Raw genomic sequence first — 288,358 nt, forward strand, 5'->3', positions numbered from 1 at the left:
CTACTCTAACAGAGTTGATAGTAGCTACTTACCGTCCACCCTTAGACCTTTTTTCGTTCATAAGATCTTCCACTACGGCAACGTTTTCGTTCGTCAATGCGTGGCGTGCCTGACAAGGTCGCGATGCGTCTTTCTCAGACGTTATACCGCTTTTAAATTTCTGCGCCATTCGTGCACACACTGCAGGGACACACAGGAATTGCTGCACTGCGATGCATTTACACACATTTAATAGTTACACATGTCAAAAAGCGTATCACAGATGGACTACTCAACGCGGTGCAAGTCGACTTTGGTGCTTTCATTTTGGAACTGACACGGCTTCCTTTTCTGTGATACGACAGGCTGTTACCTGTTGATGATTTTTCGAAACTCGATAAGAACTTCTGCCTTCTGCCAAATCTATAGTACACTGTTTAGGAACTATCTTGCACTTTTAAGGTTTTCATTTCAACCACCCTCATGATAGGTTACAAAAGATTAAATAGTGAATTACAGCCGCAACAGAAAATCACAAGACATAGCGGATAGGAAAATAAATTATTCGTCAAACGAAACACAAACGAAGAAAGAGCTGGAATCCCATTTATTTCCATAGTAAAGGTTTTAGTACATGTATATTTGAAACCTAAGATAAAAGGACCAGCGACTGAAACACTGCAACTCCTCACGAACATGACAGCAGACAGGTCGCCCTCATCAGTCGACACTAAGCTTCTTAAAGGAGCCTGCAGCTCCGTAGACGTCCTGAGCAAGCTTGCTGTCTGGTGGTCTCTTCGTTTCGTCCGAAATGTAATTATCCTGCTCCAGGAACCAGTCCCGCATGTCGTAAGCTTTGCTGAAGAGCTGATCTGAAATGGACAATACCTGCACTTTAGTGTCTAACACGTTTTTTCACCAAAAATTCTGCAGATTATCTTTTCTATGTGATGTGTTCAACGTGTTCCAAAATTCCTCAATGAGAATGAAGTTTGCCTTCACAGGATGTCCGCGCCTAGTTCCCGATTTGTTCAAATTTGTGGTGTGTGCAGGGCTTAGCTAGAAATGAAAGTGACAGAAGTGAGAGCTCCAGATGGCCAAGCGTCTGGAAAAAAAATTGTAACTTTGGCTTGGGTCGGATGAGGAATGGGCCGTTTATATTAGCGTAGTTCCCAGGCAGCAGTTGGCGCAGCAGAAAAGATACAAAATAGTAATGCGAGAGTCGTGGAGTAAAGGACCCATGCGTAAACTTTTTTTCTCATTTTAGTGTCAGTTTTTACGTTACTTAACTGAAAATAAACTGAAGTAATGATGAGTATGTTGTACTTCAAAATTGTTAAATACTTCCTTGGCCACTTGTTGACAAACTGCTTATAGGCTTCTGTCTCGGGTTCTTCGGCCGACGTTCATCTAATGATATTACTGACGTTTCGCCAGCAGGAGTGGCTGGCATTATCAAAGCTTCGCCCTCCATTGCCGGTGGTGAACTGGAGCCGAGATCGCGGCCGCAGACTATATGTACGTGGCTCGCCAACGTCCGAGCGCATCTCCGGGGTAATTTCCGGTGCGGTTCTCCTCTTGCTACCTGCGACGGTCGTTCGCTGCAGGTGGAGAAATCGGCCGTGGCAGAGCACGCACTGAGTGAGACCGACCACGTAATGAAACTCGCCGACACGGAAGTTCTGGCTGTAGAGAAGCACTATCAGACGCGCTTGTTCAGAGAAGCTGTAGAAATACAAAACAACGCGAACAGCTTCAACAAGAAAGAGGAAAGGCTTAAGGTAAACGGATACTGGCTTCCCGTACTGCAGCGAACGACCGTCGCAAGCAGCAAGAGGAGAACCGCACCGGAAATGACCGCGGAGAAGCCCTCGGACGTTGGCGCGCCAGGTACATATAGTCTGTGGCCGCGAGCTCGGCTCCAGTTCATCACCGGCAATGGAGGGTTAAGCTTTGATAATGCCAGACACTCGTGCTGGCGAAACGTCAGTAAAATCATTAGATGAACGTCGGCTGAAGACCCCGAGACAGAAGCCAATAAGCAGTATGTTGTATTTGTTGATATTTTCAGAATAAGCGTGAAAACAAAAGGTGAAGGATAATCTGGGATTGGAGAAAAGTTTCCAGGACGGACTGTAAGGCGTACACGAGAGTTTTGTATACAAAACTAGAAATGTTTTTTACTTTACAGCTGATATTTTCGTCGTGTTGGTGTAATACTCATCGTAAAAACAGGGCATCAGAAATTTTCTCGGCGTGTTGCACATGTTATAAACGCCGAATTTCTACAATTATGTGATTGTTTTAAAATTTATATGGGAAAATGTTTTACATTCGTAAAAAGTTCTGTCTCATCGCAGTCTGGCACCGAACCCCGCTTAACGCAACTTTTCGCCAAACATTGGCGAAGGTGGCTAGTGGTGTGAAATCGAAAGAATTTCTATCAATCTTCTCGCGATGTAAGAATCATTTTGTAGCTTTTCTTTACGTGACTATAAACATCGTGGGTTGTACGAGCAGAGTGAATTTCAGGCGGAATCAATTAATACTGCACGATGGCAGTCCTTACCCATCTTGAAAGATCTATTCGTATAATCGTGAATTTGTTTTGTCCTGAACGTAGGCCGTCATTACATCAATCACAGAGTTTCTGAATAAGGCTATTTTAAGTCTCCCAGATTTTGATGAAGTAACGACGACATTTCTGTATTTTCCTGCGTAACCATCCACTGTTTTCTTTAATTCTGGCTCAGATGAGCCATTACCGTGTTGTTGGTAGAAGAAGATCGTTGAAAATAATTTTCAAATGGTTCAAATGGCTCTGAGTACTATGGGACTTAACTTTTGAGGTGATCAGTCCCCTAGTACATAGAAAAACCTAACTAACCTAAAGACATCACACACATCCATGCCCGAGGCAGGATTCTAACCTGCGACCTTAGCGGTCGCGCGGTTCCAGACTATAGCGCCTAGAACCGCTCGGCCACCCTGGCCGGACAATAATTTTCCAGAAAGAATTATATCATATTGCACTGTATGCGAATGTGTCAATTTGTTCACATCTCGTCGTCCCACGAGCATTGCTTTATCCTCTGGATGGTGGATAACTAAATTTATGGTTGAACGTCCCGTCGACATGGACGTCCTTAGAGACGGAGCATAAGCTCGGTTTTTGTCAAGCATGTGAAAGGAAATCGGCCGTGATCTTTCGAAGGACCCCTCCTGGCATTTACCTGAAGCGATTTAGTGAAATCACGGAAACCGCGAGTCAGAATGGTCGGAAGCGACTTCTAACCGTTTTCTCCCGACTGTGAGTGCAGTGTGCTAACCACTGCACCACCTTGGTTGGTGCCTCTTGATGGTCCAGGGTTCGGTTATAAGTCACAAAAAGTAAAGACAACTTACGGGTGTAAATATGTTTTACACGTGAAATTAGAAAGAGTATTTTGCTTAATGCTGACGAGTGGGAACTCTCGATTTACCTGTTTACCATGGCACTGTATTTGCAATCCCTTCTGGAAAGCCGGCCGCTACGGTCGCAGGTTCGAATCCTGCCTCGGGCATGGATGTGTGTGATGTCCTTAGGTTAGGTTAGGTTTAACTAGTTCTAAGTTCTAGGGGACTGATGACCTAAGAAGTTAAGTCCCATAGTGCACAGAGCCATGTGAACCCCTTGAACCTTCTGGAAAAGTTGTCTGCAGAGTCCTCGAGGACGCTATAAACAGCTACAATCCTTTCTTGGAAATTTATTTGCAACCGTAGATTTTCTTTTGTCTTTTCCATTGAAGCCTTTTATGAAAGTATTAATAAACACATTATACTGAGCTCTATTTCGGTTTTATTTGCAGTGTAAGTAACGTAAAGATTGGAAATGTTTCCGAATAAAAACTCGACTCCCAGGCTGTCGTTCTGAATACACTCCTGGAAATTGAAATAAGAACACCGTGAATTCATTGTCCCAGGAAGGGGAAACTTTATTGACACATTCCTGGGGTCAGATACATCACATGATCACACTGACAGAACCACAGGCACATAGACACAGGCAACAGAGCATGCACAATGTCGGCACTAGTACAGTGTATATCCACCTTTCGCAGCAATGCAGGCTGCTATTCTCCCATGGAGACGATCGTAGAGATGCTGGATGTAGTCCTGTGGAATGGCTTGCCATGCCATTTCCACCTGGTGCCTCAGTTGGACCAGCGTTCGTGCTGGACGTGCAGACCGCGTGAGACGACGCTTCACCCAGTCCCAAACATGCTCAATGGGGGACAGATCCGGAGATCTTGCTGGCCAGGGTAGTTGACTTACACCTTCTAGAGCACGTTGGGTGGCACCGGATACATGCGGACGTGCATTGTCCTGTTGGAACAGCAAGTTCCGTTGCCGGTCTAGGAATGGTAGAACGATGGGTTCGATGACGGTTTGGATGTACTGTGCACTATTCAGTGTCCCCTCGACGATCACCAGTGGTGTACGGCCAGTGTAGGAGATCGCTCCCCACACCATGATGCCGGGTGTTGGCCCTGTGTGCCTCGGTCGTATGCAGTCCTGATTGTGGCGCTCACCTGCACGGCGCCAAACACGCATACGACCATCATTGGCACCAAGGCAGAAGCGACTCTCATCGCTGAAGACGACACGTCTCCATTCGTCCCTCCATTCACGCCTGTCGCGACACCACTGGAGGCGGGCTGCACGATGTCGGGGCGTGAGCGGAAGACGGCCTAACGGTGTGCGGGACCGTAGCCCAGCTTCATGGAGACGGTTGCGAATGGTCCTCGCCGATACCCCAGGAGCAACAGTGTCCCTAATTTGCTGGGAAGTGGCGGTGCGCTCCCCTACGGCACTGCGTAGGATCCTACGGTCTTGGCGTGCATCCGTGCGTCGCTGCGGTCCGGTCCCAGGTCGACGGGCACGTGCACCTTCCGCCGACCACTGGCGACAACATCGATGTACTGTGGAGACCTCACGCCCCACGTGTTGAGCAATTCGGCGGTACGTCCACCCGGCCTCCCGCATGTCCACTATACGCCCTCGCTCAAAGTCCGTCAACTGCACATACGGTTCACGTCCACGCTGTCGCGGCATGCTACCAGTGTTAAAGACTGCGATGGAGCACCGTATGCCACGGCAAACTGGCTGACACTGACGGCGGCGGTGCACAAATGCTGCGCAGCTAGCGCCATTCGACGGCCAACACCGCGGTTCCTGGTGTGTCCGCTGTGCCGTGCGTGTGATCATTGCTTGTACAGCCCTCTCGCAGTGTCCGGAGCAAGTATGGTGGGTCTGACACACCGGTGTCAATGTGTTCTTTTTTCCATTTCCAGGAGTGTATTTTCCTCTGCGCCACCCCGCCAGGAAACTTTGCATCAGTTTGCATCATAAATAATTCGTACCCCCGCTAAAAATGTTATTATCTTTTCTACACGCTAGGCTATCTGGAGCTCTCATTTTCGTCACTTTGATTTCTGGTCAAACGCAGCATGTACCATAGATTTGGAAGAAATCAGTGATAACGAGTAGACGCGGCCTCCTTGAGTGATCAGTAAATCTGACATTAGAGTCTCCTGTGTGCTAGTGGACAGGGATAAGAAATGTAGACGGAAACTCTCTAATCTCGGTAGATTAACGAATCTCGACAAAGTACGAGCTTCGGCTGTGAATTGCGTGCTTTCACTGTTTTGCAAGTTTGATAGGAATCGGTCATTTCGGTAACAGTGATACATTCTTATGCTTCTTCTCAAGGGAGAACGGAGAAATATCTTTAGCAGTTGAAGATTCTGATGTAAGCCTCTATGGGCTCAGTCAAGTTGTACCATTTTTGAATATTCTATCACTTGTCTGGTATTCGTCAGGGACAGCAATATTTCTTTTCTTCTTCCGATAATCGAACAGCAATTTTCTGCCTTGTCCTGTGGAAATCTCAATATCTCTGAAAAGTATAATTTAATTTGCACCTTAATTACCTCCATTGCTCCATCTAGTACGCTCTAGTACATGAAAGTTATATATTCCTGTTTTAGCACATGTCCAATCATCTTGGCCATTTTTTGTTAATATTTTCCATATACTCTTGCTACCCAAATTCTGTGGAGAACCTCTGCGTTTCTTATCAGTCCTCTTGGTTTTTGGCTCCCATCTACAGCACCACATTGTTTGTTTTTTCCTATGTTCCTATAGTGTATCATTCGCTTCCGTACAATACCGAATTCAAAAAATTTCTTTCTCGGACTTTAAACTAGAAGACATCTTTGGGCTAGGAGCACTGTCTTTGCCTTTGGTCGTCCGCTGCTTATATCCTCCTTGCTTTGTCCACGTTGCGTTTTATTGCTTCAAAAGTCTGCTGCACCGCCCACACTTTTTATGCTAAATTGGTCGGTGATTTCATTTCAGTAGTTCATTAACAAATTCGACTTTCTTTGGTTCACTCTCAGTTTACGTTCTTGTTCAGTATATAGAGTATCCCATTCAACAGATTCTACAGTTACTTGTCTTTTTCACGCAGGCCAACACCGTCGTCAGCGAATCTTATCACTGATGGCTTTTCACTGGGACTTTTAATGCCTGTTCTGCCATTTACATACTTATTCTATGAACTGATGGAACAAGACGGAAGAGAGAAAGATTGCATCCTAGTCTTACTCTCTTTTTAACTCAATCTTTTCTCTTTCGGTTTTTCACGCATCTTGTACCCTCTATATTGAGCCATGCTGCTTCTGAAGCCGTCCGTGATTACGGAAGTGTTGTCGATCTAGGATTTTGTGCACGAACTCAGTTATGACCCAGAAATTTTCGACGCGATACATGTCGGGTGATCTGGGTGGCCAAGTAATTCCCTCGAATCGTACAGAATGTTCTTCGAACCAGTCGCGAACAGTTGTGTCCCAGTGACATGACTGTCATAAGTGAAGATTCCATCGCTGAGTGGTTACAAATGGTCTTCAGGTAGCCGAACATAACCATTTATAGTCAAGTATCGGTTCAGTTGGACTAGAAAACCTAGTGCATTCTGTGTAAACGCAGTCCACATCATTATGGAGCCACTACGAGCTTACACAGTGCCTTGTTGACAACTTGAGTCCATGGCTTCCTGGGGTCCGCGCCACGCTCGAACCCTACCATCGGCTCTTACCAACTGAAGTAGGGACTCATCTGACCAAGACACGGTTTCTCAGTAGTCTACGGTCAAACCGATACGGTCTCGAGCCCAGGAGAGGCGCTGCAGGTGATGTCGTAGTATTAGGAAAGGCACTAGCATCGGTCATCTGCTGCCATACGTCGTACGTCCCACATTTTTTGCAGCGTTTATTTCACGCAGTGTTGCTTGTCTGTTAGCAATGACAACTCTACGCAAACGCCGCAGCCCTCCGTCGTTAAGTGAAGGCCGATGGCCACTGCGGTGAGAGGCAGTGCCTCAAATTTAGTATTCTCGGTACACTCTTGACTCTGTGGGTCTCGGAATATTGAATTTCCTAACTATGTTCGAACTGAAGTGTCCCATTCGTCTAGTTCCATCCTGCTTTTAATCTGTTAATTCCATCAGCCGGCCATAATCACGTCGGACATATTTTCACATGAGTCACCTATGTTCAAATGACAGCTTCACCAATGCTCTGCTCTTTTATACTTTGTGTACGCGGAACTCCCGCCAACTGTCTCCTCTCATATCGCTATCCCATGACTTTTGTCATCTCAGTGTATTACTTCAAATGTCTATTACATCGCCCACAATTTTCATTCTAAGATGGTCGGTGATTTCATTTCTATAGTTCTTTAATAAATTCGTCTTTCTTTGGTTTCGTCTTGACTCATATTCTTGTTCAGTATACAGTTCATACCATTCAACAGATCCTATAATTATGTCTCTTTTTGACAGAAGCCAGAACCGTCATCAGCAAATCTTACCAATGATACGGTATCACGAAAATTTCAATGCCAGTGCTAAAACTTCCATTTATTTACTTATACGATGAACAGGTGGGACAGGATGGAATAGAGAAAGGCTGCATCCCTGTTGTGCGCTTTTTTTAACGCAATCATTTCTCTCTCGGTTTTACATTGACCCTGTGTCCTCCTTGGTACCTCCTCATAACATATCTTACCCGCTTCTCCCTTAAGCGTACATCTATTGTTCTCAGAGTTTCATAGACATACTACCATTTTAGATACTTGAATCCTTCTTCTACTCTAACAAAACCTATGAAAGTATTTTAGTTTTTCAAAATGGTTTCTTCCATTTTCAAGAATAATATCAGAAATATCCCCTTAGCACATTAACCTGCCCCAAAACTAAAATAATCGCCGTATAATAGTCCTAGAATTCTTCTGTGCCTCATTGAGGTAAGCAGGTTGGATGTATTAGCTGTCAGGCTGATTGTGGGAGGGTTATCTGCTCTACCGGACAACTGTGAGCAGCTTAATTTGGTAAGTACATAAATTTATGCCAAAAGGCCCGTTTCTTTTGTTCCTGACTGGCACAGATTGTCTGGCGGAGCAGAAAACGTCTATAGTTAAATGTCCGTTATCTGCCACGGAACTGATCGATTTTTTCGAGACCTGTCGAAGTACGGATACACAGCTGAAAGTCGTAAATAGAGGTGCAGTGCCACGTGACCAGCAGTAGTAATTCAAGAAGTATAGTGCACTTCTTGTGAGATTCCTACAATTTAGAAAATCATAGAACACTAAGAGATATTAATTGAAGTAGAATATCTATTCCATCATTGTCTGACATTCTGTGATACATTGCGATTACAGTTTTACAATAACTATACGCAGTCGCCAAAACTAAACTTTATATATGGAATGTACGAGGGTCGCCTAGAAAGTAATGCACCACATTTTTTCCTTCAACAACTCTTTAGTGAACGTAATGAGAATTACACAGACGAAAGAATGATGTTTTATCTACACTCCCTATTTTTCCACGTAATCTCTATCCCATTTTATGGCCTTTCTCCAGCGCGAAACAAGGGCGTGTAGGCCCTCTCGGTACCATTTCTTGTCCTGGTGGCGGAGCAAGTGCTTCACTTTGTGAATCACGTCCTCATCGTCCTCAAAATGTCTTCTACGAATTGCATCTTTTAATGACCCAAAGAAATGGAAGTACTCAACTCGCTGCAACATGTGAGGTGTGACAGTCGCGCCGGCCGGTGTGGCCGTGCGGTTAAAGGCGCTTCAGTCTGGAACCGCGTGACCGCTACGGTCGCAGGTTCGAATCCTGCCTCGGGCATGGATGTGTGTGATGTCCTTAGGTTAGTTAGGTTTAAGTAGTTCTAAGTTCTAGGGGACTGATGACCACAGATGTTAAGTCCCATAGTGCTCAGAGCCATTTTTTTTTGTGACAGTCGTCGATGGTCTCCCCGACCGCTGCAAATCGTGGAACTCCGCCGAACCGTCTTGTGACGACCTCACCATCCGTACTCAGCGGCTAACTAACTGTACTTCTGTGGACAGTGTCAACAGCAGATGCTCCATAGACATTACACAAACGTTTGTGAATAATCCCCATAGTTTCTTTCTCTGCAGTGAGAAATTCAATGACGGCACTTTGCTTCTAAAATACATCACCTACAGACGCCTTTTCGAAACTGTCCTGCATCTACGCTATCTTTCGGAAGTGACGGAAACTTGGCGCGCTCACACAGAAGACTTCAAATAATACACTCCTGGAATTGGAAAAAAGAACACATTGACACCGGTGTGTCAGACCCACCATACTTGCTCCGGACACTGCGAGAGGGCTGTACAAGCAATGATCACAAGCACGGCACAGCGGACACACCAGGAACCGCGGTGTTGGCCGTCGAATGGCGCTAGCTGCGCAGCATTTGTGCACCGCCGCCGTCAGTGTCAGCCAGTTTGCCGTGGCATACGGAGCTCCATCGCAGTCTTTAACACTGGTAGCATGCCGCGACAGCGTGGACGTCAACCGTATGTGCAGTTGACGGACTTTGAGCGAGGGCGTATAGTGGGCATGCGGGAGGCCGGGTGGACGTACCGCCGAATTGCTCAACACGTGGGGCGTGAGGTCTCCACAGTACATCGATGTTGTCGCCAGTGGTCGGCGGAAGGTGCACGTGCCCGTCGACCTGAGACCGGACCGCAGCGACGCACGGATGCACACCAAGACCGTAGGATCCTACGCAGTGCCGTAGGGGACCGCACCGCCACTTCCCAGCAAATTAGGGACACTGTTGCTCCTGGGGTATCGGCGAGGACCATTCGCAACCGTCTCCATGAAGCTGGGCTACGGTCCCGCACACCGTTAGGCCGTCTTCCGCTAACGCCCCAACATCGTGCAGCCCGCCTCCAGTGGTGTCGCGACAGGCGTGATGGAGGGACGAATGGAGACGTGTCGTCTTCAGCGATGAGAGTCGCTTCTGCCTTGGTGCCAATGATGGTCGTGTGCGTGTTTGGCGCCGTGCAGGTGAGCGCCACAATCAGGACTGCATACGACCGAGGCACACAGGGCCAACACCCGGCATCATGGTGTGGGGAGCGATCTCCTACACTGGCCGTACACCACTGGTGATCGTCGAGGGGGCACTGAATAGTGCACGGTACATCCAAACCGTCATCGAACCCATCGTTCTACCATTCCTAGACCGGCAAGGGAACTTGCTGTTCCAACAGGACAATGCACGTCCGCATGTATCCCGTGCCACCCAACGTGCTCTAGAAGGTGTAAGTCAACTACCCTGGCCAGCAAGATCTCCGGATCTGTCCCCCATTGAGCATGTTTGGGACTGGATGAAGCGTCGTCTCACGCGGTCTGCACGTCCAGCACGAACGCTGGTCCAACTGAGGCGCCAGGTGGAAATGGCATGGCAAGCCGTTCCACAGGACTACATCCAGCATCTCTACGATCGTCTCCATGGGAGAATAGCAGCCTGCATTGCTGCGAAAGGTGGATATACACTGTACTAGTGCCGACATTGTGCATGCTCTGCTGCCTGTGTCTATGTGCCTGTGGTTCTGTCAGTGTGATCATGTGATGTATCTGACCCCAGGAATGTGTCAATAAATTTCCCCCTTCCTGGGACAATGAATTCACGGTGTTCTTATTTCAATTTCCAGGAGTGTACATATGTAACGTTTCGCATTCGTAGCATTGTTTTCGGCTCAGAAAAAAAAATGCGTTGCATTACTTTCTGGGCAACCGTCTTATATGCATTTGCGAATACGGACAACTATCAGCTGTATAATGGAATGAAAACAGCGAAAATTGGTGCCACACCGAGACTCTAATCCGATCCGGCACAAATTTTCATTGTCGTTATTCCACTGTACAGCTGCTGGTTATCCAAATTCGAAAATACGAATATATTTCATAACGGCTGTAGGCGCTGCAGTGCCTGTTCCTTCGGACATGCATTCATGTACTTCTGAACAGCAAAAAGATTGCAATATCGTATAACCTTAACTTTGGTTCCAGTGTTACATAACTGAGTGTGGCCGCAAAGGAAAACGTGGAGCCAGCCGTGTTCTAGATTCTGATCGATTTGCAACACCACGAAGAAAGCATCTGAAATGTGTAAGGCCCTTACTATAAGTTTGCACTCGGCACAGGTCTAAAGGGCAAACAATCGATAGTGTCGGGTCGCGAGAGCGAGTGAGAGTTGAGTCAGTGAGTTCCCAGGTTGCGGGTCGAGCGGGTGGAGGCCTGTTGATGTGATAAAAGGCTTACCGACAAAGGGAGTGGCCATCGCCGTGGTTTAACCCCTTTGTGTTAGAATAATACGGGAAAGTGAAAAAGTTTAATTACGAGAGTGATCAGTGATATTTCTGTGCCGATATTTGTGGTTTTGCGTCTACCGCGCCGGCATCATTTGGATTGCAGTGTTGGATTGCAGTGTTGGATTACAGTGATTGAAATTGCGTGTGACGATTATGAATAACGAAGAAGCCTGTGCTGAGATTAGCCGTAATTAAACATGTATGACAAAGGCAGTGGCTGTCTCCCTTTTCTTGTGTTTTTGAGACGAATATAGGTCTTGATTAGTGAAGCTGTGTTGCTGTTCTTCTTGCCACCAGACATTTCATTATTATAGCATTTTAGAAGGACAAAAATGGAATGTAACAACTCCGCGGCAGTCCATTCCGATTGCCAGCCCCATTAGGTACACGGTCACATCAATTAATTATTATTTGGGCTGCTATTCAGATCCCGATCGAGCGGGATACATAAATCGGAGGTGTTACAAATGGCATATTACGTATAAATTAGTAAAATTACAAACTGTTACATAATATGCACGGAGTGGACTTCGAATAACACGAACCAATTTTAGAGGATGTTCAGGTGGCTTGATTACTTGATGTAAGGAAGACTTAATTTTTAGTGCTTTGCTGATTAATTTGATTTAGATGTTGCAAATGACCGTGACAGTGAATTACAATATTAAACATTAGTCAACCATATGTTACGTTCTGACAGCTGAACTCGTAACGTAATGAGTACGGGAACAGGAAAGAAACTGGCAGCCTTACATTAGTGGCTCTATCACCGAGCATCGTTGGAATATCTTTCAAGCTGAGATCCGATTTGCGCTATGATAGTACTAAGTGAGACGAGTAACTTACAGCTGAACTTCTCCAGAGGCCCAGCCGTGCCGCCCAGCTCTTCTGGAATATATTCGCGAGCCACGTGCTCAAACAGTGTCGTGGAACCGGGCAGGTGGGTGTGGATCTGAAACACACCAAAGGCACTGCTTGCAAGGCGATGACCACATCCCTATGGTTAATTTTTTTAAAGGAATTTACTGATGCAAGTTTATGTAAATCTTTTCTCCATCTCTGTTTATCACGTAGTTATAATAACTCGTGTGTTGACGGCAAAAATCTTGTGTTTCCGTGGAAAAATAAGTACGTGCATGTGAAACAGGTAAAAATACCATCAGTGAAGAAAATATTTGCTTTAACGGTTCTCAAACGGTAGAAAACCAGACTACACCATCTGAAACAACAGTCAGCTGGACACTGTATGTTTCATACGAGATAAGAGCTCAAAGTAACTGACAGTGTTATGTGAGACAGAGTAATAAATAAAAAGCTCTTAAGCTAGCGCTGAAAGATGGATAAATTAAGTAAAAGTAAACAAAGTACTTCTAGGAAAATGCCGAAGTTCTTTCCAATATAGGATTGCAAGTGAGGAAAGTAAGAAGAGAAATACTGTTCTCAATACGAAAGAAATTGAATGATGCATGATGGATGATCAAAGAAAACCGCTCAGATTTGGACATCTGAGCACCGTCGGGTTTCCAGCCGACTATATTTTTCAGGATTTTGTATTCGCCTTTTGTTTTTATCCTTGAATAGAAGCCCCTGTTTATCAACATGATACAGGATCACAGTTACAAGTGAATTCACGTAAGGCACAGTGTGAGATGAAGGCATGTGAATGACGTCAAACTGCAGCTCACCGGGTGCTGTGCCAGTGTCGTCAGGGATGGGATAAGAGAGTGGAATGAATTGAGGCTCAGTTTTCTTAAAGTTCTGAAATCTTGTGCAGACCTCGTCCTCCAGACTGCGCAGCTTATACCTAACGTCAGCACAAAGACGCAGCCACTTTGATTTCCTAATGAAGGGAAATCACAGAAATGACCTCCACCTGTTAGTCTTGCCAATATGTCTTGGTTTGCTTTGAATGGCTTTACTTGCTTCTACATCTCATGAGCAAGCAATTCCTTTCCCTACAATTTCACATTCGCTTCATTCAGCTCATCAGATATATCAACTGCGAACATCATATCGTATCTCCTCATTCACATCATATTTCAGTAACAAAATCATGATATATCTGCTTCGTGTCCAGAAAGAAGAGGATTTCATTCTGCAACACCCATGCGTTCTGGCAACTAGCCCATGTTCTACCACCTCACAATGCTTTGTTTAGCTACATATTCATGCTCTACCTCCACAACGCCAAAAAATGTTTGAATTGCCGATGGTTCAGTACCTTTGCTCTGATTGTGATAAGACCACAACAAGATCTACCGAATGCTTCACGTCTACTGCAGCTTACAAAGGTTTCTCTGGTGCAAAATGCTATGAAAAAACAAGATGTGAGTGTCTGAGTATTCTGCTTGTGACCTGTTTTCAAAAGCTTACCATAGCCACATTCTTCCAATTGAAAGTTCTGGCCCAATCTGTTGTAACTCTTGCCATTTTGTTTTAGGGCAAACCACTTTTCTCCCCTCAATTAACACCATACTCTGGCAATTTCCAATAAGTATTTGTATCTTTCATTGGTTATAGACCAAGTAATTACAGCTGGCCGTAGTGGCCGTGCTGTTCTAGGCGCTACAGTCTGGAACCGAGCGACCGCTACGGTCGTAGGTTCGAATCCTGCCTCGGGCATGGATGTCTGTGATGTCCTTAGGTTGGTTAGGTTTAATTAGTTCTAAGTTCTAGGCGACTGATGACCTCAGAAGTTAAGTCGCATAGTGCTCAGAGCCATTTGAACCAAGTAATTACATTGTGATGACGAAAATTTCAGTAAGTTCAGGCTGTGGGAGTTCGTCACTAATTCTATGAATGTATCGTGCTACAGACACTACTGACAGAGAAGTCTTTTCAGATTTGGTCATGACTTCAGGACGTAACATGCTTGCACACTATACCAAAGACTCATTAATAAACTCTTAATCTGAAAAAGGCACGTTGCGTTTGGGAGGATTATAGGCTACAATGAAACTTGCTTCCGTCGCCCTGTTTTGAAATGTTGATAGCATTGCAGACAATATTTTTTTATTCTTCAGCTTTTTCACACACCCCGCGGCTTTTATTTTGATTTCTTCCTTGGTAAACGTTTTCTGTCAAATTCGTCAAACTTGGTTTCGCAACGTCGTTTCAGATTGTACTCCTTAAATACGGCAATAAACAATCTCAAAGAAATATCTTTGTCCATTCTTTAATAAAATCACGACAGTCATAACTGATTTTACGTTTTCCCGGCGCTTTCACAGTGTCACTGAAGTTGGAAATTTATATCTTTACTGTTGGAAGAAAAAAATGTAAATAAGCCGTATCAGTTCCAGGAACTTCCAAGTTTGATGAACACTGTGACTATCTGGAGTGGTGCTTAACAGCGACCTGTAATGCAGTCCGGGTAAGGATACAATTCTAAACTGGTAATAGAAACAACACTATTGCATCAGGAGGCTAAGAACTACTGCCGGCTATTGTGTAAATGTCTAAGCTGATAGACTGGTAGCAGTCCCATAAACAATGAACGGAGTACAGCGAAACTGTCAAGAGCTTTTGGTACTATTTACGTTGACTACAATATACTCTTAAAAATTCTGAAGGCATCAGGGATTAATACTGGAAGCGAAGGATAATTATAAACGTGTACAGAAACAAGACTGAAGCTTCTAAGAGTCGAAAGACATAAAATTGTAGTAGTAGTAGTTCAGAAGCGAGTGATACGGAGTAGCAGCCCATCACAGATGCTGTTCAATATGTACATTGAGCAAGGAAACGAAGGAGAAACTGGAAAAGCGAATTAAAGTCCAGGGTGATGAAATAAAAACTTGGAGGTCTTCCAATGACATTTCTGGTCTGGAAGTTCAGTTGAACTGAATTCATAGTGTTTTGAACAGTGGTTGTAAGATGTTGCCCAATAAAAGTAAAACAACGGCAATGCAATGTACGTGAATTAAATTAGGCGATGTGGAGACAATTACGAGTAGGTTAAGAAATGATACATGAAAAGTACTGAGCGAGTCTTGCTATATTGGCAACAAAAAACTACGGCCGAAATAGAGGAGTATTTCAGATATGAAATAGGAGGAAAAGCGTATCTTGAAAGGGTAAGTTATGTGGAGTGTCGCCTTGTCAGGAAGTGAAACGCTGACGATTACGAGTTCAGACAAGAAAACAGTAAAGGCTTTTTAACTGTATTGCTACAGATGAATACTGAAGATAACATGGGTACATCGGTTACTAACACGTGGTACTGAATCGAACTGGGAGAAAGGACCTATACGTCACAATTTGACCAAAGAACAGGCATCAAGGAATTGCACATTTGGCAACGAAGAGAAAAAAGCTGATGAGAGACGCCGAGTCTTAATTATGGTAAGCAATTTCAAATGGCAGTACGTTGCAGTAGTTTCTTTACGCTGAGACGAAGGAACTTACGCAAAGTGATGAGGATGTAGCACTGCAGCAAACCAGTCTTCGGACTGAAGACCACAACAAGAACAACAGTACAAACTGAGGCTCTTAAAATAGTACTTTGACTACGCCCACTTGATAACAAATACGGAAGAAAGTAAATCATTATAGATTGGAAAGAAGTGACTGATAGAATCTTAAAGGAGTGCTGGCCATAATCCGAAAACAAGTTCCGCACTGCCGTCTAATGTAGAGAATAAGAGCCACCTGTGGGATTGGTTGGAAAAATTTTTAGCATTTAATTCTCAACGATCGGAAATGTTCAGGTGTAAAAGCGACTTTGGGCGTATCCGAAGGAAGTTTTATAAAATCATTAGTTTTCATAATATACAGGATGTATCACAGTTAAGCCGACAATCAAATGGCTCTGAGCACTATGGGACTTAACATCTGAGGTCATCAGTCCCCTAGAACCTAGAACTACTTAAACCTAACTAACCTAAAGACAACACACACATCCATGTCCCGCCGGCAGCGGTGGTCTCGCGGTTCTAGGCGCGCAGTCCGGAACCGTGCGACTGCTACGGTCGCAGGTTCGAATCCTGCCTCGGGCATGGATGTGTGTGATGTCCTTAGGTTAGTTAGGTTTAAGTAGTTCTAAGTTCTAGGGGACTAATGACCATAGCAGTTGAGTTCCATAGTGCTCAGAGCCATTTGAACCATCCATGTCCGAGGCAGGATTCGAACCTGCGACCGTAGCGGTCGCGCGGTTTCTGATTGTAGCGCCTAGAACCGCTCGGCCACTGCGACCGGCAAGCCGACAGTCTTCCACGGGATGTAGAATGTGGCTTGCGGAACAAAATTAACATCGTGTCTGGAAACCTCATCCAACGATGCTACCGAGCGCAGAAGTTACCGTCTTCTGCCCCTGCCACCATGCCACCCCTCGCAGCCTCATCCGTCCACTCCCCTACGGCAACAGCCGTGACGTTGTACTTGAACACACCGTGGGCAGATCGAGACCTGTGATATTTGATATTTAGTGACTGCGATTATTTGCCACGATTGCCAGTGGAGCAGATGCGATGCTCCGTGGCCGTAGGGGCTGACCGTGTCGCACACAGGCTTCTACAAAAATCTTGACTGCTAATGTCATCAGTCCCTAAGCTTACACACTACTTAACCTAAATTATCCTAAGGACAAACACACACACCCATGCCCGAGGGAGGACTCGAACCTCCGCCGGGACCAGCCGCACAGTCCATGACTGCAGCGCCATAGACCGCTCGGCTAATCTCGCGCGACCAGGCTTCTACCCACAGTGTACTTCATCCCGGAAATCTCTGTACACTCTCTGATTTTTGCAGTGAAGCATACGGGGTGTAACAGACAGAGAACGACAGCGTCGAGATCGCGGTTGTGAACGTCGACGTACGCAGCACCATCGCCATCTGCGCCACTGGAGTGGGCGGCAATCGACCACGTTACATGAGTAACGGTAGATTGTCTGAGACATCGGCGGCAAGGTGCGACCAACCTCGCACGCAGCATGTAACCGTTGACTCCACATGGTTTTAGCGCATCAGGTCATTCAGATGGCCCCACAGGAAGAAGTCCATCAGGATGAGGTCAGGCGACCTAGGCAGTCACGTTACAGTGCCACCTCGACGAATCCAGCGATCCCCAAACATCCCTCTGAACTGGGTTCTGGTAGCTCGAATGAAATGTATGGGTTCCCCAGCGGAGCCACGTAAGTCGCCAGACTGCAAATGTCACCTCCTCCAGTAATTCCGGCAGCGCTTCCAAGATGAACGTGGTAAAACTGACGCCTGTGAATCGAGGGGGCCAATCAAGTAATTGTGGACCATGCCACACTATAAATTGCTGGTGAACCTTTCCTGACGAGGCTATGGAGGCTCTCACAACTGCCGTCCAAGACGCAATGACTGACGCCATTCCATTTACAACACCAAGACAACACTCGACGGCCCTGCCCCAGGAAATCCTGGGCCTTATCTCAATGAGGAACCGCCTCAGGAGATACTGGCAGCGTACCAGGCGCTCGTTCTATAAACTGCACGTCAACAGACTCCAGGGCATAATACGGAATAAAATACAAACATTCAGAAACGAGCAATGGGGACAGAAACTCGCTGGGCTGGATACCACACGTCCTGGCGTGTGGCAGCTGGCCAGACGCTTCATCAGGGAGAAACATTACATTCCCACGTTACAAGGACCAGACGGCCCAGCCTACTCCGCAACGGAGAAGGCAGAGCTTATGGCCACAACACTTGCAGCGTCTTTCATGCCGAATCTGGTTCCTTCAGACCCAGCATTCACACTTGAAACGGACCAGGAGGTTACACGACTTATAGCCCAGCCCTCGCGCAACAAAATAAGACGTACTAGCACAAATGAAATCACATGGGCTATCGAGCACACCAACGCTAGAAAAGCCCCTGGGCCTGATGGCATTCAAAACCGTGTCCTCCAGGAGTTCACGGATAAAGCCGTAGAATACCTCACACACTTAACGAATGCCATCCTGACACACCAACACTTCCCTGACTTTTGGAAGGCGGCCAAGGTCCTGATGTTAAGGAAGCCAGGGAAAGACCACTCCCTCTCACAAAATTACCGACCCATCAGTCTGCTGTGCTCGCTCAGCAAGATTGTTGAGAAGGTAATACTAAAACGTATCACTAGGCATTGCATCGCCAACGACACCCTAAGACCGGAGCAATTCGGCTTTAGGAATCACCACTCGACAACACAACAACTCCTCCGCGTAGTCGAACATATAACACACGGCTACAACATGAACAAAGCCACAGGGGCCGTGTTCCTAGACATCGAAAAGGCTTTCGATCGTCTCTGGCACAACGGACTCATACGCAAACTAAGCGAAGCTGGTTTCCCGGACGGACTCGTACGTCTCATACACTCATATCTCACGAACAGATGTTTCAACACTAACGTGCAGGACAAACAATCAACACAACACGATATCCACGCTGGAGTACCCCAAGGAAGCTTCCTAGGGCCCATCTTGTTTAACCTGTACATTAATGACTTCCCAGCGACACAAAACACGACGTTAGCCGTCTACGCGGATGACACAGTCATCCTCGCGCAAGACTGGAAACCGTCGAACATCAATTCACGAATACAGACAGCACTCAGAACAGCCTAGCCTTGGCTGGAGCGATGGCGTATTAAAGTAAACGTCGACAAGTGCGAAGCAGTTCTGTTCACACGCTGACCGAAACTACTCCGCAAACACCAACACTGTAGACCAATAACACTACATACACGCCCAATACGTTTCCGAGAGAAAGTCAGGTACCTTGGTGTCTGGCTGGGCCGGAAACTTACATGGGGGGACCACATCGAATACGTTGCCAACCGAGCGCACGCGAGGCTCAAACAGCTCTACCCAATGCTCAACAGGGAAAGCACACTAAATAGGAGGGTGTCGAGATCCATATACATGATTAGACCTCTGATGACGTACGCAGCTCCCGTCTGGGGATATGCAGCTCCTACACGATTGCGCCGCCTGCAGCTCATACAGAACAAGGTGCTACGAATCATTAGCAACGCTCCACGCTACACACGCACCGTGGATCTTCACCATGAATACCGCCTTGATACCCTCAAGGAAGTATTCAAAAAACACGCCACATGACTGTACAGGAACTCGAGACACTCGAACAATCCTTTCATCCTCACTCTGGGAAACTACGATCACAACCATAGGTGGAAGCACAAGCGGCCAAAGACACTGCTAGCTAGGGCATAGCCACCTATGGTAAACTAACATACGCAAACAGCGACAAACGTCGGTAAGCCCCCGCATATCAGCAACACTGATCGGCAACTACCAGCTGCTATTAGAGCCGACCAACAGGCCGCAGTAGGGACACCGACGAGCTCGCCCACAGACGCACGAACAATCTGCCAACATTCCCTCACACTGTACTTCTGGTATATGACCTATGGGACACAAGATCGATAACAAACCTAACTGTTGCAGGTTGCTGACGCTGAACGAGGACTTTGTACCAGCACCCAGCGCCAGCCGACGAGCAGCACAAACGCACAACGTCAAGGTATCGACATGCACGATACCCACTACTAACAAAGCCTATACTTGCACAACCTATCGCAGGCAGCAAGACAACCGCTACTGCTCTTACCACCCGACCTAACTATCGCAGAGGTTTTTTTCCCTTGGCTCTTGCCTTGGCACTTTTTCCCTCTGCCCTTAAAACCGCTACCCTTCGACAGATTTCGACCAATCCATCTCCAGATGAGCGCGTATTAATGGTTAATCTTAACCAGACGTACGCAAACATCGCAGTACCCACATCCTGCGACACCTCACTTTAGTGAATACTAACCCCTATGCAGAGATGGCAGTAGACCTTTTGTGTTGGCCATCATGCCGGTGTGGGCGTGGAGGGGCTCCACCTCTATCTAAAAAAAAAAAAAAAAATCCTGATGAGCTTGTCCGTGTGTGGCAAGGTGTTTGCCTCCGTCCACACCTAGAAACTGTGGGCGTTGTACACACCATCACAGGTGAAGGATGCGTCGTCCGTGCAGAACACATATGCAGCGTAATATGGCTGCCTGGCACAACACTGCAGCAACTAATGCCCGAACTCCATGCGTGGAGCAAAATAGTTGGGCAGTGGCACCTTTGTGTTCTGTAAATGGAATGGATATCTTCCCTCCTAATGGAGCACCCATCAGACCGCTGAGTGGGACTTTGCGTTGCCACAGCACAGGTGCTTATGGAAGAATCTGCGTCGAACCTCTGTAGTACATCTTCCACAGATCGTGGCATACGTATGTTTCACATGTGACCTCTGTCGCGTCGACGGCCTGTGAAACCTCCCGTTTCACCCAGATGTCAATGAATGGCTGCAATGTGGGATAGTGCGGCTGACGCCTTTTGGGATTCGTCGCCATATGCAAAATGCTTGTCGCCCGCTCGGTCTCGGTGAACGTCTCCATGATGCGGTACACTAGAATGCGACGAACAGCAAATGAGCACTGTGTTTCTGCAGCATGTGTTTATCTTTCCCCTCTGCTGCTAATGCCCTTAGCGGTCTCTACGATGTTGGAGTGACAGGCGTGGCTGCGTTCAGCGCCATCTAATGTCCAGACTGATTACAGGTGCAATGCTAGCCATCTGTTCCCATACAACGTCACGCCTACGTCACGCCTGCTGCAGGAGGGGAGGCCTAGTGGCAGACGTTGGCGCCTACGTCTTCGATGTTATATATCGTCGTTGGATGATGTTACTGGACACGGGTTGTTATTCTCTTGTTGTTCCTCAAGACAGCTGGTACATCCCATCTGTGGGGTCCTGCACACTTTTCTCGTGTAGGGTGCGTAAAGGATGCTATACAATATTAAATCAAATACCATTAGTAGGTTTTATTACAAATAAGGAGAACGGCAATACTTAACTTCTATTTACAATGGTGTCGCAGGAGATGGGCGACATACAACAAAGTTAGAGTCGTTTGCCATACACAGTGTTCATGCAAGTTTGTCATACAGTTTGTGGATCACTAATAACTGCTATCTTAGCTTTCTCCGCTAGGCCTGTCCGTATACTGTCCGAATACTCAGCCAATACTGAGCGACCAAGGGTGGCAGGAGTGGTGCTTGTGTTATCCTATTGTGGAGGTCCCTCCCGTCGAAGTGTGGTCCTAATCAACGCACCACTGGCCGACGTCGTTTCACCGCCTTCTCTTGCGTTCCTCGTCTTCGTTCCAACGCTTGTGGTTACGTCAGATCACTCTCGAAGTTTTTTCAGTCCAATTTAGAAACACCCTGTCTATAAACGGCCTAGTGGATAAGGTCAAAAGTTCGACGAGTCTTTTCACGGATGCTGTTGTTGTATAGAGAAAAGTCGCAACGCTATAAAACCGTAGTGAAATGCAGCAAGACCCGCAGTGAATCGATGCTAGTGGCAGGGATTATCGGCTGACTTGCAACATAAAGGACGCAGGGAGAAATACCCAAAGGCGTACGCAAGTTAAATGATTACAGCAATCACTGGAAGTAATCAAGTTCAAAAAACATGTACGAGTATACGTACAGAACAATTTAAGGTGGAACAAGCTCATAAAACTAATCGTAGTCAAGGCAGTTACTGGACTGAGATTTACTGAAATAATTCTTGTAAAATGTAATCCACTGACAAATGAGGTACCCTACAAAACTCTGGTACAACCAATACTTAAATACTGCTTTGTTGTCTGTGTTCTGTACCAAATGAGATTGATGGAGGCAACAGAGAAGATCCACAGAAAAGCAGCGCTTTTCGTTTCATGTTCATTAAGTAAGTTCAAAAGCGTTACGAAGATGTTGATATGACTCCAGTGGAAGTCGCTCCAGCAGAGGAGTTTTGCATCGCTGTGTGCTTTACTGTTGAAGTTTCAGGAGTGTACGACCTCCTGTACAAAAGAATACTATATTTGGTGCAGCCACAAAAATTTCAAATATCTTCCCTGTCAATACCACAGGCACAGGAGAATAGGGTAATAGACAAGCGAGATTCCAGTAATTAAGGATCACTCACGGAACAGGAGAGAATGTGGCAACTACTTAACACCGTGAATGAAATGAGCGTACGAAACAGTAAATTAACACAATGAGGCAGAAAGATAATGATGGTGGCTGTCCAAAGTGTCACAAGAAGACTTACGCAGGACACAACAGTAATGATTCACAATACAGACATGGCAGAAAGAGCATCTGAAAAGTGAAGATGTGAAATCCTGAAGCGACCAAGAGAGCTAACCAAATGAGAAAGGCAGGCGCCTGATGTCATTGCCACTCCACCATAGCAGATCACACGAGCCTGTCCTCCATCAATACTACTACACTACTGGCCATTAAAATTTTTACTCCAAGAAGATAATGCAGATGATAAACGGGTATTCATTGGACAAATATATTATACTAGAATTGACATGTGATTACATTTCCACGCAATTTGGGTGCATAGATCCTGAGAAATCAGTGTCCAGAACAACAGCCTCTGGCCGTAATAACGGCCTTGATACGCCTGGGCATTTACTGAAACAGAGCTTGGATGGCGTGTACAGGTACAGCTGCCCATGCAGCTTCATACGCGATACCACAGTTCACCAAGAGTAGTGACTGCCGTATTGTGATGAGCCAGTTGCTCGCCCACCATTGACCAGACGTTTTCAGTTGGTGCGAGATCTGGAGAAAGTGCTCGCCAGGGCAGCAGTTGAACATTTTCTGTATCCAGAAAGGCCTCTACAGGACCTGCAACATGCGGTCGTGCATTATCCTGCTGAAATCTAGGGTTTAACAGGGATCGAATGAAATGCAGAGCCACAGTACGTAACACATCTGAAATGTAACGTCCACTGTTCAAACTGCCCTCAATGCGAACAAAAGTAACCGAGACGTGTAACCAATGGCACCCCATACCATCACGCCGGGTGATACGCCAGGATGGCGATGATGAATACACGCTTCCAATGTGCGTTCACCACAATGTCACCAAACACGGATGCGACCATCATGATGCTGTAAACAGAACCTGGATTCATCCGAAAAAGTTAGGTTTTTTCATTCGTGCACCCAGGTTCGTCCATCGCAGGTGCTCTTTTCTGTGATACAGCGTGAAGGGTAACCGCAGCCATGGTCTCCGAGCTGATAGACCATGCTGCTGCAAACGTCGTCGAACTGTTCGTGCAGATGGTTGTTGTCTTGCAAACGTCCTGATCTGCTGACTCAGGGATCGAGACGTGGCTGCAAGATCCGTTAAGCCATGCGGATAAGATGCATGTCATCTCGACTGCTAGCGACACGAGGCCGTTGGGATCCAGCACGGCATTCCGTATTACCCTCCTGAACCCACCAATTCCATATTCTGCTAACAGTCATTGGATCTCGACCAACGCGAGCAGCAATGTCACGATACGATAACCCGCAATCTCGACAGGCTACAATCCGACCTTTATCAAAGTCGGAAACGTGATGGTATGCATTTCTCCTCCTTACACGAAGCATCACAACAACGTTTCACCAGGCAACGCCGGGCAACTGCTGTTTGTGTATGAGAAATTGGTTGGAAACTTCCCTCGTGTCAGCACGTTGTAGGTGTCGCCACCGGCGCCAAACTTTTTAATGCTCTGTCGGTTAAATTTCGCGTCTGTAGCACGTCATCTTCGTGGTGTAGCAAATTTAATGGCCACTAGAGTGTGTTCTCATGGAGCTATTTTTCAGTTTGCAACGATCCTGAAGAAAAGTGAGCCCTATGTGGAGTTGCCTTCGTTATTTTGTGGAGCAACAGCTCCTGCCTGGCGGGGCTTGGTCGCTGAGAGCTACAGTGCCAACTACTAAGTCTAGACTACTGGGGAACTATGGTTGTCACCATCTGGCAGGCGTTGTGAAGGCTTAACTAGCAGGGCCTGGGAGTAGATCGTCATCCAGCATATGGGTGCACCACTGCTGCCACTAGCCTACGTTACTGTTGCAAACTTCTCTCCACGATTTCACATACCCTGAGCAGAACTGGAACACACCGCCCCTTTGTGATGTGGACGAGAGAGTCATGTATCCTGGTCATCTTCTCCAGGAAACTATTGACCCTCCTGAGCAGAACTGACAGCGATTCATGCTATCTCCTTGGGGGTATGGTCCCGTGACTTTGGTGCAGATATGTTGATTCTGTCGCCAGTTCTAAGGCTAAGGGCTGCTCGCTGTTCTGCACATACTGGACAGGCATTTGTGGCCTGCACGCCTACCAGCGCTGGCAGCCTGAAAGTCCACGCATCAACTCTTGTTTTTTGTGGACAAAAAAGTTTAACATTGCAATACCGATTTAATAACGCCTGTAGAGTCGGACAGGCGTCTATCCTCTGCGTCAGAGTGGTCAAACGTCAACTTCCTGACCTCAACCTGACCTTCCACCACCTCGACCTACGACCAGGGTGCTGTAGTTCCTAGAAAAGTCAACCAATACGCTGCTATCTCCTATGTATATTCCATGAAGAGCCAATGAAGGTAAAATTGAAGACTTGGGGGCTTACCAACGATTGTTGTTCGTGAGAATTATTGTAGACTGGAACAGTGATATACAAAGTGCCCTCCACCACACTTTATAGTGTGGTTGTCGTATTATTGATGTAGATATAAGAAACCAGACTGCACGCTTCTGGCAGTGAACAGATGACTCAGCATGAACGTTTGAAACAGTGTGACACATATGCAGAAGAGGCACAGTGTATATGGTGTGTTACGTATCGCATGTAGTCGCAGTTAGGAATACGGACAGTGATCAGCTGCATACTTGAATGATGGCAATGAAAATATCTGCCGGACTGGGAGCGAATCCGGTCTTCCACTTTATGCGAACAGGCACCTTAACCGCTTTGGATATTCGTACACGACTCACAGCTAGACCCAAACCTCCATATGTCGTCATTCCCGTGTCCCAACCTGTACTCGAACACGTATTATGTAACTCCCATACAGAGGAGGACTTTTTGGTTGAATGTCGCTTCCTGGTATCGGCGGGTAAATGCGATACTGCAGTGCCTGTGTCGTTAAGAAGAACGATGCGATGTTCCCTCGGACATGCGTACATGTGCCAATATCTGGCAGCTACTTCCATAGTGGCAATGACATCATGCACCTGCCTTTCTTATTTCAATTACATGAAGTGTGTACGAGTACAGTTTGTATCAAAGGAACGACGACATCTGGAGGTTTGAGTCTGGTCATGAGTCGTGCACAGATAGCCGAAGTGTGGCTCTGGAGAAGACTCTCCAGAACATACAGTTTTTTTTATGCGGACTCAGCACGGAACAGCAGATGTTACGGAGATTCAGGACCTAGAGACACTTTGAAAAAAATTCGACAGCATTAAATGACACAGTGTGCAAAATGTCTTGGCATGCACATACATCAACAAAATCAACATGCTCTCCTGTGCTACTGGAACCATTAAACTACCAGTGTACACACACGTGGGATCCGAGAGACAATATCACACTCGTCGTTATGCGGTGACAGTGTGCACTCTTATACCATCCAAGTAAGGAACTCATGAGAAAAGTTTCCTGACAAAGACTCTTATCCACAGTGAAACGGATGGAGGTTGGAGATCCCTTCATAGCGCCCATACAGCAAGCAGTCCACCTCTAAACTAGAGATTGTAAGAAATATCTGATGCAAGAAATGAAAAATTGCTAATATTGATCGATCTATTAAGTTAGGTGCAAACAGACTGCAGCGAATATCCGTGATAGTAGCGGTAGAAATAACAGACAAACTAGAAATATTACAGAGAATAATCATGAGGAAACTTTTAGCTCCAAAAGAAACACAGAAGCTTGGAAATTAAGAATGAATGATGGGATGTGTCAGAATACAGAAAATTTCAGAAAAATAAAATATTTTTCGTTATTTTAACAGCAAGCCGAATCTGGAAGAAAATTCATTTAAAAATAGGTCATAAATGCAGAATAAGCAGCAAAGACAGATATTTGCAGAAAGTAAGCGGTAACTTCAGAAGGATTTCAAGACAGTAGCCATAAAATAACGTGTGTAAAGTGTTCTGATGAAAGAGAAGATGGAGAACAGATGAAAGAATATTGAAGGGAAAGAAAATGACAGGTGAGAGTGAACTGAAATACTCGAGTGGTCCCTAGCTGGCGAAAACAAGGAAAACAAGTGATGGAGGTATGCTAATGTAGATACTGTAGTAGTAATAACGACAGTGAAGATAAGAAGTAATATTGTCACGTAGAGGAAGGTGTACGTAGATGAATGACGAACACTAACTTCACTTAACGAACGTTTATTCAGCACTTGCACATACAAGAGAGTGGAGTGAACTGACGTCAGCCAGAACACATACAGTATATATACAGCTACAGAACATTCCAATACAATGATTCTTGCCATTTGTGGATACTTCTACAATTTACTCGAACCGAAGACAAAAATTAAAATGTTTCAGTGTAGGTGAGTTTTGAATTCACGACCCTCGATGCAACAATCTCGTATCATAACCACTACACTACGGCGACTGCACTACTCGGCCTCTTCTGTGACATTGTTCCCTCCTTAAGAGAATAGCTTCTCGGTGTTACGTCCTCCCAGTCCAGGAACGAGTCATAAGTCCTGCATACTCAGACTCCTGATGGCTGACGATCGCCCTGGCGGCGATCTTCTTAGAACTTGCTTACCGCTATGTTCTACGTGACCTATCTTCCGTTTGTTGCCTGTCGCTGGAGCTTCGAATTTACCTTGAGTTGCAGGATCCTTACAGGGCTTCATTCGAAGGACGTGGACCGTATGTCTGACCTTTCGTCGTCTTGTGTCGGAGTCGAAATATTCAACTTCATAAGTAACATCAGACAACTGTCTTACAACCTTATAAGGTCCAAAGTAGCGCCTGAGGAGCTTCTCAGAGAGACCAACCTTCCGAACATGAGTGAAGATTCAGACGAGGTCACTAGGCTGGTACACAACAGGGTGGTGGCTCGCCTCATACCTTCGGCGATCGTTTTATTGAGCCTGCACTGTGCGGAGTCTAGATAACTGCCGAGCTTCCCTAACTCTGTTTAACACCTGGCTGATGTACTTGTCGTCCACGACATCAGGATGTAACGGAAACACAGTGTCCATCGTCGTCATCGCCTATGGGGCATGCATCAGAAAAATGGATAAAATCCTGTGGTGTCTTGCTTGGCGGTGTTGGAGACAAACGTCACGAAAGGTAGCAACTCATCCAAGTTGCTCTGCTCAAAATTGACGAAAATTGTCAGCATGTCGGCAAAGGTCTTATTAAGGCCTTCAGTAAGCCCGTTAGTTTGCGGATGGTAGCAGTGGTCACTTGATGAGTAACGTTGCAACGACGGTTTATCTCCGTCACAAAGATTCGATTGATAAACTTCCCTTGATCCGTAACTAACGACCTTGGGGCACCGTGTCTCCTACAATGAATTTGGCTACATGGAATGCTTCTGCTGTTTTCACGGCTTTTGTAATGGCATAGCGCGTCAGATAATCAGTGCAAACAATAATCCATCTATTGCCATTAGCATACGTTGGAGATCGTCCGAGGAGGTCAGTCCCAACACGCTGGAAAGGCGTTTCGGCTAGTGGAATTTGTATGAATCGGCTGGTGGTTTCTGAACAACTGCCTTTCTCCTCTGGTACTCTCGACAGTTCGACGCATAGTGACGGACACTCCTAAATAAACCTGGCCCGAAAAATCTCTTGCGGATAATATCGTATGTCTTCTTGCAAAGTAATCCATTAACTACCTTAAATTGTCCTCTCACATCCTCTGACCGATTTAAGGCAGGCCGCGGTGGTTTAGCGGTTCTAGGCGCTCAGTCCGGAATCGCGGGACTGCTCCGGTCGCAGGTTCGAATCCTGCCTCGAGCATGGATGTGTGTGATGTCCTTAGGTTAGTTAGGTTTAAGTAGTTCTAAGTTCTAGGGGACTAATGACCACAGATGTTAAGTCCCATAGTGCTCAGAGCCATTTGAACCATTTTTTGAACCGATTCAAGGCACGCATAATTTGAGATATCTTGGCGTCCTTCTTCTGCTCAGCAGAGAGATCCTGGAGGGCAGCGAGACAGTCACTACCTTCATCAAAGTCTTAATGGTCTTGCACAGGTTTTCTTGAGAGACAGTCGGCATCTTGGTATTTTCTTCCACTTTTGTACAGTGGTAATGTCATCTTCTTGAAGATGTAGTGTCCACCTGGCGGGTCGTTCTGTTGGATCCTTAAGATCTGTCAACCAACCAAGTGAATGATGGTCTGTAGCAACTGTAAATGGCCTTCCATAGAGATACTGTCGAAATTCGCACATGGCCCATATCACAGCAAGACATTCTTTTTCTGTACTTAAGTAGTTCCTCTCGGCTTTTGTAAGTGTTCTTCTCTTTTCCATCCGAAATTTGCACCAGAACCGCACCGATCCCATACCCAATGGCATCTGTCTGTAGTTCTGTAGGTGCTCTCTCATCATACAGGCCAAGTACAGGGGCAGTCATCAGAGTGTTTTGCAGCACATCGGAAGAATCTTGTTGAGCACCAACCCAGATTAACTTAGCATCGGCTTTTAACAACTTTTGGAGTGTCCTGGCTTTGATATAAAAGTCTTTGATAAAACGACGCTAATAAGATCGCAATCCGAGGAAGCTTCTCACATCTCTAATACTTTTAGGAATAGGAAATTCCTTTATAGCTGTCACCTTTTCTGGGTCTGGCCGTACACCTTCGTTTGACACAAGGCGCCCAAGTATTTTGATTTTTGATTTCTTTTGCCCCAAAGAGACACTTTCTTGGATTAAGTTTCAGTCCGGCTTTTTGGAGACACTTACGAACGGCCCTCAGTCTTTTTATGTGTACATCGAATGTCTGTGAGAACACTTTAATGTCATCTAAATAACAAAGACACATCGCCCATTTCAGGTGCCTTAGAAGATTATCCATCACTCGTTAAAAAGTTGTTGGTGCATTACACAAGCCAAACGGCATTACCTTAAGCTCATACAGGCCCTCAGGGGTGATGAATGCAGTTTTCTCACGATCAGCCTCATCTACTTCGATTTGCCATAATCCCGAGTACATGTCCATGGTTGAGAAAACAGCCCCTTCAGACAATTTAGTGTATCGTCAAATCGTGAAAAGGGTAAACATCCTTTTTAGTTATCTAATTAAGCAGCTTCCAGTAATCAACACAAAAGCGCCAAGTGCCATCGTTCTTCCTGACAAGAATCACTGGTGACGACCATGGACTCTGCGAAGGCTGAATGATGTCATTCTCCATCATTTTCTCTACCACGTCGCGAATTATTCGACGTTCCGTTGCAGACACATGGTATGCTCTCTGGCTTATTAGCTGACGGTCTCCAGTGCTAATCCGGTGCTTCACCGACAATTTGTTTAATGTGTTCTTCACCTGTAGATTGAAGTATTCAGAGAACTCTTGAAGAATGGCAAGTATCTTCTTCTGTTGTTCCTTAGTAAGATCTGGTGATAGTCGAGCTAGAAGATCTTTTCTCGTTGTGAAGCGCTAATTTCCTCCACAGACTCGGCATGGGAGGTTTCTATGGCGCTCAGCTATTCTGCAACTAATGGCTCAGTGTTTGCAACGCACATGCGTCTTGGAAGCACCTGCGGTTCTCGGCGACCGTTAACTATCCACAATTCACCGATTCCGTTCTTAAACGAGACGACAGAAGTTGGGATGACCAAGTTATTCTTCAGTGGCATGCTTCTCTTACATTCCACTACAAGATCCATGGGTTGATGCATGGCATGACAAATGACAGCTACCTTTCTAGCGCTGACTGCAGGAACGATCACTTCATTTAGCACACATAGTCTCCACACACTCGGATGCGCATCTTCCTATCTACAGTATCTCATCTCGTCTATGATAATGTTCGAGCGACCACAATCTATAACTGCTTGAAAAGCTTTCAAAAAATCCCATCCGAGAATGACGTCATGACTACACTCTTGTAAGACGATGAATTCTAAGGGCTGTGTATGGCCGCTTATACCCACACGAATGGTACATCTCCCTGTAGGTCGCTACGGTCGCAGGTTCGAATCCTGCCTCGGGCATGGATGTGTGTGATGTCCTTAGGTTAGTTAGGTTTAACTAGTTCTAAGTTCTAGGGGACTAATGACCTCAGCAGTTGAGTCCCATAGTGCTCAGAGCCATTTGAACCATTTTTTTCCCTGTAGGTTTTACATATTTCTCATTAGCCACTTTCAGCAGAGGTGGTTTCCTGTCGACGAAAACGTTTTTAACTGGCGAAGGTACTTCTCCGAAATGACTGAATATGATGCTCCAGAGTCCACAAGAGCTTGGGCTGGTCGGCCATCCATGAGGATATCAACGTAATTTCCTATCATTTTTGTACTGATCGACGGCGGAGGATTTTCTCTTCGGCGGCCTCACTACCAAGGAAGGTCGCATCCTTTAGTTTCCCGGGTTGCGGCTGCTAGGTGATCGGCTGGAGCTTGTAAACGGCGATGGAGACCTTGATCGGCGTGTTGGGGAGCGTCCTCTCCAGCGGCTAGCTTGCGGCGATGGTGACCTACGTGGTCCTGCACCCATATCTTCTTCTTCATCTTCGTTGTCCCGGAGTTGGCGTCTGCTAAGATCAGTCTGCTGTCTTCTGGCGCGGACTTCATCAAATATCCCCGCCTTTCTGGACAATACACATGTCCTGGTCGTCCGCAGGGGAAACATACTGGTAGGTTATCCTGTGTCCTCCAGACATCAGTTTTCCTTGGTGCCGAAACAGGTTCCTCATGCGGCATTGCAGGAACGTAACTTCGCCTGGGTCTCGACTTTTTTTACAGTTTTAAAGGGAAATGAAGGACGAGAGATTGAGTTCAACGTATGTTCCACTTCCTCCCTTATGACCTTTTGAAGCATTTTTGTTTTTTGCTCGCCGTGCAGTCCAAGTGGCTTCTGAACTTCCTTTCTCACTACCTGACGAGGAACGCTTGAGAAATCAGTCTCTTCCTGCATCACAGACAGCGATACGACGTTGGGAAAGCGTTCAAACTTCTTGCGTGCAATTCGTTTTTGATGCACTTTCTCGATATACTGGCACCATTTTATGAAGTCGTCTGATGTCGAAACCTCCATCAGGAATAGGGCTTAATACATGTCCTCAGCAACACTCTTCATGAGATCTACAACCTTATCTTCCTCCTTCATTCAAGGATGCACTATTTTACACAGCCCCAAGACGTCAAGAATGTAGGATGCTGTAGTTTCTCCTGGATGCTGCGCCCTGCACTTTGGTTAATCTTCAGCCTTGCGCTTCTGTCATTGTGTGTCGATGAAATACTTGCGTAGTTCCACCTGGAATACTTTCCAGCTTGTGAACTGCGTAGGTCCACCTGGAATACTTCCCAGCTTGTGAACTTCTACTCGCTGTTCTCATACCATTGCTTGGCAGCGCCCTCCAAGTAGAAAAATACTGTAGCCAAACACACAGTGTCATCCCATTTGTTAAATTTGGCTATACGCTCATATACCTTGGATCTTGGCCATCGCCATCAGAGAACCCGGAAGGACGTCTCATGTGGTTGCACACAGTTACTGTCATCGTGACGTCCTCTTCTTCTTCTGTCTCCGATAAATTGCGGTCTGCTGAGTATGGCTCGAACTCGGGTTTCTCGCCACGTAAACGGCGGCTCTGTCGTGGCCTGATGGGAGCCACTGTGTCGTCGATAATGTGCAGTATCACACGTTCCAATGCCCACCGTCTCCAGGAGAATAATCTCATGTAGAGGAAGATGTAAGTAGATGAATGACGAACACTAACTTCACTTAACGAAGGTTTATTCAGCACTGGCACATACAAGAGCGCGGAGCAAACTGTCTCCCGACAAAACATATACGGTGTATGTACAGCTACAGAACATTCCAGTACAATGATTCTTGCTATTTGTGGATACTTCTAGAATGTAATTGAACCGAAATGAACCGAAAATAGAAATTAAAATGTTTCAGTTTAGGGCGTTTGAACTCACGATCCTCCTTGCAACAATCTAGTACCATCACCACTACAGTAGGGCGACTGTTTCTTCTATGACGATATTAATAGTCTTAGTAAGTGCAGTAAAAGTGTTATTTTGAACTGTATTGTCATTATTACATCATCTAAAGAAAATCATAAAATATGATTGTGGACACGAAATAGAGCCTGTATTCTATAATACATAAGAAATAGGTAACAAAGTCCTTATGTACACGAATCACTTAATCAATGGTAAGAAATATTGCGGAAAACGTTTGCCACCACTATATGTGATTGTTGTTCTCTACAGAAACCTATATTTCAACTCCCAGTCGAAACATAAAATGTCTCTTCTCCCCACTTTTCCTGAACTGATAACAATATTTAATCATCTACGTACATGCCGTATGGTATATAATGAACCATTTTCAAACTTTTCTAAAGGCTTGTTAATGTTGTACATTTTTGCAGCATCTTGTGATTAAAGTTACGTAGCGCATATCCCTTCCCTGTTGCTCTGCAGGTCGCGACACTGTGGGTAAGCGTGGGTGAGCAGTAGGTCACAAGTTACTAGGCTGGGCTTGTGTTTTACATGGCTCTCTGGCCACACCTGTTTCTCGTAGGCGTGACTGGCCCAAGGGAGCGCAATGGGAAGCAGTCCTCAGCAAAATGGTTAGTCAGCAATAAGGATCGGCCGTGTCCACATCATCTTGTGCCAGGACTGGAGGCCAATGTGGGGAATGGTAGGTTAGTCAAGGAGGGGAGTGTCAGCAGCTTGTTGGCCCACCAGCCAAACTTCTCTTTGCATCCATCGGCGTAGCTGGCCAAGGGATCGTTGGCTGCAATCATCAGAGAAGGCCAAGATTTCGTTGTTGGTCACAGTGAGATATACCGTGAGTGACGTCTACAGACAAGAAAATCACTATGGATGATCTCTAACAAACACTCATGACATGCGACAACAGGGTCCTGGGGAGGACACAAACTCAAACACAGATACACTGATGTAAATGCAGACACAGAAAATAACATAAACACTTCAACAGCATCATATACAGACACAGACTCGTAGCATAAGGACTAACACCTAAAATAGATAAATGTGATAATTATAGGAGAACTGATATAGCACGTGAAACTTCCTAGCAGATTAAAATTGTGTCAAGGACCGAGGCTCGAATTTGGAATCATTGCCTATCGCGGGCAAGTGCTCTACCAACTAAGCCATCCAAGCTGCAATCTCGGTCCGACACAAAGTGTTTATCTGCCAGGAATTTTGGTATCCGCGGACATTGCACTACAGAGCGAAAATTTCGTTCTGAACATAGCAGGTGATTGGTCCAAGAGTCTAATCTGCACGTTAAATGTGATAACTAAAAAATGTAAAGGGAAATGAGTTAAGTCAAAGATGAGACAATCACTACATCTAGGGAATAGAGAGAGGCGAGGCGCAAAGTTTAATTTATGACACAACCCTCTGTTGTAAATGGCGAGACCAGTAGCTTGGTATTCTGACACAAGCGCCACAAGACAGGGAAACAGTGTTTACAGATTGCACTCGTGTCTAACATCGATGTTCAAGTAAGTAATGGGTCATGCTCGAAGTCTCTGCTAGCGTCATGGCGTACATTTGTGTGAATTCCTCAAAACGGAAGTAGCTCTGTGGTTTGTATGCAACAATAGGATATTGCTAAGCTAATTATTACATATAAATGATACGCAGAAATTCAAAACGAAGGAAGAGAGGTGAAGATAGTGCCTAAAGTGAAAGGAAGGAACTAGCCATCCAAGGACACGAATATACTAGAAAAGGCAATATTGTGGTTCCAGCGACAGAGATTCCCATGTACCTGGTAACTCTTGATTGTCATATTAACATTTATTACAAGGCTCGGAATCAACGTAAGTAATATTAAAGTATTTTAATGCGTTTAATGTATTACTGAAACGAATTTCATATCGACAAAAAAATCATCGTTATGATTATGAGATAAAGTTAACTACTTGCACTTAAACGTTTACTTACCTAACAGATAACTGTTACTTTACGGAAATAGAACACAAGTTTTTGGTGAAGCGACACTCTTTTATGTCGTGTGATTATAATTTTGCTCACATTGACAAAAGAAAATGGGTAACTGTGTGTGAAGTTCCGAAATAGATAGCGCCTTCACTGAATGGACGCACACAACACCATTCACAGTCACTGTTAGACAAGAAAGAGCTGCTGGAAAAATATAAATTTCACCATTGCGCACATTACAGAAGCACAGTGGATCACACTGACCGCTGAACGTGTTGCGCTACTGAAACTTTGTCCTGAAAAGGATCGTGAGGCTTTTTGAAATTCAAAAGGTGCAGCTAAATACAAAACTGTGAACATAGGTTGTCTGTAGAAAAGAGAAGGAATTTAGGTGAAATGAATCCCTTTGTAAAAGAGGAGAACCTTGTGAAATGAGTGAAAGTTGGTATGATGGGACTTGTAACGTTATTTAAGTTAAAGTCATTGCAAACAGAATGTTCCATTTTCTTCATTTTTTTCATTTTGTTTTTTATTTATTTATTTACTGTTCCGTGGGACCTAATTAAAGAGAAGTCTCCATGGTCATGGAACGAGTCAATATATGAAATTATAGCACGATAGTAGAAACAGAAATATAAAAAACATATTAGGCAACAAGTCGCAAGTTTAAATAAAGAAAATCAACAATGTAACACTGGAATTTGCTTAATTTTTTAGCTCTTCCAAGAGCTCCTCGACAGAATACAAGGACTGAGCCATGAGGAAACTCTTCAGTTTGGACTTAAAAGAGTTTGGGCTATTGTTAAGATTTTTGAGTTCTTGTGGTAGCTTATTGAAAATGGATGCGGCAGAACACTGCACTCCTTTCTACACAAGAGTCAAGGAAGTGAATTCCACATGCATATTTGATTTCTGCCTAGTATTAACTGAGTGAAAGCTGCTAACTCTTGGGAATAGGCTAATATTGCTAACAACACACGACATTAGAGAAAATATATACTGTGAGGGCAATGTGAGAATTCCCAGACTATTGAATAGGGGTGGACAAGAGGGTCTCGAACTTACAGCACATATAGCTCGAACAGCCCGTTTTTGAGCCAAAAATACCCTTTGAATCAGAAGAATTACCCCAAAAAATAATACCATATGTCATAAGCGTATGAAAATATGCGAAGTAGACTACTTTTCGTGTTGAACTGTCACTTATTTCAGATACTGTTCTAATGGTAAATAAAGCAGCATTTAGTTTCTGAACAAGATCCTGGACATGGGCTTTCCACAACAGCTTATTATCTATCCGAACGCCTAGGAACTTGAAGTGTTTCGTCTCGCTTATAATATGCCCATTCTGTCTGATTAAAATATCGGTTCTTGTTGAATTGTGAGTTAGAAACTGTAAAAACTGAGTCTTACTGTGATTTAGCATCAAATTATTTTCCACAAGCCATGAACTTATTTCATGAACTACATTATTTGATACTGTTTCAGTATTACACACAAAATCCTTCACTACCAAGCTGGTGTCATCAGCAAACAGAAACATTTTTGAATCACCTGTAATACTCGAAGGCATATCATTTAGGAAAATAAGAAACAGCAGTGGCCCCAGCACCGACACTTGGGGAATGCCCCACGTAACAGTGCCCCATTGGGACTGAGCATCACTACCACTCTCAATATTGCGTAGAATTACCTTCTGCTTTCTGTCCTTAAAGTAAGAGGCGAACCAATTGTAAGCTACTCCCCTTACTCCACAATGGTCCAACTTCTCCAGTAATATTTTGTGGTCAACACAGTCAAAAGCTTTCGTTAAATCAATGAAAACACCTAGCGTTCGCAACCTTTTATTTAATCCGTCCAAAACCTCACAGAGAAAAGAGAATATAGCATTTTCAGTTGTTAAACCATTTCTAAAATCAAACTGTACATTTGACAGCAAATTATGTGAATTTAAATGCTCCAGTAACCTTGTATACACAACCTTCTCGATAACTTTAGCAAACACCGATGTCATAGAAATAGGTCTAAAATTGTCAACATTATCCCTGTCTCCCTTTTTGTAAAGTGGCTTCACTACCGAGTACTTTAATCAGACAGGAAACCGACCACTCATAAAGGAAAAGTTACGGATATGGCTAAGTACTGGGCTAACATACATAGAACAATACTTCAGTATTCTGCCAGATACCCCGTCATATCCATGAGAGTTCATGGTCTTTAGTGATTTAATTATTAACTCAATCTCTCTCTTGTCAGTATCATGGAGGAGCATTTCAGGTAACAGTCTCGGAACACTTTTTTCTAAGAGCGCTATATGATTCCCTGTTGGGATTAGGTTTCTATTTAGTTCACCTGTTATATTCAGAAAGTGATTATTAAATACTGTACATATACGCGACTTATCAGTAACACGGACATTCCCACTATGCACTGATTCTATATCCTCGATCTGTCTCTGCATACCAGCCACTTCCTTTACGACTGACCATATGGTTTTAATTTTATCCTGAGACTTAGCTATTCTATCTGCATACCACATACTTTTTGTCTTCCTAATAATATTTTTAAGCACCTTACAATACTGTTTGTTATGGGCTGCTGCATTTAGATTTTGACTGTTTCTAAAGTTTTGATATAATTGCCACTTTGTTCTACAAGAAATTATTATCCCTCTAGACAGCCACCCAGGCTGCCTGTTTGTGCTAGTACCCTGTTTTGAACGTTCTAATGGAAAGCAACTTCCAAAGAGCATGAGAAAAGTCTTGAGAAAAGCATTATATTCATCGTATATTGTATAAGCGCTATAAACATCTTGTCAGTCTTGTTCCTTCATAAGGTTTACAAAGGTCTCAACAGCAACTGGGTCAGCTTTCCTAAACAGTTGATGACTATATTTGACATGTGTTGCAGCACAAAAATCTTTTAGAGTTAAAATTTGTGCATCATGATCTGAAAGGCCATTCACATTTTTGCTAACAGAATGCCCTTCTAGTAATGAGGAATGAACAAAAATGTTGTCTATGGTTATTCCACTGTTCCCTTGCACTCTCGTTGGAAAGAATACGGTTTGCATAAAATTATATGAATTAAGGAGGTCTACCAGCATCCTTTTACTTGCACAATCACTTATATAATTAATATTGAAGTCACCACATATCATTAACTTTTTGTATTTCCTATAACGTGAACCAAGAACTTCCTCTAGCTTTAGCAAAAACTTTGTGAAATCGGAGTATGGGGATCTATAAATAACAACAGTTAGAATTTTAGCTCCATTAAATTTAACCACACTTGCACAACATTCAAACACGTTTTCAGTGCAGTACTTTGAAACATTAATTGACTCAAATGGGATGCCGTTTTTCACATACATGGCTACTTCCCCACACCGCAAAGAGCTCCTAGAAAAGCTGCCAGCCAACCAGTATCCTGGCAAAGGTAGCCTCTGAATTATCTCCTTATTTAAGATGTGTTCAGATGTACCAATAATTTCAGAGTCAACATCTATAAGCAGTTCACTAACTGTATCTCTAATACCTAGTACATTTTGATTAAATATACTAATTCCCTCATTACTCTGATATCTAAGCTTTCTCAAAAGTGGTTCCTTTGTTAAAGAGACTTCTCTCAAGCTGGAATACCTATCAGCTGTCTTCAATCTAAAAAAGGTGCAGCTCTAACACCCACTACTGCAGGAATTTTCCCATGAGTGATCCCACCACCCCCACCTATGCTGTCACCTATAAGCTTTGCCAACCTCCCCTTCCCATACCTATTGAGGTGCAGGCCATGTCTAGTGAAACCCGTCCTGCTGATAGACTCCACTGACACCACTAAAATGTGACCCATGCTTTCTATCATCAGCGCACCCCCAAGTCTCATGTTATTACACCTGATGGCTGTATTTAGATGAGGCCGATCGTGACGCTGAAACAGTTCCACGAAGTGCACATTCGTGTGGCCCGTCTGAGTGGCTATCTTTTCCAAGTCACCATCTATGTCATACTCCCCATCCCTATCAATACTATTACCAACCCCACGCACAATCACTATCTGATCCTCTTTAGTAAAATCCCTACATAACCCCCTTATGTTAACAGTTACCTGAGCCAATCCTGCATTAGGCTTCACAATGCTGGTGACCTGGTACTCACTCCTCAACATTTCCTGCAAGTGCTGACCTACGCCTCTGCCATGAGAACTACCTAACAGCAGAACCTTCTTCTTCCTCTTCGACTTTGCAACTGTCCTAGCCACCGTAACTGCTGAGGTCTGCTGCATACTTCCTACATCTACAACTACTAGAGATTCCTCTCCACTAGACACTGACTGTTGGTCACATCTATTGCAAACACCAATAGTAAAACTATCTGAAAATCTTCTTCTCCTAGCAGATCTCTTGCCAACAGCCAGCTCCCATTCCCCAACCGCCTTCTCCCTCCTCATCCTATCTAGCTCCTCCTGTGCGTTTTTCAACTGCACCTGAAAGGCACAGATCTTACGCTCCTGGTCCTCTATCAACTTACTCTTGCTACATAACCTTCAGTTCCAGGAGAGGATCTCACCAGGATGCCCACTGTCTTCCCCACTGCATTCCCCCCAGTGAAAATGCTTCGAACAAGTCTCACACCGCAATCCACTACTCACGAACCTACGGCAAAGCCCACCCTTCTCACTCATGATAAAATTTTACAGTTATTGAAACAAGAAAACTACTTTATCTAAGTTCCGCTACTAGAATAAGAGGATGTTAAAAAAGCTGACTACAATAATAACACACTTACTCTACAAGGGAACTAACTACTATTAGTAACAGTATTAATCAACAACAAATGAGAAAATGACAAAAGACTAATACAGAAAGAGAATCAAACGTATAATGACGCAGTAACGAAACTGAAAACAGTTCCCAAAAGGTTCTTCTGAAATTATTTCACCAGAAAGCACCAAGAACACCGGTTGAAGACCACTGAAGTTCCTAAGTAATCCACTATACACAAACAATTAATTAGTACTTAGCTTTCGATGCGCCGCTACAGCTGCAACTGGTCAGCGCGGAATGTAAACACAGGTAAGAGGTTAAGTTGCTCGATACGAAACACTCACAAATATCAGGTCACAACACAAGAAAGGCAGAGGTGAATGAAGAAACCACTAATAAGTCACTTATATAGTAAATATTATCACAAAAACCGTTAAAATATGTATCTGAAACCTAAAAAATATATGAAAACTTAGAGAGCGATCACACACGCAGTCACTCTCTTATGACGTCCTTGAGCCTTCTGACGTAGAACAAAAACAGACATATATGTTACGAAACCAGTACATTTCTCGTGTTTCTCTCTTGATCCCACCAAATTTTATATTACTTTTGCATGACTACTAACTCGTTTTGTTGATTATCTGTAAATCATATGTTCGGAGCTTCACCCAGTACTTACATGCCACAAATTCATAAGGAGTCACTCATGATGTGCTTTATTTAGTAACATAAAAAGACGTAATTCTGTATGCTACCTCAGGTCGTCTACATCTACATCTACGTGATAACTCTACTATTCACAATAAAGTGCCTGGCAGAGGGTTCAAAGAACCACCTTCATGCTGTCTCTCTACTGTTCCACTCTCGAACGGCACGCGGAAAAACGAGCACTTAAATTTTTGTCTGCGAGCCCTGATTTCTCTTATTTTATCGTGATTATTATTTCTCGCTATGTAAGTGGGTGCCAACAGAATGTTTTCGCAATCGGAGGAGAAAACTGGTGATTGAAATTTTATGAGAAGATCCCATCGCAACGAAAATCGCCTTTGTTTTAATGATTGCCACTCCAATTCACGTATCATGTCTGTGACACTATCTCCCCTATTTCACGATAATACAAAACGAGCTGCCCTTCTTTGTACTTTTTCGATATCATCCGTCAGTCCCACCTGATGCGGATCCCACACCGCACAGCAATACTTCAGAACACAGAACAGGGCGGACAAGCGTAGTGCAAGCAGTCTGTTTGGGAGACCTGTTGCACCTTCTAAGTGTTCTGCCAACGAATCGCAGTCTTTGGTTTGCTCTACCCACAATATTATCTATGTGATCGTTCCAGTTTAGGTTATTTGTAATTGAAATCCCTAAGTATTTAGCTGAGATCGGCCAGTCTCGATGTTCCTGCCAACGCCCTCCTACCTGCAGTAGCAACAACACGAGCCGTGCTTCAAATGTTATATTTCATGTTAACAGCAAATCCTTCCTTTCCTATCTCTCCGTTATTTTCTTTTAAATTACTAACGTTCTCTATAACTAATTGTTATTACTCTTGTTTTTAATCCTCAAAACAAATTTTGCTCTTAAGGTGGATAATGTACTCATACACGTAAAATTTTAAAGTGTTCCTCCAACTGCGACATAATCGCGTATACAAACAGTGATCCAATACTGTAAAATGCTTTTTTATTCCAGTCTCTGATCACAATATCAATTCTTTAGAAGATGACCGGTTTCAGTCCGTAATAACCATCCTCAGAGCTTTTTTTGGACATGGTGTAAAAAATATCTGATGATGGTCATTACGGGCTGAAACCGGTCATCCTCTAAAGAATTGGTATTGTGATCAGAGACTGGAATAAAAGAGCATATAAAATGTTCGACTCACTTTTCAAAATATCACTCAGCAGGTCAGATGAAAAGAAATGAGAACGGAGCGCAGTGGGGCCGCGAGCAACGTGGAAACAGCCGTAGTGAAACTTGTCTGTGCGTGTCGTGGTAGGCTGTAAGGCTCACTCCATCAAGCTGGAGTAGCAGATGGTGTCTTACTGCCGGCCTCCAGATGAAGACGGCAGCTCACAGGAAGGCAGGCAACCCGGTGGAGTGTATGATTACGGCGAGACGGGGCAAAGCATGAAGTCATAAGGTGACGTGGGCTTTGGCGTGCCATATCCGCTACTGGGTAACCACAAGCTGATTAGATTACTGGGAGTCAGTGTGTGCTGGGTAAGTGAGATTGGCTTTCTTCAGTTTGTGTTCTAAGGAAGCGTGATGATGTGGCAAAACTGTCTTTAACTGCATTTGCTCACCAGGGCGTGGTGTCGTAAAGTGAACCATTTTGAAATAAGGTACTCTTCTCGGTTTTGCCGTCGCATCATATTGTGCAAATCCCACAATATTTCACAGATACTACTGTTCGACATCTTCACTTGGCGACGGGTGTTCTTGACGCTGCTACAAGGTGCGATTGATGATACGTGGGCCACGGCAAGGAATTTCTCAGGCCAGCAGCAGACAATACGCCCACAAACAAACCACAATCACACTGTGTTCTGGTGTAGTGAAAAGCGTTTTACTACGTTATTTGTGGATAATATTTGTTATAGATATGTATGCATCACAACATCTCAGCATGATGCGGAGAAAGGAAGTGCTTGCCACACGAAAACATGACAAGCTACCCTTAATAATTAAAACGAAAGTGGTCCAGAAAATTCAAGCTCACCAAATGTAAAGAATAAATAAAAACGAAAACCCACTGATGATGGCACAGGGGTGCCGAAAAGTGTTTGGGTACTGAGAAAAACTGTGTTTTGCGTAACTGTCGGACCTCAAACCCCAAAAATTTTAACTGCAAACACTGCCAATAGAAGGAGCTGCAAATCAAAAGATGGATAATACGCCCTCAGTAGGAGGAAAGCGACGCTCATAGTTCTATCTGCCGGCAGCCGTGAAAAGACCTTGAGCGCTAGCGCTGTGGGTAGTGACTGTGCTGCCAGACACTCCTGTGGTTAAAAGCTGAATTAAATCTCAGCAGTGCGCTGCGTCGAGTCATGAATCGACAGTTCGTCTCTCTTCTGTTTTTGATTTAATATCAGCCAGTGCCGGATTCCAGGCGGCAATGAATTGAGAACCTTTATCCCTGTTGACAACAGCGTCAGCCGTAGGACTTTTTTTTATTTTTCAATCTTCTGACTGGTTTAATTCGGCTCACCACGAATTCCTCTTCGTATGCAAACCTTTTCATCTCAGAGTACCAATTGCAACCTACTTCCCCAGTTATTTACTGGATGTACTCCAATCTCTGTCTTCATCTACAGTTATTGCTCTTTGCAGCTCCCTCAGGTACCATGGAAGTCATTCCCTGATGTCTTAATAGGTGTCCTATCAGTTTGTCCCTTCTCCTTATCAGTGTTTTCCACGTATTGCGTTCCTCTCCGATTATGCGTGGAATCTCCTCATTGCTTACCTTATCAGTCCACCTAATTTTCAACATTCATCTGTAACACATCATCTCAAATACTTCGTTGCTCTTTTGTTACAGTCTTTCCACACTCCATATTTCACTACCATACAATGCTGTACTCCAGACGTACATTCTCAGAAATTTCTTCCTGAAATTATGACCAATGTTTGATACTAGTAGACTTCTCTTGGCAAGGAATGTCATCTTTGCCACTGCCAATCTGCTTTTGATGTCCTCCTTGCTTCGTCCGTTATTGATTATTTTACTGCCTATTTAGCAGAATTCCTTAACTTTATCTACTTCTTAACCATCAACCCTGATGTTAAGCTTCTCGCTGTTCTCATTTCTGCTATTTCTCATTACGTTCGTCTTTCATCGATTTACTCACAATCCATATTGTGTAATAATTAGATAGTTCATTCTATTCACCAGATCATGTAAGTCTTCTTCACTTTGACTCGGCCGCGCGGAGTGGCCGCGCAGTGTCACGAATCGCGTTGCCCCTCCCGCCGGAGGTTCGAGTCCTCCTGCGGGCACGGATGAGTGTGTTGTCCATAGTGTTACTTAGTTTAAGTAATGAGTATGTCTAGGGGCCGATGACCTCCGCAATGGCGCCTTAGGAATTCACATACATCTGAACATTTGAACTTTCGCTCAGGATAGCAACGTGGGCAGCGAATCGTAACACTGGTATCGTTTCACCTTGAATTTTAATTCCACTCCTGAACCTTTCTGTTATTTCCGTCATTGCTTCTTCGGTGCACAGATATAACAGTTGGGGCGAATGACTGCATCCCTGTGTTACACTTTTCTTTATCCGCGCACTTCGTCCACTCTTATTATTCCCCCTTGGCTTTTGTACATATTGTATATTACCCGTCTCTTCCTATAGCTTACCATTATTTTTCTCAGAATTTCGAACATCGTACGCCATTTTCATGTGTTTCCAGATCGACAATCCTATGAACGCGTGTTGATTTTTCTTTAATCTTGCTTTCATTATCAGTCGCAACGTCACAATTGTCTCTCTCGTGACTTTCCTTTTCTAAAGCGAAACTGATTGTCATCTTTCAATCCTCAATTTTCTTTTCCATTCTTCTCTATATTATTCTTGCCAGCAACTTGGATGCATGAGCTGTTAACCTGATTGCGCTTGTGAGCTCGCCGGACGAAGTGGCCGCGCGGTTCTGGCGCTGCAGTCTGGAGCCGCGAGACCGCTACGGTCGCAGGTTCGAATCCTGCCTCGGGCATGGATGTGTGTGATGTCCTTAGGTTAGTTAGGTTTAACTAGTTCTAAGTTCTAGGGGACTAATGACCTCAGCAGTTGAGTCCCATAGTGCTCAGAGCCATTTGAACCAGCCTTGTGAGCTCTTGCAATCTTCGGAATTGTGTGGAAGAAATTTTTTCCGAAAGTCAGATGTTATGCCGCCAGATTCATACATTCTACACACCAATATGTATAGTCGTTTTGTATGACATCCTTAAAAACACAATCGCAGGAAGTGAGTTAGATGATGCTAAGGGTAAAACTTCGCTCATCTCGTGACACACGCGATGTCCCGTGACATCAGTCTGGCCCTGGCGGTGCGAGGATGGTGTTCAATATAACGTTGCTGTTACGTTCTGAATGTCTGCTCAGTGTAAGATTTCCCATATTGGCATGAGATCTTATACACGCCACGTTTCCTAAGGCCAATTTCGTCTTTGACCGACCACAACAAATTCCTCCAGCCACCAGCAAAATTGAGCAATTGGCGCATATTCGCTCCTATGCCAGTGTGGGAAATCTTACATTAGCCGGCCGAAGTGGCCGCGCGGTTCTGGCGCTGCAGTCTGGAACCGCGAGACCGCTACGGTCGCAGGTTCGAATCCTGCCTCGGGCATGGATGTGTGTGATGTCCTTAGGTTAGTTAGGTTTAACTAGTTCTAAGTTCTAGGGGACTAATGACAGCAGTTGAGTCCCATAGTGCTCAGAGCCATTTGAGCCAAATCTTACATTGGGAAGACACGAAAAGCCACGAAATAATTTAAACACCTGTGTCATACAAGCCAGAGCCGGCCTGATAAATCATCGGTAGCGAAACTTTGCCTGGACACGGGACATGGCGTGCATTACGAAAAGACCGAAGTTCTATCTTCAGCGTCATCTTCCTGGGTATGTGTTTTTAAGGAGGTTATGTATATCCTACGGCGGACACTGTTATCAACAAGCAAACAGGTTTCCAATTAAGTACCGGCAAGAATCCAACGCTGGCTGCCATTAAATCAAAACAGAAGAAAGACGCACTGTCGGTTTATGACTCGACGCAGCGCACTGCTGAGAATCAATTCACCTTTTCACCACAGGAGCGTCTGGCAGCAAAATCGTTGGTCACAGCGCAAGCCGAAAGGCCTTTCTACAGCTTCCGGCAGGGGGCACTAAGAACACCACTTTCCTGCTACGACGAGCGTCTTCCTGTGCATTCGTATTGCCTACTGCTGACCTGATAAATTTCGAACCGTGGAGCGCCTACGATCAGTCGCGCCTTGTAGCAATGACAACATCAACTACCAGCTCCTGAAGATGTCGATCAGTTGTACCGCCTAAATACTGTGGAATTTGCACAATATTATTCGACGGCAAACCCGAGAAGAGTATTTGCAACAGATCCGCAGGAGAAAGCCTGAAAAGTTACGTGTACCGTTTAGACTGTGAATTTGGAAGAACAGCGTGGCCAGTGTATGATAGTCGCTTATTATCGGTAGGTTTGTATTTTTCTTGTGGATGGTATATGTGCCGTCTTTGTACGTCAGTGTCCACGACAACTGAAAGGCCTAACGATTAGAGTTACGCCGGCGCCACCGCTGCAACGGGATGCCATTCACAGTGCGAGCGGCATTACACCAAGCCACCTCTGGAGCCACGGATGGTGGCTGTCTGGCAGAACGTAGAGCGTCGCAGAAGACCTCACATCAGAGCGAACCAGCATAACCTGTTGACCAAGCCAGCAGGATGGATTTCACGATACATCCGGGTAGCCTTTGTACACCCAGTGGCCGATAAAAAGAATGTCCAGGCCCAGCAGTGGAGTTAGGGCACGCCAGGCTCTGTTTGGTATACAGGGTGGTCCATTGATGGTGACCGGGAAAAATATTTCACGAAATAAGCATCGAACAAAAAAAAAAAAAAAACTACAAAGAACGAAACTCGTCTATCTTGAAGGTGGAAACCATATGGCGCTATGGTTGGCCGGCTAGATGATGCGGCCATAGGTCAAACGGATGTCAACTGCGTTTTTTAAATAGGAACCCCCATTTTTACTACATATTCGTGTAGTACATAAAGAAATATGAGTGTTTTAGTTGGACCACTTTTTTCGTTTTGTGACAGGTAGCGCTATAATAGACAAACGTATAAGTACGTAGTATCACGTAACATTCTGCCAGTGCGGACGGTATTTGCTTCGTGATACATTACCCGTCTTAAAATGGGCCGTTTACCTATTGCGGCTGCCTCGTGATGACTGGGTGTTGTGTGCTGTCATGAGGTTAGTTAGGTTTAAGTAGTTCTAAGTTCTAGGGGACTGATGACCATAGATGTTAAGTCCCATAGTGCTCAGAGCCATTTGAACCATTTGAACCAATTGCGGAAAAGGTCGATATCGTGTTGATGTATGGCTATTGTGATCAAAATGCCCAACAGGCGTGTGCTACGTATGATGCTCGGTATCCTCGACGACATCATCCAAGTGTCCGGGCCGTTCGCCGGATAGTTACGTTAATTAAGTAAACAGGAAGTGTTCAGCCACATATGAAACGTCTACCACGACCTGCAACAAATGATGATGCTAAAGTAGGTGTTTTAGCTGCTGTCGCGGCTAATCCGAACATCAGTAGCAGACAAATTGCGCGAGAATCGGGAACCTCAAAAACGTCGGTGTTGAGAATGCTACATCATTATCGATTGCACCCGTGCCATATTTCTATGCACCAGGAATTGCATGCCGACGACTTTGAACGTCGTGTACAGTTCTGCCACTGGGCAAAAGAGAAATTACGGGACGATGACAGATTTTTTGCACGCGTTCTATTTAGCGACTAAGCGTCATTCACCAACAGCGGTAACGTAAACCGGCATGTTTGCGACAAGTGGAACATCAGCGGATTTGGCGGGTTAATGTATGGTGCGGCATTATGGGAGGAAGGATAATTTGCCCCCATTTTATCGATGGCAATCTAAATGGTGCAATGTATGTTGATTTCCTACGTAATGTTCTACCGATGTTACTACAAGATGTTTCACTGCATGACAGAATTGCGATGTACTTCCAACATGATGGATGTCCGGCACATAGCTCGCGTGCGATTGAAGCAGTATTGACTAGCATATTTCATGACAGGTGGATTGGTTGTCGAAGCACCATACCATGGCCCGCACGTTCACCGGATCTAACGTCCCCGGATTTCTTTCTGTAGGGAAAGCTGAAGGATATTTGCTATCGCTATCCACCGACAACGCCTGACAACATGCATCAGCGCATTGTCAATGCATGTGCGAACATTAAGGAAGGCGAACTACTCGCTGTTGAGAGGAATCTCGTTACACGAATTGCAAGATGCATTTAGGTTGACGGACATCATTTTGAGCATTTATTGCATTAATGTGGTATTTACAGGTAATCACGCTGTAACAGCATGCGTTCTCAGAAATGATAAGTCCACAAAGGTAAATGCATTATATTGGAACAACCGAAATAAAATGTTCAAACGTACCTACGTTCTGTATTTTAATTTAAAAAACCCACCTGTTACCAACTGTTGGTCTAAAATTGTGAACCATATGTTTGTGACTATTACAGCGCCATCTATCACAAAGCGAAAAAAGTGGTCCAACTAAAGCATTCTTGTCTCTTTACGTACTACACGAATATGTAATATAAAATGGGGGTTCCTATTTAGAAAAACGCAGTTGATATCCGTTTGACCCATGGCAGCGCCATCTAGCGGGCCAACCGTACTGCCATCTGGTTTCCCCCTTCAAGCTAGACAAGTTTCATTCTTTGTAGTTTTTTCGTTCGACACTTATTTCATGAGACATTTGGTCCGGTCACGATCAATGGACCACCCTGTATAGCTGCCCGTCCTGTGGCTTCCTGAAAGGCAAAGCTTTTGGAAGCGTCTTGAGCTGAATGAGTCTATCGTACACTGCAGCCATAAAATCATTAAAAACTGCTTTCTGTTGTTAATTATCTCCCCAATATGACCGTCACAGCGCTCGTAGGAAAGGACAGATTTGCCTCTGTCTGTGTACGGTCTATTCAGTGATAGAGCGTTCAATAATTACTACACGCATTGTCAGTCCTAATACACAGCAGAATTACTCCTGTTTCCGAGTACAGCATGTTAGTTGTTCAGTGCAGTTTTAACGCAGTACACAGCGAACCGAGAATGTTACTGTACCTTTTTCCGTCTCATGTGGGCACTTATAACTCAAACAAACCCTTGGCATATTTTCTTTTAGTGATCTTGTATTATTTCGCTGGTTTCTTTTACAACAATTTTGTAAAAACTTTGCTTTTTCTTATCAATGTGGTTCCCATTAATTAGCTTTGAATCCAGGATTCAAGGAATTATGAGTAGTGTTCTTAAAAATTAAAACATTTGCTCAATTTAATGTGACTTCAAACTATATTTTTGAAGCCCGACAATACTGCCAGTTGACTGTAATTGTATTATCTGCGAGACTGTGTGTACCCTTATTTGGAGCAAGCTTTCATTTAGAGTTCTAATCGTTATAGTAAGCTTCAGTGGTTCTGGTCTAGTCAGCTATGTTCTTGGAATAGCTTTCTGTTATGGTTATTTTGGTGATCAGTTCTCTGTAATTTTATTTACATGGGTGTCCATGGTTACCCATGTGGTCTGTTGCCTGTTTTTGAATTCAAGGCTGACTGTGATGCTGTTTCTATTTTGCAACACAGCTCTCCTTCAAGCTTCGACATTAATTGTAAAATTACATTTCTGATATGTTAATAAGTGGAAGTTTTGGTAATTATGATCACTCACAGCTCAACTCAGTCCTACCACACCCTATTACGTCATGGTATAGTAATGTAGCTCCCAAGTGGTTGTCTTTTCTTGTCGGGGTTTGTCTAGGATATGCACAAGGTAGGCAATAGTGAGGTGCAGTTTATTGTAGTGAGTCATTCTCTTTGTCCTGTGTTACCTTGGTTCCCCTTTGTTCTTCAAGACTCAAATCAAGTTGTCATTTTTGTTTCAATGGCCTTTTATTAAGTTACGGGCAGAACCCATTTTCATTTTTATTTGCTGACTTTTGTAAAGCCTTTGCAGGCTGAAACAATATTATATTTTTACCTACATGATTCACACAAGCTATTTTAGAGCAAGTTCTGCTGTATATTATTATTGCCTAATTTTGAGATAGTTTATTGTATTACTGTTGGGGCGAAATACAGTTTCGAATGTTTGTGTTATTAGATTACTTAAGTGTTTATCCAGTGGTTGAGCATAAACATTTTGGTATTCGTATGTGCTCTAGAGTTGTAATTTATTATTTAGTGAAGTATAGATTAATTATAAGCCCACACGTGCACAACCTCCAACCAAACATCACTCACATCCAAATCGTGCTTCACAAAATTTAGATATGAGAAGTATGCAAATGATTGTTTTAAATTAACTGTTATCTTTTGATCTGCATTAATTACAACAATGCGTCACACTTACTCTGGTGTGTAATTTTTTTGATGTGGCCGACTTCACTAGTTTCACAACGGCGTCAATTGTCTTAGGAGAGTTCACGAAATGAACGCCCTTTATTCTTCGGCAGTAGGCTGTCTGAAAAATAAACAGTATTTGGTTCAAGTGGACTTTATTTACATTCTAGACAAGTCACTAAATAATGCAGAATATGAGATGAAATAAAATATAAATTGTAAGAGATGATTACAACCTTAGAAGAAGAATATCTCAGGGTTGCATGTGGATATAAAAGCTCTGTAGTCCCGTGCATAAGTTAATATCCATCGCAAATTTTCGCAGTCAGCTACGTATAAGATGTAGTTCAAATGGGATTAATCTTTTTCAAACAACATTACTGAGGTCTGGAGACCTGCTCGCAGAGAACACACCTATTCCTATAACTTTCAATGCAGAAAAAAAATGCATTCCAAGCAGCCTAGGTGTAGATGGCGCAAATGCAAACCCAGTCGCAGCAGATGGTGCACTCTGACAGTGGGAAGGCCTCATCCACAGCCAACCAATTCATCTTATGATTGTTGGGCCGCTTGTGCACAACCTAAACGGAAAGACTAAGATGTTTTGGTTCAAATCACCACTCCCCCCCCCTTTTTTTGTAAACACTACTCCTAAGGTTCGTGATGCGGAGTCAACTCAGAATTGACGGTATGTAATTGACAATAAATTTCTAGGAAAACATATGTTTTCCTAGAAATCAAGAAGAAAAATTTGGTTGCTGGTTTTTTAAATGAACTTTTAAGCCTGACATGCGTAACAAAGATGTTGAAGTGAACTCCAGATTAACGGATGAGAAACTTATGACTACTAAATGATGCATAGGTCACAATTACTTTTATTTATTCTAATAAAATTTTTGACAAAACAGATGAAAAACAGTGGCAACAGTAACATAATAAAGGGTACAGCACATCTGACATAGGCGCTGGAAGGGAGAGATGCTAATAATCTCACAACTAAATTAATTGTAATCACAAATGCGCAGAGGCTTTTGTCACCTTAACTGAGAACAGATAGTACTCAAGAAGAGAATACGTCACACCTGCGGATGGAGTTGAAAGTATACTCTTCATTGATTTGAATTGCAAGTCTTCAAAATGCTGTCTGCAGTGATTAAAGAGTTATAAAATGACTTTTAGTTTCACTACACATCGTCTCGTAGTTGCAGATCGATCTTAACATAGTGCTGTAGGTGGAGGCCAAAATGGTTGCACGTTCAGTCATTTTGGCCACCAACGACCTCGCCAATGCCGAAGTGCAGATTTTCCCGAAGTTTCTCTAAGCCTCGCAGTAAATCAGCTGTCATGTCGTCAGGCCATTGGAGGGATACTGTAGCAATCGACTTTCCGGACGAGCCAGATGAACACGAACAATTTCCAGAAGAAGTCTAAGATGAAGTTGATGGTGAAATGATTTCCGATGATAGTTTTTACAAGGAAACCTCCATCGCTGCGTTTTTTATCTCTTATTAATTTCAGATTGACTCTGCTCCATATCTTCTGAGCACTGACTGATGGAAATGCTCCTTAGAAGGTGCTACTCCCCTTCCTCTAGTTGGTTAACCAATAATGCTCGTTCTAACATCTAACAGAGAAGAAAGTCGCTTCACTCTCTCTCACACACACTCTGTCACTCTCTGCGACCAGTGAGTGGTCTTTGTCAGCACAGCAGAATCTTTGTGTCTAACCTATAGTTTATTTCAGTCAGCCAACCCGTATGATTCCTACATCGCATATACAGTACATTAGCTTCTTTCCATAGTAAATGCGTCCATTAGCGTCTTACATTTTCAAAGGCCCAAAACTGTGTGTCGGTATTTCTTTTCCGATGTGTTTGTCTCTGGTATCCTGTGCTTTCCAAAGAAAAATTCAGCATTCTACATTTGAGGACAGTAGTGCCTTCTGCTAAGAAGTGTTCCTTCTTAGTCCATTTCCTGGTTTTAAAACGTTTTCAACCAGAGGTTTGTGCTGGAGGAGACACTGTCTATAAAGCTAGCCATCCCAGGACGGCTCTGCAGAAGGCTGACCGATGGCCAGTGAGCTATTGGCATATGCACCTGTGGTCTGGTCCTTCTGAAAAATGGCTTCAAGGCTAGCGGCTGATTTTTACTGCTCTGCACCATCCAGAATGTTTCCAACGTGCTCTCCCTTCTACAAGGCATACAAATCAGAGTGAAGAGTAAATGAAGAGTTAGGTTACGTTAGTCATCTTCTAACAATCACTAGTACTGCTGTTTATCGTATTCCCCAGCGTCAAATATTTCGAACGAATGGGTTTTTCATTATGAATTTGCGTAAGTTTCGTAGCTGTTTCCAGAAAACGGTCGCAACACATAGCTTATATAACCATAAGATGAAATCTGGTCAAAGAAAGTGCCGCAGGTGTAATGACCAAGGTGTCTGGCTGTGGAGCAGAGAACCTCTGTTTGATTCCCAGTTGCATTCGGCAATTTTTTACTTTTATTTTTTCCGTTTCGAAATTGCTAGGTACACTAGAGTTAATAAGGCGAATAAACGGCTCTGAGCACTATGGGACTCAACTGCTGAGGTCATTAGTCCCCTAGAACTTAGAACTAGTTAAACCTAACTAACCTAAGGACATCACAAACATCCATGCCCGAGGCAGGATTCGAACCTGCGACCGTAGCGGTCTTGCGGTTCCAGACTGCAGCGCCTTTAACCGCACGGCCACTTCGGCCGGCTGCGAATAAACCAACAGGGAATAATAAGTCAGTATGAATTTGAAAACTTAATTAACCACGTAATAATGTAGATAGAGAGGTGAAAATTCACACACATGCTTGGAATGACAAGGGGTTTTTTTAGAACAAAAAAAGTTCACAAAATGTACGACAGATGCACGTTGTTTGGTGATGATCGTGTGCTCAGCCACCACATTCGTCATGCTTCGCCTCCCAGGTCCCCAGACCTTAGTCCGTGCAACTATTGGCTTTGGGGTTATCTCAAGTCGCAAGTGTATCGTGATCGACCGACATCTCTAGCGATGCTGAAAGACATCATCCGACGCCAGTGCCTCACCATAACTCCGGAAATGCTTTACAGTGCTGTTCACAACATTATTCCTCGACTACAGCTATTGTTGAGGAACGATGGTGGATACATTGAGCATTTCCTGTAAAGAACATCATCTTTGCTTTGTCTTACTTTGTTATCCTAATTATTGGTATTCTGATCAGATGAAGCGCCATCTGTCGGACATTTTTTGAACTTTTGTATTTTTTTGGTTCTAATAAAACCCCATCTCATTCCAAGCATGTGTGTCAATTTGTGCCTCTCTATCTACATTATTCCGTGATTTATTCAGTTTTCAAATTTATACTGACTTTTTGATCAGTCGGTATACTCAATTTTCTTCAAACAGCTAGGTGGTTGGCATTTGTCATGTAAAGATTCCAAGCAAAGACACTTAGAGAGAAAGAATTTTTTCCCCAGAGGACTTGATGCACTTCTTACGCACCTCAGGAAGTGTGTTGAACGACAGGGAGGCTATGTCTAAAAGTAATACACTTTTACTTTTGTTCAACAAAAAAATGAGAAAATACTACTTAGCTTCTTCATTTGACTCCCCGTCATACAATTACGTTTTGTATCAACATTTTTGTTTATCTTCCACAGTTTTTTAATGTGTCCTCTACTAGGCACATGACAAACATTCAGATGACATTCAAAGTTGTCCCATACTTCTTGAAATGCGTTTGGATTTAATACTGCAGTTACTGCTGTTACTATGCTGGGTCACACGTCATTGTTGAAAGGAGAGATACTCGTGGGGTCTTTCACAAAATCCCACAACAATAATCCCATACTGTCACATGAGGGGACTTTGGGGGCATCGGGGGGGGGGGGGGGGAGGGGGGGGGGCACATTGGTACAACGCGTGGTCTCTGCTCACCGTAAGGAACATCAATCGTTGAGGCAGCTCTGTGTTAAGAAAATTACGCTGCCCAATCGTAGGACAATCGCACCTGTTGGAATGGATGTCGTAAACACTGGCTGTTGCTGTGCTATCGCCACCTCCACTGGGTGCATACTTGTCACTAGAAGTGCTAGCGAACACGGAGGCCTCTACCAGCCGCCACGTGAATCGACAACATAAATAGGGCGCAAGCTTAAATTCACTCTATGTTTCTAATTTCATTCCCGTAAAAAACGTAATGTAATCCGATGAATCATGTAGACACATCCTATACCGTGGCGTCAAGCTCTGTCAACCAGAATTACGGGATTATTACTATTGTATAATTTCACAATAGTCCGCTCCCATAGCTGAGTCAGCGACACGGATTGTCGTCCTACGGAGCAGGGTTCGATTCCCGGCTGGGTCGGAGATTTTCTCCGCTCAGGGACACGGGATTGTGTTGTCTCCATCATAATTTCACCCCTATCCGCAGGTCGCCAAATGTGGCGTCGAATGTAATAAGACCTGCACCGAGGCGGCCGGACCTGCCCCGCAAGGGGCCTCCTGGCCAATGACACAAAACGCTCATTTCCACCACACAACAACAAATTTTGACAGTATTTAATTTGTCAAAATTATGGCAGCAACAGACACAGGAGCCTGACTCAACGCTGACCAAAATATGCAGTAAACTCCACCGAAATGGTTCATCGATCATGTTTCACTTTCATTTGGACTTTGAAATGGGACAGCAACAATCTCCATCAGACTAATAATTTTGCCCTATGTCAACAAGTGTCTATAAACTTGTGCTATCCAACATTTTCCTGCTTGTGGTTTCCAGATTTTTTAGGTGGATAGGATTTTCTGAATGGACGCAGTGCTAGCAGGGCGGAAGAGAAGAGGCCCTAACAAAACATTAGTAAGAATGCGTTAGTGTTTTGAATAAATTAATCACAGAAATTTAAAGTGAACTATTAAATCAGAAATATTTAATAAAATAAGAAAAATCAGTAGAAAGTATAAAAAAACCAATTTTACGCACTGGGTAGGTGTTTTTAATATCTGGGTTTTCCTGAAGCCTGACAAACACATTTCGGGAGTTGGATTTGCATGACAGAAAAAACTTTCCTCTTTTTCACGTGTTATCTCAATTTGCTTGGGAAAGAATGCCAGAGGATAGACATGAGCTCTGCTTCCTCTAAATCGTGCACTCATTATTTTCCTATACTTTTAAATCGCTTTACTTTACTCACTGAGCCATAGAGGCTAAAAGAGGTTTTTTTCAAAAGTTAAGTGAGCACATTATGTTCCATTCTACTGCAACGTATCACGAGCATACTACCAGTTCATAATGCATGAACTGACACCAAAGAATTTCTACTAGATGAGACTGCAAATAAGATGTGTCGATGGAGGTGATGGTGGGAATACATTAGGTTTGGGGTAAAAGGGAAGTCCTAATCGCTTTCCTCCATAATCTTGACCGAGGCACCAGAAAAGGTACTCGGCAACAAAGTTAAAATGACAGGTAACTGTCAAAAACTTAAAACATATGTAAGCAAATAAACGGCGTGATACCTCACGTCACAATAGTTTATGCTAACTTGATAGATATGTATTGGTGATAAAAAAAGCAATAAGTAGCGATAATCAAGCCTTGAAACCTTAAACCTAAACAAAATGTATAAATCTGACGCCCTAGAAGAACAGTACGGAAACGCAATGTGATTTGTTAAGTTTGATATAAAAAAGTGAGAAACACATTTATAATGTGCTTCCACAGCTAATTCATACTGATATTATAGGGTGCCGCTCTCCTGCATTTTGCATTTAATTCCGGAGGTGTCACTGGCATGTGCTCATCTCCGTCCCATGTGTAAAATGGTTCAAATGGCTCTGAGCACTATGGGACTCAACTGCTGAGGTCATTAGTCCCCTAGAACTTAGAACTAGTTAAACCTAACTAACCTAAGGACATCACAAACATCCATGCCCGAGGCAGGGTTCGAACCTGCGACCGTAGCGGTCTTGCGGTTCCAGACTGCAGCGCCTTTAACCGCACGGCCACTTCGGCCGGCTTCCCATGTGTAAAATTGCTCATCTGTTTAGTGTAGTATTTTTAAAGAAAATTCGGGCATCTTATTTTAAATAAAAGTTGAAACTGTTCTTTTCTTGTGATCTTGATTTTCAGGACTTCCGGCCTGTGCTCAATTTTAAGTTTAGATTCTCTCTTGCCACTGTGTTGAAGTGAAGAAAGGAGATCCACTTTAATCACTGCCAGCGTCGTGGGTGGTTCAGCTAGTAGTATATCTCCTTCCGTACTCTTCAGAGGAATATTTTATGTGAAACTCAAATACTTATTTAAGATGTAAAATATATATAACGTCTCGTACTCGATTACTCATGCGTTTATATCTGCTCTAAGTGTGATATCTTTCACAGCTGGGCTAAAAGCGCTAGTTTTGTTTGACCCTCTCACTGTATAAGGGAGCGTCAGCTGTACATGTTGTAGCCACCTGCAAAGACTATTACGTGAAAAATTCTCGACAAATGAAAAATAGATTAAACTGATATTTTCTCTCGAAAATACTGATGCCGCTGATTAACAGATTGCGAATCATCCCTCCAATCTGCAAAGACAAATAACGTGTTTCTCATGTCTAGAAAACCAGCAAATTTGTCGTCCACGTGCTAGATGCCCACACCACAATCGATCTTCTCTCAACTAAATAAAGGCGCGAAATGTCCAGAAGCAGTCAACTGAACAATTTACATGGGAGGGAATAACGGCTCAGTGCAAATGTACCTTCATATTCAATCTTCTCAAATTCCATGCGATCACGAAAGCTATCCCACACATACTAAGTAATAGTCCGCTATTCGTTTGTCTAGAGGCCAACATGGTTAATTCATCTACTCTCCTACACTCCAACAGGCCTCTCCATTCTGCCGATCCTACCGTTAACGGGAAATGTGAATCATCCCCGCACAGTTCACAGGCGCTACAGGCCAAGGTCGCACAAGTAGAATCATTATCGTAAGAAATCGGTAAAATATGTATTTCATCCCTGTACTTACAGCTAAATGTTACAATCGCGGTCTCCACTGAATGACATTTGACAGTGACGAAAGTATCAGCAATACATCCTGTTGACAGCTGTGGCTCTGTAAATAGAAATATCAATACCATTATTATGACTTGACATACTCTTCCCTTTGCTATCACAGTACTTGACCTCAAATCCATACCTTTGCTGCAAATATACATAGTCATTCCATTTTGCACATGTCAGGACACAAATGCTGACTTTATAAGTCTGATGCTCAAGGTGAAACTATCGCACACAGCATACTACTAAGTATAATACATTGTCAATAACTGATCGCTGGCAATACGAAATAATACTGACCGAAAATCAATGATGGGTGGACATCTGTCACAAGTTTTTCTTGCGAGTGGTACCACCGTGTCTTGGAAAGAAGGGTTTAATCATCTTACATAAAAAAAACAATCCCAAAAATTACAGTTTGTTAAAAATGGCTTTATTTATTTACTTAGCGCATGGCATGTACAAATCACGTTTATAGAGAAATAAGCTGCTACAATAACTTTATAACTTTGGCACTAAAAAACAAGACATAAAGAATTAAATACAGTTATGTCATGAACAACATATATATATTTACAAATTAACATTTAGGTTTTTAATATATTGAACTGCACTTCGAGTCGCATCCAGGAAGTCCGTTGTTTGACCTGAGTAGGCTCTCAGAGGGCACTCTGCAATGATGTGCCGGATCGTCTGCTTCTCAGCGCCGCAGTCGCGCTTTGGGGATGGTGCTCTTCCCCGTTTGTGTAGAGAGTCCGCACATCGATCGTGGCCCGTCCTGATCCTGTTGAGGATGGTCCAGGTTTTACGTGGTAAGCCAAAGCCTGGAGGTCTGTTCGATGGTTTCAGTAAGGTGTTTACCTGTGGTGGTGCTGATTCTTCCCATTCCACTTTCCAGCGTTCTTCAAGACAGAAACCATTTTTCTCCAGATCTTTGGCCCTTATAAGAGGTGGATGTCAAGAGCGCAATCTATCTCTGTCAATGCCATTGCTCAAAGCATGAATCGGAAGTTGCGGGTTGTCTTGTATTTTTTTTAAATTCTCTGAAAAGCGCATGTTCTCTTCGTAAGTGAGATGGCGGTATGTGGCTCAGTACAGGTAGCCAGTGGTTGGGGGTTGATTTTATTGTACCTGAAATAATCCTCATAGTTTGGTTCAGTACTGTGTCCACCATCTTGGTGTGAGCGCTCTTTATCCAACAGGGGAACAGTACTCTGCCGCAGAGTAGACAAGTCCCAAAGCAGAGCATCGCAACGTAGAGGCGGAGGAGCCCCAGCTGGTACCACATAGTTTCTGAATGATATTGTTCCTAGTACGGATTTTTGCAGCAGTGTTGATGAGGTGTTGTTTGTAGCTAAGGGTTCTATCTAATATCACTCCCAGGTATTTTGGATTTTTATTATAATGCAGAATATTATCATCAAAATGTATCTTAAGGCGTCTGTTAGCCAATTTATTATTCAGGTGGAAACACATAGCCTCAGTTTTAGTTGGACTAGGTTGTAGTTCCCATTCACGAAGGTACGTTCCCAGCAAGGACAAGTCGCTTGTCAGGACAGTCTCAGTATGCCCCATATCTCGATGTTGTGTAGCTATGGCCCAGTCATCTGCATATCCAAACTTTTCAGATTTAGTATTAGGCATATCGGCTATATACATGCTGAAAAGTAGCGGTGCCAGGACTGATCCTTGGGGCAAGCCATTATTGAGCTTCAGTGTTTTGCTCCTATAATTTCCAAGTATCACCTGGAATGGTCTGTTGCAGAGCATCTCGTTGGTAAGGTTAGCCATTTTCAAACATGGCACGCTGCGGAGTAGTTTGTAAATCAGGCCTTGCCTCCATACAGTATCATAAGCCGCTGTCAGGTCTATAAATACCACGGATGTTTTTTCTTGTCTTTGGAAGCCTTCCTTGATGTAGGAAGTTAGTGAGAGGACTTGATCTGTGCAGCTCCTGTTTGGCCGGAAGCCTGCTTGTTCCACAGGGATACACTTTAGGATATCTGGACTTATTCTGTTACATATAAGTCTCTCCAGTAGTCTGTAGATCATGCTAAGAAGGGCAATTGGGCGGTAGCTGTTTGGTTGGTCATTCGGTTTACCTGGTTTCAGTATCGCTATGATTTTTGCTTTCTTAAGGGTATTTGGTATTCTTCCAGTTTTCATCATGCTGGAGAAGAACTGTGCAAGCCATAATTTTGCAAATTTACCGCAGTGAATCAGAAACTCTGGATGAATTCCATCAAAACCAGGAGCTTTCCGTGGCTTGATGTCTCTCAGAGCCAGTGTTATCACTTCGGTTGAGAAGGGCTGCCAGGTAGTGAATTGTTTCCTACTAAAGATTTCAACTTTTTAAGTTCCTTTTTAACTTTTATGGTATGAGCTCGATCCCCTGGAGCTCTAAAAGGTTTTACTGACGTGCGCCACAACTGTGTTTGGAGAAATAGAGCTGGTTGGTCGTTGGTTCCTGCTACTGCCACCAAGCTTCCGAAGTAGGGAGCACGCCTTTCTGCTTGATTTTGTGAAGTCCATTTCCTCAACAGTCTCTATCCATTTAGTGCGCCTGGCAGCGTCCAGACTGTGCAACAAGTCATCTGCAGTCTCCCTATCCCCATGCTCTAGGAACTGTTTATAGAGGCGCTCACTCTCTTAGTTCCACCCCGGCACGTATTCTTCTCTAAATCCCCGGGGAATGCTGTTCTTAGCTGAGCTGATGACTGCTCCCACAAATCTTTTGTAATTTTTATAAGTTGGAGGTATCCATCCAAGGCGTTTATCAACTTTTTCTGAGAAAGTAGCCCAGTCCGCTTTCCCAATGTTCCATCTGGGCCGAGGATACGAGGAAATTAGGGGGATGTTAAGGCCTATTTCTATGAGCACCGGACGATGTTGGCAGTGAGGAAAGTCCCCAAGTATTCTGCGGGAGGCTGGTATAAGTTTGTTATTAGTGTCAGCCGTAACAAAGCATAGATCAGGGTGAGTTTCAATTCCCCATGCAGCTGACTTAAATGTACTTTGGTCTTTGGCGTCAAAGGTTAGCTGTGTATTGCAATCTTCAGCCCATTTCACCAAGTCTTCACCATTCTGGTCAGATGTGCGGTATTTCCACAGTTCGTGCTGGCTGTTGAAGTCACCCACATATATTGGGGGGTGAGACAGGGGTTGTAGAACTTGTGGAGTCCACGAGTGGCCTGGGGGTTTGTAGATGTTGTTTACTGTTAGTTCACCTACTTTTACAGTAACTTCGTGGATATCACATGTCGTAGATGTAGAAATAAGGACTTTATAAATCGAGGAGTGTCAATACCTCTGAATGAAATGGTTTTCCAGACAAATACTGTGGCACTGAATGTAGATAGAGATCGCTGGAGTGTACTGCATCAGACCAACACATCGCCAACTGTGCAACCTTGTAATAAAATTACCGCATTTTGAAAGTGATTCAGCTAAGGAGCATGGTATGAAACAGGTATTAGCATCTCTCTGAAGCCACCGCCTCTATGTACTTCTCCAGTATTTGTAACACATTCTGTCTCTTTGCAATGTCAGAGGTTTGGTGATATATCCACTGGGCTGCAGGCAATGGTTAATTGAGAATGATCACAAACAGTAGTAGATGGTGTGATGATTGAGCACGTAAGAAGTGTCCACTAGCTTTCGTGATCCCAAGTGTTATTATGCTATATGCTAGAAATGATGTCTATGATTTGGAATCCATTCAACCACATACCTTACCTGCATTGCATCCTATGGAGAAGTCCATTAATGATTACAGCCACTAGTGAACCATATTTCTGGCACTCTCATATATCGAGATGAGTCACCTTTCTCGAACCTATCTGCTACAGTAAAATTCCCGCCTCGTTTCAGGTAGTCCCTATGCATCCTACAACTGCCCCGTCAGACTCGACGCTAACATCCCTGCAGCTCTGTACAGGTGATCGTTCGAGGGTAAGTCGGAACTGATTAGGGGTCAGAGAAAACTATATCTACCACCACCTGCAATCTGTGTAGAAACAGGCGAAGCTGAGTTACTGTGACAGAACTGCGTTTTGCAGACTGATCCTGCAACATGAGGTAGTAAAAAAGACAGTACAGGAACTGGGGGATGGATGTGGATTTTGCTACTGCATTGTGGTGCTTCTCCAAACTACATAGAAGTACTACAGGTCTACGTCAATTTACATCTATATCCCCAACAAGCTATCTTTGTCTTTCTGTACCATTCATCAGAAAAAAATTGCGAACTATAAAAGCTTAACTAACTTCATCCAATAAATAACTACATAAGATTTTTAACACTACTCCCACCTTCCATATATCGAAAACCAATACTGTATGTGTGCAGGCATCGTGCACATTTGATGATCCTATTAAATATATAGGTATTTATCAACTGCACAGACGAGTTTCATGTTCCATTGCCTGTACTCTAGGAAAATGATTGCATCCTGCAGGCTATATTGTAAGTTGCAAGAGATGCCCCCTGTTGCCCTGTCTCGTTGTCTGAAACATTATTTTTTTCTGCTCTAACACGCTTTGTACACTGCCAAACATTTTGTTTTTCTGACATGACTTCGAGGTCCGTGTCAGGTTTTAAATTGACATTAAGACGTTCGAATCCACTGCCTCTCGCAGACAACAAGGACAACACCCCATTGTACTGTTATGCAAGACGTCCCACTTTGACATGATTGAGTTCATTCAAGATAGCTGCTGTAACATCAGCTGATGATCCGATTGACGTCATTCATTAAGACGTTCTGATCCATGGCGTCTCACAGACAAGAGGGACAGCACCCCAAAGTACAATTATCTAAGACGTCAGATTGTGACACGACTGATGTCATTCAAATGGCTGGCATGACGACAGCTGATGACACGAGTACCGCTACCCAAGGTGGCTGCAAAGTGTCACACCCCCTTGCCAAGCCCCCTGGGTGAGAAGTTTCAATTTTTGAGGGAAGATGGCTCAATTGGGCTACATCTAGAGCTCGCACTCTGTAAATCATATTGTTACTATTGTTATCATAACACACCGAACGCAGCGGATTATTTTAAATAAAAGTAATTTACGACATAAGGAAATTCTGAAAGCTGTATGGCGTTGGCATGGGTTTCCAAAGTACATTTAAGTTAATCTGTCACATTGGCCGAGTAGCTGATGGCTCTGCATTCCATTTTGAGTGATTCTTCATATTGCAGTAATTTACGCAATCACTGTTTCGGTGGTAGCCATCACCAGAAGGTGTCACGCCTTAACTAAACTCCTGCTCCAACTGAAACAAGAACTGTCAGTCAATCACTATCTCATAACCAACAACGTGCCATTGGACGGACGGGATGGGAAAGATACCGCGAGGTACTGAAAAAATAAGCTTCACAGTTGATTCTGTGAACGAATTTTGCAATTTTACACTTATTTCTGCACCGAACAATGATTTCAAAGTGTGTTTTCCAATTTCAATATCACTGCTAAACCACCCCTTCTACACATTTCGGATATTATTGCTAATGTGGATAGATGACTATGCAGTATGTCCATTCATTGTAAATGCTCGAACACATATATCATCAAATTATTTCAGTCAGTACTTCACGTATTTCTAACACCTCGACCACAGTGCTTAATTTACGATCTATCTCTATGCTTATTGGATTCACAGAGCATTCTCGTAGTCTTAGCGTAAAATTAGAGACTGAGGGACCCCCTCACACAGCCATTGACCAACCTGCGCTGCAGCACCGTTACTATTTAACATTCAACCGACCAGAAGTACACATCTACATTCCACGTCACTCGAATGGATTGAGCTTACTGAGTCCGCACCCATCGAAGTGCATAAGATTTCTCGAGTTGCGCCCATGTCAAGGAGGTTAGCACTCCTTACCGATGTATAGGAACAGATTTGAAAGTGTCGTGATGTAATAGCTGAAAGGTAAAAAGAACAAGAAATGGATGATTTTTATGTGCGTTAGAGCTCCAGGCGGATGGAGTTCGGCATATTTTTATGTACGAGGGCAGTTCAATAAGTAATGCAACACTTTTTTTTTCTCGGCCAATTTTGGTTGAAAAAAACGGAAATTTCTTGTGGAATATTTTCAAACATTCCCGCTTCGTCTCGTATAGTTTCATTGAATTCCGACAGGTGGCAGCGCTGTACGGAGCTGTTAAAATGGCGTCTGTAACGGATGTGCGTTGCAAACAACGGGCAGTGATCAAGTTTCTTTTGGCGGAAAACGAGGGCATCTCAGATATTCATAGGCGCTTTCAGAATGTCTACGGTGATCTGGCAGTGGATAAAAGCACGGTGAGTCGTTGGGCAAAGCGTGTGTCATCATCGCCGCAAGGTCAAGCAAGACTGTCTGATCTCCCGCGTGCGGGCCGGCCGTGCACAGCTGTGACTCCTGCAATGGCGGAGCGTGCGAACACACTCGTTCGAGATGATCGACGGATCACCATCAAACAACTCAGTGCTCAACTTGCCATCTCTGTTGGTAGTGCTGTCACAATTGTTCACCAGTTGGGATATTCAAAGGTTTGTTCCCGCTGGGTCCCTCGTTGTCTAACCGAACACCATAAAGAGCAAAGGAAAACCATGTGTGCGGAATTGCTTGCTCGTCATGTGGCTGAGGGTGACAATTTCTTGTCAAAGATTGTTACAGGCGATAAAACATGGGTTCATCACTTCGAACCTGAAACAAAACGGCAATCAATGGAGTGGCGCCACACCCACTCCCCTACCAAGAAAAAGTTTAAAGCCATACCCTCAGCTGGTAAAGTCATGGTTACAGTCTTCTGGGATGCTGAAGGGGTTATTCTGTTCGATGTCCTTCCCCATGGTCAAACGATCAACTCTGAAGTGTATTGTGCTACTCTTCAGAAATTGAAGAAACGACTTCAGCGTGTTCGTAGGCACAAAAATCTGAACGAACTTCTCCTTCTTCATGACAACGCAAGACCTCACACAAGTCTTCGCACCCGAGAGGAGCTCACAAAACTTCAGTGGACTGTTCTTCCTCATGCACCCTACAGCCCCGATCTCGCACCGTCGGATTTCCATATGTTTGGCCCAATGAAGGACGCAATCCGTGGGAGGCACTACGCGGATGATGAAGAAGTTATTGATGCAGTACGACGTTGGCTCCGACATCGACCAGTGGAATGGTACCGTGCAGGCATACAGGCCCTCATTTCAAGGTGGCGTAAGGCCGTAGCATTGAATGGAGATTACGTTGAAAAATAGTGTTGTGTAGCTAAAAGATTGGGGAATAACCTGGTGTATTTCAATGCTGAATAAAACAACCCCTGTTTCAGAAAAAAAATGTGTTGCATTACTTATTGAACTGCCCTCGTAAATCAACCAAGCTATCAAGTTTAATTATTCCAGAGTCAAGGCTCAGTAGCCGGAAGATATCGGTAAGAGAGAACGAAATCAAACGCACTATTAAGGCTACAACGTTCTGCACTTAAAACGGGCTATAATGTTAGACCGTTTGCGTTTCCGACCTATCAGTCGTATGGAATGTAGCGCTGTTAATATTCCAATGTAAGAAATATATTTCAACCGCAGGACATACATCCTTCTTCCCGGTTTCTCTGCAATAAACTATGATACCGAACCGTAAAACGAAAAAACTACTGACTTAAAACATTGGCTCTGTGTGACACGAGCACAATATTGCTTTCCAGACATGTACAGCATCCACTGTTCACAGTCGATCACACTTCAGAAATTATATTATGCCTGCCTCTGCCCTATATAAAATGATCGTTAGTAGCGGGAATAACTCTTACAAGGAAAGAGATAAGCGCATATCTGTCAGATAAATGCATACACGGAGATTGCAGTGCCTCACAAGCACCTATCACTAACTTAGTTATGAAGCTGAAGTCTTGATTTTACACCGAAAATGCGACAAGGTGATGGAGGACATCGCATAAATCATAGTTCGTTTAGAAGAATGTGTCAAGTTTCCCACACATGAGATGCAAGTCCTCTGACGACCAACAAGTTTACCATTAACGATCGCAAGTAGACATTGCTTTAAACCACATAAAGAACACGTGGCTGTATACTAGCAGAACACAGGGTATATCACGCAACTAATGCACCCCGACAGAACAATGAAAAAATTGACCTGCAGCAACTTCTGCCTCTCTTGAATGCATCAACAGTCTATCATTAAAACGTACCTCGTTACAGCTCCATCTCAATCGATCACCCCATCCACTCTCTGTTATCCCTTAATGCAAATTCATGTAAGTTTATAGGTGGATGGCTCTCTGTCTTACTGAAAAGCATCAGATACAGTAATCAAGTTGCGTGTATCACTGGTACCTCAACAGACATACAGCATAATGCTGATTCGACGGAGACAAATTGACTGCTTCCTAGATTTCCTTCGTTTCCATGTCGACGTTTTCTCTCATTCCTCTTGCTGCAGCATACTTTTTTCCATGTACAAATTGTTCTTTGTGAACCAGAAGATACGCAAGTACTTCCTCAATTTCCCTACATTTCCGTGTATATTCGGTCAATTTGTACCGATACCGCCGTCATTTGTCTCAATCCTAAAGACTTTATGTCAGTTCTATCCATGCGATCACGACATAACCTCTCGTTTTGGGTTCTAAAATTCCTTGTATACCAACGCCAACGCCATAAGACTCTTCCAATCTCCTTATGTTGTAAATGACTTTTATTTAAAATCATCCTGTGTGTGCAGTGTGTTATGGTAACAGCCATAACAATATGATATACACAGTGCGGTGTCTGGAGATAGCCCAATTGAGCTATCTTCCCTCAAAAAATCAAATTTCCTACCAGGGGGCCTTGGCAGGGGGGTTTGCCACTTTCCAGCCACCTTGAGTAACGGTGCTCATGTCATCAGCGGATGTCATGGCAGCCATCTTGAATGACCTCAATCGCATCACAGTGCGTCGTCTTGAATAACTGTCCCTTGGGGTGATGTCTTTGTTGTCTGAGAGAGGCCACGGATCAAAACGTCTCAATGAATCACTTCAGTCACATCATCAGCTGATGTCACGGCAGCAACGTCGATTGACATCAATCGTGTCACAGTGGGACGTCTTGGATAACGGTACTATGGGATGATGTCCTTGTCGTCTGCTAGAAGCAGTGGATCTGAACGTATTAATGTCAGTTTAAAACATGACAAAGACCTCGAAGTCATGACAGGAAAACAAAATGTTTGGCTGTGCAGAAACTGTGTCAGAACAGAAAAAAAAATAGTTTCCAAACAATGAGACAGGGCCAGAGGGGGCGTCTCTTGCAACTTACAATACAGTCCGTGGGATACAATCATCCTCCTAGAGTACAGGCCATGGAACTTCAAACTGGTCTGTGTAGTTGATCAATACCTGTATATTTAATGAGATCGTCAAATGTGCTCGATGCCTGCACACATACAGTATTGGTTTTCGACTTATAGAAGGAGGGAGTTGCGGTAAAAAGCTTATGTAGTTATTTATCAGATGATGTTAGTTGAGCTTTTATAGTTCGTAATTTTTCTCTGATGAATGGTACAGAATAACGCAGATAGCTCATTGGGGATATAGATGTGAATCGACGTAGATCTGTAATAATTATATGTAGTTTGGAGAAGCACCACAAAGCAGTAGCAAAATCCACACCCATCCCCCAGTTCCTGTACTGTCTTCTATACTACCCAATGTTGCAAGAGCAGTTTTCGTTTCCGTCGAATGGTCAAAACACAGTTCTGTCGCAGTAACTCAGCTTCGAATGTTACTGCACAGATTGCAGGATGTGGTAGATATAGTTTTCGCTGACCCATAATCAGTTCCGACTTACTCTCGAACGATCACGTGCTCAAAACTGCGGGAATGTTAGCATCGAGTCTGACGGGGGAGTTTCCGGATTCATAGGGGCCACCTGAAACGAGGCGGGAATTATACTGTAGCAGATAGGTTTGAGATAGGTGACTTATTTCGATATATGAGAGTGCCAGAAATATGATTTACTAGTGGCTGTATAGACATCATTTCTAGCATACTGTATAAGACTAGAGATCAGGAAAGCTAGTGGACACTTCTTACGAGGTCAATCATCACACCATCTACGACTGTTTGTGATCCTTCTCAGTCAACAATTGCCTGTATCCCAGTGGATACATCACCAAAACTCTGACATTGCATCGAGACAGAATGTGTTACAAATACTGGAGAAATACATGGCGGCGGTGGCGAGAGTGGGTTGCTAATACCTGTTTCTGACCATGCTCCTTGGCTGAATCGCTAACAAAATGCGGTAATTTTATTACAAGGTTGCACCATTGGCGATGTGTTGGTCTCAGGCCATACATTCCAGCGATCACTGTCTACATTCAGTATCACAGTATTTGTCTGGAAATACCAATTCATTCAGAGGTATTGACATACCTCGATTTATAAAGTCAATGTAGCTTCTAACATGAATGCATGTGTGCACCTGTAGAACCAAGACCGCTTGTGATGATGACATACAGTAATTTTTGGGATTGGTCTCGTTTTAAGTAAGACGATTAAACCTCTCTTTCCAAGAGAAACTTATGAGGCATGTCCACCCATCACTGATGTTTAGTCCTTATTATTTCGTATCGCCAGAGATTAATCATTGACAAAATATTATTCTTAGTAGTAGGGCATGTGCGATAGTTTCACCTTGAGCATCATGCTTATAAAGTATGTGTTTGTGTCCTGCAAAACTGAATAGCTACGTATATTTGTAAAGAAGGTATAGATTTGAGGTCGAGTAATGTGATAGCAAAGGGAAGAGTATGTCAAGTCATAATAATGGTACTGATATATCTATTTACAAACACTGCCAAATGTTATTCAGCGGAGACCCGATTGCAACATTTAGTTGTAAGTACAGGGATGAAATACATATTTTACCGATATCTAAAGATGATGATTCCACCTGTGCGAACGTGGCCTGTAGTCCTGGTGAACTGTGCGGGGATGATTCACATTTCCAGTTAACAGTAGGAGCGGCAGAATGGAGAGGCCTGTTCGAGTGTAGGAAAGTAGATGAATTAACCCTGTTGTCCTCTAGACGAACGAATAGCAAACTATTACTTAGTATGTGTGGGATAGCTTTCCTGATAGCATGGAATTTGAGAAGATTGAATATGGAAGTGGATTTACAGTGAACCATTATTCCCTCCCATGTAAATTGTTCAATTGGTTGCATCTGGACATTTGGCGCCTTTATTTGCTTGAGAGAAGATAGACTGTGGCGTGTGCATCTAGCATGTGGAACACACATTTGCAGGTTTACTAGACATGAGAAACACGTTATTTGCCTTTGTAAATTATAGGGATAGATAGAAATCTGTTACATCATAGACATCAGTATTAGCAAGAGGAAATATCAGTTAAATCTATTTTCCATTCTTCGAGGTTTTTTTCACGTAAAAGTCTTTGCAGACAGGATAAGTTTCTAGTTACTCTATGGTTTACGACACGCTCCACCTAGCTAAAGTTTTGTGTTTGTAGAGAAATAATTTCCAGTCTATATCTTCAGAATTATGTTGCGCGAGCGATCGTTAGGATAGTGCTGTGTGACTGATACGAGGCCGCTGGGATTCAGCACGGCGTTCCGTATTACCCTCCTGAACCCACCGATTCCATATTCTGCTAACAGTCATTGGATCTCGACCAACGTGAGCACCAATGTCGCGATACGATAAACCGCAATAGCGATAGGCTACTATACGACCTGTATCAAAGTCGGAAACGTGGTGGTACGTGTTTGTCCTCCTCACACGAGGCATCACAACAAGGTTTCACTAGGCAACGCCGGTCAACTGCTGTTTGAGTATGAGAAGTCGGTTGTAAACTTTCCTCATGTCAGCGCGTTGTAGATGTCGCCACCGCCGGCAACCTTGTGTGAATGCTCTGTAGAGCTAATCATTTGCATATCACACCATCTTCTTCCTGTCGGTTAAATTTCGCGTCTGTAGCAAGTCATCTTCGTGGTGTAGCAATTTTAATGGCCAGTAGTGTAATTAAAAAGTGCGACGGAACAATTAATTATAATTATCTTAAATATTTAAATACTTGCTGAATCTCACAGGACGATTATGTCGACTATAGTGATGATTCCAATTTTCCCCACTGTTACGCCTTTTCAATCACAATATTGCATCTTCCGCAAAAAATTACGTTTGAATGATCACATAGAAAGCTCAACGGTAAACATTGATAAGTGCCTGTGTGTATTTAGAAAAATTATGTATTTCTTGTGGAGCACTAAATGGCATTCTAAAGTGTATAAACCCACAAAATCTGTACTTCCTTGCAAATGATAGCAAGACAAAAAACTTTGTGACTGAGATGTGTCAATTTAGTATTTTGCAATAAAGAAACGAAAAGAAATAACATTTTTACAGTTCGCCATATTTTTAAATTAGATTGGACATACGGCAAAAAATAAAATCTCATTTATTGTGTACCTAGATAGAAACCTACCAAATTTCTTTCATGCTCACATATATACCTAGACCACTTTATACCAATATACTGTATTTATACATTACTAGGTTACTTCCACACCATCATTCTTCGTGACAAAACTGATATGAGAGCGGAGATGCGGGTACTTATAGTACTTGAACACTGCACAGAGTATTGATTCGTAAAGGTACTGAACCAAACTGAAAATGTAATAGGTTCCTTCGTGCAGCATCCAGGTGTGCTGTAAGTTTGTTTCCTGAATTTTTTTAGTCGTTGACCTTGACTGTAAAGAATCTGTAAACCATCTGAAAGGAGATATAAATCCCGAATACCTCGTTTACATAACATAGTAGTAATGTGCGAAATCAATCCGAATGATGTGTAACAAACAGCAGTCGGCGAAACACCTCTCGTCGACCTAACTCGGTTGTACCTAAAACCCAAAACCATACAGAGAAAAGTTGCTTATTACTGATGACACGTGTCTGGAACTTGATATGTATCGATGTACTTGAAGTTAGGTGGGTTGTGAGGCGAATCCACAATACTTACAAAGACTGATGAGATATGCATCGAAATAAATCCTAGAGCAGTAGGTTGAGATGCAATTACGTTATATCTAAACACGAAGAAATGATTTTACAAGCTCGCATATGCGCTCACAATCAACACAAGCAGTTGGACCATCATGACCTCATCTCCCGGTTTTCAGCAAAGCAAAATCCGTTTTATGCCTCAGGAGAGGGTAACAACAGTGAATTTACCGCACGACGAGCGTAAAAGATAATTTGCAACGCTATAATCAGTTTCCATTCAACTGACACTTACAAAAAAGGATCACACCATCAAAAAATAATTAATGTAGGGTAATAAAATTTAATGACTGACATATCAAGAACAAGCGTGAATAAGCCATTGCAAATGTGAAATGCTGGTAAATTAATAATCGATATAAACGCCAGAAAGTTGAAAGCAAGCATGCAAACATGTATGCATTGTGCTCTACAGGTCCCGAACTTCAGTTTGTGGGATGGAGTTAAGTGTCCGTCGCACTTGGTCAGTCAATACAGGTTCTGTTAATAATGTTCGTGGATGGCGTCAGAGTTGTGGTCAGATGATGTTTCATATATGCTCTATAGGAGACAGATCTGATGATAGAGTAGGCGAAGGCAACATGTCGACAGTGTGAGTCGTCAGCCAGACAATTTAACCAAATGGTCACAATTTATGGCGTGTAATTCGACACGTGTGGTTCTAACCCTAGACGAATTTGAGCCAAGACATTTCGACAGATAGGAACCGCATGTGGTCCCGAACTTTGGGATGTTACCTCGCAATAGAGGGCGTTATTCAGTTGCAAAGCATCCCCTGGAATGCTGTTCATGAATGGCGACACAAAAGATCAAATCATGCAGATTGACGTACAAATTTGCAGTCAGAATGCGGGGGATAACCACGCGAGTGCTCCTGCTGTCATACGAAATCGTAACCCAGACCATAACTCTATGTGTAGGCCAAGTTCGTGTAGCACTCAGACAGGTTGGCTGCAGGCGGTCAACTAGCGTCTTTCTAAACTGCATAGGGCCATCACTGGCACCGAGACATATCCAGCCATCTTGAGAAAAAACAAGATCTCCAATTTGTCGTCCAATTAGCTGTCGCTTGACATCTCCGAAGTCGAGAATGGCGGTGGTTTGAGGTCGCTGAAATGAACAATACAAGGCGTCAGGCACGGAGGTGTCCTTAAAGTAAACGATTTGTCTCAGTTCGTTACATCACTATGATGCCAACTGCTGCTCAAATTGCTACTGCAGATGCAGTACGATTTTCCATACGCCGAACACGATGGTTTCCTCTCTCGCTAGTGCCACGTGGCCGTCTGGAGCCCTGTCTTCTTGCGACCGTACATTCCTGTGACCACCGCTGCCAGCAATCATGTAAAGTTGCTACATTCGTGCCAAGTCTTTCTGTAGTATCGCAGAAGGAATACCCAGTTTCTCATAGCCGTATTACTCACCACTTTCAAACTCAGTGAGATGTAGATAATGGCGTTTATCGCTTTAAAGACATTCTTTATTCCAACATCAACTCATCACGTCCAATCTGAAATGTGGCCAACGCGCTACATCGTGTATTTAAGCAAACCTGATTTGCATCCTAGTGGCGTTGCTAGTGACACTCTTACGTCACAGGCGCGAAATTTGAATGGACATCATGATACAAATGTAGACCCGCCAGGTTAGCTGAGAGCGCTAATGCGCTGCTTCCTGGACTCGGATAGGCGTGCCGGCCCCAGATCGAATCCGCCCGCCAGATGTGGTTTTTAGGCGGTTTTCCACATCCCTCTAGGTGAATACCGGGCTGGTCCCCAAATCCCGCCTCAGTTACGCGACTCACAGACATTTCAAACACGTCCGCACTTTTCCATGATTTACACTGGACGCAGACAGATAGGGTACTCTGATTCTGTCCCGGGGGTACGGGGTGGCGGCAGGAAAGGCATCTACATCTACATTTATACCTTGCAAGCCACCCAACAGTGTGTGACGGAGTGCACTTCACGTGCCACTGTTATTATCTCCCTTTCCTGTTCCAGTCGCGTATGGTTCTCGGGAAAAACGACTGCTGGAAAGGCTCCGTGCGCGTTCGAATCTCTCTAATTTTACATTCGTGATCTCCTCGGGAGGTATAAGTAGGGGAAAGCAATATATTCGATACCTCGTCCAGAAACGCACCCTCTGGAAACCTGGACAGTAAGCCACACCGCGATGCAGAGCGCCTCTCTTGCAGATTCTGCCACTTCAGTTTGCTAAACATCTCCGTAATGCTATCATGCTTACCAAATAACTCTGTGACGAAACGCGCCGCTCTTCTTTGGATGTTCTCAATCTCCTCCGTCAACCCGACCTGGTATGGATTCCACAGCGATGACCAATACTCAAGTATATGTCGAGAGAGTGTTTTGTAAGCCACCTCCTTTGTTGATGGACTACATTTTCTAAGGACTCTCCCAATGAATCTCAACCTGGCACCCGCCTTAGCAACAATTAATTTTATATGATCATTCCACTTCAAATCGTTCTGTACGCATACTCCCAGATATTTTACAGAAGTAACTGCTACCAGTGTTTGTTCCGCTATCAAATAATCATACAATAAAGGATCCTTCTTTCTATGTATTCGCAATACTTTACATTTGTCTATGTTAAGATACAGTTCCACTCCCTGCACCAAGTGCCTATCCGCTGAAGATCTTCTGCGTTTCGCTGCAATTTTCTAATGCCGCAACTTCTCTGTATACTACAGCATCATCTGCGAAAACTCGCATGGATCTTCCGACACTATCTACTAGATCATTTATATATAGTGTGAAAAGCATTGATCCCATAACACTCCCGTGTGGCATCCGGCCACCATTTCAAATTAACATCCCAAATCCGATTTAACCACACCAACCCCGCCCAAAATGCGGGACAAAGGCGCCAGCGATAGATAGAATCATGTTTCAAATGTAGTAACACGACTACCAATTTTCGTTCATGTTGCACAGCTCCTTGTGTTGCGTTCTTTCTTCGGAGTAATCGTGACAAAGCTATGCCAGTACAACCTCACCACTTTAACTAAGCTTCACTATAGCAAGTAAATTCAAGTGGTTCCACCCAACTCGTTATTCATTGTAGAATCACCCCAACGCTGAGGACCTGCACCGGACACAAACAGGCTTTTCTGCAAACAACTCCAACTCTTACCTCCAACGCAAGCCTTAACACAACATAAACTAAAATAGAGAATGCTTTGTCAAACAAGGAATACCTCATCACATGCAAACCGCAAGTAATTCCCATTGGTCGAAAACAACATGACTTCTCACATATATGAAATTGATTTAGTGACCATGCGAAGAGATTCCTGCAGCGTTTATGCCAATTAATCTAATATAATTTTAGCAGACTCCCGTAAATGACTGAAAATATATGTATCATTATCTACTGAAAGCAAGTGTAATGGAGAGAAATGAAAATAACGAATAAACAGGCAACATTCTCACTTTCAGACGAAAAATTTATAATAATATTTGTACAGACATCAAAATTTACTATATGTGCCGAAATTCATTAACTGATGTATTGCACAACATTATTTTATGTGATTGATATGACACGGAGGTGTAAGCAATGGAGACACTTTTTCTTTGCGTCATAGAACAAAAAATGTAGAGTAGTAACCTTCAATGCACAAAAACTAAATTGTGAATTTTTCAGCTGGTGGTGTAGCGAGGTAGTAGCAGGTTATATGTTTATAGGAATAAGTGTCTACTTACCCTGGACAACAGTTCACTGTTTCTGAGGCAGTTTATGTCAGTACGGAGCAGGTGTCCCATTGTCGCATTGGCCAGATCGATAACGTAGACGTCTCCAAGGCTGTAGTCTTCTCCCATCATTATCTCGAGCTCCATTAGCACCATCTTCGCGTGGGTAGGGAAGACATAGCTGGACGGGTCTGGGTCGAGCTGCGTGTTGATTATTATCCGGTACCCCTCCTTGGTCAGCCGAGGCATCACCATCATCTTTCTGTCACCACACGTCTCTGTTAGAGCCATGCTCAGTATGGAAAATTGTTAAAAGAGTAATAAAATGTAACAGCTCTTAATGTGTACAACATGAGAAATACACTACTGGACATTAAAATTGCTACACCAAGAAGAAATGCAGATGATACACGGGTATTCATTGCACAAATATATTATACTAGAACTGACATGTGATTACGTTTTCACACAATTTGGATGCATAGATCCAGAGAAATCAGTACCCAGAAAGACCACCTCTGGCCGTAAAAACGGCCTTGATACGCCTGGGCATTGAGTCAAACAGAGCTTGGATGGCGAGTACAGGTACAGCTGCCCTTGCAGCTTCAACACGATACCACAGTTCATCAAGATTAGTGACTGGCGTATTGTGACGAGCCAGTTGCTCGGCCACCATTGACCAGACGTTTTCAATTGTTGAGAGATCTGGAGAATGTGCTGGCCAGGGCAGCAGTCGAGCATTTTCTGTATCCAGAAAGGCCCGTACAGGACCTGATCATGCGGTCGTGCATTATCCTGCTGAAATTTAGGGTTTCGCAGGGATCGAATGAAGGGTAGAGCCACGGGGTCGTAACACCTCGGAAATATAACGTCCACTGTTCGAAGTGTCGTCAATGCGACCAAGAGGTGACCGAGACGTGTAACCAATGGCAGCCCATACCATCACGACGGGTGATACACCAGGCTGGCGATGACGAATACACGCTTCCAATGTGCGTTCACAGCGATGTCACCAAACACGGATGCGACCATCATGATACTGTAAACAGAACCTGGATTCATCCGAAAAAATAACGTTTTGCCATTCGTGCACTCAGGTTCGTCATGGAGTACACCATCGCAGGCGCTTCTGTCTGTGATGCAGCGTCAAGGGTAACCGCAGCCATGGTCTCCGAGCTGATACTCCATGCGGCTCTAAATGTCGTCGAACTGTTCGTGCACTTGTTTGTTGTCTTGAAAACGTCCCCACCTGTTGACTTAGGGATCTAGACGTGGCTGCACGATCCGTTACAGCCATGCGGATAAGATGCCTGTCATCTCGACTGCTAGTGATACGAAGCCGTTGGGATCCAGCACGGCGTGCCGTACTACCCTCCTGAATCCACCGATTCCATATTCTGCTAACAGTCATTGGATCTCCACCAATGCGAACAGCAATGTCGCGATACGATAAATCGCAATAACGATAGGCTACTATCCGACCTTTATCAAAGTTGGAAACGTGATGGTACGCATTTCCCCTCCTTACACGAGGCATCACAACAACGTTTCACCAGGCAACGCGGGTCAACTGCTGTTTGTGTATGAGAAATCGGTTGTAAACTTTCCTCATGTCAGCACGTTGTAGGTGTCGCCACCGGAACCAACCTTGTGTGAATGCTCTGAATAGCTAATCATTTGCATATCACTCCATCTTCTTCCTGTCGGTTATATATCACGTCTATAGCACGTCATCTTCGTGGTGTAGCAATTTTAATGGCCAATAGTGTAATTTCATATAACAGAGGAAAGGTAATTTAAATTTCCATTGACATCAAGAATCCAAGGGTATAAATAGCTTGATCATTTGTGACACAGAAGCATATTCTGAACAGTAATAGCCTTCACAAACGAATTGCCCTGATATGTCTGTAAGACAGTGTGTATGCCCTGTACTAAATCATCTCTGTGTGTGGAGCTGATGAAACGTTGCTAAACATTCAACAACCCTGATCGGAAAAATATTTCTTTATTTAAGACTATCGGTTTCGACAGACTATGCAGTTTTCTTCAGTTCAAAAAAAAATATTTTTGCTATGGAACGTGTTCATTTTACGAGGGATCCCACATCGCGTTGTCATACGGATAAAAATGAGAACGTTATAAAAGGTTTGTCATAAATAAAATTTTTAAAAAACGTAAATCATCATGTGCGAATGACTATGTCCATGTATATATATCGCTCACAGACGCTTGTTACATCACAAAAACACAGTACACAATAGCACATGTGTTTACATAAGCTTAAAATATTATAAACAGTGAAATTCCACTTTAAACAGCGTATAAGGTACCTTATATGCCGTTTAAAGTGGATTTTTAATGTTTAAAATATGGTACCTTATACATTGTTTAATGTGGTACAAGGTGCTTTATATATTTTTTTAATTGATTATTACAAACATTTTATAATTTGCTGATTTTTATTCACATGACGACTTGCTGTGAAGTACATCTTAAAATAAACACGTTTCATAGCAGAAGGATTTGTTGAGGCCTGAAGATGACAGAAAGGTGTGTCGAAACCGATTGTGATAAATAAAGAAATATTTATGCAATCTTGATGTTGAATGATTTTAGCAAGTAAAACGGATCGCCCCTTCGGTCTTCTGAAAATGTGAAAATTCAGTCAAATTCGTGTACTGCTGTACGTTCGTTGCTCACGTTCTGTTAACTCCTCTTCATCAAACTGGGAACCACATGTTAAAAATTGTCATGGGAAAGTGCGGCTGATATGCCTAAGCCTTATTATGGTCACTATCACACAAGAAATTCCATAGCAATTGTTTCACATAAGAGCACGAAATAAATTGAGAACGATATTACTCAGATTATGTGATATATTTTTATTCATTAATGCCCTATACTGAGACTCATTTGTTCATTTGCAAAGATTACTCGTTGAACAAATAAGACCCATTTGTGCACTTAATTCGCAATCCTCCTTCATGTCTTTACTTAAAAACATTATGATATTGCAGTACATCTACTCATGCACAACGTTTGGAACATGGATTTATTTCAAAGTGTGATTCATATAATAAAGAAAAATCGTTTTTCAGTATGTTGTCCAAAAGTTTGCAGACCCTGTAACATAGGTTTACGGCACACTTTACACTTTTTGAATAAAGTAATCGGAGTGACCTAAAATTTATAACCCGAAATTTAACAGCTTTCTCTTTGAAGAAGTTTATTTTTCCTCGAAGAAGCCTTCCGGAATATTTGCTTGTGTTTATAGTGAGTCATTTGTGCTTTTTATGTAATAGTAAGTCGGGTACAAGGCTTCATCCAGCTATAGTGGTTTCAGCTTAACATGCTATACACCAACTCCGGCGAATGATAGACCAACATATTACATGTCAGATATTTATCTTTGGCAATTATTAACACATACGTCTTAGCTACATTATGTATTTAAAAATACAAGCTAACACTGCTATTATAACTTTTCTAGCTTCAGTTTTTTCGTTCCTCTGGTGACTTCGTTTACAATGGGCAAAAAAACTCTACACTAAAGACATTCAGAATTACATTATAATCAGAAATCAGAAAAGGGGATGCGTTTCCAAGCAAAATAAGGCAGGATATATACACCCAATGTGACAAAAGTTATAACTGAGACATTATTAAAATTGTCGCTACACCTGTACAACAATAAATTATACTCGTGAGAGACCATCCCTCAAGAATTGAGGAAGCAGACGCCGTGTTTTCTTGAGTCTAATCGTAGACAAATTTTTTGAAGGTATTTTCTCGTTTTTTTTTTTTTTTTGCTGCTTAACTTCTTTTTCTCACTTCGAATTACCCTCTTTTTCTCCCACTAGTTCTTCATTCTGTCTGATCTCTTCTTTCTTTCCTCCTCTGATATCTGAATCGGTTTCCTGGTGTTGATCTTAACTTTGAACCTCTTAGTTTTGTCCTCGGTCACGACCTTGGCTGTACCATTCTTTAACATGACTTCGGTAATTTGGATTTCTCTCAAATCCTTTTCCACTTCGTTACACCAATTGGGCTTAGTTTTTTTCTGTGTAAAAGAAGTCAAAGATATTTTTAGTTAGTCTGTCCGGATTCATTCGGAGTATGTGTCCTTAGAAATCAATCCTACTTTTCCTCGTGGTTTCTGAGTCTCTCAAACTTTGCACAGAGGGCTTCGTTTCTATAGAAAACTTTTTTGTTATTTTGGAATTTGGGACCCATTATCTTTCTCAAAATTTTCCTCTACTTGATTTCCAATTTCTCCATTTGCCGTTTCCTCCCCATGACTAGTGTCTCTGCTGCATAGAGTGCTTCCGGCTTAATTACTGTGTTATAATGCCTTATTCTGGTGTTCCAAGACAGGGCTTTCTTATTGTATGTGTTTTTGGTTTTCTGGAAAGCTAGTTCCATTTTGCTCCTTCTTGCTTTCCCTTCAAAGTTGTTCCATTCAATCCATTCCCCTAGGTACCTGAAACTGCTAACCACCTCTATTTATTGAGCTCCTACTTTAATTCGCTTAGGAGTATCTCGTATATTCGTCATAATCCTCGTTTTTTCGTAAGAGATCTTAAGTCCTATCTCCCCTGCCTGCTGTTGTAACTTGGCGATTTGTTCTTTAGCTTCCTCCCAGATTTCCGCGAGTAGTGTCATGTCGTCAGAAAATGCCGAACACTTAATCGTGATTCCTCTGTTTTTTGTTCAAAGTCTTATTCCCCTTCTCGTTCTTGCATTCCATTCCTTCACAACCTTTTTGAGTCCACCGTTAAACAGCAGGGGTGAGAGACCATCCCCTTGTCGGACCCCTGTTCTGATCTCAAAAGGTTCCGATAGTTCACCCATTAACCTGACTTTAGAGGACGTATTCGTGAGCGTCTCAATGATGATGTTTAGAGTTTTCCCATCCATGCTAAACTTCTCCAAAACATTGAACAACCCTCTGTCTATGGAATCGTAAGCTTTTTGGAAGTCAGTCACTATATACGGTTTCGCCCTCTGCTTCTGATGTGATAAAATGTTTCTGAGGTTTGATCTCTTCAGGGTAGGATCTTCCTTTCCTAAACCCTACTAACAAATTTGGCAATCCAACTGGGATTCTGCTCTTTGTAGTAAAGCTTTGGACAATATCTTGTAGGTCATATCCACCAGGGAAATCCTTCTATAGTTCGTGGAATCAGATTGAGGACCTTTTCTGTGAAGAGTGTGTATCAGGGCCAGTTTCCATTCCTCTGGAATGATTCCTGTCTTCCATATATCCTCAAAATGTTTCTGGAGTAAGACAATTGCATTTTTGCTAGCATACTTCCATAATTTAGCTGTTATCTGGTTTTCCCCTGATGCCTTGAACTTTTCCATGTGATTTAGTATTGCCTGGATCTCACTTAGAGATGGGGGTTTAGAGTCTGGGTTGGGGGATGATTTCGGTCCACAATCGAACGCCATCTTTTGGTGTGGTTCCTCGTAGTTTAGAAGTTGCTTGAAGTATTTTGCTGGCATCTTACAGTTGCCCCTTTTACTATATGCCATGTTCCTTTTTTTGTGCTGAAGTTGGAGAGTAGGGGCTCATATTTGTTTAGCTACTCCCTGAAGATCCGATAATAGTTCCTCATGTTGTTCTTAGCAGAGTCGTCATTTATCTTCCTGAGCAGTTGGTCTTCTTGCCCCTTCTTAACTTTCTTCATCTCCTTGGACACCATTCTCCTAGTTTCCACAAGTTTCTGCCAGGCACTCTCGTCCTTTCTGGTTTGCCAGATGTGCCATACCTTTTTCCTGAGATCAAGTAGTCTATCACACTGATCGTTCCACCACCTGTGCTTCTTCATCCTGGTAACAGGACCAAGCTGCTCTGCTTTGGTTGCAAGACTCTTCTCCATCTGCTTCCAGTCCTAGTCTTCTAGGTCGCTGGTTAGCTTGCCGCATTACGCCTTCTTCTCTTTTATTTTCTCTGGGTCATATCTTCTTCCTGCAAGGTTTTTCCTATGAAAGTTACACTTGGGGATGATCTTCAGTTTCACTTTAGGTAGGTAGTGGTCAGAGTCGAGGTTGGCTCCACTGAGAACACTAACATTTTGGACTTCCTTATGAAATTTCCGCTTCATCGCAAAATGATCTAACTGGAATTCTCCCAGGAGAGGGTTAGGTGAAATCCACGTCTTCTGCTTTCTTGGTGATTTCTTAAAGCTAGTTGACTTCAGTACCAAATTGTGCACCTGGCAAATTCGATGAGCCTGATACCATTTTGATTCGTCCTGTTATGTGCCGAGTATCACCCCACTATATGCCTGAACCTTTCCTCTCTCCCCACTTGGGCGTTAATATCCCTTAGAAGGATGACGTCATGTTTTTCGGGAATATTTTGGATCGTGTCATCTAGTTTGTCCCAGAGTAGTTCTACCATCTTCTTATTCTTTATGTTGTCAATGTTTATAGGGCGTGAACATTTACAGCGGTATGTACTTTGCTGGTCGACTTAAACGTGAGTGTAGATAGCCTTTCAGAGGAAGACTCAAAGCTTAAGCTCTTATTTGGCTTGTTTATAGTTTTTTTTTAAATTATTAATATCGTTATAGAGTATATGACCAGAAAATTGATTCAACAATATAAAAAATCAGGTCTAAATGTAAACATGAATAAAACAAAGTACATGGTAATTGGTGGAGTGAATGGAGACTTAATATTAGAAGAAGGGATGGGAACAATAACAGCAACTGAGGAATATAAATATTTAGGTGTGAAAATTACAAATGATGGGAAACAGGACAAAGAAATTAGATCAAGAATAAACTCTGGAAAGACGACAATCTCTTTATTGAATGGAATTCTCTGGGACAAACACATAACAACTGATAACAAAATAAGGATTTTTAAAACAATAGTTAGGAGCATTATTACATATGGTTCAGAAGTGTGGACAACAAAATGGCAACTGAAATCAAAATTATTAGCCACAGAAATGGATTTCTGGAGACGTTCAGCAAGAATATCAAGACGAGAAAGAATAAGAAATGAAGTAATCAGAGACAAGATAAAATGTAAAAATTCAATTATTGATTTCATCGAGCACAAACAACTTAAATGGTATGGACACATCAGACGAATGGACCAGGAAAGGCTACCAAAATGCATAATCGACTGGGTACCAATTGGAAGAAGAAAAAGGGGACGACCACCTGATACATGGATACAGGTAGTTCAGTCAACAATGAGGAAGAACAACATTCCTGAAGATTTATGGACAAATAGAGAAGAGTGGAGAACAATAATTAGTGACTTACTGTAATCTAGAATAGGTGCTGGAAAAATGTACTCACATTGTAAATCCAGAATAATAATAATAATATCGTTATGGGCCAACAGCTCCAATGGCTTCACTTTGTGTATATTTTAAATACTTGACTTATTTTCAAAAATATATATCATTTTACAGTGTTCAGAGCTAGTACCTGCAAAAGTTGTTGCCGTCTTTCCTCTATTCGTAGAAACTTCTTAAAAGTTCATAATGAATTGTACAGCCATATCGGCAGTGAATGTTAAACAGTGTTGTTAATGGTTTTACTTTTAAGACCATTTCGAATAAATATTTTAGTATGACAAAATTAATTGAAAAGCATACCAAAATCCGGAAACCTACATGAATAGCCGGTATAGATGCTCGACGTAAACTCTGGAAAATTATGCAAGAAAATAGAGGCCATCTAAATGCTATTAAAAGCCTACAGCATAAACTAACTGCAGATAAATGGACAAAATGGTAAGTAAATGCCTGTAACTCAACTGTTAGACAAGGATAACCACGTAGTTATAACTGAATAAGAAGGTGATTTAGGAAAGTCAGTCCACTTACTGCGTTTAGTAACAAAACTACATTATTTTGAAAAATCAGTAAATGGAACTAAGATGCAACCATTCAGCACGGAGCAATTCAGAGGAAGGAAACTCTTAATAGGATATAAAGTTGTGTAACAAGTCAGCTTCTTAAATACCTTGGTTACAGTGTAACGTTTGAGTACTCCATTGACATTCATGGGGCACAGTTAAAGGAAAAGATGGAAAAGGCAGTGTTGAGGCAATGATAAAGTTTTATAGAACAACGACAGTCCTCTGCAGTCCTTTATGGAGCAGAATGTTGAACCCTGAAAAAAAAAGTAAAGAATCAAGGTAGCAGAAATAAGGTTTCTACACTGTCAGCTTTAGAATGCACAAGAATATACTGGGAGGACAGAAAGATGAGTTACGATTAAAGATAAGTCGTTAGTAGACATCCAGTTCTAAAGTATAATTACTGAATCATATAGTAACGCAGTAGAGGGAAACCACAGAAAAGATGCAAAATCGACTTTGAGATCGTAGAAGATGGAACAATCTGAACAATATTGATCCTTGATGCTAATGACGACACCGGGTGATTATGATTTATGTACAGCTACTCATGGAAGTCCAGTGCGAGCAGTAATCATCGTATGACAGCGAAACATGGTAATGGGCCTATGCTACTGTGTACTGTAAAAAAAGCTTGGTTCAAATTTTGGCCACCAAGTGCAAACTTGTCGCTGTACAGCCTCTCTTCGATGTCTCCGGTGCTCATATTGAACAAATTGTGTAAGCAGCGGTTGTAACAAAATCAACGTTATTCCCTTCTCATTTATTTCACTTTTTCTGCGCACCTGACGTTCCTAACTCACTACATATGGAAATATTTCTACACGTCCTTCTTCCAGCCACAGTGACAGATTTTCATCTGGCGGGCAAAACTGCAACTAATTTTTTCTAGTGTAAATCTGTTCCACATTAGCGCATTAGAATATCTACTAAGTTTCGCTGCCGTACGATTTTGAGCCCACACAAGGCCTCCGTCAGTAACTACACACGTGGTAAATGCTAGCCAGTTTCGCCGAACATTTTTTTATTATTAGTCATACTCACAAGTGGGATAGGCAAACTTCTTAATTTTCTTACGTGCGTGGTTCGGCCAAGCTACAACCAATATTTATTCTGTACGCTGTGGCTGACGCAATATACGGGTACTTTTGTATATGCATGTAATGAGAAAAGACGTTTACTCACATATTGCTCTTAGTTTGCACTACGTCAGGGCCCAAGGGATCCCTCTTCATTGAGAGATCCGGCATTTGGTGTTTCAGAGAGAAGTAAGCGTCCAGGCCGATTTTCGCGCGCTCCATGCTGCACTTGCAGTTGATATACATTCTTTCGATCCGGGCATCATCTGAAAGATATAACTGTGTGAATGAAATATCTTTTAACAAAGTATATAAAGAATATAAAGAAACATTCCGATGAGTCCCCTACATCAAATCATCTTTGTACCACACTCATAGCTCAATAGATAAATACCGAACGACCATTGACTTCAAGCATGAGCTTCTCTGCCTCAGATCGTATACATAAACCATGCAGTACATACTTAGTTTCCGTTAGTCGATCATATTAAATAATAAAATGGGTTTGACAGAAGAATACGCCCGATTACCTACCCCATTGTTCTCCAACCGAAGCTTCTACTATGTCTCTAATAATCTGACCGTACCCATGTGGCGTTAAATCTCCATTCCTCGTCGCTTACTTGTTTGAGATTATTTGAACAATTTAAAAAGTGTCCTAATAATATCATTCGAGAACCTGATAGGCTATCAGCAGAAGTATTACGGGGTTTAACACATCACATTAGCAGCAACTGACAATGTACGTGTCTCATTCTTCATATCTGTTGAACAATTCGCAAACCTAGTCCAAAAGTTCAAGAAAATAGTGTTGGAAAATAGATGAAGCCAGTCTAACTTATTTTTACTCATCTACAAAAACCAATGAACGGTGATGAAGAACAGATACTCTCCAAAGGATTAATAAGTCTAATTGAATGCTGAAGAGGTGTACGAAGGACTAGCAAATAGTAAATACGCAACTAACACTGAAATTGAAGTACCACGAAGTAGATTTTAAAGAAGTATACTGAAAGGACAATAACAACATTTATTAAAGGTCTGTAGACACGGTAACCTTCCAGATACATACAGTGGTCAAAATTAATGTAGCATATTGTTTTAATGTCAATACCGATCATAAGAGGAAAGAAAAGTGATTCTGTTCTTTCAGGTACAGTGTTTTTTAAGTCATCAGTCTTCTAACTGCTTTTATGCAGTCCGCCACAAATTCTTCCCCTGTGCCAATCTCATCATTTCAGAGTAGCACTTGCAACCTGCATGTAGTCCATCCGTCTTTCTCTACAGTTTCCATCCCCCTCGGCTCTCTCTAGTACCATGGAAGTTATACCCTGATGTCTTCACAGGTCTCCTATAATCCTTTACATTCTTCTTTTCAGTGTTTTCGATACATTTCTTTCCTCTCGGAGTCTGCCTAGAACCTCCTCATTCCTTACCATATTAGTCCACCTAATTTTGAACGTTCGTCTGTAGCATCACATGTCAAATGCTTCGATCCTCTTCTGTTCCGGTTTTCCCACAGTCCATGTTTCACTACCCTTCAGTGCTCCGCTCCAAACGTACATTCTTAGAAATTTCTTCCTCAAATTGAGGCCTACGTTTTATACTAGTAGATTTCTCTTGGCTAGGAATGCCCTTTCCGCCAGCGGTAGTCAGCTTTTGATTTCCTCCTTGCTCCTTCCGTCATGGATTATTTTGTTACCTAGGTAGCAGAATTTCTTAACGACATTTACTTCGTGACCATCAAACCTGTTGGTAATTTTCTCGCTGTTCTCATTTCTGCTACTTCTCATTACTTTCGGATTTCTTCAGTTTACTATCAATCCATATTCTATACTCATTAGACTGCTTATTCCTTTCAGCAGATCCCGTAATTATTTTTCATTTTCCCTGAGGTTAGTAATATCGACAGCGAATCTTATCATTGATGTTCTTTCGCCTTGAATTTTATGTCCACTCTTGAAAGTTTCTTCATTTCCATCATTTGTTCTTCCACGTATAGATTGAAAAGTAGGGGCGAAAGACCACATCCCTCCATTACAAAGTTTTTAATATGGACACTTCGTCCTGGGTCTTCCACTCTTAGCTATCCCTCTTGGCTCTTGTACATATTATATATTACCCCTCTCTCCTATAGTTTACTTCTATTTCCTCAGAATTTCGAACATCTTGCACCATCTGACATTGTCGAATGTTTTTTCCAGGTCGACAAATCCTATGAACGAGTCTTGATTTTTCTTTAATATTGTTTCCATTATCAAGCGCATCTCTGGTGTCTTTTCTAAAGCCAAACTGATCGCCATCGAACATATCACCAGTTTTCTTTTGCATTCCTTTGTAAATTACTCTTATCAGCAACATGGGTACAGCTGTTCGTCTGACTGTGCGATAAATTTTGCACTTGTCAGCTCTTTCAGTCTTCGAAATTGTGTAGATGACACATTTCTGTTAGCAGATGGTTTTTTGCCAGATTCATATATTGTATACACCAGCTTGAATAGTCGTTTTGTTCTCAATTCAACCAATTCCGATGGAATGTTATCTGTTCCTTCTGTCTTATTTGATTTCAACTCTCCCAGAGCTCTTTTAGATTTTGATTCTAATACTAGATCCGCTACTACACCCATATTGACTCCTGTTTCCTCTTATATCACGTCATCAGATAAGTTCTTCCCCTCGCAGAAGCACTCAATGCAGTCTTTCCGCCAATCCGCTCTCCCATTTGCACTTAACAGTGGAATTCCACTTTCATTTATTGCAGTCACAAGAAAACAAAAAGAAGAAGATAAATACATTTACACTTCATAAGGACCGCAAAAGTGAGAAAGATAGGCTATCTGGGTGGTGGGCTCGGTTCTGTGATGGAGATGGGGTATGTAAACCGTAGCAGAGGCGGGTTGTGGTGAAAATACAACAACTCTTCATTATAAATAGTCTCAACGGGTTTACCACAGGGTGAAGTTGTGCAAATTCCACAATCTTTCTTCAGAGCAACTGTCAGACTCGTTGCTGGTGGCCACCAGCAAGGATGAACCACCTGAAGACGTCTGACAATTGCTCCGAGGCAATATTGTGGAATTTGCATTAAGTCATTCTGCGGCAAACCTATGAAGACTATTTACAACGTATCCGTCTGGAAAGCTTGATAGTCACAACTCTTTATTAGTTCGTCATTTTTTTCTGTTTCCTGTCGTAATTTACTGCTTTAAAATTCGTGGAGGTATGTTCCGTCTATGCAACTAATTGAAGGCAGTTTGTTTATTACCATACACGTTTCCGTTCTTTTATTTGTGAACCATCTTCAGGGGCCCGTAATGCATGTTTCTTCTTATACATATAATAAAAAGTATTACGTGATAGTTAGAATATCTTGCCCTGATACGTTTTGTTGTGTTTTGCCCTTGTTTTTTAGCACAAATTTCTTGATGTGAAATTATCGTTCGGTGTTGCGATTTACAGTACTGTTAACTCATGTGTGTGGTCCTGGAGATGTATTCGTTAGTTTCCACGCTCCAGTTTGCCGATTTCCGACTCTCTTTCACCCATATTTTACTCAACACAACGCATGCGAGATGCGACAGTAAAGTAATGAGACTGATGTGAAAAGCTACTTACCGTTTTAGTCAAGTTTAGTGTTATCTCCTTCAAAGTAGTTCCCTTCTGATTGCACACACTTTTTCCAGCGCTTCTGCCATTGATGGTAACATTTCTCGAACTCATCTTCTGTAATATCTTACAAGATCCTCGTCATAGCTTTTTGGACATCTTGTGTCATGTGAAAAGGGTGTCCCTTGACTCCGAGCTATCCGGGAATCGAACCCGGGCTCTCTTGCATAGCATTCCAACGTACTGACCGCTCAGTTATCGACACGGACGTCCAATTCGGGAAACATGGAGGCCATTCATTTTTACTCTTGGAAATAGAAAAAAATCGCACGGAGCGATATCTGGTGAATAAGGTGGCTGTGGTAGTACTGAAATTTGTTCTGAGGTTAAAAATTGCTGTACTGACAGAGCACTATGGGATGGCGCATTATTGTGATGCAGAATCCTATTATCAGCAATATTGGCACAGACACCAAGAAGTCTTTTACGTAGTTTTTCTAAAACTTCTTTGTGGTAATATTGGTTAACTGTTTGTCCAGGAGGCACCCACTCTTTATGAACAATTCCCTTGGAATCAAAGAGGTTGATGGTCAGCCACAGCGGTCTTCATCTTCAACATTCGTTCTGCCTTCACTAAACATTTTATGCTAACGAAAAACTTGAGCTCTTGACATAACCTCCTCTCCAAAAGCCTTCTGAAGCTTACCGTAAGTTGTCGTCACGTTTTCACTCAATTTAACGTAAAAAGAAATGACCTACCGTTGCGCAATATTATGCGGTTCCATTTCCGTGACGAGAGACACAAACACGTGTTAACTTATTACAGCAGTAGCATCGATGTGTTGCTTGGACTAGAAGCTGCTTATAGACCAAGGTTAAAGATATTGTGCCTACGCAACCCTGCAGGGTTGCCACATCTTCCAAAGTAAACCAGTCTCATTACTTTATTGTCGCACCTCGTATATCACCTGCACTTTTCATTTTGTGATGAACAAATGTTTATTTTTGGTGTGTACTGTTGCCAACTGTCGTTGTGTGTTTATCTGCCGTCTTTTGTTTGTGTTGTGTGCGTTATTTAATTATTTCACTAAAAGAAAAAAGAAAAGTTAAACCACACACACAACACAAACAAAAGAAGGTAGATAAACACACAACGACAGTTGGCAACAGTACACACCGAAATCACACAAATATTGATCACAAAACGGAAAGTGCATGTGATATATGCGATTTGTTGAATCAGATGTGGATGAAAGAACGCAGGAGATCGGTCAACTGGAGCATGGAAACTAACGAATGCGTCTCCAGGACCACACCGCACCACTTTAAAAGTTGATTCTATCTTAAAAAACAAAAGCAAAACACGACAAAATGTGACATAGCAACATATTGTAACTACCACATAATACGTTTGTTATATGTATAAAAGGAAACATGTATTACAGGTCACTGAAAATGCTTCACAACTAAAAGAAGCGAAACGCGTATGGAAATAAACAATTAGTTGCATAGACGTAACACACCTCCACGAATCCTTATTAGCCCTTTACTAGTTCATACACTTCAGACATTCTTCTGATGGCCCTCCCTCGTAATATATCAGCGTCGTAGGTGCAAGGTGTACGTTTCTCAGGCGGCGTGCACGCCCTGCACGGGCACAGAGCTGCGCTGGTGACTCCGGTATGAGAGGAGAACTGAGACGGCAGGTTAGAGACGCGCTGTAGTCGCCGGCGGACACCACGTTATCTGTAATGCGGAAGATTGCGTCGTTTCAGTGGCATGTCGATGGCGCTGCCGGCAGTCGAAGTCTGGACCGATGGTGAGGAGCTGGGGCCGCAGGATGGCGAGGTGTTGCCTTCTCGGCCTGGGCAGACGGGCAGAAGTCCCTCCTTCGCGGTCCGGTGGCGACAGAAATCATAGTGACGATTCCCCAGCTAACACACAGCAAGCGCCGTGCATGGCCTTACCGTGCCGAAGGTTGCGTATTCCCCTGAGCCGGCGCTTAAATGCTGGTTCTCGGCGCTCAATTCGCCGAACGGTTGCGTTCGTGTGCCACTGTGAACCATCAGGAACGGGGCAAATACCGGTGTTTGGCGATGTCGTCGACGACAAGGAAGTGAGTCGAGCCGGAATGCCTTCTCAATGGCTGGCGCCTGGGTGTGGTACTGACACCTGGGACGGTGTCACGGAAGTCCTGCTGCTACTGAGGGGTGCTGGTCAAGCAGGGACGACGGCATGGACTGGTACGGGTCTCATCCGGAAAGAGCGTTGTGTCCCACTGCTGCCTAGTCCACAAAGAGTCGTTTCTTGTGGCGTTATTTCGGCGCTCGTGGTGCTACGACATGAGAACTGATCGCACAGTTCAGTGACCAGCGCCTGCTATCTGGTCGCAGCCTCGTTACATTTCTGGGCTTCAACTTGTGCTCCAAGTGCCAATATAGTTTTGTCCCATTGCAGAACGAAAAAAGAAAAAGGATCTTGCAAAAAGTTCCGCTTCAAACACTGCAGTTGCATGACACATTGCTTATCAACCAGCCGGTACGTTCTTTACCAAATTGTCAAAATAACAATAGGGGATATTACCCCGTTCCTCCAAAGCGGCCTCCGTAATGCCCTTTAACGTCTCTGGTGGGGCAATAGTGGGACAAGATGATTGCAGATCGCTACCATTAGCACGGCCCAGTGCGGAAAAAAAGAAATGAAATGTCGTGTGGCTCGGGCAACCCGTCGAGTAGTTCGGTCGCCTGATGCAAGTCTTTTTAGTTGACGCCACTTCGGCGACTTGCGTGTCGAGGGGATGAGATGATGATGATGACAATAGCCAGTCCCTAAGCGGTGAGAATCTCCGAGCCATCCGGGAATCGAACCCGGGCTCTCTTGCATAGCATTCCGACGTACTGACCGCTCAGTTATCGACACGGACGTCCAGTTCGGGAAACATGGAGGCCATTCATCCGACTGACTATGTTCCACTAGGAACGCGTCCATAGATTGTGCCGATGGTGGCGTGCATTATCGTCCATCAGCATGAATCCCGCTCCAATACGTTTACTAAATGAAGCCACAATGCCTGCAGGATGTAGCCCCAATAAGTCACACCATTCATCTTCTAATGTACTGCCACAAGGGGTTTCCCACAGCCATACATGATTCGAGGCCGAAACATGTCCGACCCGCCTCTATAATGTGGGAGGGTTACAATACAGTAAGGGTGTAAACCGTTTCTCGGCGTCCCCAGACATGAATATCAGTATGGTCACGGTGGACGGGTATGGGTCTTATCAGGAAAGAGCGTTGTGTACCACTGCTGCCTAGTCTACAAAGAGTCGTTTCGTTCGCGTGCGACACGAGGCCCCTTTCGAGCCCGATTTACTGGAGGAGCCTTGAGAGGTCTTCTGGGAAGTAATCCCAGCTCATGGAGACGATATCCTCTCATTTTTGTTGATACAGTTTCTTCTGTACCGTGTTTGTAACTGCCATCATAGACGTGTAGCATAGCTACTGTACGCAAATATGTTCTGCACACCTGCTGAATTTCCGCCGTAGCCACTTCCGTAAAGATCCGTAACTGATCCTGTGGTCCGCAGCTCGTGGTCTTGCGGTAGCGTTCTCGCTTCCCGCGCATGGGGTCCCGGGTTCGATTCCCAGCGGGGTCAGGATTTTCTCTGCTTCGTGATGACTGGGTGTTGTGTGTTCTTCATCATCATTGCTTCGGAAGTCGCCGAAGTGGCGTCAACTGAAAAGGAATTGCAATACGGCGGCCGAACTTCCCCGCGTGGGGCCCCCGGCCAACAATGCCATACGATCATTTCATTTCTCACTGATCCTGTCGCTAGAAACTTGTACCAGATTCTAACGTCATCACTTTGACGCTTAGCAACATTCGCTTTGATGTCCACCCGTCTCATTCTCTGCTCCATTAGAGTGACTAAACGGAAAATCTGATCATACGTTACTGTTCTAAAGTGCTGCAATGCTCAAACTCGACGCGGTTGCCATAGACTGCATATACTGAGCCTGTTTCATCTAGAATTACAATGCAAACAAACCAATGTACTGATACCAGACTGTATTTCTAGATCTCAACGTTTAGTATTGATGTTTAGGAAGTATGCATCATTTATTTTGACACTGTATTATAAAACGGCAACTCACAGACGCAGAAACCATACTGTGAACTACATAAAATTCTTATGAAAAGACATACCCTCTGGCGATAATTTACCGGTTATCTACTGCAGATGAAAGTGGAAGAAATTTGAGAAAGGTAGGAAATTAAGACGGGACTGGAATAAGTTAAAAGAATCAGTGGTTATGAGTATCAAAGGAAGCAATGTATAACGTTATTGACGGAAGTAGGGGACGGAATTACAGTGCGAATGGTTGATTTTGCAAGACAGAATGAGGCGAAAGTCCCAGGTTCGAGTTTCAGCCAGCACACAGTTTTACTCGGGAAAGGGGTGTTAAATTTCAGTACGAAGGATATCAGATTTTACGATCGCTAAAGAGTATCACTTTTGGTAGAGGTACTGAAATAAACGTCATTTCGATTACACACGCTTTTTATTTGCATGTGAGCGAATTGTGATATTGCTGCCTATGGCCAGGACTCACTCACAAAAAATGAGCGAGCTTCGTTGAGGCATGTAGCATGTTGCTTCAGCTGAAATTGGCTGAGTCTGGATCTGTATATGGCACAATTCAGGAGTCTCATCCTCACCGAGCTCATATCATTATTAAGGTTAGAGCCAATGTTACACGCAGTTGCCGTCATGAAGCTAGAAAGTTACTAACATTTTTTTCGGTGTGCATACAATTTCTATTTGGAAACTGTCACACTGTGCAGCATAGCAGCTTTACTAACTGTTAGCAGAGTACGAGCGCAGTATAGGAATGGTACTCACCTATGTTATTCGGTAGGTGGGGTTGCATCTCGAGCCACTCACGTAGCTTCTTCACTGCAAACTCAGTGTCTTCTTCAGTGAGGCCCAGCTGCTTCCTGATGAATGCAATCTCCTTTGGAGTGGCAGGCTGGAAGTTGTAGTTGGTGCCCATCGTGGAGTAAATCTTGAAAACAGAAGTGATGGTTACACAACGCAAGCAGAAGACGTTAATAACTAGTAAGCACATTAGGAAAAGAAATTTACGCCCCACAGCTCTTATATATTTGAAAAATGTCACATTAGTGCCTTGAACTGCTGGTATAATACTTCTCTTACACAACCAGTTCCAGTCGTCCGGCCATTATCAGCTTCATAAAAATATTTACGATGTCATGTTAGGCGAAATGTAAAATCGTTATTTTCAGGTGATAAAACAATGAATTATGCACTGTTGTCGTATCGTAATATAAAGTACATCAAGATATAAAAACTATACTTGGCATTATATTCATTCGCGTTGTAACTGCAATCGGCGTTTACGCTATTCAGAAATTCATCTGATTCGTCACTTGACGACAATGATTTTATACTTCACCTAACATGAAGCTGCGAATACTTTTATTAATCCGATTATTCTCAGACGACTGAAACCAGCCGTGTAAGTAAAGCTCAAAATGGGAATGTGAAGCTCAAGGTGGGAATGTGACATATATTGCAAAGTGACGGATGACAGAAGACATTTTAGGAAGAACGTCGTTTGATAAGCAAACATATTTCGGCAGGAAGGGAAAAGGGCGTCGCTTTCACCATGCCATGACAGTTAGTCAACTGGTGGAAACGAATGGTATTGTGCAAGAGTAGGAACTGCAGAACAGCTGCAAAACACCTCTTTCTGACATGAGAACAGGTGGTACAATACGTCAAGATTGTCGCTTAATCGCCTCAGTGTACCGATGAGCCAGCAGTGATACAGATGGTGCCAACTGCTAGCGTTGTGGAGTAGAAAGAGTTAGCCTAAAACTCATCTGAATGGGTGGTAGGATAGAGCTCAACTAACATGAGTGTTACAAAAAACATCATAACATAAACAGGAAACGTTCAGTTTCGGTGGTGCATTTGGACTTACGACCATGGTGTGTGTGTGTGTGTGTGTGTGTGTGTGTGTGTGTGTGTGTGTGTATGTCGTGCTGTCATCAAGGGTACACGAGTTGGCCTTCGGCTCGGAAAGCCATGTCGATGATGTTTCATTGAATGGTTCGTACGCTGACATTTGTTGATGGCCCAGCATTGAAATCTGCTGCAATTTGCGGAAGGGTTGCACTTCTGTCACGTTGAACGATTCTCTTCAGACGTCGAAGGTCCCGTTCTTGCACGATCTTCTTCCGATCACAGGGACGTAGGAGATTTGATGTATTACCGGACTGCTGATATTCATGGTCCACTCGTGAGATTGTTGTACGGCAAAATCCGCACTTCATTGCTACTTCGGAGATGCTGTGTCCCATCGCTCGTGCGCCAACTCTAACACCACGTTCAGACTCACTTAAATTACGATAACCTGCTATTGTAGCAGCAGTAACCGATCCAGCAACTGCGCCCCACACTTGTCTCATACAGGCATATTGGCATTGCCGTCCACAGTGCCGTATTCTGCCTGTTTACATAACTCTGTATTTGAATACGCATGACTTTATCAGTTTCTTTGGACCTACAGTGTATACAAAAACTTTAGTATCTCCAACATGTCAGAAGACAAAAAGGAAAACGACACATCCAGTGAGAATGGACATCATCTTATTCTTTAAAACTTCACAAAATTGGACAAACTTACTCCTGAGAAAGAGCGCACTTACATTTACATAACAGTGAGTAGTACAGAAATTATATGTATTACTTTAATAAGGATGTCTCACAACCTTTTAGAAAACGCGAAGTTGGAAACAAAATTGTTGACCCAGTGGGAATAAAACCCGCCACACAATGATTCGTAACTAGACACCTCTGCCAACTACGGTACAATGATGTTATGCAATGAAGGAACTTGTATTTACGGTACCATCTTCTGAAGGCTTCCAACGCCAATAATTTATGAACTGAATTTCATTACAACAAATCCTACCATGAATGATGATTTTTGTTGAATCTTGAGTGTGCTATTGGCTTAAAAGGCATCTGTTCATAACACACAAGTTACAACTCGAAAAGAAGTAAACACGGAAGTTCTTTAACCACCAATACATGTTTCCCGTCATTTTATTAAAACAAATTGTAACAGTAACTCCGTGTTTTCGGCAGAACCCCTGTGTACTGGTGCCTAGAAACAACATAGTTAGAGGTTGTAAGTTACAAAAAGAAAATCTCAGTAGATACAGGCATCAACTGAAAATGACGTATACAATATGGCGTCTCGCAAATTCTGCTTGTGAGATAGAAATTTTTTATACCTCTTACTGATTCTCCTTTGCCACTGAAACGAATCCTTTTCATTTTACTGAGATCAGGAAAGCAATAAAAATCTCGCAGAATGCAATGTTCATCACGATATAATAAATTAATACCTTTTGTAATTTTCATTCCCTTATGGTTATATAAGGAGAAGTACCATAGTCGTCTTCTTCTGTCTTCTTGTTTGAGCCACCGAACTAGAATTGTCATGTACGACAATTGTTATATGTTTTATTGTGAAATAATCATCAGTATTACCATAAATATATCCTTATTTGGTACTAAGATTCTCGCTCCTATTATCTATAAACCATTAAACCTTTTATAAAAATTTAAACTATTTAAATACAATGAAAATTGTCGGTTTGTTGACACGATAATCGCATGTAGTAAGCATGGTACAATTTATGCATTTCAACATTTGTGGATCTAGCCTGCAATCTATGTCCTTAACAAAGTCTTGGTCAGTATTATTAATACTATGTAAGTCAATTCGTTTCACTAAAACTAACATAATCACAGTTTCATCTACATCTACGTTTATACTCCGCAAGCCACCCAACGGTGTGTGGCGGACGGCACTTTAGGTGCCACTGTCATTACCTCCCTTTCCTGTTCCAGTCGCGTATGGTTCGCGGGAAGAACGACTGTCTGAAAGCCTCAGTGCGCGCTCTAATCTCTCTAATTTTACATTCGTGATCTCCTCGGGAGGTATAAGTAGGGGGAAGCAATATACTCGATACCTCATTCAGAAACGCACCCTCTCGAAACCTGTACAGCAAGCTACACCGCGATGCAGAGCGCCTCTCTTGCAGAGTCTGCCACTTCAGTTTGCTAAACATCTCCGTAACGCTATCACGCTTACCAAATAACTCTGTGACGAAATGCGCCACTCTTCTTTGGATCTTCTCTATCTCCTCTGTCAACCCGACCTGGTACGGATCCCATACTCATGAGCAATGCTCAAGTATAGGTCGAACGAGTGTTTTGTAAGCCACCTCCTTTATTGATGGACTATATTTTCTAACGACTCTCCCAATTAATCTCAACCTGGCACCCGCCTTAGCAACAATTAATTTTATATGATCATTCCACTTCAAATCGTTCCGTACGCATACTCTCAGATATTTTACAGAAGTAACTGCTACCAGTGTTTCTTCCGCTATCATATAATCATACAATAAAGGATCCTTCTTTCTATGTATTCGCAATACATTACATTTCTCTATGTTAATGTTCAGTTGCCACTCCCTGCACCTAGTGCCTATCCACTGCAGATCTTCCTGCATTTCGCAGCAATTTTCTAATGCCGCAACTTCTCTGTATACTACAGCATCATCCGCGAAAAGCCGCATGGCACTTCCGATACTATCTACTAGGTCATTTATATATATTGTGAAAAGCAATGGTCCCATAACACTCCCCTGTGGCACGCCAGAGGCTACTTTAACGTCTGTAGACGTCTCTCCATTGAGAACAACATGCTGTGTTCTGTTTGCTAAAAACTCTTCAATCCAGCCACACAGCTGGTCTGATATTCCGTAGGCTTTTACTCTGTTTATCAGGCGACAGTGCGGAACTGTATCGAACGCCTTCCAGAAGTCAAGTAAAATGGCATCTACCTGGGAGCCTGCATCTAATATTTTCTGGGTCTCATGAACAAATAAAGCGAGTTGGGTCTCACACGATCGCTGTTTCCGGAATCCATGTTGATTCCTACAGAGTAGATTCTGGGTTTCCAGAAATGACATGATGCGCGAGCAAAAAACGTGTTCTAAAATTCTACAACAGATCGATGTCAGAGATATAGGCCTATAGTTTTGTTCATCTGCTCGACGACCCTTCTTGAAAACTGGAACTACCTGTGCTCTTTTCCAATCATTTGGTAGCTTCCGTTCCTCTAGAGACTTGCGGTTCCCGGCTGTTAGAAGGGGGGCAATTCCTTTCGCGTACTCTGTGTAGAATCGAATTGGTATCCCGTCAGGTCCAGTGGACTTTCCACTGTTGAGAAACGACGACTTCTGGCGCTGAAGTGCACATCTACGTAGTGAGAAAAGCGTTCCATGCAGCGAAATCAGCGAGGCATCAAGGGAAAGTATTTTACAAGGTACATCATACAGTATATGTATCCGCAGTTGCAAATATGGACAACCATGAGTTGTAGAATGGAATGACGACAACGTGCAAAGCCCATTTGGACATGTCTGCAAGTCAAAAGGAACTTTGCATCGTAATTCACAGTAACACAGGCACTGCAATATCGTACACAATACATCATTTCTGAATCCTATATCTCTATATGTTTCCATCATTTTCTTGCTGTTGTCACTGAGATGCATCCTCCTCCGTTAATATTTCACACTGTTACTTGAAGATTGTAGACTTAGAGAAAGCTTTTAGCAATCTTGACTGGAATATTCTCTTGCAAATTCTGAAGGTGGCAGGGGTAAGATACAGGGAGCGAAAGGCTATTTGCAATTTGTACAGAAACCAGAAGGCAGTTATAAGAGTCGAGGGACATGAAAGGGAAGCAGTGGTTGGGAATGGAGTGAGACGGTGTTGTAGCCCATCCCCGATGTTATTCAATCTGTATACTGAGCAAGCAGTAAAGGAAACAAAAGAAAAATTCGGAGTTGGTATTAAAATCCATGGAGAAGAAATAAAAAGTTTGAGGTTCGTCGATGACATTTTTATAATTCTGTAAGAGTCAGCAAAGGACTTGGAAGAGCAGTTGAACGGAATGGGCAGTGTCTTGAAACGAGGATATAAGATGAACATAAACAAAGGAAAACGGGGATAATGGAATGTAGTCAAAGTAAGTCTGGTGATGCTGAGGGAATTAGATTGGGAAATGAGACACTTAAGAAAGTAAAGGGATTTTGCTATTTGGGGAGAAGAATAACTGATGATGGTCGAAGTAGAGAGGATATAAAATGTAGACTGGCAATGGCAAGGAAAGCGTTTCTGAAGAATAGATTTTTGTCAACATCGAGTATATAGTGTCAGGACATCCTTTCTCAAAGTATTTGTATGGAATGTAGCCATGTATGGAACTGAAAGATGGACGATAAATAGTTTGAAGAAGAAGAGAATAGAAGCTTTCGAAATGTGGTGCTACCGAAGAGTTAGATTGGTAGATCACCTAACTAATGAGAAGGTATTGAATAGAATTGGCGAGAAGATAAATTTGTGATACAATTTGACTAGAAGAAGGGATCGGTTGGCAGGACATGTTCTGTGGCATCAAGGGATCACCAATTCTGCATTGAAGGGCAGCGTGGAGGTTAAAAATCGTAGAGGGAAACCAAGACATGAATACACTAAGCAGATTCAGAAGGATGTAGGTTGCAGTAGGTAATGGGAGATGAAGAAGCTTGCACAGGATAGAGTAGCATGGAGAGCTGTAACAAACCAGTCTCAGGACTGAAGACCACAACAACAACAGTTGAAAATTAATTTCAAATCCACAACGGTAATATGGCAGCGCTATTACCCTGGTGACCATTTTCCAGCTCCGTCACTACTTAGTATCATGCGTATGAATTGTAAACTCTTCGAAAGTCACAAATTTTTTTATCTGTTTCATGTGCAATCCAAATGACGAACTATAGACGAAACCAATTGGAGCTGGAAGATTATACATTTGAAAGGAATTCTGGTTCGCGAATGGAGTTAAGGAAACTGATGAAACAATCGTTAGAGAAATATTTGGGTATCCATATTCACTACAACGAAACATACAAGGAAGGGGCAAATTATTTTACTGTCCCTTGCCTACATGTATAGATTTATTGCCAGTAAAATACATCATTTACAGCTCATTTCTTGTTCGAAAAATAATTACAATTTGGATTGGACAAGATAACTGATCTTGTGCTGAGAATGTACAGAATACCACAGCGATACTGTACTGCTTCAGCAAATTAATGTCGTCCTCCCAGATAGTTATGTTCATCATTATTGTTATTTGTGTGCTGACATCAAACTAAACTACGTAGTTTCACACTAGTAAATTTAAATACAAAATGGAACCATGAACATGCGATGAATTATGGTGGATTACTGTATGCGGGAGTAGCGAATTATGTGACGTGGCTGTTTTAAACATTGACACTTCAGCATACGAAGTGCACCCGTTCAAGACCCGCTCGCGGCTTTATATCTTTGTTTGGAGGCGATGATAAAAAGGAATTCTGAGCAATTATCGTTACAGGAAAATGAAATGTCGACGGAAATATCATCTAAGCCTCTGTATTATCTCTAATATCTCGAATTTTCTAGTCGTGATTATTTGGCGAGACGTATTTAGGAGTGAGTAATACAGGGTGATTCAAAAAGAATACCACAACTTTAAAAATGTGTATTTAATGAAAGAAACATAATATAACCTTCTGTTATACATAATTACAAAGAGTATTTAAAAAGGTTTTTTTTCACTCAAAAACAAGTTCAGAGATGTTCAATATGGCCCCCTCCAGACACTCGAGCAATATCAACCCGATACTCCAACTCGTTCCACACTCTCTGTAGCATATCAGGCGTAACAGTTTGGATAGCTGCTGTTATTTCTCGTTTCAAATCATCAATGGTGGCTGGGAGAGGTGGCCGAAACACCATATCCTTAACATACCCCCATAAGAAAAAATCGCAGGGGGTAAGATCAGGGCTTCTTGGAGGCCAGTGATGAAGTGCTCTGTCACGGGCTGCCTGCGGCCGATCCATCGCCTCGGGTAGTTGACGTTCAGGTAGTTACGGACAGATAAGTGCCAATGTGGTGGCGCTCCATCCTGCTGAAATATGAATTGTTGTGCTTCTTGTTCGAGCTGAGGGAACAGCCAATTCTCTAACATCTCCAGATACTGTAGTCCAGTTACAGTAGCACCTTCGAAGAAAAAGGGACCAAAAACTTTATTGGCTGAAATGGCACAGAAAACGTTCACCTTAGGCGAGTCACGTTCATACTGAGTTGTTTCCCGCGGATTCTCAGTGCCCCATATATAGACATTGTGACGGTTGACTTTCCCGTTAGTGTGGAAAGCTTTCTGTTGAGCGGTCGCCATCTTAGCATCAACTGACGCTGACGCCTAGTCAACAGCGCCTCAAGCGAACAAATGTACAACTAAATGAAACTTTATAGCTCCCTTAATTCGCCGACAGATAGTGCTTAGCTCTGCCTTTTGTCGTTGCAGAGTTTTAAATTCCTAATGTTGTGGTATTCTTTTTGAATCACCCTGTATTTTGTCCGACTATTCCAGGGAATAGCTCTTTTCAAATTTCAATACAAAACCTATCCGCGATGCGCAGCGCCTCTCTTGTAACGTCTGCCACTGGAGCTTCTTCAGCATCTCTGTAACGCTCTGGTGTCGTCTAAACGATCCCGTGACGAAACGTACCGCTCTTCGTTGAATTTATCTTATCTATCAGACCTACCTGGTAAAGATTTCATATAGATGAACAATAGCCAAGAATAGGTCGTGAAACCGCTTTTTGTGCCACTTCATAAATGGATGAGTAACGTTTCAGTAAGATTCTTCCTAGGAATCTCAGTCTGGCATCTAGTTTTCCTACTTAACGTCGTTGAGGACAGTTACTCATTGTCCTTTTCCGGAATATATTGCTTCCTGCAATTTGTCGTCAATAGTGCAGTTGTGCTGTAGTGGATTTCTTTTCCTGTGTATGCGTGTTATGTTACATTTACTTACGTTCAGGGTCAACTGCCGAATATTGCACCATTCACCAATCATTTACAGTCCATTCTGCAAATCGATGCTGTCTTCTGGCGTTGCTACTTTGTTATAGACAACCATATGTCCGCCCCGGTAGCTGAGTGGTCAGCGTGACAGACTGTCAATCCTAAGGGCCCGGGTTCGATTCCCGGCTGGGTCGGAAACTTTCTCCGCTCAGGGACTGGGTGATGTGTTGTCCTAATCATCATCATTTCATTCCCATCGACACGCAGGTCGCCGAAGTGGCGTCAAATCGAAAGACCTGCACCAGGCGAACGGTCTACCCGACGGGAGGCCCTAGCCACACGACATTTCCATTTCCATTATAGACAATCACATGACCCGCGACCAGTCTTAGACAGCTTCCGACGCCCTCTGCTAGATGATTTATATAAATTGAAAACATTAATTGTACTATGACACTTCCTTCGGGTACTCCGGGAATTACATTCCCATCTGTCAGTTTTTTTTCCGTTCAGAGCAACGTGTTGAGTTCTGTCTGCAAGGAAGTCTTGAATTCAGTCGCAAATGTGGTCCTGTACTTGATAAGCTCGTATTTTTTTCACTATATAGCAGTGGAGAACGGTGTCAAATACCGTCATGAAGTCAAGAAACAGGGGGGCACAGGAATATTTTGTCCTAAATGCTGCCCAAAAGTGCACTCTTCAAATGCGGATACTTCCCGGAATGCACAAAACCCTGCGATAGTCTGACAGAAGGGGCGCTGCTGAGGCAGTGTGTTATCGTGCACACATACGCGGTAGAGCAAATCTGTATTTCCGTCTCGCTCCCAAAACGTCTGGCTACTGGCTTGAAATCGCTCTGAAATTATGAATGTATTAAAGTGTATTTTTACTTGAAGTGTAGTGAAAAGCAATATGTATTCCGAACATTCGGGAATATGCCATTCGTTATGATTATTTTCTTTCATATTACACACATAAAAAAGTTTTGCATCACCTCGGTTCCGAGAGTTCCGGAACCTGTACAGAAGACTGGAATAGAGATCAACATAAACATCATATCAGTCCATTTTATTGCTCATTAAAACCACACACTGCCTGTAGTACCACCACACAGCGAGACTTTCAGAGGTGGTGGTCCAGACTGCTGTACACACCGGTACCTCTAGTGCCCAGTAGCAGGTCCTCTTGCATTGACGCATGCCTATATTAGTCGTGGTATACTATCCACAAGTTCATCAAGGCACTGTTGGTCCAGTATATCCGACACCTTAACGGCGATTCGGCGTAGATCCCTCAGAGTGGTTGATGGGTCATGTCGTCCATATACAGCCCTTTTCAATCTATCACAGGCATGTTCGATAGGGTTCATGGCTGGAGAAAATGCTGGCCACTCTAGTCGAGCGATGTCGTTATCCTGAAAGAGGTCATTCACAAGATGTGCACGATGGGGGCGCGAATTTCCGTCCATGAAGACGAATGCCTCACCGATATGCTGCCGATATGGTTGCGCTATCGATCGAAGGATGGCATGTACGTATTCTATAGCCGTTACGGCACCTTCCATGATCACCAGCGGCGTATGTCAGGCCCACATAATGCCACCCCAAAACAGCAGGGAACCTCCACCTTGCAGCACTCGCTGGGCAGTGTGTCTAAGGTGTTCAGCCTTATCGGGTTACCTCCAAACACGTCTCCGACGACTGTCTGGTTGAAGGCGTGTGCGACACTCATCGGTGAAAAGAACGTGGTGCCAATCCTGAGCAGTCCATTCGGCATGCTGTTGGGCCCATCTGTATCGCGCTGCATGGTGTCGTCGTTGCAAAGACGGACCTCGCCATGAACGTAGGGTGTGAAGTTGTGCATCATGCAGCCTATTGCGCACAGTTTGTGTCGTAGCACGACGTCCTATGACTGCACGAAAAACACTATTCAACATGAAACTTCCTGGCAGATTAAAACTGTGTGCCCGACCGAGACTCGAACTCGGGACCTTTGCCTTTCGCGGGCAAGTGCTCTACCATCTGAGCCACCGAAGCACGACTCACGCTCGGTCTCACAGCTTTACTTCTGCCAGTATCTCGTCTCCTACCTTCCAAACTTTACAGAAGTTCTCCTGCGAACCTTGCAGAACTAGCACTCCTGAAAGAAAGGATACTGCGGAGACATGGCTTAGCCACAGCCTGGGGGATGTTTCCAGAATGAGATTTTCACTCTGCAGTGGAGTGTGCGCTGCCCGAGTTCGAGTCTCGGTCGGGCACACAGTTTTAATGTGCCAGGAAGTTTCATATCAGCGCACACTCCGCTGCAGAGTGAAAATCTCATTCTGGAAACTATTAAACATGGCGGCGTTGCTGTCAGAATTCCTCCGAGTAATAATCCGTAGGTAGCTGTCATCACTGTAGTAGTAGCCCTGGGGCGGCCTGAGGGAGGCATGTCATCGACAGTTCCTGTCTCTCTGTGTCTCCTCCATGTCCGAATAACAACGCTTTGATTCAATCCGAGACGCCTGGACTCTTCCCTTGTTGAGAGTACTTCCTGCCACAAAGTAACAAAGCGGACGCCATCGAACCGCGGTATTGACCGTCTAGACATGGTTGAACTACTGACAACACGAGCCATGTACCCCCTTCCTGGTGGAATGACCGGAACTGATCGGCTGTCGGACCCCCTGCGTCTAATAGGCGCTGCTCATGCATAGTTGTTTACATCTTTGGGCGGGTTTAGTGACATCTCTCAACAGTCAAATGGACTGTGTCTGTGATACAATATCGACAGTCAACGTCTATCTTTAGGAGTTCTCGGAACAGGGGTGATGCAAAACTTTTTTTGATCTGTGTATTTATATCTTTATTAGTAATCAGTCCCTTCGTTAAGTTCAGGGTGTGTTCCTGTATATTTGTTAATACAGTGTGAAAGAAAAATCATTCCTCTGCTGGAAATTGAAAAGAAAAATAGCCGCTGAATACGTAAGTTTAATTTTGCACATTGAGTTGTCAGCTATAAAAAAATGTTGTCGCCCAAATGAATTACGAAAGCATTTGTTTTTGTCCTGGATCCTTCGAAATGCAAAATTATGACATGAAAATGCCTCTAATAGTATACAAAGAGATGTTCTGAAAAATTGTTTGAAAAATTATTCGACTTTATGTAAAATTATGTGTTATCAAATCCTACCTTCCCTGATGAAGAGAAAAAATTATTTTGACATAAACTACCTTAATGTCACAAGTAAACAAACGATGGGTTACTTCACACAAAATTTCCCATTAACTTCTTAAAAATAGCCGTAACTGACTGCAAAGTACCATTAAAACTCCAAAAACAGCAAAACTTGAACTGGTAGCCGGTCAAAGTCGTTCGTAGAGTTACGTAAACGCCATGAAAGATGCAAAACACAGCTACTGAGGAACAGTTTTGGAGCCACAGAATTACATCTACATCTATATACATACTCGCAAGCCACCGTACGGTGCGTGGTGGAGGGTAACTTGTAACACAACTGGTCAAAAAATGGTTCAAATGGCTCTGAGCACTATGGGACTTAACTGCTGAGGTCATCATTCCCCTAAAACCTAGAACTACTTAAACCTAACTAGCCTAAGGACATCACACACATCCATGCCCGAGGGATGATTCGAACCTGCGACCGTAGCGGTCGCGCGGGTCCAGACTGTAGCACCTAGAACCGCTAGGCCACGCCGGCGGCACAATTGGTCATTTCCTCTCCTGTTCCATTCACAGGCAGAGCATGGGAAAAATGAGTCTCTGTGCCTCCGTACGTGCCCTGATTTCTCGTATCTTATCTTCATGGCCCTGAGGCTATATGTATGTTGGTAGCAGTCGGCTTCAAATGCCGGTGACTGAATCCTATCAGGTGGCTGTCCCAAGCCTTCCTTGAACGCACATGTGAGCGATGAATATCATATCTGTAAGAGGTTCTAAATAGCCTTCAAAATGATGACACGAATGGATTACATGTATAAATGAGTTTGTGGTGGTTCACAATAAATTCGGTTGAAATAAAATTTCGAAAACAACCAAGATTATGGTGCGAACACTGATATTTAGTGCTTCTCCAGCTTACTAGGTGCACGACTAAAGACCTAGTTGTTTCGAAAAATCTACACCACCGTCAGCTCGCTATTGCAGACTAAAATGAATTAGATTTATTCATGAATCAGCTGATGTTACTTTTGAAGAGATTGGTTATATCAACAGAAAAAACTATAACATTACAAGAAACAAAAACTGCAAGAACAGGGGATGATGTACCCCTAAAACACGCTTTGGTGATGACGTGGATTATACGAGGTGCGGCTAGAAAAAAACCGGGTTGATGCTGGAACAAACATTTATTTACAATTATTTACAATTTCATGTTATCTCCTTCAATGTACTAATGGCTCTGAGCACTATGGGACTCAACATCTTAGGTCATAAGTCCCCTAGAACTTAGAACTACTTAAACCTAACTAACCTAAGGACATCACACACACCCATGCCCGAGGCAGGATTCGAACCTGCGACCGTAGCAGTCCCGCGGTTCCGGACTGCAGCGCCAGAACCGCTAGACCACCGCGGCCGGCCTTTCAATGTACTCTCCTCCTCGGTCTCTACACCGCTCCATACGAATTTTCCACTGTTCATAGCAATGCTGCAGATCATTTTCGATAAGTCCATACATTACTTCCGTCGCTTTTTCTTTTACTGCTTCAACAGTCTCAAATCTAGTTCCTTTCAAAGCTGACTTGACTTTAGGGAAAAGAAAAAAGTCACAGGGGGCCAAATCAGGTGAGTAGGGTGGATGATCTAAGACGGGAATGTTGTGTTTTGCCAGAAACGTATTCACTGACAACACACTGTGAGCTGGGGCATTGTCTTGGTGAAGGATCCATGACTTTTTTTCTCCACAAATCGTTCCGTTTTCTCCGTACTCGCTCACGTAGGGTAGCCAGGACGCTAATGTAGTAATGCTGATTCACTGTTTGTCCCTCTGGTACCCAATCAATGTGCACAATTCCTTTGATGTAAAAAAAAAACGATCATCATTGCCTTGAATTTCGATTTTGACATTCGTGCTTTTTTTTGTCGTGGAGAACCAGGAGTTTTCCAATGCATCGATTGGCGTTTAGTTTCGGGATCGTAAGTAAAAAACCACGATTCATCGCAAGTAATAACATTTTGTAAGAAGGTGGGATCACTTTCAATGTTTTCCAGGATGTCAGAACACATCATTCTTCGGCGTTCCTTCTGTTCAATTGTGAGACACTTTCGAACCATTTTTGAACACACTTTGTTCATGTTGAAACTTTCATGAAGAATCTGCCTAACACTTTCCTTGTCAACTCCTGTTAACTCAGACACTGCTCTGATTGTTAAACGGCGATCTTGTCGAACAAGTTTACCGATTTTTTCAATGTTTGCATCAGTTTTTGCTGACAATGGTCTGCCAGTGCGAGTGTCATCACTGGTGTCTTCGCGGCCATCTTTAAATCGTTTAAACCACTCAAACACTTGTGTTCGCGATAAACAATCATCGCCGTACACTTGTTGTAACATTACAAACGTTTCACTTGCAGATTTTCCTAGTTTGAAACAAAATTTGATGTTAACACGCTGTTCTTTCTGTACACTCAACATTTTCCGACGCACAGACAAAACGTCAACTACTTAAAACAGACGCCACGGGCAGACTGAGTGCAGGAGGCAGATGAAACTCGAGCAGTAGGCGGAGCGAAAGTCACGTGACAGGCCACGCGACTTTCAGCCTTATTGCATTCGTTTTATTGTTTCACCAGTACTAGTCCGGTTTTTTTCTAGCCACACCTCGTATGATCAGCAATGCAGGAACAAAGACAGCTTCGATAATGAGGTGGTACATTTGCAAGACTACTTCAACGATTTCAATGACTTGTCAAAAACATAAGTTCTTCAGTTCGGTCTGCGTATGCTCCATACCCGAGGTAGGCTTTTCGAATTTTTGTAGCATTTGTTCTATATGATAAACATCAAGAAGTGACGCATCCTTTCAAAAGAGGAAAAGAAATTCGTTCAAGAGAGGAAAACGTCATACAAGGAACGTTTAGAAATCAATTGGGTCTAACTGTAGATGTTTCCAAGCAACGCTAAGAAAAATAGCAATGTTGGGAATACCAGCAGATGTTATTTGCAGACCCTGAAACATCAGCAGAAATAAAAAGTGTACATCTACAGCTCATCCATCGACTGAGGGTTATTCTAGAAGCTATTTCCAGTTGATGTAATATAGACATAGACAAATATTTTGCTTATACTGTGGAAAGACTGTATCCTGTCGTATGTCTCCGACTGTACACAAGATTTTGGTGTACGGCCCAGTTGTCATTGAGCGTGTCCTCTTACGCACAGGCAGTTTATCAGAAGAAGCATGATTATCACGCGGGACTCGCAGTCGGGTGGACGACGGTTCAGACCCGCGTCCGGCCATCCTGATTCCGTTTTTCCGTGATTCCCCTAAATCGCATCAGGCAAATGCCGGGAATGTTTCTTTGACGGGCTACGGCCAACTTCCTTCCCCATTCTTCCCTAACCCGATGGGACCGATGACTGCGCTGTTCGTTCACTCTCCCCAAATCAACCAACCAATTAACCAATCATAAGAAGCAGCCGAGGCCTGTATTAAGCACTTTGGCAAGAAATTCTCATGAGAAGGATGCAATCTGGACGTAATAAACAGGCTATTACTGACACCCGATCCACTGTTAACAGGTATGAGGCCTAAGCCAAAGAAAATCAGTAACCCTTCCTTATAAGAAACATTACATTTACGGCTCTCGATCGAAGAATGGATTAGGCAGATACCTTAGGCGGAAAATGATGATGAAGAAGAGTCCCCAACATAAATAGACTTGTAGGGTGAACAAAGACTGCGTGGCATCATCTGATTAACACGTAGTATTGCAGCTAAGAAGTAAAGAACCTAACAAGAATACCATAATTTTGTTTCATTTCATGTTTTAAAGTATGTAAATACATTATCACTCTACAAATACGGCCTCTAGGGTCACACAGTACAGAAAATACCAAACACAAATTTAGACCAACGTTTACATTAAATACCCCCATTTGGGGCGTCAACCTGAATGGATCTCATGGAGGAACAGAGCGAGCTGAGTTTCACATCATCTCAGTTTGCGGAATCTATGTTTATTTTTGTACAGATATTCGTCATCAAAAACGTCATAATTCTTTAGTATAAAACATGGTACACAATTCTACAACAGACTGACGCTGACGATATTGATCTACGACCCATTTTCAGAACAGGAATGGCTTGCTTTTCTTGCAGTCGCCACCGGTAGGTACCTTTCGCTGCTCCAGCGATCTACAACAAACCGCTGCTAGAACGGAAGCCAGTTCTTTCGCACAACCCCTGTAGATTCTTAGAGGTATCTCATCTGGTTCTGATGCCTATCCACTACTAAGCTATTGTAGTTGCTTTTATATCTCGCTACCGATTATCTCAGTACCTGCCATTTCGGCGTTCGTATGATGATTGAAAGGAGGGACCGTATTAGGATCTTCCATGGTGGAACAATTTCGGAAAATCAAACTCAGTATTTCGGTTCACTGTCTGATATCTTCCATTTCGGTAGCAATATGATGACTGAGTGAATGAACAGATGATTTTGAACCTTTTACAGAGTCTACGTAAGACAAAAACGTCTTAGGGTTTTTACTGGCAGCAGTTGACAAAATTTTACTTTCACGTCGTTGAATGCCTCTCTGATTGCTCTCCTTATGCTCATTTTCGCTTCGTTCAGCTTTTGTCTGTAAGCTACGTTTTGACTTGTCTCGAATCTGTGAAGAACCTATCCTTGTTTACACAGCAGTTTTCTAACACGGCTATTGAACAATGGTGGATCTTTCCCATCCCTTAATGCATTGCTCGGAACAAAATTGTCTGACGTATGTTGAACGATGCTTGTGTCTTTTTTTCCCTTTGTGCTCCCCATATTCGTCCTTAGCATTGAATATCTGAAATTTATATCCTGTCCCTCTTGCTAAGCAAAAATATCTTCCCACCTTTCTTAACATTCCTTGTCAGACCCGTTGTCACATAAGCTATCACAGCCTTGTGATCACTGATACCTTCCTCTATATTACCTGATTCCCTAAGCTCAGGTCTGGTTGTTGTCAGGAGGTCTAAGACGTTACCCTCATGAGTTGTTTCTCTAATTATCCGCTCATAGTAATTTTCGGGCAAGACATCCAGAACAATGTCCCACGAATCACTGCCTCTAGCACCAGTTTTGATAGCATGACACTCCCAATCTATACCCGGCAAGTTGAAGTCACCCCCTATTAAAACTTTATGATCAAGAAAATTACTAACGATATACTGCAAGCTCTTTCTGCACCGCTCTACCTGTACAGCTCCTGAAACAGGCGAGCTATAAAAGCATCTGATGACCATTTTAAACCGGCCTTTGATGCTTAACTTTATCCAGATTAATTCAGAATCAGAATGTGTGATAACCTCGCTAGATATTAGCGAATAGTTTACTGCAAGACATACGTCACCAACACCGGCTTTTAATCCACCCTTAAGATAAATATTCCAATCTGAACTCAGGATTTCGTTGCTATTTACTTCCGGTTTCATCTAACTTTGTGCTCCTAATACTTTCAGTGACTTAAAGCCTTCAATTAGCGACACGAATTTCGCGTTCTTTTCTTAGTTTACTAATATCATATTAACCTCTTCTATATCCTATCTGCGAGGACAAGCCTTTACTGACAACGTTGTGCCTGACGTAACTTCAATTTTGGAAGACAGTTAGTCACCCTATCACCCTATTAGGCAGAGATTCTATGTATACAGAGAACAAGTGCGTTCCTGACGCACTACCCTGAGCCGCTCTGACAGTACCCCTGTCTCTGATCACTCGCCGTCGAGGACAACGAGATATATTCCAAATATTGCAAAGTTTAAGATTTATGGTGGAATTAAACGGAATTAGGATAACATGTTCTGAAAACGTAGTGAAGAAAAAATGGTCCCGCACGAACATTTCTGTGCCAGGTTAGGACACTGCCACTGTTATCATAATCACCAATAAGATATTTCTACAAATTAAAGTCTGAGACAGAGAGTCTGTGGCAGAGCAGAGAGTAGACACACGTGAGCAACGGAAACAAAATGCTTTTCGAAGTTTTATAACACCATAAAAAAGATCCTGCCGCATCGAAAAACGCCTCTGTTTTAATGTTTACCACCCAATGCGCGTATCATACCCGTGACTCACTCTCCCCTATTTTGCATTAATACAGAACAAGCTGTCCTTCTTTAAAGTTTTTCGATGTTCCGCGACAATCCTAACTGATACGGAACCGCCGGCCGCGGTGACCGATCGGTTCTAGGCGCGTCAGACCGGAACAGCGCGACTGCTACGGTCGCAGGTTCGAATCCTGCCTCGGGAATGGATGTGTGTGATGTCCTTAGGTTAGTTAGGTTTAAGTAGTTCTTAGTTCTAGGGGACTGATGACCTAAGATGTTAAGTCCCATAGTGCTCAGAGCCATTTGAACCATTTTTTTGATACGGATCCCACACCGCACAGCGTAGTAAAAGCAGTTTCTTTAGGAGACCTGTCGCATTTTCGAAGTGTTTTGCCAATAAATCGCAGTATTTGGTTTCACCGAAACATTAACTATGTGATCGTTTCAGTTTAAGTTATTCGTAATTGTAACCATTCAGTATTTAGTTGAACTGACAGGCTTTAGATGTGTGTAATTTATAATCGGGGATATATATATAAACAAAGTAGCCATGTTCAAATTTTTGTGTAATTTATCATTATTCGGAATGTAACGGACTCGCTTTGGTACTCATACGGATGATCTCACAGTTTATATTGTTTAGAGTCGTGCAACTTCCCTCAACATACAGATATTTTCTCTAAATCATTCTGCAATTGGTTTTGATCCTCTCATAACTTTAGTAGATGATTAATGACAGGTCATGTGCAAACAATCTAAGAGGGCTCCTCAAATAGTCTCCTAAATCGTTGATGTAGATGAAGGACAGCATGGCATTTCCTTGGGGAACGCTAGATATTACGTCTGTTTTACTCTATGATTTACCGCCATTTCCTACGAAGTGTGACGTTTCAGACAAGAAATCACGAATCCAGGAGCACAACTGAGACGATACTACGCAGACACACATTTTGATTGGAAGTCGCTTCTGAGGAACGGTAGCAAATGTCTTTTCAAAAACTTTAAAAAGTATGTAATCAGCTTGACACCTATGGTAATAGCACTCATTACTTCGTGAGAATAAAGAGCTAGTTGTGTTTCACAAGAACGATATTTCCTGTGTCCGTGGTGGCTGCTGATCAATAAATCGTCTCTTTCGAGGTAATTCGTAATGTTCGAGCACACTATATGATCCAAGATCTGCATATCGACGATAGCGAAATAGGTCTGTAATTCATCGGATATCCTTTCTCGTGTACTGGTGTAGATTGTACAACTTCCCAGTCTTTGGGTACGCATCTTTCTACTAGCGAGTGGTTGTTTTTTAAGCTGCCTCGCTACGCCGAGGATATCTATTTCTAAGTTACTTATGTTGACAGTTGCACTTGATTCTTTTTCGGAAAAACCGTGTTTAATAACTCTGATTTGGTGACACTGTCATCAATAATATCATCACTTTCATCGCTCAGTGAAGGTATGGATTGCGTCTTGTCGCTTGTGTACGTTACACACGACCTTAATTTGTCTGGGTTTTTTGCCATATTTCGATAGCGTTGTGACAACTGTTATCAACAAACCAGAAAGGAAGAACTTGAAACAAGAGACTCTCGATTACAAAATCGTTTTTATTTACAGCATATGACGCATTTCGCTCTTTTGGTGCATCATCAGATTGGCGTAATAATTAACGTGGAAAAGCAACATTTTCTCCATTAATGCCCACATATGGCTGTAAGAAAAAATTTTTTACGGATATTTTATGTTAATGCCATATGTGAAAATTAATCGACGAATGTTAGTTTTCCACATAAATTTTTACGGCAATCTGATGGCGCCCAAAAAGGGCGAAACGCGTCATTACCTGTAAGTAAAAAGGATATTGCAACCGAAACTGTCTCGTTTCAAGAAATTCATAACCGCTTGCTGTACCAGGCGCCCAGTATGGAATGGAAGCGAATTTACTAGAAAAGAAGTAATTTTACAATTTATTTATTCGTCACAGTACCTAAATACTGCGTGCTGGTTCGATACACCCCTCAAAAGGTGTACAACTATGAGATTTTCCTGGCTCTCACAAAATCCAGTTGGTACGGTCGTGTTAATTACAACAATTCATACGTTTCATGTGAAGCTTTGATTGCTGTGACAAGTACACTAGGAGCGTACTTGCCTGTCGGAGTGGACCACCGCCGCTGCCGCCGCCGCCGCCGCCGCCGCCGCCGCCGCCGCTGGATGCAGCTGTTCGCTCTCTGGGTGCAGGGAGTGATGTACCCAGGACCCCCAGTACCTCCAGCAAGGGCTCAACTCCACAGTGAGAGTTAGCTCAAAGCCAACGGGCAGCGACGTTTATACGCTAACCTATACCGCAACCAGTTCCCGGTTAGCAAACACTGACGTGAGGATTGCAGAGGCTTCTGGTTCGTTGCTGCACGCCTCTTGGAAACAAATAAAAGATGACAGTGCGTCGCATGCTGTCGAGGCCAACTGCAAGCCGTTCTGTAATAAGTGAAATTATCTCTGCCTGCGGCGAAAAAATGGGTCACGAACTTCACAGATACCGGAACCTTGAGCGTTACACGTGGTCGCGATTGCCCCTTGTAACGTTGTACACTGACACGCATTGTGCCCTCGTCTAGTGGTTTCAGGGCGTTTGAAAACTGGGTAGTAATTAAATCCAGAAAATGTTTTAATACTTTTCCAATTTCTGAAGTTTACATTACGAAAACTGCTTCATCCAGGAGTTTCAGGGCAATGTTTAAAAAACTGTTACTTATAAAAGCAACAAGAAAAAATGGTTGATTCACTCTAAGCCAAAAAAAAAAAAAAATGGAAACAACGCACAACCAAGGAATTTTCCGAATGGGCCGCAATTCGGTAGATGTAGGGTACAGTGTAGACGAACAGATGTTTACAGTTTGAGAAAAACCGGATAATACTCGTATATTCAAGAGAAGGAGCTTAAAAATTGAGCAAGCCAGTAATACGATGGGTCACCTAAATGCTTTATGAAAGCAGGTATTCTGCTTGGCACTGATTCACAGATTTATTAGATCTCCTCCTCACGGATAAGGTTGCAAATGTCAGCATCAGCTGATCGCCAGGAACCACAAATTGTGGGTCGTTGGTGCCTGAGAATAATGAGCAGCACAGCATGTTGCCCATTGGCAGCCACACTATGCAAATGTCTCAGCCATAGACCATGGTCTGCAAAGAAGCTGGTCAGGGGAACACCTAGATCATTGGCGTCTGGTTCTATTCACCATGAAGCGAAGGATTTGTCACGCACCAAATGATCGTGGTAGCAGGACGATGGCCGCCAGGTAACACTACATGGAATGTCACGGTTTCATCTGCGAGGTCATTTTCCGGGATAGTATCATCTACACACGTCTGACGCATCTGACCTCTATCGAGGGTCATTTAAGCGCTGTGCAGTATCGGGACAGCACTTACAATACAATATCAAGCACAATTGTCTAACACTTGGTCCATTTTTCGAAACTAAAACGTACAAGCACATGATCCACCTTACGAACACCTCTTCCTCCAAAAGGCAGAAAATATCTTGAAGGAATGAGTTGCGGTATCTGCATATGAACCCAATTTCACATGACTTGGGTGTGTAATAACTTTCAGTCCACCGTTGCAAAAAAATGGTTCAAATGGCTCTGAGCACTATGCGACATAACTGCTGAGGTCATCAGTCGCCTAGAACTTAGAACTAATTAAACCTAACTAACCTAAGGACATCACACACATCCATGCCCGAGGCAGGATTCGAACCTGCGACCGTAGCGGTCGCTCGGTTCCAGACTGTAGCGCCTAGAACCGCACGGTCACTCCGGCCGGCCCACCGTTGCAGAGACCCTACTCACGCAAGGGAGAACTTTAATAGTCAACACATGGGACCGGCATTAGCAGCAACATCTCGACCACCATACGCAAAACATGCCTATGCCCGGATCCTGCTAAGTTACTATGCGTAGGGTGGAGAAACATTATACTGTATATTACTCAGTACAAATTTGGATTTTAAAGACGTGAGCTTTCAAACCGACTACCTTTATTTTGGTTATTATTTAGCTTTTTACTCATAGTAAAGCTACTTCTTAAGTTTAATAAGCATTACTCTTTAGTTTCCTGTTTCCTAGCCACATACACCATGTGATCAAAAGTATCCGTAAACGCCCAGAAATATACCTTTTTTCATATTAGGTGCATTATGCTGCCATATAGTGTCAGGTACTCCATATCAGCGACGTCAGTAGTCATTGGACATCGTGAGAGAGCAGAATTTGGCGCTCCGCTAAACTCACGGGCTTCGAATGTGATCAGGTGACTGGGTGTCACTTGTGTCATACGTCTGCAGGCGAGATTTCCATACTCCTAAACACCCCTAGGTAAATTGTTTCGGATGTGATAGTGAACTGGAACATTGAAGGGATCTGTGCATACAGCACAAAACCGTACATGCCGACCTCGTCTGTTGACTGACAGACACCGCCGACAGTTGAAGAGGGTCGTAGTGTATAATAGGCGAACATGTATCCAGACCATCACCCAGGAATTTCAGACTGCATCAGGATCCACTGCAAGTACTATGATACTCAGGCGGGAGGTGAGAGAGCTTGGATTTCATGGTCGAGTGGCTGTTCATAAGCCACACATCACGCCGGAAAACGCCAAACGACGCCTCGCTTGGTGTAAGGAGCGTAAACATTGGACGATTACTCAGTGGGAAAACGTTGTGTAGAGTGACGAATCACGGTACACGATGTGGCGATCCGATGTCAGGGTGTGGGTATGGCGAATGCCCGGTGAATGTCATCTGAGAGTGTGTCTGGTGCCAACAGTAAAATTCGGAGGCTGTGGTGTTATGGTGTGATCGTGTTTTTTCATGGAGGGGGCTTGCACCTCTTGTTGTGTGACACTATCACAGCACAGGCCTACATTGATGTTTTAAGCACCTTTTTGCTTCCCACTGATGAAGAGCAATTCTGGGATGGCTATTGCATCTTTCAACACGATCGAGCACCTGTTCGTAATGCACGGCCTGTGGCGGAGTGGTTACACGACAATAACGTCCCTGTAATAGACTGACCTGCTCAGAGTCCTGACCTGAATCCTGTAGAACACCTTTGAGATGTTTTGGAACGTCGACTTCCTGCAAGGCCCCACCGACCGACATCGATACTTCTCCTCAGTGCAGCACTCTGTGAAGAAGGGGCGCCATTTCCCAAGAAACCTTCCAGCACCTTATTGAACGTATGCCTCCGAGAGTGGATGCTGTCATTAAGGCTAAGGTTGGGCCAACACCATACTGAATTCCAGCATTACCGATGGAGTGTGCCACGAACTTGTAAGTCATTTTCAGCCAGGTGTCCAGATACTTTTGATCACATAGTGTATATTCACATATAAATCGATGAGACGAACAATACGACCTCCTGATTGCAAAAATGCGAGAGAATTAATTCAAGAAACACCATGAGTTCATAAATTTCTGCATTTCTTAGCTTTTTGTACTGGATTAAATACTTTTTTATTATTTAGAGACTATCTTCCCAGGTGAAATGTGTGATAATAATTTGGTAATTTGTGGTAAGGTCTTATGGGGCTAAACTGCTGTGGTCAACGGTCCCTAAGCCGACACACTACTTAATCTAACTTAAACTGATATGGACAACACACCCACCCATGCCCGAGTGAGAATGATATGTGAAAGGAGGCTGTGGCTGGCTCTATTAGATCCCTACAGTTGTCAATTAACTCAAACCTGATATTAACTGAATAACTGTTTTCAAAAGAGTAACTTCTGTTCAGTAAATCAATAAGTTTCTAACAATTTTGTATCCTGAGTAGTTTATCGCATTTACAATGGGACACTTTTGTGGTTGTCCCATACGTCCCACTGTAAATGCTATATACTACTCAGGGTACAAAATTTTGGGCTGCGATCTTAGACTAAGATTGTGAGGATTCATTATGAAGCAATACTGAGTCTAATTATCTATAACTAGAAAGTTGCAATTTTGAATACTTTTTTGAGCTTATCTCTGTTGGGTGGTGTCTGTTTTTAATTGAGTGATATTGTTAGCTTCAATAATATCAAGAGCTTTGTTATCAAAGTCGCTTTGGTACATGTTTGCGGTTCTGTTGCCTTTATCTGCCTTTATTACAAGGACTTCATGACTAGAAAATTTCTTAGTGATGATAGTATTATCCGTTCACTGGAGGAGATGATTAACCGTAATACATACACTGAAATTAACGGGAATGTTTTCATTCATATTAATTAATTACGTGTTGTCCGTAACAATACCATTATTTACTGAATTCTTGGAGAACTCAGTCGTAGACATGGACAAATTTGGAGTGAGCGGGAATCTGCAAATGCAGCCAGAATTGCAGATTTATTCATAGCCACACTGCTCCACTATTCCCTATTCATGCTCGATACCTTTTCAGGATGAATTATTGAGGTACGCTGTACTTAATGATATTATCATGGACAGTAAATTCTTAATTAGAATGATTGATGGTCAGATGGATATTTGTAGTGGAATGCACCCCTTATAAACGGTGGATGAAAATACTGGGTAGTCAGAAACAGTTGGAGAAGCTTGTAATGCTGTTGCAAGACAAATTACTGAGAAATATTAGTTAAGAAAAATTCGATATATTGTGGCACTTCCGAGTTAACTGGCATTATTAAACCGCACAGTCCCGCTTCTTTTATATTTGACCAACCATAACCGAATATTTTGTTTGCTCGATGTATTAAATGAACGAATCTGGCAAATCCACAAATATTAAAATAATCTATCCTTAAACAACTGAATTATCGTAAAAGTGTTTTTTTCCTTTAGAAGAAACTGGCGAGTTACACTTTACTAATTTCCTCTGAGCGTATCATTTATTCTCTCCATACAGCCACAGTTCTCACGCTAACGTGTATTCAGTTAATAGACATGTCGTTGTGGTTGTTGTGGTCTTCAGTCCAAAGACTGGTTTGATACAGCTGTCCATGCTACTCTTCTTCATCTCCAAGTAACTACTGCACCCTACATCCTTCTGAATCTGCTTAGTGTATTCATCTCTTGGTCTCCCTCTACGATTTTTGCCCTCCACGTTGCAGTCCAATACTAACTTGATGATCCCTTGAAGCCTCAGAACACGTCCTACCAACCGGTCCCATCTTCTAGTCAAGTTGCGCCACAAATTCCTCTTCTCCCCAATTCTGTTCAGTACCTCCTGCCATATTATGTAGGCGAATCAAGATAACAGACATAACAAAATTAATTTATTTCATTACTTCGCATTCACCTCTTCAATCACACTAATAACTAATCATATTGAATCATCAATAATTAATAGAAGGCATAGTATTCACAACAGGTAAAGTTTCATTTCCAAAATACTTTTTTTTGACTTTATAATTACATAGTCCGCAAGATGCTGGCGCCTTTCGGCCCCAGCCGAAACTACTTGAAACTGATGCTGGATCAGAGCGCACATCTGTCACGCGACAGCTATGACATATCTCAGCATGAACTGGCTCCCCAGCTTTAATTGCTATAGCCGCGATGTAAGGGCGCTACTCCTCAGTTTGACTTCCTTTTTCGATAAGTCTCAACTTCCTATATTTCGTAAGAAAAAAATTATGTTCCCACTTTATGCTGTGAAGTGTTATATAAAATTTAGGACTATCATTATTAATGTTAATTCACAAAAATTTCATATTTAGGCTAGTTACAATAGCGTCTTTTTGACGATTGTAAAGTTTGTAATTAGTGAAACTAGATTCAGACGATATAGAACAGATATTAAAAGTACCACACGGATAACTATGATCTGCTCCAACACTTCACGGTGTTCGTTTCTATCATTTTCATCAGTTACACTCTTTGCCTGAGTTTCAAATAAAATTGTCTGCCCACATCAGGTATGAAAGAAATACGTACCTGCGGTAGACACTAAATTACGAGGGCAAATCTAGATAACAGTTGAGTAGTGCGAGCAACAGAATTATGCTTTGTGCTTTGAGCCCATACAGAAGTGAATATCAGATCAACTGGTGGGACAGATTTTCGTGAATACTCATATGCACAAGGTGAGTCCAGAGAGCAGATAAAAGTGGTTAGCGTAAGATCAACTGTTGTCAACAGCATGCATACATGCTGCATCTCAACACTGACAGCGGTGTGGTTAAGACCCTTGCAGTTCCCAGCACCTCATTTGAAGAATGTTACCTCTCCCCACGTCTCCGGCACACACGCCAACGGTGGCCAACCGGTGCAGTTCTGAACCACGATTCATCGCTTAACACAGTGCGACGGTGTCATGTTTCAGAAATTCATGCTTCTCGGTCAAGGAATCATTCCAAATTCAGCCGTTTGTTTTGTGGTGTTAACGGCAGCCAGCGCATGCGACGGTAATTCACTAGTTCGACTTCCGCTGGTCTGCGACAAACGTTGCGGGATAACACAGAGTGCTGCAGGGAATCCACTACTTGTTCTCAAGTGGGAGACGCAGGTGTGAAGGGGATACGATGTGCATGGTGTAAAAAATGGTCTCCCTCGCTTGTGGTGGTCAGGCTATCCTGACCAGTACCTTGACGATGAATATGCCTGGCCTCAAGTTTTCATGCAGTCCAAAACTGGGCCAGTGTCATATCCATAAATCTGGATGTAGCACGATTTGACAAGCTGGCCAAATGGACACCCACAAAGAGCTCTCTCTTAAATTCTGTCAGATGCTGATAACACCCGCACGAGTATGCGAAAGCTTCCTGTCCTTTACAATGATCACTCAACAACTGACACCCTTCACGACTTTATGTTCCATATCAGTCTTGGTAACCTTCTAACTACTGAGCTCTCGTGGTCGTTCAGCCAGTCTCAGTGAATTGAAACTTTAATCATTTACATACGGACGATAACATGTACGTTTATGAAATTACTTTGACGTGCGGCAATGTCTTCTGGTCTTTATTATTACATGTCATCATTTTTATTATCTCATGTCATCAAAAAGAAGGAAAGGAGAAATGGAATGAGCAACAATCAACGCAATATACTTTGTGTACGACGATGTAAGTACGTCAACAAACTTTCGTAAATGTCCAGCTTTCTAAATTTAAGAGAAACTCGAAAATCTTATTTTGGCTTCTGATTCACTGTGACCTTTTCAGTTATGGTTAAAAGTTAGAGAGGTTCCCATTTTACCAATACGATGTGCTTCCCGCTGGATCACATAGTCTCGCATTGTATAAACTAATATGCTCTTGCAGTGGGAAATGACAGTATATGTCTTCAGAAGTTCAGTATTAAAGCTGTACGAAGAAACTGAGTGTCCAAGACTTTTGCTTCCACATTTACCTGGTAAATTCGTGTCTGTGTCTTAGAGTCCCATTATCATTTAAAGTATCACTTATCGGATGGGAAGTATTTGATCCACCACTTTCTGGAAAGCTGCTGTACTTGTCAGACACACAGCTCTGATAAGGTTTCTAGTAGCCTTTGATGCATGAAGCAGAAATCCAAAAGAAAAATTGCACTCAGTTTCATCCTGTCGACCAGTTTGTCGGCGTTTCTGAATAGGCATTACGCATCGTACCGGACACGGATTATCACAACCAATGGTTTTTAGTAAAAAATCATCGAGGTGTTGTTATCATATCCTGTACAGAAGTAATAGTTAACAAACATCATTTGCAACTTCCACGCGCAAGTCGTTCATACATCGCATTTAGTCATTTGAAACAAGTCTTTATATAAATCGAATTGTCCATGGAATAAATTATCATTAAAATCTAAAATTCTGGTCTCATATAAAATAAACCAGTGACGATGCTACTAAACTTTGAGATAAAAGCAAACATCTGATTTTCGAGTGGCATTATGTAGTCATAGTTTATACACACTTCATATTTACAAAAGTACTCAAATAATTAGCACAAATGCATTAACTAAGAGTAGACCGCAGTATGGAATGATCATCATTTAGTTATTGCAATAAGAACAAGAGATTCCAACTACCTAGAACAAATAACAAAAATTAATTGTCAGGTAACTAATGGTATAGGAGGTGATCAAAAAGTTTCCATTTGACGGCGTTGCTGCAGCGTATATGTCACCTAATGCTACTCAGATGCAGATACATAAGCCTACATATGTAGGCAAGATGTTACTGTGGGCTCCAAACTGAACCTTTTTGCTTGTCCCTTATAACTTTTATCAGTTCTGTTTTGAATTTGGAGCAGTTTCCATTTATCTCATCTCTAGAATTTAGCATGTTAAAGAGACTCTCTATCAGCCTGTCAGGTACTGAATAGGCAATTGAAACAGAGAGCAGTGGAGAGAAGCCCTTCTGGCCGCATCGTGTGCTTCTGATAAACCTAGCCCGTACCAAAAGTACCAAAAGAGCAGATCTACCGCTGGAAATTGGTTGCGGGGGGGGGGGGGGGGGGGGCTGACAAAGGAACGGATAACACGCCATGATGTAAGAGACAAACACGCTGAACGATTTGGTGTCACATTAGCTTCTGTACTAACCTAAGCGTGTAATTCAGAAAAGGAGAGCAAAGTGAGCCGCACAAAATAATTCTTTGCTCAGACGAAATTCAAACACGATGATGTGTCAGTTAATAAAGCTATGTGACACGCAGCTACTGAAGCACCGACTCCATATTTCATTAGTGAAGGACAACTGTGTTAAGTTTAATTGACAGATCTTACACGTGTTAGTGTTACAGCACGTGTTAAGAAATCATAATACTTGTCATACAGTGCTTTTACATTTCTCAGTACTTTGACAGTATTCTCTTACAGAATTGTTACGGATATTATGTGGTAACTAATATTTCCACAGTTGAAGTCACTCGTAATTTAAATCCTCTTGAAGACAAAAGAACGCTTTGCACCAGCTTAAAACCTGAAGTAATTTCGCATAAGAATGACGTGCCACTTGACTTCTAATTAATTATTTTTTGTCTGTAGTCATGAAATTTTTAATTGCGCTACCTCATTAACTGTATCACTATTTATTTTTAAAAAATGCCATCATATTCACTATAGACAGTATTATTTATTTCAATATCCAAGATTGCGGTTTTGACGTCACGTGATTTTCAAATGGTTGCAGGTGCAGAAGAGACAGCAAGAATCAGTATTAACTACTGTGTTTTCATCCAGGTGTAACCATTTAAAAATTAACTAAAATCGAAATTTCAAGAGCAGAATGATGAGTTCATCCACGGAATGCTATGAAAACACTCCTCGCACCATAACGCTCTCTTCTCTGGCCTGGATCCTTCAGTTTCAGATGTTTCACGCTGTATACTCCTATGGCCGTGTGTCCTGTGGAGCATGAAATGTGATTTATCTGAAAAGGCCGCCTGTCGCCACTTGTGCAATTGGTTATTGGCGTGCAAATTCCAGCCTTCGTCGCTGAAGAACGTCAGTCTGCATGGGTGCATGAACCAGGCACTTGCTACTGTTGCTCTTGTCCGTTGAACGGTCGTTGAGGATTCAAAAATGGTTCAAATGGCTCTGAGCACTATGGGACTTAACATCTGAGGTCATCAGTCCCCTAGAACTTAGAACTACTTAAACCTAACTAACCTAAAGACATCACACACATCCATGCCCGAGGCAGGATTCGAACCTGCGACCGTAGCGGTCACGCGGTTCCAGACTGAAGAGCCTAGAACCGCTCGGCCACAGCAGCCGGCTGGTCATTGAGGAGACACGGTTGGTACCCGCTCGCTTCATTTTGATGCTCAGCTGTTCAACAGTGGTACATCTGTTCGCCTGTACACATTTCCAGAGCCGTCGCTCACCTCCGTCATCTATGGCCCATGGTGCACCACAGATGTCTTGGTGCTCGTTTTGGCTAGTGCCATTTTGCAAATGCAGTGCGTGAACAGTTAAGAAACGCTGCAGTTTCGGATGTGCATTCATCCTTGGCCCGGAAGCCAATGATCATGAGTTTTTGGATGTCAACTTAATCTCTCCGTTTCCTTATTATAGCAATGACTTAGAAAACCACTGTACGCTATCGTAGACTCTTACGTGTAGACTACGGCATTTTTCCTACTTTCCTTGGAAAGTTAAGATCGTAACTGCATTACCTGTAAATTATGCATACCTATCAGGCTTTACCTCATGTCGAGTGCTCTGTTTCCATAAGTGATCAGTGCCTCACTATTGTACACTCTCCTAGAAACTGGATGTGATGAACCATCCAGAAACTGAGTGAGGATATATCTAAAATGCTGCATAAACCATGGAATATTTTTGTTCTACATACTCACCCTTCAATCTGTTATTTAAAAATAAATAGCAGTTATAGCAAAATTGAAACTGACAGCCTTTGTAGAAGTATTGGCTAAGGTTTTGCTGTGTTTACAAGAAACGAATGTTACATTTGGTCCTCGAGTTATAGAAGAGGTCAATCGCTTAACCGACTCGTTGAAAAATGTTTACATTACTTGCTCCAAATCCGGGAAATTGACAAATGCTATTTACAGAACATTTCTTGAGAATGTTTTAAAACCATACGTTGCTGATAACAAGTTTTGTCTAATACTTGATTCCTGGGGTGGAAAAACTAATACTCTAATGTATGACACCATGTTTATAGATTAAGAGGGTCAACCGACGTGTACGGTAAAAGTAATACCGCCAAACTGCACACCTGTGTACCAGCCGTGTGATGTTTATTTCTATCTCCAGGTTAAAAACTTCATTTCCCGGTTTCAGAATTACAGTGTGCTTCTGGAAACCCAGCGGGAATTTCACATTCGCACGGATGCAATAACTGCTCACAACGTAATTCACAACCAACTTTCAGCGCCGGCAGCTGTAGCCGATCGGTTCTAGGCGCTCAGTCCGGAACCGCGCTGCTGCTACGGTCGCAGGTTCGAATCCTGCCTCGGGCATGGATGTGTGTGATGTCCTTAGGTTAGGTTAAGTAGTTCTAAGTTCTAGGAGACTGATGACCTCAGCAGTTAAGTCCCATAGTGCTCAGAGCCATTTGAAACAAATAAACAAATATGTTTGAGAAATTTATTTGCCTACGTTTTTATCATTCCTTATCGATTTACTTATCTTCTTAACCCTCCTATCCCTATCAATTGAGATATGGAATAATACGAACGAGAAGAATAGCATCCGCTAGGTTTCCTCGATATTCGAACACGGGTTCTCCTTTCCCAGGTAGTTATCTTGGCCGTTGCTCTATAGGCGCTCTCCCCGAAAAAGCCTTTACCACGTGGATACAGAAGCGGCAGTTGTAAAAGTTTCTTTAATCGATTTCTGAAAAAGTGTGCATTTGTGGACATCATACCTATTGATGAAAAGTGCTCTATTTACAATTTTCTATCGATCCTGCAAATTTTGGGGTTGATTGCTCGTCATAACATTCAGGGGTGATTTTCTCAAAAACTGAAGGGTGTTGAGCCAAAATATCTTAGACTCTCATTTTAGGTTGTACACAAACGACCTGCCAAACTTGAACAGAATCGGTTGGCCGTGTCTGAGGCCTTCCCCTTGTGAGCCATCGAGGACACAGAGGAGAGTGCGACTGCAGAGACTTATCTCTGGCACGCTCCCTGTGAGACACACATTTCCAACTTACTGTCCACTCACTACATTTTCAGTGCCCCCGCCCACTATACTCATTACTCGCGGCAGTCAATCTACTGATTCCTATAAGAGTTTCATCAATGTAAGTTCATCCGCACTGAAGAAGATCATTGTCCGGTAAGCCTTATCTATAAGAAGATGGTATCTGTTCTTTTTGAACTTGTCTGAAAAGAACAGATACCATCTTCATATAACGCTGAACGATGTGCGGTTCTCATTGCGTGCAAAACAAACAAACGAAGAAAAAAGACGATGGGAAGTCGTCGGTTCGCACTTTCTCTCGCACACATTCACTTTCGTTTCTTTCCATAAAAACTTTAGCAGTACTAGCGGTAATCCTACCATTTACTACGTCATTTATGTACTGCACCTAAACTACCGAACAGTAGTTTCGCTAGAGCACGACTCCACGACTGCACTGTTTCCACATCCCCCCGAAATGTTAGTGTGCTAATGTTGTCTCTTTCCGTCTGTGAGTGGTTATTGCACTTTGACGTAGAACTTAGGCCGCGGTCACATTAATGTGTCAGGACCATGTGAGCAATACAGTTGATGGCAATTACGCTGGCTATTAAAAAAAGATTCTACAAGACTCTCAACCCACAAAAATCAGAATTGTGTTTTTATTGATAGCTGGCGAACAGCTAAACTTACAGCTGCTGTACGTTAAATTAATCAAACCTAAGAGCACATCTTTTCACGTTATTAGGTCTTAGCTGCCATTGCGGCAAAGATTGCTGTAAATTTGTAGTAATGTCAATTCTGAGTCTCATGACGCGTAAATGCAATACTTGTGGCCTGAAGTTATGAAAGCAATATCATAAAGCTTTCTGAACCCTCTGCACGTCAGCGCAGAGCTACGATTGGGATCTGTACTATTGTGAGTAAACACAGTTGGGCCTGTACTTATTTCCGTCTTAATTTACTTTGAGCATCAGCGTTCAGAATATTGAAACTTTGTGGTACTGTTAATACCACATGGGTCAGACGAGTCCTCTTTTGCAGCATCCTTCGGCTTAGGACTTTGCGATGCGTAGTTAACTTTTTACCATGTCAGTACCCCTCAAAGCAATGACTGTCAAATTACGAGCCGCGGGTCGCATGCGGACCGAATCGAGTATTTGCGTGGCTTGCGGTTCTCAGTCGTATTTTATAATCAGATGCAGCTAACAAATAGGGGACTGATGACCACAGATGTTAAGTCCCATAGTGCTCAGAGCCAGCCAGCTAACAAATAGCAACCGCATCCAACAGCGTCAAATAACGTTAAGAAATTTTCTTGCTCATTAAGAAACAACAATAGTTACAAAGACTGTAATATTTTAAGATGAACTTAATTTTAATTGAATTTAGTGACTTCGACAGGTAGCTAAGCAAAGTAGGCCGCTTCTCTCGCCGGCCGCTGTGGCCGAGTGCAGTTCTGTTTCAGCCGCGCTAGCGAGTGGCCGCTTTTAACAGCTGCACAGCACTTCCGTGTTTATATCGCAGTGGTTGTGCTTCGCCGAGTGCTGTCCGTCCGTTAATCCCCGTGTTCGTTCATATTCCTTGTGATCTGATCTCTCTTTCTGGTCTTGCTGCTGCTTATTGGTATTTCGGTTGTTTGACTGAAATTGCATCGCTGGATTAACCATGGCTACAAGCCTCAGGAAGAATACTCTGGTATTTGTTTTTGACAAGGAATCCCGTCTTGTTCAGCCGACATCCCTGGAAATAGATGACTGGATTACACAGGTAATGGGTTTCAATTCTGAAACCGTCCATACCTGGCAAATGGACCAGGAAAAATACTGTGTTTTTGTCAAGTTAATCAGTGCTGCGTCTGTTGATAAAGTGATCGTGCGGTAGCGTTCTCGCTTCCCACGCCCGGGTTCCCGGGTTCGATTCCCGGCGGGGACAGGGATTTTCTCTGCCTCGTGATGACTGGGTGTTTTGTGATGTCCTTAGGTTAGATAGGTTTAAGTAGTTCTAAGTTCTAGGGGACTGATGACCATGGATGTTAAGTCCCATAGTGGTCAGAGCTATTCGATACGAAAGTGGGGCTATGAAGTAGATTTTCTGCAAAGAAATGGTTATAAAAGTAAAGTTTCCATCCGTAGAGCGGACACTCATTACAAAACCGTTCGTGTCTTGAATCTTCCCATTGAAATTGTAAATGATAAGATTAAGGAAGCTCTTTCAAACTACGAGGACGTTAAATCAGTTGCAAACCAAAGATGGTCGCTTTGCTTTAAACTGCAGTGTTTCAACGGGGTCAACTGTCTAGAGATGGACGTTAAGACGAATATTCCGTCTCACATAACTGTTTGTGGGTATAAGGCACAAATTGTTTGTACAGGTCAGGAAGCTAAATGTCATGTATGTAACGAAACCGGCCACTTCAGACGGGAATGTCCGCGGCGAACTGTTGTTCTTAAAAGTAATTTGATACAGCGTCAGAAGCTTACCTTAAATGATCTATTACTAAAGAATAGTCCGGATCATTTGTTTCAGGATGTTAACGCAGCGGGCCAAGCTGATGTCTCCTTTCACGATAACTCTCTCTTTCCCCCGTTAACAACAAAGGGAAACCCTGTTACCACTACAACAGAAAAAAGATCTCTGGAGACAACTGATAGTTGTTCAGAGGACGAGCTGTCCTGTCCAACTCCCTCAAATCGCAAGCAAAAACAGTGCGATGAGGAAACAAAGAAACCGGAAGGCAAAACGCGAATGGAAAGCGATGAACAAAAAGATACCAGAAAATGAAGGGGGTGTAATCAGTGTCAATTTCCAAGAAACAACAGGTGCAGTAGCCGACTGCAAAGATCAGCAGCTGTCTGTTAATAAACAAATTCAGGGGTAGGTTGCAAAACTGCAGTCTCCATTTGTTTACCTCGATCAGGAAGTAAGTGATATTAATAAAGAACGAGGAAGTGGTGGCCAAACTGAAATCACGGTCAACACCTCAGGACAGGCGCCGGCAACAAAAATTGCTAAATCGTCTACTGCTGCTGCAGATGAGCCGCGAAGTAAAATACCGATGCAACCAAATGAGACTGTAGCTCGTAACTAAGGGAAGGGAAAATCCGGAAAGGGTGACCCAAACACAAAGAATGTTCGGTACGAAAAGGTCCTACAGGAATCACTGGAGGAAAAATCAGAAAGTTTTCCAGGAAATCAGTCTCCTTGCGGTACAAGTGAAAACATCAGAAGTAGGAAAAAACGGGACCGTAACTAATAAACTGATTGAAGTGTTATTCCATGTTAAGGCTTCCGAGAAAACTGTTATAGCTTAACTGAACCCTGAAGCACAGGAAACTAGATTAGTTCATCAAAACAACTACACGGTGACAGCGCAATGACGCACTCTTGCCGGCCGGAGTGGCCGTGCGGTTCTAGGCGCCACAGTCGGGAACCGAGCGACCGCTACGGTCGCAGGTTCGAATCCTGCCTCGGGAATGGATGTGTGTGATGTCCTTAGGTTAGTTAGGTTTAATTAGTTGTAAGTTCTATGTTACTGATGACCTCAGAAGTTAAGTCGCATAGTGCTCAGAGCCTGTTGAACCATTTTTTGAACCACGCACTCTTATTCTGTCACCACTGTAAACATAAATAAAATTACGTCTGGTTTGAAATTATCTGTCTTTAAGGAATTTTTGTACGAATCCGCCGCTGATCTTGCCCTGTTACAAGAAGTTATAATTTCCGATTTAGTAATTCCCGGTTTTGTCAGTTACATAAATGTGTCTCCCGACACTAGTGTTGGAACAGCTGTTTTGGTGAGTGAAGAGATTACAGTAAGCGAGGGGGAACGATGGGAATCCGGAAGGGGATTAGGACTAAATATCTATTATGTGACTCTCATCAACCTGTATGCCCCTTCAGGAAGTTCTCACCGAGCTGACAGGGCACGTTTCTTCGAAGATGACCAGATATACTTGTTAAGGAAACTCCAAGACAGTTATTACTTGGAGGTGATTTTAATTGTGTTTTAAATCGGAAAGATTAGTTACTTAATTTTAATTTCTCAATTGAACTAAAACAACTAGTTACTGGTTTAGATTTCAAGGATATGTGGGAAACCAAATACCCCTCCATTGTTGAGTTCACTTATGTCGCAGCAACATCACATAGCAAGATTGGTATATTATATATTTCTAAGAATCTTGATACTTCCGTGACAAAAGTAGAAACCATTCCTATTACTTTTCAGACCATTCAAGTGTCTTAGCTTGCATAAATCTAACAAGACAGCCAGTTCGCCGATTCAAGAATCATTTGAATTTGAACACTTCCTTGTTAGTAAATCATGATTTAGAAGACCTGATTAAAGAAGCATGGGCAGTATGCCTGCGTGATCGTAGTAGATATGCCACTGCTATCGACTGATGGGTTAAAATGGCGAAGCCAGAGTTGAGGAATGTTCTTATTCAATAAAGTGCCCAGAGCGCAAGAGAAATGAAATTCACTATAGAATATTACTATTCCGTTTTGAGAGCACTATATGATCATGTCTTAGCAGATTCCTCACTTCGGTTAGCAGACATCAAAAAAGTCAAAGCGAAGTTACTTAACATCAAGAGAAGTCAAATGGAAGGGTTGAAAATAAAATCGAAGGCAAATTCGATGTCAGAAAATGAAACTACTCCCCTGTATTTATTAGTGAAGCATACGAAAAACAGGAGAAGCACTTTTATTCATGAAAATCGAATAAAACACGGCACGATTCTCAGAACCCAGCAGGATATCATTGACGAGTTTTATCGCTATTATTGCGAGCTATATCTGTACATAAATGTTGTGATGCTTCCTTGGAAGAATTCCTTGACATCCTAGCCCCACAGATGACAGAGGATGACAACGAAAATCTTCTCGAGGTTACAGTGAAGAGGACGTGTATGAGACTCTGTGCGCCTCACCTCCAAGAAAATCCCGAGGACCAGATGGTCTGCCAGCAGAGTTAAACACCCGTTACTGGCCAATAGTAGGTGCGAAAATTTCGGACATTGTAAATGATGTTATTGAGGGTAAAATGATTCCGGCTGAATTTAAGGAGAGTAAAATTGGTCTGGTGCCAAAAAATAATCGAAACAAAGATTTCAATAATTTTCGTCCATTTTTAATGCTGAATTCTGATTATAAATTAATAGCTAGAATAGGAAACAAGAGAATTTCAAGCCTTACACATAAAGTTATTAGTCAATATCAGAACTGACGCAAGGCAGAACCATTTTTCAAAATCTAGCAGAATTCAGGGATATCACTGCAATAACTTCTGTAACAAACATAAAACGTGCTTTATTTTTTTAGCTTTTTATAAAGTGTTCGATATAGTAAATCATAAATTTCTTCTACAGACATTGAAGATAATAGGTTTCGGCGATAAGGGTCATACAGGTGATTAAGGACGTAGCAACTACAATAAATACTAAAATAACACTGAATTGTCAACAGTCCAGGCCGATGCAAATACAACGAGGTGCTCCTCAATGAAGTCCTCTGTCCATGTCGCTCTTCGCCATTTCGCTGGAACCTCTCCTCCGACATGTCCATCCTAGATTAAAAGGCTTAACATTATCAGGACACAACACAGTTATAAGAGTCCATGCTGACGATATAGGGGTCATTATAAGGAATAATGACGAGGTAAACACGCTAGCAACAGTGACTGATTCGTACTGTAGAGCATCTGGGCCCAATGCAAACGTAAAACATTTAAGATGTTAAATCTCAGATGTTCTGATAATATCAACATCGAGTGGGAAAAATTAGTCCGACAACACAAAACACTTGGGATCACTCTGACAGCAAGCCCCATGAAAATGACGGCTTTAAAGTGGCAGCAGATAAAGTGCGAGGAGCCATTATAGAGAATTTTACTCGATATATGAATGAATTCATGCATCTTTGCTAAAGCTGCCCAGTTGCTTCCAACACCGAGAACGATAGAGAGGAGAATAATGTCCAAAATCACCAGCTTTTTGTGGAGAGGTGAAGTGTTCAGAGTACCTGCTAAAGTAACCACCTTAGATGCTAAAATGGTGGACTAGGATTAACTGATATAACGGATAAAGCTTCTGCATTTTTTATCAAAGGCAAGTTAATTTAATAAGAGACTCACGATAAAGTATAACTAGCCAAGTTTTCGAGATCATTAAACCTCGAAGCCTGCTTCCCCCGATTGACGTGCAGAATATCAACAGTCGTTTAAGGCATTTAAAGATTCCCTATGTTGAGTTTAGTTATGTAAGTGTCGAACTCGGGCAGTCACGACACTTAACATCAAGAGCCATAATGAGGGAACGAAAAAAAGCGAAGGAAGGAACAAAATAGAACGACAGTTTCCAAACATTGAGTGGATTGAGATTTGAAAAACATTATTTCTAATGTGCTCACGTCTAATATAAAGATGTCATGGTACAAGACAGATAACAATATAGTTAGCACCAATGAAAGACTGTGCGCAGTCGGACTCAGTGAAACAAATTTATGTCAACAATGCCATCTAGTTGACACAATAATTCATAGATATACTTGCAGTGGTTATATGAGTAGTTGGAAGTTAATCCGGGAGCAAACAGCTCTGATTAGAAGGACATCCCCTGAGTATATATCGCTGTCATTGATACACAGTCCTGAAGCACGCTATTTTCCAGAGGCCAAAATTAACGCTGTGTACTGGTTGCTGGGAAATTTTGTTAATTACGTCCTTAACAAATTAGGATCTGAAAGCACCATAGAGTTCAAGGTACACATGCTGTGTGAATTCCACAAAATTAGAAGGTATTCGAATCACAAGAAAAAGTTCGGTAATTTGTTAAAAATTATATTTGGAAGAATGGGCTTTAGTTAATATAAAAAACAAGACTGCGTTGACAGTGATGTATTGTAGTTACTTTAAGGATATTATTTAAAATTTTAGTGTATACTTTTGGTGTGTGTTTTATCTAGTTCAGAGAGTAGTTTTTGAAATCTTATAAGCTAGTGTACAGAACTTACGTGACTGTCAGATTGTGTGTCTAATAGTGTCAAAACACAATACATTAAAGCTGCATTATTTGTTTATATTAGAAATCTGGAAATTGACAATTTTTATGGAAATGTCATTATCGACTGGTTAAAACCACAAGATTATATCTGATATAATGTAATATTCAGTGGCTGGAACATTGCTCTGTCCATTTTTGCACTGTGATGTGTAAGTCAGTTTTGCAGTGAAAGACTTATTATACAGGTCTGATCACTTCAGACACTTAACGTTCAATTAATGTCCAAAAAGTGTAGTTGGAAGGCTAATCAACTTTATAATATCTGCTTTCCGCCATTCTCAAGTATTTCAGAAATTGTCTAAAATGATTATGAAATTGTTTTTATGTGCGATGGGCATAAATCTTCCATATTATGTATTTGGTAACTTCCATACACTTGTGTGAAATGTTCATAGCTAGTCTGATTAAGCTGAGAAGGTTAAAGATCAGTTTCTACACTTAACCTGTCTCTCACAGAGACGATTTCCTTGTGTACATTATTATATTAAAAATTATCCCACCAACTCGCTGATATCCTTCATAAAGAGCTATTTATGCTTCTGTAAAGGTTGAAGCATATTAAATTCAAAGTGCAGATTTCATTTCTTCATGTTGAAGTCTGAATGTCTCAAAAAAAATGAAAATAAAAAAATAGAAAAATTCTTGATCTTTAACTTAATTCTTACTGGTAATTTAGTCAGTAAGACAATCTTCTGTTGTATTTCTTTAACATCAGCATTGTGACAATGATCTAACTATTTTTGTTGAAACCATTTCATGTATATCATGTGTACATGGTTAGTATATGTACTTTATATGTATTTGGAATGTATAACATGTTTCTTAATAAATGTTTTTATTAAAGAAAAGCGGTTCTAGGCGCTTGAGTCCGGAGACGTGAAGCTGCTATGATCGCAGGTTCGAATCCTGCCTCCGGCATGGATGTGTGTGGTGTCCTTAGGTTAGTTAGGTATAAGTAGTTATAAGTCAAGGGCACTGATCACCTTAGATGTTGAGTCCCATAGTGCTTAGAGCTACTTCTCTGAACCGCTTCCCTCAGGGACAGAGGGGTAAATGGGGCGTGGCCACCGTGGGTAACATGACGACAGAAGTGGAGTGTTTTATTGTTTGTATTCCACTAGTCACAACTCGCTGGCCTGTGCGACCCGTACCGATCAGCTGTTACGGTATAAATTTTGACACGGAAGTAATATAGATTCGCGAATCCGTTCTACAGAGACAATCATTTTGAAATGTGGTACATATTTGTTGCAAGGAATATGAAATTAAATTAGGGCATTTATAATACAGCATAATGAGTAGAAGGTAAACGACATTCCAAACATTTCATTAACGTCTGTGATCGTGACTCGTACTTAAGTCTCATATTGCATATAAGTAAAATTATTGTTATCAGTCGATCACCTGTTCACACAGACAACACAGCAACACTTCGTCAGACGATGAATAACTTTTGGGTGGCTGATGAAGGCAGCAATCAACAGAGAACAATGACACGAGGTGTTCCGAATGATGCCGACTTCTAATGGAGCCGGTGGCCAACTTATCGCACCCTTACTGTAGTTAGTCCATCGTGGGATCACAACGTAGTAATTTATGCAGGTTATCAATTAATAAATAGACTGGTATACATGTGGCCTGTTCCGTCGCACAATGACAGAGTTGGCTCTTGAGCGTAAAATTTTGACGAACGCTGCCTTAAAGGCTGGTACCTGTGTACCAGTCACTATGTCCTCTGACGGTCACTGCAGTAAACTTAGATTACATCTTGGTTTTATAGTACCTTCCCCATCAGCATTCCAACCCTCAGTATCTCAACATAGGCGGGAAGTTGGGTGAAACTGTTTTATAACAGCAGTGAGGTTAAAAAAAAAACGAAGAGCCAAGAACAGAAGTTTTGGAGTAATTTTTTAGTTCAAACGGCGACTGATTTGTTGTAGCATATCATTTCACTAAATTCAAATGAACAGGTTTTATTTTGTATTATATTCGTGACAAACCAAATTCTAAGCTACAGACAAGGACGCAAAATAATTTCTTCTTATTTTACTTGTGTTGTTGTTGTCTTCAGTCCAAAGACTGGTTTGATGCAGCTCTCGATGCTACTCTATCCGGTGCAACCTTTTTCATCTCCGAATAACTACTGCATCCTACATCCTTCTGAATCTGCTTACTGTATTCATCTCCTGGTCTCCCTCTACGATTTTTCCCCACATGTTTCCCTCCAGTACTAAACTGGTTAACCCTTGAAGCCTCAGAATGTGTCCTGCCAACGGATCCCTTCTTTTAGTCAGGTTGTGCCACAAATTTCTCTTCTCCCCAATTCTATTCTGCACGTCCTCATTAGTTACGTGATCTGCCATCTAATCTTCAACATTCCTCTCAAGCACCATTTTGCAAAAGCTTCTGTTCTCTTCTCGTCTCAACTGATTATTGTCCTTGTTTCACTTCCATACATGGCTACACTCCATAAATACTTTCGGGGAGGACTTCCTGACACTTAAATCTGTACTTGATATTACCAAATTTCTCTCCTTCACAAACGCTTTTCATACCATTGCCGATCTCCATTTTATATCCTCCCTCCTTCGTCCATCATCAATTATTTTGCTTCCAAAATAGCAAAACTCATGTACTACTTTAAGTGTCTCATTTCCTAATCTAATTTCCTCAGCATCACCTGATGTAATTCGGCTACATTCATTATCCTCGTTTTGCTTTTGTTCTTGTTTATCTTATACCCTTCTTTCAAGATACTGTCCATTCCGTTCAACTGCTCTTCCAAGTCCTTTGCTGTCTCTGAAAAAATTGCAATGTCATCGGCAAACGTCAAAGTTTTTATTTCTTCTCTCTGACCTTAATTCCTGCTCCAAATTGTTCTTTTGTTTCCTTTACTGCTTACTCAATATACAGATTGAACAACGTCGGAGATAAGCTACAACCCTGTGTCACCCCCTTCTCGACCACTGCTTCCCTATCGTGCCCCTCAATTCTTATAACTGCCATCTAGTTTGCCGCTTTTAGAATTTAAAAGAGAGTATTCCAGTCAAAATTTTCAAAAGCTTTCTGTGAGTATGCAGATGTTACAAACGTACGTTTGCCTTTCCTTTACCTATCTTCTATGAAAAGTCGTAGGCTCATTATTGACCCGCGTCTTCCTACATTTCTCCTCAATCCAAACTGATCTTCCCCGAGGTTGGCTACTACGAGTTTTTCCGTTCTTCTGTAAAGGATTCATGCTAGTATATGGCAACCATGATTTATTAATCTGATAGTTCGGTGATTTTCACATCTGTCAGCAGCTGCTTTGTTTGTAATTGATATTATTACATTCGTCTTGAAGTCTGAGGGTATTTCGTCTGTTTCAGACATCTTGCTCAGCAGATAAAAGAGTTTTGTCATACATGGCTTTCCCAAAGCTATCAGCAGCTCTAATGGAATGTTATTTTACTTATTTTATTTTATTTTACCTATACATATTTTAACATTGACTGGAATTTATGAAATTAAATCATTTTCGATTTATTCAAAAAAAAATAGACTTACAGCTATTTTCTTACAAATCTTTATTGATTAACCATTACACATGCTTTTAGTTACATTATGACTTTCTAACGTTCGATGAAAATTCGGTTACGAAAACAATTATCACAAATGGAATAAAACAAATTTATTTCTCATCAAAATAGCTTTTATCTTTTGTTGACCTCGTCATAAGTTATTTACTTACTGTATGTTTTCTGAGGCAACAAGAACGTTTCCCTTTACCTCCTTTTCTGAGACTGAAGTTCTTTTATACTGATACGAAGGTTTCGTTTACATTGTGTTCTATCAGAAATTCGCCGTATTCCATACACTGCATGCACATTTCAATTCGATTGAAAGTCTATGGAAACTACAGTCGTTTAACACACGTATTGAATTCTTCCACCATACCTGCTTATTGACCTTTTCAAATGTTCTGCACAACGATCGACAGTATGTACGCAGTATCTGGGGTCATGAAGAAACAAATGAAAACTTACGATAAAGTATTTATGGATATCTAGGCAAAAAAGTATTTCTTATTTTAAGGTGTGAGTCTAAATACACGTTTCTGCTATTTTGACACACAGAAAGATGCATAAATGTTTAGTGAATGTAGCTTTGACTAAAAGATCCAAAATATATTCGCACACGTGCAAGAGAGGCTTACGAGCGTTCGCGAAAAAAATGCGGGGACAAGGTCTCTCGACTGTAAAAAATGGTGTTTCCCGAAGAGATCTTTCACGTAATCAGCGGTTGTTAAGAACGCTACAACATGAACGAGTCGCGTAATAACAACTGAAGGAGACTAAGGACGTCTCTAGGTTAGTGAAAAATCAAATGTACTTCAGCGACGACTGCAGTCTTAACATTATCCATGCAGTATACTTTCCGGCTTATGCCCGTACTATATTCACTCCGGGTTTAGCCTTTCCAATAATGCCTCACAGACGTTACAGTTTGTTCTCAGTGCATATCCTTTACTCGATTTCTTAGCTGGTTTACCGGAACTGAACACACAGCGGTCGAATCATCATAGTTTTGGGACAGCTGTAAAGCAGACATTGTCGAATCAGATGTGAAACAACTATAAGTACCAGGCTACCTCTAACAGTTAACTGGCGAAACTGCTTTTAGTATTTGAGAAATACATTCCTGATGTTATTTAGAAATTTCAAAACGATGATTTTTTTTTCGTCATCAGGCTTCTGACTGGTTTGATGCGGCCCACCATGAATTCCTCTCCTGTGTCCCTTCTCCTTATCAGTGTGTTCCACATATTCCTTTCCTCTCCGAGTCTGCGCAGAACCAACTCATTCCTGACCTTATCAGTCCACCTAATTTTCAACATTCATCTCTAGCACCACATCTCAAATTCATCGATTCTCTTGTGTTCCGGTTTTCCCATAGTCCATGTTTCACTACCATATATTCCTGTACTCCAGACGTACGTTCTCAGAAAATCCTTAATCAAATTAAGGCCGATATTTGATGTTAGTAGACTTCTCGTGGCCAGAAATGCCCTTTTTGCCAATAGTAGTCTACTTTTGATGTCCTCCGTCATTGGTTATTTTACTGCCTTGGTAGCGGAATTCCTTAACTTCTTCTACTTCGTGACCATGAAACCGGATGTTAAGTTTCTCGCTGTTCCCATTTCCACTACTTCTCATTACCTTCGTCTTTCTTAGATTTACTCACAATCCATACTCTGTAATCATTAGACCGTTCATTCCGCTCAGCAGATTATGTAATTCTTCTTCACGTTCGCTCAGGATAGCAATGTCATCAGCGAATCGTATCATTGATATCCTTTCACCTTCAATTTTAATCCCCCTCCCGAACCTTTCTTTTATTTACATCAATCCTTTCCCGATGTACAGATTGAACAATTATGGCGAAAGGCTACATCCTTATTTTACACGCTTTTTAATACGGGCACTACGTTCTTGGTCGTCCGCTCTTATCATTCTCTCTTGGCTGTTGTACATATTGTACATGACCCGTCTCTCCCTGTAGCTTACCCCTACATTTTTCAGAATTTCGAACATCTTGCACCATGTTACATTATCGAGCGCTTTTTCCAGGTCGACTAAATCCTATGAACGTATCTTGACTTTTCTTTAGTCTTGCTTCCATTATCAACCGCACCCTCAGAATTGCCTCTCTCGTGCTTTTATTTTTCCTAAAGCCAAACTGATCGTCATCTACCGCATCCTCAATTTTCTCTTCCATTTTTCTGTATGTTATTCTTGTAAGCAAATTAGATGCATGAGCTGTTAAGCTGATTGTCGAATAATTCTCGCATTTGTCAGTTCTTGTCTTCGGAATTGTGTGGATGATGCTTTTCCGAAAGTCAGATGGTACGTCGCCGCATTCATACATTCTACACACCAACGTGAATAGTCGTTTTGTTGCCACTTCCCCCAATGATTTTAGAAATTCTGATGAAATGTTATCTATCCCATCTGCCTTATTTGATCTTAAGTCCTCCAAAGCTCTTTTAAAATCTTTTTCTGATACTGGATCCCCTACCTCTTCAAAGTCGGCTCCTGTTTCGTCTTCTATCACATCAGACAAATCTTCCCCCTCATAGAGGCTTTCAGTGTATTCGTTCCACCTATCCGCTCTCTGCTCTTCATTTAACAGTGGAATTTCCGTTGCACTCTTAATGTTACCACCCTTGCTTTTAATGTCACAGAAGGTTGTTTTGACCTTTTTTACTTTCCTGTATGCTGAGTCTGTCCTTCCGACAATCATTTGTTTTTCGATGTCTTCACATTTTTCCTGCAGCCATTTCGTCCTAGCTTGCCTGCATTTCCTATTTATTTCATTCCTCAGCGACTTGTAAATCTGTATTCCTGAGTTTCCCGGAACATTTCTGTACTTTCTCCTTTCATTGATTAACTGAAGTATTTCTTCTGTTACCCATGGTTTCTTCGCAGTTACCTTGTTTCTACCTACGTATTCCTTTCCAATTGCTGTGATGGCCCTTTCTAGAGATGTCGATTCCCCTTCAACTTAACTGCCTTCTGACCTATTCCTCATTGCTGTATCTATAGCCTTAGAGAATTTCAACAGTATACCGTTATTCCTTAGTACTTTCGTATTGCACTTCTTTGCGTATTGATTACACCTGACTAATGTCTTAAACTTCAGCCTACTCTTCATCACTATTATATTCTGATATGAGTGTGTCTGCTCCTGGGTACACCTTACAATCCAGTATCGGATTTCCTAATCTCTGTCTGTCAGTGATGTACTCTAACTGAAATTTTCCCTTATCACCAGGCCTTTTCCTCTTGCGATTCTTGAACAGAGTAATCGCTATTACTAGCAGAAACTTGTTACAGAACTGAAACAGTCTTTCCCCTCTCTCATCCTTTTTCCCAAGCGTTTATTCTCCTTTAACCTTTTCCTCTTCCCCAACAACTGCATTACAGTCTCCCATGACTATTAGATTTTTATCCCCCTTTACATACTCCATTTCCCTTTCTACATCCTCATACACTTTATCTATCTGTTCATCTTCAGCTTGCGACGTCGGCATGTATACCTGAACTATCGTTGTCTGTGTTGGTCTGCTGTCGATTCTGATAAAAACAACCCTGTCACTGAACTGTTCAGCGTAACACACTCTCTGCCCTACCTTCCTATTCATAACGAATCCTACACCTGTTATACCATTTTCTGCTGCTGTTGATATTACCCTATACTCATCTGACCATAAATCTTTGTCTTCTTTCCACTTCACGTCACTGATCCCTACTACATCTAGATTTAGCCTTTGCATTTACCTTCTCAGATTTTCTAGTTTCCCTACCATGTTCAAGCTTCTGGCATTCCACGTCGCGACTGATAGAACGTTATCCTTTCGTTGATTATTAAATCTTTTTCTCATGATAACCTCCCGCTTGGCAGTCCCCTTACGGAGATCCGAATGGGGGACTATTCCGGAATCTCTAGGAAATCGAGAGATCCTCATGACACTTCCTCGGTTACAGGCCTCATGTCCTGTAGATATACGTTACGTGTCTTTAATGCAGTGGTTTATATTGCCTTCTGCATCCTCATGCCTTTGATCATTGCTGAGTCTTCCGCCTATAGGGGCAGTTTCCCACCCCTAGGACAGAAGAGTGCCCTGAATATCTGTCCGCTCCTCCGTCCTCTTTGACAAGGCCTTTGCCAGAATGATGGTGACTTCTTATGCCGAAAGTCTTCGGCCACCAATGCTGATTATTATTAACCAAAATTTAAGCTGCGGCGGGATTCGAATCCGGGACCGTACACCGAAGACGATACCCCTAGATGATGTTTATGGAATAGTATATTGACGTCTTCTTTTCAAAATGAAAAGAAGTTCGGAAAATAACAGTATTTAAGTATTTTGCTTCTGTTAAAAAGCACCGGTTCTTTTAAGCGACGTATTATCTCCCTTAGTGTATTATACACAACGATTTTCAGTATGGAAAGGTAGCAAAGCCTGATTATATTCGTAAACGAGTGTCTGTCAGGTTTGGGAGGGGTGGGGGGGGGGGAGTAGGATGAGAGGATGAATCTTATGATTATGAAAAAATATCAGTCACTTTTCATATAACCAACGTAATTCTTAGACATGATAGCCGACAGTGAAACATAACCTACCCAGATAATATTTCATCCTGCTAAAGACTAAATACTCCCAGCACACGAAGTTTGGGATTTAAACAATATTGCTTCATAAATCCCGCCGTTCTGCTGTATAAAACCTCTGCACCTCTTTACGTGAGTTTTCTGATTCACGTTCGCTTGTTTGAAGTCCACGTTAGCTTGCAAGTAAATTTGTGATTTTGACAGTGAGTTTATTTGTGCTTGTGTCTATAACTGCATGGTATTTTTTTTGTTTTTTTTTTGTTTTTTTTGTTTTTTTTTTTTTTTGTTTCGTGCCCGACTGTCGAGTTAAGGCTTAGGAGATTCATAAACACTATTCGCGTGTGTGCAGATTTCATAAAAATTTCCACAGTAGTGCGACTTCCACACCTCCAGTATTGGAAATTATTGGTCCGACACCCTCTAACTTTCAAATATCAGCTGAATTTTCACGCCTTTGAAAACCTTTCACTATTATTTGTACGTCGTGTTCTTCGACATGCTTTACAATCTCCTGATCACCATATGTAATGATCTATTATCTCACTCAAACGTCTTCTTTTCTACGTTTCCCGTATCTTGATTCCGAGTTTGTTGTTATTTATCCCTTGGTTTTAACTATAGTACTGTGTCGCACTTAAACAAACACATCCCGATTTTGACATAATCACACATCTAATCCCACTGAAAGGTTTATTGTCATTCCCTGCCTGACAACAATATATTGCTGTCACCAATACATCCACCAATTTTTCTCAGTTTAATGGAATCTTAAATATTCCTTTCCATTTCAGAGCTGTGCTTGTCCACACTACTCTTCTTTCCTCACCAAGTGTTAAGTTCAGAGTTCTGCCAGAATCAGTCTCACGCATGGAATCATCTCTGTCCTCTTTCATCAACTTTGCAAGTATTCTACAGTCCATTCTCAGACTCTACACTCCTTAAACCCAGTGTAGTTGGCAGTAAAGAAAAGCTCTCACTGTTGTGACCGACAATTCGCAATTTTTCACAAACACAACTTTTATTGATGTAAGTTCACAAGGTTGATGGCTGAGTGCCAAACGAACGATAACAATAACTATGTCAGTAAAAGTCTCTCAATTGAGGCAAACAAAAGTTCACTTCTAATTTTCCACAAAGGGTCGTGGTAACACACACAAACACTAGTAACAGTCCAATTCAGAGACGAAGACGTAATCTTTAACGGTCGAAGTACACGTGGTCGGCATTCAGCGTGAACTGAACTTCAGGGCAGGTTCTAGCCCCTAAATAGCTGTCTCCAGCCAATCAAGTATTTTCGTAGTGATACTTCCTGCAGGCCGTGGCTCGAGCTCCCCCTGCAGGAAGTAGTGCTCGGAATGTCTGTTTTCATAAACTTGTATGTAAATAGCCGGTGTTTACCATGATGCTTTTGGTACGCCTTTGACATAGACAACCTCGTCCTCTGTGGTGTAATATGGGTTGCCGGCCCACAAGGGCTACCTTGGCTCCGGTATAACTGTAACTACTGTCGTTGTCTACAACGGAGTAATTATTGCAACAGACCTATTATATTTTGTTAACAATTTAATATATGTGTCAAGTGTATGTCATCAAGATTTTGGTGTTTTGTGTCTATCTGACTATTAAGACCCCTTTTTCTCAGCAATGGGTATAGGTATCAGTTTGAAATTTATGACACATACTTAGGTCTATGTTATATTGGTAGCGTAAAAATTTAAGCTTCAAGTCAAATCAGTCAAAAGATAAGGCCACTTATGTTACTTATTTCGATACAAAAACACTCTCAAAGCCTGAAGGATACTTCCTGTTGACCCACGGCTTGGCCGACCTCGGCGTGCCTAATTTCACACGTGCCGTGTGTTTGGCCCGCGTCTGGGCCAATGCGCAGACTGTCTCGGTTTTGCTCGGCACTTCTCTGAAGTACCAGTAACAGCTGAATGTTTCATTGAGCATTGCGGTGACCCATTTGTCGGTCGGTGCAACTCTCTGAGTTCGGCAGATTCGTGCTGTCAGCCCTGTTTAACCTTCGCTATTTGTTCATATTATGACGGACGTTGACAGTTCTAGGGTGACTGTTTGCACAAAAAGAGGCAGCCTAGCGACCTATCGTCGCAGTCCTCTAAAATGAACGGGAATGACAGAACAGACGAAAGAGACTTCTCAGTTCGCATAACAACAGGTACTTCATATCTGCTATGAAACGGCATTGCAATACCATGCAGAAAGAATTTAAAGATTTAGTTGACAACCAAAGATCAAAATATTGTAACTATCGACAGATGGGATTCATTGTTCTGCACATAAAAAGCTCTTTGTGCTAAATTTGCATGCATGGAGCGCGTGAAGAAATTGGTTGTACGAATAGTAAAATTTCTGAAGTTGTACGTATTATTTCATTGTCAGTTGCAACCGTTTTCAATGGAAAAGAACGAAGAGCATGGAGGATCCGTATATTACTGCAAAGTACGCTGGTTAAGCCAAGAGGCATGTTTGGAACGATTTTTCGACCTAAAACTCACCATTTTTTAATTTATCAAGGAAAATGGAGTGCATAAACTGAAACAAGAACGTAAGGCATTCAAAAAGAAAATCGTGTTGTAGAAGGGACGCATTCTGACAAACACAGTCCACTAGCCTGAGCTCACTGCCGTTAAAGAAAGCGCGAGGCTTAAAGAGTTCGTGGTTACATGGATAGTTTCATAAAGAGTTTGAGGACACTGTCTGTCTTACAAATGTTTTCGAGCTGTTTAGAAGACCGTTTGCTATTTCAGTTGAAGGTGCCCCTGTTCATGTGCAGATGTAACTGACTGAGCTGCAAGGTGAGTCCAGTTTTAACGACAAATCTCATTACGTTAAAACAGTCCAGTAAGTCTACATTACTTTCCGCAGGTAGTGCTTCCAAGTCTCCATAATGAGGTTGCAAGAGTGCTACAATACTTCGTTAGACATATTTGTGTGAAAAACCCTTTCCCGGTTATCGTAGATCGCGATCACGAGGCTACTTGAGTGTGAAACTATGTCAAACTATCGGAGTCCGTCTGTACGCTGATAGTGTGTACCAGATAAAAATTATATTATGTCTTCAGAGTACCAAAAGTAATGAAATAGTATTGAAAATTTGTTTTGTTTGTGACCTACGTTGTTGATAAATGCGAAATGTAGAACCAGGTCACATGCGCCGCGATTGCACTACCATTTAAATAAGGCACTTTCGCAGTTTTCACCTCTTCCCTCTCCTTGCGCTCAGACAGTGTGGCGTGGTGCTAGGTAAAATGTGCAGCTATAGTGAGCGTTTTGGTACTCGTGCACGGGCACGCCCCGTGAGACGAAATCTTGGTCACCCATGACATATAGTCATGAAATTTGACAAGAAGCGTAAGATTTCACAGCACGAGTAAAGACAAAAATCTGAAAATTGTTAATTTCTAATTATATTACGTACAAAAATAATTTGTTGCCACTTGTTTTCCGCGTGTTTGCATGTCTTTCCGCGAAAACCAATTTTTCTTAGAAACTGGTAGTAGTATCAAGTTGCAGTTTAGGTACTGGTATCTAAAGTCCCTTGACGTAAAAGTCTCAAGATTCTACGTCAGCGCAACTAAAAAATACCACTAATCTATGATACTTATTTTGATACTGGAAAATTCACTCATCAAAACGTATAGGATACTGCCCTTTGACACAGAATCGTAGAATTTGGCATCAAGCAAAGACAAAATCCGAAAATTGTTCATTTTTATTTATACCACACAAAAATGCTTTGATTGACTGTCCGGTCAGTTCTGAGTAGAATAGTTTATACGTTGTCAACTAAACGCATAAAGCATTGATGTAACATTCTGCAATATTTATTATTTGTTTCACCAACCGGTTTTCGGCTGCTACGCCATCATCAGGTGCAAATAAAAGTATGTGGTGCAGTGAAATTTTGTTGGATCAATGGTTTTAAATTAGTCAATTAACAGAGTATCTCCACTTCCAGAAATGAAATGTTAATGTTCGAATTAGAAATAAAACAAGAGGGATTATTTCAGTGTAAATGCTATGTAAGATTATTTAACTAAGATAAAACGTGTGACACATTAACTAATGAACTATAGACAAATTACAACACTTGTTCATAGAAGAAAAAATTGGACAGTAAAGTTCGTTGACGCATTCCTATGATGTGGCTGAATAAAATAATCTTGTCTTTAATAGGGTCTAAATTATAAACATGTAAGTTATAAGTTATATTAAGCAGGTCAGTGAGGCCGTTGTGATTGTACAAAGTAAAATTTTTTGATACAACGAGAGAAATTATACTGACTGAATTCAAGAAAAATGGGGCATGTGAGTGAGAGGGGTAATTTACAACGTGACCAGGATGGCATTATGACTAGCATCTGCAGTCAGCAGAAGTGGCGAGTAAGGGAGCTGTGACAGTGCTAAGTTTGGGCTGATGGACATTTTCTCAGAAACGGATAGTGGTATAAATTTGCGATGTATGTCCAGTATTAATCTATACGGTCTCCTGGCGGTGTATAAAATTTAGGTTTCTAAGTTAACGTAGTCAAAAGATGTGGCCATATACGTCACGTATTTAGAAGCTCTCAAGCGGACTCACCAGAACTATCTACATATATGCCGTGTCTGCTGGTCTAGCAGCAGAGAGCATGCTTGCAAACTGAGAAGTGGGATTCAATCTCGGTGTGGCCATGGATTTTCCAGTCTTCCTTTTAAAAGAGCCTTCACCTTTCAACGATGTGATGAGTTGCTAGAAACAATTCCTGGTTCAGATTTCACTTTAAACTGCAAGTTCCATTTCCCATGCAGAAGAAATAGGGCAAGTTAGAGACATGCAAGTCGCTGAGGTGGCGTCAATAAAAAGACTTGCACCACGTCATTAAGCCACACAAAATTGTAAGTACTATGTATATTCAAAATGAAGTTCCTACGGAACACTCAGAAAGCATGCCCTAATCGTACGTGTCCGGTTTTTATTAATTTACAACATTAGCGTTTTACAAATAATTTATGTGAGGAGAGAGAAACATTTTTAAATGTTGACAATCTGCCCCCAGTCTCAGCGGAAGACGCAGTGTAGGAAGGGATAAGCAGTAGCTAAGGTAGCTTCGAAATCGGGAGAAACTTCAAAAATATTTCCGTACGCCAATTCTGAATTAAATCTTTCTGATTTCCTTAGATAATTTGGTTCGTTCTGTGAGAACATCACCTGTATCTTTCCCCATCTTCATTTAGTGTAAAAGGAGGTCCGAATTACTTTCCAGTTCTCTCGGTAAGTGTTCCCCAGGTAATCACTTCTCACCCAGACCTGTACATGTAAGTTTCTTCGTCAGAACCAAGACGTACGCTTATTCACCTTACATCATTCATAGTAAGTTTACAACTTCCTGTATTGGTCTTCTAGGTTTCACACCTTCTGCGCAAACCACATCGTTTCAAGAAATGGCAAAAGATAAACTGCTGGCTAAAGTAGACCTGTGAGGGCAGGTCGGGAGTCGCGTCGGCATACCTAATCTCGAAGACTTGTTGAACCTTATTCTCATTACATTTTCACAACTTTCACTCTTCTCTGCCAGCAGGTATTTAGAAACATTGTGTATATCACAACTGGCGCCAGAATCGGTCTGGTGCAGACAAAATATAGGATCTGTGCACCGTTGCAGAGAGCAAGCTATGCCATAGAGCCTAGTACGATAGCTTGTCAACTACTTCAGGCACAGCCTACGTCTGGCAACACAACGTTTTCACATTCTATTTCGGATCCAGACATACATTTTGTGTCAAGGGCGGTTTGCCGCTGTGGCCGAGCGGTTCTAAGTGCTTCAGTACGGAACCACGTGGCTGCTGCAGTCGCAGGTTAGAATCCTGCCTCGGGAATGGATGGGTGTGTTGTCCTTAGATTAGTTAGGTTTAAGTAGTTCTAAGTCTAGGGGACTGATGACCTCAGATGCTAAGTCCTTTAGTGCTCAGAGCCATTTTAACCATCAAGGGCGGTTTGCGTCGTCAAAACTCATCTATAAATAATTCCATATTAGAAGTGTCCGTGGTGTTCTCATCGACCGAGAGTGCAAAGTACGAAATACCTGAAAAATGTCATATTACAGCCAAAAGGCTTTGTATGTCCAAAGGAAGCAACGACGGGAGCGGCAGTTCCAAACGTGGCGCCGGCCCCACGCGCCACCTGACGTAAGTCGGTTCCCAGTAGGCCGGAGCTGCTATGAGCTGCCCAACTCGCCTTCCGCGCACGCTTCGTTTCGTCCCTCTCTGGCCGGTGCCAACAGCCGTAATCGTAGGTACATAAGCGGGAAATAAAGCCAGTCCCGAATTGCTGATGACACCGACTTCCTCGCCCTTTATCCTACCCTTCAACGGTCCCAACGTACCCTTCAAACCCACCTCGATCAGTTGACTGCCTGGTGCAACAAGTGGATCCTTCGCATCAACACTCCCAAGTCCCAGACAATCATCACAGGTCGTACCACCCACTCCTTCTGGCTCCACAATTTTTACCTAACCAATCCTCCTCACTCCTACACTGAAATACCTTGGCCTCACCCTTGACCGTCACCTCACCAGGACTCCCTATGTCCTTACAATCCAAAGTAAAGCCCACAATAGACTCCACCTACTGAAACTTCTGTCCAGCCACACATGGGGACTTCATCCTTCCACCATCCTTCACACCTACAAATCTTTGATCTGCCCCATCCTTTGTTATACCAGCGTCGCTAGGATTCCTGCATCTCCCATTTTCTGTAATTCCCTTCAAATCCTAGAAAGGCATGCACTCTGCCTCATCTTCTGTATCTGCCTTCTGCCCCCCACGCAAATCCTCTACAACCTCATACCCATCCCTCATCTTATTCTTTTCCTCGAACCCATCTGCATCCTGTACATTGTCCACTGACTCAATCCGCCCACCCCCTGGGGTCTCCACTCCTCTCCACCCCCAGCCCGTTGCCACTCCTTTACCATTGTGTCCCGCCCTTTCTCCATCTCCACGCCCTCCACTTCTTTCCCAACGAAACTACCACCACCTACCCCTCCTGGCTGATGAGCTACACCCTGATATCTACCTCTCCTACCAACTCTAACCCCACCTTCCTCAGGGCTCCCTCTCCCCTCATCTGCCCTTCCCCTGCGAGGTTGTCCTCGCTCCTACACCCACTCCCATTCCTGTGTCCCCCTCCTGTGTCTCTGTGGTGTGTTGTCATCAGATGAACGAGGTAACGCTGTAACAATATAATGTGTCTATCAGTGCTGCGGGGTCATATACTCTGAAGCACCGAAGAAACTGTTAGAAGCATGACTATTCAAATACAGAGATATGTAAATAGTTAGAATAATGTGCTGCGGTTGGCAAAGCCAGTATAAGACACGAAGTTTCTGGCGCAGTTCTTCGATCAGTTATTGCTGCTACAATGGTAGGTTATCATGATATAATTGAGTTTCAACGAGGTGTTATAGTCGTCACTCGAGCGATGGGTCACAGCATCTCCGAGGAAGCGATCAAGTGGAGATTTTTGTCTACGACCATTTCACTAGTGTACTGTGAATATCAAGAATAGGGTAAAAAATCAAATCTCCGACAGCGCTGAGGCCGGAAAATAATCCTGCAAGAATGGGATCAACGACTACTGAAGAATCTCGTTCAACGAGACAGAAGTACAACCCTTCCGCAAATTGCTGCAAAAAAATGGTTCAAATGGCTCTGAGCACTATGGGACTTAACATCTATGGTCATCAGTCCCCTAGAACTTAGAACTACTTAAACCTAAGTAACCTAAGGACAGCACACAACACCCAGCCATCACGAGGCAGAGAAAATCCCTGACCCCGCCGGGAATCGAACCCGGGAAAATTGCTGCAGATTTTAATGCTGGGCCATCAATAAGTGTCAACGTGCGAAGCATTCAACGAAGCGTCATCGATATGGGTTTCGGAGCCGAAGGTCCACCTGCATACCTTTGATGACTGCACGACACAAAGCTTCACGCCTCGCCTCTGTCCCGTCAACACTGACATTGGGCTGTTGGAAATGCCCTGTGGCTAGAGCTTCCCATCGGGTAGACCGTTGGGCTGTTGATTACTGGGAACATGTTGCCTGGTCTGACAAGTCTCGTTTTAAATCGTATCGAGCAGATGGATGTTTACGGGTATGCAGAAAACCTCATGAATCCATAGAACCAGCATGTCTGCAGGGGACTGTTCAAGGTAGTGGAGGCTCTGTAATGGTGTGATGCTTGTGCAGTTAGAGTGTTATTGGACCCGTAATACGTCTAGATACGCCTCTGACAGGTGACACGTACATCAGCATCCTGCTTGATCACCTGCATCCATTCATATCCGTTGTATATTCTGACGGGCTTGGGCAAATCCAGCAGGACAATGCGAAGCCCACACGTCCAGAATTGCTACAGAGTTGCTTCAGAAACACTCTTCCGAGTTTAAACACTTTCGCTGCCCACAAAACTCCCCAGACATGAACATTATTGAGCATACCTGGGATGCCTTGCAACGTGCTGTTCAGAAGAGATCACCACTCCCTCGTACCTTTACCGATTTATGGACTGCCCTGCAGGATTCAGGGTATCAGTTCCCTCCAGCACTGCTTCAGACATTAGACATGCCACGCCGTATTATGGCACTTATGCGTGCTCGCGGGGCCCTACACAATATTAGGCAGGTGTAAAGTATATGTTGCTCTTCAGTGTAATAATTATTCTACAAATGAAGTAAAAACTGATGCAGTGTTGTTCAGTACACCGTCCTCAGACACCAACAGAAGTACCTGCATCCTGCATACGTACCCGTTACATTCTGTTTCTGAATGCTCTCAAGCAATTGTGGAATTTCTGTTCAAATGCCTATTTACAATTACGTATTGTCCTTTAACCTCCAGATTTGTTATTAGTTTATACAAGGTTTTCTAGGCATAGGTCACCTCGTAAAATCTGGTTTCTACTGTGGATTCTTGAGTACACTAACACCGGCTAATTCAGCGTTTCTTTTTTTTTTTTTTTTTTTTTTTTTTGCAAGGGCTCTTTCTGAGAATTTTGTTGAAATTTAGAGAACAGCCTACCCGAGAAGCACGAACCGCAGGCAAAGGATTATTTCGTTGTCATTGCTCCGTTTATAGCTTCATTCACCATTAGTAATCGGTCAGTACTACTACATCCACTTCTAAAGGAATTTTTTTCTTTTGTTTTATTATAATCCATTGTCAGTCGTCAGTTGAAAATTTATTTTTATTTCTCTTTACCTGTTTGAACAAATTAATTTTTCTTCTTCAGGAACCTACAACATTAGCAATATTATAAATCTTTAGGCCTTGACTATACATTTATGTAGATTATAAGAAATGTGTTACACTTACTTAGAAGTGCTTTAGATGATTTCAATATCTTCTTCATAGAAGCATAATTCCGTGATATGTCCAAAAATGTACATATTGTATGTGATTATTGTGAACACAGAATGAGATATTGATAATTTACAGTAACTTAATTACATCTACGTATATTTCACGCTGTTTTGACATCAGCAACGAACATATGTAATACCATACAAAAATTACAACTAAGGGATATAAAGAAGAAATACATAACACATTTGAAACACATGGCACATAGTTCTAATATATAGTTTACAAGAGGATAAAATTAAGATTGACATTTACGGTAAATCCACCACAACAGCTAACATCATTCATAGCGCTTCTTGTCATCCCTTTCACGCTACGATCGACCGTGGATCATTCACAGGACCAAATGGTTCAAATGGCTCTGACCACTATGGGACTCAACTTCTGGTGTCATCAGTCCCCTAGAACTTAGATCTACTTAAACCTAACTAACCTAAGGACATCACACACATCCATGCCCGGGGCAGGATTCGAACCTGCGACCGTAGCGGTCTCGCGGTTCCAGAGTGCAGCGCCTAGAACCGCACGGCCACTTCGGACATTTTATTCTACTCTTAAATTCCAGTGCACCAATGAGAGTAGATAAAACAGTAAGAGCAAACATAATACACATGCTTTAGCATCCCGTTAAATATATACAAGTAACACAGTCATCCATTTCATTAGCTTATTTAGATTACATATGCTGCATAAATGATACCACATGCCAAATCGAGTTGTCGCAAAACAAAAACAAAACATTTTCTCGGCATCGAGAAGCCTTAAATGTACTCCTACAGTTTTTATTTCATGGAAATAGTAAAACACCAGTTTAGTGTTTGTAAATTCCGTTATCTTTCAAGTATTCAAGCCCGCAGTTACTCTACTAACTTGTGAACTGAATGCTTTTAGAGAAAGTAGACTTAAATAATGTCGTTACATATCCTAGTGAGAAATTAGAAACCGATACGAGATATAACTGACGATATCTACTTCAAATGCTTTAACTGTGACATCAGGTTCTTCTTGTTGTGAGTTTGCTCCAAATTTCGACATCACACAACTCTAAGTGTGCTTCTTTTAACTAACAAGTAAGCCAAACACGAAATTTAGTAATTATTTTATGAGTTTCTGCCAAGTAAGAAAAGGAGCGATGAATGTTAAAATATGTGTTATTTGTTCTTCAGTAGAGTCACTGTACTCGTGATGTTCATTTGAACTCTACGTACGAGAAGGATGCCACGAATCTAAAAACACTGTTTTAACTGAATACGTGGTTCTAGCTGTATTTAATTATCGTAATTTTGTCACAGGTAGCCTTGATGACCTTCGGTCATGGTCCATGGCGGACCAAATAACAGTCGTCGACACTGCGACTGTTTTCGAAGGGCGTAACTTGCAGTTCTTACAGAGTAATTGAGAGTAAGTCTTTGGAATACTGGATGGATAAAGTCTACCATAACATTATTATTTTGAAAGAGGAATGCTGCATACCCCTTAAATCTGAGTATACAGTGAATTATACACACTTTCCTAACAACTGTTCGAAAATGAATATGATGAGACGGAACATGCTATGCATAGTGCAACAAGGGAGGATAATTGTACACCCGTAACAGAATTATCTGCTTGCCTCATGTATGGACAGTGTGCCTAAAGCTACACACTATGGTCATAGTTCTAGTAAATATTGAGAATGTAGACCATCATGTCTGTAAAAGGACTATTGGTGAAAATCAGCCACTTACTTATTTTCTAGACATAAATTCACGTCATTTCATTAACTCCACGATTTTCCATTCCAACAGGCTCATCACTGTTAAACGTTCCAAATTATACGAACGCCAGACCAGGGGAGGTCGCAGAAGTTGTTATAGTAGAATATGCGCGTTACTTATGTGACACTGGCAGAGATATAATTTGGCTATGGGTGGCACCTATTTTTGCTAATGTCGTACATGCTTTTAAATGTTTGCCTTTCTCCTGTAGTTACTCCCACATTCCTATTTTGCATTTTCTGTCAATCTCTGTATTCGACGTATGTGCTTTTTTGCTGCGTTATTCTGTATCCTAGTTTAGTCAATTAAATTAAATATTTCTTATCCAAGGATTTCTACTAGGCGGCCACTACGGTCGCAGGTTCGAATCCTGCCTCGGGCATGGATGTATGTGATGTCTTTAGGTTAGTTAGGTTTAAGTAGTTCTAAGTTCTAGGGGACTTATGACCACAGCAGTTGAGTCCCATAGTGCTCAGAGCCATTTGAACCATTTTTTCTACTAGGCTTTGTTCAAAAATGGTTCAAATGGCTCTGAGCACTATGGGACTTAACTTCTGAAGTCATCAGTCCCCTAGAACTTAGAACTACTTAAACCTAACTAACATAAGGACTCAGACACATCCATGCCCGAGGCAGGATTCGAACCTGCGACCGTAGCGGTCGCGCGGTGCCAGACTGTAGCGCCTAGAACCGCTCGGCTATTAGGCTTCTTTTTGCCTAGTTGTTGCTTTGATACCTTCATCATACCATCTCGTCTTCTACCATTTTCTTTATCTCTGCTACTGTCAGTATGTTGCTAATGCTCCCTTGTCAACACTGAATATCCATTATCACTTTCCATTTATTTCGGTAGTGTCTTCTTCACTTCTTACCGTTTTATAATTTCTTCAGAACGAAGATCGCTTGATGTGAAATAATTTATTTCAGGACCAGTTTCGACAGTAACTAGCTGTCATCTCCCGATTCTCACATCTCCCAGAAACGTAACTATACAGCAGTCTCGTAGACGTTTTGAGAACATGTTCCAATTGCAATAATACATCTCCACACTGGTTTGTCAAATATACAGAAGTAGCTAAATAAAATATCTATGGCACCAATAACGATACAGGAGCAAACACGGGTACATCTGTAAAGATGATGCGTCGACGAGAACTCAGGAAAAGTGTATTATTGTAATTGGAGCATGTTCTCCGTATGTCGACGAGACAACTGGAGATTTGAGAATCTGAAGATGACAGCTAGTTATTTTCGAAGCTGGTGATTAGTCAAAGAAAGATTAGCTTTTAATATTATAAATTACACGACTAGAGAGCCCCAACAACATTTGTAAATTATATATGAAAATTATTCGATTCTTGTTCATCACGTTGTCATAATACGTTGCTAAATATTATGAAATCTTACTTTATTATTACAACAATTCAGCAAATTCATATTATAAATGATCCACTGGTGTAAAGAAATGACACGCTTCTATAATCCAAGACGATACTGGTGTTTGTCCTTTACGATATTAGAAGTCTGAGTTATGTGGCGCTATTAGTAGTTCAAGTCACAGATCACTTAAAAATACCGAAAGTAAAGATTTACGGGGTGGAGCCATCGTCAAACGCCCTGTGGACAAGGAGATCACTAGCAACTAGGCACAAGACGCGCGTAGAAGAAAATTCGCACTGGTTTAATGTGAATAGTGCACCAAAACAGCGCAAACCAGGTAGGACAAAGGGGGATTTACAACCTTGCTCCTCCGGAAAAAGAGACCAGTTTCTCAACTGATGAGTCGTCTTGCTCTAGTGATAAAGCATCAAACATGGGAGTCGTCTACATTATCACAACCATCTGGTTCACAACTGATTTGCAAGATTAACGGCTGCCTGTGACAACTTTCTAGGAATGTGTAGAAATTACAATCTCAGTAGGCATACACACAAACAGACAGCCCCGCTAACTCAAAGGAATCGTATACACACCCCAGAACAGGAATGCAGTTTCTTCCGGATAGTCGATTCTCCAGAACACTTTTTTTTATTGTGGCAGCAGCAATGTAGCCGGCTCTCACCCTTCAGGCATTTAAATATAAAAGACGGGTGAGAAAGGATGATGTTGACACGGTGGAGTTGACTTGTAGTATGACTCCTTACCGGTGATGTATTGCTGAAAAAGACTTTGATGTAGCTTCATCCTTGACGACAAACTTTAGGTATTTGGTAGATAGGAAGAGATGATGCTGGAGAATAGACAAAGGATCTATAGGTAAGGAGAAAAGGCTGTAGGTGCAGTTTGGGATGGTTGTGGTGATGGGACGGATATAGCTACCCCGTAGGGATGGGTGCGTACGATGTGAAGTTGAAACTGTTTTACACGAGTGAGTGGGAGGCTAATAGACGAGGATGTCTGGTAGGGAAACTAGAAAATGGTTTTGAGACTCTACAGAACTTCAGGAGATGGGATTGGTCCATTCTCGAGGCGCATTTTGTCTTAGAGTTTTAATATATCTTCCGCAGTGACGTCGGCGAACTCTCAAGAAAAAGTTGTCATTCACAAATATATCGCAGAATAGCGTAGCGTACGTTCTGGCCAGGAAAGAATAGCGACCTCATGCAGATTATTTTGATGCTGTGCAGCAACGTCTAACTTGACAACGACTGTGCTGCTATCTGTACGCAGTTGGCGTAAATGCAGACGTAACTCTTTCCAGCAGATGGCGATGGAGTCCTTCGTAAGGTGCTGACCGGTTGTGTGCGGTCGGTACGTTGGAGAACCGGTTCTCCCCGCCAGCTGGCCTCTTGACATCAAACGAAGGCGAACTTCAGTGTCGACCCTGAGTCCGCGTTGAGTCAGCGGTGTAAGAGCGCAGGCCTACATGGATGTAAACACAGCCGAGTGCTCAGAGAGAAACTCGGTCAGATCCACTCTTACTAAAATTGAATTTGGATCTCTTGGAACTGTTCATTACATCTTATGCGTGGACACAACGAAAATTTCTAAGGGCTGTAGATTTCTGAAACGGTTGTTTTAAAGAACGGGCTGTGTCCGGGATATTAAAGCTATCTTTTATGAATTAAATATTACTGTAATAAGATTGTTTTGCTTTTGTGAATGCTATGAATGAGTCATATGACAATATAATCATTAATTCCACCAGGTAATATACTTTGTGTTGTTCACTTTAGCAAAGCGATGGCCGCTTTATAATATCTTCAGAAATATGCAAACAATGCTCCATTTTTAGACTTGCTGTTTGTCTAACAGAGATTATTACCGATTTTCTTATAGAAAGGCTTTTGGATTTCTTTTTCACGAGACCGTTTGTTAGAATATTATTATGGTCCAATATGTTCTCAGTACGCAAGCTGTGCAATTTGCTTTAGTTACGAGGTACGTGACGTTGGTAACATGAATGACATATTATTTTATTTTAATAAATACCGCAATCAGCCACTTTGTTATGTCTCTTTATTTAAGCTAATACTTGTTTCGGGCAATTTGAGTCTTCAGTCAGTACATAGTTTCGACATCGACAGCAGATCTGATGGTACAACTTACGTGTGCAAAATAAAGATTTTGCTTAGGTTCTATACTTCACGAGTTGTGTATTTATGATGTATTGCTGTTTGGGTACATTTACTTTCTACTCTGCTTGCTGTTATTCTGATTTTCGAAATATACCCTACATATGCAATTCGCAAAGTGCTGAAGTTAAACAAAATTATTTTGCACATTACAGTTGCGGCATCCAGTTTGTTGTCGATGTTGTAACTACGTACTGGTTAAAGACTCAAATATGTATTAAGCTAACTGAAGATGGATGAAAGCCCGAAAGCGTATTAGCTTAAATAAGAATACCGAATGAAGAGACTGGTGGCTGTATTTTTTAAAATAAAATGATCCACAGCCACGGAGCTCAACAGCCAGTAAAATGGAAATATTGAAAGTACGAGATCTTGTCAGCATGAATAAATAAAAAACTATAGAGCAATTATACGAAATTAATTTTTTGTCTGTATTAAAGGTCTTCATTCGCGAACGAATATGAACATCAATAGTTGCAAGTTTTTACATTACTTCGGTTCATAATAAGAATGTCATGTAAAGAAAACTAAATGATAACGATTTCTTCGTTTCATGACTTATATAATCATTTTCCTTTACAGAACTTAGCCTCTAGGGCCCCACCAGACAAACAAGTGATGAATCAATGTACCAATTAATAAATACCGTTCGATTAGATTTCAGTAGTAGAGTGATTTGGCAAAAATGATTTACATACAGGCAGGTTTCCCTCGTTGAAAGCGACTGTATTTCTATTAATCACGGCTAACACTTTGTAGAAGACACTTATACCCTATAATGAGTAGAATCTTCAATACGTCTTGCCTTAGGATTTAGCCAGGTAACAGTGTGTAAACAGATCAGATAACCAAAGTGATTGCATTACACGTACGATCAATATCCGTTCCTTTACATTTTGCTTGAAGAAAAGTCAAATTACATTCATTGAACATATAAGTGCACTTAGACGGATTATGATGAAAACTGAATTGAAGAATACATCAACTTGCAATTTTTGAGGTACGTCACGTTCCAGTAATAGTGAAGTGATTTGTCAGCTGAAGTCTCAGCTTGGGCGGCTGTTATACTGTTGCTCAATAGCATAAAAATGTTTTCCAGTTGCTAGACTTCATAAGCTTACCAGAAAATGCGAACGGAGGTCTGTAAGTAGTGTGACAATTTTTTTTTCCTGAAATCGGGTTAGTTTTATTCACGATTCCAATACACTGTATCATTCCCAATTCTTCTGGTTAAAAAACCTTATTTTTCCACATAAGCTCCGTTCAATGCGAAGGCCTTGCGCCACATTACTGAGAGGGTATGTCCGCCCGAATGGTACCACTCTGGACGACGTGGGAACCAAGGCCTCAACAATAACCTCCACAGCCGACCGGAGTGGGCGAGCGGTTCTAGGCGCTACAGTCTAGAACCGCGCGACCGCTACGGTCGCAGGTTCAAATCCTGCCTCGGGCATGGATGTGTGTGATGTCCTTAGGTTAGTTAGGTTTAAGTAGTTCTAATTTCTAGGGAACTGATGACCTCAGAGCCAATAACCATAACATCATCCACGTTCTGCTTCCGTGGTGTGCATCCTTCATTGGTCCAAACAGATGGAAGTTGGAAGGTGTTAGATCCAGGCTGTAGGGTGGATAAGGAGGAACATTCCGATGAAATTTTGTGAGCTCCTTCCGCTCTTACGTATTCATGGACAAGCAGAAGTTTGTTTGCATTTTTGTGGCGAAGAACAAGCTGAAATCATATCTGCAATTCCCTGAGGGTAGCGCAATACACTTTAGAGTTGATAATTGCACCCTGAGGGAGGACATCTAATAGAACAACCCCGTAAGAGTCCCAGAAGACCGTCGCATTTTCTTTACCGACTGAGGGTGCGGCTCTCAGCACTTTCCTCGGAGGACAGGTGGTGTGGATTGCCTTTTCGTTGCAGGTTCGAAGTGAAGAACATAGCAACATTTGTGATTGTTCGCTGTCATGTGAATGAGATCATATTTATTGGACAGTACAGCTCAAACAATGAATGTTAAACCAAAAAGGTAATGAACATTATCTCTCCGCTGAAACTATTACAAGTGGCATGAAGTCTATCGCAGCATTACTTTTCTAACACAGGATTTTTATTTCTTTCGTATTTTCGCAACAAAGCAAGCTTCTCTGGATAAAACTGCGATTATTGATACATATTCATAAGTAACTGGTTGCCTTATTTTGTTGTCGGTATAAACACTTTTTGATAATAGGTAGTCCTCACTCGACCTTCTTCTCGTCTTAGAGGGTACACACAACACGCTTTTATAGACGGGTGAAGGTACGTGTTCAGCCGCAGGAGCGAGAGAGTCACAGCTGTGTACAGTAATAGCGACGCTTTCTTAATCGCTGGGGCTGCCCGTGCAACTGGCGCCAGTTACCTAACTTGAACGTCGTTCATGCTTGAGTGACGCCCAGCTGGTGACAACTTTCCCTTACGCACTGCCTTCTGCTCGATTGTCAGATTACTGAGCTAACTGTGTCTTGCGGGGAACAGCTGTGGGTGAGTTCAAGCGATCAGCTTATTTTGGTGGTAAGTTTCTACGGGACAAAACTGCTGAGGTCATTGGTCCCTAGGCTTACTCACTTCTTAATCAACATAAACTAACTTACGCTAAGGACAACACACACACGAGGGACGTTCGGTTTGTATTAGCTACTGGACAATGAATCGATCTGCTTCTACGTCAACGTCGTTACTCTGCAATTCAGACGGCCGGTGTGGCCGAGCGGTTCTAGGCGCTCAGTCCGGAGCTGCGCGACTGCTACGGTCGCAGGTTCGAATCCTGCCTCGGGCATGGATGTGTGTGATGTCCTTAGGTTAGTTAGGTTTAAGTAGTTCTAAGTTCTAGGGGACTGATGACCACTGATGTTAAGTCCCATAGTGCTCAGAGCCATTTGAACCATTTTTTTATGCAATCCACACTTAACTGTTCGGCAACGATTTCATAGGCAGCAGCAGCCGGCCGAGACAGGGGCACCAACAGGGAAGTAACCGATCACATGACTTTTACGAATTCCTAACCAGGAGCGAGTTGTATAATTTCATTTGTGTGCTTTGATAGTTTACTTTCTTGAGTTTCTGTGTGTTAATTTAATATCTAACAGACGCAGTTCTTGCGTTTTCGTTTGTGTCAGAAACTAAAAAGATTTTCTGACATAAGTTTCTAATCACGGGCGAATTATTTCGTCTCACCTGAGTGCTTCGGCCGTTCGGTTACTGTAACTCTGCGTATTAATCTAATTTATTAGACACTGTTCTTGAGTTTTCGTCAGGGTCTGCAGTAGAGATCCGCAGCACGAGTGGATAGTCAGTTTGTGTTAGTAGCGTAGTTTCACTCTATCTTTGGTATGGATAGGGACTGTGACTGTTGTGTGCGGATGCGTGCCGAGTTGGTGACACTTCGCTGTCAACTTGAAGCTGCAGTAAATGGGCATCACATTTGTGGGCCTGCCGTGGGGATTCGATTGGCGTCGAGCAGGTCCGAGTCTTCCGGTCGGTCCTCACCCGTGGCCATCCCGGTTACTGCTCGCATTGAAGTTGATCCCTCACCCATGGTCGAGGCGTCAGGGCGTGGCAGGCTGCGAAAGACTTCCCAGTGGGCCGCACGCAAGGCCTCCACACTTAATCTGATATACAAGTTCCAGATGCTGTCTGTGGCGGACACTGTCGCTCAGCCAGATTCAGTTGCCTGTCCTGTTTCGGAGGAAATATCTCGGCCGGCAAGATCCAGGCAATCACAGAGGTTGGGATTATTCGTAGTTGGGATCTCCAATGTTAGGTGCGCTATGGATCCCCTTCTGCACATGGCTGCCAAGAAGGGGAAGAAAGCCAATGTGCACTCCATGTGCATACTTGGTGGAGTCATTCCAGATGTGGAACGTGTCCTTCCGGCTACCGTGGAGAGCGCAGGGTTCAGTCAACTGCAGGTGGTGGTTCACGTCCTTAGCAATGATGTGTATCGCTTTGCATTGGAAGAGATTCCCTCTGGATTCGAGAGGCTAACAAAAGTGGGAAAGGCTGCCAGTCTTGCATGCAAGATCAAAGCAGAGCTTACCATTTGCAGCATAGTCGACAGGGCAGATTGCGGAGCCCTGGTACAGAACCGAGTGGTGGGTCTGAATCAGAGGCTCCGACGGTTCTGCCATCGTGTAGGCTGCAGGTTCCTCGACTTGCGCCGTAGGGTGGTTGGATTCCGGGTTCCGCTCAATAGGTCAGTAGTCCACTACAGGCAACAGGCGGCTACACGGGTAGCAGAGACTCTGTGGCGTGGAATGGACGGCTTAAAAAAAATGTTCAAATGTGCTTGAATTCCTAAGGGACCTAACTGCTGATGTCTTCGGCCCCTAGACTCACACTAGTTAAACTAACGTATGTTAAGAACAATACACACTCCCATGCCTGAGGGAGGACTCGAACCTCCGGCGGGAGGCGTTTCTTCTGTTAGAGGTTATCGGACAAACACGAAAAGGGCTTCAGTCCCAAAGGGTGCAGGCCGAACACAGGAAGAACGTAGGTACAGGAACCATTGGTATAACAGATGTAAATTGCCGTACCTGTGTAGCTGTGTTGGGAAAGTACCAGAGTTCCAATCGCTAATAGGAAGCACTGATGCTCCAATCGTTATAGGCACTGAAAGCTGACTAAAGCCGGATATAAGGTAAGCCGAAATTTTTTCGAACAACGTAACGGTCTTCCGAAAGCTTAGGCTAAACACAGTTGGCAGTGGCATGTTCGTTGCTGTTAGTAGTAGTTCAGTTTGTCGCGAAATGGAAATAGATAGTTACTGTGAGTTTATATTGGCAGAGGTAATGCTTGGCAACCGGGATAAAATAGTAATTTGGTCCTTTTACCGACCTCCCAACTTCGATAGTACAGTTTCTGAAAGGTTCAAAGAAAGCTTGAGTTTAATTCAAACAAGTATCCGACCCACTCAGTTATATTTGATGATGACTTTAATTTACCTTCTACACTCCTGGAAATTGAAATAAGAACACCGTGAATTCATTGTCCCAGGAAGGGGAAACTTTATTGACACATTCCTGGGGTCAGATACATCACATGATCACACTGACAGAACCACAGGCACATAGACACAGGCAACAGAGCATGCACAATGTCGGCACTAGTACAGTGTATATCCACCTTTCGCAGCAATGCAGGCTGCTATTCTCCCATGGAGACGATCGTAGAGATGCTGGATGTAGTCCTGTGGAACGGCTTGCCATGCCATTTCCACCTGGCGCCTCAGTTGGACCAGCGTTCGTGCTGGACGTGCAGACCGCGTGAGACGACGCTTCATCCAGTCCCAAACATGCTCAATGGGGGCAGATCCGGAGATCTTGCTGGCCAGGGTAGTTGACTTACACCTTCTAGAGCACGTTGGGTGGCACGGGATATATGCGGACGTGCATTGTCCTGTTGGAACAGCAAGTTCCCTTGCCGGTCTAGGAATGGTAGAACGATGGGTTCGATGACGGTTTGGATGTACCGTGCACTATTCAGTGTCCCCTCGACGATCACCAGTGGTGTACGGCCAGTGTAGGAGAGCGCTCCCCACACCATGATGCCGGGTGTTGGCCCTGTGTGCCTCGGTCGTATGTAGTCCTGATTGTGGCGCTCACCTGCACGGCGCCAAACACGCATACGACCATCATTGGCACCAAGGCAGAAGCGACTCTCATCGCTGAAGACGACACGTCTCCATTCGTCCCTCCATTCACGCCTGTCGCGACACCACTGGAGGCGGGCTGCACGATGTTGGGGCGTGAGCGGAAGACGGCCTAACGGTGTGCGGGATCGTAGCCCAGCTTCATGGAGACGGTTGCGAATGGTCCTCGCCGATACCCCAGGAGCAACAGTGTCCCTAATTTGCTGGGAAGTGGCGGTGCGGTCCCCTACGGCACTGCGTAGGATCCTACGGTCTTGGCGTGCATCCGTGCGTCGCTGCGGTCCGGTCCCAGGTCGACGGGCACGTGCACATTCCGCCAACCACTGGCGACAACATCGATGTACTGTGGAGACCTCACGCCCCACGTGTTGAGCAATTCGGCGGTACGTCCACCCGGCCTCCCGCATGCCCACTATACGCCCTAGCTCAAAGTCCGTCAACTGCACATACGGTTCACGTCCACGCTGTCGCGGCATGCTACCAGTGTTAAAGACTGCGATGGAGCTCCGTATGCCACGGCAAACTGGCTGACACTGACGGCGGCGGTGCACAAATGCTGCGCAGCTAGCGCCATTCGACGGCCAACACCGCGGTTCCTGGTGTGTCCGCTGTGCCGTGCGTGTGATCATTGCTTGTACAGCCCTCTCGCAGTGTCCGGAGCAAGTATGGTGGGTCTGACACACCGGTGTCAATGTGTTCTTTTTTCCATTTCCAGGAGTGTATATGTTGGTGAAAATACATGTTTAAATCCGGCGGTAGGTATAGAACTTATGCTAAACACATTCTCTGAAAATTATTTCGAGCAGTTACTTCATGAGCCCACCCGAATAGTAACTGGTTTTTAAAACACACTTGACCTCTTAGCAACAAATAATCCTGAGCTAATAACGAGCATCAAAATAGGTACAGGAATTAGTGGACACAGGATTTTCGTAGGAAGACTCAATACTGTAACCACCAAATCCTCCAAAAATAAATGAGAAATATACCTATTCAAAAAAGCAGATAAAAATTCACTTATCTCCTTCGTGAGACACATTCTCCACTCCTTCCCAATTAACAATGTAAATGTAGACGAGATGTGGTTTGAATAGTATCGGCAGGAAATGAGAGATTTATACCAAATAAATTAACAAACGACGGAGCTGATCCTCCTCGGTACACAAAACGGGTGAAAACCCTGTTGCAGAAACAAAGGAAGAACATCTCCAATTCAAACGGAAGCAAAATCTCCAAGACTGGAGATCTTTTACGGAAGCTCGCAATTTAGCGTGGACTTCAACGCGAGATGCTTGTAATAGCTTTCACAACGAAACTTCGTCTCGGAACATGGCAGAAAATCCAAAGGGATTCTGATCGTATGTGAAGTATGCTAGCGGCAAGACACAATCAATGCCATCTCTGCGCGATAGCAACAAAAGCAATGGAATTACTGTCGACGACAGTGCAGCCAAAGCTGAGTTACTAAACACAGCCTTCCGAATTTTCTTCACCAAAGAAGACGAAGTAAATTTTCCAGAATTCGAACCAAGAACAGCGGCAAACCTAAGCGACCTATAAATAGATATTTTTGGAATAGTGAAACAACTTAAATCACTTAACAAAAGGAAGTCTTCCAGTCCAGGCTATGTACCCATTAGGTTCCTTTAAGAGTATACTGATACAATAGCCCATTCTTAACAATCATATACAGTCGCTCGCTCGACGAAAAATCCTTACCCAAAGACTGGAAAGCTGCACGGGTCACACTAATATTCAAGAATGGCAGTAGAACTAATCCACTAAATTACAGGCTCGTATCACTAACTTCGATACGCAGCAGCATTTTGGAACGTATACTGTTTTCGAACATTAGGCATTAACTCGAGGAGAACGGTCTATTGACTCACAGTCAACAAGGATTATAGAAAACGTCGATCTTGTGAAACACAGCTAGTTCTTTACTCAGTCGATGTGTTGAGTATTATTGACAACGGATTTCAAATTGATTCCGCATGTCTAGATTTCGAGAAGGCTTTTGACTACCACACAATCGACTTGTCGTGAAATTGCGTGCTTATGGAATATCGTCTCAGTTATGTGACTGGATTAGTGATTTCCTGTCAGAGAGGTCAGACTTCGCAGTGACTGTCGGAAAGTCTTCGAGTAAAACAGAAGTGATTTCTGGCGATCCCCAAGGTTATCTGTGTAAACGATTTAGGAGACAATCTGAGCAGCCGTCTTAGGTTTTTTGCAGATGATGCTTCGTTTATCGACTATTAAAGTCACCAGAAGATCAAAACAAATTTCGAAACGATTTATAAAAGATATCTGTATGGTGCAGAAATCAGTAATTCACCCTAAATATCGAAAAGTGAGAGGTCATCCACAGGAGTGCAAAGAGAAATCGGTTAGACTTCGATCACAGGATAAGTAAGTCAGATCTGAAGATCGTAGATTCAACTAAGTACCTAGGAATTACATTTACAGACAACTTAAATAGGAGGTAAGACAGCCGGCCGGTGTGGCCCTGCGGTTCTAGAAGCTGCAGTTTGGAACCGCGAGACCGCTACGGTCGCAGGTTCGAATCCTGCCTCGGGCATGGATGTGTGTGATGTCCTTAGGTTAATTAGGTTTAAGTAGTTCTAAGTTCTAGCGGACTGATGACCTCCGATGTTAAGCCCATAGTGCTCAGAGCGATTTGGAGGTAAGACACAGAAAATGTTATGAGGGAGCTACCGAAAGACTGCGTTTTATTGGCAATTCACTTATAAAATGTAACAGATCTACTAAGTAGACTGTTTACACTACGTTTGTCTGTGCTCTTTCAGAATAGTGCAGCGAGGTATGGGATTCTTACCAGAGAGGATTGTCGAAGTACATCGAGAAAGATCAAAGAAGGGCAGCACGCTCTGCATTAATGTGAAATGGGGGAGTGTCGGCGAAATGATACAAGATTTGGGGTGGACGTCATTAAAACAAAGGCGTTTTTCTTTGCGGAGGAATCTTCTCCTGAAGTTTCGATCACCAACTCTCGCCTCCGAATACAGGAACATTTTGCTGACACCGACCTACATAGGGAGACACCATCTTCAGAATAAAATAGGAGAAATTAGACCTCGCACGGAATGACGTCGGTGTTCGTTAATTCGCGCGCTATACGAGATTTGAATAACAGAGAATTATTGTGAAGATAGTTCGATGAATCCTTTTCCAGACACTTACAGTGATTTGCAGAGTATCCATGTAGATGTAGATATAGAACGACTTTCAGGCTATTCCCCTAACGTTACTCTGTAGCTCAATACGTGAGAAAAACGATCATCTAAATCTGTATTTGCAGTTCGACGACGCTGGCCTCATAATCACATGGAAATGACTTTGATCTCTGAAATAAGGTGTAGTGTTGGAAAACAAAATTGCAACAGCTGTTGTAATTAATTAGCACCTAAATAATTCGTAGAGCTTTGATTGCTCTTACTTCTTCTCTGTCGTCAGTTCTCCCCATGTAGGTGGCAATCGAACAAAGTAGTTTGGTATTTGTAGGGAGGGAAAAAGTTGGTGATGGTAATTTCGGGAAAATATCTCTCCTTAACGAAAAACGCCGTTGGTTTAATGATTGTCATTCCAACTTGCTTATCATGTCTGTGACACCCTCTCCCCTATTTCGTGATAACAGTAAACGAACTAGCCTTCTATGAACATCTTCGGTGTCTTTCGTCAATATAATCTGCTAAGTAAGGGTCCCACACCGTTCATTAATACTCCAGAAGAGGACGAAACGGCGTAGTGTAAGCTATTTCCTTTTTATTTCAATAAATGGAATTCTTTCGTTCATCTTCCAAACAACATTTTCTATAAGATGATTCCAACTTATGTGGCTCATGTTACACTACTAGCCATTAAAATTGCCACACCAAGAAGATATGCAGATATTAAACGGGTATTCATTGGACAGATATATTATACCAGAACTGACATGTGATTACATTTTCACGCAATTTGGGTGCACAGATCCTGAGAAGTCAGTTTCCAGAACAACCACCTCTGGCCGTAATAACGGCCTTGATACGCCTGGGCATTGAGTCAAACAGAGCTTGGATGGCGTGTACATGTATAGCTACCCATGCAACTTTAACTCGATACCACAGTTCATCAAGAGTAGTGACTGACGTATTGTGACGAGAGACCTGCAATATGCGGTCGTGCATTATCCTGCTGAAATGTAGGGTTTCGCAGGGATCGAATGTAGGGTAGAGCCACGGGTCGTAACACATCTGAAATGTAACGTCCACTGTTCAAAGTGCAGTCAATGCGAACAAGAGGCGACCGAGACGAGTGACCAATGGCACCCCATACTATCACGCCGGGTGATACGCCAGTATGGCGATGACGAATACACACTTCCAATGTGCGTTCACCGCGATGTGGCCAAACACAGATGCGACCATGACGATTCTGTAAACAGAACCCGGATACATCCGAAAAAACGACGTTTTGCCATTCGCGCACCCAGGTTCGTCGTTGAGTACGCCATCGGGCGCTCCTGCCTGTGAGGCAGCGTCAAGGGTAACCGCAGCCATGGCCTCCGAGCTGATAGTCCGTGCTGCTGCAAACGTCGTCGAACTCGTCGTGCAGATGGTTGTTGTCTTGGAAATGTCCCCATCTGTTGACTCAGGGATCGAGACGTGGCTGCACGATCCGTTACAGACGTGCGGATAAGATGCCTGTCATCTCGACTGCTAGTGATACGAGGCGGTTGGGATCCAGCACGGCGTTGCGTATTACCCTCCTGAACCCACCGATTCCATATTCTGCTAACAGTCATTGGATCTCGGCCAACGCGAGCAGCAATGTCACGATACGATAAACCGCTATCGCGATAGGCTACAATCCGACCTTTATCAAAGTCGGAAACGTGATGATACGCATTTCTCTTCCGTATACGAGGCATCACAGCAACGTTTCACCAGGCAACGCCGGTCAACTGCTGTTTGTGTATGAGAAATCGATTGGAAACGTTCAACATGTCAGCACGTTGTAGGTGTCGCCACCGGCACCAACCGTGTGTGAATGCTCTGAAAAGCTAATCATTTGCATATCACAGCATCTTCTTCCTGTCGGTTAAATTTCGCGTCTGTAGCACGTCATCTTCGTGGTGCAGCAATTTTAATGGCCAGTAGCGTATAATCCCAAAGTATTTGGTTGATTTATCTGGGAACGGAAATGAAAAGAAATTTCATTTTCAGTACTTGTGTGGTGATCCTCACACTTTTTGTTGATCAGGGGCAAGGTGTAGATATCATGTATTAATCATTTCTGAATTAGTTTTGGTCTTCATATGACTTTCCTAGACGGTAATCATCTGAAACAAACTTAGACATCTCCTCCGATTGTTCCCTAAACTGTCTACTTTTTTTTTTTTTACGAGGTAGTACCTGTCAAAATAGTGAAGAATACGTAAGACTTGACTGGAGGTCAATAACTTCATACACGTACACAACATCGACTGTTATGTGAGTGATCAGAGTTTCAATTGTCTGTGACAAGTATTACGGCCATAAGATTGCATTGCTGCTGTTCGTTTTTAGTGTTGAAACCAGACCTGCTATGGTATATAAGGGACACGAATAGCGTCAGATGTTGTGTGATCACTGTGAAGAACGCTTAGATGCCGCGGTCTCGTGTGTGTGCTATAAGCACCTGGCAGAATTGGAAAGGGTCTGCCGTGCGTGTCTCCATTTGGCCGGCAGGTCGAATCGTGCAAAATCTAGACTTTTGAGGCATTCCGATGTGTCAGTGGCTCGACGTCGCACTCCATTGGGACAGACATGTCGTTACGGTTCCGGTCGACCACGTGTGACCACCATTACCGCCGTGTTATGCAGCAATCACACCGTAACCCCTTCAGATATATGCTCGCCACGCGAGAAAACCACCGCTACGTTTGGAGAGGTGCCTTGACCGGGAAGCATGGACTACTGATGAATGTCGGCGCATTATATTCAACGGAGAATCCGGATGACCATTATGCCGAGGATAACGTGGTGACCTGGAAAGAGGCCCAATTCTTCCAATGTTTCAGGAAGGCAGCAAGTTCCTACTCTGGCGTCATAGTGTCGAGAGCCTTTGAGTAGGATTTCAAATCGTGGCTGGATGTTATTGAGCAAACTCTGTCGGCACAACGGTACGTCACAGACATCTTGTTTCCTCGTGATTGTCTTCCCTCTCATGCGCCGGTACTGTGGTGCCATTTCGCAACAGTAAAATGTTCTTCCATGCATCCCAAGTGTCTGTAGGAACCATACCCGTGGTGTGCAGGCACTTCCGGGGCTAGCAAGTTTCCTAAAACTGTCCCACGATAGAATATACAAGGAGCCAGCTTGGACGTCAAGTCCATCTCAGTTCCAGTGACCTCGTACTGTCAAGTTCTTTGCAAACGTAACACCATTTTGTAACCACTGAAATCACACCACATACCTTCTCAACCCCTCAAGTCTTAACAATGGTATTCGCCAACAGCTGTGCAATTGAGATGTTATTTTATTTTATTTTAACTACCAGTTTCGGCATCCCACTATGTCTTCCTCAGACCCGAACCGCAACTGCATTCAAGTCTTCGAAGGAAGCACTTGTGATACGGTTTATAATTCACGACATGCAGGGACATACGTCCCCAGTATTCCAATATCATTTTTGAAAGATTCTTATGGGGTCGGAAGGTGACAAATGGAATGCCGAAACTGGTTGTTAAAATAAAATAAAATAACATCTCAATTGCACTGCTGTTGGCAAATTTGAATGTTGAATACTTGGCCAGCCGCTGTCCCATGTTCACAATGGATCTCTTTTCGAGTGGGTCGTTTATTGTATCAGGTAGTGCAGATTAAGATCAGCAGGCAGCCTATAAGGCGTCCTTGGGGAACTCCAGATATAATTTCAGTTTCACTGGATAGCACAGCGTTAATTACTAATTAACTATGACCCTTATAACGGCAAATCACGAACCAATTGGCACAACTGTAATGATACGTCTTAGACAAGCAGTTTGATTAGAAGCCGCTTGTGAGGAAAGCTATCAAAAGTCTTATGGAAATCTAGTGATATGAATTCTATCTGAGACTGCTTGGCAATAGCTGTCATTACTTGGTACGAATAAAGAGCCAGTTGCGTTTCAAAAGAACGATATTTTTTGGTATTGTAGAACACCGTAAGCCACTGTTTACAATATTCTTCTTGGGCAATGCTATTATAGATTATTTAAGTTTTGAAATACAATCAACAAAAAATTATTATTTTCTTATTTCAGGTTAACACGATCACGTTGCCAGTCATCTAAGCCCACAGTTGTGGGAGCGCAACGTGACGAATGCTCCAGGTCAGAAATACAGAGCGCTACATCTGGCTTTAACTACCACCAATGCTATAAACCACCAATATCTGGGACACAGTGACCAAATGCGTAACATCGGATCGTTCACTTCTGAAGGTAAACGAGCATTTGTAGTTCGTCTTAGTATTGAGTCTGCGAATCAGCATTTGGCCGACTGCAAGTGGTACTGCTATTCACTGAAGAAAGATGCTTTTCCTTCCAAATATTACCAAGAGGACACAATTTCTGTTACTTGTTCTGATTTGATTGAATAACCTTTTATTTGTGCACGTAAAGGAATTTAATTTGGATGTCATAACTACATCAGTGTTGTTGGACATACAATAATGGATACTTAGTTTCATCTACGCTACTCCGTAATGGAAGAACGATGGCTTTCACACAAATACTTGGAAGGCTCCTCGCAGCACCTGGGTGGGCTGATGTCCCTAGACAACACGTTAATGGTCGTTGCTCTACTGCATTTCTTCAGTCTGCTTGATTATCTAGGAAAGATATAATATTAGTTATTTATAGTTTGAAAAGCGTCATCATACATTACCAAATGACACCTGATTGCTTGATGGATACATTGAAAGAGTAGTCTCCATCTAATCGGTCTTCCTATTACGCAGTCGAGGAAGGTGCGCCGTCGTTCCATCACTTTATTTACCCGAGTGGCTCAAGTACCGGTGTAAGGCGATCTACTTTACGCTACGTGGAAGCCTTGCGTTTACAGTGTCGTAAATGTAGCAGTGTCGTATTTGTACTTTTGCTGTCGACGATTGAAGGGTGAAACTAGGTGCTGGCGCACGCTTTAGACTCAGCAGCGAATAGCATCAAGGGAGCCAGCCCGCCATTAGTAATTTCATGAGTCAGAATACGAAACTGCGGAGAAGTTTGCAATATTGGGCCGCGAGGGGTAGCCGCGCGGTCTAAGGCGTCTCCTCACGGTCCGGGCGGCTCCCCGCCTCGGAGGTTCAAGTCCTCCCTCGGGCATGGGTGTGTGTGTTGTCCTTAGCGTAATTTAGTCTAACTTAGATTAAGTAGTGCGTAAGCTTATGGACCGATGACCTTAATAGTTGGTCCCATAAGACTTTACCATAAATTTCCACTTTAAGATATTGGTGTAAAGTGCAGAGATCACGAATTTTGCCCTACCATTTCTGCTCACATAACCGGTCAAGTGGCTGTGGTGAAATTTCTTCAGAGTTGAAAATAACTACTATCGGTTCAACTGTCGCCGAACAAGCGTCCGTTAGTGATCTCGTCAGCCAACTGGTAACATTTGGCGAGTTCTGGTGGAAATGGTCGAGCAGCAATGCAAAATATGCCATAGTACGTATCTCAAATTTCACTGTGAGTTAAAGATATTCAGCAACTGTAATTGTAGGCAGAGTTTTTTTAAAGCAAACGCGCTACTCGCTATGCTTAACAGTAAAGCAAGTGACAGAAGCGTGTACTCTTCCAAATGTAAATCGGGAAGTTAGCGGCCTATACTTCGTGCGAGGGCAAGAGTCTCAGAAAAATATTCTTAGATACCATGAGGACGCCATTCTGCGAAACTTGAAGACAGAACCAGTATGTGTTAAAATATAGTGGCTTTGAGGCACAGCTTATGAACTAGAAATGGTCATCGTGCTACTGAATCAACTGCAACACTGTTCAGAGTCCTTGATATGGACAACTGTGTACTGGTCTTCTGTAACGAAGTGATGCAAATGATCTTTCATACTGCTGTGACGGTAGACTTATCCCACTCTGCATTCAGAAACAACCTAAGGTCTATATTAATGAAGCTCTCACCTTAGCCTTGCTATGGTGTGTACATAAAAAGTAGTTCTGGAAGGTAGTACACAAGGTGCGTCTCAAAAGTACGCTCAGTGGTCTCAGCAAACAAAGTAAACAAGTGGCAGTAGCCTGACGACCTTATAAGATGTCTCCCGCAGATGGAGACGAAACGGTAGGTGGAAATTTTATAAAAATGGTTCAAATTGCTCTGAGCACTATGGGACTTAACATCTGTGGTCATCAGTCCCCTAGAACTTAGAACTACTTAAACCTAACTAACCTAAGGACATCACATACATCCATGACCGAGGCAGGATTCGAACCTGCGACCGTAGCAGTCGCGCGGTTCCGGACTGCGCGGAAATTTTATACATCGACCACTGCCCCTCAGCCCGGTAGTTTTAACTGAAGAAAGAAAACAAGAGTTACAAACAAAATACCTTCACTAGCTTCCAATGTAATCACTATTAGCTGCAACACACTTCTGAAATCGGCTGTAAAGGTGTTGGAAACTGTCAACAAACGCTTCTTATGGAGTTTCTAGATGCACTATGGTCACGAGCAACCCTTGCGAAGCCTAAGTCTGTCATCGTTAATAAGGCGAGGAAATCTGGAAAATAAGGAGAGTGCTAAGAAGACACTTTGCGTTGATCGAAGAACTTCAGCACGCAAAGGTTGCGGATATCAAACAACGCGTGTCTCTGGTTCTTCCACCAGTTCGCACAAGAAGCGTTTGCTGATCCAACAGCCTTTCATGTTATTTCAGAAGTGTGTTGTAGCTAATGGTCATTACTTCCAAGGCCAGTCAAGGTATTCCGTTTTGTAACTCTTGTTTCCTTTATTTCCGGACGCAACATGTACTTTCGCCAAATGGTAGATTCAGTGTAACAGAAAACACGATGCATTCGAGAAAGGCAACTCGGGTTTTTTGTTTCTTGTTCGAATTACGATGGTGTGTCCATTTCAACAGTAATATATTAAATCACGTCGTTAGCAGAGGCAGGCATATCGGGAGGTTCCGAATTGCAACGGCATTTGCTGAAACACATGTGATTTCTCCATAACGATACTTATTGCACTACACAGAGTGGCTGTGACATCGTAAGTCTCTCATATGTAATGTAAGTCTAGTATAATGACTATTTTTAGTGACATTCATGGAAACTCGTCAAATTCTGACGAATGCAACGCGTGGATTACTAGTCTCGTTGTTTTTGTGATTGCTGCTGAGCCATTACACTGTTATTTACTGCTGTCACCGATGACGTATACATGAGTCCCACCTGAAAAATGGAAGCTCATATTCAGTTTACTGACTGCTCAGCGTAAGTGTATGTTAGTACATTCCACAGTAGCGGTGTACCCGTCATTTGTGTTACCTGGTGATTTCGTTGGTCAGTGTAATACCACCTAAGAGACCTCTACCCCACCGCCCCAACTCCCTCGCCACTCTCTCTCTCTCTCTCTCTCTCTCTCTCTCTCTCCTCACTAGCGTAATGATACACTACACGGAGAAAGCGACACGTGATGAATTTCTCCTAACGACAGCCATCAGCGACCGTTGGTGTGCTTTCTTCAAGACCCCTACGTCATTCTCCTGTGAACAGGGAAGAATTGCAGCAACAGCGCACAACCGTCGAAGCGAAGGAGAGCGGCGTCTTAAAGTTCCACAGCTAATAATTATGTTAAGAGTTACAAGTATCTGTATAACTGTGTCAAAGACCTATGAGAAGGAAAGGTAACTACGATTGGTGTTGAGCAACTGACATAAACCTTGTAATTTTCTTTCTGTAATCAAATAAACTGGCAATGATTACTAACGGAAACTTCTTTCTCTGGCGACCAGACAGAGGCTGCACAGAGGTTTTAATTAACAATTACGATAAAAGTTTGCTTGATTTCTTTCCCAAATACTGTGTCTGAATCCATAAGAGCAGCGGGTGAACAAAGGAAGAACATTTTGTTTTAACAAAAGAGACAATTTGGGACAACGTTGCCCCAGAGATGCTTTAAGCTGTCTTAGTTATTGGGATATTGATGTCATAATGCAAAATCTATTGACAGTAATGCTATAGAAAGAAATACCAAAAATTGTCAGAGACTTCGCTGGAAAACTAACAGATCCAGTATTAATAAATGAAGTTACATGTCCAGCTGCATTTTGCGTAAGTTATTTTATATACTTATCAGGTATAATATGCTCAAACAGGCTTTTGCAGTTTTCATGAGCGTACAATCACATATTACTTCAAAGTTGTAGTCATCTATTAGTTCTGAGGATCTGACTATTAGAAAGGCTTAGCTTCTCTCTGTGAAGACTAAAACAAATGACTTTAACAAAACATGTTAGCAATCGGAAAGTCGCGACTGTCAGAAAATCTGAAAAGATGAACAAAAGAAAAGTTAGAAGCTCCACATGGTAGTAACAAACAAGACAAGAAACGCATTAAAAGTTTGGTAGGTCAGTAGAAAAAGATTGTGGTGGTCTTAGAAAAGTTCTGGTATTAAGTAGTTGAAATTTGGAACAGGAAATGGGGCCAGAAATACAAATGATCAATTTGAAAAAAAAGCAAGTTACTGATATGTATAACAATGGTTACAGGAAACGAGAGGAGGTATGCTGATCATTTCCAACTACTAGATAAAGAAATATAACCAATAAAGACAGAAAAATGTTAGCTCGGAATAGGCAAAAAGACACATTTGGAAGTATTGGCAATAGAGTTAACAGAACCTAAGCGAAAAAAAAATTAGCTATGGGCAACTAGAGGGATATTTTCGGAAAATGAGGGAGAAGAACATTAGTCATGTCACTATTTGACAAAGGGGGGCTCTGAGCACTATGGGACTCAACTGCTGTGGTCATAAGTCCCCTAGAACTTAGAAATACTTAAACCTAACTAACCTAAGGACAGCACACAACACCCAGCCATCACGAGGCAGAGAAAATCCCTGACCCCGCCGGGAATCGAACCCGGGAACCCGGGCGTGGGAAGCGAGAACGCTACCGCACGACCACGAGATGCGGGCTCACTGTTTGACACTTAAAGCTAATAAATCTGTCTTAATATGCTATACTCTGTACCCTTCCTCTCTTACTACCCTTTATCAGGCCATTGATTACGCTTCGCGAGCGTCAAATTATCCTGACAAGAAATGTAGCATATTATGTTTTTATTTTTCTAACTCCCAATCAAATGGTTCAAATGGCTCTGAGCACTATGGGACTTAACTTCTGAGGTCATCAGTCCCCTAGAACTTAGAACTACTTAAACCTAATTATCCTAAGGACATCACACACATCCATGCCCGAGGCAGGATTCGAACCTGCGACCGTAGCGGCCGCGCGGTTCCAGACTGTAGGGCCTAGAACCGCTCGGCCACTATAGCCGGCCCAACGCCAAATCCCGTAATCGTATAATCATTTTTACACAACGACATTAGCCTTTTGTAGCTTGACTGTTTCGAATTACTTTGCTGTTTGATCACTCTTCGCCTTAATATGTGTGGGTATTTTTTGGTTTAAGAATTGCATCACGTCCCTTTTTTCTGCTCTATGATTATCTTCGTTATTGTGCTTGTATGTTCGTGAATCCGTCTGTAAGAGAGGTAAGATTGAGGGATAGACGCCGGGGTGTCAGGAAAGAGAACTTAGCTTTCGGACTTGTAGCAAAGCAACTGGAGAGAAACCTATCTTGGAGTAAAGAATCCTTGTCCTGACTTTCACTTGGGGGAAAGCTTTTCTCGGGTCAGCTACGTACCGTGACGACTTTAGAACGATCAGGGTGTGTGGGACGTTGTAGGATCTTATTCATTCGCTATATCAATGCTACATTTGAGTAATACTTAAGCGTATCATTAACAATCGGCAGAAAGCAGGTATGTTCGTGGACGCTTAATATATGTCTAACATCAGAACTGTTGCATCTGAAATTCCAAAACAACATCGCTACAATTGGCAATACCTGTATGAAGGCTGGAGAGAGAATTTTTCAATTGACAAATGCAGAGTGTGTGATTCCTGGATATAAAGGCATATTTATTGACATACCAACAAAACAGAGTCCTCCAAGTGAAACATTAAAACTGTTCGTAACTCAAATTAAATGGCAGAATAGTCACCGTCATGCATTTTTGGTTTGACATCGAATGGCAGTACTAGGAATACGCTTTACACCAGAGAGAACTGAGGCTAGGAGAGTTCGTACTGACCTCAAAAATGTTTACAATAAGTGCAGTTCTGTGAACGAAAAACGAATTCAAAACATCCTTAAAGTGTCACTGGATACATAAACTCCAGAGTACTACTTTATTTCATTTTTTATTTAGATTTCCTAAAAATTTGTTAAGAAACTTGATACCTGAAGAAAAGTTTATTTTCTTGCGATTGAGTAGCAAGTCCTAAGAAGGAAGCTTCAGCGACAGTGTTTGGGCGATAAGGCAAAGACAAATGGAAACGTGTAGTTATTGTCACCACCCTATGAGAGGACGTCCTGGCTTCGATGCCAGACACAGACCGAGGTGGTGCAGTGGCGAGACTTTGGATTCGTAACCGGGAGGAGAGCGATTCAAATCCTGGTAAGGTTCCTCGTGTTTGGCATAAATTACTTGAGTAAAGTGCCGGGATGGTTTCTTTCCTTCCCCACCCTCACCAGTCTGTGCTCCTCCATCTTAAATGATCTCGTCGTGGAAATGGCTTCAAATCTCAACTTTCCTCAAACCTGAATTCTCCCGAGTGTTTTTTAACGAGTGTTGGCGTATTAAAATGTCGAATGTTGATTGCGATTTATCTGTTGTCTACTGCAGTTTGACGGGTTGAATTCGGTTCTGTGAAAGCCTTTGTGTTGCATGTACGGAAGGCTACTTTTTTTTTTCTTGCCATAACTACAGCCAGGACATTCATGTTATTACAGACTTCTGCAAAACATTATCATGATACCCTGGGTACCACTTTAATCAGTTTTTCTGTATGTCCATCTCTTAAGAGATGGTTGCGCGACTCGGCTGTTCGATGCATGATATCAAATCAAACATCTTTCAAACGTGTAGTTTCCAAACTTACTTTATTTGGCTATCAGTTTAGGTGGAATCTTCCTACGCGTCGGTCACGGGCCTGAAGATGGCGTAATAAGTCGTCGAAAGTGGTAGCCAAAAATAAGTTTGGAAACTAGGTGGCTGAAAGGTGTTTAATTTGACATCCTTAACAGTTTTCAGATAAAGACTGTGTGCGTTCGAAGTTCAGTGGTACCTAATGAAGACCTTCGAAAGGATTCAGCTAAATTTCATTACAAGGACCGTTGGACAACATAGCTAGGTGAATTGTTAATGTTTCTTGGAATTTATCCCACCAAGTTTCGGATCACGAGAAAATGTGCAGAATATTGGCACATAAAATACAATTTCGAGAAAGTTAGGCAAATAAGAGGGGTCAAGTAATCACTGGCAGGCAGGCGCTGAAGAGATGGACGACCGCTGAATGGTAACGCATCAGTGACAGCGCTGGAAGAGGAGCGTATGGTACTCATGTTAAGGAAAGTGAGAACGTATGTCACTTACGTACCTCATAGGCATCAATACGGCCTTTTTAGAGCCAGTGAAAGGAGCCAAGACTGATGTGAAGAAACCGGAAATCTGAACGTGTAATGTTAACAATTCCTCGATCAAATTTTCACTCATGATGAAGAGGCGCTCACTTTATGACGTTGCAGTTTGTACGAAGTAACACGACCAAGAAACATATGCTGTCATAAATAGTTTAGCGGTTACATATTCCAAGAAAGAGCTGCAGAAATGTCAATCGTCTAATAGTTAAATAAAGTGAATGTTGTGATGATCAACAGCACCGTCACTTTGGAGAGGAGACAGTGAAGAAGCGGTAACTCTCGCTCCGGATGTGAGCACTTGATTGTGGTGGAAGGAGGAAGTATGAAGACTTTATACTACTGAGCTACTAAATGTTACCAGTGATCCGGCCTGGGTGCGTATTTCTGAGCAGAGTTTGCGTAACACCAGTAGAGTAAGGAACTTCAGAACGTCACCAGAATCCTAATTTCCAGACAACGGAGAGGACCACGATAACATTCAGAAGATGAAATTTAAGTTCCATAAAAAACAACTAGTGAGAAAATCTTCTAGAGCGAAGAAAACAACCGTTTGCAAATCCTACATCGATAAATGGTAGATACTGGCACTCTCCAGATACGTAGTCACCGAGTGTGATTGCTTGTTCGCCTTCACTATTGAAATTAACAGAACGAAAAATAATTAACAATTATGCTAAGTACTATTTCCTGTACTTGTCACTATTGCTGATAGCTTCTTGTCATTAAATAATACATTCTTTGTAATTATCTAATTTTCCCTTCGCAAATTTTATTTTTATTTATTCTCTCCACCTCAACTTTTTTAGACCACATTATTTTCATATAAAACTTAATAATACTTAGGTAAGAACATACTGAGTTGCGCGATCGTTCAGTAAACTATCTATGAAATAATGAATTAAATTCCTTACTGTATTGTGAGTAGCAGTAGAAATAATACGTGTCGAATACGGCTTTTAGTAAATTCTGAAGGAAAGATCATATTTGAAAACCGCAACTAGTAAATGAAATAAACAATAAATAAATTTACACTATCGTCCACAAACATAACAATGTAACTCATTTCTTTATATATTAAAACTTGGCGCCAGCCTTCACACGAAATAAATTCAGTCTGAAACAGTGTAGAGAAAAGGAAAGCAAGCTCACTTCAGAATTTTGAATTCTTCTATGAACATTGAGAAATAATGGTCTCAAAAACAATGTTCGAAAGAATGGCAGGCCTACAGGCTAATAACACAGATTTCTTCGTGCCACAAAATGCTCTGCTTCATCCGGTACTCAACAGCTAGCTTCGTAGAGTACTGGTCGACGAACTCTGGTCACATTCAGAAAGAACAACGCTCAAATTCTTTTCCCTCCATTCTGATTTAGACCCTCCACATTTACCAAAAAATCACCAGAAGGTAAGGTACCTTTAGTATCTCCACAGTTCTGTGCTTCAACTACCATGCTTAAATTTTTGATGCTCCTCTAATGAAAATGGCAGCCGAGTCACATGGAAGAGCAAACCTTTCCTATTGCCCTTTCTTACCAGAAGGTAAGGTACCTTTAGTATCGCCACAGTTCTGTGCTTCAACTACCATGCTTAAATTTTCGTTGCTCCTCTAATGAAAATGGCAGCCGAGTCACATGGAAGAGCAAACCTTTCCTATTGCCCTTTCTTATTTGCACTTGTTACACTGTCGTTTCTCGAAGACTGTAGTATATCGCTCATTGAAGTCTTGTGACAAGTTTCTCGAATAACACAGTGGTATTATAAAAGGTTTCAAATTTGAAATACCATCAGAGAGGCGCTGCACGTCCGATGAAAAACTACAGAGATGAAGACGAACCATCCGTGATCTCTCGTATACGTTCTATTGTTAAGGGTTAAAAGCAAAAAAATTCTTTGTACAGTTTTATTTGGTGTAGGAGGATGTGCAGTCAACCTCTCCAGAAAGGTGGGCTGTATGCCCTGTTATCACACGACAGTGAACCACACGATACAATAATGAGTTAGACCCAACACCAAAATCGTATCCCTAAAGCGTAATTAATGAATCAGGAGGAAAGGCACGTGTTTTGATGGGTAATAGCATTACTGATTCTGAACAAAAAACTTGATGTGGACATATGCCCGATTCTGAATGGTTTCCGAGATATAACATTTTTAAATACATTTCTGTTTATTTTCTGTGTTATTCAAATGGTTCAAATGGCTCTGAGCACTATGGCACTTAACTTCTGAGGTCATCAGTCCCCTAGAACCTAGAACTACTTAAACCTAACTAACCTAAGGACATCACACACATCCATGTCCGAGGCAGGATTCGAACCTGCGACCGTAGCGGTCGTGCGGTTCCAGACTGTAGCGCCTAGAACCGCTCGGCCACTCCGGCCGGCTTTCTGTGTTATTCATTGCATCGTTTACACCGTACCACAGTAATACAGAGAAAGTTGAGACGAACATTTTGATACAGGACGCCTGTGGTCTATGAAGTCGGAAAACTACGTCAAACTGCCCTACGAAGAGTACCCAAGCTATAGCGCACGAGCGACGCCGAGATTTTATACAGGGTGATTCAAAAAGAATACCACAACTTTAAAAATGTGTATTTAATGAAAGAAACATAATATAACCTTCTGTTATACATCATCACAAAGAGTATTTAAAAAGGATTTTTTTCACTCAAAAACAAGTTCAGAGATGTTCAATATGGCCCCCTCCAGACACTCGAGCAGTATCAACCCGATACTCCAAATCGTTCCACACTCTCTGTAGCATATCAGGCGTAACAGTGTGGATAGCTGCTGTTATTTCTCGTTTCAAATCATCAATGGTGGCTGGGAGAAGTGGCCGAAACACCATATCCTTAACATACCCCCATAAGAAAAAATCGCAGGCCAGTGATGAAGTGCTCTGTCACGGGCTGCCTGGCGGCCGATCCATCGCCTCGGGTAGTTGACGTTCAGGTTTCATAACTAAACTTTTTCGTAGGACTCTCCATACAGTTGATTGTGGAATTTGCAGCTCTCTGCTAGCTCTGCGAGTCGATTTTCCTGGGCTGCGAACAAATGCTTGCTGGATGCGTGCTACATTTTCATCACTCGTTCTCGGCCGTCCAGAACTTTTCCCTTTGCACAAACACCCATTCTCTGTAAACTGTTTATACCAACGTTTAATACACCACCTATCAGGAGGTTTAACACCATACTTCGTTCGAAATGCACGCTGAACAACTGTCGTCGATTCACTTCTGCCGTACTCAACAACACAAAACGCTTTCTGTTGAGCGGTCGCCATCTTAGCATCAACTGACGCTGACGCCTAGTCAACAGCGCCTCAAGCGAACAAATGTACAACTAAATGAAACTTTATAGCTCCCTTAATTCGCCGACAGATAGTGCTTAGCTCTGCCTTTTGTCGTTGCAGAGTTTTAAATTCCTAAAGTTGTGGTATTCTTTTTGAATCACCCTGTATATTCCCGCGATCTCTCCGCGCGAACTGTTAGTCCTAGCAAATGTAATTTATTTTAATTGTGTAATGAGACACGTTTTCGTTGGAGTGTGCGGTTTTCGAGTTGTTAAAGAAAAGCGTACGAAAGTGATATAAACGTGTTTTATCTCGGAAACCATTCACAATAGGCCATATGTCCATATTAAGTTTTTTGTTCGGAAACACTAATACTGCCGCATCCCAAAGCTGGTACCTTTCCCCCTCACTCACCCTGTATTTGCAAATATACATACATAACTTGTTCCTGAAATTTCTATGGGCAACATTAGGCGTACTGCGCTGTGGGAGATAGCGTAGCTAATGAATTGTCACACCTTCGATCGAATGCGAGGATGAACAAACTGTCTATGTCTCTGGGCCAGCCATGGCTTAGTGCATTGCCTCAGCACTCGCTTGAACTGCTACATAAGATTGTTCCGTCAAGAAGATATGTAAGTAATGCAGTTGGTTTGTTTACTCACAGCGTTGCCCTTGACGGCTGGAAGACCTTCGCCGGACGTGGTAGTGCCGCTTCTCAGGCCCGGCGCCGACTGCTACAGCGTGGGCCAGAGAGGCTGAACGGGGAAAGTCTTCTAGGCGGTATCTGGGCTAAATGAGGCCAGAGGGCGATGGTGGGCACGTCGGGACTGAGGGAACAGCCGGCTCCACCGTCCGCGTCCCGTGGTCTGCCGTCTATTGCTGCGTCATGCTGCTGGTGAAACTTACAGGGAATACAGTCATAAGTCATCAGTCTGTTGTCAGGTACGTACCGTGGCCCAGGAGCGGCGTCGTTGACTGCTAAGCCAAAGTTGTTCAATCTCAGTTTTGCTCCCAAAGGATTTAAGGAAAATCATTTGCAATGGGGCCTAAAGATTCTTTATACTACAGCCATGACTAAAGACGGTGGGGAAACGAACGCAGGTTACGCGCAACATCGTCCCCTTCGGGTGGGAAACTGATCATAAAGCAGGACGAACAGCAATGATCGACGGCATGGCAATGGAAGAGGCAATGTAATTCAATGCGGAGGTGAAAAAAGCAAGGGAAGTGTAGCATTCTACGATCGGAACGTCGAGTGTAAGAGGTCTTAATGTGGTCGATATATTCTACATCTACATCTACATTTATATTCCGCAAGCCACCCAACGGTGTGTGGCGGAGGGCACTTTACGTGCCACTGTCATTACCTCCCTTTCCTGTTCCAGTCGCGTATGGTTCGCGGGAAGAATGACTGCCGGAAAGCCTCAGTGCGCGCTCGAATCTCTCTAATTTTACATTCGTTATTTCCTCTGGAGGTATAAGTAGGGGGAAGCAATATATTCGATACCTCATCCAGAAACGCACCCTCTCGAAACCTGGACAGCAAGCTACACCGCGATGCAGAGCGCCTCTCTTGCAGAGTCTGCCACTTCAGTTTGCTAAACATCTCCTTAACGCTATCACGCTTACCAAATAACCCTGTGACGAAACGCGCCGCTCTTCTTTGGATCTTCTCTATGTCCTCTGTCAAACCGACCTGATACGGATCCCACAGTGATAAGCAATACTCAAGTATAGGTCGAAGGAGTGTTTTGTAAGTCACCTCCTTAGTTGATGGACTACATTTTCTAAAGACTCTCCCAATGAATCTCAACCTGGCACCCGCCTTAGCAACAGTTAAATTTATATGATCATTCCACTTCAAATCGTTCCGTACGCATACTCCCAGATATTTTACAGAAGTAACTGCTACCAGTGTTTCTTCCGCTATCATATAATCATACAATAAAGGATCCTTCTTTCTATATATTCGCAATACATTACATTTGTCTATGTTAAGGGTCAGTTGCCACTCCCTGCACCAAGTGCCTATCCGCTGCAAATCTTCCTGCATTTCGCTGCAATTTTCTAATGTTGCAACTTCTCTGTATACTACAGCATCATCGGCGAAAAGCCGCATGGAACTTCCGTCATTATCTACTAGGTCATTTATATATATTGTGAAAAGCAATGGTCCCATAACACTCCCCTGCGGCACGCCAGAGGTTATTTTAACGTCCTTAGACGTCTCTCCATTGAGAACAACATGCTGTGTTCTGTTTGCTCAAAACTCTTCAATCTAGCCACACAGCTGGTCTGATATCCGTAGGCTCTTACTTTGTTTATCAGGCGACAGTGCGGAACTTTATCGAACGCCTTCCGTCAGTCAAGGAAAATGGCATCGACCTGGGAGTCTGTATCTAATATTTTCTGGGTATCATGAACAAATAAAGCGAGTGGGGTATCACACGATCGCTGCTTCTGGAATCCATGTAGATTCCCGCAGAGTAGATTCTGGGTTTCCAGAAATGACATGATATGCGAGCAAAAAACATGTTCTAAAATTCTACAACAGATCTATATCAGAGATATAGGCCTATAGTTTTGCGCATCTGCTCGACAACCCTTCTTGAGAGCTGGAACGACCTGTGCTCTTTTCTAATCATTTGGAACCTTCCGTTCCTTTAGAGACTTGCGGTACACGGCTGTTAGAAGGGGGGCAAGTTCTTTCGGGTACTCTATGTAGAATCGGACTGGTACCCCGTCAGGTAGCAATCAGCAAAGTGAAATGGAATAAAAATAAACATATCTATTCAGGCGAATGTGCTGTAATACCAAGAGCATCAGGAAATGATGAAACCGAAGTATGATTTACAAACAACATGAAGCTACAGAAAAGTCAGTTACTTTGAACTGTTCAGCGACAGCGGACCGTCCAGTCACATTAATGCGACCTCCTGTGAAAGGCCTGTAGAGCCACCTTTTGCGGTGCGGGCCACTGCGAGACGTTGCTGAAGAGAGTCAGTGACGTCCTGGAAGCGTGTGGAGCCACGTCGACTCCAGTCCAGTGTCCAGGAGCCCTATGTTTCTCGCTTCAAGCTCCGTGGCACGAACAATTTGTTCGAGGCGGCCCCACAGATTCTCCATGGGTTTAAATCCGGAGAGTTGGTGGCCAGGGAAGTACGGTAAATTAATTCTGGTGCTCTCTGAACCACGCACGTACACTGCAAGCTGTGTGACACGTCGTATTGTCCTGTTGGTAGGTGGATCGGGCCAAGGACAAACAAATTGTAAGTACGGGTGGACATAATCCCCAAGGATTGATATTGGTCCGTAGTGCCTCCTAGATTGGGATTTTTCAGGGAATACCCTCCGACCTGGACTCTTCCTACGATTGTTGCAGGATGTTCGCCTTCACATCATTCATGCCGTACACTCTAACGGCCAGCTGTCCGATGGAGCATACAACGTCATTCATTACAAAAGGCCACGTATGACTCCAACGATGTGGAAATTCCTACCTTCATCGCCGATGAACAGCAATTAGCATGGGTATATGAACCAGGAGCCTCCAGTGGAGGCCATACGCTGCAACGTTCGCTGAAAAGATGTTGAGGAGGTTCATCTGGATGGTCAGTTGCACAAAAATTGCGCGTCTGTCCGCACGTACACATCTCACCCCTGTCATTTATGGCCAGCAGTGCAGAAAAGTTGCCTCGGCTCCGGTTTTGGATAGCGCCATTTTGTCATCCACAGTATAATTTAACAACGCGGCTCTCGAACCAGTTACAAACTTAGCCATTCCGGAAATGCTTCCATTCTGACCTGAAAGGCCTGAAAGGCAATGATCATGCCCCTTTGGACATTTGATATATTGCTCATTTTCCGCTTTACTACAATGACTGGACTGTTTTCCACATTCCTGAGACACACTTTACATACCCTCCGATGTTAACGCTGCCACCTACCGTCAGTGACTGTTAATTACACGTTGAGGTAGAATATAGGCGGTGGTCACATTCACATGATTAGACCGTGTATGACTCGCATCAGAATATAAACTAAACCAACAGCAATGTGAGCTGGTTAGTTAGAGAGGAGATATGTGCAAATTAAATGGTTGACTGGTAAATTAGAAAGCAACTCTATCATACCAAAACAATCTCGCGATACCTTGGAGCTCAATTGGACGAAAAGCGTAACTACACACGACACATTCAGACAATATTAAACAAAGCAAGCAACATTGTGCACAAAATAGCCCGCACCTCAACAGCAAATTAAAAGCTGCAGTAATAACCTATCGGGATGTTTTTACGCTACTGGCCATTAAAACTGCTATACCAGGAAGATGACGTGTTATAGACGCGAAATTTAACCGACATGAAGAATATGCTTTGATATGCAAATGATTAGCTTGTCAGAGCATTCACACAAGGTTGGCGCCGGTGCGACACCTACAACGTGCGCACGTAAGGAAAGTTTCCAACCGATTTCTTATACTCAAGCAGCAGTTGACCGGCGTTACCTGGTGAAACGTTGTTGTGATGCCTCGTGTAAGGAAGAGAAATGCGTACCATCACGTCTCCGACTTTGATAAAGGTAGAATTGTAGCCAATCGCGATTGCGGTTTATCGTATCGCGACATTGCTGCTCGCGTTGGTCGAGATCCAATGACTGTTAGCAGAATATGGAATCGGTGGGTTCCGGAGAGTAATACGGAACGCCGTGCTGGATTCCAACGGCATCTTATCCGCATGGCTGTAACGGATCATGCAGCCACGTCTCGATCCCTGAGTAAACAGATGGGGACGTTCGCAGGACAACAACCATCAGCACGAACAGTTCGACGACGTTCGCAGCAGCATGGATTATTAGCTCTGAGACCATGGCTGCGGTTACCCTTGACGCTGCATCACAGACAGGAGCGCCTGCGATGGTGTAGTGAACGACAAAACCTGGGTGCACGAATGGCAAAACGTCATTATTTCGGATGAATCCAGGTTCTGTTTACAGCAACATGATGGTCGCATCCGCGTTTGGGGACATCGCGGTAAACGCATATTGGAAGCGAGTATTCGTCATCACCATACTGGCCTATCACCCGGCGTGATGGTACAGGGTGCCATTGGTTACACGTGTCGGTCACCTCTTTTTCGCATTGACGGCACTCTGAACAGTGGACGTTACATTCCAGATGTGTTACGAACCGTGGTTCTACCCTTCATTCGATCCCGGCGAAACCCTACATTTCAGCAGGATAATGCACGACCGCATGTTTCAGGTCCTGTACAGGCCTTTCTGGATACATAAAATGTTCGACTGCCTCCCTGGCCAGCTTATTCTCCAGATCTCTCACCAATTGAAAACGTCTGGTCAATGGTGGCCGAGCAACTGGCTCGTCACAATACGCCAGTCACTACTCATGATGAACTGTGATATCGTGTTGAAGCTGCATAGGCAGCTGTACCTGTACCCGCCATCCAAGCCCTGTTTGACTCAACGTCCAGGCGTATCAAGGCCGTTATTACGACCAGAGGTGGTTGTTCTGGGTACTGATTTCTCAGGATCTACGCACCCAAACTGCGTGAAAATGTAATCACATGTCAGTTCTAGCATAATACATTTGTCAAATGAGTATCCGTTTACCATCGGCATTTCTAATTGGTGTAGCAATTTTAATGGCCATTAGTGTATTTTCTTTGACTAACCACAACACTGTTTTCCATAAGCCCTTCAGGGTACAGGGTGTTTCAAAAAGAAGACCTGATTTCAAATCTTCATTATTGTTGACAAAAAGTACTAAAAACATCAGGTGAATTGCAAATTACTCACAAAATCTTAAAGTTTTAGGTATGCTATTACAAAAGCTCTATTCTGATATCATCTCCCTCTCTCTTCTTTGGTATTAAAGTATTTTTGTTTATATGGAAGAGGTGCTCGGGATTGTTTCGAAAATGTAAAGGATATTTAAAACACTGTTGGCGTCGTGTATCTTCTGCACGCTCGAATATGCGGCTTACATATAACGCCAACGACACTCAAAGTTCCTACGCAGCAAAAATATTAGTAAAAATGGGTATAGTTTTGGTTGTAGAGATTTAATTACGTTATTCAAATTCTCGGATAGTTCAAAGATAATCAGAAGTATTGTGAAACTATTACTGTTATTGATCGATAAATTAATTGTGCGAAGAGAGAGTCGATATAACCACCTATGTAACGTAAGGGTTTGTACTCACGATAAATAATTTCATTTTTATCACACTGGCTTCAGTACGGTTAAGCATTTTCTTGACAGAAATAAATTTAATTTCAAACTCAGAGATAACGTGAAGCAAACCTAAGCCTTGTTGCCTGGTACAGTTAATTTTATCCATGCAGTTCAGTAAAAGTTCTGGTAAAATGAACCTTGCACATATTAATGCCTGAAAATTATCATCAATATTCAAAGTATTTATTATGTTAACTTGAGGGTGAAGCCCAATATTTAACATTTTAATTAAAATCCTCGTAATGCCCTCCTGTGCGCCATTACGACGAAAGAAAGGCAGATAGGCAATCTTCTACAAAACTCACTCTACATAATTACTTACAGTTCAATATTTCCACAGGGAGGGAGAGGTTTTGAATAAGAACAGGAGAAATTCACTTTTGACCACGTACTGTAAGAGGAAATACGTATGTCTAATACTTAGTGCGTCAGAACAGCTAAGCGACTTATGTCTTCGACACCAGAGACAAAAGTAGTATTAGAGGTTTGAATGAAATATTTTTTACATTAATGTGATTGGATATCCATGGTTACAAAGAACGTCTTTACATTGTATAGTTATTCTTTGGTGCTAAAATAGATATTTTTTTAATATTTCTAACACAAAAATATCATATTAACGAGCTGTAGCTTTTGTAGTTATCTGTCGTATTAGCTTTTGTTTTTATCGACAGAAATACGCTTAATTTCGTACTTTTTTTACAGTTTACACGTACACGTCTGGTACAGGTTTAGTTTACTTCTTATAGGGCTTTACACGAGACGTCGCAACGCACCCTGAAAAGTTTAAAGCATGCTTGTTCGCAAGACCTGCTTGAAACTTCCCACAAAACATTTGTATTACACAGTATTAGTAACGTACAGTAAATTGTTACTTTTATATTCACACTATGGGTGAAAGCCATTTAGAATTATTAACTGAATATCGCGTCAGCACATTTGTCACTTAGTACGGTGACAAACACACTTAGTTCGGATTTAAATGACAATTTGCCAGGAACAATTAACTCGCTTTCTCATTCGATGCGGCCCAAGGAAATCCCCAGCTGAAATCCCGGAGGAAGCATTCGGACTAGCTGTGTCCGACTTTCGCAATATGACAGTTAACATTCAGTCAGACAAGAAAGAAAAAATAATACATCATCACATTACAAGTTGACATCAAATAAGAAATCGGTTCATTAATAATGCAATATTTGATCAGGTTATTGGTTGCGTCATGGCAAATTACTACATGCTTATGCGAATGGAATGATATTATTTATTCAGTCATTTCTTAAAAGTTCAGTGCTCTTTAACACAATAAATAAGTCCTTTAAGTGTGAGTTATTAATAACAGTTCATCGGTAGTTCAATATCTATTAATAGAAAATATAGTTTGATTGTAAATGGATGCGCATTCAGTGTTGAAGTTTTCAAGTTCACAGATCACTGCGTACACAACAATGTTCGGTGCGTGCCGACACAAGACACAAATTAATGTATATGAGGTACTATGCAAGTTTTCTAGTAATTCACTTCATTGCAAGGGAAAGGTCCAGAGCTCACTGGCACTGTCAATTGTTATTCACGGTGTTAAAATTCTGTTATTTGTTTCTTAATATATTAATGTTTAAAGGTTACACACACCTGTTATTTTGTAAGTTCGTCGTATACACATTTAGAAACTGATAGCAATTGAAACATCAGCGTCGTCGTATCGGAAGCAGGCGGTGTGAATGACCGGAATGAGGTCGTTGGTGATTTGCTTTAATGACCCAATACGGTCATCGGTGTGTAGTGTCGATGAGCGGTATGTTGACTGTGGGAGGCATCAATTACACGGGCGTGGTCAGCGGCTCCCACCAGTGGCTGAGCCTCAGTCTGCTGGACAGAAAACTCGCCGTAGGCAGCCGATGACGATAGTACCTAGGAATATCAATTAATAAGGGACTCTTGGTTTCAATAATTAGTAACTACGAATAATTGTAAAAATGTAAAAACCACTCTGCAATTACGTTGTCGAGAAAATGCCTCAGTGAATGTAAATATAAAAATGTATATTCTTTGAAGCCAAGGACATTATTTAACGCTTCACAGCACAATGTAATTCACAGATAATAACGATGACTCTAGCTCTTGTACTCTGGTCTGAATAGCACCCACGATCGGCCATTGCCTACGTAAGCGTAAACTATTGTAATAACTTTATGCTAATTACACGTTATCTAGCGTAAAATTGTTTTTACTCAAGTATTCAGTCTGCCCCCCCCCCCCCCCTCCTCCCAAGGCAAAAATATTTGGAAATTTATGTTAAGGTACTATGAGACAAAACTACTGAGGTCATCGGTAACGAGGCCTACACACTACTTAACCTAATTTAAACTAACTTACGAGAATGACAACACACAGACCCATGCCCGAGATAGGACTCGAACCTCCAACGAGGGAAGCCACGCGAACCGTGACAAGGCGCCTAAGACTACGCAGCTGGAAGATATTTTTAAAAGTTTTCTGGAAGCTGAGCCGAGTTAAGCGCTGCGAGATCGGCAGCATTGTTGGCAGCCACTAACCGCCACAGGTAATAACAAATTTCTTTACAGTTTCCTGCACGAGATGTGGTGCGAGTACGACATGTACGTACTCTGCAAATAAATTTCAAATATAGCAATAACAATTGTTTTAAAAAGTATTAAGAAATTCAACCAGGGCTACAGTTCAATGATTTCTGTAAGCCGCTTTCCGCCGATATTTTATTAATAGCTTTTAAAGAATAAAAGACAAAGAACGCTAAGCAAAGAAATTATTAACATTTTCATACAGTATTCACAACTCGAATCCACGATAGTTAATTTCCCATGCTTTTCATCTGTGATAAACCCCTGAGATACAAATTCTATTTGTGATATTCTTACGTACGTTGTTACGGGGACATTTAGATGCTTCACGCTGAATCATAAATAGTAAGAAAAGATATATTGATACTAAAGAGTGTCTAAAAGAATCCAATTCACAATATTAAATTTACTGATATGTGGATACGATAACTATGAAAAAATAATGAAACCAATTAATAAACGATTACTGTGCAGTATCAGGAACGTAGCCTCCGGACTAGCTGCAGGAACTCGCCACTGTTTCTTGGAGACCTTGGCAGAAACTCGACCCGGATCGCGAATATGAAAACATTCCAAAGCGGCAACAGAATTCATTCATAACATAAGGTCCGCCGTAAATCTCTCACAAATTAGCACACTATTATAGCTGTCTATCACAAATGTGTGTGAAGTTTTTCATGTTGTATGTGAAGTCTTTGTAGAAACAAGGCCAGTTCATCCAGTTCATGGAAGTTCCTTACGTAATCACATTAGTTCACTGATCTGAACGCAGTTAATTTCACAGTCTGCATTGTCTTTGCGCAAATTAATGATACAAACATTTTACAGCGAGTATTTTCATTGTCCTATTTGCCACAGAAACCTTTATTTCTATTTATACCGTTTGCATATTTATTAACTCTCTCGGCGCCGTTATTTAACAGTTTACGGAACGCCGCTGCGCTTTCAGTGTAACAGTTACCCCGCAAGTCGTGACACATTCTCTGCACAGCAGTTCTAATTTACATCGTACTCAGAGTGTATTATTACTGTCAATGCCACGCTTTTGATGAAAGTAACTGACGTAGCACTGTTGGTTCATTGCTTATTAAATGTACAGTTTGTCTGACGTCAGTTGACACACTTTTATAGCTAGTTAAGGCTTACACAATGTGCGCACATTCATCAGTACATTGTTGCTCGGTGAATTCATAATACAGACGCGTACACAGCCCTTTAACGGAGGCATATTTTGCCTACATCAGCTCATATAAGTTCCTCTCCACTCCATGGGTTATGATGAGTTGACTATCTGGATTTTTTATAAAAAGGCTCTGGCTTAACTTTTACAAAGCAAATGCCAATATGTTGTTTTTCATGATCTTTAAGTGCGATTATGTGTAGAGGACACCAGTGTGTATGTTCCTACAGTTACAAAAGCAAATTACCGGTGCCTAAATGCAAAATAGTGTTGCCAGGAGGACTTTAGACACACTAAAACTAACTGGCAGATCTGCCATTCAGCTTCGGTAAGTACAGACTCTATACAAGTTCAAAAGTAATTGTAGCCTTTACATATCATGGTGGATCTCGCAAAGTTAAGACACAAAATGACATCCAAACTATTCCCGAATCACGTTTCATGTGGTTTGAGAAAATCATACTTAACCCAATACATCTAAATTCTACCATTACAAAAGCATAAAAAAGATTATTATGCTAATTGAAACTTTAAGAAAAAGTAACCTAAATTGAAATACGGATTAACCATCAGAAATCTACGTTTTTAAGCAAATAGCACCGAATGCATTTCTGTTCCTATAAACAATATTATGTAAAATACACCGAAAATTACTGAAAAACTCTTTCATAATCATTACTCAAATTCATTAGATAATATCTGTCTGGGGACTAATTATGTCTTGAGCTGCTCCCAGGGCATCCTCTCAATCATCACACTTTTAATTACACATGAAATGAAAAACTTATAATCTACTACTTACATACTGAAGGATCTGTACAAGGGAAAAACAAGAGTACACTTATGTACAAGTACCGAAGGTTGTTCAATACACTTCTGCCGCCCCCCCCCCCCCCACCCGGTTAATGTCCATAATTTTTTAGAGACCAGCATACAAAAGCTACCACTTCTCATTTCTTATTATGCCTTTATAGGTTTGATGATCTGTATGTGTTCGGAGGAGCACCAGTTCTCCGATTTCATAGTTTTTTTTACACCTTTTACATTATTGTCAAACGTCTTCTTGCTTTTCTCCGCTTCTTGGGTTAACTTAACCACAGATCGTCCATTACAGTTTCGCGAGTTTTTTCAGTTCCAACTAGCATTGGAAGGCGTTGTCCACTCATTCTCCCTCATCTCTCGCATCGAGAGCCAGCCTCACAAACCCATCTGCCTCTGCTGTGGCCAATAGTGGACTACCATAAGGAGAAAAGGAAGGATCTATTATACCCCACTCGATCATCTTCCTAATTTCCTTTGTTACCGCTTCCTTCTTCGTCCAAGCAACAGAATATGTAGCGTGGCAGTATGTTTCATGGGGATACACCCTTTTTGTTATAGACGTAACATTTTACAGTTCCTGATTTTTCAGAAAACACTTCTCTACGCATACTAAGTGAATCCAGTAACTGTGTCTATTACCTCATATCTAGGCACTCCGATTCGACTACCTTTTGCCGAATCAGCTCTTTTTTGGCAAATTCGTCGTCGCTTTGACTAAATCTTGAACTAAAGAACCACTGAGTAGGTACATTACAGTCTGTAAATAATATATAAGGTCTGGTATACCCAAAAGGGGACCAAGAGATGAATACACTAAGCAGATTCAGAAGGATGCAGGTTGCAGTAAGTACTGGGAGATGAGGAAGCTTGCACAGGATAGGGTAGCATGGAGAGCTGCATCAAACCAGTCTCAGGACTGAAGACCACAACAACATACCCAATACGAATACTCTGGCAGTAATTGCCATGTATCTCCGCTGTGGCAATCAATTCCAGCACGACTGTTTTTCTTAAATTGTTCACAGTACAGGTTCCAGACGACAGGTCGATCGTTGTATTTCGATCGTAGCGCTCTTCCCTATGATGAAATTTCAACCCAGGATACAGGCCACTGGTAAATTTTTTATCACCAGTAACGTGCACTTCAAGGCTCCATTTCCGATTAAAAGGTCGGCCTGCACCTGTGTTGAGGCTACCTGCGACTTGGTGCTAAGAGCACCTACCACTCTATATCCTTGTACTGGAAAAGACGGTATCTTGTTTACCCGACATAATTTTTTGTGTAAATCATAACTCATAATGCTGGTCATTGCTCCTGTGTCCAAGATCGCAGCCAACGGTACACTGCCTATTTTCGCGTGTACTCAAGCTTGCGCTACGGTTTTACCTGTCTTCTTGCAAGTTTTTGGCTCAGCGTGTAGTTCACTGCGCACATCCTGGCCATAGTTGTAACGCAACATGTTTACACTGTGTATAGGGGTGCTTTCACTTCTCTCCTTGACCACAACCGGAAGGCAACGGGTGGTCAAATTTAATTGAAAGGCGTGGACGGGCCGCGTTGGCCTTCGCCCACAACCTCTACTATCCTAACTTGTTGGTGTTGATGTTGCTGCATCACACGGCTGTTTTATTCCTGCACATTATTGTCATCGGTATTACTTCTCTACTGAACGGTTCCGCCAGGTGGTCCCCAATTTCGACTCCGCTGAGCCGTCTCTTGGTTAGTCCAGCTGTGGGAATTAGACAGACTAGTTTTAGGCTGTTGTAAGTTGAGACTGTTGTGTCGCATAACGTCTCCGCATCTCTTCCTATTATTATCTTGCTGATTATTGATGTACCGGTTCCCATTTGGGTTCATGTATCCCGGATTATCTTGTGGTTGCTTATAACAACCGTTATTATGGACCGAGCGAGGTGGCGCAGTGATTAGCACACTGGACTCGCATTCGGGAGGACGACGGTTCAATCCCGTCTCCGGCCATCCTGATTTAGGCTTTCCGTGATTTCCCTAAATCGTTTCAGGCAAATGCCGGGATGGTTCCTTTGAAAGGGCACGGCCGATTTCCTTCCCAATCCTTCCCTACCCCGAGCTTGCGCTCCGTCTCTAATGACCTCATTGTCGACGGGACATTAAACACTAACCACCACCACCACCACCGTTATTCTGGTCACTGTTGTTACGATAATCTTCCTTTTTTCTGGTTGTGTTACCATTTCCGATTTTATTATTATTATTTCCACCGATCTGCAGATGTTAACTACCGGTACTCGAGCTAATCTTCCTCCTGTCTTCGTGGATCAAATCTAGTGAATCCCCGATGGTTAGAAATCTTTCCAAGTGATCTTCAGAGACGTTACCTAACTGCTCTCTGACTGGAATAGGTAATTTCGGTTTTAATATTCGTAACACCTCTCTCGTTGTCATCGGTTCGTTCCAGTAACGAGTTGTACTAATATAACACCCTATACATTTTCTCATCATATCTAACTTCGGGTTGTACATGGCAGGATTGTACACCTCTTGTCTAAAGTGTTCCTGGGTAAAAATGCTCTAGTGTTTTGCTAAGAAAGTATTATCGAATTTTTTTGAGTGTTTGACGGCTGTCCGCTGTCTCTGTTGCCCATTGTACTTCACAAATTGTATTTTTCGTCGCTCCTTCCAAATCTTGGGCAGGAAGTGTATAAAACGTTTAATGAAAAAGATCGGATGCATGGTCTTTTTCTCCGCAGAAAATGTTTGAAAGCGCCTGTGTTTTATTAGGCTTCCTTGTAGTTTTTCTCATCGTAGCTCGGGTTTTGTTCGTTTGCTACCGCTGCTATTCTGTCTGGATCAAAGCTGTAATCACTTGACTGATAACAGCTTTAGTTTCCGTAACGTCTACGATCTTGAATCGTATTGCGATCTGTACCTTGCACACTAGAATCACTAAGCTCTAACAATGCAGTTCTATCGTGTATTTGTCTTGACCATTTTGAATATTCCTTCGTCACGGATTGTTGAATTTGGCTTAGTTCGTTTGGCAGTTCATTCGCGCGTTCGCCACTAATGAATGCAGTTTCGTTTGTGACTTTTTGTACCACAGTTCGTTTTGGTTTGTTTTGTGGGGCGCTCAACTGCGCGATATCAGCAACAACATTTCGTAACTCAGTGATCATATGTTCCTCAATCACAACATCGTTTTCCTCCAACCACTGAGTTATTTCGATTTCATCTTTCCCGAACGATCCTTGAAGAGCTCTCCGACTTGCTCAGTTAATTCTAAATAAAGCTAGTCTGATTTGTTTGTCACTTATGATAGTTTAACATACAAGGCCTGTTGTGTATTCTGGAACTTCTTAACATCGTTAATAACCTTAGATACTGCTTCAGGTAAGCCACAATATACTTCCTACAGAGCCGTGATCCCGGGTTTAATAGTTCCTAACTGCTCGTCCAGGTTTGTTAACAGAGCTTCGTCACGCTATTTTAGACTTTCATTTAATTGAAGGGTGATGTTCTCGTCCTGTACTCTCTCTCTCTCTCTGGCCTCTTGTCCATCTTCACGTTCTTTTTCTTTGAGAGATAGTCTCTCCTCAAGCTCTTTCTCCCTGAGAGCTAAGTGTTCTTCGCATTTTCTTTCTTTGCGGGCTAACTGTTCCACGCGTTCTCTCACTTTGGGAGCTAACTTTTTCTCGCGTTCTCTTTCTTTGGTCTCAAGCAGTTCTTTAAACTGTTCCAGCACCGCTTTATCTCAATATTTCTCTTTTTATTGTAACTTCTGAAAGATCATTGTAAGGAAATCATTACCGGGAATTTCTTGGAGGCTAAGAATGCAGGGAACCCATGCGCCCTATTCAAAGGAAGGGTGTCGTTTAGAAACTAACGTACCTTGTAGTGCCAGCCTGGTGGACTTCCATCCTGTTACAAAATCAAGTCACTGGAATTCTCCTGAAGTTGTTCAAGAAGCCAATTCTGCAAAGACGGCTCTTTCCAGTCACTGTGTCAAAAAAAGTGTGGGGTCGACCTGGACTCTTACCTCTGCCCAAGCGTCGTGTCTCTTGAAATTGATGGTATCAACGACGAATGTTTCTGGGTACACGCGGATCAGTGCCTAAACGTCACTGAAAAACACGCTGAAGCGATAACCCTTACTCAGTCTCTGCAAACTCTAGCTGTTGAGCAGACGCCATCTTACTTCTGAGTAACTCCTAACAGAGAAGACGCCCATTCAAACAACACATATTTCGTTGCTGGCATGCTTCATAATTATTAAGCCGTCGACACATGGACCGTGATGTCGAACGTCAACGTTGAGCGTGCCAAGCTCAACGTGTTGCTGAACGCTCAGGAACGATGCGGCTTGTGCATACGGTACGTGGGCCCCACCATGGTATACGCGATAGCAACTCACTCCAGCGACTGTTGAAGAATGTTTCTAGTTGGTAAATCACACTGTTTACTCAACGGGCGTCAGTAAAATTCCCACTTTAGGTCTATTAAATCGCACAACTTCCTCCCTCCGCCACGAAAAGGAAAGTACCATGTCAAATAATAAGGACACAGGTATATAAAAGTTCCATTACAAACAGTGCGGTACAAATTTGGAATATTTCTCCGCGTAAGATAAACATTATTTCATCATTCCCACATATTTGTAAAACCTCAATGTCAGTCTTATTTGATCACTGTTCCTAACCCGTAGCAGAATCTTTGCAACATATTGTATTGTTGATGCACTAAGTTGCTCTGAAAACGGTGCTGATATTCAAGATAATAAAAGCGGGTCAAAAGCTGTGAGCATTACTGAGCAACTGTTTCACCAGGTATCCAGTTTAGTTTACCAAATTGCCAACCAGGCTAACATTAATTATAATCTTTTAATAGTCATCTTATGACAACATATATATATCACTGAAATAAATCAGTTTATATTTGCACATTTATTTTAACATTGATCATTGTTGCGTTAAAATTTCTGCATATTAAACTTGATCCATAACTAAACTGGTGCCTTATTTAGGAATGTGAAAATGTGAGTTTGTACTCTTACGGAACTCATGAAATATGGAGCCAAGAATGGGAGACTGCATACAACACTGCATTCATAAAATAACACATGAAGAACGTTGAAACATATGTAAGAGAAAATTAACCACAACCAGCCAATTCAATTTTCACCCAAAGAAGTTACAGTCGTAGTGCAATCCTGTCCGTCATGAAATTACCACACACTGGTATACTAAATTCATACTAACTCTCTCTGAAATCTTCCTGAAAAGAATAGCTGAGGGCTACTTTGATGATTACACCACATGCTTCACGTGGTAAAATTGGTTTACACAAAGAGTGTAACTCCACAATAAGTTTGATAATTAAAATAAATTACATCGAAACGCAATTTTCTAAATAAAAACCTTGAACTGGTTACTGTCGTCTTACTATTAGCCTGATGGGTCAAACAATTGTATAAGCACGTGGTACTGGTCTCACAAAGTACACCCCACGTGGGTTGAACATAAAGAAAAGTTGCTATATTGAAAAATATTGACAAGACGAGACGTTATAATCTCACGTACATCGGAAGTGACCAGAGAGGCAGCTTCCTATACCAACATGACAAGGGACGGACAGGACCATACTAAGAATAGAAACCTCTTTGCTTTTAGAAAGCGTAGCTACCTGTTCCGACGTTGGTCCTACTGTTCTCTAGGAGTCAGGCTTGTCTGCTCCCATCAAGCATGTAACTAGAAATACATTTGCTCATTGATCCTTTTACACAGAAGGGAACGGGGATGACAGTATCTTATCATATACACTATATACAAAAAGCGGATGTAAGTTCCATATGAGACTGTGTGGCATGAATTACATATAAACTATGTTTTCAAGTGTAGTAGTGTGACAGATCGTTCTTGTTTATGTGTAAAAGTAACACGTTCCACTGCTCAGTCTCCTCCCAGATGGAGTCAGAAACACCGCAGTAAGTGGAATGTATGCCGTAAATGACAACAGATTTAAGAAATAAACATGAAATGAATCCAACAGAGACATTTCAATATGAATTTCGAAGCGTAAAAAAAAATGTGCAAAATATCTCTATACAAGTAGCGCAAGCTGTCCTGTAGATTCAACCAATCGAACAATGTCACCCTTGAAAAACAGGTGAACTTGTATATACATAACATCAAATTTTATAGCATATACTTATATTAAACTAATAAGAAAGTATTGGAACCTAATAAAAACGCGAATATTAGGGAAAAAAATTTAGAAGTGTTAAGACGCGATCCACCATCCCAACAAAAACTCATTTCTTGACAAAGATGCTACTCATTACGCAAAATCAACAGCACACTTCTTACACTTAATCATATTGTGTTACCAGCTTGCTAAAGGCGTTAATCGTAGATAATTATGTTATTGACTGAAATTTAATTATAACAAATTGTACCAAGAACAATGCGTTTTGGGTGGATCTTCACTGTGTCGCTGCCTTCAAATAGCCTACTCTCATCTTACACAAGTTTCAGTAATTCTTTTGCCATGAATATGATGTTTCTCATTATTTTATTGGAGCGAATCACACAACTAACAACGGGTTTTCCAGTGATTCTCAATTTGCTGGTGCTCAGAAACGGCATATATACATATAGGCTTGAAATGAATGTCAATATGGTGCCTCACAACTCTGTACTGAAGGGGGACGGAGTGCGTGTGACGTAGGTCGCGTTGTGCCATCTCATTGGTCAACACTCAGACGCACGCTCAGAATACCTGACATGCCAGATATTGCTCTGCACGTTCGGAAAGACTCCCGAGCGTGCTATTCCACGCTATGACGTCATAAACTCGGCACGCTCAACGTTAGGATGCACGGTCCGTGTGCCGACGGCTTTACCGTCCAAAATCAGGCCATTCGTTCTGAAACACCCTGTTTTAGATTTCGTAACCCATTTTTCCATTACAGGTTTTTTCTTTTGCAACAGACCCTCTGTCTGTAGTATACTGAAGTGCCAAAGAAACTGGTATACGCATGCATATTCAAATGCAGAGACAAGTAAACAGGGAGAAAACGGCGCTGCGGTCGGCAACGCCTATATAAGGCAGCAAGTGTCTGGCGCAGTTGTTAGATAGGTTACCGATGCTGCAGTGACGGGTTACCAAGATGTAAGTGAGTTTGAATGTGGTTTTATAGTCAGACTACGAGAGATGGGACACAGCATCTCCGAGGCAGCAATGAAGAGGGGAATTTGCCGTACGATCATTTCACGAGTGAACCATGAATATCAGGAGTTCGGTCAAATATCAAATCTCCGACATCGCTGCGGCCGGAGAAACATCCTGCAAGAAATGGACAAACGGCGACTGAAGAGAATCGTTCAACGTGACGTAAGTTCAACCCTCCACAAATTGTAGCAGACTTCAATGCAGGGCATTCAACGAGTGTTAGCGTGCGAACCATACAACGAAACGTCATTGATATGAGCTTTCGCAGCCCAAGGCCCACTCGTGTACCCTTGATGACTGCACGACACAAGGCTTCACACGTCGCCTCGGCCCGTCAGCAGTGACATTAGACTGTTGATGACTGGAAACATGTTGACTGGTCGGACGAGTCTCGTTTGAACTTGTTTCTAGCGGATGGAAGTGTGCGGGTATCGACACAACCCCATGAATCCACGGACCCTGCATGGCGTGGGGGGTGTTCAAGCTGGTGGAGACTCTGTAATGGCGTGGGGCGTGTGCAGTAGGACTGATATGGGACCCTTTATATGCTAGATACGAATATGGTAGATGAGAAGTACGAAAGCAACCTGTCTGATCATCAGATTCCATTCATGTCCATTCTGCATTCCGACGGACTTGGGCCATTCCAGCAGTACAATGCGACAGCCAACAAGTCCAGAATGGCTACAAACAGCTCCAGGAAAACTCTTCTTAGTTGAAACACTTCCGCTGGCCACCAAACTCCCTAGACATCAACATTATTGAGCATATATGGAATGCCTTGCAAAGTGCTGTTCAGAAGAAATCTCCGCCCTCTCATACTCTTACGGATTAATGGACAACCCTGCAGGATTCATGATGGAAATTTCCTCCAGCGCTACTTATGACATTAGTCGAGTTTGTGCCACGTCGTGCTATGGCACTTCTTCGTGCTTACAGGGCCAGTACACGATATTAGCCAGGTGTTCCAATTTCTTTTCCTCTTCAGTGTATATGGATATAATTTCATTGTCGGTCTCGCAAAATTGTCGGTGAAGGCTGAATCGATTTTCCTTCGTTGAAGCAGCAAAAATAATTCTCCACATTGTAACTGCGTTTCTTTCTACTTTACCGCATGATAAGGAATGTAGAAATGGTTCAAAAGGCTCTGAGCACTATGAGACTTAACATCTGAGGTCATCAGTCCCCTCGAACTTAGAACTACTTATACCTAACTAACCTGAGAACATCACACACATCCATGCCCAAGGCACGATTCGAACATGCGACCGTAGCGGTCGCGCGGTTCCAAGCTGAAGCGCCTAGAACCGCTCGGTCACACCGGCCGGCTAAGGAATGTAGAAGAAATAGTCTGTAGTGCCCTACATACTGATGATGTTCACTTGCTTATTCTTACTGTAATGCAACATTTGAGAATAATGCATCTCACGAAACTGAGAGTTGACAGAAAATTTTCTTTCTTAGTGATGAAACTGCTATTTTTCCGTCCTCCATTTGAAAAGTATCGTGATATTCTTACAAAATGACTGAATGTCTTGACGGGAGAGTAATTATTGCTGATCTGTTATCCCATCGCGGTTCTAGGCGCTGCAGTCTGGAACCGCGAGACCGCTACGGTCGCAGGTTCGAATCCTGCCTCGGGCATGGATGTGTGTGATGTCCTTAGGTTAGTTAGGTTTAACTGGTTCTAAGTTCTAGGGGACTAATGACCTCAGAAGTTGAGTCCCATAGTGCTCAGAGCCATTTGAACCATTTGTTATCCCATCAATTATTAGTCGCAGAGGCGACCTATGACCTTATCTAAACACGCAGACTCTTCGTTGAGGTATCCGTGGCTCACATAATATGACTGACGATAGAAGAAGACGTCCGTCCACTCCAAATCCATCCTATTCTCGAAGGAAGGAGAACTGTACAATCAGGAAGACGCGTTGGTCTGTCATCGTTTATAGTTTTCTAGTGTTTGTCTCCACCTAGTGGAATCCATAGTTGGCTTCCAGCATCGAATAAACAACGCTTGGGTTTCTTCAACTTCATCGGACCTGTGATCCAACCGGAGGCAGTTTTAAAGTATGTGAAAATAGGCAATTGAACATCAGTCTTACATACTGAGACTCTCTGTTCTTCATTGCGGACAAGATGCCGAATGAGACTTATTGTATCCAGAACAGTTCCTTGATGTTGCGTCCCCTTTTTAAACGTGAAAATATCAATGTGAGGCTTTCAATTTGTTGATTTTGTCTATGATGCTCGACATCATCTTAGAATCTTCGGCCCCATGAACACTTGAGTTACAAAATACGCAATATTTTGATTGTTCCCTTTTCGTCTTTCTGCCGGGATTCCCGTCTTCGCATTTACTACCCAACCACGATATTATAGCTCTTAGTCTCCTGTAACAGTTATCGGAAGCGCGAGTTGGCGTTACAGTAAAAAAGAAGAAAAACCATATCAATTTTTCCGACCGTCGTCTAAACTATGTTAGTCCGCAGAGATTCATGAGAAAGTTAACTGGTAGTTAAAACTACAGGGCACATTCTGATGGGCTTCAGCTGCCAAAGTGAACACATGAGCCGATTAAACCTCCCTCACTCCTAGTCTCAATAATATTGAGTCACTGGCGACTAATAGTGTGGCACCTGTGGATCTAAATATATCTGATATATTACTACGTCTAATTTTGTTGGTGATCACAGTTCCCTCCAATTCATCAGTCAAAGCTTCCTGGCGTGGTTTGCAGCGATCTGTCCATTTCTAGAGTAAATAATACTGCGTCGAACTATATCATCGGAAAACGCACAGAGAATATTGGATTCCAACATGCGGCTACAACACTTTTTCCCCTAAGTATTAAAAAGTTTGTAAGCCTTTATTACAGTCGATATATGTTGTTTTCAAGATATCTGTTGTCCGCCCTGATAGCTGAGTGGTCAGCGTGACGGACTGCGTCCTACAGGCCCGGGTTAGATTCCCGGCGGGGTCGGAGATTTTCTCCGCTCAAGGACTGGGTGTTGTGTTATCTTCATCATCATTTCATCCTCGTCCGGCGCGTAGGTCGCCCATGTGGCGTCGAGTGTATAAGACCTGTACCAAGGCGGTCGGACCTGCCCCGTAATGGGGCCTCCCGGCCAATGACGCCAAACGCTCATTTCCATATTCAAGATATCTGTTGGCACATGTGGCATCAGTTTCATAGCTCCAGTATACTCGACATCAGCCTCAATTACTCGGATTCGTCTCCGTAGCGATAAACCAAGATTCTTCTCGTTCTCTTATACAATCACCAATGAATGGGATGCCCTTAGCCAGGTTCTTTGGCTTGTCCTCCAAGTCTTCAGAGGAAGACGTGCTTGTCTACAGTTGAGACTGAAGGATTTATGTCTATAGAATGAAACTGCTATAAAAATCGACACCCCTTCGCTATTTCTCTTCAAAATAGCTCTAATCTGGTGACTGGAGGTTACACTATTGGCCATTAAAATTGCTACACCAAGGAGAAATGCAGATGATAAACGGGTATTCATTGGACAAATATATTATACTAGAAATGACGTGTCATTACATTTTCATGCAATTTGGGTGCATAGATCCAGAGAAATCAGTACCCAGAACAATCACCTCTGTCCGTAATAACGGCCTTGATACGCCTGGGCATTTAGTCAAACAGAGACTGAATGGCGTATACAGGTACAGCTGCCCATGCAGCTTCAACACGATACCACAGTTCATCAAGAGTAGTGACTGGCGTATTGTGACGAGCCAGTGGCTCGGCCACCATTGACCAGACGTTTTCAATTGGTGAGAGATCTGGAGAATGTGCTATCCAGGGCAGCACTCGAACAATTTCTGTATCCAGAAAGGCCCGTACAGGACCTGCAACATGCGGTCGTGCATTATCCTGCTGAAATGTAGGGTTTCGCAGGGATCGAATGAAGGGTAGAGCCACGGGTCGTAACTCATTTAAAATGTAACGTCCATTGTTCACAGTGCCGTCAATGCGAACAAGAGGTGAACGAGACGTGTAACCAATGCCACCCCATACCATTACGCCGGGTGATACGCCAGTATGGCGATGACGAATACACGCTTCCAATGTGAGTTCATCGCGATGTCGCCAAACACTGATGCGACCATCATGATGCTGTAAACAGAACCTGGATTCATCAGAAAAAAATTACGTTTTTCCATTCGTGCACCCAGGTTCGTCGTTGAGTTCACCATCGCAGGCGCTCCTGTCTCTGATGCAGCGTCAAGGGTAACCGCAGCCATGGTCTCCGAACTGGTAGTCCATGCTTCTGCAAACGTCGTCGAACTGTTCGTGCTGATGGTTGTTGTTTTGCAAACGTCCCCATCTGTTGACTCATGGATCGAGACGTGGCTGCACGATCCGTTCAGCCATGCGGATAAGATGCCTTTCATCTCGACTGCTACTGATACCAGGCCGCTGGGATCCAGCACAGCGTTCCGTATTACCCTCCTGAACACGCCGATTCCATATTCTGCTAACAGTCGTTGGATCTCGACCAAGGTGAGCAGCAATGTCGCGATACGATAAATCGTATTCGTGATAGGCTACAATCCGATCTTCTTCAAAGTCGGAAACGTGATGGTACGCATTTCTGCTGCTTACACGAGGTATCACAACAACGTTGCACCAGGCAACGCCGGTCAATTGCGGTTTGTGCATGAGAAATCGATTGGAAACTTTCGTCATGTCAGCACGTTGTAGGTGTCGCCACTGGCACCAATCTTGTGTGAATGCTCTGAAAAGCTAATCATTAGCGTGTCACAGCATATTCTTCCTGTCGGTTAAATTTCGCGTCTGTAGCTCGTCATCTTCGTGGTATAGCAATTTTAATGGCCAGCACTGTAGATTGTGAGCATTACAGCTACAGGGACTGCTCTCACAACTGAAGTTGGCGTGTCAGGTTTGAAACAGATGAGGTCTAACTGTCTACAGTCCTTCTTATTGTCTTTAGGACTGCTTTCCTTTCAATGTCGACATGTTCTTAGCACTTCCTGATGTCGGCGTCATAGGGCGCGTCGGAAAGCATGTCCCGAATTGCATCGTCACTTTCACAATATCTAACGTCTGTTGTAGTCTTGTCCGAAAATACTTATAATCTTTATCTTCGCTTGTGTTTACTTCTTCAGTTACCGTGCTGAACTACGTAACAAGTGTTCTTTCAGTCCGTCTCCTTTTGGAATTGCACTGACGTAGTTCTGTACCCGTCTCGGTCATGGCACTGGAAGTGCGGTCGCACAGGAACAATCAAAGAATGTAGTACAAAGAACTATCAGTGTACGGCATTGTCTCACATTGCTGCTAGACGTGAACAGGCAAAAACTGTACTAGTACGGGATGTTCAAAAAGTCTCTCCTCAGTACCGTCTGATTGTTAGCCGCGCGATCCGTATGATTGTTCGCCTGCCTGGTTTACTTCCCTTCGAGTGGACTCTCCCAACATTCCACTCTTTCGTTTATCTCAGCCAGCGTCAGTAGTATCGTTGGTGTGTGTCGTTAAATGTTGACGTGAACGTTTAAGTTTAGTTCCTTTGTTCGTTTGTTTCGTTTTTGTCAGTGTTAAAATGCCAACTATTGAAGAACATGTGTTTTTAGTCGAACAAATGTTCAAAGCTGGCGGATAATACACAGCTTCAGTTCGTCAAATATTTAATTCAATTTTCCCGGAGACGACACTCCCACATCGTGATACAGCGCGAGATCTGATTAACAGGTTTCGAAGTACGGCTTCAGTGACAGATGCACCGAGTAGTGGTCATCTTATCGTTTTTTCTGAGGATAACCTAATCAATATGTCCGATAAAATGTCCATGAGTCCGCGCAAGTCAGTAAGAAAACTCGTCCAGGAAATCGATGTTATTGTCGGAACGGCCCACACAGCTGTAAGAAAAAAATTAGAATTTTTCCCGTACAAAGTGACAGTCGTGCAAAACCTGAAAAATAATGATCATGGCAAGAGACTGCATTATTGTGAATGGTTCAAAAATTTCGTTCAACACAATGGACGGGATATTCTTAATGAAACGTTTTTCGATGTTGAGGCGTGGTTTTATTTATCCGGGTACATGAACTCGCAAAATTTTCGTATATGGAGTAATGCAAATCCATTGTGCATTCATGATGAACCACTTCATTCTGTGAAAATTGAGTTTGGATAGCAATTTCTTGACGTCGGCGCTTCGTTGTGGAACCGCGCGATCGCTACGGTCGCAGGTTCGAATCCTGCCTCGGGCAGGGGTGTGTGTGATGTCTTTAGGTTAGTTAGGTTTAAGTATTTCCAAGTTCTAGGGTACTGATGACCTCAGATGTCAAGTCCATTAGTGCTCAGAGCCATTTGAACCATTTCTAGACGTCGGATTGTGGGTCCCATATTTTTCAACAAACAATAAACGCACAACGATACTGCAGTGATATTCTGTACCCATTCATAGGAGAACTTGTGTTAAGTGAAATACTGAGCGGTTATTTTCAACAAGATGGTGCAACCGCGCATAAAGCTCGCGTTTCAATGTCACTGATTGCTGATGTTTTTGGTGATCGCATAATTTCACAGAGACTTTGGTCTCCAAGATCGCCTGACCCAACACCACCTGACTTTTTCTTCTGGGGTGCAGAAAAAGCAACTGTCTATAAAAACCGTCCAAAATATATCGACAATTGAAAACTGCAATATCCACTTTCACTGCTTCTGTTACAGAAGAAACGTTACAGCTTGTGTTTGGAAACATGATTAGAAGAATCGAATTTTGTATTCAACAACAGGGAAGCCACTTTCAACATTTAATGTGAAAATTTGTTACTAAGAGTGAATATTGAATAAATTAATAATTTGTATTTCACTGAGTTTCTTTTCGGTATATTCACTGCGGCATACGGCACGCGCTGCTACCAATCGTAAGGTACTGCGGAGAGACTTCTTGAACACCCAGTATAAACAAACAATAGGCGTAATTACTTATGGTTTGGTATCTTACAGCCTTAAACCGTCACTACTTATATTACTGACATTCCACTATAACAACTGTAGTGCACGCTCTGCTCGTGGATGAACTTCACAGTACTTGAAGAATTTATGTTACATGCGTTTGACAGAACAGTAAAGCGTACTATTTTACTACCACGTCGAGGTTATGTGATTGGAGGTCACATTGCCTCTCCACTCCTGTCTGGATTCGAGGACGTGAAACGAGTGAACGTCGTTTTTCGTCGTGCTATCTGGACTTCTGGTAGCACCCTGGCACCACAAGTGATCCCGCAAATTTCGTATGATTTTGTACCACAACCCTCCGAAATGATCTATGGTCTCTGTCCATTGGCTCCTGAGGTCGGCCTAGTCTTGATTTAGCTACGTCGTTCCTTCGTTTTCACTTCAGAATCACATCAGCAGCAGACAACTAGGACAGCTTTACAATGGTTGAAATGTCTCTGGTTTGTTTTTCAGGTACACATTCAAAGTAACTGAGCTGAAAAACCATTCTGCGGTTACTGCTTCGGTGCTGACAATACAATTCTCCCACCTCCCCTTACAATGGCGGATCTACCTACACGAGTCACCTAGTCGTCATTCCCGCAATACTTAAGGGCGCCTGGACACTGTTTATCACTTAGTTTACAACATACAAGATTTCCACCTAGGACCACTGTGGCATTGCTTGATCGCTGTCCTCCGATGGACAGGCGTTATCACTTCACACCTAGGGATGCGGTTCCATCATACTGTTTGAGACCAATGGTTATGAGAAACAGAGACGTCCTCAGGTGAAGCCCGCCGCATCGCAATGACGGATCCTGAACACTACTGCTATGGAAAGAAGAAACAACAATTTGCCATGCCAAAATATTACTGAATGTGGTCATTATAACGGGTGACTGCATGCATAACACTGACCGTCTTCGAAGTTGGTTTCTTTCTAGGGAGCGATATTTCAACGTATTGCTAATTCTGACTGAATCCCAAAAGTATGTTGGAAATATTTGTTGGATTCAGTCATAATCAGCATGCGTCACAGTCTCTAGCTTTCGTTTCTGAACTTGTCAAATTTTATGTACCGTATATAGTTTTGTTTTTAGGCAAGATACGGTTTATCCATTTATATTGTACACATATATGTATAGGTTTCATTTCTATTTATAATGACAGCAGCGTAACTAGATTTCACATACGTTTCGTCTGTGGATCTTAGAGCATGCATCGAACTGAATTTCATACGAAGGGAGTAGCTTATCTCTGCTATCTTCTTGCAACAGTAAAATACTTGCACCTTTGTCACATTGGCGGTTTTTTTTTGGTGACTTTTGGTAACATATCGTGAAACCACTTTAAAGTTTATCTTTTTTTCTCTCCACCAGTAATCAGAGTAATGATCACGGAAACAGTCAACAAAATTATCTTTCAGTTTTTAAATACTATCATGTGCTTCAATTCGTTATGGAATGATGTGTTTGCAAAGTTTAGCTCGTTTTTATTGGGACAAACATACAAACATTACATAGACTAACCAATGTCAACCAATTGAAGGAAAAGGTATTATTATTTGATTAACACAGCAATCTGACCTCAATTGCTCTTCCTATTTTGTTGTACAGTATTACACACAACCTTTTATTTACCCTGCTTTTGAGTCACAGTTTCACAACGTCATCCAGCCCCAAGCTGGGCATGATGAAACATCTCTACCTTTTTCATAGTCCATCTGTAAACCGAATACCACACAAGTTGAATATAAATTTAAATGTTAGGAAGTTTTTTCTCTGAGTAACTACCTGAAGCGTAACCTTGTACGCAGGTGATAAACAGTTCAATCAAGAAGTTGCAGAACCTTTTGAAATATGGAGGTAACAGAAGAATACTGAAGATTAGATGGTTAGATGTGATAAGTAACGAGGAAGTACTAATTGGGGAAAATTTTTTTGCCGTAACTTGATTAAAAGAAGAATCGATTGACATGACACATCATGAGGCATCAGGGAATCTTACCTAACGTCACTGAAGGGCGTATGTGGTGTAAAAATTGTATAGGGAGGCCAAGCTTGATTACTTTAAGCAATGGGTGTTGGCGATTATACAACATCCGACAAAAGAGTTTATTCCTTGTGTACAAGTTAAGTATGGTAGCTCCTTGAACAAACAAGTGTCGGCTACAGAGACGCTTTCGACCAGATAGTTGTGAGCAGGGAGTGTCAAGTAATAGACGTGAGTATGAAATGTGTCAACTTTGTTACTTCAAAAATCTCAATCAAGTGTTCAAGATATTCTTCAGAATCGTTTAAAGAAGGAAAAAACAAGTACAAAGTTTTTTCTGCACACCTTGACTCTCAAACAAAAACAGTGACTCCTGGGCTACTTCCGCGAGTGGATTGAAATGTAAAGCCCCAACAATTCCTGTCTGGAGAAAGTTGTATGAACCGCCAGTCATTTTAGTCAAGTGAGTGGTGCCAATGACGAACGCCAATAATAATAAAACCTCCACGTTGACCTTTCTAAATTTTTTATTCATCTAGCCTTGAAACTTTTCGGACTGTGGGGGAAGTTACTCAGAGATGAGGAGGCTTGTACAGGATAGACTAGCGTAGCGAGTTATATGAAACTAATTTTCGGCATGAAGCCCGAGACAACAACAACAAAAAGTCACCGACATGGGCAACAGAACTCATACTGAAGTGAGGAGCTTTTATTTCAACGTACGTTTGATGTCGCTTACAATATTTTCAAAAATCGATGAACAGACGTTCAAAAGATGATTTGGTACCGAAAATATACCTCGATTATCTGTTATACCTATATAAAATCTGCTCTTAACTGCGGATTATTAGTGCAGTTGGCTTCAGACCTGTGCAAATTAGGCTCTAAACTTCGAATTACTTTATTAGTGTCAATATTTTGTTGTTATTCATACAAAGCAATGACATATCTCACAAACTAAATTAAAATAAAAGCGAAGTAAATGAAAATAAAAAGAACAAACTCTGAAACAGCATGAAGCGGTAGTTGATGTTACAACTCATCACATAATTTTTCCCGTTAGATCTGAAGCATTATATCGACTTTGAATTTGTACGTCTTGTAGTTTCTGTACTTCCAATCCCCAATATTAAGTTCTTCACAATGATTTGTGCTTTGTTTACTGAGCTCTTACTTATTGAATATGTACCATTAAATATGTACTTGCTTTGTGTTTTTCATTTTTCAGAGACTAACACAGGTTGCTAACGCCGAGTTCCTTAGTTACAGACTGCAAGACTCAAAACTTCGGATGGACATTTAATTTGTTAATATGTGTTGTTCTGTACATTTTCTTTTCTGTTGACCTTATTCTTCCTTTTCACTGCATCCAAGACATTGTAAGCCGCGGTGGCCAAGCGGTTCTAGGCGCTACAGTCTGGAACCGCGCGACCGCTACGGTCGCAGGTTCGAATCCTGCCTCGGGCATGAATGTGTGTTAGGTCCTTAGGTTAGTTAGGTTTAAGTAATTCTAAGTTCTAGGGGACTGATGACCTCAGATGTTAAGTCCCATAGTGCTCAGAGCAATTTTTTTTTTTTTTTGTAAAATTGCAAACATGTTTTGGTGAAGATCGGTGAATGCCAACAGTCAGAGCCCCCCCCCCCCCCCCCCCAGTCATGCAGAACAGGTAAAAAACAAAAAACCACCTATGACCGTCTTGACTCACTGACCTGCTCAACTGTAATTCTCGTTTCGAAGTAAACACGACCAGTTTCAGTCCATAAGCATCATCGAGTATTCAGAAAACGGGGCTAACTTCAAGATCCATGCATCATCCTTGATATACTCAAGTTGTCCCCCGATACAGAATTTTGTGAGGGAGTGAACATGCGTTGAGACACGTTGGTAAAAACCATTTTGAAACAACATAATTAATACATATTTCCCTTCTTGTGTTCTGAAAATGTAAAGAATGACAACAGTGCATGTAATAATGAATTAACAGATCATACGTAAGTTTGCTTGTGTAGCTTTCGCATTATATTTACACATTCATAAATTCTACTGGTAACACCTACATATTTTGCAGCAACTGTTCCCTTTATACCTAACAATGTAATTACCTCTTATGGGATGTCCATTCCAAATATCAAGAAGATGTTTACTAGCTACATATTAGTGTAATTTAGAAAGCTACAATCCGTAAGGTGCATGTAGTCCCAGTTACTGAACCGACAAAGGACCATTCTATTACATAGCCACCTTAAATTACTGCTACAACAGAAATTTGCGAAGAATGAGTCTCAAGGCGTTACCCTCCATAACTCCTCGGTCTACAAACAGCCACTACCAACCTCTCCTACGGTCTGTAAGCGAACTACACAGCAATTGACATCATGGGAATGATCCACGAGGCCCCATGAGAAAAGACGAATCCCAGACAGTACACTCGGTGGCAGATGCAATTTCAATAGCAGGCAAAATACTAGGGAACCCTTACAAAGGGAGAGGCCATTCTTTATGTAGCGAGATAATCCGAAAATTGTTTTTGAATATCCTGATGACTTTTGCATGTACTGATTACCTTTTGCATGCATTGATGACTATGAATGAAACTTTTATCGGATTTTTGTTAGCATGAAAAGTATTTGAAGCTATTGAATTAGTCAAGATATTACTTTTTTGATAAGGAGAAAATTTTATAAGTTTTAAGCGTAAAAAAGCTAAAAAATCTGACAATATTTATTGGTATTTCAACCACATCAGTCCAAGCTACAAGATACTAAAGTAATTTTACCGACTGATGTGCGAACTGATGCGACCAACTGATACAATACTGTAGCCTTATATGCTATGATAAATATTTGTTGGAGAGTTCAAGGGCAAAATATTCATTTGGTTAGTGACAATAATCAAAACATATGTGGCATTAGTATTTGTTAAGCATGATTCGTGCTAAGGAGGATGACTAAACTGCTAGATACTTGTAATTCTAATAACACAGCCTTTACGAAAATGTTAACAAAGTATGTAAGTCAGCAGGCGTTCAACCCCTCTGCTGGTAGGAACAAGAATTTTAACCAATACTCCCACTTATCCGGGGAAAATTCTCCTTTTAAAGGGGACGCAACACTGGTCTCTGACAATGTTCTTGCAGTAGTGGACACAGGAAGAGCCTGAAGAAGATCCCAGCAGAAGGGTCGAAACGTCGATTATTTTAGGGGAAATATGATGCGGCCTAACAATCCCGAAGATTTTAACTTTATGACAGAGTATGTTTCTGAGGATTGCAGTGCAACATTTACCGAGGGCGATCATGTACAACTTATCGACGGTCTTGTGAAGAGGAAAGATATTTAGATTAAATGAAGGTCCTTTGCGGCATAAGTACAAATAATTTTTCGTTAAGAAGGCTGGGCAAATCTGTTATCTCGTAGTGATACGATTTTATGAAATCTGCTCTGGATCCACTTAAGCTAAGTGGTTAAAATTCTACGAACTTCCCGCAGTGTACTCCGCAGCCATGTCAAGTAGCTACCACTGGACAAAAGCCGCAAAGTACTCGGACTGTACCACTTGACAACGGCCGAAGAGGAGTGCTCATCTGAAGGCTCGTAAAGTTTCAACGACCCGGCGTGACTGGAACTCAGGGAAGGTTTCATTACAAAGGTATTAGCAATTATACAGCACATATAAACTATGTTAAAAATAAGTCATAGTTTGCTGTACGTAGAGATTAGCACGGAAAAATATTCGAAATTCAGTCGCAACTTTCTTTTATCTTTCACTTCTTGTTGTAAACTGTGTGTAATCTCTTTCTGGAAACTGTTTTCCGACTCACAACATTTACTTAGAGAAACTTAGAACTCTGATGAAATATAATGAAGTTTTACTTCATATTTATCGAATAAGAATCAGAGGGCCACTTTAGGCATTTAGACGCCTCTTAGTTTTTAATACGTAGAAGCAAAAGTATGAAGTAGAATTCATAGAGGTACATGATGTCCACAAAGTAATGCAATTTAGTGTTCGTACAATTAAATATTAGTGGACGACAACAGTGTACATAGAAAAATCTATGCTACAACGCCAGTTGTGCTTGTGTCTTGAAATTTTTCCGAATTTAGCTTTCTTTGTATGCTTTCGCTTATATATCACGAAAGGAATACTTATTTAGGATGACTCCAAAATCAGAGACAAATCATTCACTTTTTAAAAATATGTAATAATATTACAATAAGTAGATATGCAGTGGCAGTTCTGGTGCACTTCACATTGTTTCCGTATCACCCCCCCCCCCCCCTGGTCTTAATGGCATCACTGATGACTGTATGCATTGTTCCGAGATTTCTCACAATAAGCCAACTGCCCTTGTACAAGATGGCAGGAATTTAATAAATTTGTAGGTTATTCGAAATTTGATGGGATATTCCAAAATAGTACAGTTGTGTTACAGAGCTTCTACACACTCCTATCAAGTCGTTGTGAAAGTATTGCTAATGTCCTGAGTATGAACTGACAGGAAATTAAAAAAATCCAAATGGGCATTGTTGCTTTGGTATAAAATTAAATTCAAGAGGGCAGACATGGCACAGTAGCGCAAGCTCTATGACATTACAATCCAAAATAGGAAACCAAATGATTGACCTGGGATATAGGCGTAGCTCTGTGATGTCAGACATCGAGAAGGCTGACATTGAACACTGGTCTGGTCTGCAAATGTGGTCAGATATCCTGGTTTATCCCCTGATTTGACTAACCTGAGACAAAAAATGATTGTTTCTCCTATGTTTAGAGCTGTGCTTCTGTGACACAGGGCATTCGCTCCCAAGACAACTCCCACTCCTTATACCAGTTGTAGGATAAAGGGCATTGTCCACTGAGACAAGAGCCTTTTTGCCCTACACAGCTTTTAATCTGTCTGCTGTTCATTGTCAAGACAAAAGGTTTTAGTTTCCTCTGCAGGTCCAAGCCTCTATGATAGATACAGGATGCCAGTCTGAACCTGCGGATATGTAAAGATGTTTTTCACAATACAGATAGTAAGTCTTTACCGATATGAAAACTGCTTCATGTGTTTTCCCAAACCTGTTATTCATTCAGACATGTATGGGACTGGTTGTCATGGTTGTCAGATCTTTTGTTGTCAGTAAAGAATTCAAGAGTCCCACCAGGTTCGCCCCCTGACATTACACCCTGCATGCCAGCTGCGCAAAGTTTAAACAATTCTCCTGTGATATCTCCCTAATTTTGGACGTGCGCACTTTTGCTATGCTGGGAATGTTTATGTCTTTAACACCATACCAGATAGAACCATTCCCTGCAACCGCACAGTTCATGACCGCCAAACCAGCCGAGAAGTCCATGGTGCTTTCAGGTAGCACACTAAGAGCCAAACCAGATGAGAAGTCCAAGCTGCTCTAAGGTAGCGTGCTAAGGGCCGAGTCACCGCAAACTCCTGCCACCACTGGAGTGTTGGGCTGGGATGAGCCAGTCTGTCACCATACTCGCTGTTACGGAAAAAGAACGGTATTTTTACGAGGGTCGCAGGAAGTAACCATTCTGTGCAAGATTTTTCATGATGAAAAGTTCAGCTACCATTAAAAACGAGTGCAACACCAACTGACGGCAGATGACAGCAGCTATCGCCAGTCACTAAACACAGACCAGTCAACTGACTCAATGGCAAACAAAGAAGTCTAGTTACGGACAGTGGAATCCAACCCATCTGTAAACACTTCCAGGTCCATGAACAATTTCTGCCGTCTGCTCATGGCTCACACCAAGTCCCGCTGCAAGCCCTGGTCTGCTTTGGCAGCCAGCTACTGTGTCCTGACCGCATGTATTGTGTTGGCCAGTTTGCTGAAGGTAGTCGTGACCATAAACGATTGGTGTGCAGTGATACTTCAAATTGCTATCAGTGTACGACACACACCACACACACACACACACACACACACACACACAGAAACATGGCACCATTTGCAAGCGGCATAGCAAAATGAAAGACTAGTTGTGATACAGATATGCTCCGTACTACGCTCCTGGAAATTGAAATAAGAACACCGTGAAATCATTGCCCCAGGAAGGGGAAACTTTATTGACACATTCCTGGGGTCAGATACATCACATGATCACACTGACAGAACCACAGGCACATAGACACAGGCAACAGAGCATGCACAATGTCGGCACTAGTACAGTGTATATCCACCTTTCGCAGCAATGCAGGCTGCTATTCTCCCATGGAGACGATCGTAGAGATGCTGGATGTAGTCCTGTGGAACGGCTTGCCATGCCATTTCCACCTGGCGCCTCAGTTGGACCAGCGTTCGTGCTGGACGTGCAGACCGCGTGAGACGACGCTTCATCCAGTCCCAAACATGCTCAATGGGGGACAGATCCGGAGATCTGGCTGGCCAGGGTAGTTGACTTACACCTTCTAGAGCACGTTGGGTGGCACGGGATACATGCGGACGTGCATTGTCCTGTTGGAACAGCAAGTTCCCTTGCCGGTCTAGGAATGGTAGAACGATGGGTTCGATGACGGTTTGGATGTACCGTGCACTATTCAGTGTCCCCTCGACGATCACCAGTGGTGTACGGCCAGTGTAGGAGATCGCTCCCCACACCATGATGCCGGGTGTTGGCCCTGTGTGCCTCGGTCGTATGCAGTCCTGATTGTGGCGCTCACCTGCACGGCGCCAAACACGCATACGACCATCATTGGCACCAAGGCAGAAGCGACTCTCATCGCTGAAGACGACACGTCTCCATTCGTCCCTCCATTCATGCCTGTCGCGACACCACTGGAGGCGGGCTGCACAATGTTGGGGCGTGAGCGGAAGACGGCCTAACGGTGTACGGGACCGTAGCCCAGCTTCATGGAGACGGTTGCGAATGGTCCTCGCCGATACCCCAGGAGCAACAGTGTCCCTAATTTGCTGGGTAGTGGCGGTGCGGCCCCTACGGCACTGCGTAGGATCCTACGGTCTTGGCGTGCATCCGTGCGTCGCTGCGGTCCGGTCCCAGGTCGACGGGCACGTGCACCTTCCGCCGACCACTGGCGACAACATCGATGTACTGTGGAGACCTCACGCCCCACGTGTTGAGCAATTCGGTGGTACGTCCACCCGGCCTCCCGCATGCCCACTATACGCCCTCGCTCAAAGTCCGTCAACTGCACATACGGTTCACGGCCACGCTGTCGCGCATGCTACCAGTGTTAAAGACTGCGATGGAGCTCCGTATGCCACGGCAAACTGGCTGACACTGACGGCGGCGGTGCACAAATGCTGCGCAGCTAGCGCCATTCGACGGCCAACACCGCGGTTCCTGGTGTGTCCGCTGTGCCGTGCGTGTGATCATTGCTTGTACAGCCCTCTCGCAGTGTCCGGAGCAAGTATGGTGGGTCTGACACACCGGTGTCAATGTGTTCTTTTTTCCATTTCCAGGAGTGTATGTAGTATTAACGCATGCAGAGCTTTTCTGCAGTTAGTAGCTTATCACAAGCTGTGTGAAAGTCTTAGACTTGGAATAACACGTAATCATCACCCCTTCTATAAACAGAGACCGATGTAGTATTCGGAGGGGATTTATCGAATCCTCACATAAATAACAAGTGTGTTACGCTGAGCATAGGTTATCCATCTCCAGTGGATTTCTTATGGTATTGTCTTCTGAGATTTAACGTCATATCGGCCTGTCAGCCACTGAGCTCGTGGTCATTCTAAGAAATATGAAGTTCAAATGGCTCTGAGCACTATGGGACCTAACATCTGAAGTCATTAGTCACCTAGAATTTAGAACTACTTAAACCTAACTAACCTAAGGACATCACACACATCCATGCCCGAGGCAGGATTCAAACTTGCGACCGGAGCGGTCACTCGGTTCCAGACTGAAGTGCCGAGAACAGCTCGGCCATCCTGGCCGGGCTATGAACATAAGTACTTTACAGAGAGACTTTGTGAGACGAAATCTGTGATTTGTCAGCCTTAACCGAGTGGTCGAGATGTGCTGTTAGCTACTACAGTCACTAAATATTTCAAAGATCAAAGTATGATAATAAGTGTACCAAAGTTGCGGTCGGAGATAGTTGGCTGCAGATTACATCCATTCAGAGGTCCCACAGAAGATCTGCAATGATTTGATTGTCATACACATACTATTCATGCTGAGTTACTTGCATTGGTCTGGAGCAGCATGACTGAATCTTATATCACGGTCAACTACACTGAAGAACCAAAGAAACTGGTACGCCTGCCTAACATGGTGCAGAACCCCCAAGAGCACGCGGGCGTATCCCAACACGACGTGGCATGGGCTCGACTAATGTCTGATGTAATGCTGGAGGTAACTGGCACCATGAATCCTGCAGGGCTGTCCACAAATAAGTAAGAGTACATTGCACATTACAAGGCGCCACAGATATACTCAATAATATTCATGTCTGGGAGTTTGGTGGCCAGCGGACGTGTTTAAACTCAAAAGAGTTTCCTGGAGCCCCTCTGTAGCAATTCTGGACTTGTGGGCTATCGCATTCTCCTGCTGGAATTGCCCAAGTCCGTCGGAATGCACAGTGGACCTGAATGGATACAGGTGATGAGACAGGATGATTTCGTACGTGTCACCTGTCAGTGTCGTGTCTAGACGTTTCAGGGGTCCCATATCACTCCAACTGCACACGGCACACACCATTACAGAGACTCCACAAGCTTGAACAGCCTCCACTGACATGTAGGGTCTGTGGATTCATGAGGTTGTCTCCACACCCGTACACGTCCATCCGCTCAATAAAATTTGAAACGAGTCATCAATAGTCCAATTTCGGTGTCGACAGGCCCAGGTGAAACGTAAAGCTTTGTATGGTGCAATCAGCAAGGCAACACTAATGGGGGCCTTCGGCTCCAAAAGCCCATATTGATGATGTTTCGTTGAATGGGTGGCATGCTGACACCTATTGATTGCCCAGCACTGAAATCTGCAACAATGAGCGGAAGGGTTGCACTTCTGTCACATTGAACGTTTATCTTTAGTCGTCGTTGGTCCTCTTCTTGCAGGATCTTTCTCTGGACACAGTGGTGTCGGAGATTTGATGTTTTACCGGGTTCCTGATATGCCCGGTACACTCGTGGAATGGTCGTACGGGAAAATCCCCACTTTATCGACACCTCGGAGATGCTGTGTCCAATCGCTCGTGCGAAGACTGTAACACCACGTTCAGACTCACTTAAATCTTAATAACCTGCCATTTTAGCAGCCGTAACCGATCTAACGACTGTGCCAGACACTTGTTGTCTTATATAGGCTTTGCCTACCGCTTCGTCGTATTCTGCCTGTTTACGTATCTCTGTATTTGAATACGTATGCTTATACCAGTTTCTTTAGCGCTTCCGTACATAACGCTATTTGTGCAAGAAAATGCCGTACATTAGTTCTACAGTGGTTTCTTCCAAAGCTACCTACCATCGTGTATTTGCACATAAATCTCGTAAATCATATTATATGTTTTACATTATAGAAACGGAAGAACAGTTTAAACAGCCAAGATCGCTGTTGCACAGCAATTATTGTGATGCTAATAAATTCTGTACAACAATTATCTTGATGTTATATTTGTTTCTCCATAAATTTTAGGTGTGCAGCTGACGTCCAATAGCGCCCCAGACGAATAAGAACAGACAATTTGATCGTTCAGACATGAATACGACTGCTCCTCAAACCGCTAGAGCATAATCCAGACTTCTACGACAACATGTTATAAGGCTGCATGTGTGGGACAGTGCACTATAGTAAATTCTAGAAGATGAGTTATTGATGTGGCTCAGTTGGTAGAGTATTAATGGTTGTTAAGGAGTACATTCATTCCATAGACTCAAACAATACATCCTTGGGAATTTAAGAAGGTAGTAGCGGTAGATTCTTACTATAGATTGCAATAGATTCCCAGCTAGTTGTACCAGTAGCAGATTCGTAACCATAACTTCTCAGCTACCAGCAACACACTAACTGCACATTCTTTTGACGAATGATGGTATTATTCTATAACTGACAGCGATTTTCGTTGTAGGTATGCCTTGGTGTGATGGGAATTCTGACACTGATGTAGATGAAACGTGTAACTCGAACATACTTCATGTAAACTGACTTCATGCTGTAACTTGTGTTTCATTTTTAGGTGACTCCCGCAATAAATTGGAAGTATATTTCATTATTCATAAGACATAGCCCATCTCAAACGCATTTTAAGTGGTGACACATGGGGCATCTGAAGATGTGATCAGTATCTTAAACATATTTATAATTGACTGGTGGGGTAGTGGGACTTCTAATAGTAAACAGATTTTCCCCATAGCATTTCAAAATCATTTTCTGATTAACAGCTGTATTGAGTCCTCCAACAGAGGCGTTTGTATAGGGAGTGTTTCTGCTTCTCATGTCAGCATGCGTCATGAGATGTGAAATGACATAACCATGAATACAGTCTTGGGGAAATTCTACAAGCCCTCTAGGCTGTTGAACAGTGAAGTGTGTTCAGCTGACATGAAACACTGCTGACAATTATTGAACATATAATTATCAAAGTTGTGAAGAATATGATTCAATGAAAGTTGCTCTGAAATATTTTGTGCTTTGAGAATTCCTTATTGAGCCGAAATATTGAAGGAAACTGAACAATTTGGGTGCTGAACAGTGGAGACTATATAATTCACCCCATCCATTTACGTCCTTTAGCAAAGAGCCCTCCTAAAACTTTTAACAAAATGACTAACGTAATACACGGTGGGCAACCTGAGATAGCGAACCCTAGGCCACTGGTGCAGCCTGCATGGCCCTAACTTCATAATTTGAGATTGCAATCTCTGATGTCATCAGTGACGTTAGAGTCCAAGATGTTGAACCTGGGGATGTACGTATACACTGAAATGTTTCCATTTAAAAATAGTTGTTCCAATTTCTGTGGAGCTGCAGTAATCTACCCTCATTACCCATCTTCAGCGTCCTAACCTACCAGCTGGTAAGTGGACAAGCCACTTGTGTTTTATACACCATAGTGAAAGGGTAATCACCATCAGAAAGTCTAATCATAGACATACCACCTACAGCCAGAAAACAATTACTCTTAATAGTTCAGCTGCTGCAACGTCAAACTGTGTGTGTGTGGGTGAGAGAGAGAGAGAGAGAGAGAGAGAGAGAGAGAAAGAGAGAGAGATAGAGAGAGACTTAACAATTGTTGAAAAAAATAGCGTATGTTACGATAAAGCTGTACCAAATGCTCCACATCTCATCACAGTGTCTAATAATTCTCAATAAACGTAAGTGTTATACATCTTTACACAGAGAGCTCTCAGAACTGGCATCCTCATACATCCGCTTTATAATAGTGATAAAGCATATGACTACACTTACAGAGGGAGTTTAGAGTCCTAGTTGTTTATATTGATAGGACTTATCACATTTACATGAGATCAAACTTAACATTTTAACTGTTATAGTGTCTGAGAGCACAGGTTTTCAGATGTTGTTGCTGTGTTAGAGAGAAACTTCGTTCATGCATTTTGACCTTTAGTGGCACTTATTAGATGAGACAAAACGTGTATGTGTATTTGAAATGTGGTTGCTCAAAAACTGAAGTATGCACAGTTCAACAAAGCAAGAGTAATAAAAGGAAGCCATATAAAACAAACATACACATACACACATAACGATTAATAGACATTGTGAGAAAGGATTGGTTTAGTACTTAAACAATCGACTTTATCAATCACTTTTTTCTGGCATCTCTTATGATGCTTCATTTTATGACGATAATCAGTCCTTCAGTGTGGCGTACAGAGCACATGCTCTGGTTCCTGCTTGATGACTAGTGGTGGTGGCAGAAGAAAGCAGACAAAAGAAACTGGAACAAGTATTTTGAAGTGAAAAACAAATCAGTCGATTGTCAACAGCATCGGTGTACTTGGAGACATGCACGATGCTGACTGTGCTGTCTTACAGTATCATTATTCACTACCTGTTTCGACCACTGACCATCTTCACAGCAGCAAATTTCTATTGTGACAACTTCACATGTCATGCATGCTATTTACTCAGGAAAGTATACGCCTTTACTGACTTTAAAACGTCACGAAGTTATACTTAACGTCATAAAACTGGATTCACGATGTTCTGTTTGAATCTATGGAACGTTCTGTTTGAATATATGGAATGAGTTTACTACTACAACAACCATTAGTACTCAACCAACACAACCACATTGACCACAAACCTTAAGAAGTATTACAGAACATCCCCCCTCCCCCCCCCCCCCCCTCCACAGACAAACACCTTTGTAATTTACTGTGTAGTAAAACTCAGTCTTACTACTGATGACCAATGCAAATAACACCTGAGTTCAACAGAAAGGATTTAGAAATCCCGAGGAACCATTTTATGTCTGTGTCTGTCGTTAATACATATTGAGATGGAGATAAGCAGGACAGTAAGGTGTATGCTGTCTTCCAGGGGGATGAGAGTCTATGCTTGGAGAGTTGGACTGTGTTACTTTGGTCTGAGGGCAATGTGATTCGCTGTCATGATAGTGTAATACATACAGACACGGTACTTCTGATACGTGGTATGTTAACTTTGTGCCCTTGACTGTAGGTTTGGGCAGCTATGTACAGTCGACTTGAAGGTTCAAATGGCTCTGAGATCATCAGTCCCATAGGACTTAGAACTACTTAAACCTAACTAACCTATGGACACCACACACACCCACGCCCGAGGCAGGATTCGAACCTGCGGCCGTAGCGGTCGCGCGGTTCTAGACTGTAGCGCCTAGAACCGCTCGGCCACTCCGGCCGGCCGACTTGAAGGAAGGTCATACTGTGAAATGCCGTATGTCTCCATCACATCTGGCGTACCTCACAACCTTAGCCTGCAAAAAATTCCAACTTAAGCCTGTTGTTGAAGGAATCACCTGCATTCATCAGAAATAATTTAGAAATCATATGGAAGCATGAGATGCGTATGTCTGACTATTAAGTTACTGCTCATCTTCTGTGGCACTTATGAACCAATGAACTGCGCTGCCGTATGTCTTCAATCACAAACCTCTGACACTTATCATCAGACTTTGATCTTAGAAACACTGAGTGACCAAAATAACAAACATTACATCTCACTGCTTCCACTAAGAGAGACAAAACCACAGAACTAGTATTATGTTCATCTCCCACACAACGCCAACCACCTCAATGGCTAAAGTCCCCTGTGATGTTAAACTGCAGAGACAGTTGTATTTATATGGGGAATTGCTAAAATTCGCCTAGATACTATATTGCTCTCTGTTTACAGATGTAATTGCGCTTTCCTTTTCCCATTCCACTTGCAAATGGAGCCATAGGAGGAAGATTGTGTGCCTTCGTACATGAGGTGTCGTCTCTCAAATAACATGACAGCATTCAAGTGTCGTGAAACCGAGCGATTTGTACTCTGGAATATGTAGCGTCATGACTAGTCGGTGTGTGGTGGATATATTTTGAACTACTCTTCGATACTGTTCTCAAGTAAGTGTTGGACCATATATTTCTTATTCCTGAGTTCTGGTCAGTGTTAAATATAGTTCCGAGATGTCACAACATGAGCAGAAAACAGAATATTGTGTCGCATTTAAAAGTGAATTGAAGAGCTCCTAGCAGATAGAATGTTGTCCTTAAGGGTGGGTACTAATTTCACTGACTTCTGTACTATATTCGATATTTTCAAGGCAAAATTCAGTGTTGGTAAAATATTCGTTTTAAATGCGTAAGAATACACCTTGAGATTGACTATACATTTTCTTATGTTCAAATTTAATTGATCTCGATAGTATATTCGTTTTACTGAAAGCAAGATTCAGTATTGTCGGTATAATGTTCGTAAAATATGTTTGTTTTAGTATAAAACTGGAGTGAAAATTCAATGATTTGTTGTATGTGTGCATTATACTGTGTGTATTTATATCCTGCGTTGATAGCAAACTGAAGAATCACTCCACACCGAATCCTTCGTGGTAATGAATATCTTCGGTAAACTAGCAAGAGCAATGCTTGCAATCATAGCATGGCAGCTGGATGGTACTGCCAACTGAAGGCCTGTTGGCGGGCCCTGGATGAGCATTGTGAGCCAGTGGTAACTGTCCATGTACCTGTAAATGTTTACATCTAAATCTACATCCATACTCCGCAAGCAACCTGAGGATGTGTGGCGGAGGGTACCTTGGGTACCTCTATCGGCTCTTCCTTCTATTCCAGTCTCGTATTGTTCGTGGAAAGAAAGATTGTCGGTATGCCTCTGTGTGGGCTCTAATCTCTCTGATTCTATCCTCATAGTCTCTTCGCAAGATATACATAGGAGGCAGCAATACACTGCTTGACTCTTCGGTGAAGGTATGTTCTCGAAACTTCAACAAAAGCCCGTACCGAACTAGTGAGCGTCTCTCTTGCAGAGTCTTCCACTGGAGTTTATCTATCGTCTCCGTAACACATTCGCGATTACTAACTGATCCTGTTACGAAGCGTGCTGCTCTCCGTTGGATCTTCTCTATCTCTTCTATCAACCCTATCTGGTACGGATCCCACATCTGTGAGCAGTATTCAAGCAGTGGGCGAACAAGTGTACTGTAACCTAATTCCTTTGTTTTCGGACTGCATTTCCTTAGGATTCTTCCAATGAATCTCAGTCTGGCATCTGCTTTACCAACGATTAATTTTAGATGGTCATTCCATTTTAAATCACTCCTAATGCCTACTCCCAGATAATTTATGGAATTAACTGCTTCCAGTTGCTGACCTGCTATATTGTAGCTAAATGATAAAGGATCTTTCTTTCTTTGTATTCGCAGCACATTACACTTTTCTACATTGAGTTTCAATTGCCATTCCCTGCACCATGCGTCAGTTAGTTACAGATCCTCCTGCATTTCAGTACAATTTTCCACTGTTACAACCTCTAGATATACTACAGCATCATCCGCAAAAAGTCTCAGTCAACTTCCGATGTTATCCACAAGGTCATTTATGTACACTCCTGGAAATTGAAATAAGAACACCGTGAATTCATTGTCCCAGGAAGGGGAAACTTTATTGACACATTCCTGGGGTCAGATACATCACATGATCACACTGACAGAACCACAGGCACATAGACACAGGCAACAGAGCATGCACAATGTCGGCACTACTACAGTGTATATCCACCTTTCGCAGCAATGCAGGCTGCTATTCTCCCATGGAGACGATCGTAGAGATGCTGGATGTAGTCCTGTGGAACGGCTTGCCATGCCATTTCCACCTGGCGCCTCAGTTGGACCAGCGTTCGTGCTGGACGTGCAGACCGCGTGAGACGACGCTTCATCCAGTCCCAAACATGCTCAATGGGGGACAGATCCGGAGATCTTGCTGGCCAGGGTAGTTGACTTACACCTTCTAGAGCACGTTGGGTGGCACAGGATACATGCGGACGTGCATTGTCCTGTTGGAACAGCAAGTTCCCTTGCCGGTCTAGGAATGGTAGAACGATGGGTTCGATGACGGTTTGGATGTACCGTGCACTATTCAGTGTCCCCTCGACGATCACCAGTGGTGTACGGCCAGTGTAGGAGATCGCTCCCCACACCATGATGCCGGGTGTTGGCCCTGTGTGCCTCGGTCGTATGCAGTCCTGATTGTGGCGCTCACCTGCACGGCGCCAAACACGCATACGACCATCATTGGCACCAAGGCAGAAGCGACTCTCATCGCTGAAGACGACACGTCTCCATTCGTCCCTCCATTCATGCCTGTCGCGACACCACTGGAGGCGGGCTGCACAATGTTGGGGCGTGAGCGGAAGACGGCCTAACGGTGTACGGGACCGTAGCCCAGCTTCATGGAGACGGTTGCGAATGGTCCTCGCCGATACCCCAGGAGCAACAGTGTCCCTAATTTGCTGGGAAGTGGCGGTGCGGCCCCTACGGCACTGCGTAGGATCCTACGGTCTTGGCGTGCATCCGTGCGTCGCTGCGGTCCGGTCCCAGGTCGACGGGCACGTGCACCTTCCGCCGACCACTGGCGACAACATCGATGTACTGTGGAGACCTCACGCCCCACGTGTTGAGCAATTCGGCGGTACGTCCACCCGGCCTCCCGCATGCCCACTATACGGTTCACGGCCACGCTGTCGCGGCATGCTACCAGTGTTAAAGACTGCGATGGAGCTCCGTATGCCACGGCAAACTGGCTGACACTGACGGCGGCGGTGCACAAATGCTGCGCAGCTAGCGCCATTCGACGGCCAACACCGCGGTTCCTGGTGTGTCCGCTGTGCCGTGCGTGTGATCATTGCTTGTACAGCCCTCTCGCAGTGTCCGGAGCAAGTATGGTGGGTCTGACACACCGGTGTCAATGTGTTCTTTTTTCCATTTCCAGGAGTGTATATTGTGAATAGCACGGTCCTACGACACTCCCCATGCGGCACACCTGAAATCACTCTTACTTCGGAAGACTTATCTCCATTGAGAATGACATACTGCGTTCTGTTATCTAGGAATACTTCAATTCAATCACACATTTGGTCTGATAGTCCATATGTTCCTGCTTTATGTGAATCTTCAGGTTATGGCGGCGCAAAGACTGTTCCATTAAGTTTCGGGAGTGCAGCCGCAAGAAATCTCCTTCTTCTTCTAATATTTCGGCTCTATAACGTTCAGCCATCTTCAGAGTGAGCCGCAAGACTGCCGCTCCAGTGCTCGCTTCGTCCCTTTACACTCGTGTACCGCGCGACTGCGCATGCGGCCACAGATGCAAATGCGCCAGAGACGTTGGTCAGCGGCAGAGACGTGCATAATGCGCGAGTTGTATCTATGACTCCGCAGCTGATCTGTGTTGGCATATCGATATATCATTGTGAGCTGCACTGTGACGACGTCTTTGCGATTTTATTACAGCAAGTGCCGGGTTCCATGATTTATCAAGATTGAAACCACTATCTCTATTAATTAAATTCGTCCTCAAGCGAATTTCAGTTGCCTCCTTCACTAACGAGTCCCAAAAGGATGATGCAGTTGTCAAAATATCGACGTTGTCATACAACATACTGTGACCATTATCAATACAGTGCTCTGCCACTGCCGACTTGTTAGGTTGTAAAAGTCGTGTGTACCTCCGGTGCTCTGTACATCTTTCTTGGACAGTACGAGTTGTTTGTCCGCTGTAAGAAAGGCCACATTCACGTGGAATTTTGTAAACTGCAGATTTTCGGATCAGCAAATCATCTTCGACGGAGACCACGAGTGCAGCTGTCTTGGGTGGAGGAGTAAAAATCACTTTTACTTTGTGTCTGCCGAGAATGGGTCCTATTTTTGATGAGAGGCTACCCACATATGGCAGGAAGGCCATCTATTTAAAGGTTTTTTCATCTTATTCTGCTTTCTTTGTGGCCTCTTTCGGTTTCATTTTCCGTGCCCTCTGTATTTGTTGTGTAGAGTATCCATTGTCTTCAAACACTCTTTGTAAGTGCAGCTGCACTCGTGGGCTCCGTCAAAGATGATTTGCTGCTCCGAAAATCTGGAGTTTACAAATTTCCATGTGAATGTGGCCTTTCTTATATCGGACAAACAACTCGTACTGTCCAAGAAAGATGTACAGAACACCGGAGGTACACACGACTTTTATAACCTAACAAGTCGGCAGTGGCAGAGTACTGTATTGATAATGGTCACAGTATGTTGTATGTCAACGTCGAAATTTTGGCAACTACATCATCCTTTTGGGACTCGTTAGTGAAGGAAGCAATTGAAATTCGCTTGAGGACGAATTTAATTAACAGAGATAGTGGTTTCAATCTTGATAAATCATGGAATCCGGCACTTGCTGTAATAAAATCGCAAAGACGTCGTCACAGTGCAGCTCACAATGATATATCGATATGCCAACACAGATCAACTGCGGAGTCATAGATACAACTCGCGCATTATGCACGTCTCTGCCGCCGACCAACGTCTCTGGCGCATTTGCATCTGTGGCCACATGCGCAGTCACGCGGTACACGAGTATAAAGGGACGAAGCGAGCACTGGAGCGGCTCTCCCTGGATCTCGAACGTGCTTATGACCGCGTATGGCATTCGGGTCTGCTCTTCAAGCTCCAAACCTTCGCCCTTCCCATTAACTACGTCCGTCTGATCGGCTCCTTTCTCTCCCATCGTCCTTCCTACGTCACCATCCATAACACAGATTCCTACACGTTTTTTCCCTCCGCCGGTGTGCCCCAAAGCTCCGTCCTCTCCCCCCTTCTGTATCTATTGTATACGGCCGACATGTCGCCGCCGTCACCCCCCGTCCACCTACTCCAGTTTGCCGATGACACCGCCTTCCTTGCCCTTGCCCTCACCCTGCAGCGCTCCCAACACCTTCTCCAATCCCATCTTGACCGGTTCACCACTTGGTGCAACCAGTGGTTGCTCAAGGTCAATCCCTCCAAAACCCAGGCGATCAGTGTAGGCAAAACCACCCCTTTCTTCCGCCTCGTCGATTTCTATCTAACCATCTATGGCCGTCCTATCGCCATCACCCACACCCTTAAGTACCTTGGCGTCACCCTCGACTGTCGCCCCTCCTGGACCCCCATCTCCGGACAATCCAAGCCAAGGCACGCTCCCGACTCCGTCTCCTCAAGCTCCTATCCGGCCGTACATGGGGTCTGGACCCCTCCACCATACTCCACACCTATAAATCCTTCATCCGCCCATTCCTTTGTTATGCCCATCCGGCCTGGATCTCCGCACCCCCCCCCCTACCTTCTACAAATCCCTTCAGATCCTCGAACGCCATTGGCTCCGCCACGTCTCTCGCATCCGTCTCCCCTCCCCCACGTGGATCCTGTACAACCTCATTCCGTTCCCCCACCTCCTCCTTTTCATTGAAAGGATACGGATCCTGTACACGATAGTCTTTTTCGAAACCCATGCTCATTCTTACACAGCAGATTTCTAGTCTGCAGAAAAGTCATTAGCCTCGAACATAATACGTGTTCCAAATTCTACAACTGACAGACATTAGAGATACAGGTCTATAGTTCTGCACATCTGTTCGACGTCCCTTCTTGAAAACGGGGATGACCTGTGCCCTTTTCCAATCTTTTGGAACGCTGCGCTTTTCTAGAGATCTACAAAGGATGAGGCTCCTTTGTTCGTATCTGGACCTCTTTGTTTGACATTCAGTAAGTAAATTTGTCTGTGCTGAGTTATTAGTGTTAGCTAAGTCATTTGCCATCAGTTGGCGTTGCACTGATTTGTGTTTGCTGTTGAGTTTTGTTTGTCATGAAATATCTCATGCATAATGATTATGGACCGCCACTCTCATGACAATACTGTTTCTTCCCATATACATTTACCAAATTTTTTTATGGTTACTATCCATTTTTTCACTTCTTATACCCGTGTTTGAATTTCAGAAGCGATGTATGCTTGGTGCCTATAGATCCGCGTGTTTGAAAGCTTTGTGGATGGACACTCCAACCACCTGCATCACCTATACCACGCGCTCCCTTGCTCCGACCTTCATTCAATGGAGCACTATGTCTGGTCCGTCAATCAATGTTTAACCTCCCCTTCCGTTCACACCCACTTCCTTTGTCTACCCTAGCTTTCCTACAGCCTCTTCCACACTCTGAATCACATCGTTTTTCTGTCGTCCACTTTCGACTTTTCCCAACCCGTCCACTTACTCTACAACTGCAACATAAATAACTCGCTGAGTTACCGTGGCAACGCAATAAGCCACATTAAAATCAATCCTCTCTCCATCGAACTAACTTGAAGGATGCTTCCTTTCCGGATATAAAGGCGCTCTGAAAGTGGTACCACAAGCACTTCGACCTCAAAACCACGCGAGTTCTTCAGTCGTAGATTCAAAAAGGTACCCCCAGCGTTGGCAAACTGTTGTAAGTGGCGAAAGAGAATATATTACTGACGAATAAAGCCTCTGTTATCTATATACGTTACGTTTATTGAACTTATGGAAAAACGCTACGAACTTATGCACTAACCCAATACGTTAGTGGCAGTAACAACGTTTTGCATACAGTCACAAACGCCAGTTCTCTTAAATTCCTCACCGAGCGAGGTGGCGCAGTGGTTAGCACACTGGACTCGCATTCGGGAGGACGACGGTTCAATCCCGTCTCCAGCCATCCTGATTTAGGTTTTCCGTGATTTCCCTAAATCGTTTCAGGCAAATGCCGGGATGGTTCCTTTGAAAGGGCACGGCCGATTTCCTTCCCCATCCTTCCCTAACCCGAGCTTGTGCTCCGTCTCTAATGACCTCGTTGTCGACGGGACGTTAAACAACACTAACCTAACCTAACCTTAAATTCCTCAATAGTATTTCTCGAAAAGAACTTTCCATTCAGATATTCCCGTTTCAGTAATTGGTTCTTGGCAGCAGCAGAAATGCTGCAGATGTGTCAGACCAATCCAGATGACTCGCAATGTGGCACACAGGATAAAACTTGATATTTCCGAGGCCACGTTCGATTTCTTTCTCCAAACCTAGCATCTAATCCGGCGCTAATGTTTTCGTCGACGACAAGACGTTAACACTAAACGTCCTCCTCCCTCTTTACGTGGATAATTGGATAATTGACAACAAACACCCACAGAGTTCAGATGAACTTGGGAAACGTTTCCTCTATACTGTATTCTATCATTGTTGCTTTTATGATTTTACTTATTAATGTTCTCCCACCGCTTAACATTGGTGGCAAGATGGCATTCAGAAAGTACATGTAAGGTTATGAATATGTATAACACTATGCATCTGTATACATTATGATTATTACTAGTAATTAAAATTTTAATAAGCACTCTGGAAACTAGTTCGGTGTAAGTTCCAAAATACTGAATATTTTAACGTACCCCTAGCTAAAGTCAGTCTCATATAAGTTATTATTAACATGGATATATAAGAAGGATATAAGATGAACATCAAGAAAACCAAAACAAAGAGCCGGCCGGAGTGGCCGAGCGGTTCTAGGTGCTTCAGTCTGGAACCGCGCGACCGCTACGGTCGTAGGTTCGAATCCTGCCTCGAGCATGGCTGTGTGTGATGTCCTTAGGTTAGTTAGGTTTAAGTAGTTCTAAATTCTATGGGACTGATGACCTCAGATGTTAAGTTCCATAGTGCTCAGAGCAAATTGAACCAACCAAAACAAAGATAATGGAATGCACTGGAATAAAATTAAGTGATGCTGAAGGAATAACATTAGAAAAGAAGATACTTAAAGTAATAGATGAGTTTTGCTATTTGGGAACCAAAATAGCTGCTCATAGCCTAAGTAGCGAGGATATAAAATGTGGACTAACAATGACAAGAAAAATGTTTTTGTAGAAAAGAAATTAGTTAACATCGAATGTAGCCTTAAGTGTTAGGAAGTCTTTCCTGAAGGTATTTGCCTGGAGTGTAGCCATATATGGAAGCGAGATACGAACGATAAACAGTTTAACCAAGAAGACAATAGAAGTTTTTGAACTGCGGTGCTACAGAAGAATGCTGAAGATTAAAAGGGTAGACAACGTAACTAATGAGAAGACACTGAACAGAATTGGGGAGACAAGAAATTTTTTTTACAACTAGACTAAAAGAAGAGATTGGTTGATACCTTACATATTGAGTCTTAAATGGATAGCCGATTTAGTGTTGGAGGGAAGTGTGAGCGGTAAAAATCATTGAGGGAGGCCAAGAGATGAATATAGTAAGCACACTGAGGAGGATGTAAGTTGCAATAGTTATTCCGATATGAAAGGGCTTGCGCAGGATGGGGTAACATGGAGAACTGCGTCGCAGCTGTCTTCGGGATGATGGTCACAACAAAATTATTAAACCTCGCCAATACTTACAATCCATGAATCATGCCCCACCCACTATACTTACAACTGTCTAATTAACTTCAACTGCGTGTTTGTTGCTCAGTAATTAACATTGTTTTTGCTATATAAGAGAAGCATGTATTTAACCGTTCATTGGTCTTGTTATGTATACGTGAGTCTGTTTACTTTGCTCACTTTCGTTGTCAATGGTTTTCGATGCACAAATGCATTCGTAAGGAGATGTCTCCACCAAGTGAAGTATGAAGAAACAAAATGATGCCGTAATTTTGCAAAAATGGCGTGGCGCATTTCGGGATATTACTAGAATATACACCAAACTGATTACTGACTCTCCCGGGCGATAACTTGGCTTCAATGAACCCCACTTTCTGAGAAGTAAAGATAAACTTGGAGCAGTATAGGAAGGAATGACTAGGTGGAACTAATATTTTCAATTTACTCACAATCACCGATTTTCAATCACAGTTGACCGCAGCGCCCGATATGCAACTCGAAGGGTGTAATATCTGTTAAACAGATAAGATACATAAGACAAATAGTTGTGCGACGCCTTCACAAAGGCGTTACCAAGCAGTCAATAATTCCTCACTACAATTAAAATCGTCATTCTTTAGTTATTTACAGCATACACATCAGCTCCTCTATGCTGATAAATCGCTCACAGAATCTGTCTCTTTAAACGGAGGCAAGCACACGTCCTTTACTACATCATTATACACCTTTTAAACAAACAGTTCATCACTGGGTCGCTCAAATTCTCTTCCTGAAACATTCTATTTTCATAAAAATTCATGCCAATATTCTCCTTGTCTACTCAACTGTCCGTACGTCTGATATGCAGCCCTCTCTGCGAATAACACCCGTCAAACAGGAAATATGCATATATAATACATCACTTCAGTTAGAATATAAATTTTCCTGTTTTAGGCATCGTAACATAAACGCAATTAATTAAAGAAAAAAAAGAAAATGTAAACAAACATGACAGGAAAATTACACCACAAGTAACTTATACAGAAAAATCAGCTTATTACAGGAACTTACCGTACGACAGGTTTTGCTAATAGTGAACAAAAATTTCGCATTTCATGTCGAATAAGGGTGGACAAGTATTATGATAAGAGAAGTTATTTGGATGTGGAGATATGTAACTCGCACATCCAAATCTCTGAGTACTGGGTTACGCAAGTATTACGTGCATGCAAATACAGATATTTGACTCCACCAACTGGACTACGTGTTTCTTCCGTTTGTTTTGGTACACACTTTCAGTCTTTTCGATTGTTGTGAAATGATCCTGTTAAAGGATAGAAAATGCAGAACCACGCAATTCGGAAAAACTGTGGGATAGTTTAGAGAGTTCATTGCCTATCGACATCCGCGTCCTATATATGAGGGTTTTGTTTACGCAGGTGTGGACTGTAGCCCCAGACCAGGAATATCGCTCCTTAATGGGTTTCTTGTTTTTGGCTTGACACAGACGATCGCCTCTGCCGGCGCATTACTCAGTTTCATTTCGAAGGCCGACTCCATATTTCTATCTTGTTACCGGGGTAGGCGGCACATCCGCCTCTGCGCTCAGATGTGGCACCGATGTCCGGCATATGTTTGCATATGAATATGTTTTCGTTTCTTGTGCAAACACACCGTTCATCTGCGTCATACTCATTTTGAGTGCAGCATACTTTGTGTCCAGATATCCTCTCCACGTTGCAAATATGCAGAGATATTCATAACGTCAACGCGTTTTCGGAGAACCGCCGAGCAGTTAACTTGTTGGTCAATTAAAGTAGGTAATGGGCAGTTTGCAGTCGTCGGTATTCCCAAATATTTCAGTCTTCTTAAATACGTCCGGATGAAGACTGGCGTTTCCATACAGCTACAGTAAACATATAGTTGCAATGCGAAATCTGATACCGGATGAACAATATACGAGTATACGTACCCAGCTACACAATTAGCACAGAGGCAATTAGTTCTTTTTATGATGTTATGATGATCCTTAATTAATTATGATGATCCTTAATTAATTCACTATAAAACCGAATACCGCAGGCAACAGAAAGAAAATCAGTTCTCAAATATAATTTGTTGAAGTCTAATGTAAATTCCTCCTGAGGGTTTTTGTCTGGAGGTTAGTCTTGTACAGAAGTGAAACAAACAATAAACAGTTTAGACAAGAAGAGAATAGAAAAATTGTAAATGTCATGCTACAGAACAATTCTGGAGATTAGTTTAGTATACCAATAACTGATACAGAGGTAGTGAACGAAACTGGTGAAAAAAATGTGTTCCACAACCTTACAAGAAAATAAAAGAGATCGGTATAGGTCACATACGGGGGCAGCAAGGAATCGTCAGTCTGGCGACAAATTAGCTGCCTAGGGCGGCGAATTTTGAAGGGTAGTGGATTTACAAGCTATAACTGTGTTGTTACAACATTTTATTCACAATCCCTGAAAAATAGAATACGAACTTAACCCTTAATAACGAGGTGGTGGTCTCTAAAACTCGCTCTCCAAGATCAGTTATTGCGCGAGGTGGTGCAGTGGTTCGTACACGGTATTCGCATTCGGGAAGACGACGGTTCAGATTTAGTTTTTCCGTTGCTTCCCCATCCATGGCACAATCTGAGCTTGTGCTCCGTCTCTAATCACGTCGTCGTCGACGGAACGTTAAACCCAGTCTTTCTTCTTTCCTTCCTTCTTCCAAGGTCAGTCCTGGAGAAATTCTTCTATATCCTCCATAACCTCCTTGAATCGCCAACCCTACAACGTATTGTTGCTGGTTGCTTTATCGGCTTGTTTGTTTGTTGTTGACACGCGTTGCTGAGATGTATTAGGGCTTGTAGACGACGCCTCGCGAACAGTATACTTGTTTTCTTCAGTATAGAACGAAACGTGTTCGCAGGAACTTGACAGTATTAACGATCTTAAGTCAGTGGATGGAAGAAAATGTCAGTGATGTAGATCAAGAAGTAGATTAGAAATACGACGATTTTACAGTGTTCACAGTTGTGATATCAAACAAGAAGATCATTCAGAGGAATAACTTCAGGACAACTGGGATGTGGAACGTCCTGTTTCTCGAATAAAATACTTAAAGTTTTGGTAAAAATTAAATGAGTTTTGAGTGTTGATGAAGAAAAATGTTCATTACATCATCGAGTGTCAATTCTGCAGAATTTATTTTTGAACCTATCAAGTGCAATTTTTATGTGTAACTTTATGTGTAAACCCCGGAATTTAGACACGCGTCAAAAGTTACTTTCTGCAAAGATGCTATAATTTATCAGAATGTAAAATTCAGTTGTTTAACAGTTCATTTAGATGTACTACTTAAAAAACTGGACAAAGCAGGTATTCTTGTGGGATAAAAAGTAAATACTACTGACCTTATTTAGTGTAATAAAAGCACAAAGGAATATTTAAATTAAACTTAAATTGTTATAAAAATTAATGTAGCTTAGATTAAAAATTTCAGATAATTTTCACCTAAAACCTTGGTTTCAACGTAGGGGTCCCAGAGATCCAATCCCACGGTGTACGTGACAGAAAAGTCGTCTCGGGAGTCAAGTGTTAATTCACAATGAAATGGATATGAATAACATTGGCAACGATCAGCTCAAATTTAGTAAACCGAAATGGACAGGTTTTATTTTTGTAATGAGACTGCGTCGTGGCAGTGTGACCGTTGTTAACCTTATCCATCGCCGTGCCTCATCAAGTGGTCTTCATTGGGAAGGCAAATCTTGTTACTCGCATTTAAGCTTTTTGTTGAGAGACGCCACTAACATCGTCATAGGAGAATAGCTAATGTCGACACTGAACAATGCCTATTCAGACTTCAAATTCAAAGAAAATACCGATAGTCATTCTAAGAACCGGCCGCGTGGCTGACAGTTTGGTTTAATTTGAAACTGTAAAGAGTGCAATTGATTAGTGTTTAGTTTGTGATTTGTACTTTATAATTACTTAAAATGAGTGACAGTCGGCGAATAGTAAGTGGTTCTCGGTACCGGAAACTCGCGAAGATAATGTAATAATGAAATGAGAAACTGTGATTAAGAGATTAAAAATCGATGTTCTGTTTAAAAATTAAACACAGCCATTTAGTTCCGTTTCGACATGGAGCATGGAAATCTGAGAGTAGTAATTTGGAGCGTAATAAAGTGGTGACCAGTATCGAAAATAGTGCAACTTGTGGTTTATCCCATTTTTATGTTTCCGGTATCATTTCAGTTGACTCAAATGGCGCATATAAAGCGAATGATGACAGTGATTCAGTTTCTGACTATCCTGCGAATTAGATAATGAAAGATTTCATTGGCGATGATATAGCTAAACAAGATGGTGTGGCACAGAATACGGATTGTGATTTCGGTAACTCACGCATACAGTATGTAAGGTGGGCAAGTAAGTTATCGATGTGCACGTCGGAGAGAGAGCAAGTTATGTTACAATTAAACAATCTTTGGTCTCGTTGTGGTACAGTCTTTGCCTCTGCGCAGTCTGACACACTTTTAGTTAAAAATGTGGCAGGTGATGGACGTGTTCAATAGCGCTGTGTTGGCTTGTGATTGTATCTGTTACATGAAGAAAGATTTATTGTAAAGGACAGCAAGGATTAATATCACATATGCACTGAAAGGCGAAAAGAATGTAAATTTAGATTTTTTTCAGAGGGGAGTAGTTTGACGTTTGAGGTAAGACTGCAAAACTGAGCATCTAGTTTGTACGAATGATTATTGCCAGCTAGGTAACTTTGTTCACTTGCTCAGAGTTTAAAGAAACCTCCCCACTTCCCTGAGTTATGCATTAACATTTCAACTGATTAAGCTGTTTGGTTTTTATAGAAATTTTAATGTTAGCTTTGTAGCCTTTTTAAATAATTGTTTACTTTGTTAACCATAGTATTGTTCAGGCCATCTTATGTGTGAAGATCACGTGAAGTTTCACTGTGTCTTTTTGAATACATACTTCATTCTGAAATCGTTGCCTTGGAATATCATTTCATACGAATAGTTAACTCCTGATCCCACTGTTCAAGAAATTTTATCATTAAACGTGCGGTAAGCAACAGTTTGAATACTGTTTGGAAATTTTATTTAAAGAATAGAAATCTAGCTTAGCCGCTCCCTACTTGCTGTTTACTGTTGTACTACTGAGATATCTGCAACGATGTCGTCAGGTGTAAGGTAAGTGGAAATTTTAATTAAGGCCAGATAACTGGTTTACTTCAGTTGTGCATTTAATGTAAAGACGTGTTGTACTCAGATAATTTACAGTTCAGTTCAAATTATGTTCTGTTCAGTCAAAGGTTAGAATACGAGTTCAGCGTGGATAACAGTTTGGGGATACATATTTAGTAATGCGTATACTTTTTATAGAGTGGGAGGTAAATTTGCCTAAATTTCATGCAGAGACGTATAGTGGGGAATTTACAAATGTACTTATTTTTCCAAGTAGTTAATGTTTGTCTTTCTGATCAATGAGGAATGGCGAGAAATTATATAGTCTGTTTTTAGTACACTCTCAAGATAAGGGAAGTTTATTTTCTGTTCCATGATAACTGTTGAATGGAACATCACAGAGTGCAAAAAAACATTTGATGGATTTAATTACTGAAAAAACGTTCAGTCAAGATTCACTGCACATGAAAATCCATCTAACCATAGCAAATGTATGTATACTCTAAAAGCTAGAGCGAAATTTCGAGTGGCACTAAAGCTTACAGCAGTAGTCGATTCTTCTCTAGCTAATACATGGATACAAAGGAAAATGGTGCACATCATATTCTCAAACATATTAAGAGTTTACATAAATTTTGACAGAAAGGTTGTAGATGAAGCGAAGTGAATATATTTCCACCTTAGTAAACTCCACCCACGGTATTACATATATCAATCAGCTGTCTTCTGTTACAAGATATTCATCTGAAGACGGGTTAGCTATTGGAAGATTCAACTGTTTTGACCAAAATTCAGAGGACAGATCAGAAAATTACTTGATTCGTTAGTGAACTTATTAAGTAAATATGATTTGGACATTCATTGATGGAGGAGTCGGTCATATGACAATGCAAGCAATATGGCTGGTACTTACTCTGGTCTGCAAGCTAGAATTAAACAAATTTCCCTCTTGGTGCGCGTATGCCGTTTGCAGGTCACTGATGTAACTTAGTAGGCCTGTGTGGAGTAGAGTGATCTCCTCATTTTTCCGTTTCTTGCAACAACTTAGCGCTTTCTTCTCTGCTTCGAGGAGCTATTAGAATATTTTGTAGTCAGTCTCAGTAAAACGACCTTCAGTACCAAGCATATCAACGCGTCACAACGCCTGCTGGGAAGAGTAATACCAACTTAAGAAGTTTTTCGGGTTATTCAAACACAAAAGGATTTACTAAGATGTGAGGCGACTGGAATTCTGAGCAGATGTAGAATCTGGAAACTGCCGTAATGGCTACATTTTGGTCAGCGTTATTCAAGAGCTTTAACGCTACAAATACATTGTTGAAAACTGTTGATATCAGTGTTGGGACTGTAATAAAGTTGTATGGTTCTTTATTTGAATACGTTCGAGGGAATCGTTCTACGTACGACGTATACGAAAACGATGTCATCAAAAATATTTACACCAATCAGTACAAAACAGCCTCAAAAAGGAAGATGTCAAGGAAACTGAAAGTGGACGAAACAGCTGAGCTGCATTATACTTTTAAAGGAAAGGAAGATTTTCGGCTTAATAAATTTCTTATTATTATACACAGACTGATATCGGAATTGGAGAAAAAAAAATGTTAGGAGTTTTATAGCTATCTTGAGCTCCTAAGTAATTTTCCTGGACGAGACATCAGTGAACTACTGAAACGGGCTAGAAAACTGCAAAAGTGTCACAAAGACGACCCATTTTTAAGCGCAAGTGAAGAGCAACGAAACAAAAATCTTCTCCCGAAGACTTTGTATAGATTGTAGCATGAAAATCACGTTCAAGAACTATTTCCTAATTTTGAGATTGGACTACTAATATTTTTGTCAACCGCTGCAATCAACTGTTCGATTGGGTTCACTTTCTCACTCCTGAAAAGTTTCAAGAACTATTTCCAGTGATCCGTGTCGCAGGATTCAATCAACAGTGTTGTCACTCTCTCCATGAATTGTCACATAAACCTGCAACTAGACTACGAAGATGTGATCGATGAATTTGCTACATAGACAGAACGTCGTAAAAAGCTATGCCAGACTTGAGTGTGGGGAATTAAATATGCACGTTTTTATTATTATTATTAGCAGCAGCAGCAGCAGTCATTGGACTGAATTACGTAGACATGTAGGTTACTTGATTGTACATTTATGTCGAAAAGAGTGGCGGTAGTACTTTTGTCTGCCTGGGAGTGGCAAATAGTTAAATTCGGCCCTGCCTACAGTAAGCAGGTCAAAGTGGGTATAGGTTTCAGCAGTTCTGCAGAGGTGTCAAGAACTGAATGGAATGTACTAAAGTAAATCAGTTGCATCAAACGCACACGAATTCAGGGTGTATACGACCCGGGACAAGCGGGAGCCCCAAGAAAACGCCGGAATTTCTTCATCCGAGAGGAAACCGGGAAAAATCCGGGAATCTTTCGTTGTTTTAGATTTCAGTTCACTTTTTTTTAATTTTGACTGATAAGAACCGTTACTCTAACAAAGGATATTACTGTATCCCGCTACTGCAGAATAATACTGCAGCATTAAAACATGAACGAGAGAAAAAACGAAAATAAAATTTAAATTGCAAAGGAAATGCGCCATATAAAACACAGTGGTCGTACAAGCGTCTGTCAACAGCAAAATGTGTCAAAGGCTTTCGGAAGACTATGCAATGCTACATAACAACAAATTGCCTTCGATGAGCGTCACGTCACAACTGTTTACATTGGACTCATTTAATCAGTTACGAGCAGGCTCATACACACACGCAGTTGAGTCGTGTATGAGTAGCACTTTCTCCCACTTCTGGCTACATAAATGTGGCTGTTGGCTGTGTAAGCAGCAGCAGCAGCAACCAGCCACATGGTACCCGCGCCCAAGCTGCCAGATTCACGTGTGTGCAGCAGGCCCGGATCTACTGAGGAGTGAGGGCAAACAGGGGTATCTGAGCCGGGCGACAATTTCGGGGGAGGGGGCAAATTCATATTCTTGAGGAAAAAAAAAATCCTTTTTTCACAAAGCACCTAGCATCCAGCGCACGTCGGTCTATCGATTATTCATATGATTTTGAAACGCTCCTCTGCTGGTTTTTGAAAACATTCTAAGTTGATTTCTGAATGTATTGTAAGTTGATTTTAGAATGCGTGCATAGTGTACGTGATGTCTCTGCCAGGGCAATCCTCGTCTCATCTAGATATAAACTTTCCGGCAGACAAAACGGGACGGGGCAATAGGAGCTGAGCGGAATAAAGTCAAACCGGTGAATGCCAAGTGCTGCTTGTTTATGTGGTTGACTCGGTTTGCGAATGTTCAGCGTTGTTATAAGTACTAGCGAAATCCATAAATTCAGACTACCAGAGTGGAAATAAACGACTGACAGGTAAGAAAGATTACGTATTATCTTCTCGGTGTATCCAAGAAAGTGAAATTTTGACAGAAATCTTTTGGCCAGATCGCTACATGAGACAGGGCCAGTTGTAGTCCCCGGATAGCAGCCGCTTAAGTTCCATTCTGGGAGTAGGGCGGAAAACGCATTGTACGTACACGTAATAACGTCTAACTGGAGAATAATCGCTGGGAAAACTCTACTTTTCTTGTGGCAACACTATGTACATTAATTTAAACCATTAACTTTTCATGTTGGTGGAATTCGAATTTATACTTTCGTAATACGAAAATATGCAGCGTACATGTTGCTGCACATCAAAGATATTTCAAAAACGTGTTTTTCCCCCTGAGTATCGTTTTCTAAAGTGCCTGGAAATTCTACGCTGCTGAATAAGACCATATCCTATTAACGGAAAAGTTTTACAGTTCCGAGGGAAAGTATACTGTCAGTTAACATGGCAAATGCGTACTTTCACCCCGGAGAAAATGTATTTTAATCTGGAGATCCGGGAAAAATCCGGGAATTTTTTCTCCTTGTCCGCGTATACACCCTGGAATTGCCTCAAACTAACGTTCGACCTGAAAACCACGATTGTAACAAAACTGAACATACCTGTAAAGCTGCTTTCTATAAGTTATTTTAGCTCATAACTACCGTGTGTTTGAATCTGTAACTTCACCATTCGACTGTCTCCGAAAATAAGACTGAGGGTTCATTCTATACCGTAAGTTCAGTAAAAGTGTAATGTCTGACGTTAATTAACATGATACAAGGATGTGTTGAAAAGTAACGTCTTCATATGTTTTATGTGATAACCTTAGAAGCTTAGTAAATAAAACAAATGTTATTAACATTCCGTGGTGTCGCCGCCAGACACCACACTTGCTAGGTGGTAGCCTTTAAATCGGCCGCGGTTCGTTAGTATACGTCGGACCCGCGTTTCGCCACTATCAGTGATTGCAGACCGAGCACCGCCACACGGCAGGTCTAGTCTAGAGAGAGTCCCTAGCACTCGCCCAGTTGTACAGCTGAGTTTGCTAGCGATGGTTCACTGTCTACATACGCTCTCATTTCCAGAGACGATAGTTTAGCATAGCCTTCAGCTATGTCATTTGCTACGACCTAGCAAGGCACCATATTCAGTTACTTTAATTACTTCAAGAATGTATTCTGAACAGATAATATTGTGACTCATGTACCGTCAAGAGCGACGTTCATCATTAAGGGATTAGAGTTAAGTATCAAACTAATTATGTCCGCTTTCTGAATTCTCATTCCTTGTCATGTTCCAGACCTCACGTCTGTATAGTTCTTCCCTCTTCACGCCAGCCTGCGTGAGCTAAAACGCGTGCATTTCGGCCTCCACTCGTAACACGGTGTTGACTCTTCTGTCAACACAAAACATTTCTACATCTGTATTCTTCATGTCTATATCTTTAGCTCTCAACCTAATCACCCTGACGACGAACACATTTCTCTGAACGAGAGACCAGTTTCCTGGTAGCGTCACTGTAGTAAGTCTGACTTCGTTGTCGTAGGCACAAGCTCACCTCTACTTGCAGTGCTTCACTACCGTGCAAGTGAAGTTCTCGTAGGTGTTCTTCAAGGTTTGAAAACAGATGCAAATCGGACGGGGCCAAATCGAGACTGTATGGAAGACGATGGATGACAGTGAATGCAAGGCGTTGGATTGTTACAGATCTCGTGAGCTGTCGTGCGTGCGGCACTGTCATGTGGAAGGAGCGGGTGCACCACGCGTCGAGGAACTCCTCGAATTCGAAACTTGATTACCGCTCGCTGTTTGTCACGCGTCTACATATTTGCATCAAACACCGCCTTGTTGTAAGCTACAATTCGGAACCCTCTAGCGGCACAGGGCTGCAAATACGTAAACAGGAATAATGAAAATGTAGAATGTTAATAACTTTAGTTTATTTTAAAAAGCTTTAAGAGTTTTTACATAAAAATTCGGAGGCAAAACTTTTCACCACGCGCTCCTACTTTTAACGTCAGGATTCTGGTTTTATGTAACCCCATTACCGTAGTCGTTAATGCTCAATGTAGTTTTCCTCGTCTAGTGGTTCGTGCAGCTGCTAAAATCCTAAATGCGTTCTCAGTAATCGCTCTTAACATTCTACAGCTGTCGACGACTGTTCATCCAAGATGACATTCTGTGTCTCCTCTACCAACAAATCCTCAGTCCAGTCACAAGTGTCCCTTGAAAACCAGTAGGATCGTAATTTAGACAATAACCGTAGGTTTTGACGCTTAGTCAAAAGCTTTTAAGAAATCAAGAAATGCTGTGTCTACCTGATTGCTTTGATCCATTGCTTACAGGATGTCTTGGAAAAGTACGAGTTTAGTTTAAATTCATCCATGTTTTCGGGATACATGCTAGCTGGCATCGAGGAAGTCTCTGTGTTCGAGACACCTCATTACGTTCGAGCCCAGAATGCGTTACAATATTATGCAACAAATGGTTGTCACGTGTGTTCGACGGAAGTTTTTGAGATAACCTCTGCCACCATTCTTGTAGACGGGTGTGACCTGTGCTTTCTCACAAATACTGGGAACAGTTTATTGTGCAAGGAATCAGCAGTAGATTAGTAAAGAAAGGGGGTAATTCAGCAACAAATTCGTTATAGACTCTGATAGGGACTCCATCCGACCCTGAGGCGTTGTTTAGTTTTAACCAATTCAGCTGTTTCTAAACACCACTGTCATTAATACTGGTATTATAACCCTAGTGTTCCTTTCTAGAGCGACATTTCAAAAAAGATTTCAGCATTTCTGCTTTCTCTTTGCTACTATCAGTTTCAATTCCTGTCTCGTCCATGACTGTCTGCAGCCTTCATATATGATAAGCATTTCTTTCGGTTTTTTGATAGGTCTTCCTATACACTTCTGTTAAGGTAGTCGCTAAATGCTTCATTCATTTCCTTTCTGACGGCCAAACGCCTCTCATTAAGCTCATTCAATTTGTAGCCCTATGGTTTGTTTTGCACATACTATACAGCAGTTTCTTTACAAAGTTCTTTACAGTGACAGTACAAGGTGTGAGAGAAAAGTAATGAGGCAAATTTTTTTCATCTGCCAATTTTTTTTTTTTTTTTTCAAACAACAACATTGTCTGCTTAAAAGTAGATTTCTTCGCCAGCTATGCAACGGTGGAGTCGTTGTTCCCAGCAGCACTGAAAGGTCCTTTAATATTCCAGAGTCACAAAATGACGTCATTTTAAGACATTTTTCAATTTCGCCAAAAGAAAAAAGTTACAAGAACTCAGATTAGACGAACAGGGAGCCCGTAGAACAACAGGAAAGCCTTTCGAGGTCAAAAACTCCGCGACGGAACAGGCCTTAGTCCGCAATGCCCAGGTCTCACTCGATTCACCCTTTTTCTGTGCCTTTCAAGGACGACTGTTTGTAAAGCATTTACTTGACCGTTTGACCTGGAGGAACAAATTATTTACGTACGACATCCCCCCTGTAGAAAAGCAAATTAGCATTGTTTTGATCTTTTATTTGCTCATCTAAACTTTTTTGGTCGAGATGATGTCGCAGAGTGACACTTCTCACATTGCCGCTTTGTCTCAGGATCGTACTCAAAACCCAGGATTCACCACACGTGATCACACGACTGAACGATTCATGGTCATTAGCAATACCCTCAACTTGATCAACGCACACGTTTCTGCGAGTGCCCTGCTCAGTTGTGACGTTTTCCAGCACAATTATGGCACAAACATTTCGCATGTGCAAATCTTGGGTCAAAATCTGAGGTACTGCGAAAGTGTTTATGTTCACAGGTCATCTATCATCCTTACGGTTAAACGTTGGTCTGATTTCAGAAGGGTATGTGCACGCCCGAAGTTTTCACCGGTTTTTCAAGTTGTTGAAGGTATCCCTGAGCTAGGTTCATCTTCAACGTGTTCTCTGCCATCCATAAATGCTTTGTCCCAGCGAAAAGCTTGTGCTCTTGACAAAGAATGTTCCCCAAAGGCCTGTTTCAACTTTTCAAATGTCTCACTCCCGGATTACCCAAGTTTAAGCAAACACTAAATTGCATAACGTTGTTCTGAATTCCTCTGTTCCATTTCCACTTATGGCACACTCAAAAACCACGTGATTTCTGTACCGAGCTAAATCTTGGAATGAGCATCTGGAAGGGATGAACACACCATTCTACTCAAGTAGAACTACGCAGCATTGCCAGATCGCTCGCAGTATTGTCAGTCTCATTCTTTTTCTCACACAATTCGTATACCAAGGAGGGCTTGAGAAGTAACAGGTGGCGAGCAGACCGCCGTAATGACCGTGAGTCAAGCTGGAGCAGAGGTACAGACAGAGGTAACGAGCGTCGCAATCGATAGGAAAATAGGCCACCTCGTTACAGTCGTAGTCCCTCAAGCAGAGGGAGAGGTGCTTTTCAGAGGGATATGAATAGGGGAGGATATTATGGTAGAACTAGAGAATATCACAATAATGGAAGGGATAATGCTCTTGAAAGAGACAGGAATCAGGAGGAGCCGGAAAACTAGTGGGTGGTACGGACCTGGTCCAGTAGCGAACGGCAGAATGTGATGGACCATTAGTAAGATTCTTGGGCTATGACAAAAGGGATGAGATAAAAAATGCACTCATGGACGAAGATGGGCAGGAAATAAAGTAGGTTTACCAACTAGCTATAGAAATTGAAATACAGAACTTGAAAACAGTTGCGATTTTAGATTCTGGTAGTGAGATCAGTACTGCCTCAAGTAATTTGTGCGAAAAGATTGAGAGAGATACTGATGTTCCAGAGTTATCAGTTCAAGGGGTCAAAGTAGTTACTGCGTGTGGGTCTAGAATTAATGTTATAAAGAAACAGATTTTATTCGAGTTTACAATGCAAGGTAGGAAGTTATCAGTGAAGGCAATGGTAGTTTCCAGACTCTGTGTCAATTTAATTTTTGGAACAGATTGGTTAATTGCTAATAGAGTGATGCTAGATTTTTCAAAAGGTGTAATGAGGATAAAAGAAGAACATGAGGAACAAGAATTTAAGTTCGAGGGAAATGAGGCCACACAAAGTAACTGTAATGACGCTAGACTACAGATTATAAGGGAACAAATGTATTGGAACATAGCACCAGAAGAGAGTATATGTTTATTTGTGGGAGTGACATCAAATGAAGAGGTAGACATAGAGGTCAGAATAGGGGAAAAGGTCGAAAATATTGAAGGTTTAAATGAAGAAGAGGCATATGAGCTGGAGGACGTATTATTGCAACATCGAAAAGCTTTCTCAAAGAAACCTGGGTGCATGAAAAATTACAAACAAGGGTTTCCAGGTAAAGCCCCATGATCCATTCAGATTTAAGCCTTATCCCTTTCCACTTGCAAAAAGGGAAGCAGTAGGTAAAGAAATGAAGAAAATGTTAGAGTGGAGGATTATTGAGCGCTCTCAAAGTAGTTATTGTAGCCCTCTCGTTAATGTCCCAAAGAAAGATAGATCAGTGAATATAACATTAGATGCTAAAGCACTAAATGAAGTTATTTTACCACATATGGATACGCCTGAGTTACTAGAGGAGCTTATACAGAAGTTTTATGGCGTCCAGATATTAACAAGCATTGACTTGACTGCCAGCTTTTGGCAGGTAGTATAAAATTGTAGAAAATACACTGCATCTGTTTATGTTGGACCAAGCTACCAATTTCGAGTTTTATCTTTTCATCTAAAAATATCTACTTCTGCTTTTATATGTATGTTAGACAAGGTTCTGGGTGAGCAGTTGTTGAACAAAATTACAGTATACATTGACGACATTTTGATTGCTGCAAAAAGTTGTAAGGAACACAATGACATTTTACAACAGGTTCTATCGAAACTTGAGGGGAACAGTACAAGTGCAAACCTGGAGAAGTCCAAATTCGGAAAGAGAGAGATCAAATTTTGAGGGCATGTAATATCTGCTGAAGGCGGACCCAGAAAAGATAGAAGCCATCTGAAATTTCCACAGACCTAAGAACAAGAAACAAATGAAAGCTTTTTTCGGTCTCGCCGGATTCTATCGCAAATTTGCGGAAAATCAAGCACTTAATGTGAAGGCTTTACTAGAAGTGACTAAGAAAAATGCCACCTGGATTTGGACAAAAGAGTGTGAGCAAGAATTTCAAACAATCAAAGATGAGTTATGTAACGCTATTGTTTTGTCCCACCCTGATTTAAATGTACCTTTTTATATTTTCACGGACAGCTCAGAATACGGATTTGGGGTTCATCTTTGTCAATTTGTAGACACTGTTGAAAGAAAGTGCTGGATTTGCTAGTCGTGTACTCAACAAATGGGAGAGAAGATATTCTGTAACGAAAAAAGAGGCGCTAGCAGTAGTATGGGCGTTTATGAAATTCAGATTATACGTCATGGGTAGGAAAGTTAAAGTGTTCACAGACCATAAGGCACTGTTATTTCTGATGGATTTTACGCTACGTCATAATCGGCTAACACGATAATACGATAGCAGATGCATTATCCAGATTGCCATTGGGCATGGATAAAGCAGATTTTAATGATTCAGGGCAGAAAGAAGTTTCCATACTGTACTTAACAAAGGTAAAGCATGAAGAAGAAATAAAGGATATACTGCAAAATTTGAGAAGGGAACACAATAGAGATGACACAATAAAAATGATCAAAGCAGAGTGGAGTAGGAAAACTAGTGATAAAGTGAGGAAATACCACTATCATACACAAGGGAATATTATTCCATAGGGCTGATCCACAACAGTTGCATTCACCGTTGAGAACCAATTTTATCGACATACAGAAGCTCAAATAAAAGGCGGAATAAGTGTCCTGTGACCATACACAGGGTTTGTTTCGTCACTAGAAATAAATAACTAGAATAAGAAAAGTTACTGGTGATAGAGTTTCTACATGTCGCCACTCCTTACTTTATTGTGGTTCCACCTAACGTCTACTTGGCAGAGAAGGAATATCATGTTTAATGTGATTTTCAGACCACAATGCCATTATACCTTCTTTACTTGGCATAGCCAGAAGAGAATATAATCTACCTCCCCTTATCAAAAAACATCGGCAGAAGTTGGAATCGAACCGAGACCAACAGCATATGAAACTATCATCAGGCCAAGAGACCACGACACCCACTTGACTACGGCTCATTTCTCTATCATAACACCGTTGCGGCACACAAGATGAGAATTCCGACACACAGGGTCCCTGTAGTGGTTTGCAGGATGTTCAGTACATTCATTTACTTGGTTGACCGAATCGCCATGAACTAGCTGCCTTGGCTACCCAGTGCATACATTCGACTCTATTTTGTAATCACCGAAATGAAATAACGTAACTGCTACCTACACAGAACTGCCAACAGTGTAGGATGCAGAAATTTAAATAGGAAGTGTTCCTTCCGATTTGAGCTACTCTATGGCGCTATCTGTTTTTTGAAACCATCGTGCAGTGCAAAATAAATGCTGCAACTGTCTGTCTCTCAGAAGTCTATATCCGGCCATATGCATTATCTCACAGCACTGTGGAATGCCGAAGTTCTGGAGGAACTGTTGTTCACTTCCAGAGGAGCTGTACATATGTCACAGCTAGTAGCGTAACGGTAAGCGTCGTGCACTGATGATAAGACGTTGCGTGGTCTATTACATTCGCTACTACATTTTTGTTAAACGCAATTCTGCTGTCTGCTAAAGTATTAAATTTAATCGAACTTTGAACATAATTCTCTTCACTTCTCAACCCAAAATCGTCGCATGTGGAATAAAGGCTAACTTCTGCGTCATTTTGTTCTTTTCAGGTTTAATAGATGGCCAGGCAGCAGATGCGCTCGAAGCTTTTGTATTATGTATGGGGAGAGCGCATCGTGCCAAACTAGTCAGAAAAGTATTTTCTACATTAGCTGTCGTCTGGTAGTGGCATTTTATTCTTCTTCAAACCTTGTTTGACAGCTTTAACTCAGAAAAAGTTTTCTACATGCATGTAATCAATAAACTGCATGTGCATTGTCAGACTGTTATAGATAACATCAGAGAATTCGCATATATCGTTGATGATTAATTTCTCTCTCATGTTTAGCATTGTTTTAACAACACTAAAAGAAACCTTACAAAAACTGTGCACTGTATTGTAAGAAAGGAAATAAAACTACCCACGATAACCTTACGACGAAAGTCTGTTTTAACAAAACTGAGTATCTGTACAAAGGCGTGCCTCTATCTGCACGAATTAGTAAAACACTATTCACTTACATTTCGATTGGGTCTGTGTTTAAACAGTATGCTGTGTCATACTCAACAGGTATGCAAACGTGGTATTTCATAAATAAAGTTACGTATTCCTAGAAACCCAAAATTTGCTTGTCAGCAGCGGAAAGAGGCGTTACCTGTTGTGCAGCATTGTAAGTTTTTCACCATTGCACTGTGAGCTGACAGTGTTTTCTTACGACTTGCTTATCGATGTTTGATCTAACTGCTTGCAGCTCTTACACAGAATGGATAAAAACAGAACATTCAGCGAGACTGGAACCGCGAACAATAACAGTCGCGTTTGCACAGGTCAGCACATCAACACACAGCTAGCGGATAGATATGGTTTGCGCCATCCTCTTAGGTCAATAGTGGTTACAACTCGTAAACCGCTATTTACAGGACGGGATTAGTTGCGATTGCCACGTTCAATGCCTTTTCTGGGCTGAAAACCGTAAATTTACAGTCTTCTGTTACACCTCAAGCGATAACAACTCAGGTTACTCAATGGAAATGACACGAGAAATCTAGTGAACTTTGAGGCTTAATTCCGTGCACACCAGTAAGTAACTCGTCGATCACAGAGTTGCCAAACATACCTTGCGTCGTTGCCAAATCTCAGTTACATTACCAGCAGGAAGAAGACGCACCGATGTGATCCTACAGCGGGCTGGGAAGTCACCATAGCTGGCGCCACAAAGACGCGACTGCTACGGCCTGGAATACGTAATGCGTCTGATTCGCATTTCTGTAACTAGGTTTAGGGACTGGAGCTAAGTTGCTAATAATACTCAGAACTGACTGCTACTAAGCATCATAAATCAGTAACTCTCATAGTTGTTTTTATATTTCTTTCGTAACTGTACTCAAAACTAAGAAATTCATTCACAGACGTTTTCGTGACTCGCAGATGGTCGAGCACAACAAACAAATAAAAATAAAAAGAGAATGTGTGTGTGTGTGTGTGTGTGTGTGTGTGTGTGTGAGAGAGAGAGAGAGAGAGAGAGAGAGAGGGTAAAAAATTGTTGTAAAGACATTGAATACTGGTATGTAAAGAAATATTTCATTAAAATAACTCGCTCCACATCATTACGAAATGTCGTATTCATGATCTATCGAACAAGTATTAATCTAATCTAATCTAATCGTATCATATTGCTAACTATCCATGATGAGCCATGAAGTACCGAAATTTTCGCCTATATCAGTAACCAAATCTAAACTTGAAAATAAAAGACGACAGTATTTGTAATAATCCGGGACTCCTATCAAGACCCTTTCAACCCTGTTAACTAACCATGAAAGATGTCTCTATACCCCAAATCAGAAGTAATGAAGTGTGTATGAATTTAAAGATGAAGCGCATGATGTGAAGTTTTGCGACGGAGATACGAACCCAAGACGTAATCGGATTGTTAACTAAGTAAAACCAAATGTTACGTATAGGTTTTTCTTGCCAGCTGCTAAGTGTTTAATCTAAAATAAGGACACAAATTTTTGTGCCTGAGCGACAATCGAACGGCACTCCTATCATTCTTCTTTATTGTCCACGAATATTGCTTAAGTATCAATTGCTTACTCACCAACAGTAAGATGTGTGCGTGTTTGTCCAGAAATTGTTGGCAACATGAACAGACATTAAAAATGCACGTTAATTTTCACTAGCAGGCCGGTGTGCACGTGATAGGGCTTGAAATGGAGTTATGAATATTTTTGTACTGGATCAGGATTCGGACCCACATATTTACCTTTGGAGGAGACCTAGAGAAGACTGCAGTCTTGGGAAAAGGAATGAAATGATTGAACTATACTGTTCCGAGAGATTCAGATCCTCGGAAGAGGAGATACGAATTCGAATCACAGTCCAGCACCAAATTTTTCAACGTCTCTAGTTCAATCAAGTACAAGTAAAATAAGAGCCTTGTTCCTTTAGGCAGCTATCAGTTCATCAAATAAAATAAAATTTTCTAATGTAAATAAGTTTACTGGTGACAGTATTTCTGTTTACCCTGACCTCCACCTATGTCATTTTCCAACGTAAACCGGCTCTGCCCAGTTTGGAATGAAGGAACGTGATGTTTAATGCGGATTCTGGATTGTAACAGCTTTCTCTTGAGCTTACCAGAGGTAAAGTAAATCTGTTTGTGCCTCTTAAAAGTAAATGCTTGAACCCACGCATTGCACTTGTGATAGTTCGTTCCACCAGACCATTGCGGCCACATTTCCCAGCCCCAGGAGTGTGCTGTAATGGATGATGTGCTTAGCTTACTAAACTAGTCACGGTGGAAAAAACGCGAGTTTATTAAATGCTTAAGTAGAAGCAAGCTTCTGACGTGGAGATTATGCTATTCTCATGTCAGCGGGATGTAAAGACTCTTCTAGGCATCATAGCCTCGATTTGAAGCCATTTGGAAATTTTCACTAATTCAGGAAATTTCTTAGTTCCAGAAAATGCACTGTGAAGTGTGAAGTTACCGGATAATTCGATTATCACCGTCATTATTACTATCATTTTCTTCATACCGCTGCTGGAACTCATGTGCTTGAAGATCATTTAAGGCCTTTTGGTCATTATAGAAGTAGTTGCCCAAGAATAAGTTCTTTCCCTGTCTACGGAATCCTTTTCATGTTAATATCAGACATCAGCAATTACTCATAGATCACATTAAAACTAAAGTAATTGATGAAGACCTTACTTGATAACGAAAACGCGCTGCCTTTCTTCATTTACTTGCGCCTAGAAATGGCTGTCGAATACTGCCAAACCAAAGGCCAAGGGATCTTACTGCCTTCCAATATACGTCACTGTCGGTTCTTCGGTATGATTTGGTCGACGTGGCCTGTTTCAAGTTGTGTATGACACAGAATGTTTTAGAAAATCAATGGTTTTCCTTTGCAATAAACAGAAAGATTTTCATTCTAAGCTATCCAAGTCCAAAATTTTCGCAATATTAGTTCAAATTTAATATTCGCTTCCATAATGTAAGGAAAGTATTTCACAGTTGCAAAACCCGCATCCGACTCGCTGTCCTTACACTTAGTCGCTGGCCATAAATTCTAGCTCGAAGTGACGCCAGTTTAAGTAACCTAATGAAGCGAAGACTGTTTGCCTATGCTCTTTCTCACCGGTAAATATGCAATTCACTCATTGGGCTCCATAAGTACATTGTAACAGTAATTTCTGTGTGTATGCAATGCATACGGATTGTAGAATTTAGTGGTGCTCTCTCTTCCACTTCCGTGTACAATATGCCTGACCTAACCGGGCCCTTTATCATTACAGTCCCTGGGTGGTACTACATCATATTGACAACAGTAATGTGCTTATACTGACAACCTCATTGTTCGTTTTACCCGATTTTGTATTCATTTAAGTAAAACAACATGACCTTCGAGTGGGAGACATTTCGTCCCCCTTTTCCTTCTGTGAAATTTGTCAGTAAGCTTTTTGCCTTCGAACCAGCGAAGTGCGGCAGAGTACGGCTGGTAAACGATTTACAAACCACGATTTAGTGCCGTTATCTCAAATAGGAAAAGCTCTTTATCCAGGTACGAAGGTTGTAAAACAAACTTCCCACAGTTTGCGACCTCATTTTAATACCTCGTGGGAGCAGGCATAATATTTTGCTTTTTGAACACCGAACAATAACACACAAAGATAGCAGATGGAAGGATACAAAGAAAAAAATCAAACTCATGGGTGTGGATCCATTTCATCATAAGTTCATCATAAGAAGCCTAAACAAGAGGGAAACATTACGGAAGCAACGAATACGATGGTTAGTATACATTATTTGTATAGATCTGAAGATGAAAAAGCGCAGATCTGCACAGTGCCCGCATCTGCACTTTAGTTTCTGTCTTAATGGCCATAATTTTTAGTTTCTTCTCTTCTGAATTAGCAAATGAATTGATTATTATGTGGTACAGAATAATTAGGTAACTGTGTTTCTTACAGCTTCCATTCGCACCAACATTTTTCTACAGTCTCGTGCAATTCATGAAATTCTACTTGTATGATCACAAGACTGCACATAGATGCAATCGATTTCGAGGTTAAAAGTGTTTGTTATGTTACTTTTCGTGACAGGTTGGCAAAGTTGATTTCCACAGGCTTATTATTGTACTGAAATAATCTTTTGTCACAAAGTAACAAGGGAAGAGTTTTATTCGTATATATTTTGTGGGAAACTGTAATCGTGATGGAAGATTACACACCTAAATGTTTTACACAGCTGGTAGGAGAAAACGCTGCATATTAACCAAACCCCGCGCCTCCTCTCCCTATCCTCCTATGACACGAGCACAGGATTTTCCTCCTATAACGCTACAGAGCTGTTCCTAGCACAGCTGAGAATTGGCAACATCGCCACAAACATTTGGCAACACTGTGACAGTGCAATTACTTCCGCGTATGGTACTTAACTGACTCGCTAAATTCACTTGATATTCCCTTTCCATTTGAATGACTCGTGGTATATAATCCTCACGTAAACTAAGACACTGAGACCGCAATTTCAATTTCTTTGCTTAAGAAATGCTATTCGTCACATAAGTGACAACTTTTAACATCTTTCACGATGCGTTATGAGGCTGAGCGACCAATACCATGACGATAGTGGCGTACTGGCAGCAGCGTGTCTGTAGCCCTGTGGTACCGCCCGTTCTATCTGTGTTTGGGGCAGAACGCGCGAGCTTTTTTTTATGTATTATTTCATGGAGCTGCAAATTCAAAGAAAAAATTCTGTAACGAAATCAGAAGAAAACCTTCACACATCAAACCCTCTTGGCAGCTCGATTCAGTAACTTGTGTTAATGGTCGTAGATCTCGGCTTTCTGACTGCCAAGATGCTATACAATACAAGCGTCTCTGAATAAATTCGAATCGACCGTCAATGATACGAAATTCAATAATGTTCTTCACTTAAGACGCCCATGCCAGGCTGATAAATATGAAGGAAATAAATTTATTAGCAAATCGTAAGAAAATACTTTCAGCTCATAGTGCAATGGTGAAAAACTTACAATGCTGCACAACAGGTAACGCCTCTTTCCGCTGCTGACAAGCAAATTTAAGGGTTTCTAGGAATACGTAACTTTATTTATGAAATACCACGTTTGCATACCTGTTGAGTATGACACAGCATACCGTTTAAACACTGACCCAATCGAAATCTAAGTGAATAGAGTTTTACTAATTCGTCCAGATAGAGACACGCTTTAGTACAGATACTCAGTTTTGTTAAAACAGACTTTCGTCGTAAGGTTATCGTGGGTAGTTTTATTTCCTTTCTTACAATACAGTGCACAGTTTTGGTAAGGTTTCTTTTAGTGTTGTTAAAACAATGCTAAACATGAGAGAGAAATTAATCATCAACGATATATGCGAATTCTCTGATGTTATCTATAACAGTCTGACAATGCACATGCAGTTTATTGATTACATGCATGTAGAAAACTTTTTCTGAGTTAAAGCTGTCAAACAAGGTTTGAATAAGAATAAAATGCCACTACCAGACGACAGCTAATGTAGAAAATACTTTTCTGACTAGTTTGGAACGATGCGCTCTCCCCATACATAATACAGAAGCTTCCAGCGCATCTGGTGCCTGGCCATCTATTAAACCTGAAAAGAACAAAATGACGCAGAAGTTAGCTTTTTTTCCACATGCGGCTATTTTGGGTTGAGAAGTGAAGAGAATTATGTTCAAAGTTCGATTAAATTTAATACTTTAGCAGACAGCAGAATTGCGTTTAAAAAAAAATGTAGTAGCGAATGTAATAGAACACGCAACGTCTTCTTATCAGTGCACGATGCTTACCGTTACGCTACTAGCTGTGACATATGTACAGCTTCTCTGGAAGTGAACAACAGTTCCTCCAGAACTTCGGCATTCCACAGTGCTGTGAGATAATGCATATGGCCGGATATAGACTTCTGAGAGACAGACAGTTGCAGCATTTATTTTGCACTGCACGATGGTTTCAACAAACAGATAGCGCCATAGAGTAGCTCAAATCGGAAGGAACACTTCCTATTTAAATTTCTGCATCCTACACTGTTGGCAGTTCTGTGTAGGTGGCAGTTACGTTATTTTATTTCGGTGATTACAAAATAGAGTCGAATGTATGCACTGGGTAGCCAAGGCAGCTAGTTCATGGCGATCCGATCAACCAAGTAAATGAATGTACTGAATATCCTGCAAACCACTACAGGGAGCCTGCGTGTCGGAATTCTCATCTTGTGTGCCGCAACGGTATTATGATAGAGAAATGAGCCGTAGTGAAGTGGGTGTCCTGGTCTGTTGGACTGATGACAGTTTCATATGCTGTTGGTCTCGGTTCGATTCCAACTTCTCCCGAGGTTTTTTGATAGGGAGAGGTAGATTCTATTCTCTTCTGGCTACGCCAAGTGAAGAAGGTATAATGGCATTGTGGTCTGAAAATCACATTAAACATGATATTCCTTCTCTGCCAGGTAGACGTTAGGTGGAACCACAATAAAGTAAGGAGTGGCGACATGTAGAAACTCTATCACCAGTAACTTTTCTTATACTAGTTATGTGTATTGTCACAGGACATTTATTGCGTCTTTTATTTGAGCTTCTGTATGTCGATAAAATTGGTTCTGAACTGGGAATGCAACTCAGACAGCCCTTAACGCGGAATTTGATCCCTTCGTGGCAATACAGCTCGACTACAACTTGTTGTTTGTTCAAAACTGCAGATTCCTTAACATCTCCACATATTGTGCAAGAATGGGTTGGAATCCTGGCCCAGCACTAAACTTTTCACTATGTATTCCCAAGCTATAGCATGAGAACACCTACCAGCTGGTGGATAATAATTTTTATTTTAGGTGCATTTTCATTCGTTGTCAACACTAACGATATCTGTCGTTTTTGACTCCCAGTGAGACACAGAACTAATTGCGAGATCACTGTAAGTTCAGGGATGTTATTCCGAGCTGCTGGTGGTGAAAAATTCGGTAAGTGTCGCCTCTTTGTGTGTAGTCAACAACGATATGTTTGGGGTTCGATTCTCAGTCAGCACTGAACACTTCGTCATATTATTTCTAGTTCAAACATGCTCACATGTCGCTGCTGGTGTAACAAACCCATACTTAACGTTCCTTTTCTCTAGAATATAACAGCGATATGTGCCGGGTTGGAGTCCTGCAAAGGAAAACTTAATGTTTCGTCTCGTCATTTCATTTAATACATCTAGCTACTGCCGAGAAAATCCGATATGCCAAAGTTGATTGTGCTTCGATAACAATCCGATTAGATTCTGGGTTCGAATCCTTGTCAAACACAAAGCTTTACCTCACTGCATTTCAAGTAAGTTACTTGTAGCAATATTTAACATCTCTCGTACTTCGTTAACAGGGACAATAGATGCTGGATAGGAATTCGCGCCCGTCAAAAATGTTACATTATGTAATTTAAAGTTGATATTTGCTAACTGATACTGTCCAAAAATGAGGTATATCACTCTCTTTATGCCTAGTCAGGAATGACTCTTAATTTCCGTCAGCCACGAAATCTTAGGCTGCGTGATTGGTTCAAATGGCTCTGAGCACTATGGGACTCAACATCTAAGGTCATCAGTTCCCTAGAACCTAGAACTACTTAAACCTAACTTACCTAAGGACATGACACACATCCATGCCCGAGGCAGGATTCGAACCTGCGACCGTAGCAGTCACGCGGTTCCGCACTGAAGTGCCTAGAACCGCATGGCCACCGCGGCCTAACCTGCATGACCTGGGTTTGAATCCATATGCAGAACGAGGCGGTTCGTCGTGGCATTTGATGTTCGTACATATTCTCAACTAGCTTTTCGTAAATAACGTAAATTTTAATGACATTTTGTGTTAAATAACAAGTATGGTATGTTACTTTGAAGAGGAAATCATGAATACGACGAACGTACTACGTGCATTACCTATCTGACGTAATAACGAGAGTGCTAACATTTCAGGTATGACAGTTATTGCAATAAGTGCGAACTTACAAGCCTTAAGGACAGTCTTACCCGTGATAAGGTGTTCCCTGATATTTTTAGTATCGTGGTATTACTTTACATCCTGAGTTATTGCGATACAGAGCAGTGTTTTCTAGTGGTGACTTGTTGGAACCATTTTCAATAGTCAAACGACTGTACCAAGGACCTGCTAGACAGCTGCGTTATATAGGTCGCATGGGAATCAGGTGAATGCAGTTCAGGTCGTTTGGATACTTTTGAGCACGACTGTACATAAAATCAGAAGTTAAATATCAAATGTTTTCACCAATAGCGAAATGCTGGAACCTTAATTGACGATGGAATTGTTTTTGCCTGACTGTGATTCGAGCCCAGCATCTAGCACCGTCGTTTTCTAGCCAGGAACAGACGATAAATAGCTGATGTTGGTTCACCAGTAGCGAGATGGGCGCATGTTTAGCTAGACATCAGGCGACGAAAAGTTCTGTGCTGAATAGAATTCAAACCCCGTACACGTGGTCATGAAGAAACGTTAACTATCAAATTCTTTTCCAATAATAGCTAGGAATGGCATGTTTGTACTGTCAATGACGTGATGGAAAATATTCTCTTGGCTAGAAGTTGAATCCACAATATGTCGTCGTTGGTGATCACAACGAACACAACGTCAAACCCAAATCCGTTTTCCCCAGTAGGATGGAGAGGAATGTTTGAACTTGAAAAGATGTAAGGAAACGTTTGATCTTGTAATGTTGTGATAAAACGCTCATCATGTTGCTGTGAGTTGAAACGAACACGCTACAGCTGACAACGCACGAAGAGAAGTTGGAAATGCAACTATTTTTCACCAGTAGTTCGGAGTGCACATGCTAGGGCTTGAAATGAAATAATGAATATTTTGTGCTGATCAGGATTCGAAACCAGATAGGTGCCTTTCGAGGACGCCTAGAAGAGTTTGCAATCTTCGGGAACATAGAGAAATCGAATTCTAATCCCAGTCCTGCACCACAATTTTCAATGTCTCAGTTTCAAATCAAGTAAGACCAAATGGTTCAAATGGCTCTGAGCACTATGGGACTCAACATCTTAGGTCATAAGTCCCCTAGAACTTAGAACTACTTAAACCTAACTAACCTAAGGACATCACACACACCCATGCCCGAGGCAGGATTCGAACCTGCGACCGTAGCAGTCCCGCGGTTCCGGACTGCAGCGCCAGAACCGCTAGACCACCGCGGCCGGCCAAGTAAGACCCTTGTGAACTTACATGGCCATTGGTTCATTAAAATGAAATACGTTTTCTAGTTTACGACGGCTTGCTGGTGACAGAGTCTCTGCCTTACGGGGTTTCTCCATCTGTCACAGCTCAAACGAATGCCCAGTCGGCATCGAAGGGACGTTATCTTTACTGCGGATATTGAACTACGGAACTTACAGGCGTTCTGCACTTGGCGTTACTAGGGGTGAAGGAGAGCTACTTGTGTGTGTTAAAAATTTACGCCCGACTTGAGATGTGAACCTACACGCTTTACACCTCAATACAAGACTAATCCACCAGACCACAGAACCCGCTGCGAAGCACATAATTATGAATTGCAGAGTATTCATTTAGATGTAGATGCAGATGTCAAGAGACGCGTAACAGGAAGGAGGGCGGGATCTGGGAATGGATTGTAGTGCAGAAGTGCAAAATATAAGCGTGAAATGCTTGCAAAGTATTGCTTATTTAGACGTGTGCCACAGTTCGTTTTATCTTAAGACCGAGAGATAAGGAAGGACTGTTCTCAGAACGAAGAATGGGTTACAGAGAAGGGGAGATCAACGAATACGGTTTCATAGGTGGTGAGTGGAATGATAGAGAGTAAAGACAGCAGCAATTAAAAGAGAAAATGTAGCGTCAATGGAAACCGCTAGATTTGTTTACAAAGTTTTGGGGGAGTGTAATAGAAGGGCACTTGCGGCGTTAGTGACAGAGAGAGAGAGAGTGTGAGAAAGAACAGAAGAGATATTAACAACGAGTAAACATAAATGTTCATATGTGTGTGAAACCTTAAGGGACTTATCTGCTAAGGTCATCAGTCCCTAATCTTACACACTACTTAACCTAAATTATCCTAAGGACAAACATACACACCCATGCCCGAGGGAGTTCTCGAACCTCCGCCGGGACCAGCCTCACAGTCCATGACTGCAGCGCCTAAGACCGCTCGGCTAATCCCAGGCGGCGAGTAAACATAATATGAAATCGTTGGCGTATTGTGTGGAGGACGGAGGGTGTATTCATGGATGGAGGGGAAGAGAGAGACGTATTTGAAATAACAAAAACTACTGTGACAGAGTCCATTTACGCTGATTAGTTTGTAAGTATGTAGACATGGTAGAAATGAAATCAAAATAGAATACTTAACAAACTGTATATTCAAAAGAAACCCACTTGAATTAAAAGGGCAACTCAAAGGAAAGCTAACCCATATTGTATCTTTTCTGTTGCCACGCGATCTTCCACTAGCTTCCAATGAGGAAAAATGGCCGGCCGCAGTGGCCGAGAGGTTCTAGGCGCTACAGTCTGGAACCGCGCGACAGCTACGGTCGCAGGTTCGAATCCTGCCTCGGGCATGGATGTGTGTGATGTCCTTAGGTTAGTTAGGTTTAAGTAGTTCTAATTTCTAGGGGACTGATGACCTCAGATGATAAGTCCCATAGTGCTCAGAGCCATTTGAACCATTTTTTGACTACCTCGAGTAGACCTCTCCCAGTGGGCCATTACGGCAGAGAGCCTGGTGTGTATTTCTGCTTGCCGCTCATATACTGATTCCAGGAGAGGAGGTAAACATATTTACGTCAAACGGATAGGCAGAGGCAGAGGCAGAGGCAGAGGCATGCGGCGCAGCCGTGCTGGCTCGTCCCGGGCTTTTGGCCCCCCAACGCCACCGCCAGCTCGCTCACTTCCGTCTCGCCTCGGCCAGCCTGGCTGGCCTGTAGCTCGCGAGCCGCGGCTAGTACAGACCCGGGCCGCAGGGCCACGATCACCCCTTGAAGGATAATAAGTTACACCTAATCTAACAAAGTCTGTAGTACAAACTAACGCAGCTACAGTTATTATGCTATAACATGTGCAGGCACACCTACAGTTGACGATTTATTCAAATATTTGACGAACAATACTTTCAAAAATAAATTCATTTTAAACATAGCTACCACAAAATATTTCACCTAACTAGCAATAGCATGACACAGGAAACTATACTTTCTTGTAAGCGCTGTGCATTAGATGTAGCCTTAAGAAAACCTGTATTCAACCACGACAACAGAGCGGAATGTAAAAGTAAACAGGTTTGACGGCAGCTTCTCCAAATAACAGTATATACTTAGTATATAATACACGTTTTGCGCACATATAACATGTTCTCAGTGTCTCTGAAACAATACGTGCTGCACGACGGAAATTACTTTCTGCTGAGGCACTTCATTTACATCTCAATGATACACGACTACTACAGAACATTGCTCTTTACGGCAGTCAATCCACGTAAATTAACATCATGATATCGCAGATATTAGGCAACACGTTACTAGGGATGAGTAAGGCCTTAAGGTTTGCAACTAAACATGCTACTCCTAGCTACTACTGAATATGAAGTTGATTATTAACGTGTCTTCATAACCATGTGTGCGGCGTTCGACTCTCAGTCACCGAGCGAGGTGGCGCAGTGGTTAGACACTGGACTCGCATTCGGGAGGACGACGGTTCAATCCCGTGTCCGGCCATCCTGATTTAGGTTTTCCGTGATTTCTCTAAATCACTCCAGGCAAATGCCGGGATGGTTCCTCTGAAAGGGCACGGCCGACTTCCTTCCCCGTCCTTCCCTAATCCGATGAGACCGATGACCACGCTGTCTGGTCTCCTTCCCCAAACCAACCAACCAACCAACTCTCAGTCAGCATAGACGTTTTCGTCACCTTATTTCTACTTAATCGTGTGCACATCTCGCTGATGGTGAACCAACATTGGACATTTATCGTCTGTTCCTGGTTAAACAACGACGGCGGTAGGCGCCGGGTTCGAATCCCGGTAAGGCAATACAACTTCAGTCGTCGTTTAAGGTTCCAACCCCACTACTGGTGACAAACTGTGATATCTACATTCTGATTTTACGTACTTATTCAACAATCCGATTAGGTGCTCGGTTCGCATCCTTGTCCCCAGCATTACATGATGGCATTTCAATTTTAAACATGTGCATCCTTTATTCCTTGACAATGCAACACTATACAACGTCTTTCGAGGTTAATTATCAAGAAGGTAATTGTCATGTTAGGGTTCCTGCTTTCGTACAAACATTATCGTCATTTACGTTCAAGTTGAGAATTGATAACTGATACTGGTGCAAACGTCAATATTTGACGTCTCTTTCTGCCTAGTGATCGTGTCTCGATAAGGCACAAAGCTTTGCTTGGTTAACAATGGCTTTACGTTCTGGGTTTGCAATCGGATCCAGAACGAAGACGTTGGTCATGTCATTAAAAGTACAACTTCGTGTACAAGTAACTGTTGATGAGTAATGTGAACAATGATATTACTTGTGATTCGCTGTTAATGTTGGGATTTCAGTAGAGTGGTTGCCGCCGTTAATCACGTTTTTTTTAACTGCTTAGAATTACATAAAGTTGATGCGAAACCACTTCCCGTTAAACGTTGAACGATGTTCAGCATGTGTTGGGTAATCCTTTCAGACAGCAAAGAACTTGTTTCCAATTGCCATACAACTTTATAAATCCATATACTGTCCGAAATATTTAATTGTGCCTAAGGATTACTGAACGATTTATGTGACAAATCTAGTTGTCCCATAACATTTGAAATGTCACTTATTTTAATTAAGTTTAGTTTACAAACGTTAAGGACTGTCTGATCTCTTCTGTACTATCGTGGTTTTACTTTACATCTGGACGGACTGTCATAAAGACTAGTGTTCTCTAGTAGTCTCTATCGGTACCCATTGTTATCTTACAACGACTGTACTGTGGAGGGTTGCGACTATGTGCAACACAGGTATGCTTTGTTGGGTGCATACATTCAGGTGCAGCCTACACGTTGGAATTCAGGGGTGACCAACTTTTTTTGCTGTCGAGTGTACATTAACGATTTAAAGATAAGGCCACATTATATAAGGTATGGAGAGTAGTTCACTGGTTTATAATATCGAGTATGAAGATTAAAATGCTAGCTATGAACAGTTCAGTCAGCCCCTACCATATGAAGTCACGTAATGCTCAACATACGAATATTTATGCTATAATGTTATGATATGCTTACAGACGTGTACACATGCATACAGTTCCACTCACTATGTAAGTAGTAACAAGACTGATGATAAGAGAAAGGTATGGTAACTCTTACTGTTGAGAGACGCAACGTTTCTGTTAGCCGAAATTTTCTTTAAGAGATTTATTCTGAAATGTTCTCTCACAAGGGAACCTCCCCATCGCACCTCCCTCAGATTTAGTTATAAGTTGGCACAGTGGATAGGCCTTGAGAAACTGAACACAGATCAATCGAGAAAACAGGAAGAAGTTGTGTGGAACTATGAAAAAAATAAGTAAAATATGCAAACTGAGTAGTCCATGACAAAGATATGCAACATCAAGGAGACTGTGATCTCAGGAGTACCGTGGTCTCGTGGTTAGCGTGAGCGGCTGTGGAATGAGAGGTCCTTCGTTCAAGTCTTCCCTCGAGTGAGAATTTTAATTTTTTATTTTCAGACAATTATCAAAGTTCAGGCACACACACACAATCAACTTCGCTCTCCAAAGTTCCAGGACATGTTCAGATTTGCTGGGACATATGCAGGATTTGACGGTGTACACACGGAAATATTTTAAAACGTTAAAAACATATGTTTTGACAGAGCACAGGGAAAACAGTGCGACTGTGAAACTGTTGCATTCATTTGTTGCAGTTTATGAGACAAAATCTTGTGATTTCATCACTTTTTTGGGAGTGATTATCACATCCACAAGAAAACCTAAATCGGGCAAGGTAGAAGAATCTTTATACACATTCGCCAAGTTTACAAGTTAGGTGGGTCGACAACATATTCCTGTCATGTGTCATATACACTCCTGGAAATGGAAAAAAGAACACATTGACACCGGTGTGTCAGACCCACCATACTTGCTCCGGACACTGCGAGAGGGCTGTACAAGCAATGATCACACTCACGGCACAGCGGACACACCAGGAACCGCGGTGTTGGCCGTTGAATGGCGCTAGCTGCGCAGCATTTGTGCACCGCCGCCGTCAGTGTCAGCCAGTTTGCCGTGGCATACGGAGCTCCATCGCAGTCTTTAACACTGGTATGCCGCGACAGCGTGGACGTGAACCGTATGTGCAGTTGACGGACTTTGAGCGAGGGCGTATAGTGGGCATGCGGGAGGCCGGGTGGACGTACCGCCGAATTGCTCAACACGTGGGGCGTGAGGTCTCCACAGTACATCGATGTTGTCGCCAGTGGTCGGCGGAAGGTGCACGTGCCCGTCGACCTGGGACCGGACCGCAGCGACGCACGGATGCACGCCAAGACCGTAGGATCCTACGCAGTGCCGTAGGGGACCGCACCGCCACTACCCAGCAAATTAGGGACACTGTTGCTCCTGGGGTATCGGCGAGGACCATTCGCAACCGTCTCCATGAAGCTGGGCTACGGTCCCGCACACCGTTAGGCCGTCTTCCGCTCACGCCCCAACATCGTGCAGCCCGCCTCCAGTGGTGTCGCGACAGGCGTGAATGGAGGGACGAATGGAGACGCGTCGTCTTCAGCGATGAGAGTCGCTTCTGCCTTGGTGCCAATGATGGTCGTATGCGTGTTTGGCGCCGTGCAGGTGAGCGCCACAATCAGGACTGCATACGACCGAGGCACACAGGGCCAACACCCGGCATCATGGTGTGGGGAGCGATCTCCTACACTGGCCGTACACCACTGGTGATCGTCGAGGGGACACTGAATAGTGCACGGTACATCCAAACCGTCATCGAACCCATCGTTCTACCATTCCTAGACCGGCAAGGGACCTCGCTGTTCCAACAGGACAATGCACGTCCGCATGTATCCCGTGCCACCCAACGTGCTCTAGAAGGTGTAAGTCAACTACCCTGGCCAGCAAGATCTCCGGATCTGTCCCCCATTGAGCATGTTTGGGACTGGATGAAGCGTCGTCTCACGCGGTCTGCACGTCCAGCACGAACGCTGGTCCAACTGAGGCGCCAGGTGGAAATGGCATGGCAAGCCGTTCCACAGGACTACATCCAGCATCTCTACGATCGTCTCCATGGAGAATAGCAGCCTGCATTGCTGCGAAAGGTGGATATACACTGTACTAGTGCCGACATTGTGCATGCTCTGTTGCCTGTGTCTATGTGCCTGTGGTTCTGTTAGTGTGATCATGTGATGTATGTGACCCCAGGAATGTGTCAATAAAGTTTCCCCTTCCTGGGACAATGAATTCACGGTGTTCTTATTTCAATTTCCAGGAGTGTAGAATATATCAGACGTGTTTTCCTGTGGAGGAATCGGTTGACCTATGTCCTTGCGATCAAATGTTTTCGGTTCCCATTGGAGAGGCACGTCCTTTCGTCTACTAATCGCACGGTTTTGGGGTGCGGTCGCTAATCATAGACACTAAACTTATTACAGTGAACAGAGACGTCAATGAACGAACGGACAGATCATAACTTTGCGAAAATAAAGAACGTAAACTTTTCACTGGAGGGAAGACTTGAACCAAGGACCTCTCATTCCACAGCCGCTCACGCTAACCACGAGACCACGGCGCTCCTGAGCTCACACTCTCCTTGATGTTGCATATCTTTGGCATGGACTACTTAGTTTGCATATTTTACTTATTTTTTTCATAGTTCCATACAACTTCTTCCTGTTTTCTCGATTGATCTCTGTTCAGTTTTTCAAGGCCTATCCACTGTGCCCACTTATAACTAAATCTGAGGGGGGGGTGCGATGGGGAAGTTCCCTTGTCAGTATCTGTGAATCGCAACTGTGTGCCTATTAATGATTAAGAAGCTGTTGAAGTAACAACTACAATGAGACTGTATTAACAAAATGTAGATATAACATTAAAGAATATGAGAGGTGTAGCAGTCAAATAAGTCTGCGTAACGAAACAGTTATATAGCGCAGCGCCGTCTCCTGGATTTAAAGCGCACGACACCAGCTGTCGTCTGTATGATTGAATCGGCGAGTACGTCACATGTTGTGAATGTACACTGATCTTACGTTGCTACGGACAACGCCCTAGCCATATGTTAGCAGTCACTGTTTGCAAACAGTGGTACTGCATCCAAACAGTGAATAATGTTTAATTTTGAGTCTATTTAGGTACCTATTCACTATATGGTATAATCAAAAGTTTATTTCAGGGTTTATTTATGTTCTATTAGAAATCTGATGTGAGGCATTTTGTATTGTTACATGAACTGTACCAGTCCTGTACGCTGGAGTTGAAGACTGAGAATGGACAGTCACTTGTCAAACCCAGCACCAATTGAGACTGAACTACGCAATGTAAGATTACGGTATGGACAACGGAATCTCAAGTTGCTGTTGTGGATCGCAGGTGTTTGTTCCTGTAATGGTGAGAATGAAGTGCTATTTCAAAGTGTACATCAAATAGTGAATTGCAGTTCTTCCTTTTCATTCTGCAGAAATACAAAGTGGACTTCAGTTTGACGAAGTATTAGTAAAGTGTCCTTTAAAAGATGACAATTAGCCGATAATAATATATATATTAAAATTTTTGTGTAATTTATCTAACAGTGTAATTTTCTTTGTGTCTCTTAAAGGACGGCAATGAGCCGATAATAGGTGATTATTTTTTGAGGTGCTATGTGTTTAGGTAACTTCATAACTTTCTTTGGTAAATTTGAAAGACAGCTATGGGCTGATTTGTATTCTGTTTTATGTGATTTCCTTTGAAAAATCTCTTATATCTCGTATATTTTGTATAATCATGTAATGATATGCTGTTTGTAAAATGTTGACTTCTTGTTCAAATTATTGTGTGATCAGTAGAAGTAACTTCATGTTGATAATGTTTGTGGTGTAGGGTGTTACTGTTTTGAATTTTACTGCAGTCATCATATAATTTTCTTGCTCTCACATTTGGAAGAGTTTGCTAATAATGATAGGAAAAATATGTAAAAGCCATCTCCATGTTTACGTGTTGATATCAAAGTAGGGATAGTGCGATAACTTGGCTCTTGAGAGATTGCCAATTAGTTTACGGCTCTATCAAAATTTGTTTCAATTTATTTATATATTTCCAAAATTGTGTGTTGTCTTCGAGAACATCCCAATTTTTGGAAATCTCCGAAGGAAGGGGGTGTGTAATATTTCTGGCTTTGTCAGCCATCATATTAGGCTCCAAGAAGCTGTTCCCAGAGCTGTGGAGATGCAAGAAGTATATAGATGACGAAATGTGGTGTGAGGTACCTGTGACAGATGTTAAATTCGATACCATTCCCGTGAGAAAGACCGCCTGCATAATGCTACTGCTCTGTGATTGGCTGCTGTGTTCGGAGCAAGGGCGCCAAAACGTTAAAGTATAGTTATTATTATTAGTTAAACTACACATTGTAATGACTTCACATTTTAATATAAATATCTCTCAACAGTTGACTATCAATCAGTCATTTTAGAATTATTAATAACAATTTGAATCAAAAGCAAAAGACTGACGAAACTGCAGACGAAGCACTTCGGAAGCGTTCGGGTCACGCCTTTTCTGGTATAGCGCGCGAAGTGTTTCGGGCTGTTGGTCACTCTGGATTAGGCAGTCGAGAAGAACCAACATGTGGACTGTCGTGTGATGTGTTTCCAGTTTTTATTTAAGTTCCTGTTCGTTACTCTGGATTAGGTAGTCGAGAAGAACGGACATGTTGTCTGTCGTAGGATGAGTTTCCAATTTTTATTTAAGTTCCTGTTCGTCACTCTGGATTAGGTAGTCGAGAAGAACAGACATGTCGTCTGAGGTAGGATGTATTTGCCAGTATTCAGTATTAAAAGATTCACTCCGGTAGTCATGAGGCACAGACACGTGCCACAAATAGTGTAAAGATACATTTTCGTAAACATTGTGTTTGATCATGTACTTTGCTGTATCATAAGTTGTTATGTTAAGATCATGTAGTCTTCTCGTGTGGCTATATTAAAATACGCGAATAGCATCCCAAAGAACTGATACATTATTTGAGAAGACAACCTAAAAGTCAGTTTCAGCCTCAAGATACAGAACCTACGACCTGCGTGCTGTTTTCTGCGCTGGGGACATCAAATTGAAGACATCAGGTTAGTGAGTTATAAGAGAACCTTCGCATTCCACACAGTGCAGTGGAAAAACTAGGCGCCTCACGTGTACTGCATGCACAGAGCAAATGTGATCAGTGACACGTCATCTGCAGTAATGCAGAGGAGGTAAAGGAGGATGATCGTTATTAACACCAACAGTCAATTCATTCTTCCTTTCTTGCCGTACTGAACATGGCGTCAGAAAACATCACCCCCACCCCCTTAATTTACGGGAATTAGGTGGCTTCTGTGTGCAGATGTGGTGCCAAATCCCTACAGCTACCTACCAGCAACCTACCAATGGCTCATTGCTTGTATTCCTCGATGCAGCACTGCCGCTATCCATGCCAAAGGTGGACATACCAGTAATTAGGTAGGTGTTCATAACGTTCCGCCTGACCAGTGTACTTCTTACCACCCGTTATCCCCACCATGGCATATTTCACTTATGCATTCATATTCACTGCATTCACTTTCACTGGGATCACCTTTTGGTGGGTCTGGTGTTCCCCTTTGAGGTTAATTGGTGCGTAGTACAGACCGGACGTACAATACTATAGCTAATGTGTATCACCCCTACTATTATTGCCACAAAACGGCTGATAGTTCCTACTACCAATATTACTCTGTGGCTAACAGTGCTGCCTCTACACATGCCCTGTACGCCCACAGTTCAAACTCTTATATTTCCCATAAATCATTTTCTCGAATCTCTTATCCCTGTCACACCATTGATCTCCTTGAAGTCCAATGCTAGCCTAATTTCCTCATGGATAACGCTAGGTGAACGAATGTGCAACCTACTAGATATTTCTTGTGCTTAACCCTTCAGGAAAGCATCGAGTGGCCATTGTTCACCTTCCTCCAGCAACACACTGTTTGCCTCACCACTCGGTGTCAACTCATTGTACACCTGTTACGTTTCCTAATCCTGTGCCCAAAATCCTGTTTGGCTTCGTTAAGCCTCTTAGAAGTTATACGCAATTATTCAGGGAAAAACCGCACGTTCTTCTGCTTCCTATATCTCTTTACCAATCCTTGTCTAAGTTCTTCAAAATTTTCCGCCTTCTCCAATGCCTGCTTACATTTTATAAATTACTTCACCAGCACTGACAGGTGCAATATTGCTATTCGCAACAGCTATTTGTCTGACCAACCCTAAATTTCAACGGATTACAAGAGATCATCTATGAATGGAAACAATTCTCAGATGACCTGACAGAAAAGGGAAAACAACCTGGATCTGCCTCTAGATCTGCGTTTTCCACAATTCCAACTCCTTGCCCTCCTCTGCTAGCTTATTTTTCATAAATATATTCTCTGCCATTAACTGCGCCATCTGGTCAATTAATGCTTATTTTGCTTCCTCACCACTTGTCTGATTTCGCCATTGCTTCACCCTTACTCATATTTAGGAATTCAGCAATAGCGACTCAAGAATAACAAAGACATAACCGTTCTTAGCTACAAAGAGTACCGCACCTATTTCCTGTGTCTAACTCTGAGACACATGGGTCCCCTATGCCGCTTCACAAAATTCCCAAATCGATGACATGTAAAACAAACAGATCTCACAGACTGGGCACAAGAGGCAGAATGTCTAAGTAAATACCACTGGGCACACTGCACGGGCTCTAACCAATCATCCCTAAACTGAGACACATCCACTGGTTTCTTCAGCCCCACAAAAGTAACTCATCAGCCGTGACCTGCCCTAACTCTCAGCCACATAGTGTCACCAACCCTCGAACAACTGTCTCACTCACCCTACAAAGGCAATATCGCACGCTGTGGTTCGTACCTCACCCTCCTGGGGGGAGGGGGCTGATAGTACGCCTACTGCTGTCCACGGGCTGTGATTCAACTTTCCTGAAACCACACTGTAGAGTCCGGTCAGTACTTGTGATTCGTCGAATGACGAGCAGGTGGGTGCAGTGACACACTACTACTCGAGAGAAATGTTCCATTCACCTACAAAAAACATCGTTCTTGTGCAACGCAGCTAGCTCTTTATTCGCACGAAGTAATGGCCGCTATCGACAGGGGATCTGAAGTTGATTCCGTATTTCTAGATTTCCGGAAAGCTTTTGACACCGTTCCTCACAAGCGATCTCTAATCAAGCTGCGGGCCTATGGGGTATCGTCTCAGTTGTGCGACTGGATTCGTGATTTCCTGTCAGGAAGGTCGCAGTTCGTAGTAACAGACGGCAAATCATCGAGTAAAACTGAAGTGATATCAGGTGTTCCCCAGGGAAGCGTCCTGGGACCTCTGCTGTTCCTGATCTACATAAATGACCTGGGTGACAATCTGAGCAGTTCTCTTAGGTTGTTCGCAGATTATGCTGTAATTTACCGTCTAATAAGGTTATCCGAAGACCAGTATCAGTTGCAAAGCGATTTAGAAAAGATTGCTGTATGGTGTGGCAGGTGGCAGTTGACGCTAAATAACGAAAAGTGTGAGGTGATCCACATGAGTCCCAAAAGAAATCCGTTGGAATTCGATTACTCGATAAATAGTACAATTCTCAAGGCTGTCAATTCAACTAAGTACCTGGGTGTTAAAATTACGAACAACTTCAGTTGGAAAGACCACATAGATAATATTGTGGGGAAGGCGAGACAAAGGTTGCGTTTCATTGGCAGGACACTTAGAAGATGCAACAAGTCCACTACAGAGACAGCTTACACTACACTCGTTCGTCCTCTGTTAGAATAGTGCTGCGCGGTGTGGGATCCTTACCAGGTGGGATTGACGGAGGACATCAAAAGGGTGCAAAAAAGGGCAGCTCGTTTTGTATTATCACGTAGTAGGGGAGAGAGTGTGGCAGATATGATACGCGAATTGGGATGGAAGTCATTACAGCAAAGAAGTTTTTCGTCGCGGCGAGATCTATTTACGAAATTTCAGTCACCAACTTTCTCTTCCGAATGCGAAAATATTTTGTTGAGCCCAACCTGCATAGGTAGGAATGATCATCAAAATAAAATAAGATAAATCAGAGCTCGAACAGAAAGGTTTAGGTGTTGGTTTTTCCCACGCGCTGTTCGGGAGTGGAATGGTAGAGAGATAGTATGATTGTGGTTCGATGAACCCTCTGCCAAGCACTTAAATGTGAATTGCAGAGTAGTCATGTAGATGTAGATGCCATTGGTAATGTGAGACAGACACGCGGTCACACTTTGGCGGCCCTGGCCAGCGTCAGCTCGCAGGCAGCAGCTTGTGTCCTGGCGAGGAGATGCACGAATAGGCACCCTGCAATACTAACATCATGCCGAACAATGTCCAGTTGCCTTACTGTGGGCCACGGCCTCGATGTCATACGCGCTCTCCAACTTCTGCTGTGACTGTGTTCTGCTATGGAATGACCACACACCACTAACGCCCAGTTCAGAGGTGGGTGACCCGTTGCCCCATGGTAGGAGGCACGGAAAGCAGGTCAGCAGCGCTAAGGCGCCAAGTGCCACAAGGTGGTTCAGTACAGGCCTCACCTGTTCTAGAATCCATTGCAGCAACTGGTAGTGACCAGTCGTCTCTTCATTTTATGTGGAGCTGGCGTCCTGGTGGCGGCGCTATACTCCAATCAATCTGCCTCGAAATTTACACCAATTTGTATGGCTTTGAGGCGAGGTTGCACTATCACCCATCCCAAATCATATACCTCACAACATGTCCTGGTGTGGGGACATCGTTCTGCCAGATTTAGCTATTACCACGGTGTGGTGCAGGTTGAGCCGAGCAAAGCTGGCCCGTCTTGCATTCCATTCGCATTGGTATTCTCCCAACCCACTGTGTCACACTGTGCCTGGCAGCCTACGGTTCCTACTGCAATACTTCAGGGCGGATTCCTCATGAATTTCACTAAAAACTATGTAGAAACACTACACAGATGAAATATTTCGACTGACAGTGAAAGAAAGAAGTACAAAATGGTTCTGGGGAAGACAGGAATACATGTATATAAATCACTAAGGAGTGTAATACGTATGTAGTGTAGGGAAGCCAAGGCTTAATGGCTATAGGAGAAAAGTGGAGAAATCGTGAAAGAAATTACTGTCATAAAAATCAGCATACAGCAGAGAAAATTCAGCCTTCGGTTTAAAGTAAAAGCAAGGGCGGCAACAGTAAGAGTGCAGTAGGAAGTCTACTGTTAAACGGCGAGGAGATAGCTAATAGATAGAGTACATTGAAGGCAACTATGAGAGGAAGGAATTGTCTGATGATGAAGAAACTGAATCGATATGGAAAAAATTGCGAATGCAATATTTGAGACATAATGTCAAAAACCTGAGGAAGACTTGATATCAAACACATTGGAATTTATAAAAGCATTGTGGGTAAGTAGCAACAAAGTGATTATTCAAGTCGGTGTGTAGAATCTGTAAGACTAGCGACATACCATCAGGATTTCGGGAAAATACTTCCACACATTCCCAACATAGCAAGAGCACATAAGTGCGACAATTATCGCACAATCAGCATAACAGCTCACACATACATGTTGCTGACAAGAATAGTATACAAAAGGCTGGGAAACAAAACTGAAGATCGGTCACATGACGTTCAGTTTAGCTTTAGGAAGGGTAAAGGCACCAGAGAGGCAGTTCTGACGCTCCGCTTGCTAATGGAAGGAAGACTGGAGAAAAATCAGAACATATTCACATTATGTGTCACTGCAAAAAGCGTTCGACAATGTAATATGATGCAAGATATTCTAAATTCTGATGAAAATCTTAGTAAGCCGTTCGGAAAGGCGAGTAATGTACAATATGTACAAGAAACAAGATGAAACAAATGGACGATCAAGAACGAAATACTCGGATTAAAAAGAGCGTTAGATGCGAATGTAATCCTTATCCCTTACTCTTCAACACGTATATCGAAAAGCGATGGTGTAAATGAAAGATAGGTTTCGTGTGGGATTACCATTCTGAATGAATGATATCGCTGATAAGATTCGCTGATGCCATTGCTATCCTCAGCGAAAACGCGGAAGAATTGCAGGATACGCTGAATGAAATGAACAGTCTAACGAGTACGAAATATGGACTGAGCTTAAACCGGAGAAACAAGAAAGTAATGAGAGGCAGCAGAAATGGTTAGAAATCGCTCTGTGCACGAAGAGACTTAATATCTGAGGTCATCAGTCCCCTAGAACTTAGAACTACTTAAACCTAACTAACCTAAGAACATCACACGTATCCATGCCCACGGCAGGATTCGAACCTGCGACCGTAGCGGTCGCGCGGTTCCAGACTTATGCGCCTAGAACAGCTCGGCCACAGCAGAAATGACAATAGAAAGACACGTAAGTTAAAAATCGATGATCGAATAGTTGACAACGTTAAGGAATTCTGCTTCCTTGGAAGCAAAATAATCCATGATGGGCGAAGTAAGGAGGCCTTAAACAGCAGGCTAGCACAGGTAAACGCCGAATTCTTGACTAAGAGAAGTCTACTATTATGGAACACATATCTTAATTTAAGGAAGTAGTTTCCGAGAATGTACGTTTAGAGCACAGCACTGTATGGTACTGAGTCACGGACTGTGGTAAAATCGGAACACAAGAGACTCGAAGCATTTCAGATTTGTTGCTGCAGAAGATTGTTGAAAATTAAGTGACTAATAATGTAAGGAATGAGGAGATTCTCCTGATAATCGGTGAAGAAAGGGACATATGGAAAATACGGACAATAAAAAGGGACAGGATGATAGGACATGTCTTACAAGGGGAGGCCGCCAATTGTGAAATTCAGATTCGATTCACACTGCGCATAATAAAAGCTCATGGCCAGAGGTGTAATGTGGCAAAGCACCAAGATGCACTTCTCAGCCGTTGTCGAGAAAATCGACAGTTAAAAGAAACCGTTGCGGTGAAATACTCTCTAAGATTAATAGTTTTCTGCAGCGTCGTGGCGCAGCGGTAAGCACTCGGGTTCGTAATCCGAAGGTCGTCGGATCGAGTCTCGCGCCATACAATTTTTTTCATTATTAGTTTTTTGTAATTCATATCCATATATATATATATATATATATATATATATATATATATATATATATATATATATATATATATACTATTAATGAATTGCTTACGCATGTTGCTGAAGGCGGATCGCTCTCCAATTGTACCGCCTCCATTTTTCCGTTTTTTTAACAGGGTGTACCAAAGCTCTCCCGTCCGCACTGATTTTCGACGATGTTATAAGTTGCGCTAGGGACCGCATCTACCTTCTTTCGAAGTTAGCAGGTAACTACGCTGTTATGCAGCGGCTCGTTTCGGCCCATTCAACTGTCCTTCAAAAGTAACGAGCGAGTAACGGAGTTTATATTTCATACCCGCCACAGCAAATTTGTGTTCGTGGGGTCTCTATTCTAATTCGAACGTTTGACTTACGCTATACGTATTCGTTTCGGAATATCGTCTCTACGTCTTCCGTTAACTATACGTGGTTAACATTATGAAGACAATTAATAACATTTGTGAAATACAACTTTGTTTGCGGAAAACATAATGATGTTCGAAGTCGCCAGTTTTTCCACGACAAACGACTTTCAACAACTTATTATATGCATTATTATATGCATAATTGTTGCAACTGATTGCCAGGAATTATAAAAAACAAATACTAAAATATATATACACACACACATTTGAATTACAAAAAACAAATACTAAAAAAAAAAAAGGTTGCATGGCGCGTGATTCGATCCGGCGACCTTCGGATTACAAACGCGAGCGCTTACCGCTGCACCACGACGCTGCAGAAAATTATTAATCGTAGAGACTATTTCACCGCAACGGTTTCGTTTAACTGTCGATTTTCTCGACAACGGCTGAGAAGTGCTTCTTGGTGCTTTGCCACATTACACCTCTGGCCATGAGCTTTTATTATGCGCAGTGTGAATCGAATCTGAATTTCACAATTTGCAGCCTCCCCTTGTTAGGTCATCGGGGGATAGCTTCCATGGTACTACAGGGAGCTGTAGTTGGTAAAAGCTGTTCGTTAATACACATATTGTAATTCATCCAGCAAATTATTGAGGACGTAAGGTGCAAGTCGTGCTCTAAGATGAAAAAGTTGGCACAGGGGCTGAATTCGTGGCGGCCTGTATCAAACCAGTCAGAAGACTGATGACTTAAAAGAAAGGAAAAGAGAAAAGAAAAGGATGGAATGGCGGTTAAGTTATTTGTATATGCCACAACCACGCAGAATGACTGTGGATTATAAATTTTATAAAACTAATTTATTTGTGAAACATTTCAAGCAGTTATGCTAATAGTCATGCCTCAAGGAAAACATAACACATAAACACTGCATAAACAAGGTCTTCAGATTGAACACCTCACTGTGTACAAATGGAATATATATATAGGTTGGTCCATTGATCGTGACCGGGCCAAATATCTCACGAAATAAGCGTCAAACGAAAAACTACAAAGAACGAAACTTGTCTAGCTTGAAAGGGGAAACCAGATGGCGCTATGGTTGGCCCGCTAGATGGCGCTACCATAGGTCAAACGGATATCAACTGCAGTTTTTTAAAAAGACGAACCCCCATTTTTATTGCATATTCCTGTAGTATGTAAAGAATATGAATGTTTTACTTGGACCACTCTTTTCGCTTTGTGATAGATGGCGCTGTAATAGTCACAAACATATGCCTCACAATTTTAGACGAACAGCTGGTAACAGGTAGGTTTTTTAAATTAAAATACAGAACGTAAGTACGTTTGAATATTTTATTTCCATTGTTCCAATGTGATACATGTACCTTTGTGAACTTATCATTTGTGAGAACGCATGCTGTTGCATCGTGATTACCTGTAAATACCATATTAATGCAATAAATGCTCAAAATTATGTCCGTCAACCTCATTGCATATGGCAATATGTGTAACGATATTCCTCTCAACAGCGAGTGGTTCGCCTTCCCTAATGTTCGCACATGCATTGACAATGCGCTGACGCATGTTGTCAGACATTGTCGGTGGATTACGATAGAAAATATCCTTCAACTTTCCCCACAGAAAGAGATCTGGGACGTCAGATCTGGTGAACGTTCGGGCCATGGTATGGTACTTGGACGACCAATCCACCTGTCATGAAATATGCTATTCAATACTACTTCAACCGCACGCGAGCTATGTGCCGGACATCCATCATGTTGGAAGTACATCGCCATTCCGTCATGCGGTGAAACATCTTGTAGTAACATCGGTAGAACATTACTTAGGAAATCTGCATACATTGCACCATTTAGATTATCAAACGGCTCTGAGCACTATGGGACTCAACTGCTGAGGTCCTAAGTCCCCTAGAACTTAGAACTACTTAAACCTAACTAACCTAAGGACAACACACACATCAATACCCGAGGCAGGATTCGAACCTGCGACCGTAGCGGTCGCGCGGTTCCAGACTGTAGCGCCAGAACCGCTCGGCCACCAGCGGCCGGCATTTAGATTATCATCGATAAAATGGGGGCCAATTATCCTTCCTCCCATAATGCCGCACTATACGTTAACAGGCCAATGTCGCTGATGTTCCACTTGTCGCAGCCATCGTGGATTTTCCGTTGCCCAATAGTGCATATTATGCCGGTTTACGTTAGCGCTGTTGGTGAATGACCCTTTGTCGCTAAATAGAAAGCGTGTAAAAAACGTGTCATCGTCCCGTAATTTCCCTTGTGCCCAGTGTCAGAACTGTACACGACGGTCAAAGTCATCACGATGCAATTCCTGGTGCACAGAAATATCCGTGCAATCGATGTTGATGTAGAATTCTCAACGCCAACGATTTTGAGATTCCACATTCTCGCGCAATTTGTTTGCTACTGATGTGCGGATTAGCCGCGACAGAAGCTAAAACACCTACTTGGGCGTCATCATTTGTTGCAGGTCGTGGTTGACGTTTCACATGTGGCTGAACACTTCCTGTTTCCTTAAATAAAGTAACTATCCGGCGAACGGTCCGGACACTTGGGTGATACCGAGCAGCATACATAGCACACGCCCGTTGGGCATTTTGATCACAATAGCCATACATCAACACGATATCGACCTTTTCCGCAATTGGTAAAAGATCCATTTTAACACGGGTAACGTACCACGAAGCAAATACCGCCCTCACTGGCGGAATGTTACGTGATACCGCGTACTTTTGTGACTATTACAGCGCCATCTATCACAAGACGAAAAAAGTGGTCCAACTAAAACACTCACATTTCTTTACGTACTACACGAATATGTAATACAAAATGGGGGTTCCTATTTAAAAAAAAAACGCAGTAGATATCCGTTTGACCTATGGCAGCGCCATCTAGCGGGCTAATCATAGCGCCATCTAGTTTCCCCCTTCAAGCTAGACGTGTTTCGTACTTTGTAGTTTTTTCGCTTGACGCTTATTTCGTGAGATATTTGGCCCGGCCGCTATCAATGGACCACCCTGTATATATTTTTTGCCTAGGACATGTGTTGATGGATAAATATTTTAAGATGAAATTTTTCTGGTGATTAACTGGAAGTCTGTTGCAATGGTCGAGAGTCTGTCTTGGTTCAGTTGTAAATTTTTACGCTGTAATAAGTCGTGTTTCACATTTTCTACGTTCCTACGTGAGGTGTATATGTAGCACGCTATACCTATACATAACATCTAAATAAGTATGTGAAGATTACCACATTAACCTCCAACAAAACATAACAATAAAATCAGACAATGGTTGCCAATATTTTATTCAGTATTCCACAGATTGTGCTTCGCTGTCTTGATCACTGATGAAATATACCCTGGCGTCACTCATCGATATTCCTCATCTTCTCAGTCTGTTAGGTACTTGATCCGACGTCCCATACATTATTCGTACCACTTCCTTAAAAATGATCTGAAAAAAAAAATATTTCAATTGTACTGGCTGCATGATTTGTGTCCCTTCAGGTAAACGGCTTGTGATTTACAAATTACTAAACAGCACTGAGGTCTAAACAAAATGAAACTGAACATATTAATAACGAAAGTTAAAATCGTTGTCTTTCATAGACCACGTGCTACTACTTGAAATTGAATACGAATTGAACCAGTATGTAAGCTTCCAGGGATTATTCTTTACTTGGCTTTCCTGTAGTATTTCATGTTCGGCATTTGTCAGATAATGGGTGTCGCTGCTCCCATGTTTCAAAATTTTTCTCCCGATTGTTTATACTATTTGTAGCAATGTAGCAATGTTAAGCTTGTCGTTCGAACTACAATCAAATTATTAGAAAATAGAATTTTTTGTTGCTGAACTCTATTCATTTTCTGTTGCACAATTTACAAAACTTGGAAGTGACACCAAAGGCTGAACATTTCTGAATCTGATGAGGAAAGAATCATAGCATAAGTAGACGGGGGGGGGGGGGGGGGGGACGTTCCTAGCAGACACTGTACACTGTGGAACAATCACCATGAGCTGATGAGATGAAACAAAAACATTTTTATAGCGATTAGTGTTGAACCTAACGGAGCACCGAGGTTCTTAAAGCAGCTTCCCGGTTGACACCTATTTGTCCTCTTGCGTGTAACTAGCTACAGCAAGCCCCTCTGTAGGGATATGATGCCAAATATTATTTGTACCGTCGACTGTCTGACATCTTCGCTTGAATGTTCTTCAATAGTTTAACATGGGTGAAAAGTGACAAGCATTTCAGCCTTGCCTGATATAAGACCTGAGTTTCTCCTGGCGTATACAACTTTCAAATAACTTCCGGGAATTCAGCTAGGTAACACTTTCAGCGACCGCCGATATTTCGGCGGGAGAACACCCCTTGCCTTGAAAATGGCGGGGTGTTCTACCGCCGAAATATCGGCGGTCGCTGAAAGTGTTACCTGGCTGAATTCCCGGAAGTTATTTGAAAGTTGCCTGATATAATTTAAACAGAAATTAGTGAAGAGATATTGTACTGCTGGCATTATCATGTTAACTCGCGGTCCGGATGTATTACGGCGGTTTAAAGATAATGTGAATAGCGGGTTACCTCTACTAGAATATCTATCTGTTCCATATCAATTTTTCCTTAACTGAACCCAGTTTAGTTTAGTTCTTAATATCGAATATTAAGACTTGGCAAACCCCCTTTCTAGGTTGAAAGGTTTTAGGAATTATTTTTGATCAGTCAGAACTGTCTCGACAGTGAAGATACAAAAACCACTTTGTACAACTTACGCACGCGCTGATTTGCTGGAAACTTCTAGTGTAAGTGTTTTGTATATTTTCTTTATGTACTGTAGTATCATTTATATTTTCATGATTTGTGCTATTTTAGGGAATTTTTTTGGTTGGCTTGCGGGATATTCAGTGCAAAATATCTGTGGAAATTGAGTTCATTGTAGTGTGGACGTTACGTTTTTCTATTTGACATATTCAAGAATTTCATTAGTTACTCATTATGAGGGAGAACAGTCTGTGACTCATACTTTCATATTCTTTATGGTTAATGGAAATCTCTTTCTTGTATTTCATTTTTGTTACAAATCAGCACTCTGGCTAGAAATACTGGATCAATCTTCGTGCAAAAGAAGTGAAGAAATTTCAGAAAGGGGATTCAACATGGGGTGAAATTAAATTTGTCGGACATTTATCACAGATTAGCAAAGTTGAAAATTCCGAAAAGTTACAGACATGCAGGATCCAATTAATTCATTACTGAATCCAGGGCTTTGAGGAGGACATTATACAGAGAATTAGTAGACAGTATGCTGCTTCATATTTTATTTTTGTATATAAATTTATTCCGACGTCAATCCCTTTATCAGTACGTGTCATGACGTTGTAGATGGACACATGTGAACGTTGACTAAACTATTACTGCAATTTGAGTAAGTGACTAGTTGTAAAATTTGGATCTGCGTGCCTGTTAAACAATGAAATACGTGTTGTAATGTACGTACGACAGCAATTTATCGAACAGTTTTAAAACGTTACTGAAAAAAAAACTTACATCCATCAGCTACAGACGGTAATAACAGTTTCCTCAAAGTTGACCTATGTCCATCCCAACGTCAGTATATCGACCGAGCGAGGTGGCGCAGTGGTTAGCACACTGGACTCGCATTCGGGAGGACGACGGTTCAATCCCGTCTCCGGCCATCCTGATTTAGGTTTTCCGTGATATCCCTAAATCGTTTCAGGCAAATGCCGGGATGGTTCCTTTGAAATGGCACGGCCGATTTCCTTCCCAATCCTTCCTTAAATCGAGCTTGCTCTCCGTCTCTAATGACCTCGTTGTTGACGGGACGTTAAACCCTAACCACCACCACCACCACCACCACCAACGTCAAGAGATGTACTGAAGAAGGCAATAAAACTGCAATAAGCTTGTATACACAAATAAAAATACCCAGCAACATTCTGTCTGTGTACAATGCCCTCCTGCGACATAATATATGCTGCACATCCCACAATAAAGAAACTTTGAGGAGCAGTCAGTGGGAGATGAAACACTTCAACATAGTAACACCCGCAACAAACTCAGACAGCGGCAACATTCTGGTTTTGTGTCAAGAGCTTTTGTGTGAACTGTATACCCACGTCATGTTTTGTCTGCACTACTGTCAAATATGTAAATGTTAGTGTTGTAGAATTGTTGCTAACGATGCACAGGAAACAGGAAAAGTTACAGGAAAAGAAACAGTGATAGACAAAATTATAATTAACGAAGAAAATACTAGGACACAGAAAAAGTTACAGGAAAAATGGAGAAGTTCACGGGAGGAAAACAGCAGGGAACAGGAAGAGATGAAATCACAGATATAGAAGTTGTAAGTCCAAATTAGGCAAGTGATTATTAATGAGTTGCATCCAATAAGAAATAGTTTTGAGGTCGCGCTCAGTAATATTGAGAGAGAACATTGTCGACAGAACGAAATATATTTAGAAATAGATAAAAGTCTAACTGACAAGCCTTAGAACACTGAAACTTCCAAACAAAGAAAAATGGTAGCATGACTAAATAGTGTAATGCCGAATGATGTGATCACTCATGTAAATGAACTCGATACCACTTTTCGTGAGGGACTGAGCAGGCTGAAGCATTTAAACTACAAACAGAAACAGAGAAAGAACAATTTGGTACCATTTTTTGGGAAATTTGATGAGCGTGCTGTAAAAGTGACAAATTTGACGACAACCGCAGACAAGTATTACCATTTCAGTTTTTCGAAGCAGGAGAATACAAGGTTTCGAAATAATTCAGAGATGGTCACATGAAAATTACCAAAAACCAGAAAAGGGACTCAAATACGATACATGATCAGCTCACACCAATGAAAAGAAAATTTACTCGAGGTGGCGATGCTAGTGATTTTGGTCATTTTCATACAGACAATTTAGATTAAAACGGAAGCTTTTAGCTTCTAGGTGAATATCATAAGAAACAAAATTTTTCTCGTAAGTAAAATAATGACAGCCAAGATGGCCCAATTAAAAACACAATATCCAAGTGCAGTAAAGAATGACAGTTTCATTTACAAGCAATTCTTGATGTTTAGAAAATTTAATCGATTTCAAAATTTTCGCAAAAAAAGGGAAGACATATAATTGTAGTGGCACCACAGTTTAGGCTAGGGATAGTTAGTTTTGTGCGATATTCGGACAATGAGTTACAGCGAGGTGTCGGATGGATTGCAGTAAGTTACACATACCAGCAGTTGCGAAGGAAAATAGAGACCACGGAGGCGTAAAACTGCCAGAGAGGGCACATACAGCAGTTTCCGTGGCGCAAGTCACAGGCAGAAGAGGGCCACTGGCCAACCTAAGTGTTATGCATACGTGACGCAAAGTTGCACACTTGGCAAACAGAGGCGCACAGCTGAGTATAAATATGTGCAGTTTTCTAACGAGATTCATTCAAGTGTGGCAGCTCTCCTAGACGGCGGGGCGTGTCACACCACCGGGCTACATGCAGCATCAGATGTTGAGCCAGCATCCCAGTCCACAGCAGGACTTTGTTCGACCCTCTGGGGCCAACGCGGGGTCTGCAGCAAGCCAGCGGCAGGCCACTCTTCGGCTCACTACCGTGGGCAGTCATGTCGGCTCCCGACACACACCGGAGACTTCCCGAGGCGAGGGTCGCAGATTCGGATGCTGGATAGTGGGTGCTTGTTCGTCGCCGTGATCTCAGCCACACACGCGGCACACCGAGCAGCACTGGGGTGGCTGCTGGTGTAGCCATCCTCACATCATCGGATCTCCGTGGGCCGGCCAAGGCTGGCTCAACACAGCATTGGATTACACAGGCCGCTGGGGTGCTTCCTCAGCATTCTGGGGCCCTGGTACGCAGACCGAGGTGAACGGAGCACTGTAGTGGAAACAAATAAATCATTGGGAAAGTTCTCGCTGAGTTTTAATACAGCACATCCTGTCACCCACCCACTACATTTGGTGTCTTCCCGCTACATTTGGTCATCCTGATACATTTGGTGGCAAAAGCTGGCCACAACATTTGGTTTCAGAAGACCGGCCATCATCTGTCCAGTTTGACGGTCAAGCCCACCGCCTGCAGTACAGTCACTGTCAAAATTGTTCTCTTGAGTTTTGGACATTTTCTTCCTCTTATGTTTGTGTTTTGAGTATGAAGTGTCAAAAGCCACATTGTAGACGCTTTGCATGCGTGTAGTATTTTTTATTGTCAGAGTAAGCGTTAGGGTATTTGGGGCAGTAAGATTTATTTTCTTTCGTGGCATTTGAATACTTTTGTATTGGTGTATGATGATACTGAGTATGGCGATATGGAGCTGTAAGAAGTCAGATTATTCTTGTACTTAATCGTTTTGTTTCAGGACTAACTGGGAACGAAAGCAACACAATGGCAGAGTCACTGACGCAAGGTGTGTCGGAACCTGGAGAGGTGCTGATTTTGTTGAACAAAGTAGCACAATTGACAGCAGACAATACGCAGTTGAGAAATGAATTAACATCTAGAAATGAGCGGGAAACAGCATCTGATCAGTCATTGTTGCCAAGGGTGCAGGAGATTGATCCAGCCGCCGCAAGTCTGATTATTACGTTTTCGGGCAAACCATCTGAGGAAATGCGTTCTTTTGTGGAGGACTTGGAAATTTCAGCGGTGATGAATGGTTGGTCTGATGAGTGGTTTTCACATGTAGCCAAGATTAGATTAATGGGTGAAGCAAAAACATATGTAAGGTATTCTGAGGCGTTAAGGAAGGCAGGACAGTTTAAGCAGTTAAATGAAGGGCTTTTACAAAGGCCCAAGAAACAAAATAGTGCTCGGTACTTTAGGGAGAGGTTGAGTACAATGACAAAGAGACGGGGGAGACGGTGGAGAAATTTTCGGACAGACTAAGGGAAATTAATGAGTATACTTACGAGTTGCGTCAGAGCGATGAAGAGATTAGTGTTCTGTTGCAGGAGGCCGAGGCCGAGCAAAGGGCACTTGATGTATTTTTCAGAGGGTTACCGGCGCATATGTCACAGAAAGTGCGTGAAGGGAATGATTTGTATTTGGCCATTCAGCTGGAAATTCAATGTGAGGAAATAGACGTGGCAACAGGGGTAAGTGATAGCCAACCACTATTTACAGCGGGTATAGAATGTTGTAAGTGTGGTTGTACAGGACATGTGCAGAGGAAATGTACTCAGGCACCAAGGAATAGAGGAAGGGGTGGAAATGAGCAGCGTAGAAGATGGAGAAGTGGAAATAGGAAAGGTGGATAATCGTTAAACGGCAGTGGGGGCCCGAGACCCACCTAAGGGAGCTCCCGTTTAATTTCAATGCTACCAATACGTATGCAGAACTGGGATGTTCAGTGGTTGGATCCACAGAACAAAAAGTTTAAGATTTCGTTGGAAACAGGGGCGCTAGTGTCAGTGGATACTAAGAATATAATGGGACGAAGGAAGTTAGAACCACCACGTTATAGGTTGCGTGGAGTGGGGGATAAGGAGGTCACGCCTTTGGGGTCGGTGACAGTTGACTTTCAAACAGAGAAAGTCCGATTTATGCATGCATGGAAGTAGTACCATGGGCGAGCGAGGGCTACGACATGATCCTAGGAGTAGATTTCCTGCATCAACATCATGCCAAAATTGACCTTGGACAACGAACTGTGGAAATTAGTGGAATGTTATTTCAACTAGGGGAAACTGTTGTCAATGCAGAGCTGTCGCGAGGGGCGTTCAACGTGATGAACAAACCAACTGAAGCGCGTACATTAGCATTAAGGCTTAATTCGCGTGAGTGTGTGTCTAGTGGCACCGGGAAGTCGCTTTGGGTAAGTGTGGAGTCGAATCTACCAGTGTGTACAGTATGTGTTATTGAACCATTGGAGGATAATGAAGTTTTTGGTTCACTGGGTTGTCTTGTGAAACGTAGTGTTGTATGCGTATAGGAGGGGAACGTTTTGTATGTTTAAGGGGATTTGTTACTGCAACGTAAGTTAAAATGAAATATGTATTTTAAAGAATGTTACTCAAAAGAAAGTAATCAGTATTCAGCTAATAGCAGTAACTGATAAATAATGTTGACAGATTGCATGAGCGATAACCATAGAAAAGAAGAGTGTACAGAAATCATTTAGCCTTTTATTGTGGTACTCCTATAAGCAATGGAATTTTTATTGTTGTAACCTCTTTTCCTGTTCCAGCTAAACGTGAAGATGATGTATAGCGCTGATTGAAACTGGCAGTCGATAGGAAAAGAAGATAAATGGACGGTGTTTTTTATTTATAATACTTCTGTAGGGGCAGTAAAAGAGCTGCTAATATTTTACTAAGCTATGTTCTTTTAAGTATCTTATAGAACAATATCTTATAGACCATTTAATTTGTGACAGTAATGCCACGTGTGTTACGTGCTACAAATCTTACAATTTTTGATAAATAATACAACTTGTCTTTTGCTGAACATTTCGGACTTCCTTTGCGATCAGTAGTCCGTAATTATACTTATGTGGTAAAGATTTCATTTTAGAGATATCGACCTTCCATCTCTGTATGGTGGCAACATCGTCGGTGATGTTTCGTCTCTCTCTTCTCCCAGCACCACCTTTGGTCGTGTTTTAACATCTGCAGAGATTTCGTGTTTTGTAGATTTAGAAGTTGCCGTCGCATATTACAAAAATATTTAAGTGCTTTAGGTATTATCTGTGACATCAAAACGCATGATTTTTATTTTGGTTTGTTATACTAATGTGTCACAACACACAACATCCGAGCATATTCTTTGCTGCCCAACTATGTTGAAAGTCAAATGTAATTAAAGAACCAATAATATCCGTGAAATATAAATTAATTGTCTGCTACTTGAGTTTCCTGTTATAGAATATATTAAACTTGAAAATACCGTTATATTAATTAACATGAGAATCCCTGGTCATGCTTTTAGGCGTCATACAATTAATAATAAGCAATTCTGGTACTATCAGTAACATATTTTCATTTTGGCCTAGAAGGAATTTTTCAATTCCTATTTATATTCTTCACGTATTTGGTGCTGTTACTTGAAAGTTGTTTGTTATGTTGAAAGTTGTATGCTGAACATGTGTTTTATTGAATTTCTCGCTAACAATCTGAAAGCTGCCTGATTTCTAAATTCCAACAACGAAACAGATCTAGAATCGGTGTAGCTACCCTACTTTTGATCTTGAACTTATTTTTATTTTTTTATTTTTTATTATTCGTTACAGTCAACTTTGGACTACGCTAAGCATCAGTCATTTCTTGTGCTTTTTCTTGCGTTCTTCCCAGTACTTCTTCATTTTTTCTGAGTGGGCTTCTTTACGTTCTTGCGACCAGGTTGTTCCCGTCTTCTTTGGTTGCGTTCGGTCTTTGAATCCCTGTATTTTGTTGATGGCATTCCTATATTCCATTCTGTTGTAAACTGTCTCTGGTATAATGTTCATTTCTGCAATGTCTTCTTTTACTTCTTTCAGCCAGTTAATTTGTGTCTTTCTGCTTTCCATGTATTCCAGGATTTTCTTTGCCGTTCTTTCTGGTGCCATTCTTTTGACATGCCCATAGAAACTCAGTCTTCTCTTTTTAAAGGATGTTGTCAGTTTTTCAATTTTCTCGTATAACTCTTTATTGGATCGCAATTTATAATCTTGTCCGTCCTTTTTAGGTCCTAAGATCTTTCTCAGTATTTTTCTCTCTTTTATTTCCAATTTCTCCAACAGACGTTTTCTGTTCAGTGGGATGCATTCAATCGCATACAAACTTTCTGGTTTTATTACCGCATTGTAGTGCCTGAGCTTGGCATTGATGGAGATCGACTTTTTATTGTATACATTTCGGCATAGCTGGTATGCCGTTTCCATCTTTATTGCTCTTTCCTGTAGTGAAACATTTGGTAACCCTGTCGGTGTAATCCATTCCCCTAGATACTTAAATTTATGAACTCTCTTAATTATTCCATATTTAGTTTGCAATGTCTGTGTTGGGTCTGTTTTGTCCTGTATCATCAGTTCTGTCTTTTCATACGATATTTGTAGACCTGTCTTCTCAGCGATCTCATGCAGCATTTCTATCTGAATCTTAGCTGTTTCGATGTCATCTGCCAATATTGCCATGTCATCAGCAAATGCCAGACATTCAATTTTTGTTTTATTTCTTCCTAACGTTATCCCATTTTTCACTCCAGCTTCTGCCATCTTCTTTCTCCATTCCCTGACCACTTTTTCAAGGACAATGTTAAACAACAGTGGGGAGAGCCCATCCCCTTGTCTAACACCTGTTCCAATTACAAACGGTTGTGACAATCTACCCAAAAACTTCACTTGCGATTTTGTTCCCGTAAGGGTTTCCTGGATTAGACTTCTGCTTTTATCATCAATCCCAAATTCTTCTACTGTGTTAATCAGGGTTGGTCTATCAATAGAATCATATGCTTTTTTGAAGTCTATGAATGTAATTACTAGATTTTTCGATGTGCGTGCGCGAAGTTGTATTATGGAGAGTAGACTGAATATCTGTTCACTGCATGATCTTCCTTTTCTAAACCCAGCCTGATATTCACCCAGTTCTTTCTCTACTTGATTTTCAATCCTGTTTTGTAGTGCCTTGGATAGGATCTTATAGGCCACTGATAACAATGAGATACCTCTGTAGTTATTTGCATTTGTCTTGGCACCCTTCTTATGTAGCGGATGAATCAATGCTGTCTTCCATTCCTCCGGAATCTTCTCTGTATTCCAAATCTCTTCAAACAGCGCCTCGAAATTATTTATTAAGTTTTCTCCTGCGTATTTCAGTAGTTCCGCGACTAACGAATCTTTACCAGATGCTTTATTGTTTTTCAATCCTTTCAAGATCTCTTTAATTTCTTCTTTATTAGGTGGTTCAGAGTCTGGTAGCTTATTCTTAGGCTTCTCAAATGTCAAGGTTTCATCAGGTCTTTTGCAGCTTAGCAGCGTTTCAAAGTAGTTCGCTAGGTGTTGGCAATTTCGTTCCACGCTGGTGATCAGATTTCCTTTTTCATCTTTGAAGCAGAGTGTCGGTGGGTTATATCTTGTTATTGTAGTTCTGAATGTTTGAAAGAAATTGCGTGTATTGTTCTTAGAAAATTCATCTTGTATTTTCTGTATTTGTTGTGTGTCATATTTCCTTCGTTCACTTTTAATGATTTTCGTCGTTTCACGTCTTTGCGTTTTGAACTGCTCCCAGTCAGTTGGCCTTTTGGTTGAGTTGTATTTCTCCCAAGTTCTGGCTCTTTTCCGTAGTGCTTTCTCACAGACCTCATTCCACCAGGGATGCTTTTTCTTTTTGGTTAGTAAAATTGTTTGTTCTGCTACGTCTCGTATTGAGGTTGCAATTTCTTCCCATTTGTGACTTTTGATTTTATCTGTCTTTTCCTTGTAGTCGTCTAAGACTTGCTGATTGAGCATTAAGTCCTGTACTCTATATTTGGCTATTCTTGTTTCGTCACTCTTGTGACTTCTTTCTGGTGTTAATTTCATCTTAATTTTGGTCAGATAATGGTCAGAATCAAAGTTGGCCCCTTTCACCACCTGTACATCTTGAATGTCCCTTGAATTATCATGACTTATTGTCACGTGATCAATCTGGAACTCGCCAAGTAATTTGTTCGGTGATTTCCATGTTGTTTGTTTTTTGGGATTCTTCTGGAATTTAGTTGTCATAATGTTCAATTTGAATTTCTCACAAAACTCTACTAATCTCTGGCCATTCATGTTAGTTTTAGTGTGTGCTGTAAACCTCCCTGTGCTTTTTGATAATTCGTTTCTTCCAATTTGTGCATTAAAGTCTCCTAACAGAATTGTAGTGTGTTGCTCAGGGATCTTCCCTATTGTTTCTTCCAGTTCCTCCCAAAATGTCTGCACTTTCTCTGGATTTTGTTGGTTGTCTTTATTTATTGGTGCATGGGCATTTATAAGTGTGTACTTTTTATTTTTATTTCTGAACGTTATCAATGATATTCTTGGTGATTTAGATTTAAATTCTAGTACCTTAGTAGAGAATGAGTTATGTATCACAAATGCTGTGCCATATACCCGAAGACCTTTTGTATTCTTTACTATCTGTGCTGGTTTCCCTTTATAAATCCTGTACTGGTCTGCCTGTACTGTATCCTCATCTGGGTATCTTGTTTCTTGTATAGCCAGAACTTTTAGTTTGTGTTCATCCATTAGTTTTGTCAGTTCTTTTTGTTTACCTGTTCTCAGCATTGAGTTCACGTTCAGTGTTCCTATGAACGTTTGATGTCTATTCCTATATTTAGCGTTAGGGATCCTTGGACCCTCCGACTGGTCTGTTGCGCAATGATGCTGGGCCCCCGGATCCGAATGCCCAGCTTCGGTGGTATTACCACCACGGGGAGGAAAATTTCTCATTGCACCTTCCATTTCTGATACTTGGTTAAAGCTGTTGTTTCCAGAGGTATACACCTCCTTCCACTAAGACTTAGTTCGCTACACTAAGAAGTTAATTCAGGCCGCTCCTCTGGAGTACAGACGCCTTTCGCAGCCGCTTCTCTGAAGTACAGACGCTGCTGATTGAAGATAACTCTTCCGCTCCAAAAGCCGTTGGGACATATAGTGTCTTCTTCCGCCTTCTGGACCGTTGGTTAATCTTCACCTTTTCCGCCAGTTCCGCCGTTCCGATGATCTTCATCTCCGCCTTCACTGCCGTTGAGGTCTTCACCGTTACCCTGGCATGGGACCCTTACGAGGTACTATCACCCGGGCCAGGTGAACCAAGGTTTTTTAACGAGGTTGTTACTCCTCCCCCTCCTCCTTTTTCAACCGGGCTTGGGACCGGCTTTGGCGGAGTTCTTGAACTTATTTATGTAAATTACTTTTCAGGAATGTGATGTTAGCTAATCTGAAATACATCTGACTGTCTGTCAATTACTTTGCATAAAACAATGATTCTCAAGAATACTCAAAGTGACTGTACATGATTTAAATGAAGCCAATTATAAAAATGCATCTGTTGAGATCACATGAAATTTCTTTAATCGAAAACTGTTCCTATAATCTGCCAAAAGTGTTCATTTAGGCCTTACAACCAATTCTTATCTTGCAACGGATAACTTGACACTGTTCTGGCTGCAAAGTCAAAATAACGAGGTGAAATAAACCACTGTGCTGCAGTTTGCCTTCTCATTCTTAGATGTTTTAAACTTTGGTTTCAGCGAATTAGTTTTTGATTCGCTTTCGAAAATTATTTATTACTATCCACGCAAAACTGAAAGGCGTGACCATGCAAATCTTATCAAACATATTTTCTTTGAGTAGTAGAGATGCACTGTATGAAACAGTTGTAAATGACAAAGGGAAGTACTTGAAATTATATTTAGTCCTTCCAATGAAACAAAATTAAACTCAAACCAATACGAACAGTCAGCATTGCCTTTCTCTGCATTGTCATAAACCCTAACTTCTGCTTCAACAACATATATCTGTTATAAAAAAAAAAATTATTTCCTGGATTTCCTAAGGTAATACTATTTAATTAATATCAACAAAGAAAGGCTAATTAGAATACTGAACATATGACCCATAGATATCCCTGATTACCAACAAGTAGATGTTATTGGACACAGTGAATTCTTTGAACAGCAATAAATACTGACTTGCGCTTGTAGCTAACAAACTCAAAATAAGTAACCTTTTTCAGAACGACAGTCCTCTTTATATAACCATCTTAAAAATCATTCTCAGGTTATACGTCAATGGAAAAAGTCAATTAGAAATCGCTGTGTGGGACGTCTACCATCCAACCTCCTCATACCGTCGGGAAATAACACCCTCTCTCCAGGACAAAAAACTACTACTGCCCAAGGCTGCGACTCGACGGTTACCTACTTGCTTGCCCGCGCACTACTCAATCATACAACTTTCGGAAACTAGAGACTGTGATTAAAGTGATAACATTCCGAATAACTTGAAAATCTCTATTATATTTGTATCCAAAGGTGCATCAGTTTGACTGATATCATAACCCTCCTATTTTACTTACATGTATGTGTGTTACTACTGGACTGTTAACTTTGTCATTATCAGCACATTATGGTAAACTGCAAGGTAAAGTTAATACCTTAGCATGGAGTCGCTATAAGGTTTGGGTGACTCTGAAAGCACAGTACACTTCTTCTTTACCCACATTCCACACCGCAGGGCTCCAAAGGTATGTGGCGACTATCGATCGTTACATCCTTGATATTGTCTGTCACTTCAGCCGAAGCACTTTGATTGGACGCTAGTCGGATCCGTTTTGTTCACGTGTACTGCTGATTGTATCTCTTCTATCAGTGTATCGTGTCATAAAACCTCACTCTTACTATAAGTGGTGAATAATTTTATTCTCCAGCGAATATTTGACGCTATTTCCCACAGTGGTCACACCGATTTCACTACCTACCTTCGTTATTTTTGTGGACAATGGGTCGGTTGGACTGACTATAACTTAGCTTGCCTGCAACTTTGTAATGATGCTTTTCAGCCAGTATCAGTCAGCATTTTGGTACCTCTGGAGCTACTTCAGAACTACTCCTTGTGTAATCGGTATCACAGTGTACAGTATCAGGGCTGTAATTTCAGTTTACCAGTGATCTACACATTTTGTTATATACGTATTCTGGACTGACAAAAAGTTACTTTAGAAAAATTATAAAAGATTCTTTTTGGGTGACTGAAAGATTCTGTATTTACTCTACCAGTAAATGGACCAATAATCCATCAAAATTTAATTAACATGAAACTAATCACTAAGCGCCAAAGAAACTGGTATAGGCATGCGTGTTCAAATATAGAGATATGCAAACAGGCAGAATACGGCGCTGCGGTCGGCAACCTCTACATAACGCAAGGGTCCGGCGCCATTGTTAGTCCAGTTATTGCAACTACAATGGCAGGTTATCAACATCTAATTGAGTTTGAACGTCGCGTTCAGTCGGCGCATGATCGATGGGATACAGCGTCTCCGAGGTAGCGATGAAGAAGGGATTTTCCCGTACACCGTGAATATCAGTAATCCGGCAAAACATCAAATCTCCGACATCGCTCCGGCCGAAAAAGGACCCTGCAAGAACAGAACCAACGACGACTGAAGAGAATCGTTCAACGTGACAGAAGTGCAACCCTTCCGCAAACTGCTGCAGGTTTCAATGCTAGGTCGTCAACAAGTGTCAGCGTGCGACCCATTCAAAGAAACATGGTCGATATGAGCTTTCGGAGCCGAGGGCCCACTCGTGTATCCTTGATGACTGCACGACATGAAGTTTAACGTCTCGCCTGGCCCCGTCAACACCGACACTGGACTGTTGATGACTGGGAACATGTGCCTGGTGGGACGAGTCTCGTTTCAAATTGTATCGAGCGGATAGATGTGTACGGGAATGAAGACATCATGAATCCATGGACCCTGCATGTCAGCAGGGGCTGTTCAAGTTGTTGGAGGCTCCGTAATGGTGTGGGGCGTGTGAAGTTGGAGTAATGTGGGACGCCTGATACGTCTAGATACGACTCTGAGAGGTGAGACGTACGTAAGCATCCTGTCTGATCACCAGCATCTATTCATGTCCATTGTGCATTCCGACAGCCTTGGGAAATTCCAGCAGGACAATGCGATACCCCACAGAAACAGAACTGCTATAGAGTGGCTCCAGGAAGACTCTTCTGAGTTTAAACACTTCTGCTGGCTACCAAACTCCGCAGACATGAACAGTATTGAAAATATCTGAGATGTCTTGCAACGTGCTGTTCAGAAGAGATCTCCATCCCGTCATACTCTTACGGATATATGGACAGCCCTGCAGGATTCATGGTGTCAATTCAAAACCCGTAGAGTTCGTGTGGTAACCACAAATAAAAGTAGTTATAGAACATTAAAATCAAATTGTCTCATATAATCTAGCACAAAATTAAACCAGAGAAGTATCAGTATAGCTTATTTTCCGATATACCTATTGTTTCAATACTTCGCTTGTATTTAAAGTTTATACTATAATGTTCGTATTTGTAATTAAAAAATGTGACAATGGGCAGCAAATTGTCTTCTTTCTCCAACCAACAGTCAAACACGAAACAAACGAAACTATTATGATTTAGTACAACATTACAAAACTTAAGTGGCAGAACCTGTAACTACAGACCATATAAAAATATTTTTTTTTTCAAAATTACGATTCAGAATCAAATAGTCATTTTCACTGAGGCACATAACAGACATAGCCTTCTTTCCCCTCAGTTTTTCTGGTATGGTCCACTCTCGTCACTTCTTCATGGTGTAATTACGGAGCAAGTCTTTTAACATATGTTCATGAGACTTCCGTCTGTGTTTCTTTATTAGAAAAAAAGGTGAAATGAGATTTTTGATTTTCCCTTCGGAGATTTTTCAGGCGTGATTGTTTAATAGTTATGCACAAGCATATACAGTTTAAGCGTGCTTGTCAAACGACACCCGAAACTTCCGTGAGGGGAAGACACACTTCGTTGCAAGGCGCAGTTATTGTTCGTTGCATCATACTCCGATTGGTTTGTTGTTGTGTCAACTAAACACGATGCATGTCTAGTATTTTGCGTCAAAAAGCAGATATTTAGCTGATAATCGCTTTCTTTTGTGGAATCTAACTGTGGTATCCGGACCCATAACCCACCCTTCCCCAATATACATCCGTGATTAACATGTACTGAAACTGATCGTATGGCGATTAGTAGGATTGGTTGCGCTAGTATCACCCAATATTCTGTTACTGATAGACTAAACCGATCACTAAATGATGAATGGTGATCTTCTCTGATGGTGGACTACTATCAAAGGAATAAAAGACATGTTTTTGAGCAAACTATCTGCTGCAATTTATCGACAATGCCTTTCTTTAGTAGACAATACCCCTACATACGGGTCGTTAACCAAAAGAAGTTACAACTAAACAGGTCACATCCCAATTGAAACGTGAAACAGGGGAAGGACATGCCTCACCAATGAGACATCATTGCTCATCGTATCTGTGACCCTTTAAGTTCACAATCAATTATTTACTTTGGCTGTAGGCAATACTGTGCATTGCAGATAGTCATCAGAGCTATACTGAAAGTTTTGGCACTATGAAAGTAGTGAACTAAGTATCATTGTTGTGTATTGTCATTCCTTCAGGTGAGGTCGCTTTTCCTTTAAAGCAAAACAATTTTCAAGTCACGAAAGCCGAATGCCGCTACATATCTACTGCGAGCATTATGATGGATTTCGTTTGACTCAAATAATCCGAATGCCATGAATATAGTGTTCATGTAATAGAATGGCGACTGTCAAGCCAGAGATCCCTTTCGGTTAAAGTTAATTTAAGGGAATTGACGGAATAGCAACTGTTTTGTTTGCCAAATGTGGACAAATACTGTGTTAGGTTAGTAACCAAAAGCTACTGGCCTAGAGGTATACATAGATCATGATCCGTACTGGAATGACCTTCAGTAATAGCCAGCGCACAGAAGCCTTGGGTCTTTTATTCGTTGCTAGGAAGTGGAGAATCACAATTAGAAACCACTACACCTCTTACCTCTTTTTTTTTTTTTTTTGCTTTTTTATGTATTTACCAACGATTATGCAGGATTACTGTTAGTCAATTTGCATCTTTCAAGGTTTTCGCACTAATAGTCACCCAGCTGTACGTAATATGTCAATACAGGGGTGAAAGGATGCGATTCGATTCGACAGAGTTAACGAATGCATATAACGACATTCCGTGACGCACGCCACCTGTGCGCACGTCATGTGATCCATACCGGTTCAGAGCATAGAGCACACTGTGTCAGCGTGCGTGGAGCAGTGCATAGGTACTATGGTACTCACAGTGAAGCAGTGCGTGTTCAATGTGGAAAATTTCGTGACAACACAGCCCTCGAAATGGGGTGACCAATTATTTGTTGAGAAGTTTAATGGTGCCAAAGTGCCAGCAAAGTGTGCCATAAAACATTTAGTCAGAAATCGGTGTAAGACAGGATCTGTTTTGAAAAGTTCAAAAAAGCTTTCCGAGACGTGACTGCACACCAGACAATGTGGCTGTAGTTCACCAAAAAATGCTTGAGAGATCTATCGAATGAACCCGACGTCTGCCGCAAGAAACCGACATATCACGTCGGTCATATGGGACATGTATCCCTATTGATTTTCAGGAATGAAGACCAGCAGAAGCTCCTCAGCGCCTTCAGTTTTGTGAGTGGCTGTTCACTGAAATAGCAATGAATGGCTAGACACGGATCTGTTCCGATTTCACCTGAGTGGTTATGTCAACTCACAGAATCGTAGGTTCTCGGCAGCAAAGAGTCGCCATAACTTCCACGAAACGCCATTGCATGGTCAGAATGTTAGGGTTTGGTGTGCAGTGTCTGCACCTCGCGTTATTGATCCCATCTGCTTTCTTCAGACGCTGACTTCGGCGCGTTACATTGCCAAAATTTTGAAACCATTCAAGGCTGCATTAATGGATGAGGGAAACACCTACAGTTACTTCAGACAGGATGGAGCAACTGCCCATACGGCTGGTCGAAACTTGGATCCCATTTAGGCGCCCTTCACGCCTTCACGCCTTACAGAGTTGTTAGCAGAGGTCAGTCTGGTCGCGAATCTAACTGGCCACCCATGCCATCTGATCTGTTAGCGTGTGATTACTTTGCTTTGGGAGCCCTCAGGTCTAAGGAGTGTCGCAAAAACCCTCACAGTCTTCACGAACTGCAACAGAACATTTCGGATGAGATAGCCGCGATTCCAGCAGGGCAGCTTCGAACCGCGTTCAGCAACTTGCTGACGAGAGCCCAAAAGTGCCAAAAAATGAATGGTGGTCACTTTCAACATTTGCTATAGCCAGGTTAGTACTGTATTCCCTCTCCTCTGCTGTGTTTCTTCGTACCATGGAACTCTGTTCTTCGGGTCAGTTTTATTTGCCCTGTCCTGTACCGACCAACAAAATGTAATGTTTTGTAATGTTACGTCTCTTTCCGGAGTATGCATGAAGTCGTTTGAATAACTTTCTCGAATACTAATTTTCGACAGAAAAACCCAAGAAGCTCACGTGGAATGACAGAATTTATGGAGCCATATTTAAGTGATTACTTTTAACTTCCGATCGTCAACTACTTAATACAATCTTCAAATTCAAATGAAAGCAGGCGCTCCTGACGTCATTCAGTGCCGAACATGGTTTGTTTGTGTGCAGCGATTACATGTGAACGAGCTAGTGAATTAGAGAGAGAGAGAGAGAGAGAGAGAGAGAGAGAGAATATTTTAAAAGTTATACACACGTGAATAATGCCATCGTAAACAACCGAAAGTTTCGGTCAAGAGAACGTTATCTGGCAGGCATATGCCACTACTATGACGAAGACTGCTGAAGAAGTTCAATGGCGATCAAACGTATAAGATAAAGTGGGCTACCGTAAAATACCGAACATAAATACACTATATGATCAAAAGTATCCGGACACCTGGCTGAAAATGATTTACAAGTTCGTGGCATCCTCCATCGGTAGTGCTGGAATTCAGTATGGTGTTGACCCATCCTTAGCCTAGATGACAGCTTCCACTCTCGCAGGCATACGTTCAATCAGATGCTGGAAGGTTTCTTGGGGAATGGCAGTCCATTCTTCACGGAGTGCTACACTGAGGAGAGGTATCGATGTCGGTCGGTGAGGCCTGACACGGAGTCGGCTTCCCAAAACATCCCAAAGGTGTTCTGTAGGATTCAGGTCAAGACTCTGTGCAGGCTAGTCTATTACAGGGATGTTATTGCTGAGTAAGCACTCCGCCACAGGTCGTGCATTACGAACAGGTGCTTGATCGTGTTGAAAGATGCATTAGCTATCCCCGAATTGCTCTTGAACAGTGGAAAGCAAGAAGGTGCTTAAAACATCAATGTAAGCCTGTGCCGTGGGGTGCCAAGCAAAACCACAAGTGGTGCAAGCCCCCTCCATTAAAATCCCGACCACACAATAACACCACCGCCTCCAAATTTTACTGTTGACACTACACGTGGAGGCAGATACGTACACCGGGCATTTGCCATACCCACAGCCTGCCATCGGATCGCCACATTTTTACCGTGATTCTTAACTCCACTGTTAAATGGTCCAATG

The 288,358-nt window shown here is 42.4% G+C and overlaps 1 protein-coding gene across 2 annotated transcripts; it reads right to left on the reverse strand.

The window, feature by feature from the left end:
* Positions 1-587: 587 nt before the first annotated feature.
* On the reverse strand, positions 588-176,493 carry LOC126259915 (retinol-binding protein pinta-like). 2 transcript variants are annotated; one of them, XM_049957006.1, is made up of 7 exons: positions 176,339-176,493; positions 90,993-91,155; positions 82,589-82,748; positions 73,526-73,775; positions 49,663-49,773; positions 12,571-12,676; positions 588-851 (listed from the first exon to the last, which is right to left on the reverse strand). In XM_049957006.1, exons 2-7 carry the CDS (start codon positions 91,141-91,143, stop codon positions 700-702), a joined length of 930 nt encoding a protein of 309 aa, XP_049812963.1. In that variant the 5' UTR covers positions 91,144-91,155; positions 176,339-176,493; the 3' UTR covers positions 588-699. The 2 variants fall into 2 exon arrangements, with proteins under 2 accessions (XP_049812963.1, XP_049812964.1); XM_049957007.1 differs by lacking the exon at positions 176,339-176,493 and adding an exon at positions 110,513-110,519.
* Between the last annotated feature and the right edge of the window lie 111,865 nt (positions 176,494-288,358).

This window comes from Schistocerca nitens, chromosome 5, assembly GCF_023898315.1.
Source record: "Schistocerca nitens isolate TAMUIC-IGC-003100 chromosome 5, iqSchNite1.1, whole genome shotgun sequence".
NCBI classification, from domain to species: Eukaryota; Metazoa; Arthropoda; class Insecta; order Orthoptera; family Acrididae; genus Schistocerca; species Schistocerca nitens.

What these genes read in the sequence shown, in the direction of transcription:
- LOC126259915 (XM_049957006.1), bottom strand. Translation starts at nt 91,143, where the DNA reads ATGGGCACCAACTACAACTTCCAGCCTGCCACTCCAAAGGAGATTGCA. An exon ending in CAAAAAAATTACACACCAGA is followed by an intron (nt 12,677 to 49,662) that starts GTAAGTGTGACG and finishes GGTGTGTTTCAG; the next exon opens with ATCCACACCCACCTGCCCGG. An exon ending in GCCTCTGGAGAAGTTCAGCT is followed by an intron (nt 852 to 12,570) that starts GTAAGTTACTCG and finishes TGTCCATTTCAG; the next exon opens with ATCAGCTCTTCAGCAAAGCT.